We start from the raw sequence: 282,669 nt of genomic DNA, 5'->3' as shown, positions 1-282,669 counted from the left end.
TTTAAAACATCTGAAACCTGCCAAAGGAGTGATGTTGTCTCTCATCTTGCTGTAATTATATATATTTTTATTGAGAAAAGCCATACTCTCTTTGTGAATCTAAGAGTATGGCTTAACAAGAAGCTGACGGCATAGACCAAGATCGAGGTCTATAGAGCCTGTGTCCTGAGCATACTCCTGTACGGCAGTGAGTCCTGGACCCTTTGTGCACGGCAGGAGAGGAAGCTGAACACTTTCCATAGGCGTTGCTTCCGACACATTCTTGGTATCACCTGGCAGGACAAAGTTCCAAATACAGTAGTCCTAGAACGAGCTGGGATTTTTAGCATATTTACATTACTGAAACAGCAACGTCTACGTTGGCTTGGCCATGTTGTGAGAATGGCTGATGGTCGGATTCCAAAAGATCTCCTGGATGGAGAATGAGTGCAGGGAAATCGCCCCAGAGGGAGACCCCAGTTGCAATACAAGGACATCTGCAAGCGGGATCTGAACGCCTTAGGAATGGACCTCAAGAGATGGGAAACCTTAACATCTGAGCGTTCAGCCTGGAGGCAGGCGGTGCATCACGGCCTCTCCCAATTTGAAGAGGCACTTGTCCAGCAGGCCGAGGCCAAGAGGCCGTCCCGAAACCAGCAAAATCAGGGAGCTGGACGGGGGTCAGATTGTATTTCTCTTCAGTGTGGAAGGGATGGTCACTCTCGAATTGGCCTCAACCACACTAGACACTGTTACAAGACCTCTGTTCAGAGCATGTTACCCTAGTCTCTCGAGACTGAAGGACGCCTACAGGAGCCAGACATAAAATAAGTGTGACTCAGGTTATTCCTGATGAGTTTTAACACCCATTGATTTCACTGAGTCTACGAAGGCAGTCCAAGGGTGCTTTTTAAAACAGTTGTTCCTTCCGAATGGCCTTCTTTCTGGGCACATCCGACAGCCTGTTACTGTTGGGTTGAGGCAATGGGCAGGCTGATGGGCTTTGTGGTGATCACCAGATAATAGATCATAGGATAGCAAAGAGTCTCTTAGCAATAGATTAAAGAAGTCAGCTACGCACACAGATGGATGTCTGCCAGCAGCACTCCTGGTGGGCGACTCGGCAAGGAAGCAGAATGAGAAGCTGTCTGGCTTCTTGGTCGTCTCTCTGCTGACCCTGCCCCAAAGAGACCGCTCTTTTTATTAACATGACAAGGTCACAGGTAGTGACAGCACTACAGATAGTAGACAGGCTCCAGATAGGTCCATGGTCACGTTAGGGTCGGTCTGGGGAAAGGCCATTAATCAAGCCCTCTGACTGGCCTAAGGAACGGCCTCTATGGCAAGCTCTCTATGATAATCAGAAAGAGGGAGAATGGTGGCAGCTCCTTCCCTCAGAAGCAGCCACAGGATGCTAGGAGAGTTTTCTCTACACTACAACACCCATGCAGCTTAGCAACCTTGGGAATGCCCCCCCCCCACATGTTACATGGCCATTTTAGGTGATTTGGGGCTTGAGAGAGAGAGGCTCACGTCACGTGGCCAGGCCACCCCTCCTCCCTCCACCCTTCTGGGTGTGTGAGTATGAAAAGGAGGGAATCATCTTGAAAACTCTGCTGTTGCTGCTGAGAGACTGGCTGAGGTTTTGGGCTGCGGAGTCTTGTTTTGCTTCCAGCTTTACCACCTATAAAAAACTTAAAACCATTACATAATCATTCCTTAAGAAAATGCTTTATATTGTCAGTAAGGAAAAGTGTGGAAACTCAAGCTAGGCCCCAATGAATCTTTGTGTTGCTTAAGTTTCCGGGTAGAGTAGACTATGTCTAGATGGGTGGCATATAAATGCAATCAATCAATCAATCAATCAATCAATCAATCAATCAATCAATCAATCAATCAATCAATAAATAAATAAATACCTCTCAGAGCAGAGCAGCAAAGAGGCCGTAATGAATAACGCTTTGAGTGACAAAAGTGGCACTTTTACCAGGAAACCCAATCAAGGTTCACTGGATGGCCTCAAAAGACTGGGGAATCCACTTCTACCTTGAGACTTATAGTGGGGGGGGGTGTATTGCCCCCGGCTTGAAAGCAGGCTGCCCTTGGAGAGACATGGAGGGTTAATCAGGGCTCTCCTCTGCGCTCCTTTCTTCACTCTGAAGGGAAGGGGTTTCAACAGGTTCTTCTTGAGCCTCCTTCCTTCAGCTGGGTGAAGGAGAGATATGGGACTCCACCAAAGCCTGCAAAAGCTCCCTCATGCCTTTGCAGGCTTACTAATTGGAATAATCACCAGAATAATATGTAACACCTTCTCAGCAGTTCTGCATGCTTACATGCAGAAACCCTTTCCCCTTCCTTTCAGGTGAGGAGTACCAAGTGCTGATGGAAAAAATGAAAAGCCATAGCCGACCCTGACGCAGAGCGGGTGCTCCTCAAGTCACTGTGAGGGTTTTCAGTGGCACAAAGGAAGCAAGTGAGGGGTTGTCTTCTCTTGTTGTTGTTGTTGTTGTTGTTGTTAGGCACCATGAAGTCAAAACGGCCAGTGACCCTTCCAAAGTTCATGAGTGTGGTGATTTCCCATGTTCCTCCTATGAGAGGGCTGGGGGGGGGCGCAGTCAGAAGCTTCCTGAGGCTGAGGGGGGAAGGGGGGGAGGACTTAGAGGGGGAAAAGAGGCCCATGTCACGTGGCCACCCCTCCCCTCCCCCCCGCCCTTCGGGGCAGAAAAGAAGGCGGGAAATCCTCTTGAGAAACTTCACTGTTGCCCCTGAGGGAGACTGGGTGAGGTTTTGGGAGCCATCTCTGGAAAAATCAGTGGAAAATACCACTTGCCACCTAGTGTGTCAAGTTTTCTGAGGTGGTGAGGTGGTTTAGGGGAATGAGGCAGCCTGCCGGCTGGGGCTGACAGAAGCATCCCCCTTTAAAAGTATCTTAAAAGTTAAAACTCTTTTCATTTCGTTTTTATCTGCAGATATTCATCATCCATATGAGAAGAAGGCAGTATACAAATTAATTCATTCATTCATTAAATTGAGGTCAAAATTGCCTCTACTGAATGGCAACCACTTCTCTGGATTTTCAGACACAAATCTTCGCCCCTTTTGGAGATAGCGTAGATCAAACCTGTCTATCTGTAGTCCTTCCTTCCTTCTCCTTCCTTCCTTCCTTCTTCTCCCTGTCTATCTGTAATCCTTCCTTCCTTCCATTCATCCATCAGTGGGGATCATGGATAGGATCCTGGCTTCAGCCTCAAGGGCTTGGAGCTTCAGCCCCCGCTCCCCGGCAGCCTCTTCCTTCAAGCCTCTCTCCCCTGTTTCACCTCGAAGTTGCTTGTTTACTCACAATAGTGTGTTCCTGCCCAGCTTTTCAACATCTCATTTTCCTCAGATGATTCATGACAAAAAAAGGTGCCCCATAATTACCTCCTCCTTGTAATAACTGTCAGAATTAAGGATGGCGTTGGAAGAGTCATTTCAAGTCCAATCGCGGGGTGACAGCTCCCATTACAACGATGACAGCCAAATCTTTAGATCACATTAGGGCAATGCTCTTGCTGACGGGATGTGCAAAAACCAGCCCTCCGCTCGCTCTGTGAGAAGGAGCTGCGGTTCTGGGTAACGTAGAAGGACATCCATTTCCAGGGCCGCTCTGCGAGAAGCAACAGTATCCCTTCCCGTTTGGCGACAGGATTATTTGGGATTTAATTCTGCAGAGCGTTGTGACCGAGTGCAGATCATGTGCCTTTGGAAGAGAAGTAACCGCTCTGAAAAGCAGTACAAGTCCCAAAACAGGGAGTGGGTTTATTGCTTTTAGGCGACCCATTTGTGGATAGCACACCAATTTATGGAAGCCACTCGCATAGGTTTCCACACATCCATGTTTTCTGGCAGCCATTACTGCTTTCTGGCTAGAAGAACTAAAAGAAATGACTTGAGAAGAAGGGAGGGGAAAGGAGGAATCGTAGCATTGCATACAAAGATCTAGAAAAGATTTGGGGGGAAACGCACCAGGACCTCTGGACATTAATCTATTTATAGCCTCTGTCCATGGGTTCGAGTTACGGTATTTACTACAGAAACCAAGGGCTCTGTTTCCAGCAACGATGCAGTCCCTGCCCTTGAATGACCAACCGGGTCTTCCAGAAATATTTTTATCTTTCCAGCCACATTATCCCCTTCTCATCTCAATCCAATTTGAGACGTCAGGACATGAAAAAGGGCTCTTACTGAGGTGGAGACCAGACCTCGGAAAGTTGCTTTTTGAAAATACTGTAATTTTTTGTTATAACTCATTATAGTGTGATGATATAGTGATCCTGGGGCGACCCTATGAACCAGTGTCTGCCAAAAGGTCCTGTCATTAACTTTCTGGCAAAGTAACAGCCATGGCTTCCTTTAGGGAGTCCGTCCATCTTCTATTTGGCCTTCCTCTTTTCCTGCTGCCTTCACCTTTTTTCTAGCACGATCGTCTTTTTCCAGAGAATCTTGCCTTCTCACCGGGTGCCCCAAGTATGGCAGCCTCCTTTTAGTCTGCTTTTGCTTCTAGTTCAAGACCCACTTATTTGTTGAAAAGTCTGTGCCTTGTGAATTTGTCTTTCTGCTGACCCACAGCATCTGTACTGTTCTCTTCTAAGGCCACATCTGGAAATGAATTACTTTTCTGTTACTTTCTTTAGGAAGAAAACGTAGGAAATGAAAAAAGATCAGCATTAAAAATCCAATCAAAATGTTTCCTTCCTCCCCCCACTGTTCTTGTTGATCCTTTCTGATCAGAAGTTGAGCATCATTGAGTCTTTCTTAAATTTGCATCTGGCAACTCCAGAGAATGACCTTCTGTTGCATCCAAACTAGAGATGGACACGGATTCAGTTTTGCTGCTTCGTATGTGTCCCCTCCCGCACCGTCCAACAGGCCCATTCACAATCTGTCATGTACCACCAGGGTCCTCCTTCTCTGGTGGTGCTTCAGTCTGGGCAGGAGCTCAGGCTGACCTTCTTCACCTCCTCTGGCAGCCAACCACTCAGTCAAAGAGACAGGATGGGAATTCTCCTTGCACAGCTGTCGAGTGGTCGGCTGCTGGAGGAGGCGGGGAAGGGAAACCGGACTGGAGCACCACAGGAGAGGGAGGACCCTGGTGGTGCATGACAGATTGTGAGAAGGCCAGTCAGGTGGGGGGAGGGAATGCACAGCCCCTGTGGTGCCACACAGAGGACTTCGTACAAAGCAACATGACTCAATTCATGTTCTTCTTTCACAATTTATCATGCCTTGAATGATAACAATCTTGACTTCTTATTCCACATCCCATTCTCCCTTTCTGCATTTTGCATGTTTTATAATCTTTGTCTTTAATCCTTTATTTTAGTACTTCTTTGTTCAGCACATCCAATAAATTCCTAGTATCCTGTGATACGTCCACATTGTAAATGCTTCTAAACTTTTTCAAATAGCTGCTTATATTGAAGTCCACAATTCCATGGCAATAAAATAGAAACAAGGATACATGGTATCATATAAGGCATGTTCTCAAAGTCAATTTTAATTGGTTATCACCCTAGGCATTTCTATTTTGGCTTCTTTTCCACAGCTATGATCCCAGTGAGGGTGCCTGTAAAAATTTACTTAAAATGCCCTCAAAAGGGAATATCAAAAAATAATATGTGCTTTGTGCTGAAAAGTGTGGCTTAATAAGAGAGTATGGCTTAACAAAAAGCTGACGGCCTAGACCAAGATCCAGGTCTATAGAGCCTGTGTCCTGAGCACACTCCTCAACTGCATTGAGTCCTGGACGCTTTGTGCATGGCAGGAGAGGAAGCTGAACACCTTCCATATGCAGTGCCTCCGACTGATTTTTGGTATCACCTGGCAGGACAAAGTTCCAAATAAAGTAGTCCTAGAACGAGCTGGAATTTTTAGCATGTATACATTACTGAAACAGCGACGTTTACACTGGCTCGGGCATGTCATGAGGCTGATGGTCGGATTCCAAAAGATCTCCTGTATGGAGAATGAGTGCAGGGAAATCGCCCCAGAGGGAGACCACAGCTGCGATACAAGGAGATCTGCCAACGGGATCTGAAGGCCTTAGGAATGGATCTCAACAGATGGGAAACCTTGACCTCTGAGTGATCAGCCTGGAGGCAGGAGTTGCATCATGGCCTCTCCCAGTTTGAAGAGACCCTTGTCCAGCAGGCCGAGGCCAAGGGGCAGTCACGAGCTCCTCCAGCTTTCCGGCAGAGCTCAGAGGCTCGGGAGCCTTTGTCTGTCACCGGAGGAGGTGGGTGAACGCTGGAGGGGAGTGGGTCCAAACCCAGCCCGGAATCGGAGGGGAGAAGATTTGGAGGCTGGTGTCTTGATGCCCACCCCATCCCTGGAGAGCGAGTCCCGACCGCGTGTTTGATCCTGGAGCTCTGACTGCCTGGTTTTCTGTGGCTGGAGGTGGTGGCTGCGAGGTCCAGGAACCCTGCAAGCCTTGGGTTTTAGGCGAGGCAAAGCGGACTAACGCAGGCTTTGGAAACAAGCTCGAGGGAAAACCTTGGGCGGTCGTAAAGAAGAGAGTGCTTTCTGCTAAGGTCTCCAGCTGGGCAGTCGCCATGTTGGATTTCCTAATGGCGCCCCCCCCTCAGGATCGTACTGTTTAGCGTGCTCTTCCTGGACTAGCTACAGAGTCGCCTTACCTCTCCTCCAAGGAAGGGAAGGGGAAAAGCCAAGGACTGAGTCTCTTTTAACTTGGACCTTATACTTATTATTAAGATCTTCATGATACAACCCATGAGTAACATCTTCACTCTGACGCTTTTACTGTTACTAATTCTAAAAATAACATCAAGATCAGCAAAATTCAAAAGGACAAGGTTACGAGACGGAGGACAGTTTTGGACTGCACGTGGGGGTTAAGCACTTGGGTGTCTTTTAAAAAAAAATTAATTTTATGCATGGGGATTTTTGTATTTGGGATCCTTTACTTTATTTATGTTATTTGTGTATGTATTTTTCTGTTTTTTAAAAATTGATATTATTTAGAGTATTCCCTTTCTCTTTACGTTCTTTTATTTAATTTGATATGAAGTGGAAGGCTTGTCTGCCCAGCGAAGGGCCCCTGAACATCCTGGTGATCACGGGTAGAGGGAGATATGGCGTTGGCACAGCCCCTACTCGTATCAGAAGAACGGTGAACAGATGTTTGATGGCTGTTCATTGGTCTGAGACTGTGTCCAACCATCAGTATTGAGGTAGCCAGCCCAGCCAGCCCTCCACTCTTATCCCTGCTGCTGTTGAATGCCAGGTCCAATAAGTCCCAGGTAATACACGACCTTATCCTGGAGGATGCAGACCTGGCATGCATAACCGAGATGTGGATTGGCAGAGAGGGGGGTCCTCCCCTCGCTCTCGTCTGTCCGCCCGGTTATGCCGTCCAGCACCAGGATAGACTGGAAGGGCAGGGGTGGGGTGGAGTAGCCATTGTTTATAAATCCATCTTGGATGTTACTAGGCGCTCCTCGGTGGTAAAGCCGGGTCTAGAGGCACTCCACGTGTCGATTGAGGCCATGGATGGTATTGGGATTTTGCTGGGTTACTGCGCTCCCCGCGACCCAGCCACTTCCCTTCTGGAGCTGCCCAACTTTGTTTCTGCGGCACTGTTGGGATCCCCGAGGCTTCTAGTCTTGGGTGATTTCAACGTGCATGGCTTCCTTGAACATGTCCCAACATGTCAACGGCCCCACCCACGTGGGTGGCCACACGTTGGACATGGTTTTCTCCACCAGTTGGAGCGAGTGTGGTCTGATGTGACTGACCTCGTGTCAGTCCTTTTGTCATGGTCAGATCACCACCTGATAAAATGTAACCTCACATTGGCTCTCCCCCCTCACAGGGAGCAGGGACCTATTTCTATGGTCCGCCCTCGAAGGCTACTGGATCCTGTTGGATTCCAGGATGTCATGAGAGGGGTCACAGCGGGCCTGCCTAGCGCTCCTATCGACGCTCTGATTGATAGCTGGTCCATCTCTGTTACCAGGGCTATAGACACAATAGCACCTAAACGCCCTCTCCTTCGAAGAGCTCGGCCAGCGCCCTGGTTTAACCAGGAACTGCGAGCGATGAAGCAAACAAGAAGGCTACAGCGTAGGTGGAGGAAAAGCCCGAGGGAATATAATTGGATAGCGGTTAGGGTCGCAACTAACCTTTACCTGAATAAGGTAAAGGCTGCTTGTCGATCATTCTTCGCTAACCGGATAAGCGAAGCTTCAAATCAGCATTTTTATAGGGAACAGAAATCAGGGGAGGGGGGAAGAGGTGAAATAAACCTGAAAGAGCTGCCCCCCCTTTGTGTTTCATGAAAGGACTGGTCTTCAAAAGACCTAAGAAAGAAAAGGAAGGAAGGAAAGATAAAGAAGAGAAAGGAAAGAAAGAGAAAGAAGGAAGGAAGGAAAGAGAAAAGGAAAGAAAGAAAGAAAAAGAAGGAAAGAAAGGGAGGGAGGGAGGAGGACAGGGGATTAGTCAAGATAGGAGGGGGTCAGGTGATGAACAACCAGAAGGAATTTTTCCACAAAGAGAACAATTAAACATAGGGACAGACTGCAGGGTATAGCTGGCATATTTTTATGTGCCCTTTACTACAGCTGATCTGGAACGCATGCCCCTCCAGAGAAGATGGCTGAGCTGTTCCAAGGGAGAACACAGGCCTCGCTTTGGGCTCTAGGAAAAGAGATTCACACCTCACCTAGAGGTATTTATGGCACACATAGAAGAACAAGATAACGCTCCCTTACTGCCCTTTAACCTTTTCATGTAGCCGATGGCCCGTCCTGGGAATGCTTGTAGGAGGAAGCTAGCCACAATGGTTTAACATTTCACAGTATTGAAGGCCATACATCCTGGCCCACGAAGACACATCAACATGCCAACAGATAAGGAGAAAGGGATACCGTGGTTGTTCCAGGTTTTTCGGGCTTTTTGGCCGTGTTCCAAATATATAGAAAGGGATACCCCTTATCCCCAAACTTTCAGGCTCATCTTGGCCACAGGTCAAGGAAACATAGGGGCACAATATGCATATTTCCATATAACCAATAGATTAACTTAGTTGGCACCAATTACCCAATGAGGGGCTAGATCCAAAGTTGGGGTACAACTGAACAATAGAATTGTAGCATTTTATTGCTCTTTGTCTATATCATTATGAAATGTCTGTACTCTATATGATCGGGATCTTCTCTGCTATTAAGAGAAGTCCCAGCTGACCTTTTCTGTTACTTTGCTATTCAAAATACAATCGGACCTTTGGTTCAGCTGTTGTATTCTCGCCTGATTCCCAAAACCGAAACCCAAAATTGGCCAGTAACAAAGGAAAGAAAGAAGGAAAGAAAGAAGGAAGGAAGGAAAGAAGGAGGGAAGGAGGGAGCTCCCCTTCTCTGTGGGAAACTCCTGCCTAAATGTTGTAGCTGCATTGTGTTCCAGTGACGGGCACAGACACTCCTGGCAGGAAGTGGCAGCTGCCAGCAGGCGGGGTGGCCCCTTCTGCCTTTTTGCTTAGAGGTAGAGCATAAGATCAAAGGGTTATTTCAGCCAATCCTGGTGACGATTACGTATCCTATCTGAATTCTAACAACATACTATGTAACTCATGCTAAGTCAATAAAGGAAGCTATCATGGCGTTGCCTGTGGGCTCCGCTGGCTTGGACATCCCTTGTTGACTCCTTTGCTCTTTCTCTAAGGCAATTAGCCTTCCTTTGTTCCGTGATCACCCACACTTCTCAAAACAGCAAGAACCAGTTCTCCCCAGGCCAACCCTGAACAGCTCGCTAGTCACCCATTGGCAACCAGCTCATTCCCAGCTCTGTCTTTAGCTGTGACTCCCCTTTCCACAGGACAGCCAGAGGCGCTTGGGGATTTCCTTGGAGAAAACGCAGCTGCCAGCAGCAGTGCTTTTTAAGGCCGTTTGCTGCTCTTCCGTGGCCATTCAATGAACGTCAAAGCCATATAGAAACCGGTCTTTAGTTACATTGGTGCTGTACAACAATGGAAGTAAAAGCCAGCCAGCCCCCCCCCCCCACACTTTTCAAAAGGCCACGTTCACATTTCCCGTCATCCCGGGTCTTCAGCGTCATCCAGGATGAGCACAGTCCATCATTCAATATCCACCAGTTCGACTTCAAAGAAAAGTTTTGCATTTGGTGGAATCCTGAGGCACAGAAGTTAAGGAACTTTTTTCTCTACGGAATGGGTGACACACTTTGTAAAGCCATCCCAGTGCTAGGCTGGGATTCAACTGTTTCAAAAGAGGGGCTCATCACAGATCTGCACTGTGAGCCTAGCTGGCTGTTCTGGGGCTCCTGCAAGGGGTGTCACGAGGAAGCCCCCTCGGTTCCCTTGCTTGCACCAAGCAGGAGGGCCTCTGTCTGCGTGCAGCCTGCTGGCGCTGATCAGGATCCCAGCCTGAGATTTGGGGTGTGTGTGTGAGAGAGAGATGGGAGAGTCACCTTGTCTCTCTACTGCCTTTTCCCAGAAGGGTCTATAAGAAACGATGCTCTCTGTTTCTCACACTGCACTGGCAGCATTCAACCCCCCCCCCCCCGAGATAAGCTCAGTCACTGAAGAACCCCTTCAGCCACACGGGGACCATTTTGTTCTGGAGCAGAGACATTTTTTCTCTGGCATGATTTTCAACCACTGATTCAGAAACCTAGTGGGATCCGGCTACAGGGAAGCCTCAGATTTGCAAGCGACGTCTTGCTCTCCCGGAGTGGTGGCAAAAGGGGCAAAAGGGAGAGATCAGCCTCCAAGGGCTGCCCCACGCTGTGTGCCCCCCCAGACCAGTCCTTCCTTGCGCCTCCTCCTTCCCCCTCCTCCTCCGGGACAGGCCCAGCTGCCCCTTTGCATCACACACACACACAGCGAGCATGATGGCGCGCTCCACAAGGATACTTGGCCTCGGGTTGTCCTTTCTTCCCGTACGCCCACTCCGGTTCAATCTCCAAATGCGCCTTCTCCCCTTTGCTCATGGTCAGCAGGGCTTCATCCCACTGGGAGGGGGAAAAAACAGTGAGGAACAGACCAGAAGGTCCATATTTCTGAGCTGATTGACAAGGAGGAAAGCTTTAGGACGTGCCGAAGAAGACCCTACCAGGGTCCTTTTCTTGCAGGTTTCTCCCTTTGCATCAGAGCCTGAGTACCATTCAGAGCATTACTACTTACTCCTTGCTACTACCACATTCTACAATATTACTACTACAGTGGTGCCCCACTTGACGACAATAATCAGTTCCAGCGAAATTGCTGTAGAGCAAAATCATCATCAAGCAAAAGTAAAAAACCCATTAGAATGCATTAAAAACCAGTTAATGCGTTCTAATGAGGGAAATACCTCATCGTCCAGCAAAGATCCTCCATAGGGCGGCCATTTTCCAGTGCCCGTAAAGCGAGGAATCCATCCTAAACACAGCGGGGAGCCATTTTGCACAATGGGGAGCCATTTTGCACAGCGGGGAGCCATTTAATAATATTTAACCATCATCATCATCATCATCATCATCATCATCATCATCATCATCATCATCATAATTTTGCGACCCGCCGATCAGCTGTTTTAAAACCATTGTTAAGCGAAAAATCAGTTCCCGAAGCAGGGAACCGATCATCGTTAAGTGAAAAAACCTTTTTGAATCATCGCAATAGCAATCATAAAAAACTCATCATCAAGCGGATTCGTCGTGAAGCGGGGTAATCGTCAAGCGGGGCATCACTGTACTAGTAGAATAGGCATCCTTCAGTCTCGAGAGACGATGGTCACGTGCTCTGAATAGAGGACTTGGAACAGAGTCTAGTGTGCCTGAGAAGGCCAATTCGCAAATGACCATCCCTTCCACACTGGAGACAAATGAAATCTGTCCCCTGTTCAGCTCCCTGGTTTTGCTGGTTTCAGGATGGCCTCTTGGCCTTGGCCTGCTGGACAAGGGTCTCTTATTCAAAATGGGAGAGGCTGTCCCATTAGTACTAGTAAAGGGCATACTTATTAAATTACTTATTCTGGGCAAGCAAGCCGTTGTGAATAACCTGCCTGAAGGTAGTCTCAGTCTGCTGGTGGAAGGACAACCCAAGGGGCCGGCAGAGGCTTGGCAATCTGGGGGGGCAGCCCCGCCACCAAGACCCTCTCTCGAATCCCCATCGCCATGAAGGCAGCCAGGGAGAAAGCGAGGCTTCCCTGAACATGGGCCAGCCATCGTGCGTGAGAGAACACACAAGAGAGCTGGGAGCCCCACGATGACCCCCCCCCTTTGCAGGTTACCACCAGCTTGTCCAGTTCTGCTCCGAACCAGGCGGGCAGCCAGTGGAGCTGCTGCAATGAAAGGGGTTACGCGCTCCCCTATGACAGGCCTGTAGCATTTGGACCAGATAAATGCACTGTATTTTAAGGCTAAATCACTTGTTTCCTAAACCAGGTCCAGAACACAACCCATTTGTCACTCGAGTTCCACCTCCACATTTCAATGAAGGACAGCAGGCAAGGGGGTTGGTCCTTGTTTCCAATCCAGCTCAGGAAATGGAAGGTTTGCAGCCAACCCCTACTTTGCAGGCAGGCACAGGCGCAAGCGTGCATGCAAGCACACACCACACACACACCCCCAAAGAACGCGGCTGTGCCTCAGCCTTTCAAACTCCGACCTCATGCCTGTTGTCGCAGGCAAGAAGCCAAAAGGCCGAAGGGCTGGACGGCATCAACGCCTCCTCTGATCTCCCGGGAGGAACTCAAGCAGGTGGCCTCAGAGCAGCCCGGCAGAGGCCTTTCCCAGCGGCAGAAGGGCCCAGGGAGGCTGACGGACACACACCAGCTGCGCCGCCACCGCCGCCACTCCCCTACTTACGCCCCGGATCACTTTTCCAACACCGACTTTGAAGCTCAGCGGCTTGGAGGCTTTCTTTTTCTTGCTACCTGAAAAGGCACGTCGAGAGCAGCACATCAGCCAAAATGTTGGGAGCCAGGATGAACCCCCTTCCCTTAGCCTGGGACCCGGAAAAATGGAAGTGGAAGCTTTGGAGCCCCATTCCAGCCCCCCCTCCCTCCCCGGGCCACTGGGTTTTGTTTGTTTCGTTTGTTTCCCTATTTTTAGATCACGTAAAGAAAACATTTAACCCTCTTTAACAGGATTTGGGGATGGCACTAAAAAGAGGGGTCTATAAAACTCAACAGTGCCCTGCACTCATGCTGGGGGGGGCACTTGATTTGGGCACAAGGTAAGGTGTCTTAACACCAAACTGCTTGAACAGGAAATGATCAGAACTTTGCTGTGGCTCAGCAATGGATATAACAAAATATCCGATTAGTTGCTAAACCTCCACCTGTGACTGATCATAAATCTGTGTGGGTGCATAAACACAAACACACACGTGCATACCAGGCTTAAGAAACCAAATATACGGGACACAGCCTGGTAGGCCACAGAGCACCCGCGAAATGCATTCCCCATCCATCCCACGTCAGAGTTAGTGCTGGATGGGGGGGGGACTCTCTGGAACGGCATGGGGATGCCAGCGGTGAAAGGGAGCTGATCAGAAACGCCTCTTTCCTCATCACTGAGACCACGTCGCTGGCAGGTCTTCAGGCCCACCCGCTTGGCAAAAACTCAGCTGCTCGGGAAAGAGGGTGGCTTTGATAACCTGGAGGGAGGGTACAGACGGGATGGAATCCCTCTGAGGGGAACAAGAGCCCATCAGTCTTAGGCCATCCCTTTCAGCAGAGATGCTCCTGGTCCACCTTCAGGCCCCCAGGCGGACCCTCTTCTGGAAGCACCAACCGCCCCCCCTCCTCCCGCTTTGAAAAAGGCGCCCTGGAGCCACTTCTTTTGAGCACTCACTGGTCTGAATGTTGGTATCAAAGACGGTCCCATCCTGCAGCTTCCCTGTGTACCAGCAGTGGACGGTGTCTCCCTTCTTGGGGAAATTGACCTTGTCGCCCTTTTTCATCACGGACTTGGTGTATTTGGGGGGGCCCTGGAGGGGGAGGCAGAAAGCATCGCCCGTCATCCTGGGTTTTCTCAGGTCGGCACCTGAGCCTGAAAGGAGCCTCTCCAGCCTCCCCTTCACGGGGTCCCGGAGCCCCTACTCCCTGGGAGAGCGGAACACCTCCCATGAAATCATCTTGCTCAGACCGATCTGAGCACAGAATCGGGCGTGCTCAACGTCAGAGACGCTCCTTTAAACAGGGGCACGGATGGGCTGCATTGTACATTCGGAGATGCTCTCAAAGTTACAGAACTGGCACCAGAGGAAACCTCGGCATCCCTTCACTGTACAGAACCGGAAGAGAGCCAGTCCACAGCTCAGGGAGGATCGAGGCCAAAGACATTTCACAAACTGCCCCTCCGCTCACCTCCTCAACTGTTTCCTCTGGTTTTGTCTCTTTGGGCTTGGCTTCCTCCTCAAGCTTGACATTTTTCACCTGTCCCGCCACATCCTCTGGGGTCTCTGTGCCCTTGAAGCTCTGGGAGGGAGGGAGAGAGGAAAAGAAAAGAAAAAAGAAAAGGAAGGAAGGAAGGAAGGAAGGAGGGAAGGAAGGAAGAAGAAGGAAAGAGAGAAGGAACGAAGGACATCCACAGGGGTGACAATTCAACATTGTAATGAAGGAAACTACAAGCATGCTTGGCCTGTACAGGCATTCATATTATTCATTCATATTATTTCCTAAGTATTTCTATGCTGAAGACAAATCACCTGCTTGATCTATCCTTTTAGCCTTCTTAGCACTTCTCAGTAAGGTCCCAAACATCCTTACCCTGATGAAAGTGGGGATGGGCGCCAAAGGCCACCCAGGGCCTCCCCCCCAAGTGAAGGACCCCCCCCCCCGCACATCCACCCTACACTGCTCTTCCCAGCACTGCTTTTCCCACAACCGTGCAAGTGAGAGAAGGGCCCGGCCATGCGGGAAACCCCTTCCGCCGAGTGGGTGACCGGCCGTTCTTTCGCTCCCGAGACTGGGGGGGGGCAGTCCAGACCCCCCACAGGGGGAATCAGAAGCCCCCCCCCAACCCCTTTCTGTAGCTGACTTTTGAAACAGGAAGCCCCTTTGGTGGGGATTGGGATTCCCCCCGTCTCCTGTGACCCATCTGATGATGAGGACACCCGTAGGGCATCCACAGGCCCCCCCCCAGCCTCATCAAAGCATCCACCCCCCCTTGCCTTGGGAAGGGTGTGCAAGGGGCCCTGCAAGCACACACGCCCCCACGGTCTCTCTCTCTCTTCAGGCGAGCCTCGAGACAGAGTGTGAGAAGCACCTGCTCTGCCCACTGACCCTGGCCACCTTGTCCAGAGGAAGACGGCTGTGAATGTGTGAACCGGGCAGGTCAGGCCAGGTCAGGGGACCCACCTGGGTGTCGAAGAGCTGGTCGTAGGCGGCGATCAGCTGCTCCTTGCTGGCCGTCTTGGCCACGTTCTTGACCTGGCCCAGCAGCTTGTGCTCCGCCAGGAACTGAAAGGTCAAGCCGAAAGGTCAGTGTGTGTGTGTGTGTGTGTGTGTGTGGGTCCCGAAAGGTCAAGGGGGTTGGAGGTGTCCCGAACCAAAGCCTTGGGGGTGGGGTGGGAAGGGGGTCCCCTCTGGGGCCCGGCCAGCACTGGGCTCCCCTCCCAGGCCAAGAACCCGCCCCATCCATGGGGGCATGGGGGGGGAATCCACTGAGCGCCCTGCGCTGGGAGCAACCCCCTCCCTCCCTCCCGGGGACTCCTTGCAGGAAAGAGCCTCAGGGGGAGAAAGAAGAAGGGGAGGAAGAGGAGGGGGCCTCAGGGGGGATGGTGGGGTGGGGGGGGCCTCCAGGCCCAGAAGAGGAGGGGGCTCTGTGTGTCTGTGTGTGTCTGTAAGGCCCCCCCCAATGGGAGGTGGGGCTCCCTCCCTCCTCTTACCCCCTCCCTTTAGGGTCGGGAAGGGTCCCACAGGAGGGCCACCCCACCCCACCCCCCGAGGGAAGCCCCACGTGTCTCCCCCTCCCCCGGCCGCCCCCCTTCCATCTCTCCTAGCCCAAGGGCGCACCCGGTGGGCGGCCTGCTCCTGGAGGAAGCGGACGATCTCCCGCTTGCAGAGCCCCTCGCCGCGGAGCTCCTCGGCCGTCCAGGGCCGCCGCGCGGGGGCCGCCATCGCCTCTCTCCGCCTCGCCTCGCCTCGCCTCCCCAACCCGCCAGGCGGCGCCCTCTCGACTACCTCCCCCAGAAGGCCCCGCGCGGGAGGGAGGGAGGGAAGGAGGCCCCACCCACCCACCCACCTCCCTCTTGGCGGCCCGGAAGGTGGCCCCGAGGCAGCCTGGGTAGTGTAGTCCGGGAGGGAAGGAATTCCTCTTTGAAGGCGGAGAGGGCTAAGCAAGAAAGCCAGAAAGAAAGAGGAAAGAGCCTCCAGAGCAGCAGCAGCAGCTCTTTGGCCCCTGAGGAATGGGGGGGGGGGTGAGGGGGCTTAGCCCTCCCCCCAAAAACTACTCCCATAGTTCGCCGGTTCCGATGACCACTGAAAGGGAAAAAAGAAGGCTTCCTCCTCCTTTTCCTCCCCCCCACGTGGGGGGGGGAAACTGTTGGGGGAAGACCTTGAGGGGCGAGGACGCTCACACACACACCGCCTTGGACTCCGGCCCTTCCCCGGGGGTGGTTCGGGTGCCCCCAGGTCGCACCCCCCAACCCTGGCCTCCATGCCCCACGACTCTCCCCCCAAAAAAGGAAAAGGTCCTGCCCGCCACCTCCCAGGGCGCTGCTTGGCTCCTGCTTAGACGCGAACCCGTGGCTTCCTCGGGAGGGAGTCGGTCCTCTCCTCCTCCGGGGGGGGGAAGGGATCCTTTGCTTTCCCAAAAGGCAGCTCAGCCTCCCTCCCCTCCTGTCTCCGGCTTGACTGGGTCGAGGACCCCGAAGGGCGTCCCTCCTTGGCCTTCTCACGGCCGTGGGGCACTCGAGCCCGACTTGGGTTTTTATTTATTTCAGGGACTCGCGACTCGGAACCCGCCCCTCCCTTTTTCTCTCTCCTGGCTCTCGCTCTCTCTCTCCTCTCCCCCTGGCCTACCTGGCGGGGTGGTTGTGCCGGGGAGGAGGAGCGGGGACGACAACGCCCATCCGGCCGCCCTTCCAGCTGGCTTTCCGGCCGGCCGGGAGAAAGAGTCCCGGAGAGGAAAGCCTGTCCCTTTGTGTGTCCCCCCTCCCCAAAGACTTCGATCCCTACCCAGCTTGGACGGACGGAGCCCTGAAACGCCCCCGTCGGTGGTCTCCTCTCTCGCTTTCTCATTCGTAGCTCTGTGTGGCGGAAAGAGGAGGAGGGAGGGAGGGGCGAGGCCGCCCATCAGCCAATCGGAGCGCCGGTGGGCGGGGCACGTCGCTATGGCGGGCTTTTCAGCTTCGCCGCCGGGTCCCCCTGGGCCAAGATGGCGGCCAAGGCCCAGGCCCGGCAGGAGAGCGCAAGGCCGGCGCCGCCGCCATGACAGGCCGCGGGCGAGGAAGAGGAGGAGGAGGCGGCGGCGGCGGCCGGGGCCACGGTCACGCGAGGCAGGCCACGCTCTTCCAGGCGTGGGGCCGGCGGCCGGAGGAGGAGGAAGAGGAGGCGGAAGAAGAGGCGCTGCTGGCCGCGGCGGCGGCTGAGGCGGAGGCCGAGGAAGCGTCAGCCTCCTCCCCGGGCCCCGCTGCGAGGGGCTTCGTCGGGGGCGCGGCGGGGTCGGTGTGGCTCTTCCCTCGGGGCCGGGACCGGGGCCTGGAGGAGCGGGCCTACCAGGTGCGGGCGGCCCGGGCGGCCCTCGGGGCGAACACCCTGCTCTGCCTGCCGACGGGCCTGGGCAAGACCCTGGTGGCGGCGGTGGTGCTGCTCAACTTCTACCGCTGGTTCCCGGGAGGGAAGGCCCTCTTCCTGGCCCCGACCAAGCCCCTGGTGGCCCAGCAGCGCCGCGCCTGCGCCCGCCTGGCCGCCATCCCCGCCGCCCACATGGCCGAGATCACCGGTGGGTTTCCCCCCTCTCTCTGCCCATGCCCCGGGGAACTCTTGCCCGACCCCCAGAGAGGGAGGGAGGGAGGGAAGAAGGGGTCAGGGAGACCCTGACGGACGCTCCTCAGGCGCCCCCCTCAGAAGCCATTGGGGCTTTGAGGAGACCCATCTCATGCAGAGGAAGGCCTCCCCCCCCCAAAAAAAGCTCTGCCTTTCCCTCCTTGATTACTTTGATTTCTATACTGTATCTCAATACCAGAACCGCTCCTCTGGGCGCTTTACAGGCCCTTAAAGCAAACAGGCAGGGCACTAAGTAAAGAGCCGAAACCCTGGTCAGAAAAACTTAAAACCATGGTGCAAACCCTAAGGCTTTCCACCCAGGGTTGGTGTGAAAGGCATCCCTGGGGGAAAAAAACGTGTTTTAAATTGGCCGCCTCCTCCACCAGTCCAGGGGAGCCACCCCTGAAGAAGGCCCTGCCTGGAGGAGGAGAGGGCTTTCACGCCTCTCAATGTGATTTTATGCTTGAGGACAGAAGATCCCGGTGCCAAAAAATCATCACACAGCTGTTTCTGGATGGGTTGCCTTCCTCCTCCTCCCAGCGCAGAGACACATTCCAGGGTAGCCACCGGTGGGAAAGTCATCCTCCCCTTCCTCGGGTGAACTGCCCAGAGCGGCCTGGGTAGCTAGAAGGGCGGGATAGAAATCACGGAATGTTCTCCTGGCGAACCCCAGGGTGGTGGAAGCCAAATACTTGAACTGGGGGTGGTGGTGAAGCCATCCTGTTAGTCCCAGAAAGAGCAGGAGTCTTGAGCAGTAGGGAGATAACCTTGCTTATGGTGATCTCCCCTCTGACCGGAGGCACCTCTTGTCAGAGTCTTTGAAAGTGAATTGCCAAGGAAAGTGGTGGTTAGGCTTCCAGGTTTCATTAGACTCCCGCCTGTGACCACTGTCCGTTATCAGGGAGCTGGGCCTGCTTGATCCCAGGTCTTGAAGGGGAGTCACACAAATGTGTTGATCATCTGCCTGCTAGAGAGTGCCTATGATAATTTCAAGAGGCTCCTTTCTTGCATACGGCCAATGTCGCTCTAATTATGAGAAAGTAACTCCCGCCTTTGGAAACGATAGAAGTTGGGTTGGCAAAATACCAATAGAGTGTAAGAAGGACTGCCATGACTTGGGTCAAAGTTTTTTTGGACTTTCCTTCCTGGGATGAGCAGTGGTTGCCACAGTAGTCTTATTTTTAAAAAGGAATTGGATGGTCTCAGTCTAATGGCATTCTGCTACCGACAACCTGTCTCCCAGAAGATTTAAGAGAAAAGTGATTGATTCTAACAGTGCAATTAATGAACAAGTCATTATTTAGAAGTGTTGTAAATTCTGATCGGATTGCACCCAGAGAAATATGTCTTTGGCCATTTATTGCCTTGTTTCTACCTTTATCTGTACCAATAATTGCTAAATACTCCATGTCTTAATGTAATCAGCTGATTCTGTTTGAGTTTTGACAGCGCTGACAGTTGACATGGGTACTTGGTTTAAAACACAAGTGCTATTTCCCATACCTCAAATGCATCTTTCTCCTTGGAGTAGAATAGGCAGATGTAAAAAGAGGTGGCTTTTTTTGGGGGGGGGGTAGAAGTGTTGGACCGAGTTTTCTGTCTTGTTTAGTGACAGCAAACAAATGGAATGTTTTTGGGGTTTTTTTGTTTGTTTGTTGTTTTGGTAAAGCACAAGTGAAACTGTTCTGTCATGCTTGTGTTGTTTCAGGAGGCACTCAGATTGCGGATCGCAAGGAAATGTGGTGCAATAAAAGGGTTTTCTTTCTTACTCCCCAAGTAATGGTCAATGACCTTTCCCGTGGAATTTGTCCTGCAGCTGAAGTCAAATGTCTGGTTCTTGACGAAGCCCACAAAGCTCTCGGAAATTATGCTTATTGTCAGGTAAGGTTGTGCTTAAGGTCATCAAGTCATCATTTACACAGCCTTTCCATTTGCAGAAGGAGATGCCTAGAAAAAAACAAAACGGTGTTATGTCTGAAGTGACAGATTGGAGAAATATTTCAGATGCTGTTTTTTTACTTGTTAAAGTGAAGAATCTCTCAACCTGCGGGGCATACATGCTGAGCACATGAGTAGAAGTGAAAAAAGCAAAATATAACTGGTTTTGTTTGGAGTCTTCCATTCATTTATGGGAAACTATACTATTTTTTAAATCCCTTATCTAATTGCATCCCTTGAATTTCTTAAGCGCTAGAGTAAGAACATTGTCAGGGATATATTAGATCCCAGCTTTATTCCACTAGGTGGCTTTGAGTTCTCATGATCTAAGTGGAAACGTAAGAGAAAATGTTGACAGCATCATGGAAGAATAAGGCTTCTATTCTGGGGGAAGGGGGGGCAGAAATAACAAAAGTAAGATGTTTTAATGAAATACTAGTCAAGATCATGCCCTCTCTTGTGTGGATTCTGAGGACTGCAAAGCCTGGCCTCTTGTGGGAAGAGTTCCCAAGGATGGGGCAGCCTTGTCCTGTATCTTTGTTTTCCTTCTGGACTGGGCTGGGTCACCTACCTTGAGAAAGATGATGTTTATGATCTGTCAGTAGGAGGGCAATGCTGGAGAAATACTGCCTGGCTCTCATAGACACTGTCCAGTCCAGGCGGACTGACTCCTCCAAAGAGGCTGAGGTCCTCGTTCCAAATTTAGATTTGCCTTTATCTCTCTTTCACTTCAAAGGTCTCTTCTTTTCGGAGGCCTTTCCTTGTAGAAGATGGCATTTTAATAGCATTCCTTTGGATGCCCTGCGAAAATGTTGGCGGTGAGATATGCTCTCTTTCCCCCTCAGGTTGTGAAAGAATTATGCAAATATACTCAAGAGTTCCGGATCTTGGCTCTCACTGCCACCCCGGGAAGCGATACGAAGGTGAGTCCCCCAATTTCTTTCCTGGAAGGGTGAGAGCCATTGGTTCTGCTGCCATCTTAAAAAAAAGAGTAACACCCTCAAGTTGATCTGCAAAATCTCATTAAAATTTATGTATTTTTGGCTTAGCTTTTTATAATGTTCCAGTTGGAATATAGGGATGGATTTATCACTCAGATAGCGGTGTGTCCCGGGATTCCGGTTCTCCATCTTGCTCCACTTTAACCGTACGGCCCCACCTCTCCCTTTCTTGCAGCTCGTCTTTAATTTGCAAGATCAGGATTCTGTGGCTGGCTTTACATGCAGCATCTGTAGGGTTTGCATACCCCACATAGTGTATGCCAAACGCTCCCCTATGCTGTGTTCGGGTGCATCTGATCGCTGCTGAGGCAAAACCCAGCCAAGTTGTAAAACCTCCTCCTGTTTCTTTACAGGCTGTGCAGCAGGTTATTACCAACCTGTTGATTTCTCACATAGAACTCTGCTCCGAAGATTCCCCTGACATTCAGCCTTACTCGTACGAACGGCAGGTTGAAAAATGTGTCATTCCACTTGGGAAAGAGCTGGGTGACATTCAGAACGCCTACATCCAGGTGAGTTGGCTCCTGGGAATGGAGGCAGTGGGAAGAGAAGGTCAGAATGAACAAAGGTGGTGTTGCATCCTTGTGTAGAAGTGGTGCTCTTTCCGGCTGTGAAAAGGGTCGGGCTGCAAATCTGGTCTATTACATTCCAAGTGTGACGAGTTTTGTGAAAAATGTAATTTCTCTCTGACACCCTACTGAGAAGCATACTGACAGCTGGTGAATTTTTCCAATCCTACTGGTGGACTTATTACGGTGTTGCTCACTGAAGTCATCCCTAATAGCAGGTTTTACTTTATTTCTGCAAGTAAGCGGTGATGTCACCTCAAGATGTTTTACATGGGCCTTGCTTTCTTGGAACAGAGACGACGGTTCTGAGGATTTCTCTTCGGTTGGTCGATGTTTTCAAAGTTCATTTGGCCCCATGTTGATTGTGGAACGGGAATTGGCTACTCCGTGATAGCCTGAGGCTTGTAGCAGATAAATTACTATTTGTGTTTAATGCACCCTGACATTTCCCAGCCAGTCCGGGGTGGGGGGTGGGGGTTATGTTGTAGCATAAAGTTGCAATCTTTTCAAATATACCTCAGCTAGATGATTTGAGAGAGCCACTAAAGCATGATAGAAATAGCTATTTACGTAGCTCTTGAGCAAGTGATAGTGTCATGTAGTAGAATTTCAGGCGAGATTAGCTGTCTTTTGTCGTGATAATCATGGTTTTGGATACCCAGTATAGAGGGATGGCGTAAGGAGGCCTGAGTTCAAATTCCTGCTTAGCCATGGAAGCTCGCTGTGGATGTGGAACCAGTAAAGACTCTCCTTAAATATTTCACTGGCTAAGGAAAGGGTCCCTCCAGTTCATTCCAGGAAACCATTGGGAGCGAGATGCGTTCGCTGCTGTTTTCAGAGGCTGGTATATAGGGATCTGATGCCTTTGCTAGCTACTGGGGGGTGAACACGATTTGGGGGGGCTGTGAGCTGCTTGTGTTCAGGTCTGCTGTGTAACTGAAGCGCCTTCTCCCTTGGTGAGACCTTTGTGGAGATGGGGTTGTGGGGTCTTCGTCCAATGTATTGTTGAGTTCCATGCCTGCTTGTTAGGAGAGGATGATAGCCACCATTCTAGATCACAAATATTTAAAAATCTCTGCGTCTTCTGTCACAAAGCAAATCTAATCAGTTATTTCTTATCCATCTTATCCTATCAGTTCTTTTTTCTCCTTCTTGTTTTTCTCTAATGGGGTTGTTCTGTGCATGCCAGATTTGGGTACATTAGAGTGAACCACTATCTCTAGATTGCTACAGGTGCTTAACCCAGGGTTGCCTTCAAAGAAATGTGTGTAACCTCACTTCCGATCACGCCGTCTAGAAACAAACGGTGGTCGTTACCCAACTTGCAAACAGATAAAACAGACCATTTCTCAAACAAGAAACACCATTCTGAGCTATCATTTTCAGCGGTATAGCAGCAGTATGGGCTAGAAAACACTCATTTTGTTGACAGAAGTGTTTAAGCACTTTATTTCTGTCTAAGCCACATTGTACAGAAATGTTAGAAAACAGAGAAAAACTTTGTAAAGATAACTATTAAAAAAAACATTGCCCAGAAACATATACTATAAACTGACAAGGAATCATGGCTGTTCACCGTTGCTAGGATATTGTCTATGTACAGATAACAACAGATATCAATACAGCTTAATTTATTTTGGTAAGGTGTGTGTGTGGGGACTGACTCTGCCTGAAGCAAACAGAGATCTGGCAGCATCAGATAAAATATCAAGTAGTGACCTGCGTTCACCTTCACTGAGAAACAATTTCAACTGACAGAAGGCAGGCAGGAAATCAAAATAATGCTACATAAATAAGTTTTTTATATAAAGTGGTGCCTCACATAACGGGCGCCCCGTTTAACAACAAAGCCGCATAGCGACAATGTTTTTGCGATCGCTTTTGCGATCGAATAACGATGTTTCCTACGGAGGAAAATCACTTTGCGATGATTGGTAATCTGTTTTGCTTACCGATTTTCGCATAGCGATGTTTTTTCCCCTGCTGATCGGCGGTTCCAAAATCGCTGCCAGGTAAAACAGAGACGGATTTCTCGCTTACCGGGCAGCTAAAATGGCTGCCGTATGGAGGATTTTCGCTTAAAAGGTAAATTTTAAGCCCATAGGAATGCATTGAAGGGGTTTCAATGCATTCCTATGGGCTTTTTCATTTCCCATAGTGACGAATCCGTATAGCGATGATTTTTGCTGCACGGATTATCGTCGCTATGCGGGGCACCACTGTATTACCCCCAAAATATTCTGTGCTTGGTAGTTTGATTCCCCCACTCGGCCTCCTATGAGTCAAGCTAGCCTGGATGGCCTTGGGCCAGCGGCACAGTCTCAGAGCATCCCCAGAAGGAGGAAAGGGCAAACCTTCACCTCTTTTCTACCTAGAAAACCCAAAAAAGGGGGTTGCCATGAGTCAGAATTGACTTGATGGCACGTGACTATTATGTCAAAGCAAACAGAAATATTAACCACATCTGGTTTCCCAAAACAGCTGTATTGCTTCATAAAACTCTTGTCTGACCAAGGGATTGGGAAGAGAACAGAAGTCATATGTAGCAGACTCTATGCTGAGGGTTCACTGTGTAAAGGATAGGTATGTTGCCAACTGTATTTAGGGGCTGAGTCAGGAAATTCACAGAAAACATTCCATTAGGAAATATTTCACCTGCTTTACAATTCTAGCTGCCTAAGATTTTTCCATCCACCATAAAATGTTCATAACAATTCAATCAAACTGTTTTGTTTTAACCTTTGAGAGCTGGTTTACTGTATTTGTCCTCCCGTTCAATTTTCCTGCAATTTGCCTCCATCACTTACAAAATAATGGCCAGCTAACAACGCATTAAAATTTAAACTATATTTTTCAAAGAGATCAGTAATTAAATGAACTCATTAAGAATCTAGTATAAAACAGTATTCTGTTAAGTTACGTGTGTCTCAAAGTGATTCCATTTTTAATGGTAGACCAGCTGTGAATTAATCTGGGAAACTTCTCCAAACGTCTCCAAATCAATATGCTATTTCGTACACTCTCCTTGAAAATAAATCATGTAAACATTACAGTGTAAAAGGAACAGGTGACCTCTCCTTACACCACACATATTTTCTTTGGCTCATTTTTGTGAAAGGGCCTAGCCATTTTAAAGGTAATGTGCATAACCAAGCCCCAGCCATCAGAAAGATTTTGCAAAGCCACCAGCAAACTGTTTGGGCTTACTGAGGAAGGGAGCTGGTTTGTCAAGCGATGCTGGTGGGATGTTGTATCCGTGTATTTCTAGGAAATCGGCTATATAAAGCGAATGGGTATGCCAATGTTGTTAATCCCTCCAGCCAGCCCATTAAGATTCACTTGCACATTTTAAGGATACCCAGACAATGTAGCTTAGCTGATAGTTCAGTTTATGGTTTTTCCAGGAACCATATTTCATTCTGTCGGTTTGTAGCGGCTGGATTGGTGTAACCGGCCACGATGAAGGTATCTTGCAAACACAGCTCAGGATGCTCCAGAAGATCTGCCAGCAGGTTGATTTCTCGTGCAATTGAATCTTCGTTGGTCGCTCCTCTGAAGCCCCTGTGAAGAAACTGTTTTAAAAGGATGTTTGATTTGTTATGTGAGGCCCAACAAATGAGCCAGTCGGAGGGTATTCAGACATACAGTGGTGCCTCGCTAGACAGTTACCCCGCATGACAGTTTTTTCGCTAGACATTGACTTTTTGTGATTGCTATAGATTCGCAAAACAGTGATTCCTATGGGGGAATTTTGCTGGACAATGATTGGTCCCTGCTTCGCAAACTGATTTTCACTAGACAACGATTTTGACAGCACCCTCCGCACTCACAAAACGGGTGTTTTCGGGACCTAAGCTTCGCAAGACAGCGATTTAAACAGCTGATTAGTGGTTCGCAAAGTGGCTTTCCTATGGCCGATCTTCGCTAGACAACGGCAATTCTTCCCCATTGGAACGCATTAAACAGCTTTCAATGCATTCCAATGGGGAAATGCTTTTCGCTAGATGATGATTTTGCTAAACAGCAATTTCAGTGGAATGGATTATCATTGTCTAGCGAGGTACTTCTAAGCCATACTAGAGAGAAACTGGCCTTTTCTTAATAAAACAATCAAACATATAGTTTTTTTGGGGTGGTGGTGGTTTAAAGCCTATTGATTTAAGGGGAATTCTAGGAAGGTTCTCCTAAAAGCTGGGCTAATGCTCTTGAAAGGTACTTCCACACAGGGTGTCCAGGTTAAGCTAAATCAGAGGGACCCGCCTTCTCCTGTGCAAACCTGCCTGTTCCTTAAGGTATCTCTGGTTTCTGTACCACCAGTCCCTGCCCCGTCTTCAGACATCAGCTCTGGGTATTTGTTTTAGACAGTAGTTCCCAACTTTGGGGTCCCCCAAAATGTTCTGGGACTGCATCCCCCAGAAATCCTGGTCAGAACTGCTAGTGGTGAAGAAGGCTTCTGGGAGTTGCAGTCCAAGACACACACACCCTCGGTGATCTGATGTCCTGGTTGTCGATAAACTCTCTTCCTCCCCTCCCACTTTTGAGGCCCAGACTTTGCAATCTCTTTGCTCCTGCGGCAACTGTTTGATTCCTGCCAGTCCTGTGTGTTTCCTGAAGCTGCTGGTTTCACTTCACTGCTGATTTGCAGCAGAAATGGAAATGCATGGGTGGGGGTGGGGAGAAGGGAAGGGACATTTTGGGCTATTGCAGGGGTAGGCAATTAATATCTATAGGGGACCACATAAAAATTCTGAACTGTGTTCGGGGGCCGAACCAACTTTATTTAAAAATAAAAGATATGCAACTGATCAACTTTAGAAAAAAAGCTATAAATGGTTTTGATGTTCATCTTGCTCAGTGAGAGAAACCCAGTCTGTCTTGGGCTTGTACAAGTGCTTGAACACCAGACTGGAGTGACGACCAGCGGGCCGGACAGGAGCGGCTCGCGGGCCGTATGTGGCCCTCGGACTGCACTTTTGCCCAGGTCTGGGCTATTGTGATCTAGGCGGAGGAGGAGAGACAAAGGCAGGAAGTAAATGCCTTGAAGCAAATTCCACTTTTTAGCTGTATTAAGCATATGTCCGATGGACACTGTTGGTTTGTAGCCAAATTTTAAAAAAAAGATCAGGAAGAGCTTGACATGGATTTTGTTCTCTGCTTGCTCTCCTCTTAATAAAAGCATGTAGTTTATTTTTTTTTTCAAATTCATTTTTAGTTCAGTATGAATATATATTTAAGGTACAGTGTGTGTTGCTTTGATTGCACGTACTTCAGGAAGCTTTCTTTTTAAAGCTGAAGCAACCAAGCACACAGAATCCTATGAAATCCCTGAAGTTCAGAGACATGATGATGGAGGAACAAAAAAAAACCTGCTGTGAGGGTCAGGGAAGAAAGAAGCCCCCTTCAAGAGGCACACGCTTTGTCTAGCCAACCAAGAATGGACATTGTGCTCCCGTCTCTCTCCTCTCTTATTATTGTCTTGATCGGATGTGAATTTATAGGTATTTGAATCCAGACTTTTCAGCTGCTCTCCAGGGTGCTGAACCTCTTGCGGGGACTGGATTTAGCTGCTTTGATTGCTTTTTTACATTCAGACCAAAGCCCAGAGCACACCCATTGCTCCTAGGGAACGAGGGTCAGCGGCCTCTGCTGCCCAGCTGTCTATCCTTAGAGGAATGCTATAAGAGGCCACCTTATTTGAAGTGGGAGCATCGGCTCCTTTAGCCCCGTAGGGTGGGAGCTGCTTGTCTCTTCCATGGTTTGGCAGGGTTTTCAGGGAGGGCGTTTTCCCAGGTCTACCCAGAGACAGCTCTGATTGACTTGGGAGAAACACATTCTGCAAAACACATTCTGTGCCATCAAGTTGTGGTCTCTTGTGTTATGGTATGGGAGAGAAGGGAGTATACTTTTGCTGATATATCTGATTAGAGGGATCCTCAAAGACTCCCTGGAAAAGACCCTGATGTTGGGGAAGAGCAAAGGCAAGAGGAGAAGGGGACGACAGAGGACGAGATGGCTGGACAGGGTCACTGAAGTGACCAACACGAATTTGGCCCAACTCCGGGAGGCAGTGGAAGACAGGAGGGCCTGGCATGCTCTGGTCTGTGGGGTCACAAAGAGTCAGACATGACTAAACAACAACAACAACAACCCTGTACTAAGCCCTTGTTGGTGTGTTTGCCTGACTCACAACCTGAGGTTGCGTTTGTTAGCCAGTCCATCTGCTGGATGACTGTTTCATTTGCCGAATGACCATCTGGCCTTCAAACTCAAGTGCTAGTCCACCCAGGAAAGCCAAATCCACAGACCAGAAACCCAGCAGCATTCAATGTATTCGCGAAGGCTTTCACGGCCGGGATCTAATGGTTGTTGTGGGTTTTTCGGGCTCTTTGGCCGTGTTCTGAAGGTTGTTCTTCCTAACGTTTTGCCAGTCTCTGTGGCCGGCATCTTCAGAGGACAGCACTCTGTGCTCTGGTGTAGTTGGCTTTGGGAGTGCAGTATTTATGGCTGTTAGATAGGCCTTTGTCTTCTTCTGTAGATGGGTGATTAGTGTGTATTGTTGTGGGTGTATTGTTTTGCTAAGGAGAAGAGATTATCTGATCCTGTGGTGCTGTCCTCTGAAGACACCGGCCACAGAGACTGGCGAAACGTTAGGAAGAACAACCTTCACAACATGGCCAAAGAGCCCAAAAAATCCACAACAACCAGGAGCATTCGCTCAAACAAATGGTCAGCTGTGTGGCCCTTGGGTGTGGTGTCTAAAAAAAAATACAATGACTGGGAATTAATGCTCCTTTAATTGAAGCAACCTCCTCTGGCACTCGAAACATGGAGTTGCAATGACGGATTCTGACCTGGCATAAATCATGGCTGGTGCCCACTCTTCAATGACGACCTCTGGATCGTAGGGCTCTGGGGGTTGGTCTTGGAGTCCACTGGGGAGGCAGTAGGCCACTGTCACAAGCCTTGTGATGTCCGGCGAATTTTCACCAAGGTGGACTATGGTCACAATGGGGACAGTCATGCCCAGGAACAGACCTGACAAAAAACGTACAGTTCCGCTGCTTAGTATGGGGTCTGCCAGGTCTGTATCTCTGAGACCACCTTTAACTGCTGGGGACTCTTAAGTAAAAAAGGAAAAGACCTCTTCCAGTTTGCTGTTCTTCTAAACAGGATAGACTAGGAAATGCAACATTATAAACGAAGGTAGACCATGGAGAACACTGGATGGGTGAGTATATAGATATATGGACACACAGTGTATTTACCTGAGGAATTCTGCTCACAGATATATCTCATAATCTTCATGAATCCAAGGCATATGCTCTGTTCGTACTGTTCTTCTTGCACCTTCACGCAAGCCCACTTAGCCTTCCCATAGTGCCGTCTCTCATAAAGAACCTCCCCAAACTGGAAATATTTAAAAGTGTTGGAGTTAACATGGCTATATGTCATTCAGCACACAGTACGCAGCATCTGTTGTGTGATAAGCTGCTTCAACAGCTAGGAAATTGCCAAACATCTGCCTAGACAGCATAAGATCTGAAATATTGCCAATGTGAGTGAAGGAGAATATTTTTCTAACTCATAAACTCTCTTTCGAGTATAAGTATGCCACGGCTGCAAATAGGCTCAATGGAATTTATTTCAGCACTGTCACTTTCATACTAAATTAGCCCAGTAGCATCAAAAAGACTTATTGTACTTTGGATGCAAAACCGTAGGAGTCCTTTGGAAGAAAATCAAATAACACTGGACCATAGGAATAAGGTTAGAGAAAAGCCAACCTTGGGTCATCCAGGTGTTCTGGGACTGCAGTTCCCAGAAGCCTCCACCACCAGCTGTGTTGCCCCGGGGCTTCTGGGAGTTGCAGTCCAAGAACACCTGGGTGACCCCAAGGTTGGGGGCCACTACCCTAGAGGATAGACCATATCTTTACCCGAAAACAGTTTAATCCTTTTCTCCTTCAGCAGATTTCTAACTAAATTTCGGGGATTTGACTAGGGATGTTTGTGTGTGTGTGTTTTCCCCCTAGAATAAACGTTTATCCTTGGACAGTATACTTCTCAAAGAACCAGCCAACCAGGTTAATCTTACTGAAGCTATAAAAAGCTTAAGCTGTTATGCTCCAGATAATCCTTACTGTACTGCCCTCCAGCAGAAGTCGAAAAAGTAAGCACAAAAATCCAGGCCATCATATCTACCCGTGAGCTTCCTAAGGGAACTGGGGAAAGGGCCCTGTTAGCAATGAAACAACGGCTTGGACAGATGCTTTATATTGTTGTACTTTTTGTTGTAAGCCGCCTAGAGTGCTCTTAATTGACTAGATAGGCGGGATATAAATAAAATAAATAATAATAATAATAATCAAGGTTCCAGGAGGCAGCCTCGTCATTGTTTGTTTTTTTTTTTTTGGATATAACGAGAACATAAATGTATTAAATAGTAAAGATGAAAACCAGTGACTCCCACTGAAGAGGCCAATGTAATGTTAACATTTATGCCCCTTTTTAAAGATCTGCCCAAGAAGATATTTATTTATTTATTTATTTGTTTGTTTATTAGAGTTTTATCCCACTCTTCTAGGCATATGTCTACTCAGGGTGGCTCACAATAAATTAATTCATAAAAACAATTAAAACAATTTACATTGACAATATTAATATTAATCAAGATGGAGAATATGAAACAAAAGATTAAGTAAAAAGTAAAAGTCAAGTATTGAGAGAAGGGAAGGCCTGCCTAAAGAGCCAAGTCTTTAATTGACTCTTAAAAACACCCAGCGAGGGTGCCAGGCACACGCCTGTGCGGTATGAAAAGATCTGGTTTATAGCTATTATCAAAAAAAAATCTGGGGAAGAAATCAAGCCACATACATTCCATTTAAGCGGTACTATGCAGGGGCCAAAATCCAAAATGTGTTAATGTAGCAGATCACACTAGAGAAGGCCCATTGAATTAGCAGAGATTTAGTGAGCCAACTCCTTCTTAGGTTCTATTGATGCAAGTGGGCCTACTCTAACTGTGATTTACTTTCTCATAGGAAGCTGCAGTTAGAGTAGGCCCATTTGAATCAACCGGACCTATGGAGGAGTTGTCTCACTCACTAAATCTCTGTTTCAGTGGGCCTGCTCTAGTGTGATCTACTGCATTAAGGAACAGAATTGCGTTCTACCCACAGCAGTTTTTGTGAAAAGGAATCAATCCTTTTAAACCCCTTTCTTAAAAAAACCATTTGCCACTTATTAAAATGTACAGATAGATTACAGTACCATATGTTGAATTACAATTAAGAGATTACCTTTTCTTTGCGGTTTATCAAAGTAAAAGGGACACTTTCTCTCTCCTGAAGGTGATTATTTCTGGTCATTTGTTGGATTGGCTGTGCCATATCTGTAAAGAGAACGTTAAAAATTAACACTGAAATGATTTGGGTAAAAATAGGCTTGATTTGCCCTTTGGGGGCACTGGGGAGGACCCAACCCACAAAACTGCTTAATTTTAAGAGACACTGATTTTAGAGGCTCGTACGTGATGTTTGAATCTGCGACAATGCCAGGAGGATAAATGAGCTAAATCGGATTTCACTGTATGTAACATATTTGACTCTCTTTTTTTGAAAACTTTCCTAGTCAATGTTTTTTTGGAAAGCTGACATGGTGGTCCACTTCTGCAATGCTGAGTATGTATGTCCTTTCCCAGACATCAGGGCACCGTCATAGGTTGCCTTTCTTTCTTTTTCATTCAGAAATCCTTCTCTTCTCTTGCCATTTAATGCTTTTTCACTAACCAAGACCTTTACTGATCTTAAAAAGCGAAGGTGAAGATGCTTCTCTTTGCAGCTGATGGAAAGTTGCTCTCTCTCTCTCATGTTCCACTGCTCTGAACGCACCTTCCCCTGCTATACAGTGTTGCCACCACTGACTCTCCAATTGAGATTAAAAAACAGGTGGAAAGCCAGAACGAAATCTAAAAACAGCAGACCAGGTCAAGCGGGATCAGGCAGGAGGAAAGCAGAGAAACCCAACCTGATTCTTCTCCAGCCTCTGGCAGATTTAAAGTTATTTCCCCCCCTCCCCTTCCGCCAGGCCTTAATCTGTATATCGGATAAACTGGCCTCGCCTTGCAACACCAAGGCCACTCAAAGCTGCAAACTGCATTTCCTCTGTTTCTGCATGGCCACAACCTCTGTCTTTAAAAAGAAAACACAAAAAAGACATCTAGAGACAGACGTCACAGCAAACAGACTCTGGACGTGTGAGGTTTCAATACTGCCTGAAAAGCAACCAGGCCTACAAAGTTCAAAATCCAAAGGCCTGCCCTTGCTGGCTGCCCGGAGAGCGAAGAGTCAGGTGAGGATGATGCTCTCTGGTGGCCACATGTTCTCCCCTGGAGAGCTCTTCAGGATTTCCCTGCGACTGACTGCCCGCTTGCCTTGTGACTTCTGGATGGTATATAAACAGCCATGAGACAGGGGAAGGCCCAGGCCGCACATCAGAATATGAAAAGAAGGCAGACAGATGGGTCTGTCGGCTAGACCCGCTAGAAAAAAAATCTGAAAATTGGGGGAAAGGCCCCCCTTTGGCTCAAGCTGTGCAGAAAAACATTGAGAAGGGCTTGTCCCCAGTGTTTCATTTTCTTGCAAGTCCTGAACGAAGCTAAGCTGGGGGTCCCGTGTGGGCTGTTTAGCAGCTATAAGAAGCCGGTGGGGTGGGGTGGGGAAACGGAGCAGGGTGTCCTTGGTACGGACGTGGCCCCCAGCGCCATTCTCCAGAGTGGACTGGGGAGCACAAGAAGCGAAAGCTTCTCCCCAGAGGAGACTCTGTGGCCGGCTTCCAAGGCTGCTCTTCTCCATGGAGAGACGGGTATTGTCAGTGGGACGTCCATCATCGGGGGGGGGGGGGGCGAAAGCAGAAAGCATGGGGGGGGTCAAGGGAGCGCGTGCAGAAAGTGGCGCCTGCCCAGCCCTCGGATCCTGGAGGCAGCCCTCTGGACTTAAAACGGTTGTGCAGATTTATTCTGAGCGAGCAGTTCCCCTGTAATTTTTGTGCGTGCTGGGCATGAAAAGAGAGGACTTTGCATGATTTTGGATCTGTTTGACCCTTTCCTACATTGGAAACCTCCATGCTGTCTTTCTGGATTTGAATGCTTGGTGTTTTTAGACCTTCTCAGCCGCCTTTCTAAGGATCCACCCCTCTAGCGTTTGCCAAAGTCGCCCTGTGCTGCCCTGCAAGAGGAAACCCGTGGCAAGAGGATCGTGGCCCCGAGCCGTGCAAGGGATGGGATAAATTAGTGAAGGCTGGTCCGGATCCGCCTGTTGTGAACAGGGGTTCCCCATTGCCGCGACTTCTGCGTGGGTACCCTTGGCAGAAGGTCCTGGGGGCCGGGGGGGGGGGAGGGCAGCTGCTTAGCGGCAGACGGTGTGCTTTGCAAGCAGTAGGTCCTGAGTCCGATCAGATGCTGTTGGCATCCCCAGGGGGGCCAGGCCAGGCCGGGCAGCCCTTCCGAATGGTCCGTGGGAGACGGCCGAAACAGAGTGACCTCCTCCTGAGTGTGCCAGTGGGCAGCCTGACCCATATCCCTGTGTTGGAAGAGGGAGGCTCCTCCTGTTTATTCTGGCTGACCCTGTTTTTTGCATGGCATGGGGGGCAGCGGTGGTCTCAGCCTTTTTCTTTGAAAGAATCTAAAGCAGGGATGGGAATTTGAGGGGGGGGAGACTGTGGGGTTGGCTGTGGCTGATGGGACTTGTAGAACAGCAGCCCCTGGAAGGCTGCCCCTGCCCCTCCTGGTTCCAAAGAAGGGTGCCCCCCCGTCTCCCCCTCCGGGCATTAAGATGAGCCTCCAAAGGCCGGTTGGGGTCCTGGGCATCCTTGGCAACAATGATTCTGTTTGGGGGGGGGGCATTGGTTCCAAAACTTTGGGTGGGTGTTTGTGGGGGGGGGGGGAGGAAGGAGGGCTAGCTCCCCGCCAGAGCCCTCCCTGGGCCGCCCTCGGGAGCCAAGCCTGGGCATCTCGCCCCCCTCCCTCCCTCCCTCTCCCCCCCCCCCAGAGGCAGCCCCACTCGGGTGGGTCTCTGGCGGTTCCCCGAGGCAGGGTGGGCGTCCTTGGTCCTGAGTGGGGGAGTGGGGGGGTGGGTGGGGGCCGGTTGCCCGCCGGAAGGGGGTCCTGCTGGGCTGTGGGCAGTCCCGGTGCGGAGGGGGGGGGCATCCTCCCGGGACACCGGGGTTGTGGGGGGTGGCCGTCCTTCCGGGGAGGGGGGCTCGGGAGGGGTCGGGCCTTGGGTGACCCCCCCTTCCTCCGACCTCCTTCCCGGCTCGGGGGGGGGGCGGGCGGAGGGTCTTACCGCTGGGCACGTCCACCCGGTGGCCCCGGCCCACCCCCTGCCAGTAGCGGAGGAGCCGCGCCTGCTCCCGCTCCTCCCGGGCGCCCGCGCTTCCATCTCCATCATCATCATCCTCCTCGTCGTCCTCGCCGCCGCCGCTGCTGTTCCCCTCCTCCCGCTCCAGCATCTCCAGCGTGATCGCGCCCGGCTCGGGCTCGGGCTCCGGCTGCGGGTCGCCGCTCAGCAGGCAGCGCGGGGGCTCCGGGGGGCTCCCCATAGGCGCCCTCCTGCCAGCCAGCCCGCCCCGCTCGCTCCGCCTCTGCCGGGGCCCGGGGGCCAGGGAGCGGCGCTTTATGCCGGGGCTGCTGCTGCCCGCCCGGCCCGGCCCGGCCTTGGGAAAGGGGGAGGGGAGGGGAGGGGAGGGGAGGGGAGGGCTTCCTCCGCTCCGGGGGTGGGGTGGTGGTGGGGGAAAGACCCTCCCCGTCTCCTCCCCTTCGCCCGCCCGCCCGGGGGCTGGGCCGGTCCAAGGGAGAGCCCCCCTTCCCCTCCCGGGCAGCCCCGCTCGCGGCCCCTCGCCTTCCGCCGCCTTGGCTTCGCTTCGCTTGGCTTGGCCCGCCGGGTTGCCTTTTCCGTTCACACCTCGGGCGGCTCCTGCCCCCCCCCCCACACACACCCGGCCGCCCGTGCCCGCCTCGCTGGATCCTGGCCACGGGGGCCTCTGCAGAGAGACCCCCCCCGCCTGCTCCCCTGCTCTCTTTCACCCCCCCCGCCTGCCAAGATCAACCCCCAGCCGTGCCCCCCCCCCGTTACCAATGGCCTGGAGGGGGCTGCCTGGCAGAGGCTGGGGGCGGGGGAAGAGAGAGAGGGCCTAAAAGGACCCCCCCACCGACCCCCCCCCAGGCAAGCAGGGAAAGGGAGGGAGTGGAAGGGAAGGGAGCAGCCGCCTGCCAGGCACCCCCCCCCCCGTCAACCAGGCGAAGCTGCCAGCATCTCCCCCCCCCCGTGCCCACCTGCCCTTCTCTGACCCTTGCCAAACTGCCCCCCCCCAGGTGACGCCTGGGCCTGGGAAGGGTGGCCTCCTCTGACTTGGTTCTCTCCCTTCCCACTCATGGCCCGGATCCCCTCTAGAGACCAGATATTGGGGGGAGAGGGGATCTCGTGCCCCCCTGGCAGGTTCCAAAACCTCGCGGCACCTCAATGTTTGGCACAAAGAGGGCAGGCGGGCGGGCGGGCATCCTGGCAGCGAGCGAGCCAGGCTCTCCCGGAGGGTAGGTAGCTGCCTGCGGTGGCTCTTTGAGGGGAAAGGCAGCCAGGAGGTGGGGGGGTGGGGGGTCCCCAGGCCCTCCTTTCAGAAATCGAGGGGAACAGAAGGGGGAATGGGTCGAGGGAACTTGCACAGGACTGAGTATTCTCTGGGAGAGAATCCCGAAGGTTAATGATATGGGCTGATTATAAAGCCTTCCGGTGCCATTAAAACGTCTCCTATGCCTGACCAAAAATGTTCCAGCAGAGGCAGGGCAGAGAGTCTTCCATACTGGGAAAGATAGTAATGCCAGTTAAAATGGAAGGGGGAAAAGAAAAGAGGAATAGCTTGCCAAACATAAGAGCCTAAGAACCTCAGGAGAAGAGCCCTGTGCTGGATCAGGCCAAGGGCCCCTCTAGTCCAGCTCCCTGTCTCTCATGGTGGCCCCACCAGATGCCTCTGGGAGCCCAGGAGAGACCACGAGATCCCGGTCTCCCGATTCCCTCCCTTCCCGATTCCCTCCCTTCCCCTGCCTCTGGCATTTTGAGGTGCCTTCTTTCGAAGCCTGGAGATTATAGTACATCCCCATCATGGCTTGTCACCTGCGATGGACATTTCCTCCAGGAAATCTGTGCAATCCCCTTTGAAAGGCATCTAGATGCCAGAGGCCATCCCCACATCCTGTGGCCAGGAGTTCCACAGACTAAGCACATAATCCAAAGAAGCCACAGCTTTTGAGTTGGCAAGAGATGAGCTGGGCTGTTAAGAAGGACCTTCTCAACAGACCGATCCCTTGCCGTCTAGCATCTTGAGACTGCTTTCAGGTCCACCATCATGGAATCATGGAGTTGGAGGGGGGCCTTTAAGGCCATCAAGCCACACACCCGCCCCCTTGCCGGAGACAGGAATACAGATCCAAGGAGATATTCGGGGGGGGGGGTGTCTGGATTTCTCTTGAAGGCCTCCAGCGTTGGGATGGAGAGTAAATCAGAATCTTCCCCTGCTTGTCTACGTATTTGGAATCGGAGACAAAAAAAAAAGCAAAGCAGAGATATTAATGCATTGCCAGCGCAAGGACCTCCAAGAGGGCTTAGGTTCCCACTAGGAATCCCTGGCCTTTGCATCAACATTTGGGGGCTTGAAGGGGCTGCAATTTGAGCAAAGCTACTTGGTTAGAGTTGATACACCAAAAATATCCTTTTTTTAAAAAGGCAGTATCAACGCAAAAGGAAAGTCGGCACCTGAAACCCCAGTAACAGCCAAAATTTCTCCTGGAAGCCCCAGTGCCAGAACCATGGTAAGGGCTCGGATCGGTTCCAGACTGATTTGGGTTAAAGGCCCGCACGTGGGCAAGCAAGGCAGCTGATCAGGGACATGAAGGGGAAATGGTCCGCATCCCCGACGTGTCTCCTCTGACCGCAGCTCCAGTTATGGGCAGAAGCAAGGGCACTGAGAAGCGCTTTGGCTGCGCACAAAGGGGGTCCACGCCCTTCCCAGAGTCGGTGGCTGTAAGTCACAGTCACAGCCATGGGCCTCAGTCCCCCCCCCCCCGTTTTGCTGTCTTCTGTAGTTTGGACCCATACAAATGCCAATAAAATCTTTTAAAACCTGAGAACCAGTTGCGTCAAGATGCTCGTGAATCAGCTTAGCGTGAACTTGCCTCGATTTGTATGGCAAATATTTGTGTACAAACTGGATCGGATGATATTTGCACACACCTAGTGGATATTTCTGTGTATCTCTCCACCCTTCTTCTGTTCGTCTGCTCTGATCAAAGCTGCTCATATGCCATATAAACCAGGAACAGTTTGCAAACTGCCTGGAAATAAATTATTGCCTTTCGTTGCTAGGGGGGTTAGGGCAAACCTAGAGGGGACCATCTGCCTTTTCCTGCAGGGCACGGATTCTTCTCATGCAGGCTGTGGCCCTTTTTCAGATGGAAGCCACATTTTATTCCAAGCAGAATAGTTTACAAGCTGATAATGCCTCCTCTCCTCGTCTCTGCTGCTCTTAAGCTTGTAAGAGCAATAAAACAAAATAAATTTAACATCAATGCGCAACCATTGAATTGAATTATGAGTCTTACTTGAAGGGGGCCTGTATGGTGTCAGTGTTCCATACAAACTCAGTGTGGGGTTGATAAAAGTTTAGATAAAAGATGATAAAAATTTTGCTGTACTTCAGATGTTCTGTGTCCCCTTTCATTTATGTGCAGGTCCTGGAAGCCTTTGCAGGCCGGCTGATTAGGCTGCGAGTTTTGTCTCAGCGTGAAATCCCTTCACTTACGAAGTATCAGATCATTTTAGCACGAGACCAGTTCAGGAAAAACCCTCCTTCACACTGTGTGGTAAATATACTCATCTATTCAGTCTTGCTGCCCAAGTAGAACTTTCTGGAGTGGCAGTTCTCTTGTTCTCTTGCTTCAGCCAAACCAGCACATTGACGGAAATCCTGTTGTTGCGCACCACACAGAGCTGGTGATGTCATCAGCCTTATGGGGGGCATCACATGCAGAACAGGATTCCAGCCAGCGCCTGGACGAAAGACTTAAGAAGATTTATTCGGGGGGAAGTTTGTGCAATCTGGAGATGAACACTAAAGTCCTGGAACACTTATGCCAGAGAGAACTTTCAGCTTCTAGGGTGCCCCTCAAGGCGTTTTTGGTGCACATTTCCATTTAATCATGCTAGTTGATGTTCCATATCCGGAGCTTTTCATTGCATTTCTTTCCCCATTAGTCCTTGTAACAACCCCAAAAGAAAGATCAGTGATCTCATCTCCCATTATTATGGGGAAGAAAGGCAGCAGTAGCTGAAAAGTAGAGGCTGCCTGAAAACATCTCTCTTAACCCAGACACTGTGCCAACTCACCTTGCGCTTCTTACAGCTGATTCTCCAGTTGATTTTCAAGCTTCCAGAAAAGCTGCATTTTGCCCCCTTTTATTTCTCAGAACTGGTTTAATATACGGTGCAATAGTTCTCTTGCAGTAGACCACCTCCGGATACAGCTGTGGAGCTGCCTGAAGCTGCTTCTTTTTAATATTTAAGTTTTTCACAGGGAGCATTTTAAAATTAGTGGCTCCTTGATACCCCTAAGAGGTGTACTTGGGAGATTGTAACATTCTAGGGGGAAAACTACAGTTAGCTCTGCAGGTTTTGAATCAGCTTTCTTATTCCCAGTTGTGCCTCTTGTAGCAGAACCAAAGTTAAAGCAGGGGAAGACAAATTTTTTTTAGGAGAAATAAAAAGTAGTATTTCAAACACTAGGGGAACTTCCCTATGCATGGTGGCTCATTATGGTGGCTGTAAATTACAGTGGTGCCTCACTTTACGATTGCCCTGCATTACGACGAATCCGCTTAACGACAATCTTTTTGCAATTGTGATCGCAAAACGATGGTCTAAATGGGGGAATTTCGCTTTGCAATGATCGGTTCCCTGCTTTGGGAACCGATTCCCTGCTTTGGGAACTGATTCGTCGCAAAATGACGTTTTTCTAACAGCTGATTGGCGGTTTCAAAATGGCTGCCGGGTAATTAAAATGGCTCCCTGATGTGTTTAGGGACGGATTCCTCGCTCTACAGGCAGCGAAAATGGCCACTGTATGGATCTTTGCTGGACGGTGAGTTTCCCCCCCCATTGGAACACATTGAACGGGTTTCAGTGCATTTCAGTGGTTTTTTTTATTTCACTTTACCATGTTTTCACTTAACTGCAATTTTCCTGGAACGGATTATTGTCATTAAGCGAGGCACCACTGTACCTGCAGCCTCAGAGGGGCAGTTTTTTTTGCTCCCTACCATTTGCAAAGGAGCAGGGAAAGAAAGGCTCTCTTGCCTTCTGGCTCCACTGACAGGCCTCCCTCTCAGCAAATTGTCCTTCTCTGCTAGGAAGAGTAGCTGGTGCTCCTTGAGCCTTTAGCTCCGTTTTACAGGGGAGCGGGCCACGGCTCCCTGGCAGTAACAAATGCCAATCAAAGGTCCAGGCCCATTTTTTTTACATATCCAGGTGAAATGTTTCAGAGTTAAGGAAAGATTTCCCCTGAAAGTCAAAGAGACTCACCTGCTGAGACTCTCCTCCTCTTCCTCCGGCCCTTCCCTTCCCTTTGGTAGGAACAAGATCATGGTAGAGTCCTTTAGTATAAAACTCTTTCTGACTGGCGCTGATGCTTCTTTCCCTAGGGAATGCAACAAGGTGTAATAGAGGGAGATTTTGCTCTTTGCATCAGCCTCTACCACGGTTACGAGCTCCTGGTACAGATGGGAATGCGCTCCTTATTTCTCTTCTTGTCTGGAATTATGGATGGGTCAAAAGGTAAGAGGTGCCGTTGCATAGGACGTCGCCTCTGTTTTTCCTGTAAATCAGAGGAGGGGGTTTTAAGGTAGGTTTTCAGAAAGGAAAAAAAAACACATTTATAAAGTGCTGGATGTTACATATCTAACATAAAACTTTAAAAACCACTGGAAAACAGAACCATAGATCAGTTACTTGGTTTCAAATACTTCTGTCTTCAATCCTTACAGCTTTTGACAACCTTGTCCATCATCTTGTTCAACAATATGTATGTACTGTAGAACTTCAGTGGCAGCATTTTCTTTTGAAAACTTCATACGTGGTTTTTATTTTCCATTGAAGCTTCTGTTTCTTAAGCATAAGAAGAAGAGAGGGACCACTGGAATATACACTGAATAGCATTATCATCAAAATGACTTTAAAAATAGACCAGCTGGGCAGAAAGGCCGAAGAACCAGATAGTAAAATGCCACTTTGCCCATATTTCCGTTTTTTAGGGTTGAGATGAAAAAGGTACCCCCCCCCCTTCCCTTCCTGACAAGGAACAGAGTTCAAAGGTTGACAGACACAAAGAGAGAGATTCTCTCCCTGCTGGAGACAAATGCAGGGGCTCTTCATTCCCGGGGGGGGGGGGAGTTCCACTGAGTTGTCAGATAGAAACGCACGGTCCTTGATGTACACACCTTCATCACTCGTGCAAGCCAAGGCTCACAAGAGAAAAGGGACGGGCTTTCTCTGACCTTTCCACGTGAAGCTTAAAACAGAAGGCTGGATTTGGCAACTTTGAGTTAGGGTGGGCTTTCCAGAAGACGTAGAACTGGGATTGTTTTTTTTCTGGGAAAAGTCCCAATGCTAAAAACAACGTTATCTGGTTTGTATTTGGTTTATATTTGGTTTGTGTCGGCAGCAGGGGTGGAGGAGGAAAGTCCTGAGCAAGTCTGGTCCAGGCGTTCATTGTGTAGAGGAAGGAGGTTCTCATTCATTATTTCCCACTTTTCCCACCTGGGCAGCTGAGGGTGAGGGTCTGTCGACATTTTTCTCAGAAGAATAGCTTACAGAAGTTTGAACCCCATTAATTATATCCCGTATGCGGCTAGGGATAAAGCAATAACCTGAAACAGTGACTTGTCTAGGAGGCAAGTCTGAAGAGGCCACACCGAAGATTTCTAAATCCCTTCTCCAGGCTTCTCAGGCAGGAGATCTGTGGTGTTCCTCGCTGTGGTGTTCCACCCTGTGTGGTTTCTGCCCAGCTCTATTGACCCCCGGATGGGATCTCGTGGAGTTTGTAGGGTCCTCGGTCATCCCACAAAGTCCGAGGGGTCGAGAGCCACAAAAGCCTCTGGATTATTTAAAGAAGAGCCCGTCCTGAGTGAACGTTAATGCACACCTTGAAGTTTGATAGCCTCGAGGTGATTAAGACCCATAGGGTATCCTTCTTCAAATAGGCAAATGCTTGACCCCAAAATTTGTTGATTGTTCATTCAAATGCCAGGAAATGGGCTTCCAGGCCTGGTGGACTCTCTCTCTCTTCCAGTCACATCTTAGCTAAGAACACCACAGATCGTCTGTGGCTTTCTTGGAGGACCTTTCACATTTTGTGCGACGATATCCTTGTCTTGCGAAAACCAGGCTTCATTTACATTTTTGTGGCTTTGTTGTTATCTTCATCTGGTGAGACCACTGGCAAATTTTGGAAGGGATTCTAAAACCATAGTCTGATGTCCTGCTTATGTGAGCCCTCTGTCAATGTTTCAGCCTCTTTCAACTTATTTATCATTCCTTCTTTCTGAAGGTATGACCCGTGCCAAAAATGAACTGGCACGTAACGAGGACTTTGTGAAACTGTACAGCCAGCTTGAAAGCATGTTTTCAGACACAGCTGTGACTTCAGCAAATGGCAATCACCCAAACATAGGTTGGTTTGTTTTTCTTTAAACTCAAAACGAAATCACTTTACCCATTATGGGAGCTGGTGGGGTGAAGAATATGTACATTAAAATACAGATGGAGATGCCAAGCTTTCTAGTGTCAGCGGTAACAATGGAACAGAAGAGAATGGTTCATCTCGGTCTGATACTTTGAGTATGGCAAACCAGTTCCTTTCATTTTGTTTATAAATGTTTTGGACCTTTTGAAAGCTATTTGTAAAGAAACCTAAGTCTCTTAAAGGCCAACGCTGGTGAGCACCTGTATTACCTTACCAGCATCTTTTGTCCTGTTATGATTGTTGCTTTTGTCTCTTTGAGCGGAGTATATTACAAAGGTGTCTAGGCAGTACTATATCTAAAACAGACACTGTTACACTTACAGGAACGGGAAACAGGAAGCCGTTCATCTACAGCCACCCAAAGCTAAAGAAATTAGAAGAAGTTGTAACAGAGCACTTCAGATCCTGGAAGGAACATGGAGGTCAATCTTGGTGATAACTAAAAGTATTTATGATTGCGTTGTCTGAGCTTGTTGTGGGATAACCCAGGATTTTGTGGCTTTCTTAATGTCTTCGCTCGGGACTGCAACCATTTTTGAGGAAAGTTCATTGCCTTTAGAGTCACACGACTGCACCAGTCTGTCTTCCACAGAGAAATGATTTTTCCTCATCTCACTTACGCTTATCACCCAACGGATATCATCGGGCTATGGGTGTATGTCTCTTTTTGCACAAAAAGCTTGCTTCTTATTCGCTGATCTATATATTTGTTGTGCCCGCTAGATCAGAAGATACCTGAAGGCCGACCTGCCGGTACTCGGGTGATGATCTTCTCCTCCTTCCGTGACAGCGTTCAAGAAATTGCCGAAATGCTGAGCCAGCACTACCCCGCTGTGAGGGTCATGACCTTTGTGGGCCACTCGACCGGGAAGAGCACGAAAGGGTTTACCCAGAAGGAGCAGCTGGAGGTGAGGGGGCTCAGATCGCCAAGGTCCCCTTGTGGAAACGCTTGTTGTATCACCACCAAGGAGATTTTTTGTGGTGATCCGGTGACAACCGTTTGGCATTGTATGCCGTTTGAACGTACAATGGTTCCAGTCTTCTCCTCATTTAACGTGGAGTAACTTCCATTGATGCTGATTTGACTGGCAAACACATCACTGCCCATCTCTCAGTGACAAACTCATAGTCTTTGTCCAGCTGCACCGGGGTGGCTGTTGTTGAGTCCTGCCAAGTTGCCATATATAATAATGTGTGTTTTCCACAAGATTCTTGCTCTAAAGCAGTCCCTCCCAACCTTGGGTCACCCAGATATTCTTGGACTACAACTCCCGGAAATCCTGGCCGCCGCAGCTCATGGCTTCTGGGAGCTTTAGTCCCAAGAACGTCTAGGGACTCAAGGTTGGGAATCCTTGGTCTAAAACAGTGGTTCTTAACCTTGGGTAACCCAGGTGTACTTGGACTGCAATTCCCAGAAGCCTTCTCCACCAGCTATGCTGGTTGGGGCTTCTGGGATTTCTAGTCCAAGAACACCTGGGTTACCCAAGGTTAAGAACCCCTGGTCTAAAGCAAAGCAAAAGCAAGGGGCGCTGCTTGTGTATTGCCCCATAGTGCTTAAAGCACCCTCTGAGCAGTTTACAGTTTGAGTGTGCAGGTGACACATTGCGCCTCCCTCACCCAAGTGAGCTGGATGCTCAGTTTACTGATGTCAGAAAGATGGAAGGCTAAGTCAACCTTGGGCTGACGACCTGAACCCAACAGGATCGAACGCAGGTCACAAGCAGAGTCTTGGCTGCAGGACTGCAGTTTAACCGCTGCGCCATGGGGGTTCTTGGTCTACATTGGATGGAACGGGCAGCAGAAATCCATAGAAACAGATGTATAGCTTATTCCTGCTTGTACATTTATGTCTTTCTGTAGTTCCTTTGGGTTGCATTTGGCTATTACAGTGCGTGTGGAAACAGCATGCTTGGTTAGTGCGACACAGTGATGATGGTTTGCTTATAAAGCAAATTTAAAACAATGCTGTTCCCTGCCTGCAAATGTGCCGTCTAAAAGACGCACATGTTCCCCGCTAGATGCAACCGTCTTTCTTTTCCCTGCTCCCACGTGTGTGTTTAGTCGTTTAGTCGTGTCTGACTCTTCGTGACCCCATGGACCAGAGCACGCCAGGCCCTCCTGTCTTCTACTGCCTCCCGGAGTTGTGTCAGGTTCATGTTGGTTGCTTCGCAGACACTGTCCAGCCATCTCATCCTCGGTCGTCCCCTTCTCCTCTTGCCATCACACCTTCCTAACATCAAGGTTTTTTCCAAGGACTCTTTTCTTCTCATGAGATGGCCAAAGTACTGGAGCCTCAGCTTCAGAATCTGTCCTTCAAGTGAGCATTCAGGGTTGATTTCCTTTAGAACTGATAGGTTTGTTCTCCTTGCAGTCCAGGGGATTCTCAAGAGTCTCCTCCAGCACCACAATTCAAAGGCATCAATTCTTCGGCAGTCAGCTTTCTTTATGGTCCAGCTCTCACTTCCATACATCACGACAGGAAAAACCATAGCTTTGACTATTCGGACTTTTGTTGGCAAGGTGATGTCTCTGCTTTTCAAGATGCTGTCAAGATTTGTCATCGCTTTCCTCCCAAGAAGAAGGCGCCTTTTAATTTCAGGGCTGCTGTCTCCATCTGCAGTGATCATGGAGCCCAGGAAGATAAAATTTGACACTGCCTCCATATCTTCCCCTTCTATTTCCCAGGAGGTGATGGGACCAGTGGCCATGATCTTAGTTTTTTTGATGTTGAGTTTCAGACCGTTTTTTGCACTCTCCTCTTTCACTCTCATTACAAGGTTCTTTAATTCCTCCTCACTTTCTGCCATCAGAGTGGTATCATCTGCGTATCGGAGGTTGTTGATATTTCTTCCGGCAATCTTAATTCCGGCTTGGGTTTCTTCCAGTCCAGCCTTCCGCATGATGTATTCTGCATATAAGTTAAACAAGCTGGGGGACAATATACAGCCTTGCCGTACTCCTTTCCCAATTTTGAACCACTCAGTTGTTCCATGACCAGTTCTAACTGTTGCTCCCTGCTCCCACAACCTCCCCAAAAGCTGACCTCCAGGTTGCAGGCGCACGGCTCCTTTTGCCAGAGCATGGATGTGCCTTCTCTAGGATCCTGTGGGCTTTGATCCCAATGGGGCAAACCAAAAGGATGTTGGCGAAGCTCATTCAAAGTCCTTCCCTCCTCCTTTAGGTGGTGAAGCGCTTCCGCGAGGGCGGCTACAACACTTTAGTCTCCACGTGCGTTGGAGAAGAAGGCCTGGATATCGGAGAGGTGGACCTCATTGTCTGCTTTGACGCTCAGAAAAGTCCGATTCGTCTCGTGCAGCGAATGGGCCGAACCGGCCGCAAGCGCCAGGGGCGAATTGTGGTCCTTCTCTCCGAGGGACGAGAAGAGCGGGTGAGGTGGGGGAAGGGAAGGGAGCTTGTCCTGTAATCACCCAAACTGCAGGCAAGTGCAGATTTCACAACCGTTCTAATTTTTCTAAAGACTCGTGTTCACTTCTAGGAATGGCGTCCTGAGTCTTTTAGCTGGGGATTAAGATGGGAGGAACACACACCCAAGAGGGTGAACCCATCGCGAGCTGTAAGGGAGCCAGCTGGGCAGGTTGTGTGGCAGGAGACAAAAGTCCAGGACCCAGAGGCCGGGCAACCCTAGATAGCCACTTCCAAGACAACAAGCTTGCTACTCCTATACGGACCCACTCTCTGGGCAGTATATGATTTAATTATGCAGGATATGCATTGTATCCCCTGCCCACCCAGCAAGCTCCATACTCAGTTTACTGACTTTGGAAAGATAGAAGGTTGAGTCCCCTTTGAGCCGGCTCTCTGAGCCCGTTGGGACTGAACTGAGGTGGTCAGCAGAGTCTTCACTGCAGTATTGCAGTTTAACCTCTCTCCCCTGAGTCTCCTGGTGCAAGAAGCAGAAATGGGCCTTGCAATGAGTGTAATTTATTGTCAGTACATTTAGAAGAAGGGATCTGGTGGCGTTGTTTACAGGCCAAAGGTGAAGAAAGAGACAGAACGCCAGTGGTTAGCGATTGAGGGAGTCAAGCTGAGAAATAACAGTCGTCTGGACACCACCCCTGCAGCACGCGGGTGCGGATAAACCTCTGGCCTCTTCATGTGCTGCAGTAAAACCTTTAGCTGCATTTAACACAGCCGCCCCCCCCCTTTCCTTTGGTCAGCAGCCTTCCACGTAGGCCCCGTTGAATAGAGCGACTACCGGGGAGAGGCCCTCGCAGGTAGAGAGGCAGGTGAGGTCAGTGGTGGCGCCAAAGGAAACCGACCTCCAGCTGAATTTGCTCCCATTTGGCAGACCTACAACCAGAGCCAGTCCAACCGGAGGAATCTTCTCAAAGCGCTTTCCGAAAACAAAGGCCTCCAGTTCTACCAGCACAGCCCGCGCATGATTCCGGAAGGCCTGGAACCCCAGATGCACCGGATGCTAATTATGCCTGCGGAAGGCGAGCCCGGCACCTCCGAACCGGCCTCGAAAGAGGGGAGAGGCCACACCCGCCTGCTCAAGGGGATCCCCTACGCCTCCGGCCCAGGTGAGGAGAGGGAGGGGGCAAACCCTGCCTTTGGACCCACCGAGATCAAAACTTTATCATTCCCCCCCCCCAAAAAAAAATAATACTAGAATGTTGTGGGGTCAGCAAGTGAGTTTGCTCAGTTTGGCATTCAGGGCTGATAGAAGGGCACACCCCTTTGCACAAGGGATGGCGAACAGAAAGGCATACCCGTTGCTGCAGGAGTCCGAGAAGGTCCCCTGGCTTTAGGGGAGGAGGGCGGAGGCAACCCAGTGGAAAGGGCCGGCCCCAGCAATTTCTCCTAGAGGGTAAGAAGGGAAAGTGCTGAGAGCTGTCTGTGGAGTCACAGCAGAGAAAGCCACCGTGGAGGCCAGCGACCGGCGGTCTTAAATGGACCGAAGAGGCACCTTCACGGAGCTGGTCTAGGAGGAGCCGCCATCCGGCAGGTTCCGCTCCCTCTGCTTGCTTTAGGCAAACCTTCTGAAGCCTGCCAGGGCGGCCTGAGATTTAGCGCACAAGAGTCTGGCAGACCGACGGCCGGGGGTGCCAGGATTTCCTGCTTGGGAAGGGGCTGGACTTTGGGAGCCCCGTCAGTGCAGCATCCTTCAGTTCTGTGAGACCGCTCCATCCCTCCCCATTTCAGTGGGGGCGGAAAAGGAGGGAGGAAAGGATGACAGCACGTCGCCCTTGCTGTCGTTGGCCGTCTGCCCCGCTTTTCAGGAGGAACTGGCCTGGACCCTAACAGGGTGCCGTGTGTGGCCACCTTCCTGTCGGACCCCGTGGGTTTCAAAGGGAGTCCCTTGGTGGGCAAACTGTGGGGCCGGGATCGGTGGGGAAAGGCACCTGCCATTTTTGTGGCTGTTACTGGTTTTCCTTCCCATCCGCCAAACCTTTGCCAGGAGCAAAGCCATCCCACCCGCCCGAGAGCTGGTGCCTCACCGAGGAAGAATTTGGACGATGGGAGAGATTGTATAGATTGGAAGCTGGTGACGGGATACGGAAGGTGGTCTTGCCTCGAGGTCACTTTGAAACGTTGGAAGAGGAGGAGGAGGAGGAGGTGGTAAGCTGAGCCCTTCCTCCCTGGTGAAGATCTGGAGCAAGAAGGCTAGAGCCCCTCCAGGCGAAATGCATCTCAGCCAGGAGGGAAATAAGTCAAGCTCCATTAAGGATAACCAATGGTTGCTTTTGTTCCAAATCTGTAGAACAGAAAGGTGGGGGGGGCTGGCACCACTCCCTGCGCCCCATGCCCACCCAATCTGATGCATGTCCCTGTGTTGACTATGCCCCCAAAGTTCAGAAGCAAACCAGGAAAGCGGCTTTAAAAGGGTGCAATTAACCAGCAGAGCCCCTGGGGGAAGCCCTTCCAGAAGCAGACCCTGCATCTGCCATCAGGCCCCTTGCCTTCGAAGGCATTCAGAGTTAACTTGGCATCGTTAGTGGGGGAAGCTGCAGAACGATTCCAGGACCCATAAGTGACGGGGTTTGGGGATTAAATAGTTCCATGGCCATGAAACGTTGAAAGGGATTGACTTAAAGGTGCTTCTGCGACAGCCAAACCGTTGTCTGGTGTTCTCCCAAGCAGAATTGTGCTAAGGACAAAGATGAATCAAGGTGAAGGATTTCCCTCTTAGACCAGGTCCTGCTCCTGGCCTTTGCTCCTTTCACGAACCCAGCCCAGCCGAGGTCCCCTGCGTTGTCCAGCCAGCCGTGGGCTGATCGCTGTGCTGATGCTTCTTTCTTTCTTCCCCTCCCCCCCCCGCCCTGAACGACAGGGGTCTCGAGATCAAGAGACCCACCAGCTGTCCCTGACGGAATGGAGGCTCTGGCAGAACCGCCCTTTTCCTACCTTCCTGGTAGACCACTCGGATCGTTGCCGCCACTTTGTCAGCGTGATGGAACTGATCGAGGAGATGAGGCAGGAAGAGGTGGGTACCTCCTGGGGGAGGCTTCATCGGCTCCGTGTGCCAGAAAATCATCCTCGTGGCATCAGTCCCCTTTTTTCAGGGCCTTCCTGTAAGAGCCGTTTTGCCCTTTCCGCGGAGGACTAACTGCGCGGATGCAGGCCAGATCCTCTCCTAATTTCCATACGTGGCCTCTGCATAAATAACCTCACAGTGGTGGTGTTGTAGTAAAGAGTAAGTGAGGTGAGGAATGGCGAAGCCGTCCAGGGGCTTTAAAAGGAACTGTGGCCAGTGGTCTCACCCAGATGTGCCCAGATGAGGCACTGTGGAATTTTTCTGCTCTTCCTCAGTGCAGGTGAACTTTCCTCCCCGCTTGTTTATCTCTCTCTCTCTCTCAAGGTGAGAAGTCTCATGACACTTAAATTCTTGGGGAAGAGTTTGGCAGGATATTTCCGGGCACTTCCCGTGATCGTTCTCACCTTTGATGAGAAAGATACCCGCATAACCTTTCATACCTGGCAAAATATTGCAGTAACTCTGAGGCTGGGTTGCCTGGGCTTTGAAAAACCGGAAGGGCTGGGTGGATGATGAGTGTCTTTTCCGTCAGTCCTCCCACCCTGTGCTGGCTGCCTTGGTGGGCTTAGCTTCCCAAAGGGAAAAGGAAACGGTTTGTGCCCAGACATTTTCTCCTCCTCCTTCCAAGCAGCTCCTTAGGACATCCAGGGCAATTGCTAACAGATTAGCAATGAAACTCCTCCCAAGCCAGTTTAGAGTTCCGGAAAAGGATGGGCCCGGATGAGATAGCTGGTGGACTCGTGAGTGGGATGCAGGCAGGATTCCCTTCCATGCCAGACGAGTAGAGGAGGTTTCCGTCCGATGACCTTTGTGCGCCTTCCCTGGCTTGGCCTTCCTATGAGCTCCAGGGCATCAGGGCATTGCTCCGGAGAAATCCTGGAGACATGCTGGAGACCGACCCTGGCGTTCATCGGATCTAAACCAACTGCTTGGGGTCAGTGGGTGCCTTTACAGCTCAGCCGGGGGCAGTTTTTATGGGAAAAAAAACCCCACTAGATTCACCAGGGGTCCACTTAATCAGACTTCATTCTGAGTGGCCTTGTTCCTTCTGGCGTCCTTTGTGGGAGAAAACCTAAAAAGGCTTACCTCTTAGTCGCTTTTCCTCCCCCTTGTTGGTACTCAGCTCTTTCTGAGAGGAGGATGTGTCACTGCAGTGCCTCCCGATCGCCATCGGAGCGGGTTCCTTGTAGCCCAGAAGGGGTCCGCTAGGGAAACCGGTGGCCAGCAGGTGAAACTGCAAAGCCGCCCTTCCTGGCCAGCTCTTTTCTGCTGACTGGAACAGAAACAGCATCATCAGCAGAAAACGCTTGCCTAGTTTTCTCTGTGTGACTTCAGCCACTAGCCGTATGTCTGGTTTGGCTCTGAATTTTTTCTTCCTACGCCAACCCTTTTGTTGCGGCAAGAGACCTTTGGGTGGTGTGGGCGGCATATAAGTCAAATAAATAAATAAGTTTTTTTTCCTGCAAAAGTTGCACACAGATCTTTAATAACCTAGTAACTTCTCCTCAAACTGATGCAGAATCACATTATTTTGTTGCATTTACCTTATTTTGTTGTTAAGTGGCTTCTGACTTGAGGCAAAGAGGATGAACGGGTGACCCCGGAAAGGTTGTGTCCTTAACTGCCCTGCTCAGTCCCTTTGCAAATTCAAGACTGTTGCTTCTTTTGTTGAGTGATGAGCCTCTTCTTATATTTCCCATGTCACCTCCCTCTTTTCTTTTCTGTTTAGAACTTATTGTTATAGAAAGCCCCAGTAGCCTGTCCTTCCGCCTTGCATACAGGAGGGAGGCCCTTCAGTTGATCTGAAAAGAAAACAATGCTGTTTCTAATGAGATTTTTGCCCTCCGCTTGTTTGATTGCAAAGTATGGGAAATGCTCTCTGCTCCAGGAAGGCCATTGCCTTTTGATAGGATAGGATAGGATAGGATAGGATAGGATAGGATAGGATAGGATAGGATAGGATAGGATAGGATGGAGGTCCTTCTTCCAGTGAGCAGATCATGTCACATTGGCTGACCAACATGGTCACAGGCTGAAATTCCACAGCCCAGTGTGTGCATTGACATCAGAGAACTATATTGAACACATTTTGATTTTTCTGCACTGTCTTGCTTCATACTTTGATGCTATTTTTTTTTAAAAAAAGAAGTCCTGAAAACATGAATGCTGCTAAATCAGCTCCAGTTGTACAGTGGTGCCCCGCATAATGAGCGATTAGTTTAACGACGAATCCGCATAGCGATTTTTTTTTTGCGATCGCAAAAGCGATCGCATAACAATGTTTTAAATAGGAAAACATCGCTTTGCAATGATCGGTAAGCGTTTCGCTTACTGATTTTCGCATAATGATTTTTTTTAAACAGCTGATCGGTGGTTCCAAAATGGCCGCCGGGTAAAGAAAATGGCGGCTGCATGGAGGATTTTCGCAGAACGGTGAGTTTTTTGCCCATAGGAACGCATTAAACGTGTTTTAATGCATTCCTATGGGGTTTTTTGGCCCGCATAGCGACGAATCCGTATAGCGACGATTTTTTCAGAATGGATTATCGTCGCTATGCGGGGCACCACTGTATTTGGTGTGTGTTTTTTTGAGGGAGGGGCAACATCTGATGATCTGAGCTAGTCAAGAATCTAGAGGTTTTCTTGTGTGTGTGTGTGTGTGTGAGAGAGAGAGAGAGAGAGAGAGAGAGAGAGAATGAAACACAGATCTGAGAAAAGAAGCTGGTGAGGTCAAGAAGACACCCAGATGATGTGATGGGGGAAAAAAGAGGAAATGAAAAGAGTAGAGGAGATGTTGCTGTCCTGTCTGGTGCAGCTTTCTGCCTAAATTACTTCATGTTCCCTTTCCTCTCTCCCCCCTTTTTTTCCACCCCTCACTCTTTTATCACGATCCAGATTGACCAGGCTTTATTTTGGAAACTTACAGAATAATGAGAGTCAGAAGGGGTTCCCTTGAGGCCATCAAGTCCAACCCATCCTGCTCAAGGCAGGAATCCAAGTCAAAGCAGATCTGAAAGAGGCTAGTTCTAATTTTCTCTTGAATGCTTCCGGTGTTGGAGTGCTTACCACCTCCTCTTGAGGTCACTGGTTCCATTGTCATACCGGTCTAACGGTTAGGAAGATTTTTCCTGATCTTCAACCGAAATCTGGCTTCCTTTAACTTGAGAGCCCACGGTTGTGTGTCTTGCACTCTGGAATGATGGAGAATGGATCCTGCCCCTCCTCTGTAGGACAACCTTTCGAGTCTTTGAAAAGGACTAAATTATGGAGCTGTTGAGGCAGTTCTGCATACACAGAGTAGCTGGGGAGTAGTAGCCAAGTGTCTTTTTCATAATAATTACGATAATGAACAAGGTATTATTATTATTCCTGTTTTCACTACTCTCCCCAAGCCTCCCTAGATGTGTGATTTGGCAAATGGGGAATGTTTGTGAAAAGGAGAGACATTTCAGTAATTGATGCCCTGCTGGGTTCTTGGAAAGAGAGAGAGAGAGTGGCCTTGTTAATCTTAATTGCCTTCAAAGAGCCAATTTTACGAGGCAGTTCTTCCCGTTTTCATTATGCGCTTCCAGAGCTGCTTATTGCCAGCAAGGTCAATCAGGCGGTCTTCTATCGTTCTTCAGGCTCTGAGCAAATATGGCCCTATCCCACGGACAAGACGACCGTGTGGGTGTCTCATGACCTACTTTGTCGAGCAGCCAAATTAAAACTGCCTTGTTAACTCCTTGTTGTTGCTTTTAAATTGGGTTTTTTTGTGCTGCTGTGAAAGGTGTGAGACTTAGCCCTGCCGCCTAGCAGAGGTCGGCGGCCTTCCAAACCAAAAGCAAAAGGGGCCATTTACATAACACCCGTGGGTAAGCCTGAAAGGAGGCCAGGTGGGGTCATCCTAGCTGGCGAGAGACTTAAGCGCCCCTGGAAGAGTGGTTTATGCAATCTCCCCTGTCAACTCAGTTTTTCGGGAGGGGGGGGACACCTTTGGCCAGATGAACAAAGAGGCTTTGGGGGAAAAATGCATGTATGCAGGATGCTGCTCACAGTATTTTCAGCCATGGTTGTGAGTTCACCCAGTGCACCATTTCTGTGCAGATTTAACAAGCAGACTCACCCTGTTGCGTTTGGGAAGGCAATGCCAGTATGTGGGAGTTCAGCCTTTATGAACAGAGCGAGGCTTCCTAGGGGAATGTGTTTGAATAAGAAGCTGAAGCTTATTCAGCCTTGGGTCCCTTTTGGGGAAGAAAGGCAGGAAAGACATCCTTTAAATAAAGAAATATCACCCCTGCCAAGAAGGAGGCCCAGTGGGTAGATGGCCATCCAGGGAGATGACGTTCATCGTAGACCTGTGGAGTTGGAAGGGGCCTGTGAGGCCATCGGGTCCAAACCCCTGCTCGAGGCAGGAATCCAGATCGAAAGGCTATCTCTACCTGGTGGCACTCTCTACATGTCTCTTGAAGGCCTCCAGCGTTGGAGCAATCTCTGGCTTTTCAAATCGGGGGGGAGGGGGGCTGTTTCTCAATAAACCGTTTTGAATTTGGAGAACAGGACATTCCATTGTTCACCCAGGCATTTAGAGGTACTTGATGTCTCTTTTATTTTGAAGTGTCTGGTTTTAATTGCACCATTAAAGATTGCTTTGCTTATTGATTTATTTTTGTGTCCAAGATTTTTAAAAGCAATATTTAAATGTTTTAAAATGAAATACCCATCATGGTTCCTGAATATGTGGCTCTTAATCTCTTCTTGCACTCTCTATTTATTTATTTCAAATATTTTGTGACACCTTCTTTTTTTTAAAAAGGGACCCAAGGGAGCTAATATAATTAAAAAAGACTATTGAAAAGATAAAAACACAAGTTATTCGAATATTTAAAAAGAATAAAAGTATTATACTAAAAATGGTAAATAAAGTCAACATTAAAACGTACTCAAAGCAACAAGGCATGACAATCTGTTAAAAAAAACCTTCTCAGACAGCCAGTCCTCATGAGAAAGCCTGTCTTAAGAGAAAGGTCTATTTGCCTGTTTGTGGAAGGACAGCCAAGAGGAGGCCAAGCTGGCCTCCAGTGGGAGGGAGTTCCAAAGCCTGGGGGCAGCCACAGAGAAGGCCCTCTTCTCCCGTGTCCCCATCAGATACAGCTGTGAAGGTGGTGGGCCAAGAGAAAGGACATCTCCTGATGATTTGAACACTCGAGTAGGCTCATAATGGGAGATGCAGTCCTTGAGACCCAAACCATTCAGGGCTTTCAAGGTTAAAACCAGCACTATGCATTTCCCTCCCCCCCCGAAATGGATTGTCAGCTGCTGTACCGGGGGCGGTGGTGGTGGTATATGGGTTCTTTTTGTATTTGACTCCTTTTGCTTTTGTTTTTCAAACAGGACAACTGCCGCTATGAACAAAAACTGCAGCCCTTCTTCCACTGGGAAGACGTGGAGGCCTCAGATCCGCAGAGGAGCAAACGCAGCCCCGAGGGTGGAGCTCCTCATAGACCTTCCACGGGCAAAGGGTCTCTGTGGGCTGGAGCCTCCAGAGCGAAAAGCCGCTCGTCATCCCCAGAGGAAACGGTTTCTCTCTTCAAAGCCGCCAGCTTCAGATCTGCAAGAAGGCCGCCGGCACCGGGCGTAGAAACCACAGGCCAGCAGGATCCTGGCCCTCCTCCAGCCCTCTTCTCGGCGAGCCGATTGCCATCTGTTGAGGGCTCCGGACGCGAAAGGCGGCCAAAGGAAAATGGAGAAGACCCCGAGGACTCTCTCAGCAGAAGCGCGAGGCCGGAAAGGACTCCACTGAGAGAATGTCAGCCCGCCCTCCAACAGAGTGGATGCGGCACGGATCCTGTTTCCCCCAGCTGGGCAGAAGACGGCTCGCTTCAGTCCTCTTCTCTCTTTTACTTCCCGGCCGGTGAGACGGGTTCGCAGGTCACTGCTGAGACCGAGGTGGAGGAGGACCCGGCGTGGAGGGAGCGCCTCCTGACGAGCGTGACGAAGCTTCTGTCACGGTCACCCCCATCCTTGGAGGAAATCCTGCCATTTGAGGAGAAGAGAGAAGGCGAAGGGGAGCCCTTCAGGGCCGTAGGAGAGCGTGCTTTCTGTGTGACGGCAGGCCCCTTGGCTCCAGAAGAGAGCTCGGGCCCTCCGCCTCAGGGCCCCCCTGAATTCACCAGCACCCACGAAGGGCGGACCTCCAGCCATCCTTTGGAAGCCAAGTCCACACCGGAGGCTTCCCTGAGCAAGATCAGCGATCTCAACTGGGATGAGCTTTTTGAGGATGACAGCCAAGAACAGATTGGGGTCCACGGAGAAGGTCCGCCAGTGGCCCGTCAGGGTCTCTACTTAGTAGACCCTTTGGGGAAGGAGGATGGTGGAGGGGGTCGAAGAGCTTGGGAAAGGCTTGGGGGAGAGACGAGCGCGGGTGAAAAGGCAGCGCCTTTGTCAGAGAGGGGTTGTTTCCCAGAAGCCGACCCTGTGTTCCCAGACGGAGAAGGGGGCAGGCCGGCTGTGTCCCCGGACGTGTGTCACCCTGGGGGGAACCCAGGAGAGACCGGTGGAAGTCAGCCTTCAGACGGCCTTGCTGCCGCCAAGCGGGCAACTCCCACCCCTTCATGGACGGTTCAGAGGGATGGGCCTCTGAGGAGGGCAGCGGGTGAAACGAGCCTCCCGCCTCTCCAAGAGCTGTTTGACGCCTCCCAGGATTTGTTTTCGGTCAACTTTGAGCTTGGGTTTTCCCTTCAGGAGTCGGAGGAAGAGACGTCGGGGCAAGCAAGCCCCGTGAAAGGCGGAAACCGCCACCGCCACGGAGCCACCCCTCCGCCCGTGAGCCCTGGGCGGTCTCTCCCGATGGGGACAGGAAGGACCTCTCCCTCCACCTCAAGCAGTGAATGCGTCGATGGGACCAAGTTTTCTACTCCTTTGCCCTTGAAAAGCCACCATTCTGGTCCGTCGGCCGCTGGACATGTCATCCCTGGGGTTTCTCCTCTGACACCGGCCGGAGAGAAACAGTGCCGGACCCCGGACTCGTCACAGTCTGTCTTTGCTACACCCACAGGGAGATGGAAGATGCCACAGAGAGGAGGGTCCCGAGGAGGCTTGCTTGGTTCCCTTGCCGGACAGCGGGAGGAGGGCCCCCAGAGGCCGCCCCTCTCCGGCAGAGCCAGCGGCAGCCTACTCAAAGTCCTGGCCAACTCGGCCTTCGAAACAGAGGCTCCAGCATCACACGAGGCTTGGAAGACCGGTCGCAATGGTAGAAATGGCTCTCACGTTCTGCTTTCCGCTGGAGGTAAGTCTTCGTAAGAATAAGCTTGGCTAATAGGCTCGTTTTTGAGGGGAGAAAAATGTTTTTAAACTTTAATTTGCTTGTTTAACGTAAGGCTCAAAGCAGCTCACAGTGTGCACGAGGGGCGGGTGTCAGGTGGCCTCTCCCCAAGCCCGTGTTTGCAGTTTCCTCCTGCCAAAAACCCTGGAATATTTCTTTGTTGCGAAGCCAGTTTTCCAGCCTACCTGCTTTTTTGTATTTAATCCACCTAATTTGTACTTATTGGCTGAAATTCTGTTCTTTTTAATGCATGCGCATAACATTCACTCACTTCTAATTATTGTCAGAACATCAGAGCTTGAAAGGACCCTATAAATCATCTGGCCCGGGCTCTGTCAAGGAGGCCCAGTAGAACTTCCAGTCTCTGGCTCCGGAGCCAGAGACTTAAACCCTTGAGCTATCCAGCAGCTCTAGCAGACAAGTGACAGGTTCCCCCTAAAAAGCATGCGTCAAGCCAGCAGACGTATTGCGTGTTACAAAGCAGTAATAACAAGAAGCCCACATGGATTTGTAAAGAACACATCCTGTCAGATTGATCTGATCTCTCTTTTTTGATCAGGTCACCTCCCGGATAGACAGAGGGAATGCTGTAGATGTAGTATATCTTGACTTCAGCAAAGCTTTTGACAAAGTGCCCCATGAGATCCTGATGAGCAAGCTAACTGGGTGTGGGCTGGATAGATCAAGGGTCAGGTGGATACACACTTGGCTGCAGAATCGCATTCCCAGGGTGATGATTAATGGTCCTTCTCTAACTGGGAGGAGATCACAAGTGGAGTACCCCATGGCTCAGTCCTGGGCCTGGTATTCTTCAATATTTTTATTAATGTCGTGGATGAGGGAGTGCAGGGAATGCTTGTCAGATTTGCAGATGATACAAAATTGGGTGGAATAGTTAATACCCTAGAACAGTGGTTGTTAACCTTTGTTACTTGGGTGTTTTTGAACTGCAACTCCCAGAAACCCCAGCCGGCACAGTTGGTGGTGAAGGCTTCTGGGAGCTGCAGTCCAAAACTCCTGAGTAACCCAAGGTTAAGAACCAGTGCCCTAGAAGACAGAAACAAATTTCAAAATGATCTTGATAGGATGGAGCATTGGGCCAAAAACAGCAGAATGAAATTGAACAGAGATAAGTGCGAAGTCCTGCACCTCGGAAAAATGAAACCAATTGCACAGTTACAAGATGGGGGAGACCTGGCTCAGCAAAACTACACACGAGAAGGAGCTTGGAATCGTGGTAGATCACAAGCTGAATATGAGCCAACAGTGTGATGTGGCTATAAAAAAAGGCAAATGCTATTTTAAGCTACATTAACAGAAGTATAGTTTCCAAATTCCGCAAGGCGCTGGCCCCCCTCTATTCAGCACTGGTTAGGCCTCATCTTGAGTCTTGTGTCCCCTTCTGGACACCACGCTTCAAGAAGGATGGTGACAAATTGGAACAAGTTCTGAGGAGGGCAACAAGATGATGATCAGGGGGCTGGAAACCAAACCTTATGCGGAAAGGCTGAAAGAATTGGGCATGTTTGACCTTGAGAAAAGAAGCCTGAGGGGTGATAGGAGAGCACTTTTCAAGTATTTGAAAGGCTGTCGTACGGAGGAGGGGCAGGATCTGTTCTCGATCATCCCAGGGTGCAGGACACACAGCAATAGGCTCCAGTTAAAGGAAGACGGCTTTCAGTTGAGTTTCAGGAAAAGCTTTCTAACTGTGACCGAGCGCTCCAACACTGGAAGCATTCAAGAGAAACACAGACCCTCTCCTGGCAGATCTGCTTTGATTTGAGGCCCCTTCCAACTTCATGATTCTATGACTTGCCAGCTGTAAGTGATTGAATGTTATGCCATTTGGCTTCTTTGTGCATAAAAAAGCAACAGGTTTTTCAGCTATTAATTGCTACCTGTTTTGGGTTTTTTTGTTGTTGTTGTTTTGCTGTAGGGTTTATATAATGTGGAAAGCTCTTTTTAAAAAAAAACTGTAATTGACCTAATTAGGTCAGGAAGACTGAATGCTTCCAATTTTCCAACTGCAGATGAACCCAGAAGAGCCTCCTGAATCAGTCACGATAATTAAGGTGTTTTTTTTAATGAGTTTTAACTGAAAATCATTGCTAAAAACGCACAAGTATAAAGCAAGTGGATTGAGTATAAAATAGAGGCAGGCTCTTTTCTCAGCAGAAGAGCCGCTGAGAGCCGTGCTGCCCTCTTTCGGTAGTGGACTGTGCTACCCTTGTCTTTTCGTTTCCAGTTTGGGTGGGCTTTTTGGGTTGGGGAGAGGCTAGGCATCTGTCTCTCAAGGGGCCGGCCGAACGCTTAAGGTGGCCGCGTGTGCCCACCCTTAACCCTGTCCAGCGAGAGCCCTTTTCAGGCATTCTAGCCGGGAAGCAGAGGGTGCTCCGATGGTGGTCGGCTGAGAGCACCCCGAACCCCGAATCCCGGCACAGCGTCTCCCCAGCCGCCAGTCAGAACATGGCCTGTGATTCCTTGAGGTGCTGATAAAGCAAAGGCTCCTGACCGTGGAAGGGCAGCCAGCCCATTCCACCCAACGGGCTTACAGGAGCCTCTTTGGGGTTTTTTGGCCCTGAATGTGTGAAGCTGGAAGTGTGGGTGCCAGAAAGACCTTGGAGTGGAGGGCGACCAGGAATCTCTCTGGGCAAACAGGCAGTGAGGCTGGAATCACTCCCTAAGGTCAGGGAGGAGGCTCTTTCAGCCACAGTTGGCCGTACACGGTGCCCGGAAACCAGGGTGTGGTGCGGCAAAGAGTTTTGGTTCAACTGTAATGGTAGGAGTGAGCATCGGTGGGCTTGAGCTTCCAGAGCAGCGGCTCCAGCGCCTGGAGTGTGGGTGCGATCCCCCCCTACTTGCTCTGTCCATAAAGAGCCGCCCCGCTCAGCACTTGCCGGCCAAAGGCTGTGGCTTCTTTTATGCCGCCAGGGACCGTCGGGAGGGCCTGTAGATTTCTTATATCTGAGTTTGCTGACTTTATGGCTCTGGGCTGTGTGCGCGCGGTGACACAGGAGCCGCTTGTGTTGGGGAAACCAAAAGGCCGCAGCAGCAGAAGGGAAAGACCCCCAAGGCAAGGTGGGCTGACGCCCTAAAGGAAGCCACCGCCTGCAGTCGGCCAGAGGGCTGGGGAGGAGAGGGCGTTCTGAACGCCGCTCATTCATGGGGGTGACCCTAACTCAGAGGAGGCACCAGTCAAGCCCCCTGCCCCCCCCCCTCTCTCTGCCCAGCCTCGGTTCAGAGGTCTCTTCTTCCATGTTTGGACGGAGGAACTGGACACGGGGACGGGGGGGCGCGAAAGCAGTGCGAAGGACAGAGAGCCGACCTAGCCGGAGGTGCTTCTTGCAAGACGCCCAAGGATCCAGGGAGCATCACGGGCACTTTTGTGGGCAGCTGCCTTGTCCAAGTGAAGCTGGCTCAGTGTTTCTCCTTTTCTGGCCCCTCCGTGTCCCTCTCTCTTGACGGATCTGCCCTTTCCGGGGATCCCCTTGGCTGTCCTCCCCTCAACCTGGGTTTGCTTTAAATCACAACTTAAATCACAAAATTGTTTTTTTTTAATGATTTACATTAAAAAATCAATTTTTTGTATTTAAATTTTTTTTAAAAAAATAATTTTTTATACCTGCCAGGAGATCAGAAACCAGAAGGAGAGAGTAGATCTCAGGATGTAGAAAAATGTAAACAGTCTTTTTTATTCGGCAAGATTTTTGAATCGAAACTTCACTACCTCCAAATTTTGACTCTTTGGAGCTGATGCTGAACCACTGAGCCGGTGAAGTTTCACTTCAAAGCCGTGCTCCTGAAGAAGGCTGTGCGCCGAAATGTGTTGAGCATTTTTAAACCGGAGTAAAAGGCTATTTGGTTCGAAAGCATGTAAATAGGTACCACCTTGGTGGGAAGGTCACAGTGCTCCATGTTTAATCGCGCTGGCCACGTGACCACGGAAACAGTCTTCGGAGAAACGTTGGCTCTACAGCTTGGAGACAGGGATGAGCATTGCACCCTAAAGTTGGACCCGACTGGACTAAATGTCAAGGGGAACCTTTACCTAAAAAGATACAGTGGTGCCTCGCATAGCGAGGTTAATCTGTTCCGGATTAACCTTCGCTATGTGAAAACTTCGTTAAACGGAAAGTAAAAAGCCATTCAGCTGAAAACTCACCGTTTAGCGAAGTCTTCCCATAGCCGGCAGCCATTTTTGCGCCCTCCCCTCGCTTACCGAGGGCGCGAAAACGCTGCGCGCGGCCATTTCAGCTGTTCTGGTGGCCATTTTGGACCCACCGAACAGCTGATCCGCGGGTTGCAAAGCGAAGGTCGGTAAGCGAAACGCTTACCGACCTTCGCTATGCGAGTTTCGCCCATTGGGGCCATCGGTAAGCGATCGCATTAGCGATCGCGGAAACAGCATCGCTATGCGATTTTGTCGTTATACGGTGCGCTCGTTAAGCGAGGCACCATCCGGAGACCTTGTCTCTCCTTCCGATTTCTGATACCATTGGAGGCGCCTGTTCCTGGGGTTCCTCCTTCGCCTTGGCAAGAGGCCTGGTTCCAGCAGTACGACGACCCGGGCTTGGCCCTGTTTCCTTCTGAAGACTCGAAAGAGCCGAGGGCTGTGTGTGTCTCCACGGGCAGGTCTGTTGGTTGTGGGGGGGGGGGGGGGAAGAAAACCAGGTTCTTACTGTGGCCTCTTCTGCTCCTTCCCAGCAGGAGCCAGCAGTGAAAGTGAAGAAGAAATTATTTTTCTCAGGAAAAATAAGAGGAAAAGAAACATCTTGACTTCCCCAGAGGTGAGCCATTCAGTTAAAATTAAATGCCTCTAGACTCCAAAAAAAACACCCTCCTCTTTTCTTTTGAATCTGGAAACAGCTTTTGATGTGTTTCTTTTTCTCTCTCCCCCCCCCCCCCCCAAGATCACCCCCAAGATGAATAGCGGTGATTTTGAATCGCCAGTTCATCCCGTCAAGAAGCAGAGGCGTCCCATCATTGTCGTGAGTAGCCGCTCTAACCTGTGGAGAAAAAAAAGCTGCAGAAAACACGTTTGCTCCGCTTGACTTACCTTTACAGTTAGGAAAGTTATTCCAACAGTTGAGCTGCAAGAGAGCAGGGACTGCTTAGCTTACAAACATAGCAAGAGCGAAATTGTGGGTCTTTTAAACTTTGTTAACAATGTGTTGTCCTAAAATTACCTCATATGTATGTATGTAATTAGTTTACTCTCATACCACCCCTCTGGTGGGCAGCTTACAAAAGAAAATATAACAAAACATTCAACCCAAGATAAAATATGAGAGTAACAAAGCAAACATCAGATCGTAAAACAATGTACCATAGACAAACCTCCCACAGATGGCAACAACAGATCCATTAAAAGTCACACAAAATTGGCATAAAAATGACAAGCCGTTTCTGGGGGAGGTTTCAGTTGCTTCCAGTTTCTTGCTTTTGTGGGAGGTGGGAGGCACGCCTTGGTCTCTGTGGCAGCTTCAGTTTTGTCTCGGCGCTCGCCATTCTCCGGCGTGGGGCTCCCCAGAACCCACGCCTTGTCTCGGAGGTGTCCACGGGCCTGTGGTGTCTCTTCCTCTGGCAGGGAAGGCGAGGGGGTGGCTGATGATGTGGGCCAGAGGGTCGGCCGCTCCCGGCAGTCTCTGCATTTCCTTTGCAGTCGGACCCCTCCAGCGATGAAAGCGACATCGATTTGGCTGAGAAACCCAAGCCTCCGCTGGGCGGCTCCAAGGACCGGGAGGGGAAACCGGGCAGAGGCGATAAAAAAAGGGGGAAGAGAAGGGAGAGCGGGGCGAACGAGGTAAGGGTCGTTGCCGGGGGTCTCTGGCGTGGGTGGGCCGGTGGCCTTGGACGTCTCTTTGCCGAGGGAGGAGCAGAGGTCACGCTCCTGGATGGCACAAGGCCGGGCAGGTCCCAGGCAGCTGGTAAGAACACACGGCGGGCTTAGAAAAAGCCGGCCTGCCCTGGTGCCTCTTCCACCACTGAGGGAGGGGCCACCTCTCAGGTGCTGGGCTGGCCCTTAGCGTGCGGCGGTATTTCTGGCCGCTTCTCCCAGGTAGAAGGGGATGGGAACCGCCGGCCTGGCCTCCCTCCGAGCCCTCCAACAGCCCAACCGAGGGACGTGGGTGGTAGCCCCCTGCCTTGTCTGATGGGGAAGGAGGAGTGCGGAAGGTACGCCAGGATGGGGAAATGTGGGGAAGGACCTCTCGGCCCTGTGGAGGGGAGAGGAACCCGATCCGGCGCTCAGAGGGGTCCACCAGGTTGCACCTCGAGTGGGACGTCCCTTTCGTCGGCCACGCCTGGAGACAGACACACACACGTCCCCCGAGCAGGCGCTGCCTGTGTTTGGCTGATTCTTGCTACTTGTGGATTTGAGGAGAGCCTGTCTTGGAGGGGGGGGAGAGTCCACCTTTCTCCAGGGAAGCAACAAAAGAGCAGAAGTGAGGGAAGGTCGTCTGGGCAGAGGAGGGGCAGGATCTGTTCTCCACCCCCCCCCCGAGGACAGGACACACAACCATGGGTTCAGACTACAGAAAACCCAGATTTCAAAGGGGGGGGGGACTTCCTAACCGTTAGAGCAGTACGACAGTGGAACCCGGGACTTGGACGGGGTGTGTGTGTCTGCTCCAGTGCTGGAGGCCTTCAAGAGAACATTAAACAGCCATGCTGAGATTGGGATTCCCGCCTTGAGCAGGAGGGGGTTGGACTGGATGGCCTTGCAAGCCCCTTCCCACTCACTCCAGGATTCTTTGATTCTAGGAAGGGAGGTTTGCCCTGCAGGGTGAAAACCTTTGCCCGCCCAGCAAAGCCCTCTCCTGACGCAGCCGCTGTCTTGCTTGTCTGGGAGGGTGGCGGAGTGGAAACCTCATGGGTCCAAGGCCTCCTTCCAGGGAGGGAGGAAGTGGTGGGGAGGCCGATCTTTGCTGGATCTTCGGGGATTTTGTCCCAAAGCTCAGAAAAGCGACTCAAGGTTTTGGGCGAGAGGCGTCCCTGAGGCGGTGTGGCCTCGGTTTGCTCCGTGGAAAGCAACTCTTCGTGAAGCTCCCGTGGATGCCCAGGGGGCGATCGCGGCTGCAAGGAAGCTCCATGTCCAGGATGCGGTGGGGGGGAAACGTAGACGGGCCCGGCTCTCGGCCGGCGGCTGAAAGAACTCCCTTTGCAACAGATGCCATTTTAGGCCAGCCCGTCCTGCCTGAAGCCCGTTGTGGTTGTCACCAGCGTGTTGCCTCTGGCCCCATCCTGCCTTTTCCTCAACAGGCTGGCTCAGCTCTTTCAGAGACTCAGTTGTGGCTTCCTTGGGAGAGTCAGTCCATCTCATACGTGGCCTTCCTCATTTCCCACTGTCTCCCACCCTGCCCAGCACGATGGTCTTTTCCAGAGGATCCTTTGCCATCTCCTGGCCAAAGGAGGGCAGCCTCGGTTCCGTCGTTTTTTGCTTCTAGAGGAAGTCAAGGCTGGGTTCCTCTCTGGGGCCTGCGGGCGGTCTCTAGCCGTGGGACGGAGCGGAGTCTCGGGTGTTGAGTGTGGGTTGGCAGGAACCCTTTCGCTGTCGGTTCTTTTGCAGGCAGCGGCCAAGCATTTCATGGACGACGAAGCGGAGGTTTCTGCCCACGGAGCCTCCGAGGTCTCGTCGGACGAAAGCTCAGAACACGAACTCAGCTCTTCCCTCGTCCAGTTTCTGAACGATGAAACGGAGATCACGCAGGATCTAAATGGTATGAGCAGAACTTCCTCGACGCCGTGGGGGGCCGTCCCACAGATCCATTTGTCGGTCTTTCCGGCACCTTCTGGTCCAACCGGAAGCGCCAAAGGGTCCCCAAGCAGAAATTGAGTTCCTTGCCCTTCTTGTGCATCCAGTCCCTAAGTTCTGAAGAGCAGCTGGGAGTGGGAGAGAGGGAAGGCTCCGTGTGGTGTAGTGGTTAAAGGGACAGGCTCAGGAGGCCTGGGTTCAAATCCCCCAAGGCCGCCTTTCACGGTGGTGTGGAACTGGTGGCACCACTTCTGAAGCCCCTCACTCACTGGGAAAGCCTCCTTAGGGTTCCCAGAAGTCGGTTCTGATTTGATGGCACAGGAACAACATCAGGGAGTGGGGGGAGTGGGGAGAGGGGGGACAAGCCAGGACTCTGAGGATGGGGAGGCACAGAGGAAGCCTAACTCTCCCCTTCCCCCTTGAAGAATCCCCCCTCCTCCCCCTCCCTCTTACTTCTTGCCCCACCCCCACCCACCCCCAGGAGGCTCTGTGAGTCCCAGGACAGAAAGGGCCCCTTGGATAAGCGCCAGAGGTTTCCCCTTCCTGTGTGATGCAGGGTGCGTCATTGTGTGAGAGGAATTGCCTTGGAAGGCAGGCAAGGCGCCTTTTCCCCTTCTAAGGGCCACTGGACCGCACAGCCACTGCCCCGACACACACACACAGAGGGCCAAATACAGAAAGACACCCTGGGCTTAGTGGAGGGGTGGAACGTCTCCTCTCCCTGTGGCCAGAGAGAGCTTGGTTTCTTTTTCAGAGTCAGAGATGCAGGCGGTTTACCTGAAATCTGTGCGCAGCCCTGCGGTCGGAAACAGGTACAAGATGGTGCACAAGAGGTGCAGCCTGACCCCTGTTTTCTCCCAGGTAGGACGTCTGGCGAGGGGCGTCGGGGGGGGGGGCAGGCAGATCCTCTCCCGCAAAAGCTGGGCTTGCTTTTGGTCGACTCGTGTGGTCAGATGCCTCTGGCGGGTAGCTCTGGTTCCAGGGAACGCCACGAGGCAACTGCTGTGCCTGTTAGGAAAGGTGGGACCCCCATCCCTTCAGAGACGTGGCTTAAAGGATGGCCCCCGGGGGGGGGGGCTGGAAGGTCCCGTGGCTTCCAGGGTTGTGTTCAGAAAAGTTTCCTGGGCCAAGAAGGAAACCAAAAGAGCCGGTCTCAAATTGAAAAATAACAGCAGCAGCAGCAGGCGTGGGAATATTGAGTCCCCTGCAGCTGAGCACGTGGCCCTTCACAGGGAGCGCAACCCTCTCCGGAACAGGTGAAACATCATCTCCCTGAACCATGAGCCATCCACTCCTAAGAATCGTTGTCTTAAGGATGAGCGGCTGGTTTGGAACCTTCTCCACCCTTTACCAGATCTAGCTGTTGGTTCAGCCTTTCCTCTGCATCATCTGCCCAAGACGATAAAGAGGCCGAGGGCTGGGAATCATCTGCCTCCAGGGGACCCCTTCACTCCAGAGTCCCAATGGGTTTCTTTGAAAAGCGTGCTGCTCATTATATACCCCACGACATAGTGCTTGAAGTCCTCTTTCGGGGGTTTACAACTTAACGATGCAGGTTACACTTTGCGACCTGCCCGCCAGCAAGCTGGGTCCTCGGTTTACTGACCTCAGAAGAATGGAAAGCTGAGTCCACCTTGAGCCGGAGACCTGAGCCTCTTGGGATCAAACTTGGGTCCTGAGCAGAGTCTTCACTGCAGTACTACAGTTTAACCACTGTGACAGGAGACTTCTTTTCAGAGAACGTTGCAGTCTAGATGTGTCTCCGGTGCCTCAGTCTGTAACTAAATTATAGCGGAAGTCTTAGCGTTTCATTGGCTGAAGTCATGAGGCTTTATTATGCCTGTGAAGGGCAAAGGGCATAATAATTAGTCGCTTCTAACTGGCAGTTAACAAGCTGCTGCTAGGCACTCATGCCTGCTGGCGTTACCCATGCTTAGGATTTTAACTGGGCCTCGCTAATCACCAGCAAGAAGCCACCGAACATTATGCCATTTTCCTTCTCCGTGATTTAAATTCTGCACAGTCGTGTGCATTAGAAGGTTTAAATGAAATGAAGTGAAATGCAAAGGCATGGGTCCGTGCGAGAAGGGGGCATTTGTCCCCTGCATCCCTTGGCGGCTTCACAAACATTTCCAGAAGCCAGAAGGGGGAAGGACAACGAGGCATCCTTTTGTCACGGCAAGCGCTCGGCTGCCCTCATGTGGCAAACGGCTTGAGCGCGGACAAAGAGCAGCTTGGAAAACGTGATTGGCGGGTTGCACAGTTCCCACAGGCCTCAGCGTCCAGTCCTTGCCGGACTCCCTTGACAATGTGGAGTTCGGGTCGCACCCGCCGGCCTCTGTTCTTCGCTCGCCTGACGGCTTCCTTGCTTTCCAGGTTCCGGAGCAGGACGAAAACTACTTAGCTGACAGCTTCTGCGTGGAAGACCTTGAGGAAGGCAACCCCAAAAGCGGCTCGAGTGGAGAAGAGGAGGAGGAGGAGGAGGAGGAATGCCTTGATTTTAACCTGCTCCAGGAGGAAAGTTTTGCCAACGGGAGAAAGCAATACAACACCCGTCACCGGAGGAGGCTGAGGGAGCGGGGCCAGAGCATCCCGGCGCGACCCAGGAGACCCTCCCGCGTTGTTTCCCTTCTCAGCAGCTCAAGCGATGAGGAAGGAGGCTTCGGCAGCGGGGGGCCAAGAGACCTGCCCTCCGTCCCAAAGGCTGGGAACTCCCTGCCAACCTCGGGCGGCTTCCTGCCCCGACGGATGCCCGCTCCAAAGGCGGCCTTCCCTCGGCTGCCCCAGGCGGCCGGGGTCTGTGTGCCGCCGGAGCCGGAAGGTGGCCTCTCGGAAGAACCAGGCCGAGAGCCGGACTGGCGAGAGCCGTTCCCGGGAGTGCTCAAGGTATGTACGGGCTGGACCGTTGCCAGAAGAAGAAGAAGACGACGGTGGTAGGCCAGAGGGTGGCGAGTCGACCCACCAGCTCTGGAGCTGGCGGGGAGGGAACCTGGTTCTTCTGGCTCGGGAAAATGTGGACCTTTCCCATTCCTTTGCCCTGAGATTGGTGGTGGGGCGGGGGCTCCTTTTTGCCCTGATGGCTGAACTTTGCTGGGAAGGATGCAGTAGAACAGGTTGAGGCTGAACCCGGACAAGACGGAGGTACTGAAGGTGGGTGCCCCCACAGCTGGGGGTTTGGGAAACTCCCTCTCTTACGGGGGGGGGGTGACCCTCCCTGCCAAGGATGGGGTCCGCAGCTTGGGGATCCATCTGGACCTGGCGCTCACTATGGAATCCCAGGTGGTGTTGGTGGTCGGAACCGCCTTTTTTCATCTCAGGCGGATAGCCCAGCTGCGGCCCTATCTCGATATGGGGGCGCTCACTACCTTGTGAGTGGTCTTAATCGACTAGATAGGCGGGATATAAATAAAATAAATAAATAAATAAAAGGAGTGATGCTGTCATTAGGGGCCCCATGAGGTTTAAAGACAGATTGGGAATTAGTTTGGGCACCTCTGCCTCCACCCTCCCTGAAGCCCCGTGTCTTCCTGCACAGAACGCGTGGGATCGTTGCCTCTGTAGATCTCTGCGCGGATTCTCAGTCCTCCAGGGGAGGCTCTCTGGGGGTTGAGTCCTGGCCACTGGACCACTTTCTTGTTAGGCTGAAACATTTCGCTTCTCCCTGGTGCCCTTTCGCCCCTCCCTGGAAAGATCAGGACCACACATGCGTGAAGGACCCCTGTTAACATAGACCACGACGATGGGTGGAGAAGGACTGCCCCTCCGATCCATTGTCCATCTAAGAAGTCTATTCAGACTCAGGGGGAAGTGGAACCAACAGGGAGGATTTGTCCAGGGATCTCACACCAACTCTCCTCAGACTGAAGAAGCAACATGGATGAGCAGTGAAACATTTCAGCCTAACAAGAAACAAGTCCAGTGGCCACGACTCAGTGTCCGCACGCAGCGGCGGGGAAAAGAGACAGAGGCAGTCTTAGCTAATGCAGAAGCGGGGGGGGGGAGGTTGGTGCTATCCTGACCCTCAGGCCAGGGGTACGTTTGGGGTCCCCAAGGATGCGCTCCCTCTCGCGGCCTTCCTGTTCGAAGCCTGGTGAGGGGTGCTCAGTGGTGCTTGTTTTTTCTGCAGGGGGAGTCTGAGGAGCGCCCGCCCGGACCCCGTCCCCTTCCTGCTTCCCGCCTGTCCCGTGATGCTCCGAGGACGCCGGCCGCCCTCTGCGTTCTGGCGGACAGTCGCGAGGTGGCCTCCGGGCCGGAGGTCATTTCCAGCCTGAAAGCGGTCCACGGCATCAAGGTTCAGGTGGTCTCCCTGGGGGTCTGCGATTACGTGGTCAGCAACCGGCTGGCCGTGGAGAGGAAGACCCAGGCGGAGCTGCTGAATGGCGCGCAGCAGAGCAAGGCCGTCCAGCGGGTGCAGCGGCTGAAGAGCACCTTTGAGCGGATCTGCGTCATTGTGGAGAAGGAGAGACCCAAAGCAGGTGGGTCTCTGGGGCCGGCCGGTTTCCCCCCCCCCCCCCGGATGGGACAGCAGCTGCCACAAGGACGGCGAGAGGGGCCTCGTTCCCTCCAGCGTTAGCCCAGAACTGCTCTGCAGTCTGCCTGTCCGGCAGCCGCTGCTCTGCTCTTCCCGACTCTTCCCGGAGAGCTTGCGGGTGAGACCACCTCTGGCCTTCGACAGACAAAGCCCCCAAACCCTCCTGGCCACTTGGACCTCCTCCTTCCACCTGCCCCGTCTTCTTTTCCTCACAGAAATAAAAGGATGCCCATTTTGCTGCAGGCAAAAAAAAAGAGGTGAAACTGTGGTGGGAGAAAGGTCCGAGCTGGCCCTCCTACTCCCGGGTGGGTGGCTGGTTCTTTCCTAGAGGGACACCAGGCAGGGCAGGAGACCTCGGCCACCCTTTGCCAGACCCTGCCCGCCAAAAGAGTACATTTGATCTCCAGTCCTGAAGGGGCCTGCCTGGGTTTACAGAGTGGACACCTCCCCCTGGCCTTGAAGAGGTTTCACTGGCTGTGAAACCAGCAAGAATGCCGGTTAGAGGAGGGCTGGGTTCTAAGGTCGGGATGGTCACGAGCCTTGGTTCGGAGGTTCGTGGCGGTTTGTACACTTCCCTGCCTCCGTGGCAGATGGCGCAACTCGGATGAGGCAGGACAGGCAATCCTGTGCTCCTGCCAGAGGCTGCTCAAGCAGCGGAGGAGGAGGAGGAGCAGGAGGAGCATGCGCCGGCTGGTGAGTGGGGCCTTCCTTGGCCAGGAAGGCAGGGAAAGGGAGCACATGGTGCCGTCACAAACCTCCGAGCCAAGGTTCCTGCTCCTCTCTGGTCCAGGGGTGTCTCTGCCTACTGCCGGCAGCAAGGAGCCGTGCAGGGGCACCTCCTCGGTAAGCAGAAGGTCCCAAATCTCCAGCCCAGTGATGGATCCAGTGCAGGATTCAAAGAGGGCCCTTCCTACTTCATAGGATGACAGACAGACAGAATTTCAAGCTGGCCAACCGGTCGCCCACAGCAGTCCTTGTTCACCTTAAGAAGGGTGGGACTGCGTTGAGCTGACCCTCCCACCCGAGGCTCCTGTGCAGACAAGGCAGGCGGGTCAAGGTCCCGTGGAATACACGGAGCGTGGCGGCATCCCCTGAACATTTTGAGAACCGCGCCGGATTGTGAACCTTCCCTGATGTGGCCAAAGGCTTGGAGTGTTGCTGTATAATGAAGAGGTGGAAGAAAATAAGCGCGGCGATTCAAGCCAAAAAGCTGCCGTTGGCTTGAGCCTTTTGCTCAGTGAGCCTGACTGCTGGGGGCGTCCCGGCCAGGTCCTCAGTCCCCGTGCCCATTTCCACAAGCGAGGAGACCCTTGCCAGTTAGTCCCCATGAGCCACAGCAACGGATGCAGACTTTACACCAACACCAGCTGCGTTTTCCTTCGAACTAGTCTCGCCTCTTTTTTTTGGCAACAAACGAGCATGTTCTTGACTCTGTCCCTCGGGACCGCTCAGACCTTTTTCTGGGTGAGAGAAAACTATCAAGGCAGAGGCAAGGCCTTGTTTGCCTGTGGCATCTTCCTTGACTGCCCGTGGGGCACAAAATGCTCCTGGCTTCCCCTAGTAGTAGTCCATCCCTGCCAGGATGCTGGTGTCGCCCCCCCCCCCAAGGGAACGGCTTCAGCCGGCCTAGATTTCCAGAAATCTCCTCCGCTTTGGGCCCCAGGCCACGTGGTGAGCCGTTTTGACCCTGGGCTCCCATGCCTTCCCGTTTCAGGAGAGGCGTGGAGAGCGTTCCATCGGACCAAGCGCTACGACAGCATCCTCTCGGCCTTCATCCGGGCAGGGATCCGCGTGCTCTTCAGTTCCTGCCAAGAGGAGACGGCAGAGCTGCTGGCGGGGCTGGCGTCGGTGGAGCGGCGGAAGAAGGCGGCCCTTGTCGCCCCGACCGAGGTGGAGGGGCCCCAGCGAGAAGCCCTCCGGTTCTACTTGAGCATCCCCTGTGTCAGCTACCCTCTGGCCTTGGCCTTCTGCCACTGCTTTGGCTCCGTGAAAGAGATGGTCAACAGGTAGGGGCTCGGCCGTGGGATCCTCTCGGCAGAGCCTTTCTGTCCTGGCTGAGAAACCGTGGGACAACCTGGGCTGCCGAGAGCCGCACACGGGGCTCATCCTCTCCTGTTGGGCCGATGGGGCTCACCTGCTCCAGGGACACACCCCTGCAGGCATGCATGCCAATGCTAGAAGAGTCAGATCCTTTCAGAGGTGCCTGAGGGGCACGGCCCACGGTGGACGAGGAGGGCTGGAGCGCAAGAAAAGCCTTGGTGCCAATGATATGCCAAAGACTCGTTGCTGATCACTTGATAGAAGAGTGGCCCCCCCAGGCAGGGGGGATGAGCTCAACCACCCTGCCTCTAGGGGCAAACGGCTGCACATGCGTGCATGCAGAAGGAAGGAAAGAAAAGGAAGGGAAAGGAAATGAAAGGAAGGGAGAAAGGAAGGACCTGAGGAAGGAAGGGGAGCTGATGATAGGTGGAAGGGAGGGAGGGAGGAAGTGGGGACCAACACACCAGGCTCAGGTAGCGCTGCACCCTGACTAACAGCAGAGGTGGCTGTTGCTCTGGTGCTCCCTTGGAAACCTTCTCTGATTCAGCAGTTATTTCTTGACCTTGTCCCACCCCCCCCCCCACCCATCCCCACCTCAGGTGCTGCTGGAAGACCTGCCTTCTCAGGTGCCCCCATGAGACACGTCTGTCATATTTTCCTTTCCTTCTGCTCTGTTCTAGTTCCCCGGGAGAGATGGCCGCCCGCACCCAGGTGACGCAGCAGAAGGCGGAGGAGGTCTACCGTTACATCTACTACCACTTCGATGCCACGATGCTGCCTGGGATCGGCACGTGACCCGTGGCGGCCCTTGAAAAATGCACTTTACGCTTTTGTTCTTCCAGTGTAAGATATGTAAATAAACTTCCAAACAAAAGAAATCTTCCTGTCTGGCAGGCGGCTGCTTTCCTCTAAAGCGTGGTCGGCCAACCCAACTTTCCCTGGACCTTGGAGGGCTGCCTCTGCTTGGGCCACCCCCACCCCCGAATTATTTACCAAGCTGTTCAGGGAGGGGGGAATCTTTTACTGCAGAGAGCCCCTTGCACCCTCCAGCAGCTAATTCCGAAATTCAAGAGTGGGATGTGTGTGGAGGGAGCGCAGGGGTGCCGAGGGTCTGAAATCACGGCCGAATTGCCCCCGTGTTCCCTAGACGTCTGGGTGGGTGGGTGGGTGTGTTTTTCTGAGCCAGCCCTTTGCCCCAAAATAAAATAGACTGCTGTTTTAGGGCTGGGCGGGGTGAGAGTGCAGGAGGGTGGCTTTCACCCAGCCCGCTGTGCAATCACCAAGCCCATCTAAGTGCACCCAAAGCCAAAGGCAGGTCCCTTGCGGGGATGATGGGAGAAGCAGCCGCCTGAAAGGACAAGCAGTGGAACCGAGCGGAGTCTTGCTTTCTGGAGAAGACAAGGGTGTTACCTTAGTTGGGGGAAAAAAGAGGTTACTTACCTGTAACTTTGGTTCTTCGAGTGGTTCTCTGTGAATTCACACTAATGGGTTAATCTGCGCTTGCACAGAAGGCCTCGGAACATTCTAGAGCTTAAAGTAACACTTTTGGCTCCGCCCCCCAGGACCTCATGGTCCGCCCGCCCTAACAGCCACTCAGTTCCCCAAATTCTGCTGCTGCTCTAAAGGCGAGACAGCCGTGACGGAAAGTGGGGAGGACGGGCGGGCCATGTGAATTCACAGAGAACCACTCGAAGAACCAAAGTTACAGGTAAGTAACCTCTTTTTCTTCTTCGTGGTCTCTGTGAAATCACACTAATGGGTGACTAGCAAGCTTACCTCTGAAAGGAGGAGGGAAACGTCACGGCAGCACAGCCGACAGGACAGCCCGACCAAACCTCGCATCCTCCTTGGCTCGCAGGTCGAGTCTGTAGTGAGATGCAAACGTGGAAGGTGTGGACCATGTGGCGGCTTTGCAGACATCCTGTAAGGGGACTCCACGGAGAAAGGCTGTGGAGGCCGCAACAGCCCTAATAGAATGGGCTTTAACAGACGCCGGGAGAGGCTTCTTAGCCAGTTCGTAGGCGAGACAGATGACTTGTACTATCCATCTGGACACAGTCTGTGGAGACACTTCTCGACCCCTATGGGGTTGCTGGTGAGAGACAAACAGGCGCTTAGAGAGACGAAACGAGGAAGTCCTTTGAACATAAAAGGCTAACGCTCGACGGACATCGAGTAGATGAAGAGATTTCTCAACCGGAGAAGAAGGTTGGGGAAAAAAGGTTGGTAGGATTATAGGTTGTTTAACATGAAAGTCCGTGGTGACTTTGGGTAAAAAGGACACGTCAGGGTACAAGACCACCTTGTCTCGGAAAAATTGTAAGAAAGGTGGGTCGGTCCTCAGGGCAGCCAATTCTGAGGCCCTCCTGGCCGATGTAATAGCGACCAAGAAAACCACCTTAAGGGTAAGGAGGCGTTCCGAAACCGTAGCAAGTGGTTCAAATGGTGGTTTTGAGAGACAGTTTAAGACTGTATGAAGGGACCACTGAGGGATTGGATTGATTGTAGGTGGACGGAGGCGTACAACCCCTCGAAGAAAACGTTTTATCTTCGTATGCCTGAATAGAAGAGCACTATCCGTCTCCGGTGGTTGATGGGCTATGATGGCGGAGAGGTAAACTTTCAGAGTCGAATGAGAAAGGTTCATCTGGAAAAGTTAAGCCAGAAATTGAAGAACAGCATGGAGCGTAGTAGGGGACGCGGGCAGTCGGCTAGAAGCGGTGAACTTCAGAAAGGCCTTCCACTTGCTCTCGTACAGAGTATCAGTGGACGGTTTGCGACAATGGGCGAGGACGTGAGCTACTGTGGGACTATCCTCCAGGCGGTGAGGTGGAGTGACTGCACATCCGGGTGGTAAGTTGTCCCTTCGTTCTGGGTCAGCAGATGAGGAAGGTAAGGTAGCCTGACGTACTCCGTCGCCCTCGAGATGAGCCTCACGAACCACGGTTGGCGTGGCCAGAACGGAGCAATCAGAATGGCGTTCGCATTGTCGTCGCAAACCTTCACCAGTGTTCTCAGTAGGAGGGGAAACGGTGGAAACATGTAAAGAAAGTGGTTGCTCCACGCCACCATCAGAGCGTCGCCTTGCGAGTTCGGGCCGTGACCGCCCCTGGAGAGGAAGATGGGGCATTTGGTGTTGAGGTGAGTGGCGAAAGCATCCACCATAGGGGTTCCCCATCGCTCGCAGAGTGTTAGGAACACCGCCGGGTCCAGCACCCATTCGTGCATGGTAACAGCAGTCCTGCTGAGCCGATCCGCAAGTATGTTGTCGTGAGTGGAAATGTATACAGCGGACGGAAAGACATGATGTTGGAGACACCACTCCCATAGCTGGACAGCAAGATACAGGAGTGAGAAAGAGTGAGTACCTCCCTGTTTGTTGACATACGCGACAGCCGTCGTGTTGTCCGAGACTACTTGAAGAGCTGTGCCCTTGATAATGGGCAGAAAAGCCCGGCAGGCCTTGAAGATGGCTAGGAGTTCTCGATTGTTGATGTGCAAGGCAAGCTCCTTTGGAGACCATCGATCGTGGACTTGCAGGCCGCAACAGTGAGCACCCCAGCCAATGTCGCTGGCGTCCGTCGTGATGCGAGTTCGTAGGACAATAGGGGCAAATGGGCGTCCCATGAACAGATTGCCCGGGTTGACCCACCACTTCAGTTGCTCTGACAACTCCTTCGACACCAAGAGTCTCTTTTTGGGGGAGTCCCAGAGAGGGTTGAAAAGTGACAGGAGCCACACCTGTAACGAACGAAGTTTCAGCCTCGCATGAGGGATGACTGAAGTGGTGGAGGCCATCAGGCCCAACAGCTTCTGAGCAGTGTGAGCGGTGACGTGATGAAGCGGACGAAATTTCTCGATGAGAACAGCCATCTTTTGCGCCCTCTCCTGAGGCATGAATGCCCGCCCGGCCTGAGCGTCTAGGGCGGCGCCTATGTAAGTAGCAACCGGCGAAGGGACAAGGACAGACTTCTTGTAGTTTACCTGCAGCCCAAGAGTCTTGAGGAGGCGGAGGACGGTAAGAGTGTGACTTTCCGCCTGAAGCTTGGAGTGTGCAACCAGTAGCCAGTCGTCTATGTATGGAAAGATGGCTATGCCCTTGGTTCTCAGGAAAGCTGCCACCGGGGCCATACATTTCGTAAAGACTCTGGGCGCGGTGGAAAGTCCAAAAGGCAGAGCGGAGAATTCGTAGCACTTTGACCCCAGCGAAAAACGCAGGAAGCAACAATGATCGTGTCTTATGTTTATGTGGAAATAGGCGTCGCTGAGGTCTATGACCACGAACCAGTCGCCTTGTCGCAGGAGGGGTAGAATTCTCTCCAAGGTTACCATCCGGAAACGGCGATAGACGATGAACTTGTTGAGGCGCCTGAGACCTAAAATAGGACGAAAGGAGTCGTCCCTCTTTGGCACTAGAAAATACCTGGAGAAAAAACCAGGATTGGCAGGATTTGGGAACACCCTGGGAACACCCTGGTTATTGCGTGCTTTCGCAGCAGTGGCTACTTCTTGCTTTAGGGGATCGGATGGGGGGTGAGGACCAGACGGGAAGGAGGTGTTTCTAAAAATTCTATTGCATAACCGTTTGCGATGATAGAAAGGACCCATTTGTCTGAAGTGATGATAGACCAATTGGAGAGGAAAGGAGACAAGCGGGTGGCGCAGGAAGGAGAAAAAATGCCTGTAGAGCAGTCAAAGGCCCTGTTTGTTCTTGCGGTCGACCTTTTTGAAGGAAGAACGTATCTTGTGTCGTTGGTCATGTCTAGTGGTGTAGCCGGAAGAGGGAGAGTACCTCTGTTTGGAAGGATAGGATCTCCCTGGTTGTGTAGTTGGATAAAAGGGTGGACGCTTCCATGGGTAGCGTTGTTTGTAGAATGGCTGAGCGGCATAGGATCTGGCAGCCTTTTTAGCCTCATGGAGACCCTTCAGAATCTCATCCATTTTAGGGTCAAAGAGACCCGAACCGTCAAAGGGGAGGTCAAGGATACGGGCCTTAGAGTCTTCAGGAATCGCCGCAGATTTAAGCCATGCCTGCCTCCTCATGGCGACAGCCGTCATTAGATTATGCGACGCAGCATCCAAAATATGACGGACCGTGACCCGTTCCTGACGAATGAGTTGTGAGGCCTCCTGATGAAGAGAGAGGCCCCTAGGTTGCAGCTCATCAGGTGCAGCTTGTAAAGATGGTAAGGCCAAGTCCCATAAGTGTTGGTGGTATGCCGCCATGGCGGCCACATAATTAGCAGCCCTCACAATTAGAGATGAAAAGGCATATGAAGGCTGTTTAAGGGTTCGTAGTAATGACGGAATGAACGCCAGACGCATGGGCAGGTTCTGATCCTCATCTATGTCGCCATAAACCTTGTCGGGGACCATTTCTGGTGGTCTCTCGACAGGAAGTTCCAAGGCGGAGGCTATTCTATGTATTAATTGGGAATAGCTGGGAAAATCAGCTGCCGGAGAAACCGGGTTCTTATCGATAATGGCAGAGTCCGGGGTATTATCATTAGGAGCAGATGCATCCGAAAATGAGTCTTCCGATGATGAATCGTCGGGATGGTCAGAAGGTAGGGATGGGGGGAATGGGAGTTCCGGCATGGGAAAAACGGGGGCCGGTATTCTCTTTGCCCTTTTTCTTGGGGCATTTCTTGCCCTTCGGTCCGGTATCGGTACCGTGTCCTGTACCATGTCTGGTATCGGGGTTGGTGTCGGTATCGAGGAGATCCAACTGAAAGGAGTCAGAATCAGAAGAAGCGTGGCGTCGTTTCTTCTTGCGTGGCTTAGACGGTACCGGATGTGAGGACGCTTACGTTTCGGGGGCGCAGCGTCGGTACCGAATGGTGCGGTACCAACATCGGTATCGGTTGTTGTATGGCGCGGGATATCGCTCGGTATCGGGACTGGAGGGCGTGTCTGGTCCGCGGTAGTAGCCCGTTGCTTGGGCTTCCTTAGGGACGAGGGCTCTTCCGGTACCGGCCGAAGCCCTTTCACCCCGGTATCGGGGAATGACGGTACCGACGGGGCGTGCCGGTGTCTGTCTCTCTCGGTATCGCGGGCTGACGGTACCGACAGTACCGAGAAACCGGAGGAATCCGATGAAGAAGAAGAGTCTGACGAGGAGCTCCGCACAGCCAGGCTGTATAGAAGCCGCGGGTCATAAAGCTTTTGCATCTGTTTCCGCCATTTCTTCAAGTAACCCTTAGAGAGTTTAAGCGGAGCGGCTCTGTCTTCCATAGTCCCATGCCTCTTAGGTTTCTTGGGGCGAACATGTCCAGCCCCGTGGGGGGAGACCTTCGGTCCCGAGGGGCTCGGAGACCGGGAATCTCCAGAGGCTGTTTCCAAATGCCTCGTTTTAGCCTTCCTCTTCCTTTGAGGGGATGGGAAGAGAGGTATATCCGGCGTATCGGCTGGCGGTGGTAATGAGGCTAGGGAAGAAGCTGGCGACGAGGCCTGCGACGGAATTTCAATAGGAGATTGAGGAGTAAGAGTAGGCAAGGAGGGCGACGGTTGGAGTTGAGGCGTGGCCGCTGGGGAGGGCGGAGGAGGAATGGTGGCCGTGGCCTGACTTTTAGGAGGCTTGGATTTTTTGGAAGCCTTCTTGGTAGACGTAGTCGGCTTACTATTGCCCTTGGTCTTAGGGCCGGATAAAGGACCCGAATCTGCAGCCGCAGAGGCTGTCTCCATAGTAGGTGCGGTTAGGGATTTCTCCCAAAGCGCTGCCCGGAGACGTTGCTCTCTAAGTCTCAGGCCCTGCCGAGTAAACCTCTCACAATGGCGGCAGGTCTGGGGGACGTGTGACTCCCCAAGGCAAAATAAACAATAACGATGGCCGTCTGTCGATGGGATCTTCTTTGAACAGGCAGCACAGCTTTTAAAAGTAACTTTCGGGGAAGAAGGTGCCTTGGAGGCCATAAAAGAAAAAAGGCGGGAAAACCGTCTCAGAAAAATAAGGAGGGAAAGGGTAGGGGAGAGAGGGAAAGCCCTCAAGCAAAGTCCAAAACTCCCCTAATAATAATATAAATTAAAGTACTTCCCTTTGATGAATGAAAAACGGAGCCAAATCTAAGAATCTTCCAGATCTTTCCACTATTTCACGGAGCTCTAGCTAAGAGACCTAACTGCAGCAGCGGAAAAAATGGAACTGAGTGGCTGTTAGGGCGGGCAGACCATGAGGTCCTGGGGGGCGGAGCCAAAAGTGTTACTTTAAGCTCTAGAATGTTCCGAGGCCTTCTGCGCAAGCGCAGATTAACCCATTAGTGTGATTTCACAGAGACCACGAAGAAGAAACATGTGTTGCAGCTTATCTGGGAGGCAGCAGTCCTGGGAGGTGGGCAGCCGTCCTGTGGGTGGCTCTCTTTCCGAGGAGCCCCGGCGGGGGGGTGGGGGTTGGCTCAGGTCTGAACCCGTTGCCTGTGAAATGCCGCCAGTTGGGCCCCAAAGCGGCTCTTACCCCCTTGCAAGCAGCATTCGCAGAACAGCCAGCGGCCTCCGTGCCGAGCAAGAGGATGGCAAAGACTTCAAGGCGTTGACGTTTCCTACACTGGAAGGAGTCCCACGGAGTGTGGTTGCCCTGGCAGAGCCGACGTCCCCCTAGATGGATTGTGCTGTGGCTTCAGTCGACATCTTCCGGCCACACATGTGGTGGGACTTTTTTCCAGAGTTTCCCTCGGGTGCCACTTGACACCAGAGCGAGTCTGCTTTGGAGCCCAGGAAGAGCCCCCCCCCGGGGGAGGAGAGCAAAGGGAGAGCTGGGGGCAACCGCTTTCACGCCTAGCCATCTCGGCTTGCTTCTCCTCCCCTGGCTGCCAGCAGTGCTCAGTGCCTGGGGGGGGGGGGCTGCAAAGGAACAGCCGCCATCCCTGCCCCAACGGCGAACAACAGCAATACCGCTGGATCCAGAAAGATTTTAGTCGTTGGTTCAGAGTCGGAAGGTCCCTTCTCCGTCATTGAGTCCAACCCTCTGCTCAGTTGCAGGATGCTGCCCACGACACCTGGTGGATCACCACACCCGCCAGGTTCTGCTCAAGCACCCCCAGCAATGGACAGCTCAGCCCGTCCCAAGGCCGCTCCCGAAATACCCGAGCTCTCTTCCCCAGCCCTATTTTTAGTCTCTTTCAGGGCTGGGAGCGGGAAGACGACAGGACACCCTAAATCTTGGCTGGTGCACAAAAAGTTCACTTAAGAGGCACGTCAGAGACCTGAAAAAGCTCAGTCCCACAAATAGAGATGGGCACGAACCAGTGATTCGTACCGATTCGTCGTTCGGCCAAACAGGTGTCCGGCGCTTCCCTGCCCCGCCTCCTCCATTGGGCACTCGGAGGCAGTACCCGGAGAAGCTGGGGCAGGCAAGCCGGAGCGCTGCTTTCTGAGCGGGCACCTGACGGAGGAGGTGGGGCTGGGAAGCGCCAAAACCTGTTCGGTGGAAGGTCAAACCAGCGCGAATCTCCAGTTTGCTGGTTTGTTGCCTCCCTACCCACAACCCTCAGTGGAAGGGACAGCGGAAGAGGGTCCTTCGCACAGCAAGACTGGCCTGCAAGTCAGCGTTAGCTGCTGTGAGATGTATCCCCACATCCTGACAAGTTATCCAGCCAGGCAGGAAGCAGTACTTGAAACATTTAGGAACTATTGAGAATGCATGTTTAATACAAAAATACAGAGTCACTGTTCTTTGTGCAGGAAATTCAATTGTAAAACATTCTCTTGGGGGTTTATTACACAGCAACTTTTAAAAACATTATTTTCCTTCTTAAAAAAAAAAAAACACCAAGCGGTTTCCAAAACTAAGGCCTCTTTACACGGCCCATTGCTGGGGGAAGACCACTGTCCCCCTAGCTCAGAGCTCTTTAGAGCACACAGGGAAGACATGAGCAAGGTAAGCATTTCATTCTGTTCTGCAACATTAGAATCAAACACGCAAAGGCCCTTGGTTGTTCATTAAAAACAAGAAAACACCCTGGCTTTGAGCAGGGGCCTGGAGCGCTGGCTTTTACACGGGCTGGAGGGCAACGAAGCCGAGAGATGCGGGGAGGCTGGCTAAGAAGAAAAGTATAAGTCTTCTTCCTCGTCATCATCATCTTCCTCCGATTCCAGTCGTGGATTCCCTGGAAAGAGCCGCCCCAGCCCAGAAGAAACTAGGGGACCTGCAGCAGCAGCAGGAGGAGGAGAAGAAGGTGGAGAAGAGAGACCCTGTGAGTAGCTTTGCTTTCGGGGGGAGGAGGCAGATGCAGGCCCCCCCCCCGGGAACAGAATCATTCCAAGACTGGGTCTCGAGGGAAGGGATTCCCTCCAAAGCTACTGACAAGGGAGTGCAGTTTTACCGAGCCTTGTGTCCCCTGGCTTTGAAGCTTCTGTCCTCCAGTAGGGGGCAGGTTTTCTAGAGCACCTGCTTGTGTGGACGACTAGCATGAGCTCAAGTCTAACAAAACTGGCTAGTCGGCCGCCGTTAAGGGGCCACAAGTCTCTTCGGCTGTTTTTGACGCCACAAAACTAACACGGCAGCTGCCTTCCAGGAAGCTTGCGGGAAGCGTGGATGCAGGAACCTGGGGGGAGGGGGCTGAAGGGCACTCGATTTCATCAGCCGGAGAGCTAACCAGACGATCCCTAACTGTGTGGTTGATAGGCAGGGGAGAGTGATCCTCACTGGCTTTCTAGAGTCCCCTCTTCCTCTCTTGCACACCTGAGACAGGCAGTGCAGGGGCCCGTATTGCTGGCCCCCTCCCCTTCCTGTGACCCCTTCTGTGGCCAGGAAAGCACCCCAAAGCACCACCCTCCCTCCCAGCTGTCCCGTCTGTCGGTTGAAAGAGCCGCTTACCTTCGGATTGAAAGAACTTTTTTTTTCGGGAAGTGGGAGTCGCCGAGATGGTCTGTGCCTGTTGAAGACAAAAGAAACCTCGTTCCACCACCCTGCCCAAAGAGACTCGGGGAAAACGAAAGCAAGACAGGTGGTTCAGCTTTGAACGGCAACAAAATCGGTGCAAGAGTGAAGCATGGGAAGCCCACCCGCCAGGCTCCTGGGCAGGAGACAACACCCACCCACCCCCCGATTCCCTTGTGGCAGAAAGCTAGGCGAAAGGGGGCAACTTTGACCCCGTCAGGACCATCCAATGAATGGCCTTTCAAGGAGCTGCTCTCTCAAAAGAAGCTCGCCCTGAAGAGAGCAGTGGTGTGCTCGGCAGCAGCAGCAGCAGCCGTCCGTTCCCCAGAGCTGGCAAGGAGAATCCCAACCGAAACCTGCACGGCGGTCGGCTTTGGACGACTGTGCCCAGTCAAGAGAGGCCTCCTCGCTTCCCTCCCGTCAGCAGAAAGTGGTCAAAGCTGCCCTTGGGGAGGGGAGGGGGCTGCAGAAGCCGTCCTGGCCACTCCGTGTCCAGCTTCTCAAGAGCTCTTGGGGCAGGGCAGGGGGGCAGGAGGAAGAGGAACTGCCTTCAAAAGACCCACTCCTCGGTCTCGATGGCAGATCCGGCGAGGGAAATCTTACCGCCTTCTTCTTCTTCACGTTCTGCCAGGTGGACTCCTTGCCTCTGATGTTCTTCTGAAAGCGGAAGACCTGCTTGTCACGGTCTGCCCTGAAATACGAAATGTTTTAAACACCCCGAGAGGCGAGACTTACTAGAGTTGCATCTCTAGGAAGCAGAAAGAGGGGGTACTGGCAGGGAATTTTGTCATCCGCTGAAAAAGAGCGGGCAAAATCGAAACCCACCACGTAGAATCTCGGGTCGCAGAGGAGCTGCCAGAGCAAGCGACTCAATGACCCTCAGCAAAGACGCTGGGAGGAACCATGGCTGGAAGGCACCAGCAGCCGCAGCCAGGGGGAGAATGACGGGGGAAGAGGCACTGGGCCAGCTCTGCACCCACCCACCCCCCAGCTGCCTTGCCTCAGGGCTGCTTGAATCCCTTCCCTTTCTTTACCCCCCCCCCCCGCTGGCCAATTCTCTCCCTCTTTGCTGGTCCCACCAAGAGCACTTTAAAAACTGTATCTGAAACTCTAGGTGTGGCCCAATATATCTGGCAGGAGTACTGGAGAGTGGGAGGCGAGCAGGAGAAGGGCTCCCACTGGTTCTTTGCCTTTTCCCTCCCAAAACTTAATTTGAAATTTATAGGCAGCTCCTATAGCCCTCCACTGTGTATGGGGGGATGGGGGGGGTTTAGGAATGCTGACTTGTTGCCCTTTCTCCAGCACATTTCAAGATGCCAACCTCCGTCGCACTCAATGGGCTGAACCGGAGTTTGGCACAGAGTTACTTGGGATGTTGCACTTCCCCCTGAATTTGAGGATTCTGTTCCTGGCTCAGAAAAAAAGAGGCGTTGGTTACAGTATGTTGTGTCTTAGGAAAGGACACACACAAACACGAGAAGAAAATGGCATACCAAGGGCAGGGACTCGCTGTCAAGTTAGACTCAAGTCACACCTGTGACCCCACTCAGGTTTTCTCAACAAGTCAGACTCAACTCGCAACTCAAAACCCACCCACTCCTTTTTTTCCTGGTGGGAAAAAAACCTTGTTTTTAAGAGGGACTCAGACTTGGGACTCAGATCCGAAGATTAGCCAAAATCCTCGCTCCGTACGCCAATCAATGCAGGCGGTCCCTTCGGGGCACCTCCGGGGCTCCCGTCTGACAGCACAATCCCGACTGTCCCCCACCCCCTTCAAGAGGAGGTGGAGGCGGGTGGGAACGGGGACCCGGACCTGCTCAGCTGCCTCCTCCAAAGCTCCCTCCCTTGAACCCTTCTCTCACTCACTCACTCACTCACTCTCCCTCTGCCTCTTGGGACAGTGGCCAGCAGGAGCCTTCTTCCTCCTTAAACAGGAAACAGACTCCCAAGCCTGGGGGTAGGATGGGTGGGGAAGAGAGATCCTTGAAAGGGCTGGCTTTGGCCAAAGGGGCTGGTCTGATCTACATGGAAGGTCAGGTATGGAAATGAATGCTAACCCCATGCAATGGGAAAATGGAAGCAAGAGGAGAGATGGAAGGCTAGTGGAATACAGGACACCCTGGCATGGCCTGGATATCGACTCCCTTCAAAATCCCCCCCCCCTGCATGCTTGTGTTGACGCCCCTGGTTAACGATGACCCAGGCGAGCCGGTGGGGTTGGAGAAAGTGGTCCACAGGGGACTTGCCTTTCAAAGCGGGCCCCAAAGAAGCACACCCACCTGTCAAGGGATTCCAGCATGCCTGGGCTGACGTGCTCGCACTGGGGGGTCTTCACCAACGGGAAGAGGGCAGAGGAAGGTGTGGTGGGGTGACTGTCTTTGATCTGGAAGATGTCTTCCTCGGGGACCGTGAGGAACTGTGGCAACTAGAGAGCACACCCTTGTTAAACCCCAGGGCAGAGGCGGCCTTCCGACAGCCACCTTGGCCCTGATAGGGGGAGACCCTTTGAAGGGGGGGCGCAAGTCACCCCTCCCAAGAGAAACGGGTCTATCTTCTGACTTGGTGCATTTTCACGGGACAAGTCCTGCCGCCATGAACATCTCTGTCCGCAAGGCGCCAAAAGGAGCGTCAATTTTCCCCCAGAATGCGAATCTCAACTGCGCACGCCCAAAACTCCTCGGGAGCCTTTCAAGAGGTTGCACGAGCCTACTACTGGGCTTGGAAGCCAGCCAACGTCAAAGAGACCCCTGAGCTTTGGGGCAAATTTAAAGCCCATCACGAGGGCCAGTTCCCAAGCCCGGAAGGAGCGCCGCATTCTTCTTCCCCACCCGCTGGCTAGGGGGCCCATAACCATGGAGACCGCGGGAGCCGTCAAAGAAAAGAGACACTCTCGGGCGCAACAGGTGTGATCTATTTACTTTGCGATTCTTGTTCTGGAAGGGGGTGGCCGTGAAGAGGTCGTCGTGGTTGTCCTTGGGCATCTGTTCAAGAAACTTCCGCATCTGCTGCTTCCGCTTCAGCGTTCCCACCTTGGCGACGATGGGGATGGGCTTCCGGGCCCCTTCCTCTACTAAGAAGCAGGACACAGAAAGAGAGCGGTCGGCGGGAAGACTCACCTGGGCAGGAAAGGATCTGCAGCCCCAGGAGGCCAGCTGCCCGAGAATAGCCTCTGACTCCCCAGGACTCTCTCGGGTCTGTCCCTCCCCCCAGCTTTACGCCCACCTTCACCTTCCGCCCATCCTGCGTTACAGAAGTGCAGGGGTTTTAGAAGGTGCATTTCAAGGCAAGAGTTCAGCTCTGCTCCCGAGATTTAGAGCCTGAGGCCTCCGGCTTGGCTGCCCACAGGAGGCGGCTGGCGTTAGGTCAGACCTGCGCCTCTGTCCTCCTTTTTCCCAGGCTTGGTGGTCCTGGCGAGGGCCCGCTTCCTGCCCTTTTCCTGCTCTGCCATGTACCTCTGCTGGCACTCTTCAGCCGACCTCGTCCCCACGCTCTCGGCGACTTCCATCCAGAAGCCACTCTTGTATTTGGGGAAAGAAGCCACGGCCCTACAAGACACAAAAAGCAGCCCCCGGGAGAAGGCGGACGTTAGTTCAGACCCTCACAAGGAAGTCGCTGCCATTCCACTTTTGGATCAGGGTGCTGGGCACGGCCCTGGCCACTGGGGAAGGCAGCACCGGTTGCTCAAGGGGGGAGCTGCCATCCCCATGAGACGGATCAGCCAAGAAGGGGGCGCGGGGAAGGGATCAGGGATTTCTCTTGGAGAAGGACAGGGCTGGCCGGGCGAAGGGGGGGAATGGGCAGAAGAGCCACCGTGAACCGCTGGGAAGATAAACCAAGCAAGGTTTGCGAAGGTCGTTGTTGGACCTCAGAACTGTAGGGGACACCCGTCTGGCAGGACCAAGGAGGTCGGATCCAGCCTCACCACTTGCCTGTGCAGCTTCTGCAGTTCCTTCTCCGACCAGTCCTCGCTAACCTCCGGAAGAGGATCCACGGCCTTCCACGGCCGCCTCTGGCCAAGGGTCCTTCCCGGGGCGGCTAAGTGTTCTTTACAATGGGAAAGGTGGCCGTTGGCCCTCGGGGCCGCTCCTGTTTGCTTTCCTGGGTTGAGCCGGGGCTCTTCAGGACCTGCTTCGCTTTCGGACTCCGATTCAAAGACAAACTTCTTAGATTTCTGCGGGCCCCGTTTGTTCTGCCTCTCGAGCCCAGGAGACCCTCTGTCCGGGTCTGGGGAGGGGCTCCTGCGAGGGAGTTCTTCTAACTGCCCAGAGCAAGAAACCCTCATCCTGCCGCTCGGAGGAGGATTCCCTGTTCCCCTCGGATCAGACGATGGCTTCTTTGCATCGCTCTGAACGCTGCGGAGTGCCTCTCTTTTAGAACAGGGCTGTGTTTTCCTCTTAATACGTGGAATGTCTTCAGTGGAGGTGTCTTCCTCAGTGGTGGGAAAGCTCTCCACCACTGGCTCGTTTTGGTGCATTTTTTTCAGAGACCTGAGTGGGTATTTGAAACGGGCCGGTTCTCCAGCAGCCTTGCTTGCTTGAAGGCCGTTTGGTGCTCTTCCTTGCTTCACCACAGTTGGCTCTCGTTGGGAGTGGCCGACGTGCCCCGAGTTCTTTCCGCACAGCTTCTTAAGGTTCAGTGGGGTCAAGGCAACAACAGCCTCTTTCCTGCCGGCATCCACAATCATACGTTCGCAGTCGCTCTCTTCGGAATCGGAAACAAAACGGCGTGAATTTTGTTTATTTCCATGCTCACTGTCGCTGGGGAACCTCCCAGTTCTTGTACTAGTTCTTCCTGAGGGGCAAAAAAACCAAAAAAAGAGAATATAGAAATAACATTAGAATCACAGAATAATGGAGCTGGAAGGGGCCTATAAGGCCATGGAGTCCACACACAGTTCAGGAAACCAAGTAACAGTATATCTGATGGATAATTTAATGTTCTCCTGAAGGACTCTAGCACTGGAGCGCTTATCACCTCCACCGGAGGTCATGGGTTCCCCTGTCGTACTGCTCTAACAGTTAGGGAAATTTTCCTGATACTCAATCAAAATCTGGCTTCCTGGAACTTGAGCCCATGGTTGCATGACTGAGAACAGATCCTGCCCCTCCACTGCCCAGCAATCTTTCAAGTATTAGAAAAGTGCTAGCCTGTCTCCTCTCGGTCTTCTTTTTCTAACGCTGAACATTCCCAAACCTTTCCGTCTTTCCTCGCAGGGCTTGGTTGCCAGCCCCCTTTGATCATCCTCATTGCCCTTCTCTGAATTTCTTCCAGTCTGTCAGCATCCTTCTTGAAGTGTGGTGTCCAGAACTGGAGACGGAACTCAAGGTGAAACCTAACCACTGCTGAATTGGGGGGAGGGGGACTAGTACCATATGTGATTGGGAGAAGACACCTCAAGGCAGCCTAAAACAACATTGGCCTTTTTTTGCAGCCATATCACACTGTCGGCTCGTGATCAGCAAGTATTCCAAAATCCTTCTTGTTCATAATACAGCATTACTGAGCCAAGTACCCCCCACATCTTGTAACAGTGTATTTCTTAGCCCTCCTTCACTCACTTCACTCATCCTCCATGATTTCAAGCAAATAGTTAAGACTATGGTTTTGAAATTTGTTCAGCCAGTTCCTTCAAAATTGCTAGAGGCAGTTCCTCTAGTCCTGGAGATTTGAACTCATTCAGAGAAATAAGGTACAGTGGTGCCTCGCTTAACGAGCGCACCGTTTAACGAAGAATCCGTATAGCGATCCCTTTTTGGGGATCGCTATACGGATCTGCCCCAATCGCCGCACTCGCTTTGCGACGATTGGGGCATCCGGCGGCCATTTTGGAGCGCCGATCAGCTGATCAGCGGCTCCAAAATGGCCGCCGGATGACCCGAAATGTCCCCCTATCAGTGTTTTCGCGCCCTCCCCTTGCTTACGGAGGTCGCGAAAACGCTGCGGGGGGGCATTTCGGGTCATCCGCGGCCATTTTGGAGCCGCCGATCAGCGGCTCCAAAATGGCCGCCGGAAACGAAAACATCTCTGGAGGGGTAAGTTTGGACACTTATTGGAACGCATTAAACTAAGTTTAATGCGTTCCAATAGGCTTTCCTTGCCCGCACAGCAATGTTTTCGTATAGCGAAGGTTAATCCGGAACGGATTAACCTCGCTATACGGGGCACCACTGTATTTCTTGACTATTTTATTAATCTCGGGCTGCAATCCTGTCCCCTCTCTTTGTTCTTCACACTTGCCTGGAGGAGTAAAGCCTGTCTTTTGAGAGAAGACGCGCTGAAGTTGGAATTGAGCCCTTCTACCTTCTTCTTTCCCCTTCATGGATTGCTGCCTTGTCATGGTGAAGGGGCTTGAGGAACTCAGAGAAGCTATGGGCTATGCCGTGCAGGGCCACCCAAGACGGACAGGACATAGTGGAGAGTTCCGACTAAATGCAATCCACCTGGAGTAGGAACTGGCAATGCCACTCCAGTATCTTTGCCAAGAACGCCCCATGATCAGAAACAAAAGGCTAAAAGATATGACGCTGGAAGATGGGACCCTCAGGTTGGAAGGCGTCCAACATACTACTGAGGAAGAGCGGAGGACAAGTACAAGTAGCTCCAGAGCTAATGAAGTGGCTGGGCCAAAGCCGAAAGGACGCTCAGCTGTGGACGCGCCTGGAAGTGAAAGGAAAATCCAATGCTGCAAGGAAAAAATACTGCATAGGAACCTGGAATGTAAGATCTATGAACCTTGGGAAGCTGGAGGTGGTCAAACAGGAGATGGCAAGAATAAACATTGACATCCTGGGCATCAGTGAACTAAAATGGACAGGAATGGGTGAATTCAACTCAGATGATTATCATGTCTACAACTGTGGGCAAGAATCCCGTAGAAAGAATGGAGTAGACCTCATAGTCAACAAAAGAGTGGGTAAAGCTGTAATGGGATACAATCTCAAAAATGATAGAATGATGTCAATACGAATCCAAGGCAGACCTTTCAACATCACAATAATCCAAGTTTATGCACCAACCTCCATTGAAATTGAACAATTCTATGAAGATTTACAACACCTTCTAGAACTGACACCAAAGAAAGATGTTCTTCTCATTCTAGGGGACTGGAATGCTAAAGTAGGGAGTCAAGAGATAAAAGGAACAACAGGTAAGTTTGGCCTTGGAGTTCAAAACGAAGCAGGGCAAAGGCTAATAGAGTTTTGCCAAGAGAACAAGCTGGTGATCACAAACACTCTTTTCCAACAACACAAGAGGCGACTCTATACATGGAAATCACCAGATGGGCAATATTGAAATCATTGATTATATTCTCTGCCGCCAAAGATGGAGAAGCTCTGTACAGTCAGCAAAAACAAGACCTGGAGCTGATTGTGGCTCTGATCATCAGCTTCTCATAGCAAAATTCAAGCTTAAACTGAAGAGAGTAAGAAAAACCACTGGGCTACTCAGGTATAATCTAAATCAAATCCCTTATGGATACACAGTGAAGAACAGATTTAAGGAACTCGATTTGGTGGACAGAGTGCCTGAAGAACTTTGAATAGAGGCTCGTAACATTGTACAGGAGGCAGCAACAAAAACCATCCCAAAGAAAAGGAAATGCAAGAAAGCAAAGTGGCTGTCCAAGGAAGCCTTACAAATAGCAGAAAAAAGGGAAACAAAATGCAGGGGAGATAGGGAAAGTTACAGAAAATTGAATGCAGACTTCCAAAGAATAGCAAGGAGAGACAAGAGAGCCTTCTTAAATGAACAATGCAAAGAAATAGAGGAAAATAACAGAAAAGGAAAAACCAGAGATCTGTTCAGGAAAATTGGAGATATCAGAGGAACCTTTTGTGCAAGGATGGACATGATAAAGGACAAAAATGGAAGGGACCTCACAGAAGCAGAAGACATCAAGAAGAGGTGGAAAGAATACACAGAGGAATTATATCAGAAAGATTTGGATATCCCGGACAACCCATTCCAGCTGAACTATTTAAAATCTTAAAAGATGATGCTGTTAAGGTGCTACATTCAATATGCCAGCAAGTTTGGAAAACTCAACAGTGGCCAGAGGACTGGAAAAGATCAGTTTACATCCCAATCCCAAAGAAGGGAAGTGCCAAAGAATGCTCCAACTACCGCACAATTGCACTCATTTCACATGCTAGCAAGGTTATCCTCAAAATCCTACAAGGTAGGCTTCAGCAATATGTGGACCGAGAACTCCCAGAAGTACAAGCGGGATTCCGAAGGGGCAGAGGAACTCGAGACCAAATTGCTAACATGTGCTGGATTATGGAGAAAGCCACAAAGTTCCAGAAAAACATCTACTTCTGCTTCATTGATTATGCAAAAGCCTTTGACTGTGTGGACCACAGCAAACTATGGCAAGTCCTTAAAGAAATGGGAGTGCCTGACCACCTTATCCATCTCCTGAGAAACCTATATGTGGGACAGGAAGCAACAGTTAGAACTGGATATGAACAACTGATTGGTTCAAAATTGGGAAAGGAGTACGACAAGGCTGTATATTGTCCCCCGGCTTATTTAATTTATATGCAGAATACATCATGTGGAAGGCTGGACTGGAGGAATCCCAAGCCGGAATTAAGATTGCCGGAAGAAATATCAACAACCTCCGATATGCAGATGATACCACTCTGATGGCAGAAAGTGAGGAGGAACTAAAGAACCTTGTAATGAGGGTGAAAGAGGAGAGTGCAAAAAACGGTCTGCAACTCAACATCAAAAAAACTAAGATCATGGCCACTGGTCCCATCACCTCCTGGGAAATAGAAGGGGAAGAGATGGAGGCAGTGACAGATTTTACTTTCTTGGGCTCCATAATCACTGCAGATGGAGACAGCAGCCACGAAATTAAAAGACGCCTGCTTCTTGGGAGGAAAGCGATGACAAACCTTGACAGCATCTTAAAAAGCAGAGATATCACCTTGCCAACAAAAGTCCGAATAGTCAAAGCTATGGTTTTTCCTGTAGTGTTGTATGGAAGTGAGAGCTGGACCATAAAGAAAGCTGACCGCCGAAGAATTGATGCCTTTGAATTGTGCTGGAGGAGGCTCTTGAGAGTCCCCTGGACTGCAAAGAGAACAAACCTATCAATTCTAAAGGAAATCAACCCTGAGTGCTCACTGGAAGGACAGATCCTGAAGCTGAGGCTCCAATATTTGGGCCAACTCATGAGAAGAGGAGACTCCCTGGAAAAGACCCTGATGTTAGAAAAGTATGAAGGCAAGAAGAGAAGGGGACAACAGAGGATGAGATGGTTGGACAGTGTCTGCGAAGCAACCAACATGAATCTGACCCAACTCCGGGAGGCAGTGGAAGACAGGAGGGCCTGGCGTGCTCTGGTCCATGGGGTCACGAAGAGTCGGACACGACTAAACGAAACGAAAACGAACCTTCTTCTTTGTCCTGTTCCCCCATCGCCATTGAGGAGCTGAGCCATTGTTTCTTTTCTGTCTGTTTCTTGACATCTACCTGAAGAATGCTTTTTTTGTTGTTGCTTTTAGCATCTCTTGCTACCCTCAGCTCATTCTCAGCTTTTGCCTGGCTAATGCCATCCCTGCAATTCCTTCCTACTTGTGTGTACTCTTATTTTGCAGCCTGGCCTTCCTTCCACTGCCTATATGTGTCCTTTCTTTGGTTTGGGGTCCTCTCTGAGCTTTTTGTGAAGCCATATAGGCCTTATTTGCTGCCCTCCATCTTTTTGTCTTGTTGGAACTGTTTGTAGTTGTGCTTTAGCCTTTCATTTTTAACAAGCTCCCAACCTTCTTGAACTCCCTGTTAGGATCTCCTGCCATGGGACCATTCCTATCATTGCTCTGAGTTCATTAACACTGGCTCAATTGTTGTATTCCAGTCATGCGAACCATCCCACCAAGTTTCATTTACCCCTGTCAAGTCATATTTATTTCATAGAATTAAAGAATAACAAAGTTGGAAGGGGCCTCTAAGGCCATCAAGTCCAACCCCTTGCTCAAGGCAGGAATAGAAATCAATAGATATCTGCCAGGTGGTTGTCTACATTTCCCTTGAAGGCTTCCAACATTGGAGCACTCACCACCTCTCGGGGTAATTCGTTCCACTGTCATACTGCTCTAACAGTTAAGAGAATTTTTCCTGATATTCAACCAATATCTGGCTTCTTGTAACTTGAGCCCATGGTTGTGTGTCCTGCACTCTGGGATGACTGAGAAGAGATTTCCAGTTCTTCTCATGTGTTTCCCATACTCCTGGCATTCGTATATAGAGCTCAGAGGCTGTGTGCTTCTGAAATGTTTATGCTGACATGTTTATGCTGATATGTAAAACATTTGTTTATGCAAATGTGAGGGTTTTTTTACAAATATCGTATTTGAAATATCGAATATGAGATTTGTACAACCTCACATTTGAAAACAGATATTTGTTTGAGGCCGGCTACAGTGAAACTAAGCTATATGATCCCTTTGCTGAGGAGAGACTTGCAAATGGAAGCAATGCTGACCAAGTGGAACGAAGATCCGGAAGCCTAGCATGAGAGATCCCCTTCCTCTTACGCTTTTTAACCAACCAGGGTAATGTGTTGTATATAAATGGTTTGCTGTTTGGCATGGTCTCAGTCTCTCCCCTCCACCCAACCTCTTTATTATTTTATTTATAGCCATCAATATCTGTTGGTTTGTATTGATGGAAGTGTCGCGCCTTGAGGCTCTGCCGATGGCCAGAGGAAATCAAAGTAGAAATACCCTGGTGAAATTCTGGCCCACATCCCAGCTGCTCAGACGACACCAAAGGCCATTGAGCCCAGCTCCCCAGCCTCAATAGAGAAGCCCAGGCGCCTTTTGAGAACCGCCTGAGAAAAGTCAGCCACGGGCAGAGAGGAGGGCACACGCCAGCCTCCTCCCCACCTGCCCCGTCCCACCCAGATGGTGGTTAGCCCATCCGACCTGAAACCTTCTTAACCCTCTGGCAGCACTCAAGCTGTCAATGTGAACAAGAAGCTCCTCCTCCACCTCCCAAGGAAGTTCTTCTCAGGCGGAAGCCAACTCCCCCCCCCCCGACCTCTCAGGACTCCCATCCTGAAGGCTGCTGCGCCTTGGAGGAAAACAAACCGATGGGGGTGCAAACGCTTTTTACCTTGAGCTCGGCTCGGATCTGCTTCCTTGGGGGCCTTCAGGTGGCCCGTTTCGTCTTCCTTTGATGAGGTGCAATTTCCCCTGCTCTGAGGCCGTCTGCTGCTCACTATCTAAGAAACGAGGCAACCCGCACGTAAGCAACAGAGAACTGACGATGGACCTCCAGGCAACGTCACTCAGCCCAAAGTGCACTTTTTAAGCTCTGTCGCAAAGTCGAAAAGGTCACAGAGCTTTCCCCCCTGTGCAACAGACAGGGCCGGCTTCACCACAGACTGTCCTCGCAGAGCAAAGAGGCCAGGTATCGGCGAAATGCTCCGGTGGCCCCTCAGCCCGCCCGCTCCTTTCACCTTCCCATGCATTCAAAGTCGTGAAGAGCAGCTGGCATGCCCCAGAGCAAGCTTCCCCCTCTCAATCTGCCAAAAGCTCAAGACTCATGTACTGCTAATTTGATGGCCTGATAACAGTTTTGCTTTCTGGTCCATGTACCATTTTTCAGGGCACGACTGCCAATTCAAGATGGGGTACAAGACTTTATCAAGAGACACTAATAATAAAAAGTATATGAAAATAAGCATCCACTTGCACCTTCCTCCCTAAAAGCCGAGCAGTGGCCATTAATGCCTCAAGAGCAGCCAGCCATACAATGCACCCTGGGGGAGGGGGGCTTGCCGTTCCTGGGGGAGCCCCACAGCCTAAGTGCAGGGCCAGCGGCCACGTCGGAAAAGGCCTTGTTCCTGTCACTCATGGCAGGCTAGGCAAAGAGCAGGACCTCGGTGATGGACTTGCCAGGCTTGGGAGACCAGCTGTCGATCAGAAAACTCGGGCCCGGGCCTCTGGAGGCTTTACCAGTTTAAAACCAGCCCTTTAGGTCACGGGGCCGGTGAAACTAGTACGGAAATAGTGAACATGTTCTGAATGACCACCATGCCAACCCACCAGCTTACTCGGTGCTCCCCCAGCTAACCAATGGAGCTTGTGGCCCCACAGAGAGCAAGTCAGGACAATTCAGCCTGTCCCAGAGGTGAGGAATGCTTTTATTGGATGGGCCCAGAGCTGGTGAATGAGCCAACTCGAGGCACTCTTGGCCACCAAGGTCTTGTCCATCAAGACCACCTTGAGACATTTCAACACTCCTCCCCCCGCCCCGCATATGACAGGCTGCACACCTCCATTCCAATCAGTCCTCAAGATAGACCTCTCTTGTCTTGCCAGCTTCTGCCTGCGTTGTCTCATCCATGCCAAAAGCGCCCCCGGTACCCATTTTCAACAGTGATGAATATCCAAAGAAAAACCCGGTCTTACAGGAGACAAGTAGTTGGTGCTCCCTTTGGTCACCGTGATGTTCAACGCCTGGTCCACAAGAATCCGTTCGCCACACCAGAACTGCAGGGGGGGTTTCACACGGCGGCCACTGCGGGTGAAACTGGTGCTGTGGTCATTCTGCACAGAGGGTGCTTTTCGCGGCTGACCTACCGAGAACAAAAAAGAGAAAGGAATTTTCCTTCACCAAGAAGCATCTACAGTGGTGCCCTGCATAGCGACGTTAATCCGTTCCAGGATTAACACTGCTATCCGGAAACATCGCTATGTGAGGGGGAAAACCCCATAGGAACGCATTAAACTCTGCTCTCCACACCTGAAGCATCTCCCGGCAGCCTGGCGGCTGGATTCGGAAGGGCCATCTGCAGAGCCTGCTTCGCCCACAACGGCCAGCGCCAAGCGCTCCCGGACCTTGCCTTCCAAAAAACCTTACAGCCAGGTGAAGAAGGGAAGAAAATCATGGCTGGCTTTGCTTTCTGACAGAAAAACTCAAAAGCTTTCAAGGGTCCAGATTCCTTCAGCTGGCCAACCGTGAGCTGAGAAAATCTGAGAAAAATGAAAATCAAAAACACCTCCCCACCCCCCTGAAAAAGTCCCCAGGCCTAGCATCTTGTTTCTCTTAGATGGGAAATTCTGTAGAACGTGCGCCAGGAAGTAAATGGAGGCACTCTGGACGATCAGCACAGCCAAGCACATACTTGAAAATAATTTAATAGACAAGTCCACCCAAACTCCTTGGAAAAGACTCAGTGGATCCCATTTCTCCTCAGCCAACGTGGCCTGAGACACAAAAAGCAAACAGCAGGACAGGGAGCAGGGACCAGAGAGCCCGGCTGAGGATGGAGGAGAAGTGGAGTCGCTGGGGGAGGATGCTAGATTTTAAAATACCTTTCTGCAAAATGTAGCCAGAAAACAATTCTGGAATGGATGGCTCTTGAAGAAAGCCCCAGGAACAAGCTGTAAAAACTGGCTATTAGAAGAAAATGCTAGGGACACCAAGGTGGAGCCAAGGAAGGATACACTTACCAAGCTTCTTGGTACTCTTCAGTTCCACTACTTCGTAAGTCGTATTCTTCATTTTAGACGCTTCCTCCATATTCAGGGGCACATCTTCCCGTCCCAAATCTTCTGTTTCCACAGAATCCTCTCTTTCATTGCTCTTCTCACTTAAATGGATAGTTCTCCGGTCTCTCCTAGTGTCCAGTAATTTTGGAAGAAAAGACTAATAATGCACTGCCAGAATCCTCTTACATATTTGCTTATGCTGGTGCCACCCGTGAAGAAGTCAGCACTTGTTTGGTCTGTCATGCAACTGCTTGCTGCGTGACAAGAAGAGAGAGGGGTCAGCTTCTTCACTGGTGGCAATTCACTGCAAAAAGTGGCATGGTCAGAGTTATGCTGGCAGGATTCTGCCCCCAACACCTCCCAGACAGGATCCTTCAGGAGCCAGAAGTATATGGAATGTTCAAAGAGGGTGGCATCCGCAGTGATTCTGAAAGGGCTGCCTTCTGATAACCCCTTGATTCGGGGCTGTTCGTGGGGCTGCTGGCGTCCTGCCACCTCCCAAACGCCACGAAGGCCCAAGCCCTGAACGCCCATAAAACAGACAAAGAAAGCCCACTCCTTGGTCTCTCCCAGGAGAAGAAAAACCCACACAGATAAGAAGAGTCCACGAGACTATCGCAGGCTTCTGACAAGGAAATGCTCGTTTGGCCGACACAGGAGGGCTGGAAAGAAAGAGTGGCCGTTGCCCAAGGCCATTTTTAACATGAACACAGCAAGGACAGAGGATGCCAGGCTTTCCCCGGCTTGTCTTGTACAGGGTTCTTGAAAAAAAGGCTTCAAGATGGTTTTGTGCAATGAATGGCAAAAAGACAGACTCTGCCCCTAACAGTAATCTGTCAGGAATAAAAAAGAAAACTAACAAACAAACAACTTGTATTGAACGGTGAGGTGTTTTCTGACTCTCTCAGGATTCCAGATTATTAAGGGTTTAAGCAAAAGGGATGGGGGTGGAAGCCAGTGTGGGGCAGTAGATTAAGAAAGAGCTGGATTGGGCTCAGGAGAGCTGGGTTCAAATCCCTCCTTGGCCCAGGAAACTCACTTGGGGAAGGCGTGGGACAAGGCTAAGCCATTCTCTGAACCTCCTACATCCCTCAAAAACCCTATTAGGGCCACTGTAAGTCAGAGGCAATCTTTACAGCACACAGACGCAAACAACGGGATTAGAATTTGCACAGAAGTCGGCATCTGGCATTTCCTAAAGGGGGTCAACCTTGGGATTCTGTCACTTCTGCATCAGGATGCAGTGAGATTAACAGTCCCCAAATGTACCTTGGCTGGGCCAAAGAGCACATGGCCAGGGGCTGACACTGGGCAGCCCTGTTACGACTCTCCACCTTGCATAGTTTCCTATTCTGAAGACTCTGCAACCCCCCCCCCCCCCAAAAAATAAGACTCTGGAGCACTGAAATACCCCACCCAGTTATTGGCACGAGGTTTAACAGAGACCTGGGGGTGCCACGGCTTCAGTTCCACTCACCTCCTGAGATGAAGGAGCAGATCATCGACAAACATCTTCCAGTTTCTTGGAATTCCAGACACAAACCTTTTGATGAAAGTCGCTGGGATTCCTGTTTGAACAAAGATTTTCTGTATCCTTTTTACCCACGTGAGGGGTACATCCCAGCTCTACTGTTCAAATGCTTGCAAAACAACAGGGATCGCTCTCCATTTCTTTAGAGGGAAGGGGGAAAGGCCCGCCATTCTGAAATCACAACTGGAGCCTTGGCAATTTTTGAGGCTTAAGGAGGTGGGCAGAGTCTGGATAACTGGTTACAGAGAGGGGATATATCCAGGTAGGGACAAATTTCCCTTTGACAGATCAAGCAGCGGCCTCTTTGCACAAAGGAGAGTATTCAGGCAACTCCTGGAGAATCTTAACTGAGGCCCATAAAGCAAAAATAACTCCAGGAGAGCCCGTGTCGGGTAGCAGCGAGAGTGGCTGGAGGGCAGCTTCTGAAGCCCAGGACCGAGTCCCTCCTCCTCCTCCACGGAACTCACCAAGTGACCCCGTGCCAGTCACGTTGGCCAGCCCTGACCTACCTCACAGGGTTGCGGGGAGTGTAAACGGAGGGAAAGGAGAGCCCCTGCGGACAGGACGAAACTCAGGATATGAATGTAGCAAATAAATGATTTAAGCCAGGTTGCCAATCTTCCCTTCCGCCAAAGAAGCATTATCTGATCAATGTTAGGCTCTCGCGGAGGAAAACAGTTATAGAAGCGAACCTTGCCAGCCTTTGAGATGCCAACTGACACAGCCTCCCCTCCCACCCAAAAAGGCCTCCTCCTCCTCCTCCTCCTCCTCCTCCTCCAAGGCCCGCCCGCCTGACCTTCCTTCTTCATGGTGGTGGCGTCTATCCGCCCTTCCAACAAGTAGACGTTTCCCGATAAAGTTTTCACTTTGTTATGTGCCATTCGCTCCACAATTGCGTTGCTGTGCCAGTAAATGTCTTCCATATCCCTGGAACACAAGAGGGGGACAAGAGAGTGTTCCACAAGGCACCAGAGGAGAAGAATTTAAAGGAAGAACCGAACCCTCACGGCCTCCACCTCGCTTTCCCTCAAGATCTGCCCTGCCATTTAAAAGAATGGCCACTGGGGTTGTCAGAATGTTTTAGAGCCTTCTCCTCTGTGAGATAACCAGGTTTCTACTACAACAGGCTGAGCTGAAGAAGTGGCCCCTTTTCTTTCTGAGCCCTAAGCCAGAGTGTGTCGGACCGGAAAACAAGGAAGACAATGCCCCCATCTCAAGACGATGCTTCTTCCCAGTCTGACTCTGCTGCACAAATCCTTTGGGCTTCCTGCATCACCGTAAAACTCAAGAGGCCTCCAATGAAATTGCTTAGTAGCAAATTCCAGAGCAGCCAAACAGGCAAAGAGATATTTAAACAGTCGTCAAAACAAAAACAAAACAAAATGGTTTCTTGCCTCCGTTTTCCTTCCAGGCAGACTGCAGTGTTGTTCTGGATCACTTTGATTCTCCATTCACTGAGACATATTATTGGCCTCTCCTTCACAAAAAACAATATATATATATCAGGAAAAACATTAAGAAACCACATTTCCATTGCTGCTAGAGGCACAGACGGATTGATCATCTGCATCTACCTCTGAGACCTTTATCCAGAATATGCATGCAAGTGGCCAAAAAGGCAAAATGTTTTTTTTCTGGAATAAAAAGACACTTTGTGGAATAAAGAGCAGCCATTCTGGACTGGTTCACAAAATGTTATGCTCTGGGCTTGCTCTGCCTCGATGTACTTGTGCGCAGGCAGCCAGAGAAACCTATTCAACCTGTACAAGTTTTCCATACAGGTGGAACGGGTGCACACATGTACATGTAGAAATGTATATGAGTCTTTGACCTGTGGTCAAACAGCAGCCTCTGATCAAGGAATACATTTGTTCACTTGACAACAACAGTGCTTCACACAAAAGTACAGAAGTGGCTGACTCCAGCTGGGAGAACACCAAAGCACCATCAACTTCAAAATCCCAGGAAAGGCTCCGCAAGATACTGAAGAACAAGCAATTCCCAGAATCTTTTTTAAATAAGAGGAAACACTGTTGTGTAGTCTCTTCTGTTTTATTTGCAAGTACTACAAGTACAGTAGCGCCTTCACCTACGACCATAATCCATTCCAGAAGATGGACATAAGTCGAAATGGTCATATGTCGAAGCACCATTTCCCATAGGAATGCATTGAAACTCTATTGATCCATTCAAGCCAAAGGAAAAAAAAATTAAAAAATCACTGCAAGACTCGTTGGAAACACGATTAATCCCTTCCGGCTGAAGGGGGGAGGGGAGGAGAAAAGCAATCAAGCGTGCAAGACCCATTGCAAATGCACAGAAAAAAATGGAGCAGATTGGAAATGCACAGAGAACAGAGGGACAAGATCGGAAATGCACAGAAAATAAAGGAAAAAGCAAGGCGAGAATGCAGGACCCATCGGAAATGGGGGGAGACAAAAAAAACAACCCCCCAAGACTCATCACAGCACAGAAACATAACCCCCCAGCCCAAAACCACGCTGCAAAAACACCCCAAAGTTTTTTAAAAGCAGAAAACAGCACCTTACCTCCCTGCAAACATACACACGCTCACTCCGAAGTAGGAGGAGGCAGTCCCAAGCCTCTAACGACACTCTCTCTCTAACCATCAGGGCAAAAGAGCCACAAAGAAGCAGCCTCTTTCACCACCTCCAGTTAGCAATTTGAATTCCCTGTCTTTCCCCCCTGCCTTTTTCTGTTCGTAAGTGGAAGCTCCGGCCACAAGTCAAAGCAAAATTTTGCGGCCGGAGCTGGTCATAACTTGAATTGGTCGTAAGTAGGGATGGTCGTAAGTGGAGGCACCACTGTAACCACTTGGAGCAGGATCTACCCTGGAAGAAAAAGTTCTAGTACAAGGAGAACTGCATGTTCCTGCAACCACCAACATCTGGTGGCCAGAAGAACACCAATTCTTCCGCCTGAGTGCACCACCCAAATCTAACCTCTTGGTTGGCTGATGCCCTAAACGTCCACTTCAACAATAAAGCAAGACGGTTGTTGTGGGTTTTTCGACTTTAAACACTAGTTCACCTAATACCTGCCCACAGAACTCCCTCCTGCTAGATAAGGGAAACCTGTTTGCAGCACCCATAAAATGGTTCCTATTTCTCCTTTCTCGCAGTAAGGTAAAGGTTCCCCTTGACATTTAGTCCGGTCGTGTCCGACTCTAAGGCACGGTGCTCATCCACGTTTACAAGCCATAGAGCCAGCGTTTGTCCGAAGACAATCTTCCGTGGTCACATGGCCAGTGCAACTAGACACAGAATGCTGTGACCTTCCCACCCTGGGAATACCTATTTATCTACTCACATTTACATGCTTTCAAACAGCTAGGTTGGCAGGAGGAGCTGGGACAAGTGATGGGAGCTTACTCAGTTGCGTGGATTCGATCTTACAACTGCTGGTCTTCTGACCTTGCAGCACAGAGGCTTCTTCGGTTTAACCAGCTGCGCAAATTTGAACAGCAAGAAGCAACTGAATGTATGGCTGTTTGTGCCATCATCTTAATGACACACACATGGAGGAGGTCTGTGAAGCACCCCCACAAACACACACACACAAAACCCCTGCATGGTTGGCTGAGGATTCCTACAGCAAAGCGTTGTGCTGCTTTCCAGGTCACAACCTAATCTCTGCACCTGCACACACAGAGAGGACGAAGAAGAAGAACCAGGTGACCCGAGAGCAGCCAAGGGCCTGCAACCCTTCTGCACACAATGGTTTAAGACTTCCTCCCAGGACAGATGCGGTCTTAAAACAAAGAGTCGGAAGGTCTTCCCATCAGGCATCTAGAAAAAAAAGGCAGGAGGAGTTTTCACCTCCGCCCTTTGAGCGCCTCACTGAGGCACACACAACCGAGCAAGGAAGGAAGGAGGTTTACAGGTCTTCCACCCTCGAAGACACACTTCCCCACCTGAACTCATGGCAAAGGAAGGAACACGATTCTGACACGAGATGGGCAGCCTACCTCCTTGCCTGCACCGGCACTGGTGGTGCTTTCCAAGGGAGGGGTCTCTCCTGCTCTTGGCTTCCTCGGTATGTGGACTTTGGGAGTAGCAAAAATGATGTCGCACAAGTGCTGGGAAGGCCTCGGAGGCCCAGCACCAAACGCAGGCAGTCCTCTTTGGCCAGCTGTCTGCTTGGATGGCTGCAAAGCACCTCCTTCGCAAGAAGGCCTTCCCGGGGCCATTTCTTGTTCTTGTAGAGGGCCACTGTTCACGTCCGGAGCATCAGCGGCCACCCTGAAGGTTTCATTGCCCAGTTCAGCCGGTTCCACAAGGAACGCATCGTCCTGATGGACAGTCGTATCGGGACTCTCTTTGTTAAGTTCATTCCAAGGTTGGACTGGCTCCGATAGCGTCAAAGAGGGCTTTGCTGCAGCCGGAAGGAGGTCGCTCCCCTTGGCCTGGCCCCCTGGAGCATCTCCTGCAGAAAACCCAAGATCAACCCCTGTTCATCAACCTCTCAGGGCTAATTAACAGGCCTCCATAGAGCCAGGACAGCCCCTCTGGCAGTCGGTCGGCCCATTTTCATGAATGGATGGCCCTATTCAACAGACTTTGCCTGCCCTCTTGGGCACCTCCCTCCAAAAGAACCACAGCTCTGTCACAAAGCACCACCTTCGCATACAAAAGCCAGGTTGGTGGCTGAGGACTTTAGGGCCACAATCCTGTTGCTTAAGGTAGTAAATCATACTAGAGCCGGCCCAGTGAATCAATGAGGATCTGGTGAGTCTACTCTTCAATAGGTTCCACTGATTTAAATGGGCCTCCTCTAACTGCTACTCTCATTAGCACAGCAAGCCCCAGGTAGAGCAGGCCCATTTGCATCAGTAGAACTTACGGAGAAGCTGAAGCACCAAATCCTCTTTGACTCAGTGGGCCTAATCTAGTGTAATTTACTATACTAAGCAACAGGGCTCTGGGACAGGGAGAAGGAACCTGGGGCTTCTTCAACAGAGAGAGGCATATGGGTCCAGTCTGCTAAGCTTGGCAAAGGATGGCATGACAAGACCATGTGGCTGCTCTGCAAACTTTGGCAAAAGGAACACTACCTGGGAAAGCCACCAAACGTCCCCTCACAGAGAGAACCTCAGGACCAGATGTCACAGAAGTCACCGCAAACACAGCAAAGGTGCCTCCAATGCCCCAAGAGGTCAAGGTTTTGGGGGGGGGGAGCAAAATATACCTCACTTTCCTAGGGGTTGAGGGCTAGGCATTTTGACAACTGCTGCCTTCCCATGGAGGCACTGAGAATTCACCCCTTCCTAGATAGCTTCTTCCCCACAGAGAATTGACTGCTATGAGCTCATAACATTCTGAGCTTTGGTAATCGAAGCATCTCATCTATGTTTTTTGAGCAGCGTTATCGACTTGTACGGAAGAAACATGAACCACAGAACGAGACAGGAGGACAGATGTTCTTAAAAGCTCCAGCCTTCACTAACACAGGACCATTCATTAACACAGGATCCTAGCAAAAGGATCTTGCTTCTTTCTCAAATTAGATTTCTGGCTGAGAGAACGGTTAATTCTTCTGATCTACCAGCCATCACGAGAGATGAAGCACACACAAATTAGGATCTTTTTTGCGACGGCTGTATTCAATATGCAAGACTGACAGTGTCACATAGTACATGGCACTTTAATGCTTGATGGAAGAGGGACTAGCAGGGGAGAGCAAGGGGTAGGTGGCAAGGTGGGAGAAAGCTTTCAGTCTAATATTTCATAACCTGAACCCCAAAGTCACCAACCAATGACTTGCAACCCCCCTTTTTTAAATAAGGCCTGCAGTGCAATGTAGTAAAAGAAACGCCAACGCAAACCACTTCAGAGATTTCTACTTGAGTTTGACAGGCAAAAGAAACATATGTTGTTGTGGGTTTTCGGGTTCTTTGACCATGTTCTGAAGGTTGTTCTTCCTAATGTTTCGCCAGTCTCTGTGGCCATGGGCATCTTCAGAGGACAGCAACCTGTGCTCTGGTGTAGTAGTTTGCTTGGGTCCCGTTAGGAAGAACAACCTTCAGAACATGGCCAAAGAGCCCGAAAAACCCACAACAACCATTAGATCCCGGCCGTGAAAGCCTTCGCGAATAAAAAGAAACATTGCTTTCTTTGTGAGGAATGAATGCTTCCTTCCGTGCCCACAAGATGCTTCTACTGCATCTTGTGGACATGGAAAGACAAATAAAACATTTCCAGTGCAAAGATGGATGCAACCATGTATCACGGCTGGCGGGTAGAGGAACCTCTTTGCAAACCTTTCTGCTGCAACTTCTGTTTCACGCGTGAGAAGAACTTGTGAGGGGATTCCAACACCTCAGAGCTTGTGGCTGCACAAGTTTTGTTCCCTGCAGTAAGATAGGGCCCTGCAATAGAAGAAATGGTTCTCAGATCCAACAAGAGGTAAAGCTTCTCGTAAGTAGTTCACAAGAGATCACAATGCAGACTCTACAAGGTTCGCTACTTAAAAATTTCATACAAGCATAGAATCGTAGCTGTGGAAACCTAGACAAGCTTCCAAGCAAATCCAGGGATTCCCTGGAACAAGGTGTGACATACCTTGGATTCCATACTCATTCACCCATCAAGCACCTCCTTTCCTGCCAAACCACTGTGGTTGGAGCCTCACTGACCTTTTCCCTGTTCTTTCCAGGAGAACCTGCACCTGCCTCCCAAAGCAACACTCTGGGGCATGCATGGTGTGTGTGTGTTGTGTGGGGGGAACAAGTTACTACAAAGTAGTACAGGAAGACCCCTTCATGGATTGCTGCCTTGTTGTGGCGAAGGGGCTTGAGTCATCCAGAGAAGCGAAGGGCTCTGCTGTGCAAGGACACCCAAGACGAACAGGTCAGAGTGGAGAGTTCTGACTCAACGTGATCCACCTGGAGCAAGAACTGGCAAGCCACTCCAGTATCTTTGCCAAGAAAACCCCATTGACAGAAACAAAAGGCTAAAAGATATGATGCTGGAAGATGGGACCCTCAGGTCAGAAGGCATCCAACATGCTACTGAGGAAGAGCAGAGGACAAGGACAAGTAGCTCCAGAGCTAATGAAGTGGTTGGGCCAAAGCCGAAAGGACACTCAGCTGTGGACACGCCTGGAAGTGAAAGGAAAGTCCGATGCTGCAAAGAAAAATACTGCATAGGAACCTGGAATGTACAGTAAGATCTATGAACCTTGGGAAGCTGGAGGTGGTCAAACAGGAGATGGCAAGAATAAACATTGACATCCTGGGCATCAGTGAACTAAAATGGATGGGAATGGGCGAATTCAACTCAGACGATTAGATTACAAATAGAAGGGGAAGATATGGAGGCAGTGACAGATTTTACTTTCTTGGGATCCATGATCACTGCAAATGGCGACAGCAGAATTAAAAGACGCCTGCTTCTTGGGAGGAAAGCGATGACAAACCTCAACAGCATCTTAAAAAGCAGAGACATCACCTTGCTGACGAAAGTCTGAATAGTTAAAACAAGGGTTTTTCCAGTAGCGATGTATGGAAGTGAGAGCTGGACCATAAAGAAGGCTGACCGCCAAAGAATTTATGCTTTTGAATTGTGGTGCTGCAGGAGACTCTTGAGAGTCCCCAGGACCGCAAGGAGAACAAACCTATCCATTTTGAAGGAAATCAACCCTGAATGTTCACTGGAAGGACAGATCCTGAAGCTGAGGCTCCAATACTTTGGCCATCTCATGAGAGTTGAAGACTCCCTGGAAAAGACCCTGAAATTGGGAAAGGGTGAAGGCAAGAGGAGAAGGGGACTACAGATGATGAGATGGTTGGACAGTGTCATCGAAGCTACCAACATAAATTTGGTCCAACTCCGGGAAGTAGTGGAAGAGAGGAGGGCCTGTTGTTCTTTGGTCCATGGGGTCACAAAGAGTCGGACACGACTTAACGACTAAACAACAACAACAAAAGTACAGGAAGGGAAAGTAAGAGAAAAAACCAACAGAGGATTCTTCACGAGTTGAAATGGGAAAACTAGTTGGCATGAAAACGGAAGAAGAATATAAAATAAAACTGTATTTTGCAGAAGCTTGGTTGGAGTTGTGCTGGTCAGTTGCCACCACACCTCTCCGGGTATTGTTATGTGCGGTCAATCAACTTCTGACTTATGTTGACTCTCAAAGGGGTTCTGAGACTTTCAAGAATGTCACATACCTTTGTCTCTCTCTCTCTCTTTCTCTGAGAGAGACAGACAGAGAGATTCTGGGGCCAAGGAGGGATCTGAGCCCAGCTCTCCCAAATCCAAGTTGCACTTTATCCACTACACTTTACTGATTCTCCTATCTGGGAGCCCTAGACAGAACAGCCATAGTTCCAATCATACTAAAACGATCCCAATATGGACAAGATTCTGCTAAGCAGCAGGACAAAGAACAAACCTTTTTCTACGTTTGCCTCGCCAAGCGGCTCCTCAGCTTGCGATTCCTTGGGCTTTTCACCTTCAGCTTCCAATTTCTTGCTTTCCAAAGAGAACCGATGCCTCTCAGGTGTGAGGATATAATCTGTGGTGCTGCTGACGGCTAACAGTTTATTTTCTAGAGGTTTCTTCTGCTGTCTGGCCAGAGCAGCCCTAGTCTTCATTCTTGAAAAGATTTTGGCTGGAGACTCAAGAGATAAAGGCTCACAAGCTTTACGTTTGAGGAAGGCATTCCTCGCCAGTAGCCCATGTTCTGTCTCCACACAGGGGGAAAGTGGCCTCCCTTCTTCCGAAGCTGGTGTGATCGCAGTCAAGTCCAGGAGCCCATCCACATGGAGGCCACCCACGATTAAAGTGGACTGGAGGATTTCTCCTCTTTCACCCTCTTTCCCCAAATTCATGTTCTTGGAGGCAAGAACCGCTGAAGGAAAAACTGTTTTTTCTGAAGCTGATCCCAAAGAGTCGCCCGGCTGGAATTTCACCAAGTCCTTCAGGGGTGTCCCACTAGGGACGTGGCTCAGGGAAACGGCTTTCAAGGCCATGTCTCCTCTTCTGTCAGAAGATGGAGGCCTTGGGACCCTCCTGCCTTTTCAAAGGCTAGCCACTGCCTTGACCAAAGAGGTATTCATTAATCTGTTTTAATCCCACAGAGAAAACTGCATTCATTGAGGGGTCTTTTTTTCCACTGGTCAACTTTGTGCCTTCACATTTCAGCTTCTTAAAAAAAGGAGAATTAGGGTTATTTTTGTTTCTTCAGGAATACAGAGAGAGAAAGAGAGAGAGAGAGATTTTACTGGTGTTGGATTTGCCCACTAATCATGCGCCGATTCACTTCTCTCCTATTAGGAGGCGAGTCCTTCCCAATTGGATTACAAACAGCACAGGAATACAGTATATGAGGAATTCACACACACACCCGCCCCGCGAGGTAGGCTCTTCGACCCCTCCCCCAGCCCCTGAGGGGAGACCCCCTCCCCTTCTTTCTCCCCCACCCAATTTCTCTCTCTCCCCTCAGGACCAGGCCTCCGCCATGGGCTCCCCCCGCCTCAAGCGGAAAAGTGACTTTCCCCCGCCGACGGAGGCTGGGAGTTGTAGTCCCGGAGGCTGGGAGTTGTAGTCCCTGAGGGGCGCCGCTTTCCCCTCAGGAGCCCTTTTCCCCCCTCCCCCGCCCCCGCCCCGTCCCTTCCCTTCCCGGGGAGGGGCAGCTCCCCCCCCCGGAACCCCCTCCCTCACCTGCCGGCCTCAGCGCCAACCGTCGGCCGCCCGCCGCCACCCCGTTCGAATCCCTGGCGCGCCGCCTCCGCCGCCGAGGATTGGGCGAGAGCGGAAACGTCACCGGCGCCGCCCGTGTCGTCATTTCGGCTCGACGAAGGTCGCGGCGGCCGCCATGTTGGAAGCGGGCGCAGCTTTTCCGGGCCTTCTTTCCTTTCTTACCCCCACTCCACCCCCGCCCCGTTTGGAGGACTCTTCGCCCCCCCCACGACACACACGAAGGCACAAGAAGGCGGCGAGGAGGGTCCTTGTCCCGAGGGAGCCCGCCAGAGCCCAGAAGGACGCGGCCGGCCTTTCCCGGCCCGGGCCCAAAGGCCGCCCTGACTCAGTGCGCATGCGCCTCTGGCCTTCCCGGCCGGCTGGTGGGCGGGGCGAAATCCTCAAGGAAGAGGAGGAGCTTGCTTTCCTCTCTTGGCTCCCCCTCTCGGACGGGGAGAAATGGTTCGGCCGGACGCTCCCTCCCCCCCCGCCTCCTCTGCAGTGGGAGCGGCCGCGGGTGGCTTTTCAGGGTCCTGAACGAAGGGGCTTGGCTGCTGCCCGGGGCTCTCGGTGGGGCCGCCCCTGAGTTCGGGTCCCGGGGCTGCCGCCACCCAAGGAGACTCAAGGAGGCTGGAGGGCGGAGGGGGGAGGAGAGGAGCCTCTCTCAAACACGCCCCCCCCCCCCAGATTTTGGGTAGTGGGTCAGGTGGGTGAAGGTTTGGGTTGGCCCCGAGAAGCCCGGAGGTAGAAGGAGTGCTCCCAGGAAGAGAGCATGTGGCTGGAGTGGCACAGCAGCACGACTGCCACTGTGCAGGACGGTCCCTCTTAAGGCTGCCAGTGTCAATGCAAAGATGAACCTCACGGGACGGAGGAGGGGGTCTAGCTTCCTTCTGAGTAGGCATGCGGGGGGCTTGGACGCAAGGAAGTGATCCCTGTGGCATCTGTCCGTCAAAGGGGGCCAGGGCCTGTCCCTTCCTGGAAACCTTCAGGCCAAACGGGATGGGGGGCGGCGGAGGGCGAGCATCCGTGCCGCCTTGATCTGGGTCTGGGCAACAAAGCAAGATCTGAACTCGACTCCAGCAGGGCAGAAACAAGAAGCTCATCCACCGCTTTGCAGAATGCCCCCAGGGAGCAAAAGAAGCCGGGGACCCCGGTATCCCACGCTGGAGGCAAGACCGTTGGCCTCCCCCAAACAGACCTCTCTCTCAGCCACCTGGCTGCAAAGCCACAGGGTGGGAGTTCGAATCTCCACAGGACTTCCCTGACACGGGCCAGATTCAATGAGGATCCATAGGATCCCTTCCAATTGCCTAGATTTCCATGCAAGCTGAAACCAGTGAAAAGCAAAATAAAAAAATCAAAGGCAGCCGTTGCAAGCTAGCTATTGCTGAGAGAGAGATAGAGAGTCTGCTTCTGTTCTTTGCTCAAACCGGGCTTTGGTGGCTTCTTGCTCTTTAAAAAGAAAGTTCAACCATTGGCAAAATGTCCTTCTCCACAGAGTCCAGTCACTGGAGATTGTGAAGTTCAGGGTTTTTTTGGGGGGGGGCAGCAATTCAGTGGGGGAATTATGGGATCTGTGGCCCAGGGAGTGACCATGTCCAACTTATTTTCAGAAATGCAAAGGAAACAGGTGTGGCATTTAAGGGGAGTGGAGTGGCAGGGGAAATCAGAGTACAAATATAAGGTGTGTTGCAGACCGCTTGGCAACAGTACCTGTGAAAAGCTTTGTTGCTGAATATGAGCCAGCCGTGTAACGCAGCAGCAGAAAACCCCAAGGCAGTCTTTTGTTGCATCAACAGTAGTAGAATTTCTGAATCAAGGGAAGACATAATCCTGCTGCATTCCTCTTTGGCCCAACGTCCCTCTGCCTGATTCTTGCCACCACCGTCTGAAAGGAGATATGGACAGCCTGGAATGTGTCTGGGGGGGGGGCAGAGGATGACCCAGAGGGCCCAAAGTCTGGAAATGGAGCCCTGCGGAGAACAGTTGAGGGGTCTGAGCACGCGAAGAAAAGACAGACGGGTGAGGGGACTGCAAAAGACTTGAAGGGGTGGGAGACGAAGGGCGTTCGGGGACATGGAGCCAAGCCCAGGGATGCAAATCAGAAGGAAAATCTGATTCAGTGTCAGGAGGATTATCCGAAGGGTTCAACGGCGAAGCAGACTGTCTCGCAGGATGATGGGCTGTCGTAAACTGGGTTTTTTTCTTTTTAGAGTCCAGAAAGCCAGCTATTGGGGATGTTCCCCTAATGGGTTCTTGCGGCCCTTGGGATCCCTTCTAGAAGTGGGATTCTTTCAGGAGCCTAAAGGACATCAGGGTGGGATCAGAGCCACAGCGGTGGTGGGGTTAGGGTTGCAGGGGCATCAGTCACACGGCGCTTCTTTCCTCCTTCGGCAATAACAAATTCTCGTGAATCCTTGCAGGAAGCAGCCAGGCGACCCCATGGAGAAGAGATGCCGGGTTGAAGAGGGCCGGTCAGGCTCTGGGGCTTCCCGCTAGATGGAGGTGTTGTCCTTCCCAAGCACGCTCAGGACCAGGAACAGACCTCTGGAGCTGCAACTTATATTTTTTGTTACCAAATGGCAATATTTGAAATGTCCAGAGGTGGGGGAAACAGCTGTCCTTGTCGTTTTCATGCTGGTCGCCCAGTGGGCAGGGAGGTGGCAAAGTCGCAGCAGGAGAAAAGGCCACTTCTGCCAGTTTTAGTATCCTGACATTTTTGTTTACTTCCATGGAGCCTAAAAGGGGTGGGGTGGGGTGGGGGAGGGGAGGAAAGCGACCCCCTGTCCTCATTTTTCCTGCTTCCCCCCTTCTTTTGCTGCCTGTAGTAAGAGGAAGGGGAAGGTAATACACTTCTGAGGACTCTCTACCTGGAAAACCCATAAGTCAGAACTGACCTGGTGGCACATGAGTGTTATTATTATTATGCACAACCATCAAGGCCTGGGCTCTTCGTTTGGGATGCAAGCAAGACTAAATGCACCAACAATCTCGGGCGGCGCTTGATGGGGTGGGTGGGTGGGTAGGATGATTACCCGCTTCCAATAGTGATGAATCAGAATTCCATTGTTATGTTTCCAGCATTTCTTCTTGGCATGCAAACCGGAGACACCGCGTAGCGACCGGGGAAACAAATGACTCAAGTGAAGAGAGATGGCTGGCAGTGGAGCAGTGGAGATTTGTACGCATGCCATGTGGTTGCTGGGGGGAGGATGAGAGAGGGGGGTGTCCCAGGGCCCGGTTCTGGCACTCCAGGTTAGTCCGCGTTGCCAGCTTGCTCACTTAATAATGATGAGGCTAACAATTCAGCCGTATATCTCTTTGCATTAGGCTGAACTCTTGCTTACACAAATCAAGCTTAAGATATTTTCAAGAAACGGGGGGGGCTCAGGGCAGGAAAGGCCCCGTGCCACTAAGTGATTGTGTGTGTGGAGGGGGGGATTAACAAAATAATATTTTATAGCTTTGGACATGAACATGCTATTGCCCTGCGGCTCAGCGCTGTAACGAGCTGGACGGATAGAAAAATCGTACTTTTATGTCTTTCTTGTTTACCTTGCAAAGATGAGTTTCCAGCACATCTGGCCTTCTCCTTTCCTTTCTACTACACACGCAAAAGAGTCCCAACGAGTCCAGACTACAACGGCAGTGTTTATAAGGAAAAATTTGGCAACTTCTATGGATGTGAGGCAGCTTTTGGTCATGGAAGATAAAGAACATTCTAAAAGCACCCGGATCGTAGAAATAACGGAGCCAGAAAGCTGTAAGGCCAGTCCAAACCCACAACTCCAACAGCCCTCCGACCTCTGTTCAAAAACCTCCAACGAAGGAGAGTCCACCAGCCTTTGAGACCATCGTGTCCAGTGTGAAACCACTCTTGCCACCACCACCACCACCACGTTCTTCCTCCCTTTCAGCTACAGTATTGTCTTTCTTCTGGTCTGGATCCGTTTCTTTGGGTCCTGCCCGTTCGAGCTTCAGAAAAGAATCTTGCCACATCTTCCACGCAGCAGCCCTTCAAATACTGGAAGATGGTTAGTCCTCTCCCCTCTCCGTCTTCTGCCCCTCCGGGGTAGGAAATGGGGCTACTACACTCCTCAGCTGAATGGTTAGAGTTGACCGAAGAGAGGGAACATCACGGCAATCCTTTCCCATTGCGACACAATGGAAGGGGTCGGCTTGCAAGTCCTTCCTCGGTATACTATGATGGGAAGACAAGCAAACCCTGCTTCGGATGGATGGACAGACGGATGGACGGATGGATAAATCAAATGAACTTTTTAGGAGCCTCATGGTGCAGTTTAGTGGTGCAGTGGTTAAATTGCGGTACTGTAGCTGAAGTTCTGCTCACAACCCAGGTTCAATCCCATGTATCCAGCTCAAGGTTCACTCAGTCTTCTATCCTTCCAAGGTCAGTAGTTTGCCGAATTAAATTGCAAATGGCCCAGAGAGTGCTTTGAGTGCTGTGGGGTGGTATATAGGCAGTTTTTGCTTTTTTATACTGCCGATTAGTGCAAAGCAGTAATGTAAGATAACTATAACAGAGGAAATATAATAGAGGAATCAAATAAAAGAAAAATAGAAAATAAACCAGTCAGCACCAAAGAATAGATGGACGGGCAACACAATGTGGCAGTCCTCGTGAGAGGATGTCCTGAAAAGCTTCAGCAAAGAGCATCTGATAGGCACAGATTTATTCACACCATAGACACTTGTCCTGTCGAAACAACTTGCACACGTCTCATTCTGTCACACATCTAACGGCATATATGAGAACTCTGTGTGTGTGTGTGTGTTTGAATGACTATTGAGGGGAACAGCTAGATCTGCCTGCTTGGGGGCTCTTGGTTATGTTCACCAAAGGAATTTGCAGAAACTCTCCTGAGTTTGGGACCCAACTAGAAAAAGTCTCTCCTCCACTCCCTCCCCCTTAACTACAGTTTCCCGTATCCTACAGTAAGTACTGCAAGTGGGGGATTCTGGGATTTTATTTATTTATTTACAGTAGTGCACTGACTTACGACCATAATCCATTCCATAAGATGGGCGTAACTTGAAATGGTCGTAAGTTGAAGCACTGTTTCCCATAGGAATGCATTGAAACCCCATTAATCCATTCCAGCTGAAAATAATAATAACAACAATAACAACAACAAAAATAATAATAATAACAATTGTTAGCCGCCTAGAGTGGTCCTTAGTTGACTAGATAAGTGAGATATAAATAAAATGAATAATAATGATAATAATAAAAACCCCACTCCATGCCCCATGGCTGCGGGCTGGCAAAAAACACTCAAAAGCACACACACAAAAGACAGACCCATCGGAACGCCATGTGGGGCTGGGGAAAAACACACACAAAATCACAGCACAGAAACATAACCCCCCAAATCCACCCTGCAGAACACTTCCTTGCAGAAGATCCATGTCTGTCTGTCTGTCTGTCTGTCTGTCTCTGTCTATCATCATCACCATGAGGCTCCTGTCTTTCTCCTTAAAAAAAGGACCCAAATGATTTACATCATTTATTCCAGTTTTTGAAATGTGTGTTCTTAATTTGTTAGTGCTGGGTCTAACTGAAATAAATTTAGCTGACTAAAACCTGGAAAGTGAATCCTGGAATTCCGAATACGGTGACGACTGCTAACAGCAACAACTGAGCCTTTGAGTCACTCCTGATGGAAAAGAACCCTTTCTAGGGCTTTCTTAGTCGCTGGTGGTCTCCGCCGGGCAGCCGTTTCCACCCAGGAGTGCCCTGGGACCACCATGCAGCTTGCCCGAGGCCCTGCGGGCTGGCTTTCCTCCTCAGGGGCAGAGCGGGGAACCGAACTCCCAGCCAGCCACCGGACTCCCGCCAGCCCAGAAACATTTGCTCAAGGGATGAATCCCATGATTCCATTGGATGAAGCGGGTGCTGCGAAAGTGAGGTTGAACAGCTGGACAGCTCAGGGGGTCAGGTCTCTGCCTGCAGAGCCAGAGGTTGGGAGTTTGATTCCCCCGCTGAGCCTTCTTGAGAGGGGCTGGACTGGATGATCCTTTGGGGTCCCTTCCGGCTCTGCCGTTCTAAGAGGCGGAGGATGAAGCAGGGGCCTCCATAATCATGCAGATATGCTCCTGGCAGAGAAGCAGGATCCCTTGGCTGCCTGCCCTGGATCCGTGCTTTCCAGCGCTCTGTGTTTGGTTCGTTCTTTCCACGGCTCGCTTCCTCCCTTGCCGTTTGATGCCCTGCCTTGGGTACCCAGGCGAGGGAGCTGCCAAGGCTTTCCTGGTGTTGCTTTGGGGCGAGTTTGCTGTTTTCACCTTTTATTAACGAACGGGAGCGACCTGGTGAGATATTCATCCATCACGAACCCCTGCCCGGCATAACAATGGCCCTGACTTTAAGCTAGGGCTGCAGCGTGTTCGTTTTCAGGGAGTGATTAATGGCCCGGGATTCTGGATTTTGGAGGAGTGTGAGAGTCTGCTGGCCGGGTCCTTTGTATTCTCTCGGTGTGCTCCAAAGATTGCAGAGAAGGAGGGGGGGGGGCACAACATAGCGGAGAGGGAGAGGAAGAGGAGATCAAACCATCCCATTAGAGCAACATTCATGGGGAACAATGAGGTGACAGGGATAGGGAGGATCCACCCATCGGTGGCAGTGCAGTGTGCCAGCTTTTGAAAAACACAGAGTGTTTCTTGGGGCTGGGGGGGGGAAAGAGAAGGAGGGAGGGAAAGAGATGCAGCAAAGGTTTCCAATAAAGGGCATGTGAGTGCTTTTAATTTGAGTCTTAAAGCAGAACTATAAGAGAGAGAGAGAGAGAGAGAGAGAGAGAGGAGTAGGTGATGGGAAAGGGATCCTCGTTCCACAGGAGGCCCTGGAGAAAAGTTGCTGCCCGTCACAGGTCTTATGTTAGGATCATGCAGGTTGTCTGATTCTAGATGAGGTCTGGTGAAGAGGGTGAAAGAGGTTTTTTGGGGGGGGGGAGGCAGGATGGGAGCGAATAAGCCCAGTCAAAGGAAGGAAAGAGGAGTGGAGCAGAGGCGAGTCTCCTTCCCTGCTTCGGAGAAAGCCCTCTCATGCCCCCATCACATACAGGACATATATTTTTGTTCTTAGGGGATCTTGGTCTCCTCCAATGACTTCTTCCTGCCCAGGCGTCGTGCTGTCTACAGAGCATCCTGGAGGTTGCAATCTAAGTTCTGTTAATCGCCAGCTGCTTCCTATTTTTCCTACCAGGCAGGCAGTCAGGTTTCTGCTTCTTGTCCCCTTCCTTTTGTGTTGATTTTGGTCTTCCTCCCTGTATTGTGCCACATGCTGGCAACACCTCAAGGATCCAGAGGGTCCCTTCCAGCTCTGCAGTTCGAAGAGGATGATGAAGATCCAGCTTCAAACATAGCTGGTGCTGGTAGTGATTGGATGGAGGGTTACTGAGGAACTGAACCCTAGGTTAGCCTTCTTGCAGCCAGCTTGCTTGTCAGTGTCCTGAGGAGCTGGAACCTGGGCATCTGGCTGCTTTCTTCTCCATGAGGGCAACAGGGCCATCTATATTTGCGAAGGCTTTCACAGCCGGGATCTAATGATTGTTCGGGGTTTTTCAGGCTCTTTGGCTGTGTTCTGAAGGTTGTCCTTCCTAACATTTCGACAGTCTCTGTGGCCAGCATCTTCAGAGGACAGCAATCCTCTGAAGATGCCCATGGCCACAGAGACTGGCGAAGCGTTAGGAAGAACAACCTTCAGAACACGTCCAAAGAGCCCGAAAAACCCAGAACAACCATCTAGCTCTCTTTCGTCTTCCTCTTTAGGTGGCTTGAGGCTCTTGGGAGTATCTAGAAGGGTTCTTTGTCAGAACCCAATAAGGATACCTGACCTCCCCCCCCCCCAGCCCTATGGAGATTTATAGACCACCCAGGCAAAGAACAGAATCATAAGATTAGAGGTGGGGACGAACTGGGAAAAATTGTGCTTTGTTGCGATTCATCATTTGTCAAAGTTGATGAATGGACAAATTGACAAAGCACCAAATTTTAGCGATGAATCGATGAATATTCCTTGATGTGTCATTTGCCAAAAAACTGATTGCCAGGAGACTGACAAGCAAGCTGGCTGCAAGAAGGCTAACCTAGGGTTCAGTTCCACAGCCAGCCTGCTTGTCAGTGACCTGACCATCAGCTGATTGCCAAGGACACTCCAGATCAGAGCACGTTACCATAGTCTAGTGGAGGCAAACTATTTTCGGCTCGAAATGAGGGGGTGGGGAAGAAACCAGTGTCTGCCATGCTGCCGGGAAGACCAGAACTGGAACAAGAAGTGGCAGTTTCAGGGGGAATCATGGGGATGGACAGGAAGTTAAAGGGGGAAATCATGGGGACGGATAGGAAGTTAAATGGGGAATCATGGGGACAGACAGGAAGTTAAAGGAAGAATCATGGGGACGGATAAGAAGTTAAAGGGGGAATCATGGGGATGGATAGGAAGTTAAAGGAAGAATCATGGGGACGATAGGAAGTTAAAGGGGGAATCATGGGGATGGATAGGAAGTTAAAGGGGGAAATCATGGGGACAGACAGGAAGTTAAAGGAAGAATCATGGGGACGATAGGAAGTTAAAGGAAGAATCATGGGGACGATAGGAAGTTAAAGGGGGAATCATGGGGACGGATAGGAAGTTAAAGGGGGAATCATGGAGACAGACAGGAAGTTAAAGGAAGAATCATGGGGACGGATAAGAAGTTAAAGGGGGAATCATGGGGATGGATAGGAAGTTAAAGGAAGAATCATGGGGACGATAGGAAGTTAAAGGGGGAATCATGGGGACGGATAGGAAGTTAAAGGGGGAAATCATGGGGACAGACAGGAAGTTAAAGGGGGAAATCATGGGGACAGACAGGAAGTTAAAGGAAGAATCATGGGTACGATAGGAAGTTAAAGGGGGAATCATGGGGACGGATAGGAAGTTAAAGGGGAAATCATGGGGACGGATAGGAAGTTAAAGGAAGAATCATGGGGACGATAGGAAGTTAAAGGGGGAATCATGGGGATGGATAGGAAGTTAAAGGAAGAATCATGGGGACGATAGGAAGTTAAAGGGGGAATCATGGGGACGGATAGGAAGTTAAAGGGGGAATCATGGGGACAGACAGGAAGTTAAAGGGGGAAATCATGGGGACAGACAGGAAGTTAAAGGAAGAATCATGGGTACGATAGGAAGTTAAAGGGGGAATCATGGGGACGGATAGGAAGTTAAAGGGGAAATCATGGGGACGGACAGGAAGTTAAAGAACCCAGAACTGGAAGAGAAAGGGGGAATCCCAGCTGTAGCCACTTCAAAAGGTTTGTTGCATGCCAGAAGAAAGGGCTTCGTGTGCCAGCTGTGGCACGCGTGCCATAGGTTCGCCATCACTGCTTAGTCTCTCGAGACTGGAGGATGCCTAAGAAGCCAGCCTGCAAGAAAGGTTGAATAAAAATGAGTAATATTCATATTCGTTGAGGTTTCTGGACAAATACAAAGGGACAAGTATCCTACGAATCAGTGATATTTCACAAATATCATGATTTATCTTTTTAAAATTTTGTCCACATTATCCCAGGCATTATGCCAGTAAAAAGGTTAACCCCAGAATGAAACCAATCAGTGACCAGCTTTTTCAAATGCATCTCATTATGCGTGTTCATTGTCGTAATAATTTCAGGCAATGCCGAAACTTGCCTAATTACAAGTTTTCTTTATTCACATTACATTATTTCTGTGTTCCATATGAAAAACATAAAATTCTGAAGCATCAAAGACAGTTCTACAATTGTGAGGAGGAAAAAAAAGCTGTAGGCACATATGCTTAAAAATCTATAAAAACCGAATCTAAGCTTTGAACAAATACTTAAGTCAGAAAATACATCTCAGTTGTAAGCTTGTACCTGTACAAGGACCAGACAAGAACTTTAGTCATGTTTGAATAAAAGAAAGAAAGAAGTGTATTGAAAGGACACATAAAAAGCACATAAAGAAGAATGCCTCTCTTATAACACTTCATTTAAAAGTAAAAAAGCAGTATAACTCCAAAAGCTTTCAAAGCTTTTAAAAAAAATACATGAAAGAACAACGGAGGTCTTATAATATGAAAACATAAAATGAAAGCCATTTTAAATCCTCTAAGCATGTTGTTAACACACACAGAAAAACATTTTCTTGCCCAGCCTCATGGAAAATCCATTGTTGGCTATCAGTGCCACGCTGTTCTCTTTTTGCTGCTCTAAGGATGTTCATCTGACTTCAGGTCCATTCTCTTTCTCCTGCTTTACATCCTTCTTGGAAAGATGTCTCTCCCTTTCAGTAACAATGCGTGTCTCCCATCGTGTCTCATTCAATAACACTCAATGTGATTTCATCCTGTATTTATACTTTAACCAAACCAAAAACAACCTATCTTATCACCAAGGACAGCACATCGCTGATAAAGCACATTGCTATGAAAGCAATCTGGCGTCAAAGCTTATCAGTGCGGGACTGTTCCAGTGGTGCAGTTCATCGGTATCCCTGCGAACTGCAGGGGGACGGATCCAGTAGGGTAGCACCTGGTTCATTGTAATACCAATAGATGGTGTTACAGGATAACATATAATTTTATACCCCTTTTCAAAACACTAAATTATTATTCATTATGAGGCTAAAGCCTTATACAACAAATGACACTTTTTTCATCTTCCCTACTTGCTTAACGTTGTTGTTGTTTAGTCATTAAGTTGTGTCCGACCCTTCGTGACCCCATGGACCAGAGCGTGCCAGGCCCTCCTGCCTTCCACTGCCTCCTGGAGTTGGGTCAAATTCATGCTGGTCTCTTCGATGACCCTGTCCAACCATCTCGTCCTCTGTCGTCCCCTTCTCCTCTTGCTTAACATTAAACAGCTCAAAATGACATTCATCTTTTTCTCCTTTTACAATATTGTGTAAATGCTTCTGTTGTATAATGTATTCAGCCAGCCAGCCGACGGAGTGAGCTCCTGTCGCTTTGTGCCAGCTTCTGCCAACCTAGCTGTCTGAAAGCATGTAAAAATACAAGTACAGTGGTGCTCCGCGTAGCGACGTTAATTCGTTCCGGATTAATCGTCGCTATGCAAAATCATCACTAAACGGAACGGAAAACCCCATAGGAACACATTAAACTTGGTTGAATGCGTTCCTATGGGGCCCTAAACTCACCATTCATCGAAGTTCCTCCATAGTGCCACCATTTTCGCGCCTTCGGTAAGCGAGGGCAGGGCGCGAAAATGGTTGCGGCGGCCATTTTGGGTACGCGGTGGCCATTTTGGAACCGCCAATCAGCTGTTGAAAAAAATCGCAGTGCGAAGATTGGTAAGTGAAACGCTTACCGATCATCGCAATGCGATGTTTTACCCATTAAAACATCACAAGGCGATCGCATTAGCGATCTCAAAAAAGAGATCGCTATGCGGATTCGTCATTAAACGGTGCGCTCGTTAAGCGAGGCACCACTGTAGATAAATAGGGAACACCTCAGTGGGAAGGTCACAGCATTCCGTGTCTAGTTGTGCTGGCCACGTGACTACGGAAACTGTCTATGGACAAACGCTGGCTCTACAGCCTGGAGACGGGGATGAGCACCGCGCCCTGGAGTCAGACACAACTGGACTCAATGTCAAGGGGAACCTTTACCTTATCTTTACCTGATGAAACCCTCCAGCCCAAAAGAGCCTGAGGCCTTGCTATCTGGGGGAGGGGATGGATTCTGGGCATTGTCCTCCACAAAAAGTTACTCCTCCAAGCATTGTGCCGGGACAGCTGCTCACACGGCCAGCAGGCTTCCTGGTGTGTGTTGTTTGTTCACTTCCACATCAGTGTGTTGATTCTCAGTCTTTCTTCCCAAGTTGTTTCTCAGAAGGCAGCCATCTCAATTTATTCAATTATTTACTTATTTAAAATATTTTTTACGATGCCTTTTTCCTTAACAAGAACCCAAGGTGGCTTACATCACTAAAGGACAACATTTAAAGTTAAAAACAGTACATATGCAAATACTTAAAGGATCAAACAAATACCACACTAAAAAATGGTAAATGAAAGCAACACCAAAAACGCATTCAAAGCAGTTAAGGCACAACAGTCCATTTTAAAAACCCACTCAAGCAGCCTGTCATTGAGGGAAAGCCTGCCTGAAGAGAAAGGTCTTTGCCTGCCTGCAGAAGGACAGCAAAGACAGGCCCAGCCTGGCCTCCAGTGGGAGGGAGTTTCATAGTCTCTGGGAGCAGCCACAGAGAAGGCTTTCTTCCTGTGTCCTCACCAAGCACACCTGGGAGACTGAGAGAAAGGCCTCTCCTGATGATCTTAAAGCCCAAACAGCCTTGTAAAAGCTACCTTGGGTCATTTTAAGGAGAAAGGTAGATTAAAAATATTTTAAATAAATAAATTTAAATTACATAAAGGCAGCCCTTGAAATAATGTGTGTGTGTGTGTGTGTGTGTGTGTGTGTGTGTGTGTGTGTGTGTGTGTGTCTGTGTCTGTGTCTGTGTCTGTGTCTCTTTGTGTGTGTGTGTGTGTGTGTGTGTGTGTGTGTGTGTGTGTGTAGAGAGAAAGAGAGAGAGAGATGCTTCAGGGGAAATATGGATTTCCTGCTCTCCCAGATTTCTTGCTAAAGATGCAGTTCCTTCAAAGCTCCAGGCTGGAATGACTAGATTCATCAGCCAAAGTTTCTCTCCCCATCGTTCACCACAAAACAAAAGGAAGCTAATTTGAAAGAGGTGAGGTGAGAACGGGGCCTTGCTAGGGCGAACCAGTGTCTTTCACTTCGCTTCTAACGATGTGCTAACTGGATCATCCAGCTTGACCTCCTGTTCCAAGCCAACAATTAGACTGTTCAGGATTCTTGCTTACAAAACTGGGAAAAAAAAAAAAAAAAAACAGTTCCACTGGCTTCTGGTTTCCTTGGGAATGAGGAGTCCAAGAAGGCAATTCCCAGCAACAGGGCCGGCAAGGAAAGGTTGGAAGAACTGGTTGTTGTGGGTTTTTCGGGCTCTTTGGCCGTGTTCTGAAGGTGGTTCTTCCTGACGTTTCGCCAGTCTCTGTGGCCATGGGCATCTTCAGAGGACTGAAGTAGGAACTCTGTCCATGCTCTGTTCCTACTGTAGTCCTCTGAAGAGGCCAGCCCCAGAGATGGGCGAAATGTCAGGAAGAACAACCTTCAGAACATGGCCAAAGAGCCTGAAAAAAACACAACAACCATTAGATCCCGGCTGTGAAAGCCTTCCCGAATACGTCGGAAGAACTCTTGTGGAATCTGAACGTTATTCATCACAGCTAAATTAAGACGGTTAATCAAGGTGGAGGAGCTGACCAAAGACTGTCCTCCAGGCACTTGGCCTTCAAGAGCTTTCCACTCAGCTACTCCCCTAAAGCTAATTCATTTTCCTCCCGTGCAGCTCAAGGTCAGCCTTAATGAGAGTGTCAGCTTTGAAAGATGTGCCTCCGAGCCCTCGGGGGACCAACACGGATGGCTGAGCTGCCAAGGAGAGGCTACGGGCGGGCAGGCCAGTTCCGCTGGAGGTCAACGAAGGGGAAGGCACCGATGACCTCAAAGGTCCCCCTCTTTTTGTGCCCATGTGTGTGCATGGATATGTGCTGGGCTGGGAATCCTGGCAGAAATAAACTTTCCCAGACTCAGCTGGAGTTGCCTTCTGCTCTTTTCTCCCCTCCTTCCGCTAGGGAGCTTACCCATTTCACCAGGCCAAGGGCCGGTTCCTCTTACAGCAAAGCAATACCCAGTCCATCAAGGGAACAGGCCCCCTTTTCAAGCATGATCCTTGAAACATCCCGGGTCCTGATCACAGTCGAAAGGAGGGTAGTAGTAGTTTTGGGGGGCCCTGTAAGCCCACTGCGGGAGGCAGAGAACAGAACAAGATACCTGGGGAGACCTTGGCTCCCAATACCTGCTCAGGTATGGGAACTCCCTGCAGGGGGCTGGGGGTAGGTGGGCGGGCACACAGAAATTCTCTTTAAACAGTTGTCGTTTTTGAAGACGTTGCTGTTTGAGTCTGTGGATGCATATTTGAGAAGGACAAAATAAAAATGAGTTGTTTTAAAACTTTTTGTTTTATTCTTTTTCTTCTTATTTTACAGTATATTCATGCAGTGTTTCCAAAATCTGTTATTTTACCTGTTGTGAGCTGCCCTGGGTCCCCTATAGGGAGAAATGTGGCATATAAATAATTTGAATATATTTTTTTCCTTAAAAAAAAAACCCAATTAATAAACAAACAGATATACAGTGGCGCCTAGAAGACTAACTGCTAATGTATTCAATTGCTGTATACTGTTGAGTACCTTATCTATTTACTTATTACATTTAATAAAATTTAATCTAGACCGAAGTCTACTTTGGGCGACTTAAGGGCTAAAACCTTCTTTTGTAGTTTCTTTTTGTTTCTGTTGGAGATATCCCTTGGAACTTCTCCCATGGCTTGAAACCCCTCCTAGGGCTGTTGGAGGGTTTGGCGTGCCTTTTCTCCACCAAATTGCAGGGCAGGGAGGCGAACCTTGGACGAGGTGGGGAGCAGCCCATGAGAGCTTCTTGCCAAAATGAAACCCATTTATCTCTAAAGTCCCCCCCCCCGGACTCTGGTCCCAAAAGGCCTGGGGGGGCCAAGGCATTGCGGGGAAAGGTGTGTGTGTGGGGACACACACATCATTTCCCTTGGCCAGGAGGGAGGAGAAAAAGCTTGACAGCAGCCAGATCAGCTTAGGGGCAGATGGGGGGGGGAATGTTGGTGGCACCACCCTCGAAGGGGATTGACTCCCCCTAGCCAATGGCTGGGCTGGCTCTGCAGAGGAACGAACTGCCAGGAGCAAAGACAGTGCGGTAGGATCGGCAGAGACAGAGGTGCCCCATTAAAGTATAGGGAGAGCCAGTCCATTTAACTGCCCGCGTGTGTCCATGGATGAGTGCGTGTGTATAGGATTCATTCTGTCTCTTCCAAAGGATGGGGGGAAGCCAAGACTGGTTTTAAAAAAATGAAGGAGTCCAGCCTTTGTTTTAAGGGAATCAGATGCAAATATTGACATGCCCTCGATTCTTGAGTGGGACGCGGGTGTCATTTTGCCTTAAAGCTCAGGATCTGATTTGTTGATTCCCAGCTAGTAAAATTACGGTGTGAGCTGGTGTGTAAACAACAACAACAACTAGTCCTGCATTTTATAGCCGCGTGCCTCCTGCATGAAGCTCTGAAGAGCCAGAGAACCAGAAATTATCAGGGAGAAACACCGTGAAGTGTGAAAAGCAAAGAGGAGTGTTTTGTTTTTGATGTTTTTGTTTTTGACACCCATTGCGATGACCATGTTTCTGCCACAGTGAGGCAGCCAGGCGTAGAAGCAGCGGAGGTTCACAAATCTGGAATCCTCGGGGAGGAAAACAAGATGACAAATTAATACTGAACAAAACAACACATTTAGCGTGTTGATGCTTGCACATCCAGTGTCCGTTTTTTCACCCCAGAATTCAGCGCCAGCACATCAAGCTGAGCAGATTATGTTCTGCAGACAATAATAACAAAAAAGCCCCATGTCAATTCTGTTCTGAAAAGTGTGTGCATATCGCAGAGGGGAAAAACATCCGTTACTGGGAGTTTATCTCGACACACCGCGTGGATCAGAAAGGGGCTGGAGCAATGAAGGAGGTGGACAAACAAGAAAGGATTGTGGGGTGGAGACGAGAGAAAGGCAGAATGCCTCTGAGGACAAGAGACTGGAAGAAGGGCTAAAAATGTAAGAAATGGCACAAGATCCAAAAAGGGTCTCTGCCTGGCCAGTCGGTAGCCATCAGGGAGCCACCGATGAAGGCCCTGGCATCCTCCTACACCTTGCTTCCTAGGGACACTGGGATGAAGAAGCACCGGGAGGAGATACAGAGCTATCCAGACCAGCCGCTCTTGATGGCCCTGACCTCAGTGGGTTTCTCCGACACACTTTTAAAGCACTTTAAACGGTTGGGTCTCGACTTACAAATGACCCTACTTGCGAACAATTCAACTTACGAACCCGCCTCGACATACGAACTTCCCTCGAGTTACGTACAGGAAAAAAGTGCCCCCTCCCTCCCATTAGAGGCTTCTGGAGGGGAAAAAAGGGTCAGAAACTTAAAAATAAATAAAAGAAAGTCACTTGTCAGGCCTTGGTAGCCCCCAAACAGCAGGAAAAAGAACAGGAAACAGCTAAAAGCCCACACCAGAAGGGAGCCTGGCAGCCATTTTGTGTTTCCCCCCCCTGCACCCTCCTCTCCCCGCCTATCAGCTGATCGGCTGGCTCTGAAGAGGCTTGGGGAGGCTTGCTCAGCACCTAAAAAGCCTGCCTGTGTGTCTTTGTGCTGAAAAAATCAGCACAACATGCTTTAAAACATGATTTAAAATTGGCTTCGTTGAAAAAAAAGATTTCTAAAGTGCTTTGCAAACTGTTCCCTGCCTTCCTCCTCCTTTCCTGAACCTAAGGGGGAAAAAAGAAAAAATATCCCCCTCTAGTGGCAGAAGGCGGAATAGCAGCTTCCCATTAGTTTCTATGGACGGAAAGGAGCAGATACAGATTAAATGGTTTTCAATGCATTCCTATTGGAAATGCAGATTCGACCTAAGAACTTTTCGACCTAAGAACCACCTTCCAATACGGATTAAGTTCGTAAGTCAAGACCCCACTGTATCTTGTGGCAGTGAATTCCACCACTTATAATTATGTCCTCAGTGAAGAGGCCCTTCCTTTTCTCTCTGCCAGATCTTCCAACCTTCAGTTTCAGTGAATTTCTCCAGATTAGAGATGGGCACAAACCAGTTTGTCCCAGTTTGTCCCGGTTCACAAATGCTCCCCTTTCCCTCCTTCCTCTGGCAATCAGTCGGCCCTTCACCAGGACCAGCGTGCTAGGCTTCCTGCCCCTCCTCGCTGGATCGGCCAGTCCCTGCCTCCTCAGCTCCTGGGACGAGCCGCCTTGAAGAACTGAGACGAACTCTGTTTCTCCATCTCTCTTCCTGGTTCCAACAAAACCTGGACACAGAATGTGGAAACCTTAACAGGCATGGGGGGAGGAATGGCGTGGCGTGGCATAGTGAATTCTGGGTGTGGTAGTCCTTAGGAAATGAAGGCTTCCAAGCTCTGGATTCTAATATTGCAGGAGGAGACAGATGCCTACCTACGAACGTTCTCCACATCTTTTGGCCCATGTGTACCCTCTTTCCCCTTACTCGGTCTTCTTCTCTATTAAAATAAAAATGAAAAAAACTCCAAACATCGTAACCACTTCCCAAAGAAGATTCTTTGCTTTTGTCCCTTTTCTTTTCTTGCCCTTTCCAGACGGTTTTTCCCTTTCCAGTGCAACCATCCTGTTTTCTCAGGGAGGCTGCCATCGGGGACATCAGCTGCCCTACCTCCAAAGAAAGGGGGGGGAGGATTCGTGGATCCGTGGTCCATTGTCACACGTTTAGGTGGAATCCAGGAAGGAGAAGGAGGAGGAGGAGGAAGAAGAGCAAGCACCATTGGGCAGAACCACGGTGAAGGACGGGCAACGGAGCAGCAGAGAAGGACTCAGGAGGGCCTTGAGGAGAAGCTAGAAGCCCTCAAGGGCACTTTTCAGACAGGTAGCAGCAGCTGTTTGAATGTGTGTGTGTGTGTGTGTGTGTGTGTGTGTGTGTGTGTGTGTGTGTGTGTGTGTGTGTGTGTGTGTGTGTGTGTGTGTGTGTGTGTGTGTGTGTGTGTGTGTGAGAGAGAGAGAGAGAGAGAGAGAGAGAGAGAGAGAGAGAGAGATAGATAGAGAGAGAAACCTGTGGCCCTCCAACGAGGCCATTCATCAGGGTCCATGGTGAGAGCTTCCCCCCCCAGCACTTACAGAGGTGCTTTACAGTATTTTTATTAACGACCTGGATGAGAGAGTGCATCGAACACTTGTCAAATTTGCAGATGACATAAAAGTGAGTGGAATAACTAATACCTTAGGAGACAGAAGCAAAATTCAAAATGACCCTGATAGGATGGACCACTGGCCTGAAAGCAACAGAATGAAATTCAACAAGGAGAAGTGCAAAGGACTGAACATAGGGAAAAGAAACCAAAGGCACAGTTACAAGATGGGGCAGACCTGGCTGAGCAATATGATGACTGAGAAGGATCTTGGAATTGTTGTAGATCACAAGCTGAAGATGAGCCAACAGTGTGATGTGGCTACAAAAAAGGCAAATGCTATTTTAGGATGCATTAACAGACGTAGCGTCTCCAAATCCCACGAGGTACAAGTTCCCCTCAATTATGCACTGGTTAGGCCTCACCTGGAGTCTTGTGTCCAGTTCTGGACACCACCCTTCAAGAAGGATGCTTACAAACTGGAACAAGTTCAGAGGAAGGCAACGAGGAGCATCAGGGGGCTGGAAACCAAACTTTATGAGGAAAGGCTGAAAGAACTGGCCATTTTTCACCTTGAGAAAAGAAGACCTGAGGGGAGATAGGACAACTCTTTTCAAAGACTTGAACGGCTGTCATCCATAGGAGGGGCGGGATCTGTTCTCAAACATGCCAGAGTTCAGGACATGACCCAGAAAGCCATGGAAAACAGAACAACGACCTCGTGGCACCTTAAAGACTAACTGCTCTCTTTTAATGTGAGCTTTCCTGGAGCCTGGCCCCTTCTTCAGACGTATGAGCTAGTATTCTAACTCTGCCTTCCAACCCACATGTCTGAAGAAGTGGACTATGGTAACAAAACAAAACAAAACAAAACAAGAGCTTAACGTCAAAATGTAGCCATTCAGTATTCAAGATGCCGCAAGGTCTTTCTTTTTGCTATTGTTTTGTTTTGTGCTTCTTGTTGGCATTCAGTTCTACGAGGCCCTGAACACTTTTGATCTGAAACTCCGCACCTGGCGGTGGCCGTCTTTCTCCCCTGAAGGAAATACGCACCGCGGTGTGGTCTCTCTCACGGGCCCCAAACGCCGCGGCGACGCAAGCCTTAAACAAACATGAAAAAATGTGCCTCTTTTCCCATTTTGACTTTTAATGCCACTCCTCCCAGCCTTAGGATTTGCTGCCCAGATGCAAAGGGAGCCACTCGGTTCCTTGGAGACATCATCAGCGCTGCCCCCCAGACCCGCTAACTCCATCTGCTCTGCTTTTTTTTTCTTTTTAGTAGGAGAGGGCAAATCTCCAAAGTTATTTGTCCCTTCAGGTCATAGGAAGCTCTTGACCGGCAGCTCTTCACACTAGAAACCACTCCATCATAAAGCCCATGTGGTCTTCCAAACGGATACCTGTTATTCCCCTGAGTTCTCGCCTTCAGCCGGGTCAGAAACATGGCCTTCTTCTTCTTCAGCAGCCGGCGGTGCGTCGTCCTGGCCGATTTCTGGGTCCTCCCCAAGCTTCTGAAAGGAGGACTCATCAGTCTGCAGACCCATAGATTGCAACTGCCTGCCCGTTCTTCTATTGATGAAGGAGCCTTGCTCTAGAGAAACAGCGCTGTAGGTCCGCTGAGATTTGTCCTCTCCGTCCGCAGCTATGATGCTTTGTATGGTCGCCTCGCTTAAGCGGCGGCTTAGAACGTTTTCGACATTTTCTGTGCCCTGAAGGTCTTCTTCCTGAGGTTTCTCTGGACATGGAGCCTCCTGGTTGTCTTGGGGCCGTTCCTGACTTGACATGCCCTGGCTATCACGGCGACAGGCTGGGCTTGCAACTTGCTGTGGCTCCCCATCCACCTCGGGTTCACTTTTAGCACTAAGTGGGCCCGATTCTGCCATGTCGGCTGCAGTTTCCCCAGCATCAGTCCCAAGTCCCGATGGTGTTTCAGCTTTTCCTTCCTCTCCCCTCGCTGACTGACTAAAAGTTAATAGGGAAGTATCCCTCGTCTGCTGACTGTGACTGACCAAAAACCGGCCTGTTTTTCGGTTCAGCCAGATCCCATCTTCTAGAGAGATGACGCTGTAGGTCTGCTGAGCTTTATCCTCCACTTCGTGAGATGACAAAATGCTCCCTATAGTTGCTTGGCTTTCAGACACATGCGGTTGTTCTACTGCTTCTTCCAGAGGTGGCTGGGAATCCTGCCTAATTGGCAAGCTGCCCTTGCGGGACCCAGATATCTCTGCCTGTTGGCTGCCCTTTCTGGATTCAGTTCTCTCTAGTTGTTGGCTACCTTTTCTGGACTCAGTTGCCTCTGGCTGTTGGCTTTCTTTTCGAGACCCTGGCACCTCTGCCTGTTGGCTACCTTTGCGGGACTCAGTTGCCTCTAGTTGTTGGCTTCCCTTTCTGGACCCTGGCACCTCTGCCTGTTGGCTACCTTTGCGGGACTCAGTTGCCTCTAGTTGTTGGCTACCTTTCCTGGACTCAGTTGCCTCTGGCTGTTGGCTTCCCTTTCGAGACCCTGGCACCTCTGCCTGTTGGCTACCTTTTCTGGACTCAGTTGCCTCTAGTTGTTGGCTTCCCTTTCTGGACTCAGTTGTCTCTAGTTGTTGGCTACCTTTCCTGGACTCAGTTGCCTCTTGCTGTTGGCTTCCCTTTCGAGACCCTGGCACTTCTGCCTGTTGGCTGCCCTTGCGGGACTCAGTTGCCTCTAGTTGTTGGCTTCCCTTTCTGGACTCAGTTGCCTCTAGTTGTTGGCTTCCCTTTCTGGACTCAGTTGTCTCTAGTTGTTGGCTACCTTTCCTGGACTCAGTTGCCTCTTGCTGTTGGCTTCCCTTTCGAGACCCTGGCACCTCTGCCTGTTGGCTACCCTTTCGGGACTCAGTTGCCTCTAGTTGTTGGCTACCTTTCCTGGACTCAGTTGCCTCTGGTTGTTGGCTTCCCTTTCGAGACCCTGGCACTTCTGCCTGTTGGCTGCCCTTGCGGGACTCAGTTGCCTCTAGTTGTTGGCTTCCCTTTCTGGACCCAGTTGCCTCTAGTTGTTGACTACCTTTGCGGGACTCAGTGGTCTCTGGTTGTTGGCTTCCCTTTCGAGACCCAGGCACCTCTGCCTGTTGACTACCCTTGCGGGACTCAGTTGCCTCTAGTTGTTGGCTTCCCTTTCTGGACTCAGTTGCCTCTAGTTGTTGGCTTCCCTTTCTGGACTCAGTTGTCTCTAGTTGTTGGCTACCTTTCCTGGACTCAGTTGCCTCTTGCTGTTGGCTTCCCTTTCGAGACCCTGGCACCTCTGCCTGTTGGCTACCCTTTCGGGACTCAGTTGCCTCTAGTTGTTGGCTTCCCTTTCTGGACTCAGTTGCCTCTAGTTGTTGGCTACCTTTCCTGGACTCAGTTGCCTCTGGTTGTTGGCTTCCCTTTCGAGACCCTGGCACCTCTGCCTGTTGGCTTCCCTTTCTGGACTCAGTTGCCTCTAGTTGTTGGCTTCCCTTTCTGGACCCAGTTGCCTCTAGTTGTTGGCTACCTTTGCGGGACTCAGTGGTCTCTGGTTGTTGGCTTCCCTTTCGAGACCCTGGCACCTCTGCCTGTTGACTACCCTTGCGGGACTCAGTTGCCTCTAGTTGTTGGCTTCCCTTTCTGGACTCAGTGGCCTCTAGTTGTTGGCTTCCCTTTCTGGACTCAGTTGCCTCTAGTTGTTGGCTACCTTTCCTGGATTCAGTGGTCTCTGGTTGTTGGCTTCCCTTTCGAGACCCTGGCACCTCTGCCTGTTGACTACCCTTGCGGGACTCAGTTGCCTCTAGTTGTTGGCTGCCCTTTCTGGACTCAGTTGCCTCTAGTTGTTGGCTTCCCTTTCTGGACTCAGTTGCCTCTAGTTGTTGGCTTCCCTTTCTGGACTCAGTTGCCTCTAGTTGTTGGCTTCCCTTTCTGGACTCAGTGGCCTCTAGTTGTTGGCTTCCCTTTCTGGACTCAGTGGCCTCTGGTTGTTGGCTTCCCTTTCGAGACCCTGGTGCCTCTGGCTGGGACTCCGTTGACTCAATCTGTTGGCTGCCCTTTCTGGACCCTGGCACCTCTGCCTGTTGGCTACTCTTTCTGGACTCTGCTCTCTCTGGCTGTTGGCTACCCTCAAGGGACTCTTGCATGTCTCGCTGTTGGCTGTCTTTTGGGGACTCCTGTTCAGAAACCGGCTGCACATCTTCTGTCACATCTCCAGCTAAAGGTCCTGGTTCCTCTTTTTCGGCTCCCTTTTCCTCATCTCTCTGAAGAGACTGACCTGATCCAGGCCCCTCAGGGCAAGGGGGCTCCACATATCGACTGCCATATATTTTTTTAAGGTAGTCTATGAACAAGCTCTCACTCGTCTGTAGGCTTGTAGATCTCATTTTCGCGCCCGTTCTCCCATCCACCCAGGTATTTCTTTCCTCCGGAACAATGTCTGGTGCCTGCTGGTCCTCCCCAGCAGGCAGTTTCTGGTCCATTTCTGCTTCTTGAGATCCTTGTCCAATGAGCTCTCCACTTCCATGCTGAGATGCTTCTTCCGTTTTCGGTTGCTCCTCAGGACCACTGAGTTCCTCCTCTTCCAAGTGTTGCTTATCTGGCTCCGGTTCCTGCTCTTCTGGCTGTTCACTTGGGATCCCAGACTGTTTGCCTTCTTCCTGCTGACTGGCACGTCTTGACTCTTGCCCTTGTTGACTTCCACGCCGGGATTCCAGCTTCTGGAAAGACGTGGCACTCATTATTACACTGCCAGGAGGAAAATCCGTCTGCTCAGTTTGATCTGCCAGTTCCTTACGCCTAAAAACACTCACTTGGCTATCTGTCTGGAGCCTCTGATCTACCACCTGACCATCACTGCTTGGCTTCTCTCCTCCCACTGGCTGACTCCCGCGTCGTGATTCCTTTCCGTCCACCTTCTGACTGCCACGCCGGGACGCGCTTCCTTCTTGGCTGCCAAGCTGAGCATCTACCTCTGCAGTCGGTCCAGCTTCTCTTTCCTTGAGAGGAACGGTCTCAGATCCCGGAGGTGTCACGTCTTCCACAGCAACCTGTTCGGTCTGTGGTCCTTGACTTGAGAGACGAAGGATTTCTGCAAGAGGTTTTCGCTCCCAGATTTTACTTGTCTGCTGACTTGTGCATTTCATGAGCTTCCCTGTTTTGGGGCTGATCCAAGAGTCCTCCTCTTCAGACTGCTGACTGTCGCACTGAGATGCTCCACTGTCTGGCTTTGGATCGCTCAGGGGAGGTGCCGTGGGCTGTGCTGTAGACGCAGACAGCATAGGAGCTTCTGCCACCCTAGAACCCCCAGTTTCAGGGGGTGGCTGACTAAAAGGTTCAAGAATCTCAGCAAGCGGTTTTTTCTGCCAGATTCTACTTGTCTGCTGGCTTTCACATTTCATAACCTTGCCCGTTTTTTGGCTGATCCACGTCACGTCAGGCTTGGTTGCAACTTCATCCACAGGTTGGGCTCTCGAAGGCTTTCGACTTTGTGGGAGCTGGTGGCCAGTAGATTGTTGACTGCCTCGGTGAGATTCCTGACCCGGAAGTTGTTCTCTTGGCAGACTGCCACGGTGAGGCTGTTCCTGCCCAGGAAGGCTGTGCCGGGATTCCTGGCTCACAGGCGGCTGACGAAGCTGACTACCACGGCGGGACTCCTGCCCAGGAAGATCCTGACTCTGTTGACTACCATGATGGGATCCTTGGCCCATGAGTTGACTTCCTCGGCGAGATTCCTTCCCGGACAGGCTAAGCCGAGATTCATGGCTGGGGAGATGTTGACTAAGTTGACTACCACGACGGGATTCATGGCCAGGAAGATGCTGGCTGTGTTGACTGCTGCGGCGGGATTCTTGGCCAACGAGCTGTTGACTGTGCCATGATTCCTGCCCAGGTAGGCTTAGCCGGGATTCCTGGCCAGGGAGATGCTGGCTGCCATGGCGGGATTTTTGGCCATGGAGTTGCTGCTCTTGAGCTGGGATACCTCTTGATTGTTTTCTGATTGACGGCGTGTTGTTGACGACGGTGCCGGAAGGAGAGTCCGTCTGATCGTTTTGGTCCAGGAATTCTTTGCGCTTGAAAACACTAACTTTGCTATCCGTTTGCAGCGTTTCATCCATCACGTGTTTCACGTCGGGTTCCACAGCTCCATCCCCGGTGTCTCCACTTTCTTGGTGTTGTGCTCCCTCACTGATGTTCTCCTCATTGTTTTCTTCATTCGGCTTCTGCTCCTCTGTATCTAACGCCTCTTCACTTGCTTTCCTGCTTTCCAGGACAACAGGATCCAGGGGAGGCTCGGATTCATCCATTCTTCCTCCATAGGCAAAGAACGAGGTTCACGAATCTTCACAGGAGCAGTTTCCGGAGCAACCTTTGCCGAGGATTCGCTGATGTGGCCTCAGGCTTCCTGGCTCCAACCTCTTGCCTTTGTTCTTTGCTCAGGGCTGTTCTTTGCGAAAAGCGTCCTGAGGCCAAGATGAAGTCATGTCTTTTATATTAAAGGCACAGGCCTTGGGACAGGCAGCACTCCATCCTGGGTAGAACCTCCCTCAAGTCCTTGGAGGTCCTCCTTTCTCTTGGTTGCTCTTAACTACCATGTTGTTCTAGAAGCTCCAGAACATGGTTGCCATATGATGTCACTGGCCATTCTCCTCCATCTATCGGTTTATGTGAGAGCAATCAGGACCTGGACAAAGCGCTGGACAAAAGCAAGCCAGTTTTATTATTTTGAGGCCTGTCCGTGTTAAACGTCTCCGATAAAGTGTGTATCTCAGAGTGTGAACCTCACAGCACCAGAACCAGAAAAGGGACCAGCATCCAATGGTCCCTTAAACTCCCCGGTGGGACTGGCGGCTTTGGGATCTCTTGCCACCGACTCCATGAGGTCCAGGTTGCTGGTAAGAGTGCTTTTTCTTGGGTGGGTGCCTTCAACTGCAGTTCCCTGTCACTGCCCTCCAGCACCCCAGGGGGACAGGTTTCCAGCACTAATCCACTGGAAACAGCTGGAGTTCAGGATCGGCCTCTGTTCCCATCGCGGGAAACAAGTCCACTCTGAGACCAGGCATGGAACCCTTTGACAGCAGTCGGAGGAGGGTGGCAAGGAGGATCAGGGGGCTGGAAACCAAGCCCTGGGAGGAGAAAATGATAAAAGACCTGGGAATGTTTAGCCTTGAGAAAAGAAGACGGAGGGGGTGATAGAATAGCCCTTTTCAAATATTTCAAAGGCTGTCCTACGGAGGAGGGGCAAGATCTGTCCTCAGTCATCCCAGAATGCAGGACACACAACCGTGGGCTCAAGTTAAAGGAAGTCAGATTTTGGTTGAATCTCAGGAAAAACATATCCTGTTAGAGCAGTAGGATAGTGCAACCAGTGACCTTGGGCGTTGATGAGCGCTCCAACACTGGCAGCATTCAAGAAAAACTTACATCATCACCTGGCAGATATGCTTTGATTGGGATTCCTGCATTGAGGAGGGGGTTGGACTGGATGGCCTTATAGGCCCCCTTCCAACTTCACTTTTCTATGATTTCTATGATCTCAGGTGCCATGGAGCTGCTGGGCTAGGCACCTCCTCTGGAGCAGGCATGTTGGTAGTCCTTCCTTGACCATGGCTCCTGCTCAGGGCCTCAGGCCAGGGGTCATCCTCTCGCTCTCAGTCCAGCTCTGCTGCCACACAAAAGGGGGAGTCCAGATCTGAAAGACCTTGTCTCTTTATAGGCCTACTTGGTTGTTAAAATCATCAGGGGAGGGTTTTCTCTTGGTCCCACCACCCTCAAAGGCGCCTTTGGTGGAGACACAGGAAAGGGCCTTCTCTGTGGCTGCTCCTTTAGACTCTGGAACTCCCTGCCACTGGAGGTCAGGCTGAGCCCCATCGTGGTTGTCCTTGTGAAAGCAGGCAAAGACCTTTCTCTTCAGACAGGCTTTTTTTTTTAATGGCTGGTTGACCAAGGAAGCATTTTACTCCATGCTTTACTTGTGTTTTAATACCGTTCTCATTATGAGTTTTTATATAATAAAAGCTTAATGCTTTTTAAAAATATTGTAATCATTTACTATTTGGCTCTTAACTTTCTTTCTTTTAGATCCTGTGAGCTGCCTCAGATTCGTCAGGAGAAAGTTGGCATATAAATATTTTAAATACATAAATAAATAAAATATCTACACGGTTCATTACTAATGTCTTAAAAACTGAGAGGGGGTGTGCCTGAAAAAGCTCTCTTGGAAGCCTGTTCCAAAGAGAAGGGGCCACAACTGATAAAAGCACGTGTTCCTGGTGTTAACGTCTTGGGCCTCCTTAGGCGCTCTTTTATGTACCCTCCACCTTATAACTGTGGAGGGTACATAAAAGAGTGCATTGGGTTTCTTCATCCTGAGTGAAGAACTTTGCACTTACCCTGTTCGATTTCCTTCCTTCCTCCCTCCCTCCCTTCCTTCCTTCTGTCCATTATCAACCTTCCTTCCTTCCTTCCTTCCTTCCTTCCTTCCTTCCTTCCTTCCTTCCTTCCTTCCTTCCTTCCTTCCTTCCTTCCTTCCTTCCTTCCTTCCTTCCTTCCTTCCTTCTATCCATCAACAGCTCCTTCCTTCCTTCCTTCCTTCCTTCCTTCCTTCCTTCCTTCCTTCCTTCCTTCCTTCCTTCCTTCCTTCCTTCCTTCCTTCCTTCCTTCCTTCCTTCCTTCTATCCATCAACAGCTCCTTCCTTCCTTCCTTCCTTCCTTCCTTCCTTCCTTCCTTCCTTCCTTCCTTCCTTCCTTCCTTCCTTCCTTCCTTCCTTCCTTCCTTCCTTCTATCCATCAACAGCTCCTTCCTTCCTTCCTTCCTTCCTTCCTTCCTTCCTTCCTTCCTTCCTTCCTTCCTTCCTTCCTTCCTTCCTTCCTTCCTTCCTTCCTTCCTTCCTTCCTTCCTTCCTTCAGTCCAAACTGCTTTTCATCCTTTCATTTAAACTTAAGCTCAGCCATGTAACTCCCCCAACCAGGTACAAACACTGGAGGAAACTTCCTGAAAGCTGTAACAATGACGTTCCCAGGAGAACAAACCCCTTTCAAGTGTGCAAAGCTAAAAGACAGAGCACTGTATATTCTACGCTTTGATACTATCAGATGATAACAATGGGCACATTGGATTAGACTGATAAATATAGTTTTTGGGTGCTTTGACGTTACAGATTTAATAATGTTAGAGCATCTTATAGCCACGATACACAGTATTAAAAGAAAGCAGATAAATCATGGTGGCCAACCACAGGTAGATGCCAGCCCCATGACTGGTTATGTTATGCTCATGTTTGTGTGCCAGTCAAGAAGCAACTAGCAATGTGTTCATTAGTTACCCTTTGCCCCTTCAACTTGCTTGCTTTCAATTACTCTGAAATAAATCCCCATTGATTGCTGCCCACGGCTTGACCTCTCTGACCCTCGAGAGGGAATAGCTCGGTGGTGGTCCAGAGTCATCCACCACAACAGTCAGATACTCAAAATAGTAAGAGCTAGAAATACAAACTTTCCCCATGGGTACAATGTATTTTCTCCACTGAAATAAAGTGATGAAGTACAGTCGTGCCTCGCTTTATGATTGCCCTGCATTACGACGAAACCACATTATGACGATCTTTTTGCGATTGCAAAAAGGGTAAGTGCAAAACGATGGTCTAAATGCGTTTTTTTCGCTTTGCGATGATCGGTTCCCTGCTTCGGGAACCGATTCTTCGCAAAATGATGATTTTAAAACAGCTGATTGGCGATTTCAAATGGGCCACCAGGTAAACAAAATGGCTCCCCGCTGTTTTCTGGGACGGATTCCTCACAAGACAGGCAGCGAAAACGGCTACCCTATGGAGGATCTTCGCTGGATGGTGAGTTTTGACCCCATTGGAATGCATTGAAGGGGTTTCAATGTGTTTCAATGTTTTTTTCTTTACGATGTTTTTGCTTAACGGTGATTTTCCTGTAATGGATTACCATCGTTAAGCGAGGCACCACTGTATAGCTTGATGGATCACAGCACTTGGGGGATTCTGGAAGCTGTTTCCTGAGTGGATTATTGGAGCTATAGTGCTTTCAAGCCAAGGGACATGGAGTAAATGGCAAGAGGCCGTCTTCAGCAAAACAAAGGCTGGGGACTGAGATTGTGCCGGAGGCACCATGGCAGCCCCTACAGCCCTCTTCTTTCCCACACAGGACAAACCATCTTCCTTCCTTCCCTTGGAGGTGAAATTAGAAGAGGAGACCAAAGCAATGTTCTCTGGGTGTAGCAGCTTTGCCCCTAGAGAAAACCCGCCTCGTTTCTGCCTCCAACCAGCTCCTGGCAAGAGTCTGGCCATGAATTCCAACACCCTCCCTCTCCTGCTATCAAGGTTCAGAGAAAAAAGGAAGCTCCTCCTTTGCCAGTGTCTGGTTTAGTGTAAAAAAGAGAGGGGGGGGGGACTGAGCAGCTGGGGAGACTTAAAGGGGCAGAAAGACTAGACAGAACCGTTCAGAGTCCTGGCCCGTCAGGCCCGGTCGGTGTGTCTCCTCTCAGGCTGCCAGTCAGAGGCTGGCAGAAACCTGGACCTCGTGGTGAAAACGGCAAAGAAGCTCGGTTCCTGGGCTTTTGTTTTTGTTTGTTTGTTTTTGTTTGTTTGTTAATGGGCAGACCGCTCTCGATGGGTGTCAAAGAGCTGTCTCGGAATGACCATTATTATCCCACTCCTTCCAAGTATCATGTGGAGAGCCTGAGCCACTGAAGTGGGCTCTTGCCTGGCTTTAACTTTTATTACAAAAGAGCCCAGACATGAAAAATGCCGGCGTGAGACCAAGGCTTCATTAAAGCAAGAATTTTTGAAGCTGTCATGTTTTGATGCCTCTTATTTTGGCATCCTCAGGCTTTCCGTGCCAAGATCATCAATGAAAATAGGCCACCATCCACAAGGGAATTCAGCACCAACACCTTTGCAGACACGTTGCGTGAGTCAAAAGTGGAAACTCTGGCAGGCTCTCCCTGCGTGGACATTTCCCACCCCTCGGCCAGAGCAGCACCAGAAATGGACCTCCGTTCCATGAAATGTCCACCACGCATCAACCGATTGTTTTCCCTTGACTTGCCCCCCTCAGGCTTGTCTGCTCAAGGGGGGGGGGGGGAGAGACATGAGAGAGAGCCAATCCATTTGAGGACTGATCTGATGGCCATCATCATCATCATCATCATTGCAGTAGCAGCAATAGAACACGAGGGCAGGAAATGAATGTGAGCCCAGGGCCTAAGTTTCCGCCACCAGGATCCTCAAAGTGCCATGTGGGCTGGCCAGAAATGCCAGGGAAAATTAATCCAGAATCGGCCAGACGTCCACCGGTGGGGTTTTGGATTGGGGTCGTTATGAGGAGAGGCCCATAGCTTATTGAAAAGGGGATTCTCTGCTCCTGGACACTTCGGGAAGCGGAGATTCGCCTCGCAGACCTCCATGTTTGTGTGTTGTCAAGTCACATTTGACTTTTGGCGACCCTACTAGGGTTTCAAAGGGATGTGCCATATTTAAAGAGTGCACCTACTACTCCTGCGTACCCTGCCACACCCAGGCAGAGAGATCTGAACCTAAATCTCCTGAGTCCTAGAGAAAATTATTATTTTTTTAGACAAGACAATCCGTTAGGGCCAGAGGATGCCAAGTGGCCCGCGGGTGGAGAGTGGCATTTGTCCCCTGAAAAGCCACATGCCGTTCGCCTTGATGTGCCACCTTTTCCTGATTATTCACATCATCCCAAACCTGTCACAGGCACAAGAACCCCGGAAGTAGGGGTCGCAAGGGACTTTTTTTTTTCAGAAGAAAGGTGGTAAAGAAGAGCTTGTTTGGAAAAAAATGTTAGAATAGGATTTTTAATTCTGTGTCAAGTGTTCCTGTGAAGGATGTGCAGAAAAGGGGCCATAGCAGGTGAAGCCAGAGTGTTTCTCTGTTTCCAGATTATCTACAGCAGTGGTCCCCAACCTTGGGCTTCCAGAGGTTCTTGGACTTCAACTCCCAGAAATCCTGGCCAGCAAAGGTGGTGCTAAAGGCTTCTGGGAGTTGTAGTCCAAGAACATCTGGTGTCCCCGGGTTGGGGACCACTAATCTACAGGGCAGCTCCAACCACCCCCCACCCCCCGAAGATGTTCCTGCAAGGCACTGAACTTTGCTCTGCTGTTTTGGGAATTAAAAAGGCTGAACTCTGAACAAACAAACAACTTGGCGCCAGTGTGAATTTTTTTTTTTTTTACTCCTGAGCCCTGAGAGGTATCCTGACCATTATGCACCTTGGCATGACCAGGAGCGGAGAATGTAAGAACATCAGAAGAGCCCTGTGCTGGATCAGGCCAAGGGCCCTTCTAGTCCAGCTCTCTATGTCTCACCGAGGCCCCACCAGATGCCTCTGGGAGCCCACAAGAGACCACGAGATCCCTTTCTCTCTTCCCCTGCATCTGGCATTTGGAGGTCCCTTCCTTCAAAGCCTGGGGATGATACCTCCCCATCAGGGTCAGTAGCCTGTAATGGACTTTTCCTCCAGAAATCTGTCCAATCCTCTTTTAAAGGCCTCTAGGCCGGATGCCATCACCACATCCTGTGGCAAGGAGTTCCACAGACTCACAACGCTCTGAGTCATGCGCTCAGCCACCATCCATGGGGAGTCTGGATTTTGAGTCACGGCAACTGGGACTTCTTTCTTATTAGGCTGAAGCGTTTCACTACTCATTCCAGTAGCTTCCCAGATATCTTCCATGGGGAAGGTTCCTCTACTCCCAGGACTCTGTGTCCACAGGACAGCCGCGCGGTCATGAGGAGCCGGGCCTTCCTTTCCCTGAATGCAAAAGGCTTGAGCAGCCGTGCTCATTCCTACTAGAGTGCCTGTCTCCGCCGGTCATTTCTGCAGAGCTGAAAATGTCGCTGGCAGTTCTTCACTTCCAAGGTTAGAGCCACTTTCATGATTAATCACTCTGTCTTCTGAGACCTTTGCCACGGCTGGCTTGGTCAAGTGCTAATTAACCCAAGTCGCCAGCTCTGGAAGAAGTTTCCGACCTTGATAATGAGGCTCCACTGGGGGGAGGGCAGCCGCAGGGAGAAGCAAGGGAGGGAGGGGGTTTGCTGTCTCGTCCTCTGGATGCCAAGGGCAGGGGAACGGAAGGTGACCCAGCATCCTTCACCGTCAGAGCTTGTTCTGTGCTGCCCAGTTGGAACCGCCTGAAAGCGACCTTAAGAGGGCTTTCCGAATGAGAAATTTAAGATGAGATATTTAAGGAATGGCTTTATGAGTCCCATACCCTCAGTCAGTTTCCATGGCTGAGCAGGGATTCGAACCCCCTTCTCCAGAGCCCTAGTCTGTCACTCTGTTTGCTACACCACACTGGGAATATTGTGCTCTACTCCAGAGTGCATTCCGATACAATCAACAATGTTCGAACATGCAACACTTTTAACCACCACCTTAATATTATGCATACTGTACAGTATATGAACCTTCTTCTGTAGGCATCCTTCAGTCTCGAGAGACTATGGTGACGTGCTCTGTATGGAGGTCTTGGAACAGCGTCTAGTGTGGCTGAGGAGGCCAATTCGAGACTGAGAATCTCTTCCACACTGAAGACAAATCCAATCTGTCCCCTGTCCAGCTGTCTGGTTTTGCTGGTTTGGGGACTGCCTCTTTGCCTCGGCCTGCTGGACAAGGGTCTCTTCAAATTGGGAGAGGCTGTGATACACCGCCTGCCTCCTGGCTGAACGCTGGGACGTCAAGGTTTCTCATCTGTTGAGGTCGATTCCTAAGGCCTTCAGATCCCACTTGCAGATCTCCTTGTATCGCAGCTGTGGCTCCCTGTGGGGCGCTTTCCCTGTACTCATTCTCCATACAGGAGATCTTTCGGAATCTGACCATCAGTCATTCTCACAACCTGCCCGAGCCAACGTAGACGTTGCTGTTTCAGTAATATATACATGCTAAAAATTCCAGCTCATTCTAGGACTACTCTATTTGGAACTTTGTCCTGCCAGGTGATGCCAAAAACTGTACATCCACATAAAACTCCTCAAAATAAGCAATGATCCAAAAGAATTTACCAGATAAAATGCACTTTAGATTTGATGATGACCACAGCACAGGTTGCGGTCTTCTGAAGATGCGGGCCACAGAGGCTGGCAAAACGTTAGGAAGAACAACCTTCAGAACACGTCCAAAGAGCCCGAAAAACCCAGAACAACCACTTCAGATTTGTTAGCTCTTTGAGGTGCATAATTGCAGAAAGGCAAGGTAAATGCAAACAAACGACAGCTACATGCTTGAGGGAGGTGGCCAGGTTTGCATTACAAGCCATCTAAGAATGTATGCATTTATGGATCATAAAAGCAGGATTCCTGTCCCAGATGATTTGTACAGAAACAGCACTGAATTAACTTGCTCTTTTGCAAAGAATTGGCTCAACTCAGGACATTTGCCAACGCTTGCTCTTCTGCAGGTAAGACAGGCGTGGGACCCCAGAGAGTGGAACTGTTGTACCCTTTGTGAGAATATAAGAGGTTTCCCAGTTCCACTCATTTCATTCGTTTAGTCGTTGAATGATTGCATTTCCACGAATCCCTCTGTTAAGATTCTGAAGTTTGCAGATGATACGACGGTCATTGGACTTATTAAGAATGGTGACGAGTCAGCATACAGACGGGAAGTTGAGCATCTTGTCGCATGGTGCAACAGTAATAGCTTAGTGCTCAACCCACAGAAAACGGTGGAGATGGTAGTGGACTTTCAAAAACACCCCCCTTGTATACTCCCACTTTCTGTCTTAGGCAGCACGGTCTCTGTAGTAGAGTCGTTCAGGTTCCTGGGCACTGTACTCTCTCGGGACCTGAAATGGTCAATTAACATCGATGGCATCATTAAAAAAGCTCACCAGCGTCTGTATTTTCTACGACAACTTCGGAAATTCAATCTGCCTCGGGAGCTGCTTGTCCAATTTTACAGAGGCATTATTGAAACTGTCCTCTGCTCTTCCATAACTGTTTGGTTCGGTTCGGCAACCAAACTGGACAAGAACAGGCTTCAGAGGACTGTCAGAACTGCTGGAAAAATAATCAGAACTGATTTGCCATCATTGGAAGAGTTGTACATTGCACGGGTTAAAAAGAGAGCGGAAAAGATCGCGGCAGATCCACGGCATCCTGGTCACAACTTGTTTAATCTTCTCCCCTCTGGTCGGCGATACAAGACACTGTATACTAAAACATCGAGGCACAAAAATAGCTTTTTTCCCTGTGCCATCAAACTGCTGAATTTGTAACCATCTGACGCAACTGGGAGTTGAGGCAATTGGCTTTTGTAGAATTTGTTCTTAATTGTCTTGTGAATTTTTCTGTTTATGGTGTATGTGTGTGTGTGTGTGTGTGTGTGTGTGTGTGTGTGTGTGTGTGTGTGTGTGTTGTTTTTAAGTGTGGCCGGTAGCCATATTAAATTCCGGGTATGGTTTACATACCTGGCCAGTAAATAAATAATAATAATAATAATAATAGTCGTTTAGTCGTGTCCGACTCTTCGTGACCCCATGGACCAGAGCACGCCAGGCCCTCCTGTCTTCCACTGCCTCCCAGAGTTGTGTCAATTTCATGTTGGTTGCTTCGATGACACTCTCCATCCATCTCATCCTCTGTCGTCCCCTTCTCCTCTTGCTGTCACACTTTCCTACTGTAACATCAAGGTTTTTTTCCAAGGAGTCTTTTCTTCTCATGAGATGGCCAAAGTACTAGAGCCTCAGCTTCAGGATCTGTCCTTCCAATGAGCACTCGGGGTTGATTTCCTTTAGAATTGATAGGTTTGTTCTCCTTGCAGTCCAGGGGATTCTCAAGAGCCTCCTTCAGCACCACAATTCAAAGGCATCCATTCTTCGGCAGTCTGCTTTCTTTACGGTCCAGCTCTCACTTCCATACATCACAACAGTTCCACTACAGCCACTTTATTCACTCAGCTAATTAATGAAAACACAGGCCGTAGTAATGCAGAGGATTATTAAGTATGATTTAAAACATACAGTGGTGCCTCGCTTAACGAGCGCACCGTATAACGACAAAATCGCATAGCGATCCCTTACCGATGGCGTCTATGGCTGAAACTCGCATTGCGAAGATCGGTAAGCGGTTACCGATCTTTGCATTGCAACGCCTGAAAATCAGCTGTTCGGTGGCTCCAAAATGGCCACCACGTGACCCAAAATGGCCACCACAACTATTTTCGCGCTGCCCTCGCTTACCGAGGGCACGAAAATGGCTGCGGATGGGGAAAACTTCGCTTAACGGTGAGTACAGAAGCCATTGGAACGCATTAAACTATGTTTAATGCGTTCCAATGGCATTTTCTATCCCGTTTAGTGATGTTTTCTTATAGCGATGGTTAATCTGGAACGGATTAACCTCGCTATGCGGGGCACCACTGTATATTAAACATATTAAACATAAAAAGACGTGCCAGGTGTTATATCTAGCACCAGGGACAGCATGATTTGAACCCATGACTCCACGGCCGATTCAAGGCTCTGGTGGGCCCTGGGCAAAAAGGCTCAGCTTCGATGCACTCTGCACATGCCCAGAGAAGAGGAAAGGCTGTGCACATTGTGTGCAGAACATGCCAATGCTGCTGTCCAGGGCAGGCCCTGCGTGGAAAGAAAGGAGGAAGGGAGGGAGGGAAGCTCCCAGTCATGCAGAAAAACCAAGAGAGGATGACCTGAGTAGAAGAAGGGGGAGAGAAGAGGTCCTAAGAGTAAGAGTCTTCATATAGATCTAGAACAGACAAGGGATGGGGGGATCTTGGATATCACCCTGTCTCCACTTCATTCTTAGCTTTTGCTGCATGCTGCTGGTGCGCAATTCACAGCAGTCATATCACACATTTCGACACCTGCGTCCATCCGTTTTTCCACTGCAACAAGAAATGGGGAATAGAAATGCTGGTTTATTTGGTCCACTCAAGCAAAAGCACAGTTACCTGCACATACCTTGAGCAGCTTCCTTTTTTAAAAAATTAGGCCTTTCTGCTTTGAAACATAGTTGATCTCTCTCAAACTGGGGCACCCGGGTACATCTCCTGAATTTCAATGCGATATTTTCAAGCATTCTAAAGTGACTTTGGCCGAAACATCCAGACTTAAGCTGTGCAAATGCATTTCTTTGCAGCCTGGCGATTCGACCTGGTTTGAGGTTTGAAACTCAACTGCTTCTTGGGGCTTAAAACGAGCAGTTCCAGTGCTGGCTCCTTACAAAAGCATAACATTGGGAGATGGGATACAAGCCGGAGTTCATCACGGCTGAAGCGACTTTTTGACGGGTGTCTATTGTGTCAACAAGGAAGGGGGCAAAACCCATCCTTGCACAACTTTGTCAGTCTGTGTCCTGCTAAGCCGTGCTCCTAATCACAGACAGGCACCACCTAAGTACCACTTAAGCCGGGGACTCGGAAAGCTGATTTTCCACTGAACAGCAGCGGCTGCGTCTCCTGGGTCCTGTCCATCAAGCACTTGCCGGGCCTGTTGAACATGTGTCTATTGCTTGCAATTCTGTCTGTGAAATTGGATGCTGGAGCTGACAGCGGGGGGGGGGGTGAGAGGGAAGGTGGGGGAGCAGATGCTTGGGATGAAATGTGGGCTTTCCCTCCTCCTCCTCCTCCTCCTCCCCAGCAGCTTGACAAGAGCTGTTATTACTGGGCATTAAAGCAGTTGGATTATCGAAAGCATCATTACTGGCATAATGTTATGATTAGGTATATGCGTTTGCTCTCCCGGAGTCTGTGCCCAACTGAAAGGCAAACAGATCAAGGTCTGATCCACCCTGTGCCCTTTCAGAAATGTTCCAATCTGCTCCTTGTTGGTATTTCTGTGCTTCCAGATCTCCGTGAAAAAAACCCATTCCCACAAATAAGAAGACACACACAGCTATTGGCCTTGGGTGAGGGTGGGGGGTTACAGAGCACCATCGAGATTCTTTGGGACAAGGTGAGCACCCCTCCCTCCAGCCCCGGAGAAGACAAGAAAAGGAGATGCAGACGGCAATCCTTATGAACTCCGGTGGTAACACCAAAGAAAAGAAAAGCATGCTGCTTCTATACCACCCCGAAGGACTTAAAGCCAATTCTCTTGGTAGTTTACAATTTAATTATCCAGGCTACATATTTGTCTCTCTCTCCCCCACCAGCACCATAAAGAAAGCAGACCACCGAAGAATTGATGCCTTTGAATTGTGGTGCTGGAGGAGACTCTTGAGAGTCCCCTGGACTGCAAGGAGATCAAACCTATCCAATTTTTGAAGGAAATCAACCCTGAGTGCTCTCTGGAAGGACAGATCCTGAAGCTGTGGCTCCAAGACTTTGGCCATCTCAGGAGAAGAGAAGACTCCCTGGAAAAGACCCTGATGTTGGGAAAGTGTGAAGGCAAGAGGAGAAGGGGACGACAGAGGACGAGATGGCTGGACAGGGTCATCGAAGCAACCAACATGATTTTGGCCAAACTCAGGGAGGCTGTGGAAGACAGGAGGGCCTGGCGTGCTCTGGTCCATGGGGTCAAGAAGAGTCGGACATGACTAAACGACTAAGCAACAACCCCCACCAGTGAGCTGGGCACTTCATTGTCCAACCTGGGAAGGATGGAAGGCTGAGTCAACCTCGAGCCGCCTGCCCTGAGCCTGCTGGGATCGAACTCAGGTCATGAACAGAGAGTCTTGGCTGCAATACTGCAGTTTAACCTTCGCACCACCAGGCTCTCCGCCACACGGAGAAAGAAAGGGAAGCCAAAGGAGTCAGGAGGGGCCACAAAGGGAGACCTCAGTATCTGTCCTATTTGTGATGTAGCCTATGTTACATACAGCACTGATGTTACCTGTCTGTCATGGGTTTGGAGGGAAAGTTCCATCCTATGGGGAGTGGAAGGCGGGACATCAGGAGGAGGGGCTGTACTGTATATATATGTGAAGCCTGTGTGGTGAAGGGGGAGACGCTGGGATGTGACGAAGCAGCAGCTGGGAAGAAGAAGCTGGTGTGGGAGTCTGTGTGTCAGACAGGGTACTACTGTGTGTCAGAGTACCAACCTGATAGGTTCAGGTGTCTGTTGGTTAGCCAGAACTGATAGGTTCAGGGTCTGTGCTTCAAGTTAAGGGTTCTGTGTGAACCAAACTGTATGCATGTATGAATGAGAATAAGCCACGTTACTTTATCTTATTCACCTGATTATTTTATTTTCCCTGTGTGTTGTATTTAAATAAACCTTGTTCTTTTATTTGTTGAAAATCCATCCCTGGTCTGTGTGACTTCTTATAGGGAATGGTTGGTGGCAGCTTAGTTAACGTGTGGCAGATCCCAGTAGGTCTGGGTTTGTCACATTGATTGGTGGCAGCGGTGGGATACGACTGGTCCAGTTGTCCAGTGGTCCAGCAAAGCCTTGGCACGTGGGCCCAGAGCAAGGGGGGTCTAGTCAGGGACAATCTGAGGCGCGTAGGTAATCTTCTAGGTGTACCTCACGGGGAGGTGCGCTAGTAGAAGAACGTGCCAAGTGGGAAGACTAGATTAGGGTGCTCTGAGGCAACTTGTTTTGGCGGGAAAAAAGCTGAGGCAAAACTGTGTAAAGTAGCAGTGATTTAGCCTGCCTGCTGAGAGGCCTAGCAGAGGGGGGTAGACTCTGGCTCGCAACTGTTGCAAGATTAGTGCTGAAGAACAGCAGTAATCTATAGCAAGCTGGTTCTGAGGAAAAAAAAAAAAGGTGGTCGTTTTATTTTGAGGCTTGACTTTTTAAAGCAGCCTGTTCTGAGGGGGGATTATGCCCTTGACTCGAAGCCAGATGGCAGAAATGGGTGAAGTGAAAGACCCCCAGGTAGACCAAGGTTCTGAGGATGAATTTGGCTCAGTGCAAGGTGACAGCACGGGAGAGCAGAACCCAGAACTCAGAAAATTGCTCATAGCCCAACAGCATGAACTGAGGATGAGGCAATTTGAAATGGAGGAAAGGGAAAGAGAGGAAAGATTAGAGAGAGAAAAAATGCAGGAAAGGGAAAGGCAAAGGCAATTTGAGATTGAGAGAATGGAAAGAGAAGAAAGATTGGAGAGAGAGAAAATGGCGTTTGAATTAAGAAAACTGGAACTGATGAACCAGAACAATAATAACAATAGGGATTCTGAGGGAGGCCAATTGTCTAAAGCTGACCTGAAGAAATTCCCTGTGTACCACAAGGGAGATTGTCCTGAGGTGTTCTTTTCCTTAGTGGAAAGGGCGTTTGTGGACTTCTCAGTGAGGGAAACTGAGAAGATGACCATCATGCGATCTTTAATCAGTGGTAGCCTGGCTGAGGTCTATGCCGAGATGCCTGAGGAACTGATGAAAGATTTTGCAGAGTTTAAAAAACTGGTGTTTGCAAGACATGGGATAAATGCGGAACAGTTGAGACAAAGATTTAGGTCAATCACCAAAAAGCCAGAGCAGACTTTTACCCAAGTGGGGGCCCAATTGGTGAGGCTGCTTGAGAAATGGCTATCGCAGGAGGGGACAGAGACCTTTCAACAGCTTAAAGATTTGATAGCGCTGGAACAGTTCTATTCAGTTCTCCAGGGGGAATTGAAGTTCCAGGTGAGGGAAAGGAAACCAAAATCTGTGGTAGAAGCAGCCGAGATCGCAGATTTTATTTCGCAAATAAGAAAGCCTTTGGGTGAGGGGAAATCTGTAGGTAAACCCAAAGAAACCTACAGCAAGTACTCTCAGGGACCAGGGAAAAGCCAGCAAGGGGGAGGGGCCCATGGTGAAGGGAAGCCCTCAGACATGAAACCAAGACCTCAGATTTTGGAGGGAAAACCAAAACAAGATGAGAGAGAATCAAAATACACCAGAAAATGTTATTTCTGTCAGGGAAAAGGCCATCTAATCTCAGAGTGTGAGAAATTAAAGCAGCTAAAAGGAATTGTGCCTCAGGATTCTAGTGGAACCAAGCCAAAAGCTGTGTTCTGTGTCCAGAAAGAGCAAGGCTCATTGTCACTGAGGGAGCCTGCTGCCATGGCTACTCAGTCTGGAACAGCTACATCTGCTGATCAGGCTGAGGAAAATGGTCCTCTTGTAGAAGTCAGGCGCTGCCTGTTGGTGAGAACAGATTCTCAGTTGTTTGAGACAGCAGGGGTGGACGTAGGAATACTTGACCGTCAGTATCGGGGGCTGCGGGACACTTGTTCCCAGGTGACCCTGTGCCATCCAGATATTATTCCGAGGGAATATGTAATCCCAAATGAGAGCATAAAGGTGGCAGGGATTGAGGGGCAGATAATCTCACTACCAGTCGCGGAGGTACCTGTCAACTTTCAAGGCTGGAGGGGAGTTTGGCGGCTAGCGATTTCATCGACTCTGCCAGCAGCCGTGCTCGTGGGAAATGACCTGGCTGAACATGTGAAACGGGTGCTAGTGATTACACGCTCACAAGCCACCACGGGGACAGTTCAGGGGGGTAATGATGAGCCAGAGACGGAAGCAGGTGGGGGGAGTTCAGAAGCTGTGGTGGAAACCTTGACCACAGACAGCAGATTTGGACAAGAGCAAAAGGCAGACGCCACTCTCCAAAAGTGTTTTGAACAGGTGACTGACGCCCAGCTAACACCTGAAACCCCAGTGAGATTTCTGGAGAAAAAGGGGGTTTTATATAGAGAGACCCTGAGGAATATCTCAAAAGGGGGAGATGGGATCAGAAGTCAGCTGGCGGTACCTGAAAAGTATCGCCCCATGATCTTACAAAGGGGGCACTCTGACATGTTTGCTGCACACTTAGGGGTGAACAAAACACAGCAGAGAATCACACAGAATTTTTACTGGCCTGACATAGGGAAGCAGATCAGGGAGTTCTGTAAACAATGTGATGTGTGTCAAAGGCAGGGGAATAGCCGCGATAGGACCAAAGCAAAGTTGTGCCCTTTGCCTGTGATTGACACTCCGTTCAAATGCATAGGGGTGGATATTGTGGGACCTTTGCCCAAGGCCACAAAGAGGGGGAATAGGTTCATTCTCACCATTGTGGACCATGCCACGAGATACCCTGAAGCCATACCCTTGACTAACATTGAAACTAACACAGTGGCAGATGCCTTGGTGGGGTATATGTCCAGGATGGGATTTGCCTCAGAAATAATCACAGATTTGGGCGCATCGTTCACATCAAAGCTCATGAAACGCTTATGGCAAATCTGTGGAATAAAGCACAAGGAAACCACTGCCTATCATCCTGAAAGTAATGGGTTAACTGAGAAGTTCAATGGGACTCTAATGCGCATGATTAGGGCTTACTTGGCAGAGAATCCAAACAATTGGGACCAGAAACTGCAATCCCTTTTGTTCGCTTATCGATCAGTGCCACAAGCCAGTACCGGGTTCAGTCCATTTGAACTTTTATTTGGGAGAAGGGTGAAAGGGCCCCTTGATTTGATCAAACAAGATTGGGAGCAGATCACCCAGGATGACCCACAAGATGTTGTGACAGATAGAGACTCTTTGAGGAAGGACCTAAAGAGAAACCTAGAGCTAGCAGCAGAGACCCTGCAAGCTCAGAAGGTCAGAAAGAAAGCTTGGGATGACCAGGAAGCCGGGGAGAGGCACTTTGACCCAGGGGAGGAAGTGCTTTGGCCTAGGCCCTGTAAAGAGAACAAACTGCAGCTGGGTATCCCAGAAACGAAATACTTGGGTCACATGGTAGGGGGAGGAGTGATAAAACCCCTGGAGGCCAAAATAGAAGCTGTTCGTGACTGGCCTAGACCCAACACCAAGAAAAAAGTCAAATCATTTCTTGGGTTGGTGGGCTACTACAGAAAGTTCATCCCGAGGTTTAGCGAGATTGCGGCTCCGCTGACCGATCTGACGAGGAAGAAGGCTGATGACCGCATCCCGTGGACCAGCGACTGTGAGGAGGCGTTCCAGAGGTTGAAGCAGGCGCTCATTAACTATCCAGGGCTGCGTGCTCCAGACTTCGACCGGGAGTTCATCGTCTACACCGATGCGTCTAACAGTGGGGTAGGAGCAGTTCTGTGCCAGGAGGATGAGAATGGTGACCAGCATCCAGTGTCCTACCTGAGTAGGAAACTTCAAAAAGGTGAGAGACATTTGGCAACCGTGGAGAAGGAGTGTTTGGCCATAGTCTACGCGATCCAGAAGGCCAAGCCTTACATCTGGGGAAGACATTTTGTTCTGTGCACTGACCATTCACCACTGCAATGGTTAAAGACAATGAAAACCCACAATAGCAAACTTATGAGGTGGGCTTTAAACCTACAGGACTATGACTTTGAAGTGAAGGTGGTCAGAGGGTCAGTGAACTGTGTTGCTGACGCCTTGTCAAGAAGACCTGAAGAATGAAGACGGCGGAAAAAACATGGACTATGTATATATGTTGACAAAAAGTTAAATGTACCTATTTTTTGAATTTGGTTTGTATGAATAAAGGTAAATTGATGTAATGTATATGGTAAATGGGTAAATGCCTAATTGATATGGTTAACTTAGAATGTAAGTATAAGTAAGTATGATATTGTATGTATAACTGTTGTTGTGTGTTTTATTCAGGTTGTTTTTTGGGAAAAAGCACCTTAGCTTTCCCCCTACAAAACAACTTATAAAGAGGGGAGGTGTTACATACAGCACTGATGTTACCTGTCTGTCATGGGTTTGGAGGGAAAGTTCCATCCTATGGGGAGTGGAAGGCGGGACATCAGGAGGAGGGGCTGTACTGTATATATATGTGAAGCCTGTGTGGTGAAGGGGGAGACGCTGGGATGTGACGAAGCAGCAGCTGGGAAGAAGAAGCTGGTGTGGGAGTCTGTGTGTCAGACAGGGTACTACTGTGTGTCAGAGTACCAACCTGATAGGTTCAGGTGTCTGTTGGTTAGCCAGAACTGATAGGTTCAGGGTCTGTGCTTCAAGTTAAGGGTTCTGTGTGAACCAAACTGTATGCATGTATGAATGAGAATAAGCCACGTTACTTTATCTTATTCACCTGATTATTTTATTTTCCCTGTGTGTTGTATTTAAATAAACCTTGTTCTTTTATTTGTTGAAAATCCATCCCTGGTCTGTGTGACTTCTTATAGGGAATGGTTGGTGGCAGCTTAGTTAACGTGTGGCAGATCCCAGTAGGTCTGGGTTTGTCACAGCCTAGTCCCAAAGAATGACGGGTACCGAAGATGGCAGTTCCCACAGCGCCACCCCCATCGATTTCTTGAGCAAGGAAAGCAGCCAGGCAAGAAGGCAACCGGCCTCCGAAAGGCCTCCCTTCATCAACAGCTCCTGCAAGCTCTTGGCTTCATCCCAGGGATGCCCCAAATAGACCCACCTGGCCAGCGTTTTAGCGTTCACTCAGATAGGGCCAAGGGTGACCTGATGATGGGCCAGCGCCACACCCGCGAGCCTCTCTTGTGATCCACTTAAACAAATCCCAACTGGGTAAATATAAGTGAGAACCGGTGAGTTCCTCAAAGCTGCCTCCGCTGCTGGACTCTTGAAGGGCTGCTCTTGGTTCTTTGATTCGTTGTGTGTTCACTTCTTGTTCTTCCACTGTACAGTGGTTGCCTCCACTTGCGACCTGTCCCAACTGATGACCAATTCGACTTAGCTCCAGTTGCAAAATTTTGCTTCGACTTGTGAACAGAGCTTTGACTTACGAACACAAAAAAAGGCAGGGGAAAAAGGCGGGCAATTCGGATTGCTAACTGTAGGTGGCGACGAGGCTGCTTCTTTGTAGCTCTTTCACCCCAGTGGTTAGAGTGAGTGCGATCGGAGAAGTCTGCCTGGTAAGGTAAGGTGCCGCTTTATGCTTTTTAAAAACTGTTCTTAGTATTTTTGCAGCATGGTTTTCAGCTGGGGGCGTTATGTTTCTGTGCTGTGATGGGTCTTGGGGGGTTTGTTTGTTTTTTGTACCCCCCCCATTTCTGATGGGTCTTGGGGGGGTTGGTTGCTTTGGGGTTTTTTCCCCATTTTCAATGTGTCTTGCATGATTCCATTGCTTTTTGCTTTGTTCTCTTTGCATTTCTGATCTACTCCCTATGGTTTATGTGCATTTCCAACCTGGCCCCTTTGTTTTCTCAGTACAGTGGTGCCTCGCACAACGGGCACGTCGTAGAGCGATGCCCGCATAACGGTGCCTGTGATGAGATGGGTTTTTAAGTTAAAATCTTTTAAAGGCATATGGGTTTTGTAATTATGAAGTGAGCCAGAGAGGTTCCATTTTGTTTCTTTGTATATAATATCTGTGCTATGCTGACAAGTTGTTTTCTAGGCGAGCAGAGGAATGTTATTCTGGAGGCCTGAGAAGGACTCTGTGTGATTAGATAGGTGGAAATGTTGTGACTCTTTGAGAAACCACCGTAACCCAAATAACATCTGCTGTGGATGAGAAAGAATTCATGTGATGTAACAGGACTGTTTGCCTAGTAACGAACTCTGATTAGATGACATCGTGGGAAGGTGCATTAGGCCCTTGCCAGTTACTCTTGAAAAAGGAACTTTTTACCTATGGACTTTGTCTTTCCATGACCGACCTTTCATTCATGCGTGACCTAATCTTCAGCCATTTGGGCCTACCTACATGGACTGGTTTCTATGCTTTGCTGGATTACTATTGGACTTATGGGATTTTCCTAAGGACTGTGCATGGACTATTCTCTATGGACTGTTACCTATGGAATATTCTTTATGGACTTCTTTTCTTGGAATACTCCATATGGACTATGCTCTTGTAATTTTGTAAGGACTATGGTATATTTACTGGATTTTTCTTTTCTAAGGACTATGGGACATATAATGGATTTTTACTTTTGTTTAGGGATTTTTATTCTATAGGATCACTGAGGACTATAGCCTTTTCATAACCTACTTGGATTATTTTGTTTACTAATGATTTCCTGGACTGGAATGGTTTTTATTCATTTTAATGGCTTTTTTTTGGGTTTTTGAATACTTTTCTATTTTTCATGTTTTCTTTGCCTCACTACATCTGTGTAACTAAACAGCACAATGCTAGTTTATTTGTTTTGGTTTAATTTGGCTTTGGATACTTAGTAACATGCTTTTTCTTTAATAAAATAAAGATTATAAAACTCATTGGTTTCCTGAACAGTACACTTGTCATAGGGTCATCTGAGAGTGCTGCCTCGGCCTAGCTTACTTAGAGTCCTGTCAGTGGTGCAAGTTAAGTCTAAGGACTACAAAGCCCACTTGACCTCTTCACAATAATATCTGAGAGTACCAGGGTGTTCTTATGTGGGCAGACTTGTGAGAAGGAGTGTTGTAGCATGGGTGGTTGAATTGGACTCTTCAGCTCATTTTAGCATGTGCAAACTCCTGATTGCTCTCTGTCCAAGCGTACACGTGTGTTTTCGAACCCGTGTTCGTCACATGGTGGCAGCTGCGCGATGAACCACGTGCTGGGTTTTGTAGTACCTCAGGATGACCAATTTTTGTTCTATCTAACAGCTTGAGTAACTCCGATCCACAAGCTAAGTTTTGATTGCAGTGGGACACTGAGGCTTCAAGGAGCTAGGTGCTTCCCTGGGTGTAAACAGTAATTTCCTAGGAAACACTGTTTGCCAGCAGTTAGATCTAAAGGCTGTGGTGAGAGGTGTTAAATCTTCAGGCTGTGGTAATGTGTGTTAGAATCTGGGGTGCTCTTTTAAGAAAGAGATTCCCAGTGGGACAAGCAAACTGTTAGGAAACAATTGAATTTAAGCAGTAGGCATGTGCAGGTTGTTACAACGTTGTAGTGAAGAAATTCCAAGATGCATGTCCTTTATTTTTGGAGTGCTTGCACCCAAGTTGAGCAGGTCATTTCACAATCTTAGGATTGCATAAATGACTCTGACTACATTGTTCTGAAACTTGCATCCAGGTTTTTTCTTTTTTGTTTTGGCCTAAGCGTACTCCTATAATCTTAGGATTTGCCGGAGCACCTGGCCGTGTTCCAGACTAGCTCTGGGTCTCCCCACTACGATCTTAGGATCTGGCAGGAGTACCTAGTTGCATCTGGCTTGGCCTAGAGTCATGCCCTAGGATCTTGGAGGTATCTATCTGCACCCAGTTCAGTCATTGATCATCTCTGTAACTTTAGGGTCCACAGAGTGATCACAGTTTTTCTTTTCTCTTCCTTTTGGATTTTTCAGTATTTTGGTTTGGCAGCTGTCTGTCTTCTCACAGACCTTAGGGTCACAGGGACAGCAGTTGGTCAGAAGTGCAGAAGAGATTTTTAATTTTATTTTGGTTTGGCAGCTGTTTGTTCTCTCGCCTATCTTAGGATAGCAAAAGGGACAGCAGTTGGTCAGAAGTGCAGAGGAGATTTTTAAATTTTTTTTTCTCTCCTTTTTGTTTGTTTTCACTGACCTAGCCAAGGCTAGAGGGCCAGCAGATATGGAGGAGAAAAAACAGTCAGAAACCGTAGATATACTCTTAGAAATGGCTTCGAGATTTTTCGAGCAAGCCAAGCAGAAAATTAGGGAAAGAGATTTCCTGATACGTGAGCTTTATCAGGAAAACGTCCTTTTAAAACGTTTTCTTAGCACAGAACCTGGCTTGATGCAAAGGTTTTTCCAAGTTCAGCAGGGTTCCTTTGGGGATTACTGCAATGAGACGCTTCATACAGTTGGAAGCAACCCTGAGATGCAAGATGTTTGTGTGGAAAGAGTTAACGAGGCCCAGTGGAATGCTAAGGAGCATTCCAGAGAAGACAGCGATTCATCGTCCGTCCAAACAAAGGATTTACAGGCCCTGGAGACGCGCGCAGAGAGAGGAATGCAGGAAAAAGTTTCCCGAGAAGCTGTGTCCTTGAGGAAATTAACATCGGGCGACCAATGCAGTGCATTGGAAATCAGCTCAGCACCAACGTCAGCTCTTTCTCAGAGCACAGGACAGGTGAGAAGTTCTGAAATAATTCGGGAGGAGACTATGGGTTTGCTAGAAGAAGGAGAGCAAGGGATTTTCCAAAGTAATAAAGCAATTGCTGGGACTGAGAGCTTAGAAGCAACAGGACTTGTGTCAGCAGATCTTGATGCATGTCAGATCTCAAACAACCCCCCTTCTCTTAGCCCAGAGGGAACAGCGAAAGCAGACCCCGTTAGGTTGGCAGAGACCCCATGTAATTCATGGCAGTTCGGAAGTAAAGAAAAATACCAAGGGGGTGGCCTACTCAAGGTACCGGAAAAGTCAGCTGAGGAAGCTGGAGGAGTGAAGGTTTTCTCAGAGTCTTTGCCAAGTGAATATGGGACTGTAAACTTGATTAAAGATAGAAAGCTGCATTTGAACTTTTCAGATTGTGAGACTGTTTATAACACAACCAACGATGGGGGAAGCGCTAACTTTTTGGGATTACAAAGTGCTGATGTTTCTCCAGAGACTGAAAGATTTGGCCCAGTACCACAGTTAATCATCTGAGAAAGATCTTTAGAAAGAAAAGCAGAGGTTTGGGACAATACTTATTTTCAACAGCCTATTTTCCAAGGAAGTGGTGAGAATGCTGATACTGTTTCTGAGGCTATGCAGAGTACTCCCGAGGGAACTTTGTTGCAACAGCGGCCTCTTGTGACCAAACCTGATAGCACAGCTAATTCAGCAATACATGTGTCCAGGGGTGAAGGCATTAATCATTTTGGCCCAGGACAGATATTGGAGCCTGTGTTAGCTAAACCCCAAAACGTCTTCTCGAATTCACCGGGAGAAACTGATGTGGTGAAACTTTTTATTACAGTCAATGAAGGATTTACTGCTGTTTCTGTTCCTATAGATCTAGAAGGGTCTAAGGGCAATTTAGTGTCTGGAACTGTTGAAAGGCTTTACCAGATTGTAATTAAAGAGGAACATCGCCCTTATACAACATTTACTTGCCCTCAGGGAATTTACCAACTCAGAAAACTAGCACCTGGAATGGAAAATACTTATATTACTTTTCAGAAATTGGTCGATGAATTGTTTGGTGATTTACATTATGTGATTGGCTATGTAGGCAACCTTGTAATTTACAGCCCTGATCCAATTCAAGCAAACCAAAATGCTTTGTCATTCTTAGAGAAGCAGAGACGTCGAAGCCCAAAATTAATGCAGTGGTATTTCAGATTGCAAACATATGATTTTGATGTTAAACATCTACCAGTAAAAGAGGCTTTACTTCCCCATTGCTTATCTCGAGTGTTTAGTGCAGATGCAAGGGGAGAAAATGGCTAGAATTGCTAAAGCTCTGATGTTTAATTTTCTTGGTATTCTGTATGACAATGTTCCTGAGCATACATAGAGTGTTTTCACTATTATTACTACATATCAGTATATTGGATGGTCAAGTTATTATGATGTTAACCCTGGTTTCACTATTTTACTGTTTGATGACTAGAGTATTATCTGAGCATATGCAGAGTGATGTATTTGATTAAGTATACTAACATGTTTGTTCTTCTGTTTTTCAGACTAGTAGGAGTATCTAACGCAAATTTCTATCATGTATGGTAAATACTGTAATTGTAATAGTTCTCATGTATCAATTGTTTTGCTATTTTAGAATCATATTTGAAATGTATTACTTTATGTTCAAGTTAATATCTTTCTCTATTTAGTTACTGCTTAATTATGACATCTCATCTTATTCAGTTATCAAAATTAAAACCTAAATTGTTTAGGAATTTTGTTAATCTTCAGGGGGCTTGTGATGAGATGGGTTTTTAAGTTAAAATCTTTTAAAGGCATATGGGTTTTGTAATTATGAAGTGAGCCAGAGAGGTTCCATTTTGTTTCTTTGTATATAATATCTGTGCTATGCTGACAAGTTGTTTTCTAGGCGAGCAGAGGAATGTTATTCTGGAGGCCTGAGAAGGACTCTGTGTGATTAGATAGGTGGAAATGTTGTGACTCTTTGAGAAACCACCGTAACCCAAATAACATCTGCTGTGGATGAGAAAGAATTCATGTGATGTAACAGGACTGTTTGCCTAGTAACGAACTCTGATTGGATGACATCGTGGGAAGGTGCATTAGGCCCTTGCCAGTTACTCTTGAAAAAGGAACTTTTTACCTATGGACTTTGTCTTTCCATGACCGACCTTTCATTCATGCGTGACCTAATCTTCAGCCATTTGGGCCTACCTACATGGACTGGTTTCTATGCTTTGCTGGATTACTATTGGACTTATGGGATTTTCCTAAGGACTGTGCATGGACTATTCTCTATGGACTGTTACCTATGGAATATTCTTTATGGACTTCTTTTCTTGGAATACTCCATATGGACTATGCTCTTGTAATTTTGTAAGGACTATGGTATATTTACTGGATTTTTCTTTTCTAAGGACTATGGGACATATAATGGATTTTTACTTTTGTTTAGGGATTTTTATTCTATAGGATCACTGAGGACTATAGCCTTTTCATAACCTACTTGGATTATTTTGTTTACTAATGATTTCCTGGACTGGAATGGTTTTTATTCATTTTAATGGCTTTTTTTTGGGTTTTTGAATACTTTTCTATTTTTCATGTTTTCTTTGCCTCACTACATCTGTGTAACTAAACAGCACAATGCTAGTTTATTTGTTTTGGTTTAATTTGGCTTTGGATACTTAGTAACATGCTTTTTCTTTAATAAAATAAAGATTATAAAACTCATTGGTTTCCTGAACAGTACACTTGCCATAGGGTCATCTGAGAGTGCTGCCTCGGCCTAGCTTACTTAGAGTCCTGTCAGTGGTGCAAGTTAAGTCTAAGGACTACAAAGCCCACTTGACCTCTTCACAATAATATCTGAGAGTACCAGGGTGTTCTTATGTGGGCAGACTTGTGAGAAGGAGTGTTGTAGCATGGGTGGTTGAATTGGACTCTTCAGCTCATTTTAGCATGTGCAAGCTCCTGATTGCTCTCTGTCCAAGCGTACACGTGTGTTTTCGAACCCGTGTTCGTCACAGTGCCCGCATAGGGTGAAAATCGCAGAGCGAAGGTCAGTAAGCGGTTCGCTTACCGACCTTCGCTTTGCGACCCGCGATCAGCTGTTCGGCGGCTACAAAATGGCCGCCAGAAGCCCCAAAATGGCTGCGCGGTGTTTTCGCACCCTCGTAAAGCGAGGGGAGGGCGCAAAAATGGCTGCCGGCCATAGGGAAGCATCGTTGAACGCTGAGTATTCGGCCCAATTGGAACGCATTAAACCATGTTTAATGCGTTCCAATGGGCTTTTCTGCCCCGTTCAACGATGCTTCCACACAGCGAGGGTTAATCTGGAATGGATTAACCTCGCTGTGCGAGGCACCACTGTATTTCCGATCTGCTCCATTTGTTTTTTGCAGTGGGTCCTGCATGCTTCCCTTGCTTTTCTTCCCCACCACAACCTTCGGTAATCATGTATTCAATGAGTCTTGCAGTGATTTTTTTTATGTGTGATTTTTTTCCTTCGGCCAGAATGGATTAATTGCATGTCAGTGCATTCCTATGGGAAATGGTGCTTTGAATTACGACCATTTAGAGGTACGACCATCATTTTAGAACGGATTATGTTCGTAAGTCAAGGCACCATTGAATGGTGCAAGGATGGAAGGCTCCTCTCCTTCCCCCAAGCCCTCCCTCCGTACGGCTATCTCCTACTGGGGCCATTGTCAGCGAAGACGACGCTGGGTGGTTGGCTTTCTCAGGCCTTCCCCTGCCCTCCTCCGTTGCACCCTCCCTCACTCAGCCAGCTCTCCATGCTAAGTGCCTGGCCCGTCTCATTCCCCAAAACCCTGTCCTCAAAGGTAGCCCCTTCCCTCTCTTCGCCCACCCCATTCCCCAGCAGCCGCCGTTTTTCTCTCTCTGGGTAACAGCAGAGTGTGACAAAGCCCCCAACTCGGCTCCTTGTTCAGACACTGCCATCAGCTTCCTCTTGGTCTGGGCTTTTCCAGCGCCAAAGGCATTTCTCTTTAAAGAAGCCTTTGACTTTGTCCTTCTTTAATTTAATTTATTGATTTTCAGTGGGTCTCTCTGAATGTTTTCCCTCTGTCGCTGCTTTTAGCTTGTCATAAAAAGGTTTTCGCCGTTGCTCGCTGTTTCTTAGGAGTGTTTTATTTTTAAGTAAAATTCCTAAGGCTGAGAATCACCAATTGCAGAATCATAGAATAACCCTAGAATCATGGAGTTGGAAGAGGCCTATAAAGGCCATCAAGGCCAACCTCTGGAGAAGAGCACAAACTGGCTCGTTTCAGTTCGTCCTAGTTCATAAAGGTGGCGGTGAATTCCACCATTTATAATTATATCCTGGGTGAAGAGGCCCTTCCTTTTGTCTCTGCCAGATCTTCCAGCCCTTCAGTTTCAGTGAACTTCTCTAGATGAGAGATGGGCACAAACCAGTTCATCCCAGTTTGTCCTGGTTCATCAAGGAGGCAGAAGAGCTGCTGCTGCTGCTGCTGTTCCCCTTCCCCTGGCTCCTCTGGGCTCAATCAGCCTCTCACCAGGTCCAGCTTGCTTATTTTTCCACTCCCTCAACTGATCCTCCCAGTCCTGGCATCAGCTCAGGCTTCTCTGCCCCGCCCTCTTGGCCAATCTGCCACTCAGACAAAAAGGGCGGGGCTAAGAAGGCTGTGCTCTCACCTGTGATTGGGAGACCAGCTGAGGAAGTGCAGGGGGGGGAGCAAGCTGGGCCTGGTGAATGGCTGATCAGCTGAAGAGGCGAGGGAGGGTGGCAGGCACACCTGTGATGCCACCTTGATGAACTGGGACGAACTGGGACGAACCCATCCATGCCCATCTCTACTAACTGACTATGTGATGTTAACTTCATCACACCTGTATTGGCTTTGTAAACTCCAGCCGCTTTATCCCAGGTTCAAGGAGTTGTCTCAGGACCGGCACAGACTTTTTGCTGGGCAGAAACAACCGCCTCAACTAGCAAATTCTGGAGTTGTCAGACACCTGTTGGGGGCACGCAGCGAAAGGGCCTGATCCTTGTTCATGGTGTGGGTTGTTGAGGCCATTATTTTAGTAAGAGATCACTGCCCTGGCCTTTGCTGATTGTGGAGGACAAAATATAGGATGACATCCCGTCATTCCTCACTGCTGAATATATGGGTCGGGGCTAATGGGAATTGCCATCCAGAATCCTGGGCCTGGGGACAGAGTCCTCCCCTCAGCCTCATCTGATTATGGGGCTTCACTGGCTTCTTCTACACTCGTTTTCTATTCCCCGAAGGCCCTGATTAGGCTTGATCCCCCTCTCTCAAAACCAACCCTTTAATAGGTGGATGATACAACCCTCCTCTCAGAAACCCAGGAAGGTCTAAAGTGCTTGATCATGAAACTGAAAGAAGGAAGTGAGAAGTTTGGCCTCTTTTTGAATATTTAAAAGACTAAACTCATGGCAACTGCAGAGAATCAAAATGCCAGAATAGTAATTGGCGGAGAGGAGGTTGTATGTATGGAAAAAATCATCTTTTTAGGTTCACTGGCAATTCAAAATGGCGATTGCAGCTAAGAAATAAAAGGTTGAATCATGCTAGGTCGCACAGAAAATGAGGAGTATGAATCAAACGTGGAAAAGTAAGGATGTCAGCTTGATGACCAAGTGCAAATTAGTTCACACCATTGTGTTGCCCATAATTACATATGGCTGTGAAAGTTGGATAATGAAGAAGATGGTCAGAAGGAAAATTGATTCTTTTGGGCGATGGCATTGCAGGAGGGAGGCTCTTGTGCCATGCCATGGACTGCCAAGATAACAAATAAAGAAGTGCTGAAGCACATAAAACTGGACACATCACTAGAAGGCAAAAATCACCAAACGTAGACCTAGTTATTTTGGCCACATCATGCGATAAACATCATTGGAGAAAGACACTATGCTCAGAACGGTCATTGGTAAAAGGCGGCAAGGATGCTAAAGAACCCGTTGGTCGGATGTAATCAAAGCAGACGCTGCCTGAAATACAAAGCAGCTTAAAGAAGCTGTACAAGATTGGAAATCAGGGAAAGGTCTGGCTCATGGGATCTCCAAGGGCGGGAGATGGCTGAGCGGATAATTCAATTCAATTTCAGTCCCAAAGCACTCCTTGTATTATTTGCCAATGTCGCCATTCCCTCTGATTAGAGATGGGCATGAACTAGAAAAAAATGTGGTTTGTGGCTACCCATGGACCCTGAACCACGAACTTTCATAACTTAAAAAAACAAACCATGAACCAGTTTTTTTTTTTTAAAGTTTGTGCCTCTTGGGAGGGGAAACTAACCCCCTCCACCCTATCTGCTACCTGCCTGTCCCCTTCCCACTGCCTCCATCACCTTACTACCTTGTGTTGACTTCTCCTTTTCCTCCTCTGCCCAAGGATCCTTGCCATTTTCTGGGGCGCTGGGCGATGCCCCACTCCACACGCATGGGGTTCCCCATGTGAACAGAAGCAAATGGGTGGCCCCGATCCAGTGCTGCCTGGCTGCACAGCTTAGAGGGTCTATTGCCTCCACCACTGCCATCTTTATAGACAGCAGACCGGCTTCCCTTCTGGGGGGTGGGCCTGCTATCTCTGCACATGCGCCGGGGGTTCAGTGGACCAGGGAGATCAGCTGTGACCCTCGCGCATGTGCAGGACGACAGCGCCTGGGCTCCTGGAAGGCCGCGCTGCCTCCACTAGGACGACAATGGAGGAGGAAGAGGAGGTGGCAGGATCAGATAGGGGTTGGGGTGGGGGCGGGGGCAGGAGGCGGATGGAAGGCTGTGGGGCCAAGAAAACGTTCAACGTCGAACCATCAAACTAAAAACTGCTTTAAAAGTTAATTCATTCGGTTTGTTTTCGTTCCTCGGTTTTGATGAACCAGAACCAATGAAGCCGCAATTTTTGATGAATTTCCTGGTTTTTTGTGTGTGTTTTTTTTTGGTTCATGCCCATCTCTACTTCTGAGACATCTCCCCTCTTTAGAAGTTGATGGTTGCATCAGGAGAACAGAGCTGGTATTTCCATGGTATGGGAATAGGTGGAGAGGTAGAAAAACTCTTGAAGAGGAGCCACTGGACAACAACAGTAGCAGCAGAAGGTGGCCCTGGTGGAAGATGTTTCACAGACAATGCTCAAACTAACTCTTCAAATGTTCTTGACTATTCTTCAAGCTAACTCTTTATTATTATTATTATTATTTATATTATTTATTTTTTATTTATTGAATTTATATCCCGCCTATCTGGACTATAAGTCCACTCTAGGCGGCTTCCAACATATAATAAGGATAAAATACAATTAAAAAACATGTGCATAAACATAAGTAATAATTACAATCACAACAGACAAAAAGGAATATAAGGAAAATTAGAAAAGGGATCAGGAATTGATTGGAGGGAAGGCCTGGATGTATAACCATGTTTTTAATTGAGTTTTAAAAACACCCAGCGTAGGAGCCGCGCGAATCTCTGGAGGAAGGTTGTTCCAGAGGCGAGGAGCCACCGCCGAGAAGGCCCGGTTTCGTGTCTTCTCCTTCCGGGCCTCTCTCGGCGTCAGGCCCCTCAGCCTCACCTCCAGACTCGCGCGGGTGAACCGGGTAGACCTAGGTGGGAGCAGGGGTTCCGCCAAGTATCGAGGTCCTAAGCCGTTTAGGGCCTTATAAGTAAGCATTAGAACTTTGAAGTCGATGCGGAAACGGATGGGCAGCCAATGCAATGCGGCCAGCGCTGGAGAAATGTGTTGGTATTTTCTCACTCCGGTAAGGAGTCTGGGCGCAGCATTCTGCACCACCTGAAGTTTCCGCATCAGCCTCAAAGGCAGCCCCACGTAGAGCGCGTTACAGTGGTCTAATCTTGAGATTACGAGCGCATGCACCAAGGTAGTGAGTGCCCCCGTGTCGAGATAGGGCCGCAGCCGGGCAATCCGCCAAAGATGGAAAAAGGCGGTACGGACTACCGACGCCACCTGTGTTTCCATGGTAAGCGTCGGGTCCAGATGTATGCCCAAACTGCGGACCCCACTCTTCGCGGCCAGAGTTACCCCCCCAAATGTGAGAGAGTCCCCCAAGCCGCTAACCACGGGGCCACCCACCCTCAGAACTTCCGTCTTGTCCGGGTTCAGCCTCAGCCCATTCTCCTGCATCCATCCCAGTACGGCCTCCAGGCAGCGCTGAAGGGACAGGACAGCATCACCTGTATCAGGTGAAAAGGAGATGTAGAGCTGGGTGTCATCAGCATATTGGTGACACGAAGCCCCACATCCCCGGATGACCCCACCCAGCGGCCTCATATAGATGTTAAACAGCATTGGGGAGATGATCGACCCCTGTGGAACCCCACAATTGAGACTCCACGGGGCCGAGACACTCTCCCCAAGCTGAACTCTCTGGGGACAGTCCTCCAAGAAGGAACGGAGCCAGGCAAGAGCCGAGCCACCAATTCCCAACTCGGAGAGCCCCCCCAGGAGGATACCGTGGTCGACGGTATCAAAGGCCACTGAGATGTCGAGGAGGACCAACAGAGACATTTTTCCCCTGTCGGCCTCCCTCAACAGGTCATCATACAGGGCGACCAATGCCGTCTCTGTACTGTGGCGCGGCCTGAAGCCCGACTGGAATGGATCCAAGGCATCTGTTTCATCCAAGTATGCCTGAAGCTGGTCGGCCACCACCCTCTCCACCACTTTGCTCATGAAAGAAACATTGGCGACGGGCCTATAATTGCCAATTTCGTCCGCCGCCAAGCTAGGTTTCTTTCTTATGGGCCTAATGAGTGTCTCCTTGAGGGCAGAGGGAAACCTGCCCTCAAGGAAAGACCCATTTATTATTGCAGTGGCCCATTCAGTTGTTATTGGCCTGGCTGCTTTGATTAGCCAGGCCGGGCAAGGGTCCAAGGAGGAGGTGGTGGCACGACAGCGGTCAAGCACCCTGGCCACAGTATCAGGGATGACAGGCTGAAAGGAGTCAAAGGTCACTGGGCAAGACGGAGCGCTGGACATCTCTGCTCGACTCACTGTATTCAAAAACGGAGAGAGGTCCCGGCGGATGGCCTCCACTTTAGCTTTAAAAAAGGCTGCAAACTGGTCGGGCGAAAAACTAGGGGGAGGCCTATCACCCGAACCAGTTCCGGATAGGTCGCGCACTATACGGAACAACTCCGCCTGTTGATTTGATGCTTCGCTTATCCGGTTAGCGAAGAATGATCGACATGCAGCCTTTACCTTAGTTAGGTAAAGGTTAGTTGCGACCCTGACAGCTATCCAATTAAAATCCGTCGTGCTCTTCCTCCACCTACGCTCTAGCCTTCTCCTGTATCGCTTCATCGCTCGAAGCTCCTGGTTGAACCAGGGCGCCGGGCGAGTTCGGCGACGGAGAGGGCGCTTAGGTGCGATCATGTCTACGGCCCTGGCGGCAGCAGTGGACCAGCTGTCAACCAGAGCCTCGACAGGAGCGCTGGCCAGGTCAGCCGTAACCCCTCTCATAGCATCCTGGAATCCGGCCGGATCCAGTAGCCTTCGAGGGCGGACCATAGAAGTAGATCCCTGCTCCCCACGAGGGGGAAGTGCCACTGAGAGGTTACATTTTATTAGGTGGTGATCTGACCATGACAAGGGGACCGACACGAGGTCAGTCACCATCAGATCACGCTCGTTCCACGTAGTGGTAAAAACCAGGTCTTTAAACCAATTCTTCAATTTTTTTTGAATATTTCTTACTTTGGGAACATTAGGATGAGACCATCCAAATTGAAACAAAGGTTTTAGTATCAGAAGATGAGACTCCGAGTCAGCCACTGAGGAAGAACAAAGGATAAGTATGAATTGTGATGCTAGCAATGAAGCAGCTTGATTCGAGTCAGAAGAGCGTCTAATTGGTGATGTGTGGAGAAGCAAAAGGAGAGGTTGACACTGCAGGATGATTTCGTAGAGGTAAAGGTGTCAGACGGGTGTCTATTATCTCCCTATCTGTTTAGTCTAAATGCAGAACATATGCACATAAAGATGTGGAGCGGGTTCAGAGGAAGGAGGAACAGACATTGGTGGAAGAAATATCAGTAATTTTAAAATAGGTAGGCTACAGATGAATTGCAAGGCCTGAACGTTGATAATGAAGAAATCAACATTCTTAACATTTTTTTGTTCCTTGGTCTAATCATGAAGCAAAAGGGAGATTGCAATCAAGAAAGCAGACTTTGTCTAAAAGGGTGGGCTAGAAATCTATTAAAATATAAATAAATAAATAAATAAATAAATAAATAAATAAATAAATAAATAAATAAATAAATAAATAAATACATGAATGAATAAATAAATAAATAAAATCAGAAGAAGATGTGAGGATCTGAAGGGAAGATTTGAAGGAAACAGAGTAAAGAAACAAAAGCAAAAAGCATCCATATGATGATATGCAGGATTAGGGAACAGAACCCCTGGCCAGTTGGTGGTGAAGGCTTCTGGGAACTGCAGCCTGGGAACCCCTGGGCTATACTGCATGGATGTAAAAGCTGGCCAGAGAAAAAGAGGGTTGATTCAAAAACTGCCGCTGGAGGAGAGCTTTGCCGAGTTCCTGGACTGCTAGAAAGACAACCAAGTGGCTTCTAGATCGAGCCTGAATCCTCTGTTGCAACAGAAATGGCTAAACGGAGGCCGTCATACTTTGGGCGTCGTATGAGAACACAAGGCTCGTTTGGAAAGCCAGTCCTGCACGGCGGTGGTCTCAGCCGGTGCTCCGGGTGCCACAAGTGAGACATAGGAGTTGCCTCGGGATGGGGGCACGGGCTTTCCCCTGCCAGTGACTGGGCATTCGCTCTCTTTCATCCGCCAAGGCCTCGTCTCTCCCGCTCCTGACCCGCCACCTGCCATGGATGATCCCTCGGCGGTCTTTTTGGCCAGCTTGGTGTAGCCTTGGACCCTTGAGAATCAGGTGGTTTGAGGGAACCATTTGCGGGGTATAAAATGCCAAAGACGGGCTAACCCCTGCCATTTAACCTTCTGATTCCTGCCAGGTGGGCTAGCTGATCCGATGGGTCTCCTCCACCTGTAGATTTCTATGATTTGATTGCCAGATCGATTTGCTTTATTTCCATCCCACTTTTCTCCTAAAAACAGACATCTACCAGCCCGGAGGTGGAGGTCTCTCCTTTTCGTCTCCCGTTTCTGCTCACTGATGGAAGAAGTGTTTCAAGGCAACTCTAATACCTACCCACCTGCATCCCCAGCCGGGAGTTATCCACAACAATAATTAATGGGTCTTTCCTTGAGGGCAGGTTTCCCTCTGCCCTCAAGGAAACACTCATTAGGCCCATCAGAAAGAAACCTAGTTTGGCGGCAGACGAAACTGGCAATTATAGGCCCGTCGCCAATGTTTCTTTCCTCAGCAAAGTGGTGGAGAGGGTGGTGGCTGACCAGCTTCAGGCGCTCTTGGAGGAAACAGATGCCCTGGATCCATTTCAGTCGGGCTTCAGGCTGTGCCACGGTACAGAAACGGCATTGGTCACCCTGTATGATGACTTGTTGAGGGAGGCCAACAGGGGCAAAGTGTCCCTGCTGGTCGTCCTCGACATCTCAGCGGCCTTTGATACCCTCGACCACGGTATCCTCCTGGGGAGGCTCTCTGCGTTGGGACCCGGTGGCCTTGCTTTGGCCTGGCTCCGCTCCTTCCTGGAGGACCGTCCCCAGAGAGTACAGCTTGGGGAGAGTGTCTCGGTCCCGTGGAGTCTCAATTGTGGGGTTCCACAGGGGTCGATTATCTCCCCAATGCTGTTCAACATCTATATGAGGCCGCTGGGCGGGGTCATCAGGGGGTGTGGGGCTTCGTGTCATATGCAGATGACACCCAGCTCTACATCTCCTTTTTACCAACTGCAGGTGATGCCATCCTGTCCCTCCAGCGCTGCCTGGGGACCGTATTGCAATGGATGCAGGAAAATGGGCTGAGGCTGAACCCAGACAAGACGGAGGTACTGAGGGTGGGCACTCCCACCATTGGCGTTTTGGGTGACTCTCTCATTTGGGGGGTGACCCTTGCCGCAAAAAATGGGATCTGCAGCTTGGGGATCCATTTGGACCCGGCGCTCACCATGGAGACTCAGGTGGTGTCGCTGGTCCGCACCGCCTTTTTCCATCTGTGGCGGATAGCCCGGCTGTGTCCCTACCTCGATGTGGGGACGCTCACCACCTTGGTACATGTGCTTGTAATCTCGAGATTAGACCACTGTAATGCGCTCTACGTGGGGCAGCCTTTGAGGCTGACGTGGAAAATCCAGGTGGTGCAGAATGTGGCGGCCAGACTCCTGAGTGGAGCAAGAAAATACCATCACATCTCTCCTTTTCTGGCCGCACTGCATTGGCTGCCCATTTGTTTCCGTGTTGACTTCAAAGTTTTAATGCTTATGTACAAGTCCCTAAACCGTTTAGGGCCTCGATACTTGGCGGAACGCCTACTCCCACCAAGAACTACCTGTGTCACTCGATTGAGTCAGGAGGTGAGGCTGAGAAGCCTGATGCCGAGGGAGGCCTGGACGGAAAAAACAAGAAACCGGGCCTTCTTGGCAGTGGCTCCTTGCCTCTGGAACGATCTGCCTCCAGAGATTTGCGCGGCCCCCTCGCTGGGTATTTTTAAAAACCAACTAAACCCCTGGATATTCAGCCAGGTCTTCCCCTCCGGTTAATATGTGTTTTGTTTCTTCTTCTTTCTTGTGATCCAACTTCTTTGGTTTTCTTCCATCTTGAAGTTTTATATATTTAATGTAATAATTCCTCTGTTAGTATCATTATTTTATCATAGTACTATGACTCTTTAAGCCGCCTAGAGTGGTCACAATGGCCAGATAGGCGGGATACAAATTGAATAAAGAAATATTCCGAACCCCGTCATGGGGACTCCCTCACTCATGTCAGCCTTGGCAATCGCTTCCCCCCACACACCCCGGACTGAAGAGCAAATGACACAATCAGCAGATCTCATACCTTCACATTTTTTCATCTTTAAAGCTATTTGATTAGATTTTGCTTTTCTGCCTAGATGCAGAAAGCTCCAGCATTATTGGTGTATTTTTATTTAATGCTATCCGTACAAAAATACAGAAGCAAATCAGCATAATGACTTATGAAATGGTTACTGTTTTCAGAAGGCACCTTTCCCTCCCTCCCTCCCTCCTTCCTTCCTTGATCAGCTCTTCCTTCCTTCCTTCTTTCCTTCCTTCTTTCCTTCCTTCCTTCCTTCCTTCCTTCCTTCCTTCCTTCCTTCCTTCCTTCCTTCCTTCCTTCCTTCCTTCCTTCCTTCCTTCCTTCCTTCCTTCCTTCCTTCCTTCCTTCCTTCCTTCCTTCCTTCCTTCCTTCCTTCCTCCCTCCCTCCCTCCCTACCTCCCTCCCTCCCTTCCTTCCTTCCTTCCCTTTCCAAGAACTGCTGCCTCCAGAAGATCGAAAAGGCCTGGATAGGCTTTTGAACTTGCTGGAAACCAAATCCTTCAGAAGTGATTTTCTGATGCTGCTACAAAGCTGCCCCATTGAACTCATTCTCTTTGACAGGGAGAGACACGGGGCTTCCTCCTGATCCAACACTCTCTTTATCTCACTCTTTAGCGCGATGTCTTCTAACTGGGGCCAGAAACAGACCTTCAAGACGGTCCATAATCAGAAAGCGCATCGATGTCGTAGAGAGATGACTGAGGCAGGCTTGGGGGGATGGGGTGGGGGTAGTTTTCTGAAATCAAACTTCCAAGGAATTGAATGCTGGCATCTTGAAGATCTATTGCCACGCATCACCTTGGAAGTAAGAGAAGCTGGAGGTGTGGCACTCAGACGCTCAGGTTGGTTAAGGATTTCCTTCTTTCAGTCAAGGGTTGATCTCCCTTCAGCTTCGCTTTCTTGCATTTCCTTTTCTTTGAGATGTTTTTTGTTGCTGTCTCCTATACAATGTTACGAGCCTCTATCCAAAGTTCTTCAGGCACTCTGTCCACCAAATCTAGTTCCTTAAATCTGTTCTTTACTTCCACTGTGTATTCATAAGGGATTTGGTTTAGATTATACCTGAGTGGCCCAGTGGTTTTTCCTACTCTCTTCAGTATAAGCTTGAATTTTGCTATGAGAAGCTGATGATCAGAACCGCAGTCAGCTCCAGGTCTTGTTTTTGCTGACTGTATAGAGCTTCTCCATCTTTGGCTACAGAGAATATAATCAATCTGATTTCGATATTGCCCATCTGGTGATTTCCATGTGTAGAGTCGCCTCTTGTGTTGTTAGAAAAGAGTGTTTGTGATGACCAGCTTATTCTCTTGACAAAACTCTATTAGCCTTTGTCCTGCTTCGTTCTGAACTCCAAGGCCAAACTTCCCTGTTGTTCCTTTTATCTCTTGGCTCCCTAAAACCCATTTTATTGACCGAAAAAGAGAGAGATGTGCGGTAAAGGCGACAAAGAGCCGGTGAGGGTGAAGTGAGAGATGCCCCCAATCCGGGTGGGTCGGAGCGGCCCTGATTCCCGCCTGCCTGGGAGCGCCCTTGGCCTCAAGAGGTGCAGGAAGGAAGGAAAGGCTCTGCCCGGGTGGGTCTCCTCTCCTCTCCTCTCCCTTCCCGCCTCTCTCGGTGAACCCGGGTTGGCGACACGGGAACCGCGCGTCTCGTCTGAGCCTCTCCTCCCGCTAGAGGGCGCCCCTTTCCCTCCTGGCAGCCTTTGGAGGCCCTTCCACCCCGCCAGCCCCCCCCCCCGCTCGCCTTGTTTCTCCCTCCCTCTCTCTCACCCCCCCCCGTGGGTGCAGGAGGAGGGAAGGGGGAGGAGCGGGCGGGGGGGGGGGAGAGAAGCCCCTCCCACCTCCTCCCTCCCTCCCCCATTTTGGCTCAAAGAGGAGGAAGAGGAGGAGGAAAGGCCTGGAGGGAACGCGGGGCCCTTGCACTGCCTGGGGGGGGGGGGCGGAAGAGAGAAGCGCCCCTCCCGGATCGGGACCGGTCAAGGAAGGTGGGCGCTGGGGGTGGGTGGGCCAGATCGGGGGAGGGGTTTGTGTGTTTCTGGGATGGCCATCTGCCGCCCCCCCACCAGTCACGGGGGGGGGGGGGGAGGGGGGGGAGGCTGCTTCTCCGGGCGCGGCCGGGACGGGGGGGGGGCAATGCCTCCTTCTTGGTGCAAGGCGGTTTTCCCCTCTGGGTCTCCTCCGGAGGGAGAGGCGGAGTCAAAGGGGGGGGGAAGAAAAGGGGTTCTTGGGGGCCCAGATCCCATCCCCCAGGGTGTGTGTGTGTGCGGGGGGGGCGAGTAAGGAGATACACACACCCCCCGCCTTCCCTTGGAACTCCTCCCTTCCACGCCGCCCCCCCCCCCCCCGCGCGCGCTAGAGAGAGAGAGAGAGAGCGAGACAGCCCTCCTCCTTCCTCCCCCCCCAGGAAGCCCCTCCCACCTCCTTCCTCGTCCCCCCCCCCTCTCATTTTGGGCCAAAGAGGAGGACGGGGAGGAGGAGGAAAGGCCTGGAGGGAACGCGGGGCCCTTGCGCGGTGGGAGGGGGAGATAGCGCACCCCCCCCCCCGGATCGGGACCCGGTCAAGGAAGGTGGGCGCTGGGGGGGGGTTGGGCTCTGTGTGTGTGTGTGTGTGTGTGTGTGTGTGTGTGTGTGAGAGAGAGAGAGAGAGAGAGATGGCCAGCTGCCCCCCCACCAATCGCGAGGGAGGGGGGAAGAGGCCGAGGGGGGGGTGGTTGCCGCGTTGTGCTTTGCTCGACCTTCTTCGTGCAAGGCGGTTTTCCCCTCTGGGTCTCCTCCGGAGGGAGAAGCGGGGGGGGGGATTCAAGCGGGAGGGGGAAGAGAGGGGTCCCAGATTCCACCCCCCCCCCCAGGGAGCAGGGAGATTAACGCCCCTGTAAGGAGCCCTAGGGCTTCGTCTCGTGTGTGTGTGTGGGGGGCAAGTAAGGAGACGACCCCCCCCCGCGCAGCCTTCCCTTGGATCCTGCCAGCCCCCCCCACCGCTGGAAGGAAACAAAGGAAGGGGAAAAGGGGACTCTCCCCTCCCCCTTCCCTCCCCCGCTTCCCTCTCGTGACGTAGGACGACCCCCTCCCTCCCTCCTTTAAAGTCGGGGGGGGGGGCGAGAGGAAAAGGGGTGGGGGGGGAAGAGAAGTGGGGTTTGGGAGGGAGGGAGGGAAGGAGGGGGGTCCTCCCTGCGGGGGGGGGAACCTCTGCCGGACCCCTGGCTCTTTGGCATACACACTGGTTGTGGCTTCCGATGCATGGCCTTCGTGCAAGGGGGTTTTTCCCTCTGGGTCTCCTCCGGAGGGAGAGGCGCCTTCCCTTGGATCCTGCGAGAGCCCCCCCCCCCACCGGTGGAAGGAAACAAAAGAAGGGGAGAAAAATCACTGGCCTTCTCCCCCCCCCCCCGCGTCCCCCTAGTGACATAGGATGATCCCCTCCCTCCCTTCAAGGCGGCAAAGTGGAGGGGGCTGGAGAGGGAAAAGGGGTCGGGAGGGGAGGAGAAATGGGGTTTGGAAGGAAGGGAAGGTCCTCCCTGTGCCTTCCCTGATGGGGGGGACGTCTTGTGGACCTCTGGCTCTTTGCCACACTCTGTGTGTGTGTTTGTGTTCTTCCTGGAGGATCTGCTTCGTAGAGATCAGGGCTAACCCGATCCCTCTCAAGGCCAGATCCTGAGCTGAGGATCAAGGGCAGGAGGATGCGGAGGAGGATCTTCCCAGCTTGGCAGCTTCCTTGCTGGGTTGCTTGTGTGAACCTGGACCGTCTTTTCCCGGGAAGGCAGGCAGGAGAGAACCATGGGGGGGGAGAGAGAGAAGATGGGGGGACGGACTCTCCCCTCCCCCTCCCATTCCCCCCTTCGCCTCCCTCCCGTGCCGTAGGACGACCCCCTCCCTCCCTCCCTCCTTTAATGGGACAAAGTGGGGGGGGGCAGAGAGGAAAAGGGGGCGGGGGTCCTCCCTGCGCCTTTGCCTACGGGGGGGGGGGGTGTCTGCTGGACCTGAAGAGACAGAGAGAGAGAGAAAGAAGATGGGAGGGATCTTTCTAGAGCGGAGGCTGGAAGGGAGATCGATCCCCCCCCCAGGAACGGGTCTCCCCAAAAATCCTCTTCTGGTCTTGTGGGTCCCGAAGGTGCCATTCAGGTCCATCGGCTGTGCAAAAGACCTGCCCCCTGGCTCCTCCTTCTGCCTAGGGATTCCCCCTCCTGCCCCCCCTTCGTGGCTCTCAATGGGGTGGAGCAAAAAGAGGCCGGAAGAGGCTCCGGTGGTCCTTCCACACGGAGGGCAGGAGGAAAGAAGGACTGGAAAAGGCCACCCGGCCCCTCTGGATCTGGAGCGTTTCCCTCTCCGGGCAGGTCTTTTGCGAAGTGAATGGCTCTGAAGGATCCCTTCCAGACCGAGGGGTTAACCCACAGCAGGGGTAGCCCACACCAAGACCCCCCCCACCAACCCCACCCTCTGTGGCCGCCTTTCCAAGCCCCTGGGAGGTTGGCAGGGAGCTCAAAGGGAAGAGCGAAGCCTCAGCGAGGTTTCGGGGTCGGAAGAGAGGAGGCGAGAAAAGTCCCGAGACCTGAACTCTGCCCGCCTTGGGTGGGCAACCCCACGACACACACAGGGCCCTTGGCCCACAGAGGGGGCGAGGAGCGCCTTTGGAGACCCCCCCTGCCTTGGGATCATCCTTGAGGTGACACAGATAACGAAGGGTCCCGTGAGAAGAGAAGGCCCCGTCCAGCCCTCGGTGGTCCACCCCATCAAGCGCGCCTGGGGGTTTTCTAGAGATTGATCCTGTTTCCCATTTTTAGTGTAGCCTGGGTTTGATTCGTTTTAAGGTGTGTAGACTTGCTGTTTTTAACTTTTAAATGTGGCCTTTTAATGATGTACATAAGCTGCCTTGGGTCCTTTTTAATGAGAAAGGAGAGATAAAAATATTTTAAATAGTGGGTGAAATACCATCTTGCTTCCTGCTGCCTTCATCGCAGGTCTCGGCAGGAAGCATGTCATCTTGCTCTCTGGTTCCTGGCTGTTCCCCCATCTCATTGGGAGGGTGGAGATTTTATCTGGGATGCCAGCTTGAGATGCTCCTTCCTTCCTTCCTTCCTTCCTTCCTTCCTTCCTTCCTTCCTTCCTTCCTTCCTTCCTTCCTTCCTTCCTTCCTTCCTTCCTTCCTTCCTTCCTTCCTTCCTTCCTTCCTTCATCATCAGCTCCTTCCTTCCATCCATCATCAGCTCCTTCCTTCCTTCCTTCCTTCCTTCCTTCCTTCCTTCCTTCCTTCCTTCCTTCCTTCCTTCCTTCCTTCCTTCCTTCCTTCCCTCACTCCTTCCTTCCTTCCTTCCTTCCTTCCTTCCTTCCTTCCTTCCTTCCTTCCTTCCTTCCTTCCTTCCTTCCTTCCTTCCTTCCTTCCTTCCTTCCTTCCCTCACTCCTTCCTTCCTTCCTTCCTTCCTTCCTTCCTTCCTTCCTTCCTTCCTTCCTGCCTGTTCCTCTTGTTCTGCTGCCTGAAGAAGAAGCCCCGTTCAATAGAAACATGAGGAAGGCACATCTCAGAAGGAAAAGTTTTTAATTTGCTTTATCCATAAAGCCTCCCGGCTGATCTTTTTAATTTCTCTTTTTTTTCCTAGGAAGGAGCTAGACTAAACTGAATTCTCTTTGCTTTTTTTGGGAGGGGACCAAAAACAAAGAGCCAAATCCCAGAATCCCTCCAACATTTGCAAGGTAAATGAGATTTCAAGAGGTGGCTTAAGTTGCTTTGCCCCCCCCCCCCCCCACTCTCTCCTCTCAGTTTCCCTGGCCCAGCAGGGATTCGAAGCCAGCTGTACTGGTTTCCAATCTGGTACTCCATCCACGACACCAGACTTCTTCTCTGAACATGTGCAAAGTGGCGGGTGTTTGGTGGTATGGTTTTCTTTGTATCTTATTTAGGTGTATTTGTTTTTAAAATCTCGATCCTGCTCACCCCAACCCCATGCTCACCAAGGACAAATCCTGTTGGTAAGAGGCAAACCTTGCTTGTCCTATCTTGGTATGTATGTGTGTGGGGGGGGTTCCCCTTCAAGCCTGCCTTCTTGTTCCTCCTTGAAAGACAAGCCAGACTTGGAGGATTTTGCTTTGCACCCTCCACCTGTGCTTCAGACTGACTAACAGGTAACGTCCTTTCTGTTCCCACCTTCTCCTTCAGTGGGAGGATAAAAGAGACAATAGAACCCAAACAAAGTGGGGTCCTCCAAATGGGTGCCCCTGATGTCTGTGATTTGTTTCCTAATGCACGCTGGGCGTTCTTCTGGACCCGGTGCTGTCCATGGACAACCAGATGGCGTCTGTGGTCCGATCCGCCTACTTCCATCTTGGACAGATTGCGCAGCTGGGCCCCTGCCTGGATGCAGTTGTCACTCCCCAGATTGGTCCAGGCACAGATAGTCTCAAGAAGAGACTACAGTAATTCTCTTTATGTGGGGCTTCCCTCGAGGCTGACTCCGGCAGAGGCAAGAGGGGCAGCATCTCCTCAGTCCACCGCTCTTCCTTTACAGTCTTCTCCTCTGGGAAGGCAATTCCACACCGCCGCGTGGGTGAAGGTTCCTCCATTCCACATTCTTCTCTCTTTCCTCCTCGGCTATTTGCGTCTGCTCTTCCCTTGTCTTTCGGCTCCATCCTGTCCTCTCCTGTTTGCCCCAGTAGAAAGGTTTCCTGGCTGAGTGATGGTTCCTTCACTTTTTCTACCTCACCTCTTCTCTTTGTATCCCCAACCTCTCCCACATATGAATTCAAACATCCCCACCCTTTTACTCTCTTCACCTCTACCGTACTGGCCTCCGCTTCTCTCTCTCCCTCTCCCCCCCTTCTCTCTCACTCACTCTCTTGTGCTCCTTCCTTCTCATCTCCTTTCTTTTCTCTTCCATTCGTGTCCCACAGGCGGGCGTTTCCCCTTTTCCTATTTGTCCCATTTCGTCTCTTTACTGGCTTGGGGTCCCTCCACTTTCTTTGGGGGAAGGGTGGTACCCTTTTCCCCTCTTTCTCTCATGGGGCTCTTATGAATCCCTCCTTTCCCCTTTTGGGATCCAGAAGAATGCACTGAAGAAGCCACTTCTGCTTCTGGGATTTTTGGAAAGGGAAAACCAAATGAAAGATCCCGTTATTAATCTCAACGAGCGCAGGGCTGTTTATTCCATGGATTGACCTAGAAGTTGCCTTGACAAACTCCCAGAGACTCTCCGTGTGGGACGAACAAGGGAGTGATTCCGAATTAAGGAACTAATTCTATCTGTGTTTGGCCTCTGAATGGCATTCCTAAATGGGCCATTTGCTAGTAGAAAATTGAGGGAGTAGAAGGTGTGAAATCTAAGCATTTGACTTAATACAGAGGTCGAGAGAGAACAAAATACAGTGGTAAGAAGAAAATACAGTGATAGCCCGACTTATGAACGGCGGCGGGGGACTCTCCGGAGGTCTCCCAGGGCAGGTAGGCTTGAGCTGGCTAGGGCTTTCCCAGTGCCATCGGAGACCTCCCCTTTTTTGCCATTTTTATAATCTAATCTCTCATCTACAATTGCATTAAAGTCACCTAAACTGCAGATGTTTTGGTATTCTTTTTCCAATATTGTTTTGTATAGCTTACGATAAAATTTTTCTTGTTTACTATTAGGTGCATATATTGCTATCATCAAGACCTTTTTTTGATTTATTGTTATTTTTACCATTAAGATTCTCCCTTCATATCTATTCATCGGAATAGATATGTTTAGAGTTTAACTTTTCTTTCACATACAAAGCTACTCCTCTTTTCTTTTGTTGTGCAGCTGAGTAGTAGAGCTTCCCAATCTTCGGGTAGATCAGATATTTGTAATGCTGTTGTTTGATGCTTTGGTTTTTTTTACTTTTGAAAAAACATGATTTCTTTTTCTTGGTTCGTTCAAACCGTTAATGTTCACTGAGAAGATCCCAATTTCATTCTCCATCTTGTTTACTTGTATTTAGGTTTTACTGCCCTAGTGTTCCTTTTTTTCTCTTTGTGTTTTGTTCAAATCTTGTTCAGTATCCTTTTTCTGACTCTCTTCTTCACTTAGCTCACTCTCCTCTTCTGGTGTTTTCTCTCTCTTCTTTCTACTTTCTCCTTCATTTATATCTTGTCCCTGTGCTTCTTCTTCAAAGAAGGTTATATGTCTTTCAAGGAATTCTCTTGCTTTTTGGATAGAGTGAAGTCTGTGTCTTCTTGAGTTCCAATTGACCAGGATCCCTTCAGGTACCAGCCATCTGAAATTCACTCCTTTCCTAATCAATTTAGTGGTCAAAAATTGATATTGTTTCCTCCCCTCTCTTATTCTCCAAAGTATCTGTTTCAATACCACAATTTCCTTTTGTTGGTACTGTATTGGTTCTTCACTGGCCCTTCCCAGTATTTCATCTCTTGTCAATCTTTTCACAAACTTTACATGTACTTCACGTGGTATTCTATTCTTTCTCGCATAGCTTGAATTTAATATATATGTTTGGTCTATCTCACTTTCCAACTCTTCTTTTTCAATTCCCAGTGTCTCTGCCAAAATGGTTGCCATCAGTTCTGGTAAGTCCTCCTGTTTATCTTCTGGTATGTTTTGAAATCTAAGAATGTTTGAGGCTCTTTCCATCTCCATCACTGCAATTGAGTCTTGTAAATTTTTATTAGCCTGAAAAAGTTCGTGGTTTTCTGTTTTCAGTTCATCCAGTCTCTTCTCTGTTTCTTCTGCCTTATTTTCCAATTTTTCAATTCTTTGTTGGTTCTTTATAGTATTTTGCTGAATATCTTGGAGTTGCGTATTCATCATCCCGATCTGTTCATTGATTTTATCCATTTTCTCTTCCAATTTCTGTTGATTGAGCTTGGCTTCTTCATGGTTTCTTCTTGCTTCTTCTTGATTTTTCTTTGCCTCCTCTTTGTGTGATACAACTGTATCTTGAATCGCTTGGAGTGTTGCTTGTAGATCTTTCTGAAATTTTTCTTGAAATAACAATATATCAATAGACCTTTGCTTTACTGGACTGGGAGCTCTATATTCTAAGCAAACTATTAGCTTTTCATTTTTACAATTTGATATAACAAAGTTTCAAGGATTATTCCCACTGTCCAGTTCTCGACGTATATATCCAAATCTGACCAGATGATCTAGAGTTTTTAATTGTAAATCCAGCTCGATCTGAAAGCCATCAGGTTTATTATTTGTAATCCAAGAGTTAATTGTCTGTAATAATCTGTAATTAATCCAAGCTGCAGGTCCAAAAGGGAAGCAGAAAAAAAAAACAGGCTTTAAAAGTTTTAGCTAAGCCAAGGTCATCATAAGAGATAACTGTTGCTCTTCATCTGGGCTCACCGCCAGTTCCACTGTTTAGACACAACAAAGTTTCAGAGCTTGCATCCACTCTTTAATGCCTGGAAAGATGATTCCCGATCTCCATTTGCAATATTAGGTCCAAAAAAACACCCGTTATTTCCCCTCTATTGCTTTCGAAGAGTTTCTAACAAATACAGATTAATGTACGATAGGATAGACTTGCCGTGTCTTCTTAGCCTCCCCTTCAGAGCAGCGAACCGCTCCTCTCGTCTGTCGCCGCTTCCTTTCACCAGCTAGGGGACGGCTTAGAACCTTTCTTTCTTTTAAGGAGTTATTTTAGTCAGGAATGTTGATAGAGTTAGTAAAAGGGGAAGAAAAATAGTCTCACCCAGGTTGATAACACGATGTAAAATATCCAAAACTTAGTGCTGTTTTTCTTCGGCAGCCGATGACTTGGACAAACCGCTAGCAAGCAAGCGGTTTGTTTTCCTCCTGCTGGTTTGGGGAGTTTCCTGGATCAAACGAAGACAATTGCCATTTTCTTCGTGATCTACAGGTATCTCCCCCTCACTCATCACCTCTGCGGGGTGACTTAAGCCCCTTCGGGCTCCCTAGCAGGCTGAAAAGCAGCCTCGGGGAGCAGAGCTCTGTCTCCCTGGACTGTATCGTCATGATGTACTTTTTTGTGTGTGGAAATTATCCTCCCTTCATGACTCCCCCCCTCTCCAAAAGGTCCCTCAGTGAAGAGCCCTTCCAACCTCAGGCACACAGCAACAATCTCCAGTCCGGCCTCATCACCTCCCTGGTTCTCTTCCCTCACCTTTTTTGGCTGCCTTTCCTTCCTCCTCTGTGACTCAGGAGGAGCCCGAACACATCATTCCTTATTCCTGCAGACTTTGGAAGTGGTTTTTTCTCTTCTTTTTCTAATCTACCAGATGATGAACAGGAGAAGAATTGCCCACCAACATCTGATGCAACCTGGGCAGGAACTCATCATCAAGCAAGAAAACAGAGAATTGAAAATCGGAAAGGGCAGAAATGGATTTCAGATGAAAGGACTGACGCAGAGGAGAAACCACGTCAATGCATGTCACCTCAGTAGATATCAAAGAACATATCCAGGGGAGAAACTGCATCCATGTATGAAATGCAGAAAGAGCTTCAGTAAGAACGAAAGCCTCCATATACACCATAGAACTCACACTGGAGAGAAACCATATGAATGCATGGAATGTGGAAAGAGCGTTAGTATTAGTGGTGCCATTAGGTTACATGAAAGAACGCACACTGGGGAGAAACCACATAAATGCATGGACTGTGGAAAGACCTTTAGTTGCAGTAGTTACCTTAGGTCACATAAAAGAATTCACTCTGGGGAGAAACCACATAAATGCATGGAATGTGGCAAGAGCTTTAGTACGAGTGGAAACCTTAGGTCACATCACAGGACCCACACTGGGGAGAAAACACATAAATGCATAGAATGTGGAAAGAGCTTTAGTATCAGTGCTGTCCTTAGTTTACATCAAAGGACCCACACTGGGGAAAAACCACATGAATGCATGGAATGTGGAAAGAGCTTTAGTACAAGTGGTTCCCTTAGGATACATCAAAGGACCCACACTGGGGAGAAATCATATAAATGCATGGAATGTGGAAAGAGCTTTAGTACGAGTGGTTCCCTTAGGTTGCATCAAAGGACCCACACTGGGGAGAAACCACATACATGCATGGAATGTGGAAAGAGCTTTAGTTTCAGTGGTACCCTTAGGTTACATCAAAGGACCCACACTGGGGAGAAACCACATGAATGCATGGAATGTGGAAAGAGCTTTAGTCGGGCTGGACACTTAAGGTTACATCACAGGACCCACACTGGGGAGAAACCATATAAATGCATGGAATGTGGAAAGAGCTTTAGTTACAGTGGTAGCCTTAGATCACATCACAGGACCCACACTGGGGAGAAACCACATACATGCATGGAATGTGGAAAGAGCTTTAGTGACAGTAGTAGCCTTAGATCACATCAGAGGACCCACACTGGGGAGAAACCACATAAATGCATGGACTGTGGCAAGAGCTATAGTCACAGTGGTGCCCTTAGGTTACATCAAAGGACTCATACTGGGGAGAAACCATATAAATGCATGGAATGTGGAAAGAGCTTTAGTCAGGCAGGACAGTTAAGCTTACATCAAAGGACCCACACTGGGGAGAAACCACATACATGCATGGAATGTGGAAAGACCTTTAGTTACAGTGGTGCCCTTCGGTTACATAAAAGGACTCACACTGGGGAGAAACCACATAAATGCATGGAATGTGGCAAGAGCTTTAGTCAGGGTGGAAACTTAAGGTTACATCACAGGACCCACACTGGGGAGAAACCACATACATGCATGGAATGTGGAAAGAGCTTTAGTTACAGTGGTTCCCTTAGGTTACATCAAAGGACCCACACTGGGGAGAAAGCACATAAATGCATGAAATGTGGAAAGAGCTTTAGTAGGAGTTGTGTCCTTAGGTTACATCAAATGACTCACACTGGGGAAAAACCACATGAATGCATGGAATGTGGCAAGAGCTTTAGTTCTAACTATCAACTTAGGTTACATCGAAGGACCCACACTGGGGAGAAACCATATAAATGCATGGAAAGTGGAAAGAGCTTTAGTCAGGCTGGACACTTAAAGTTACATCACAGGACCCACACTGGGGAGAAACCACATAAATGCATGGAATGTGGAAAGAGCTTTAGTACGAGTGGTTCCCTTAGGTTACATCAAAGGACCCACACTGGGGAGAAACCATATAAATGCATAGAATGTGGAAAGAGCTTTAGTATCAGTGCTGTCCTTAGGTTACATCGAAGGACCCACACTGGGGAGAAACCACATGAATGCATGGAATGTGGAAAGAGCTTTAGTCGGGCTGAACACTTAAGGTTACATCACAGGACCCACACTGGGGAGAAACCATATAAATGCATGGAATGTGGAAAGAGCTTTAGTTACAGTGGTAGCCTTAGATCACATCACAGGACCCACACTGGGGAGAAACCACATACATGCATGGAATGTGGAAAGAGGTTTAGTGACAGTAGTAGCCTTAGATCACATCAAAGGACCCACACTGGGGAGAAACCACATAAATGCATAGAATGTGGAAAGAGCTTTAGTCACGCTGGACACTTAAGGTTACATCACAGGACCCACACTGGGGAGAAACCATATAAATGCATGGAATGTGGAAAGAGCTTTAGTGACAGTAGTAGCCTTAGATCACATCACAGGACCCACACTGGGGAGAAACCATATAAATGCTTGGAATGTGGTAAGAGCTATAGGATGAGTGGTGCCCTTAGGTTACATGAAAGGACTCACACTGGGGAGAAACCATATAAATGCATGGAATGTGGAAAGAGCTTTAATCATACTAGTAACCTAATGAGACATGAAAGAACTCATACTGGGGAGAAGTCACATAAATGCATGGAATGTGGAAAGAGCTTTAGTCGGGCTGGACACTTAAGGTTACATGAAAGGACTCACACTCGGGAGAAACCACATTAATGCATGGAATGTGGCAAGAGCTTTAGTTCTAATTATCAACAGGTTACATCAAAGTACCCACAGTGGTGAGGAACCACATAAATGCGTGGAATGTGGCAAGAGCTATAGTCACAGTGGTGCCCTTAGGTTACATCAAAGGACTCATACTGTGGAGAAACCACATGAATGCATGGAACGTGGAAAGAGCTTTAGTTTTTATTACCAACTTAGGTTACATCAAAGGACTCACACTGGGGAGAAACCACATAAATGCATGGAATGTGGAAAGAGCTTTACTTCTAGTGGTGCCCTTAGATTACATCAAAGGACCCACACTGGTGAGAAACCACATAAATGCATGGACTGTGGCAAAAGCTATAGTCACCGTGGTGCCCTTAGGTTACATCAAAGGACTCATACTGGGGAGAAACCACATGAATGCATGGAATGTGGAAAGAGCTTTAGTACGAGCCATGTTTTAGGTTACATCAAAGGATTCACACTGGGGAGAAACCATATAAATGCATAGAATGTGGAAAGAGCTTTAGATTCGGTAGTAACCTAAGGTCTCATCAAAGGACTCACACTGGGGAGAAACCACATAAATGCATGGAATGTGGAAAGAGCTTTAGTCAGAGTGGTCATCTTAGGATTCATCAAATGACACACTGGGGAGAAACCATATAAATGCATGGAATGTGGAAACAGCTTTAGTAATAGTGGTGGTCTTAGGTTACATCAAATGACTCACACTGTGGAGAAACCACATAAATGCATGGAATATGGAAAGAGCTTTAGTAGTAGTGGTGCCCTTAGGTTACATAAAAGGACTCACACCTGGGAGAAACCATATAAATGTATGGAATGCGGGAAGAGCTTTAGTAGGAGTGGTGACCTTAAGTTACATGAAAGAACTCACACTGGGGAGAAACCACATAAATGCATGGAATGTGGAAAGAGCTTTAGTAGTAGTGGTGCCCTTAGGTTAGATCAAGGGACTCATACTGGGGAGAAACCGCATAAATGCATGGAATGTGGAAAGAGCTTTAGTCAGAATGCACACCTTATGTCACATCAAAGGACTCACACTGGGAATAAACCATAGTGTGAAAAGACAAGGATAGATGTTTTGAGGCTAACTGATGGAAGAAAAGGAAGTATTGAAGAGAGCGAAGCTGTCATTTCTTTACTCTCAGAAGTAATAGCAGTAATTGAGACTTAAAGAGAGTACCAATGAATTTTTATTCTCTATTTTTTAATCAACCTACAGTGGTGCCTCGCATAGCGATGTTAATCCATGCAGCAAAAATCGCTGCTAAGTGATTTCGTTGCTATGCGATTTTTAAAAGCCCATAGAAATGCATTGAGACCCCTTCAATGTGTTCCTATGTGCTTAAAAATTAACCTTAAGCTATAATCCTCCATTGTGGCCATTTTTGGTGCCTCTAAAGCGAGGCAACACAGTGGGCGGCCATTTTGTTTACCTGGTGGCCATTTTGGAACTGCCAATCAGCTGTTAAAAATCATCGCTTTGTGATGATCGGTAAGGGAAACGGAACCGATCATTGCAAAGTGAAATTCCCCCATAGGGAACATCGCAAAGGCATCACTTTTTCGATCATAAAAACTTCATCGATATTCGGTTTCATCGCTAAACGGAACATCCGTTAAGCGAGGCAGCACTGTATGTATATCTACGACCTAGTGCAGCATACTGTCAATACAACAGCATAGAAATGCCTAGTTCTTCAAAAATTATAGAGAATATATATATTGTATTGAGAGTAGACTGCACTGGGTCGGAGATGACCTTGGACTGTACTGGGTTGGAGGTGACCAAATCCTTTCATCCTTAACTCCTGAGCTTCTCAGAGGCTCGGAAACCCAAGCCTTGGGAAGATTTGGTTTTGCTGACTGATGCAGAACTAAGGGATATAAATATTGGGAGTGTTATGAGAAAGGAACAGAGAACCATAGAGTTTTGGTTTCATGGAGTACAACTGATGGAACTGATGCCGGGTGAAAGTCCTTGGAAGAGCAGAAAGATGACTGTGAGGGAGTGACAGCCAGCAATGGATTTTACACATGGTTGGATGAGAACAAAATTTAAGAGCCAAATAGTGCTTTTCTACTGTGTATGTATTTATTTTTTAAAGTTTAAATAGTTTTGCATGTCTTTCATTAAAAATGATAAGGGTTTTTGCTTTTTATCATTGGATTCTTAGGAAGTTTGAAGTGTTCTGAAGATGTATTCTCTATCTAGAATATGATCTCCAGTGTTTTAATGTGTTTGTACTTTATATTCAAACATGCCTTAAATTTTCCCTATTATCTAAATTTAAATTCCTGCATCTTTTTACAAGGTGCAATGATGTATTTTAAGTAAGCCTGTAGTTTTTGCATAACTATGAGGTTTGTATTTGAAGATCTGTGCCAACAGTTTTTTCCCTCACGCCTGTAAGACTGCTTTGCATTTTTTTTTTGGATGTAGTATATTTAAGTATGGAATCTAGAAAAGAATTAAAGAAATGGACTTGTAGAGAATAAACAAGTTTTGGATTTGCCTATTATTTATTTATTTATTTATTTATTTATTTATTTATTTATAACCCACCTATCTGGACTACCAGACCACTCTAGGCGGCTTCCAATACAAAATAAAAAATAAAATACAATAAAATACACAAATGTGCATAAACATTCAATAACAATCAGTGAAATAAAGAAATATAAAATGGGGGAAAATTAGAGAAAGAATTCAAGAATTGGCTGGAGGGAAGGCCTGGATATATAACTATGTTTTTAATTGGGTTTTAAAGACACCCAGCGTAGGGGCCGCACAAATCTCTAGAGGGAGGTTGTTCCAGAGGTGAGGAGCCACCGCCGAGAAGGCCCGGTTTCGTGTCTTCTCCTTCCTGGCCTCTCGGTGTCAGGCTCCTCAGCCTCACGTCCTGACTCGCATGGGTGATCTGGGTAGACCTTGGTGGGAGCAGGCATTCCGCCAAATGTTGAGGTCCTAAACCATTTAGGGCCTTATAAGTAAGCATTTGAAGTTGACGTGGAAACTAATGGGCAGCCAATGCAATGCGGCTAGAGTTGGAGAAATGTGTTGGTATTTTCTCCCTCCAGTAAGGAGTCTGGCCGCAGCATTCTGCACCACCTGAAGTTTCCGCATCAGCTTCAAAGGCAGCCCCACATAGAGTGCATTACAGTGGTCTATTCTTGAGATTACAATCACATGCACCAAGGTGGTTAGTGCCCCCGTGTCAAGATAGGGCCGCAGGGTGAGACCAATGAAGTGATGGGAGAGTCAGGAAATAAAGAGCCTGGGGTGTCCACAGTGGAAGTTTCAGTGAGGGAAGCAGAAGGTCCATCTGTCACGTTCCCGGGGGTTACAATAGCCAGCGTCCGATAAACCAGTCCAGGGTCAGAATTATCAAGAATGCAAAGCCAAAGTCCAGAAACCAACTCACAGCAGGAAGTCCAGTGTCAAAGTCCAGGGTCCGATATACAGTGTAGCTCAGGGTCAGAGTCCAGGATTCAGAGACAGGAACATGATACCAGAAGCGTGGATGCCAGCCAAGGTTTGACTCTTTGCTTCCACGAAGTTTCTCACTACACTGGAAGCTGTTTTATACTGAAACAGCTGCTTGAGCTGCTGGAAGGCTTTCTATTCTGCTAATACTCAGGACTAGGTGAGTGTAGGTCTCTATGGAAAGCCTTTGAGCGATCCTCTGCTCTTCTTGTCTTGAGTCTTTCCCAGAGCCTGCCCCGAAGCCTGTCTGCTGTGGAGGGAGCATCTGGGAGCGGCTCATGTGTTTCTAATCTCTCCACATTCTCTTCAGCCAAAGTTAACCCTTCCGGGTCCAGGTCTTCAGAGGCAACCATGACACTATCCCCCTCCCCAGAACTCCCCCCTTCAGATGGGCCAGGTCGATCGGGGTAAGTGGCATGGAACTGCTGTATCAGCTCAGGGGCGTGTAAATTACTGGCTGGTTCCCAAGATCCATCCTCTGGACCATAACCCTCCCAATCCACAAAATACTGCAGACCCCCTCGGTGGATTTGGGAGCCCAGGATCTGACGAACCTCATATTCTTCCTCGCCATCAACCAAAACAGGTGGAGGTGGAGCCGGGGGCGAGGGTCGAGCAGGATCTGGGGCTGAAACAGGAACAAGGAGGGATCGGTGGAAAACCGGGTGAACATGGAGAGTGTCTAGAAGTCGTAGCCAGAAAGCAACAGGGTTGATTTGTTCTGTGATCTCATAGGGTCCTATAAATCGAGGGTCCAACTTATGGGTTTGGCCAGGTCGACGAAGGTGACGGGTAGAAAGCCAGACCTGGTCTCCTGGTTTGAGAGGTGGCCCGTCTTGCTGCTTCCGGTCGGCCGCTGTTTTATAGGCTTCTTTAGCCTGCTGAAGCTGTTCTCAGAGCAAGTCTTGAATGGCCTGCAATTCGCGTATGTGGGCATCAGCAGCAGGAACCATGGTCGAGGGTAGAGTAGCCAGAAAAAAACGAGGATGGTACCAATAGTTGGCTTCGAAAGGTGTCTTTTCAGTGGATGTATGTATCGCGTTATTATAAGCAAATTCCGCCAGCGGTAACAGGGTAGCCCAATTATCTTGCTGGTAACAGGTGGAACAACGAAGATACTGTTCCAGGGTGGCATTGGTACGCTTGGTCTGTCCATCTGTTTGAGGGTGGTAGGCTGACGACAAGTGCACCTGGGTACCCAAACTGGAGTGCAGGGCTTTCCAGAACCGGGAAGTAAACTGGGAACCATGATCAGAGATTAGGTGCATCAGGAGACCATGTAAACGGAAACCATGCTGGAGATAGAGTTGAGCAGTGTCAGGAGCTGTGGGAGGTTTGGAACATGGGACAAAATGAGCCATTTTGGTAAATAGGTCTACAATCACTAAGATGCAAGTATACCCTTGTGACCGCAGGAGATCTGTGATGAAATCCAAGGATACCGTGTCCCAAGGGCTGGCCGGTACAGGTAAGGGTTGCAGCAGACTTGAAGATTTCACTGGTACATCCTTGGCTCGATGGCAAACCTCACAGGATCCAACATATCGAGCGATGTCAGCTCGAACCTGGGGCCACCAGAACTCTCGTGTGAGCAGCTGCAGGGTTTTGTATTGAACGAAATGTCCTGCAGGAGGAGAGTCATGGGCCAAATGAAGGACCTAAGCTCGGAGGGGTCCCAGAGGGATATACACGTGTCCACGATGTAATAGGAGGCCCTGGCGGTTGGTAAAGTCACTGTCTGAGCCCTCTTGAAGTTCCTGCAAACGTTGTTTGGCCCAGTAATCTTGAGCTTGGCTGGCTCGCATCTCATTTGCCAGGGAGCAAGTGTTTATGGCTGCAAAGACTGAGGGAAAATTGGGGCTTCTTCAGAAACCGGAACAGCATATTCAGGTTTGCGGGACAAGGCATCAGCTTTCCGATTCTGGGTATGCGGGACATAAGTAATACGGAAGTCGAACTGGGAGAAGAAGAGACTCCATCGGATTTGGCATTGGTTAAGGTGTTGGGCTGTTTGTAAGTGTTCCAGGTTTCGATGATCCGTCAAAACTTGGACTGGGTGACGGGCCCCTTCGAGGTAATGCCTCCAAACCTCGAATGCCGTTTTGATGGCCAAAAGTTCTCGCTCCCAGATGGTGTAGTTACACTCCAAGGGCGTGAACTGCCAGGAGTAGAATGCACAGGGCTGTAGTGGCTGTGAGGGGTCCTCCCGCTGGGACAGTATGGCCCCCAGGGCCACACTGGAGGCATCTGTTTCCACGGTAAATGGAAGCCGGGGATCCGGATAGCGTAGGATGGGCTCAGTGGTAAAATGGGTCTTTAGGGTGGTAAAGGCATGTTCTGCCTCCGGAGTCCAAAGGAACGGCTCCTTGGGCCGGAAGAGACGGGACAATGGCATGGTTACTTCCTCGTAGTATGGTATAAACTGACAATAATAATTCGCAAAGCCAAGAAACGGTTGCACATCTTTATGATTCCGAGGTTTCTGCCAGTTTAATACCGTCTCAACCTTTTTTTTGGTTCATCTGGGTTCCTTGGGGAGACACAATGTGACCCAGGAAATCGACTTCTCGTAGGTTAAATTCACATTTCTCCAGCTTAGCGTAGAGTCGATGTTCCTGTAATCACTGTAAAACCTGGCTGTAAAACCTGTAAAACATGTTCCATATGCAAAGCGGGGGTTCGAGAATAAATCAGAATGTCGTCCAGGTAAACAATTACAAAGCGATCGAGCAAGTCCCGAAAGATTACATTCATGAATCGCTGGAACACCGCTAGAGCATTAGTTAATCCAAAAGGCATGACTAAATGTTCATATTGGCCATAACATGTTCCTAAAGTGGTCTTTCACTCATCACCCTCATGAATTCTGACCAAATTATAGGCGCCACGGAGATCCAACTTGGTGTAGACTTGGGCCCCTCACCGATCAAGGGTAGAGGGTAGCGGTCTCTAACAGTTATCTTATTCAAAGCCCTGTAGTCATACACAGGGGCGGAGCTCCCCACCCTTCTTTTTAATAAAGATGACAGGGGCAGACAGAGGTGACGTGGATGGCCGGATGAATCCCCGTTTCAGGTTTTTATCCAGAAAGGCCCTCAAGGCTGCGAGTTCAGGTTCCGACATGGGATAGATCCGGTGCCACAGGAAGGGGTGCCCCAGACACCAAATTAATAGCACAGTCAAAGGGTCGGTGTGGAGGTAGTTGGTCAGCCCCCTTCTCCTCAAAGACATCAGCAAAGTCCTCATACTCCAAGGGTATTGCGGACTTCTTGGCTGAACCTGCTGCGGCCAAAGTAGCTGGTGAATCCAGATGCGGACACGGATCCCTGAAACTTAACTCTTCTCGTGTCCAGTCTGTAATGATTTGTGGTTTTTATGGTTGTTAGAAGGGGTTTTGTAGTCATAAGATTGTCCTAATAGCATCCATATTGAATTAGGTCTGGTGTCCGTAGTAGGAAAATTTTACATGCTGTTTCAAAGAAGCTTCGTTCTCCGTCTTATCTTGTTGCTAAGGAGAGCCAAAGAGCTGAATTCCTTGTAGTCATAATAAAACCTTTGCCTCTGCAAAACTCCCATGGGAAAGTTAGGTGGGACAAGACACAAGAGGGGTGTTCCTACTAAGGCATCCTGGGAAGAAGAAGGAGAAAGGTGATGAAGTTGGAAAATGGCGTTTGACTGAGAAAGACATAGATATGCTGTTTTTCTCAAAATGGATTATAACATCTGAATGAAGCCTCTTTGCCAACTTGGACTTTGGGATTACAACTGAACTCTACCTTTCCTGTTGGACTATGGACTGTGAAATCACTGGATACGTAAGAATGCCTTTTCTTTAAGAGAAAAATGACTAAGCCTATGCATTATTTTAGTTTAGCATGCATTTTCTTGTTTTATTTTTCGTAGCTGGAGTGTATGGGGAGTTTATCTGACTTGACATGGAAATGTTACTATCTGATTTACTTTGCTATAATCTGAATTCTATATAGAACTATATTTCTTAATAAAGCAGTAATGAATTGGATTGCATGCATTGGTTTCTTGGACAGACTAGCCTAACTAATTGGCCACAAAGAATATTTTGCTACGATATAGAGCCCAGATTTGCCTGAGTGTTTCTTGCTGTGTTTCTTGCTTTTTCTTAACAAAGGGGATGGACTTGAGGAAAGAGTGTTAGTGCAGGGCCTAGCTGAGAAATTGGGCTCATCCTAGCTCATAAGTACTGGCTAAACTCTGGAATCTCTCCATCTCTGGCTTCCCTAAATCTCCTTGGAGACTGGGGGTAGCTTACACAGTCTATCAGGGGATTATGGGTTCTGAGCCAGGAAAGTCCCAAAATAAGTGGAAAACGGGGCATACGGGCGATGTTGAATTGTAGCTGTTGAAGCTGACCGACTGCGTAAGGTACTGCACCTGAGTAAGCACAGCATTCAGTGGACCTGAGTCTTCATTTGCTTTTCCCTCCATGATGGGAAAAGTGTGGGGGTGGAAGCAATCTGTCATATTCCCGGGGGTTACAATAGCCAGAGTCCGATAAGCCAGTCCAGGGTCAGAATTATCAAGAATGCAAAGCCAAAGTCCAGAAACCAACTCACAGCAGGAGGTCCAGTGTCAAAGTCCAGGGTCCGATACACAGTGTAGCTCAGGGTCAGAGTCCAGGGTTCAGAGTCCAATACCAACACAGTCCAGGGTCAAAGTCCAGAATCCAGAGACAGGAACACAATACAAGAAGCGTGGATGCCAGCCAAGGTTTGACTCTGCTTTCACGGAGTTTCTGGCTTTACTGGAAGCTGTTTTATACTGAAACAGTTCCTTCAGCTGCTGGAAGGCTTTCTTTCTGCTAATACTCAGAACTAGGTGAGCGTAGGTCTCTATGGAAAGCCTTTGAGCGATCCTCTGTTCTTCTTGTCCTGAGTCTTTCCCGAAGCCTGTCTGCTGTGGAGGGAGAATCTGGGAGCGGCTCATGTGTTTCTAATCTCTCCACATTCTCTTCAGCCACAGTTAACCCTTCCGGGTCCAGGTCCTCGGAGACACCCATGACACCATCAGAGAAAAGGAAGGATCCACTCGGTAAAGGAAACTTAGGAGTAGCGGAGGTGCAGGAGAAAAAAGAAAGGAATAAGACAGGAGAAGGGAAGAGAAATATATCTTGGGGAACAAACAAGAATGGAGAACTTGATGATACCTCATGAGAGGCAGAAAGGAATCGGAGAGATGTAAGACTGAAGAAAGCCTCCTATTGGGGAGAGAAAGAGGTGAGAAAGTGGAGGAGAGAGGAATGTTTTTTCTTATTTCTATGTCACATCTGGGACAGTTTTTAAAGAAATGTCATGCACTATTGCAATTATAGTATTTCACAGTCAAAACTTTCTGCTGGTTTGCTGTGACATTATCATTCATGAACCATCTTGGTTTGCGATGATTAATGACCTTCTCTGCCACTTTATAATGTCTCCTTTGCTCTTCCTCCAAAAGTCTTCCAGAAATAAATTGCACATGCAAATTCTCCTCTGCTATGTTTTCCAAACTGATAACCAGGTTATCCCAGCTTTCATCAAGACTGCCCAGGATCGCGAAGCACTGGTGCGACTGCATACATTCCATCCCTCGTTCCTGTAGCTGGAGAAATAAATCTAACATTTCTTTAATATGATTCGCTACACTTTCTCCAGGTAATAAACGTTTGTGATATAGCTTACGTGCCACAGCTATTTTACACCCAGCTCTATCTCAAACATAAATACAGTGGTGCCTTGCATAGCGAGGTTAATCCGTTCCGGATTAACCTTCGCTATGCGAAAACCGCTAAACGGAAATAAAAAAGCCATAGAAACGCATTGAACTTTGTTCAATGCGTTCCTATGGCTTTAAAACTCACCATTAAGCGATGTTCCTCCATAGCGCCGTCATTTTCGTGCCCTCGGTAAGCGAGGACAGGGTGCAAAAATGCGGCGCGGCCCTTCCGGCGGCCATTTTGGAACCACCAATCAGCTGTTCTCCCCCGCTTCGTTCTGCGAAAATCGCTAAGCGAATTGCTTAGCGATCATCGCAAAGCGAAAAAACGCTATAGGGGCCATCGCTGAGCGAACGCTCCAGCGATGGCCTGGACCCCCTCGCTATGCGAATTCATCGCATAGCGAAGCGCTCGCTAAGCGAGGCACCACTGTATTCTTATTTGTGGCCCCTGGGAATGCTGGGTTTAACAGCACCTGCATTGGCCTTCTCAGAATCTTCTAGAGCTTTTCTAAAAAAGTAACAAAGTTTAGAGTTGCCCATATCGCACATGTTCCACCCGCCTCAGCCTTCAGTTCCATTTTGTCTTTATTGTTTATTATTTTTGATTACTTATCTTAATTATTATTAAGTTTGATACTGTTGTTTACATGTTTCATTGATGTATTGAGTTTATTGTTATATTGTATAATTCTTTTTTTTCTCTTTAATTATATTAAGTTATTAGTTCTTTTTTTTAATTCTCCTTTCTATTTTTCCTTCTCCTCATGGATTGGAGGGCCCGCCTTCCCAGCGGGGGGCCACAAAACATCTCTGTCATCACGGGTAGAGGGCGATATGGCGTTGGTTCCTTCCCTACTCGTGTTAGAAGAACAAGGGACAGATGTTTAAAGGCTGTTCCTTGTTCTGAGATGGAGACCAACCTCCAGTGCCGAGGTAGTCAGACCAGCCAACCCTCTACTCTACGCCTGGTGTTGTTGAACGCCAGGTCTGTATCTAACAAAACCCAACTAATTTGTGATCTTATTCTGGAGGAAGATGCAGACCTGGCCTGCATAACCGAAACATGGATTGGCGGAGAGGGGGGTCCCCCTCTAGCTCTCATCTGCCCGCCCGGTTATGCTGTTCAACACCAGGGCAGACTAGAGGGTCGGGGGGGAGTTGCCATCGTTTATAAATCCAACCTGGAAGTAATTAGGCGCTCCTCGGTGGTAAAACCAGGTCTTGAGGCTCTCCACGTGTGGATCGGGGCCAGGGACGGTATTGGGATCTTGCTGGGTTACCGTGCTCCCCGCGACCCAGCCACTTCCCTACCGGAGCTGGTGGACTTTGTCTCCGCGGCACTGCTGAGCTCCCCGAGATTATTGGTCTTGGGGGACTTCAACGTGCATGTGGGGGCAGAGCCCGCTGGACCAGCTCTTGAGTTCTTGGAGACCATGGCCTTCTTGAACATGTCCCAACATGTCAACGGCCCTACGCACGTGGGCGGCCATACATTAGATTTGGTTTTTTCCACCAATGGGAGTGAGAGTGGACCGATGGTGACTGACCTTGAGTCGGTCCCCTTGTCATGGTCGGATCACCACCTAATAAAATGCTTCCTCAAGATGGCCCTCCCCCCTCGCAGGGAGCAGGGATCTATTGTCATGGTCCACCCTCGAAGGCTACTGGATCCGATTGGATTCCAGGATGCCATGAGAGGGGTTACGGCTGACCTGGCTGGCGCTCCTGTCGAGGCCCTGGTTGACGGCTGGCTCACCGCCGCGACTAGTGCCGTTGACACGATCGCACCTAAACGCCCTCTCCGCCGCAGAGATCGCCCGGCGCCCTGGTTTAACCAGGATCTTCGGGTGTCGAAGCGGGTCAGGAGACGGCTGGAGCGCAAATGGAGAAAGGACCCGACGGTTTTCAATCGTATAGCTGTTAAGGTCGCAACTAACCTTTACCAGTCTAAGGTAAAGGCTGCCAGTAGAACTTACCTCGCTAACCGGATAAGTGAGGCATCCAACCAGCAGGCGGAACTATTCCGTATAGTACGTGACCTATCCGGAGTTGGCCTGGGAGATAGGCCTCCCCCTAATCTTACCCCGGACCAATTTGCAGCATTTTTTAAATCCAAAGTGGAGGCCATCCGCCGGGATCTCGCTCCTTTTTTGAATACAGTGAGTCGAGTTGGGATGTCCAGCGCTCCGTCTTGCCCGGTGTCTTTTGACTCTTTTCAGCCCGTATCGCCCGACACTGTGGCCAGGACGCTTGATCGCTGTCGTGCCACCACCTCCTCCCTGGACCCCTGTCCGGCCTGGCTAATCAAAGCAGCCAGGCCTACAACAACGGAATGGGCCACCGTAATAATTAATAGGTCTTTCCTTGAGGGCAGATTTTCATCTGCCCTCAAGGAGACACTCATTAGGCCCATCAGGAAGAAACCAAGTTTGGCGGCGGACGAGATTGGCAATTACAGGTCCGTCGCCAATGTTTCTTTCCTAAGTAAGGTGGTGGAGAGGGTGGTGGCCGATCAGCTTCAAGTGCACCTGGATGAAACAGATGCCCTGGATCCATTTCAGTCGGGCTTCAGGCCGCGCCATGGCACAGAAACGGCATTGGTCGCCCTGTGTGATGACTTATTGAGGGAGGCCGACAGGGGCAAAGTGTCTCTGTTGGTCCTCCTCGATATCTCAGCGGCCTTTGATACCATTGACCATGGTATCCTCCTGGGGAGGATCGCCGAGTTGGGGATAGGTGGCCGGGCCTTTACTTGGCTCTGTTCCTTCTTGGAGGACCGTCCCCAGAGAGTACAGCTTGGGGAGAATGTTTCGGCCCCGTGGTGCCTTAATTGTGGGGTCCCACAGGGGTCGATCATCTCCCCAATGCTGTTTAATATCTACATGAGGCCGCTGGGAGGGGTCATCAGGAGGTGTGGAGCGCGGTGCCATCAATATGCGGATGACACACAGCTCTACATCTCCTTTTTTCCAACTGCAGGAGATGCCGTTCTGTCCCTTCGGCGTTGCCTGGAGGCTGTACAGGAATGGATGCAGGAGAACGGGCTGAGGCTGAACCCGGACAAGACGGAGGTACTGAGGGTGGGCGCCCCCACACCTGGGGACATCGGAAACTCCCTCATTTTTGGGGGGGTGACCCTGCCCGTCAGGGATGGGGTCCGTAGCTTGGGTGTCCATCTTGACCCGGCGCTCACCATGGAGACCCAGGTGGCGTCCGTGGTCCGTTCCGCTTTTTTCCATCTCAGGCGGATAGCCCAGCTGCGGCCCTACCTTGATGTGGGGTCTCTCACCACTCTGGTGCATGCGCTTGTAGTCTCGAAATTAGACCACTGTAATGCGCTCTACGTGGGGCTACCTTTGAGATTGCTGCGGAAACTACAGGTGGTGCAGAATGCGGCGGCCAGACTACTCAGTGGGCTGAGAAGATACCAACATATCTCCCCCACTCTGGCCGCATTGCATTGGCTGCCCATCCGATTCCGCATTGATTTCAAAGTGTTAACGCTTACTTACAAAGCCCTAAATGGTTTAGGACCTCGATACTTGGCGGAACGCCTTCTCCCACCTAGATGTACCCGTGTCACTCGCGCGAGCCAGGAGATAAGGCTGAGGAGCCTAACGCCGAGAGAGGCCCGAAAGGAAAAGACCAGAATCCGGGCCTTCTCGGCGGTGGCTCCTCGCCTTTGGAACAACTTGCCCCCTGAGATTCGCGCGGCTCCCTCGCTGGGCATTTTTAAGAAACAACTAAAAACATTGATGTATAGGCGGGCCTTCCCAACAGAAAACCCTTGACGATCTTTTTTCTTATTCTGTTCTTTTTTTTTTTTAAATTTACGTTTCTGCTGTAAAGTTTTAAAATTACATTGTTGTTTTTACTGTAAGCCGCCTAGAGTGGTCTAATATGATCAGATAGGCGGGATAGAAATAAAATAAATAAATAAATAAATAAATTTTACCACCATCATGCTTGGAACTCTTCATAATTCTCTTTGATCAAAAAACTCAGCTTTGATATGGACTATTCTTCGATTCTGAAAATTCTCTGTTTCCCCTTGACCACAGACTGACTCTGAATACTCTTTGGACTGTGGATTGGCTTAATTTCCCGTGCTGTGAACCACCGCGTTTGTGGATTGCCATTGTGCTTTTGTTGATTACCGCTGCGGTGTCCTAATTCCCCTTTTCTGGATCATCAATTCTACTGCTAATCTTCGCTATGAGTCTTCCTTTCTTTATTTCTCCCCTACTTTATGTCACCCTCAGGGCCATTTAGTAGGTGCAAGTCATGCTCCCGCAAATTACCATTCTTGGATGGCCACGACCTCTGCCTTTTCTGTTTGGGCAACCCACACCAGCCTCAATCTTTCCGGCATAGTAAAAAATTTACAAAGGCTGCTTTAAAAGCTCACCAGCAGTACCTTAAACTTTATGTTTGGGATATGACCTTGTCTGCCTCCAAACTCTCAGATATGGAAACAGCCTCTAATCCCTCAGTTACTCCCTGGTCAGAAGCCAATAGACCTTCTTCATCATCGTTGGCACCTAAGCCAGTCAACAACCCACCAAAAAAGTCAACCACTTCAACTAATAAAAAGGTGCTTACCTCGACGTCTAAAGCCTCATCGACTGGACTGCCTAAGGAAGCTCTGAAACAGAAAAAGTTGACATTGCAAGACAAGAAGGAGAAGGCCAAGGATCAACATAAAACTATCCCTCCGGTCACGGTGTCATTGCCGTCTCCGATCCTCGAGGATTCTTCTCAAGATTGCGAGTCTCTTTCAGAGACTGCTCCTTCCCTGCCTCCACGCCAAAGGGAAACATCAGCCATTGGGCTCAACCATCCACTGATCCCATTTTAGCTAGAAGGTGCAACTCTATCTAGGCCGACCTTTGCCCATTGTAGCCCTGTTTACACCGGGTGGGCATCACCTGTACCTCTTTCGCTGTCATCATCATCATCATGGCAGAACTCTCCACCCTGAAAGAAGATGGCAAAGAGAAAGCATATCTCACCAGATTGACACCGATCCTCCAGAAAGGATGTAGTCGTCCTAATTCATCTTGGCATCGTAAAAAGCACAATTGAGATTACTGTTTATGTCGAGGTCGACAATCAGCATTGACGTCAATGTGATGACTCCGACTCCGACTTGTCCTCTACGTTGAAAGATTACCATAGACGCAAGAAAATTTGTTATATCTATGCTTCGATGTCAACATCATCTTCTCCATCTCCACCTCAGCATCGTCATTGGCCCAATGTCGATGTAGACATGCATGCCAAAGGAAGTTCTAAATCCACTTCCAAACATGCTACTTCATGGAAGTCGACGTCAAGAGGGGTCCAGTCTAGAGATCCCTCCAGTCTACCTCAAAGACAGTCAACCCAAACTAAGCAAAAACCAAAAAGGAGCACTCACTTACCTTGTCATTGAGAACAAGAATAAAATTTCTCTTCTCTCTCCACTGGTCAAGAAGAAGAGGTCCTCTCTCCAGACCCCTCAGAAACAAATGTTGAGGAGGGGTGAAGCCTGGACCAGCGTGAAGCAGCAGGGAGCCAGGGCTCTCTGGTAACCGGCTGCTGCCGTCGGATCGAATCCCTCCAGATTCTCTGGGGGGTCAGGGGAGGGACAGTAGAATCCCCTCCAAGTTGGCGAGAGGCTGAGAAACCAGGAAGAGACAGTCGGCAACTTTCTCTCCTTGGGAATTCTTTCTCTCGGACGAAGATCCAACCGGCGCCATTTTCTATGTGGCATTTCAGCTGAGGGCTCTGCGGGAGGACTTGGAGATTCCAGTCTCGAATACCCAAAATCTCCTTTGAGAAAATGAGTACTGACAAGAACTTAACACCCAGATGAGAACTCAGTGAAAGACTCTATAGACCTGGGAATAACAAAATGTAGAATATCCACCTTTTTCTTCTTCTTAACTTTGGCACACCCCCCAATGCTGCATTTACAGTGAGGGGAGGAATTAAAGCAGCTACCAGTGAGAGGAGGGGGGCTTACCCCCTCTGTATACCTGAGAGAATCAACAAATTACCCACCCATTACCTGCTTTGTTGCAAGAGATTGGAATAACAAAGAAAGGGAAGGTTTGTTTGGAGCGATTAGCAGAACTGAGAACTAAGGCGGGACATAATGGCGGCAGTCGAAGAGAGCTCTGCATGTTAATGCAGCAAAGGGAACCTTTTATATTCCGATTAACTTGCTTCGACTCAGAACAAGGAAAAGAAGTCTGTCAGAGACTGGGCTTTAACTGTGATAAGCCAAGGGGGAAAAAACAGTAAATAGCACTTTTGCTATGGATTGCAATCAACAGTTCAGAGCTTGACGGAGATATTTTTCAGCATTAAGTTTGGTGGAAGAGGAGGGTGCTGCGGTGCTTTCTTATGCTAAACAAGCTGACTGCCTGACGGCGTGTGAGGGGATAGAATTGGACAGACTTTGAGGCACGTGACAGACCATCTTCTCTAGTCTGTTTCTTATGGGAATAAAATTTTTTAAAAAATCAGCTGATACCTACAAGAACACACGATTCTCCTTTTGTGGATTACAACTTCAAGGTCCCAAATTTAGTTTTGGGCATCTGCTGGCTAATTTGGGATGAAGATGGGCTTTTTTTTCTTCCTCCTGGCTCCTTCTCCTTTCTTTGGTTGAGGAAGTCAATTTTCGACAATCAGCAAGGGGTGTGATGAGATTGGCAAAGGAACAACAAAGAAGAAGTCTCAGAGCAGCCTAGGACACTGAGGACATCTAGTGATAAGTTTGAGAATAAGTGTTTAGAATCCTCACTTTTTGTTTTGTCTGTCAAAATGGTTTCTGTCAATTTGTAAACAATTAAGCATTTCTATATGTTTGATGAAAGGGGAACTATAAATTGTAAATATTTTGGGAGGAGGAAAGTACAGTATTAAACTAGCTGATCAGAGAAGGAGCTAAATTATCAAAATGAATATGAGAAGCTCGGTGAAAGAATCGCCTATGCAGAGCTCAAATTTGCAGAAATTATTAGTGCAAGATTCAGTGAAAACCGCACTACAAGACATTCAGACAAGCATTGTGAAACAGCTATCGGAACAGATGCAGGAATTTAGAAAGGAAACCAAAGCTAGTGCAGAAAGCACAAATAAGAAAACGACAAGCTCTGCGAAACTCTCCAAAAGACACAGCACAGGTTCACAAGAATCGAAAAAGACATAAAAGAGTTGAAAGCTGAAAAAGATGAGATGCAAACACACCTTGCAACTCTAGAGATGGAAAAAGCCTCTTATTTTCTACGAATTCAGAACGTGGCCCAACTCGAAGGAGAGACAGAAGATGACCTATTGACATTAATATCTGAAGAATTGTCGGAACAAACAGGGATAGAGTGACAGGAATTTACTCAAGCTGTGGAGAGAATCTTCAGAGTCAGCAACGCATATACCAGACACAACAATTTACAGAAAGAGGTCCACATAATATTCTTAAGGAGAACAGTAAAAGAAAATCTGCTTAAAGTAAACAGAGAAAAAGAGCTGACAATAAAAGGAATAAAAATTAATATACTTAAACAGGTACCCTGGACGGTGAGAAAGAAGAGACAAGAATACGCCTTCCTAACTAATGTGGCCACAGTTTCACTAAGCTGCCACCAACCATTCCCTATAAGAAGTCACACAGACCAGGGATGGATTTTTAACAAATAAAGGAATAAGGTTTATTCAAATAACACACAGGGAAAATAAACTGATCAAGTGAATAAGATACAGTAACGTGGCTTAGTCTCTCTCTTTTTTTTATATAATTTTATTTTATTTAGAAACAAGGATAGAGGGTACAGAAAGAAAGAGGGGATAGGAAAGGAAAAATGGTTTTGGGGGATAGGAGAGCATAAAGTATAGCATCATCCAATCAATTCATATTACTAATACATATCAACTTTTTGCTTTTTCACAGTTTGATTACCCTCCTGCTTTTATCTTATCATTTAATTTTAATTTTATTCTATGTTATTCCGACATTGTCTGGTAGCTGCTGCCATTTATACAATACATCCCATCTTTCCGTTTCTTTTTGAATTGAACAGTCTTTCAGCCCATCTGACAGAATATCCATTTTTTTCACTTCCCATATTTTCACCATGAAATTATCTGGTTTCAGTATCTCTGCCTCCTTAAGATTTTTGTCATAATGCTTTTTAATTTTGGAAGCTGCATGGGTCACTGGATAACTCTCTACTGCATTCATATTACCTGGTGTCATGTCTAATACAGACGATTCTAAAGTCTGTACAACTTCATTTAAGTTTTGTTTGGCATCTACTGTCCCCTCTTTTGTCCCTTTCATCAAATTTTCTATTTTGCTAAGACCTGCATTCACTCGCTGGAACCCTGTTAATATTAGCCTTTGTATATTAATCTGCCATTCCTTTTCTATTTCTTGCACCACTATTCCAGAACTTTGGGATTGAACAGACCAAGTCTCCATTTGTTCTTTTGAATTTTTGGGGTCCATCTCAGGCTTTGGGGTTTGTATAAATACCACAATAATCACCCCCTAGAAATCCTTCCAGTTTCCACAATTTTATCAACAATTCAAACCCCTCATCATAAACCTCCCCTTAGATCTCCCTCCAATCTTTGTCCAAATATTGTAGTATAAAAATCAACTTTTAGCCCAGCAAATACAATATCAATTAGAACCGTGACGCAGTTATTTCTTCTTCTCCTGAGTTCAGCAAGCTTCTATTTTTAGACTCACACGTGGTCACAAACAAAACAACAGTCACAGAGTCTCAAACTGTCCAGTAGATTGTCCTTGGAGCTCGTCTTGTGATCTTCATTAACCCCTTAATGCTCCTTAGTCCAGTTGGCCACGTCAGCTCCTTCTCCCGAAAACCACCAGATTCTATTATTTATAGTTCACAAAGTCCAGAGAAGGCAGAGAGTAACGTATCCCAGCTACACCGCATCCACCGAAGTCTCTTAAATCCAGTCAGACGGTGTTGCTGTCTGGGATTCTTCTCCAGAAACATAAGATTTATTTTTCCATCTCAGACTCTCGGCTTTAGAATCAGCCTGGCGTTTTAATAGTTCACTTGGAGAAGCTTAGTTTCGCTTTTGAGTCAGACTGATAAGATAAACCCGCCGCTGCATTTATTCTTTCCGCCAAATATTTTCATTCTTATTTCAGCTTAATGAGGCTGTTTCATAAATCAGAGGCTTCGGCTTACTTACTTGTTATATATTTTTAGTTTATATTGATTGCTCTCCTCTCCCCCGGTAAAGGGTTCCTCGCGGCTCAGTGCCAAAAAATGGCGCCCGCTCCAGTCTGTGCACGGTGATTTCTTCAGAAGAAAAAAGTCCGGGTCTGCCTCCCTTTCTTCTCCTTCTGCTGCTCACCATCTGCTTCAGAGAGACTTCTTCTAGACTCTCCTTTGATCCCCATTTCAAAAGGGGGATCCTGGACCGGAGGGTTCCAGCTTTTTCCAGAGAGAGCTCCTCTCTGGAGTTGCTGGCAGCACCGCAACAAAGCCCCGCCTCCACGTGGCTTAGTCTCAATCATACATACACACAGTTTGGTTCACACAGAACACTTAACTTGAAGCACAGACCCTGAACCTATCAGTTCTGGCTAACCATACAGACACCTGAACCTATCAGGTTGGTACTGACTGACACACAGTAGTACCCTGTCTGACACACAGACTCCCACTCAAGCTTCTTCTCTCAGCTCTTCCTCCAGCTTCTCCTCCTCTCCACACACGCTCCACATATATATACAGTACAGCCCCTCCTCCTGATGTCCCGCCTTCCACTCCCCATAGGATGGAACTTTCCCTCCAAACCCATGACAGACAGGTAACATCAGTGCTGTATGTAACACCTCCCCTCTTTATAAGTTGTTTTGTAGGGGGAAAGCTAAGGTGCTTTTCACCAAAAAACAACCTGGTTAAAACACACAAAAACAGTTATACATACAATATCATACTTACTTATACTTACACTCTATTAGGCATTTAAACATTTACCATTAACAATACATCAAGTTACCTTTATTCATACAAACCAACATGTTTAATAAACAGACACATTTAACCTTTGGTCATCAAAATATATACAGAGTCCATGTTTCTTTCGCCGTCTTCATTCTTCAGGTCTTCTTGACAAGGCGTCAGCAACACAGTTCACTGACCCTCTGACCACCTTCACTTCAAAGTCATAGTCTTGCAGGTTTAAAGCCCACCTCATAAGTTTGCTATTGTGGGTTTTCATTGTTTTTAACCATTGCAGTGGTGAATGGTCAGTGCACAGAATAAAATGTCTTCCCCAGATGTAAGGCTTGGCCTTCTGGATCGCGTAGACTATGGCCAGGCACTCCTTTTCCACGGTTGCCAAATGTCTCTCACCTTTCTGGAGTTTCCTACTCAGGTAGGACACTGGATGCTGGTCACCATTTTCATCCTCCTGGCAAAGAACTGCTCCTACCCCGCTGTTAGACGCATCGGTGTAGATGATGAACTCCCGGTCGAAGTCTGGAGCACGCAGCACTGGATAGTTGATGAGCACCTGCTTCAACCTCTGGAACGCCTCCTCACAGTCGCTGGTCCACGGGATGCGGTCATCAGCCTTCTTCCTCGTCAGATCGGTCAGCGGAGCCGCAATCTCGCTAAACCTCGGGATGAACTTTCTGTAGTAGCCCACCAACCCAAGAAATGATTTGACTTTTTTCTTGGTGTTGGGTCTGGGCCAATCACGAACGGCTTCTATTTTGGCCTCTAGGGGTTTTATCACTCCTCCCCCTACTATGTGACCCAAGTATTTTACTTCTGGGCTACCCAGCTGCAGTTTGTTCTCTTTGCAGAGCCTAGGCCAAAGCACTTCCTCCCCTGGGTTCAAGTGCCTCTCCCCGGCTTTCTGGTCATCCCAAGTTTTCTTTCTGACCTTTTGAGCTTGCAGGGTCTCTGCTGCTAGCTCTAGGTTTCTCTTTAGGTCATTCCTCAAGGTGTCTATATATGTCACAACGTCTTGTGGGTCATCCTGGGTGATCTGCTCCCAATTTTGTTTGATCAAATCAAGGGGCCCTTTCACCCTTCTCCCAAATAAAAGTTCAAACGGACTGAACCCGGTACTGGCTTGTGGCACTGATCGATAAGCAAACAAAAGGGATTGCAGCTTCTGGTCCCAATTGTTTGGATTCTCTGCCAAGTAAGCCCTAATCATGCGCATTAGAGTCCCATTGAACTTCTCTGTTAACCCATTACTTTCAGGGTGATAGGCAGTGGTTTCCTTGTGCTTGATTCCACAGATTTGCCATAAGCGTTTCATGAGCTTCGATGTGAACGATGCGCCTAAATCTGTGATTATTTCTGAGGCAAATCCCATCCTGGACATATACCCCACCAAGGCATCTGCCACTGTGTTAGTTTCAATGTTAGTCAAGGGTATGGCTTCAGGGTACCTCGTGGCATGGTCCACAATGGTGAGAATGAACCTGTTCCCCCTCTTTGTGGCCTTGGGCAAAGGTCCCACAATATCCACCCCTATGCATTTGAACGGAGTGTCAATCACAGGCAAAGGGCACAACTTTGCTTTGGTCCTGTCACGGTTATTCCCCTGCCTCTGACACTCATCACATTGTTTACAGAACTCTTTGATCTGCTTCCCTATTTCAGGCAGTAAAAATTCTGTGTGATTCTCTGCTGTGTTTTGTTCACCCCTAAGTGCGCAGCAAACACGTCAGAGTGCCCCCTTTGTAAGATCATGGGGCGATACTTTTCAGGTACCACTAGCTGACTTCTGATCCCATCTCCCCCTTTTGAGATATTCCTCAGGGTCTCTCTATATAAAATTCCCTTTTTCTCTCAAAATCTCACTGGGGTTTCAGGTGTTAGCTGGGCGTCTGTCACCTGTTCAAAACATTTTTGGAGAGTGGCGTCTGCCTTTTGCTCTTGGCCAAATCGGCTGTCCGTGGTCAAGGTTTCCACCACAGCCTCGGAACTCCCCTCTGCTTCCGTCTCTGGCTCATCAGTACCCCCCTGAACTGTCCCCGTGGTGGCTTGTGAACGTGTAATCACTAGCACCCGTTTCACATGTTCAGCCAGGTCATTTCCCACGAGCACGGCTGCTGGCAGAGTCGATGAAATCGCTAGCCGCCAAACTCCCCTCCAGCCTTGAAAGTTCACAGGTACCTCCGCTACTGGCAGTGAGATCACCTGCCCCTCAATCCCTGCCACCTTTATGCTCTCATTTGGGATTACATACTCCCTAGGAATAATATCTGGATGGCACAGGGTCACCTGGGAACAAGTGTCCCTCAGCCCCCTATACTGATGGTCAAGTATTCCTACGTCCACCCCTGCGGTTTCAAACAACTGAGAATCTGTTCTCATGAGCAAGCAGCGCTTGACCTCCACAAGAGGACCATTTTCCTCAGCCTGATCAGCAGATGTAACTGTTCCAGATTGAGTAGCCATGGCAACAGGCTCCCTCAGTGACAAGGAGCTTTGCTCTTTCTGGACACAGAACACAGCTTTTGGCTTGGTTCCACTCGAATCCTGAGGCACAATTCCTTTTAGCTGCTTTAATTTCTCACACTCTGAGATTAGATGGCCCTTTCCCTGACAGAAATAACATTTTCTGCTATATTTGGAGTCTTTCTCATCTTGTTTTGGTTTTCCCTCCAAAATCTGAGGTCTTGGTTTCATGTCTGAGGGCTTCCCTTCACCATGGGCCCCTCCCCCTTGCTGGCTTTTCCCTGGTCCCTGAGAGTACTTGCTGTAGGTTTCTTTAGGTTTCCCCATCGATTTCCCCTCACCCAAGGGCTTTCTTATTTGGGAAATAAAATCTGCGATCTCTGCTGCTTCAGCCACAGATTTCGGTTTCCTTTCCCTCACCTGGAATTTCAGTTCCCCATGCAGGACTGAATAGAACTGTTCCAGCGCTATCAAGTCTTTGAGCTGCTGAAAGGTCTCTGTCCCCTCCTGAGATAGCCATTTCTCTAGCAGCCTCACCAATTGGGCCCCCACTTGGGTAAAAGTCTGCTCTGGTTTCTTGGTGATTGACCTGAATCTTTGCCTCAGCTGTTCCGCATTTATCCCATGTCTGGCAAACACCAGTTTTTTAAACTCTGCAAAATCTTTCATCAGTTCCTCTGGCATCTCTGCATAGACTTCTGCAAGGCTGCCACTGATTAAAGATCGCATGATGGTCATCTTCTCAGTTTCCCTTACTGAGAAGTCCACAAATGCTCTTTCCACTAGGGAAAAGAACACTTCAGGACAATCTCCCTTGTGGTACACAGGGAATTTCTTCAGGTCAGCTTTAGACAATTGGCCTCCCTCAGAATCCCTATTGTTATTATTGTTCTGATTCATCAGTTCCAATTTTCTCAACTCAAACGCCATTTTCTCTCTCTGCAATTCCCTCTCCATTTCCATTCTCTCTCTCTCTAATCTTTCTTCTTTTTCCAATTGCCTTTGTTTCTCTTCCCTTTCTATTTCCCTCATCCTCAGTTCATGCTGTTGGGCTATGAGCAATTTTCTGAGTTCTGGGTTCTGTTCTCCCGTGCTGTCACCCTGCACTGAGCCAAATTCATCCTCAGAACCTTGGTCTACCTGGGGGTCTTTCACTTCACCCATTTCTGCCATTTGGCTTCGAGTCAAGGGCATAATCCCCCCCCAGAACAGGCTGCTTTCAAAAGTCAAGCCTCAAAATAAAGTGACCACTTTTTTTTTCTTTTGCCTCAGAACCAGCTTTCTATAGATTGCTGCTGTTCTTCAGCACTAACTTGCAACAGTTGCGAAACAGAGTCTACCCCCCTCTGCTAGGCCTCTCAGCAGGCAGGCTAGATCACTGCTGCTACACAGTTTTGCCTCAGCTTTTTTCCCGCCAAAACAGGTTGCCTCAGAGCTCCCTAATCTAGTCCCCAATCTGAGGTTACACGTTCTTCTACTAGCACACCTCCCCGTGAGGTACACCTAGAAGATTACCTACGTGCTCTCAGATTGTCCCTGACTAGACCCCCCTTGCTCTGGGCACTCTTGCCAAGGCTTTGCTGGACCACTGGACAACTGGACCAGTCGTATCCCACATGCTGGACACCAATCAATGTGACAAACCCAGACCTACTGGGATATGCCACAGTTTCACTAAGCTGCCACCAACCATTCCCTATAAGAAGTCACACAGACCAGGGATGGATTTTTAACAAATAAAGGAATAAGGTTTATTCAAATAACACACAGGGAAAATAAACTGATCAAGTGAATAAGATACAGTAACGTGGCTTAGTCTCAATCATACATACACACAGTTTGGTTCACACAGAACACTTAACTTGAAGCACAGACCCTGAACCTATCAGTTCTGGCTAACCATACAGACACCTGAACCTATCAGGTTGGTACTGACTGACACACAGTAGTACCCTGTCTGACACACAGACTCCCACTCAAGCTTCTTCTCTCAGCTCTTCCTCCAGCTTCTCCTCCTCTCCACACACGCTCCACATATATATACAGTACAGCCCCTCCTCCTGATGTCCCGCCTTCCACTCCCCATAGGATGGAACTTTCCCTCCAAACCCATGACAGACAGGTAACATCAGTGCTGTATGTAACAGATACTACTGGATAGGAACATACCATTCCAATGGAGAATCCTGGAAGGGTTGCTTTTGAACTTCCAATCCAGGAGATTCAACATTAATAGTGTTAAGGTATATAATTTTTATATAGCCTGAACATAATATGTGTGTGTGCAGAACAAGATAAAGATGACATCATTCCTTCATCCCTGACTGATGCAATTCTCTGCAATATGAAGATTGCCACACCTGTGTGCATGAAGTCACCTTAGACGGGATTGGACCAGACTGATGCCAGAACTGTATTTAAGAAATGAACTCTGTACAGTCATTCTCTTCTCCTGTGTACTGATGTCTGCATGTCATGCTGCTGGTTTGAATACTGAATACTGAAGTGCTGTATGTATGTATATCCTGTATATATTTTGTAAATACACTGCTGAAAAGAAGAAGCTGTTGTGTGCGTTTATCTGCTCTTTACTCTGCGAGAGACAAGATAAAGTCACAGACGCACACTCCCTTAACAAATAGTAAAATGAAAGCCAGAAACTTTATGAGAGAAATGAGGCAGGAACTGAAGTTATCAGAAAATGACTTACAATTCTCAAGTGAAGAATCTGAAGAGGGAGAGGAGGAGGAGGAGGAACAAGAAACAAGAGGGGCCGGAAGCCAAAGGAAATCATCGCCAGGAAGGAAAATCAAGGGAAAGAAAATAAGAGATATAAAAGGTAGTAACGATCAACAAGATGTCTAAGCAAACTAAGCTTCTCTCAGTGAATGTCAAAGGACTCAACTCACCACAAAAAAGAAAGCAAATATTTACTAAACTTCTCAAAGTCAAGGCAGACATTATATTTATTCAGGAGACTCACATTATAGAAAAAGACAAAAAATTGTTAGAAAATCTAAAAAAAGGCAAAGTCTTTATAGCTTCAAATAAACAAAAGAAAAATGGAGTTGCGTTGTACATCAAAAAGGAATTTGACCCAGAATTAGTCCTCACTGCTGAAGATGGGAGATTATTAATGGTAGAAATCTCCAAGGAAGGAGAGAAAAATCCTCTTGGTAAATATATATGCACCAAATGAAGCTCAAGGCAAATTTTATTCTCAATTGAAGAACCAATTAGTACAAAGACCAGAACAAAAAATATGTATCATGGGAGATTTTAATGCAATAATTGATAAAGAGAAAGATACATCCAAAGGAACCCAACACGGGAGGAAAAAGTCAAGGAATATGATACCCAAGGTGTTTCTAGAAATGGCAGAGGAATTAAACCTAATTGATCTATGGAGATTAAGAAATCCGAACAGAAGAAACTACACATTTTATTCTAACAGACATAAATCATGGTCAAGAATAGACAATTGTTGGATATCAGCGGAAGTGGCACACCAAGCAGAAGATATTGAAATTCTACCAAATACATATGCAGATCATAACCCAATACTGATGACCGTGGGACAGAGAATAAGGAATAGTTCTTGGAGACTTAATACACAACTGCTGAGAGAAGAAACCTTTGTAAACAAAATTAAAAATGAAATGAATATTTTTTTCCAAATAAATAAACCTCAAGATACAGGAATGACAATACTATGGGATGCAGCCAAAGCATACTTTCGAGGATATGCAATAGAATTCAACACTCGAAGAAAAAAAGGAAAGGAATAAACAATATCAAACTTTAATAACATCTCTAAAAAATGAGGAATCAAAATTTAAGAAGGAACCAACAAAGAAGGAACTACTCAATAAAATAAATATCCTACAGCACAAAATTAACCTGTTAGAACAGGAAGAGATGGAGAAGAAAATCAAATTTACAAGGCAAAACTTTTTTGAAAACGCAAATAAACCGCGAAGATGGCTAGCATATAGAATAAAAAGAGAAAGAGAGAAAACGATGATAACAACACTGCTTGATAAGCAAGGGAAGGAATTATACAAAGAAAAGGAAATAGAGGAGGAGATCTGTGGATTCTTCAATGAATTATATAAGAAAAGAGAAGGAGAAGAACAGAGGATTGGAAATTTTTGGAATAATATTCCAGAATGGAAACTGAACCACCAACAACTGGAAAAAATGAATAAATCAATAACAATGGAAGAGATTAGAGAAGCATGGAAGAAACAAAAAATGGTAAATCGCCTGGCCCAGATGGACTTCCAGCAGAATATTATAAGACATTTGAAGAAATCTTAAGTCCACACTTCAAAAATGTAATTGAAGATATACAGACCAAAGGGAAAATTCCCGATTCATGGAAAGAAGATTACATCTCCCTAATACACAAAGAAGGCACGGATAAGAGATCAGTCAAGAACTACAGACCAATCTCCCTATTAAATGTGGATTACAAGATTTTCACAACTATCCTAGCCACAAGACTAAAGGAGATACTCGAAATAATAATACACAAAGACCAAACAGCCTTTCTATCTAAAAGGAAATTATCCTCAAATATAAGGACAATAATAGACATTTTGGAATATTATGAACTACACCCAGGAAAACAGATGATGCTAATCTTTTTTGATGCGGAAAAAGCCTTTGATAATGTCAACTGAGACTTTATGCTTTCTCTGCTAGAGAGAATGGGCATACAAGAATCATACCTGAAAATGATTAAGGCAATATACACTAGGCAAGTAGCCAAGATAAAAGTGAACGGAAACCTAACTGGAAATATACAGATCGAACAAGGAACAAGACAAGGCTGTCCATTATCCCCGTTACTATTTATCTTAATATTGGAAATACTTAACAGACAGATCAGGAATAATGAAGCTATTAAAGGACTCAAAATTGAGGGAGAAGAATTCAAGTTACAAGCATATACAGATGACTTAGTGATAATATTAGAAAATCCCATGGAAAATCTTGAGGCACTGATGGAAATAATAGAAGAATTTGGACAGGTGGCAGGCTTTAAAGTAAACTATCAAAAAATAAAATTTATGACAAAAAACATAAAGCAAGAAGACGTGGAGAAATTAGCACAGAATTCTAATTTTGAGGCGGTGAAAAAAATCAGATACTTAGGGGTGATCATCACTAAGAAACCAAGCAATTTAATGAAAGAAAACTATTTGGCAATGCAGAAAGAAATTCAGAAAAATCTGGAGGAATGGAATAAACTACAAATTTCATTTATGGGAAGAGTATCAACAATAAAAATTATGATCCTACCTAAACTTTTATTTTTATTTTCAGATCTCCCAATATTACTGAACTTTAAATATTTTAAGGACTTGGACAGAATAACAGCAAACTTCCTTTGGAAACACAAGAAGCCAAGAATAAAACTTAAACTCTTACAAGATTCGAAAGAAATGCAATGACTTGGATTAAGTAATGGATAACTCTAGAAATTCAAAGACTGCTGAAATTAGAAGGACACGATTTAAAGATGGGATGGTATGCATATATATGGTATGGGAAATACAAGAAACATTCACAGTTTGGAGAGCATATTATTAGGAAGGCTTTAGGGATGGTATGGCAGAAATTTCAAGCACAAACTTATGAGAAAATCCCAATGTGGGTAGCACTGATAGAAGCATTTTCATTAAAAACTCTGAATCAGAAAGGAAGGTTAACCACATATGAAAATCTGTTAACAAAAGAACTGGAGATAAGGGATAAACAAGAGCTCGAAAAAATGGGTATAGCAGTTGACTGGTGGTCAATGGCAAAATTAGAATCAAGATACAAAAAAGACAGGACTATGGGTTTTTTCAATGGCAAAGTCCAGGTAGACAGACTGTGGTTATATACGGATGAAGCAATAATTAAGAAAATGTATACTTATCTACTAGAATATGAGTTAGAGGATGAGAGGGTGAAAAAGACAATGATAAAATGGGCAAAAATTTTGGGTATAGTGTAGTCCTTGATAATTGGACTAAGATGTGGAAGGAAAGCTATAAGATCTTGAAACCAGCAAATCTAAGAGAAAATATACTCAAAATGTTTTACAGATGGCACTATACACCTGTAAGACTAGCAAAAATGTCAGAGGGTAACAGCAATATATGTTGGAAATGCAGAAAAAATGCAGGAACTTACTACCGTATGTGGTGGACATGTGAAAAGGTCAAAATCCATTGGACACAAGTATGGGACCTAGCAAAAGAAATTATACAGCAGAAGTTAGAGCTAAAACCAGAAATGGCATTATTGAATGTCATTTCAGGAGTAAATGATAACAAATTGAAACATTGTCTTATGTATATACTCACAGCAGCTAGATTACTCTGGGCCCAGAAATGGAAAACAGAAGAGGTTCCGACGATGGAAGAGTTGTTAAAGAAGCTATGGGACATGGCAGAACTGGACACTCCTATCAGAAGCACTACGGGAACAACCAAGAGACTATGTAAAAGAAAGCTGGGAACTAATACATTCTTGGGCCCAGAAGAAGACAGGAGTTTTAGGGTGAAATTTGTGATATAAGTATGAACCAATTTAGCATACACTGCAAACGGATATAGGGAGAATAGAGGGGCTAACGAAGCTGGAATCTTTGACTCCAAAGGGGGGTGGGGGTAATTCAATAGAGGGGTTAGTTTAGGGTTGTTTTTTCCTGTAGACGTAGTGTGGTTTCTTTTTTTTATTTCTTGTTTTTCCGTATGTATCCTCTTCCTATTTTCCTTCTTCTTTTAATGTCTTATGGCTTTTTGTATGTTAGAGTTTATTAATTAATAAAATTTAAATTTTTTGAAAAAAAAAGAAACAAATGTTGAGGCGGAATCATTTGAGTCTGATGCTGGTGACCCATACCCATCCTCTTAAAATGCAAACAACCTTCACCTCCCTCAGAGGACCTGATATTTGGCGACATCGACCAAGAAAGATCACAACCACTAAGCTTAGCCTTTATTCCAGCTCTTATGAACCTTATCAAAGAATCATGGAACCAACTATCTAATACTTAGCCAGTTGCTCGCAGAACTGAAAACTTATATCGCACACATGGCAATGACACAACTTTCCTCGCCAAGCACCCAGTTCCTAACTCCATTATAGTTCAATCTAATTCCTCCAGAACTTCTAGACGACAGCATGCAACACCTACAAATAGAGAAGGAAGAAAGCTAGATGTCTTAGGGAGAAGGATTTATTCTTTTACTACATTCATGCTCCGCATTGTGAACTACCAAACGGCCATGGGGGACGTATCAGAAACAGTAATGGTCCAGGACCCTTCCAGCTCTGGAGGCATCCCCAGAGCAAACACGCCATGGCTTCTTGAACACATATGCCAAAGCCCTCACAGTGTCGAAACACCAACGCTTGGCTTCAAGATACTCTGCATATGTTGCTGCTAAATGCTCATATCTGCTATTATATTGAGGCACCACACGTGGCTCTGTGCTTCTGGCATTATAGAAGATGTCAAGAAGCGGACTGAAGACCTGCCATTTGATGCCAAGGGGCTTTTTCAATGAAAAGATTGATGACTCTCTAGAAAAGCTCCATAAAATCAAAAAGATGGCCAAGTCCTACACCATTCATCAACAACCTAAATTTCAAAGGAATCAGTGGCATAAACAGTATCCACAACAGCAATAGCAACAATCCTCCTCTCAATCTTACTGTTCTTTCAAGAATACACAAGGCAGATCTTCTCAGGCTTCTTCATCTACTCCATCTTACAGGCCTCAGCTGTCATCTCAAAAACGCCAGTCCTACCACCCTCCTGCCAAGAAACCAAAACAGTACCTTTGACTTCTACGCTCCATCTTCCATAAATTCTCCAGATACTCGTTTGGCTCCATTCTATCAAAATTGGCCAAATATCACAAAAGACACTTGGGTACTAAGTATCATCCAATTTGGTTACCGATTAGAATTCATAGAACTTCCTCTAGGACACATCAAGTTTACATCTTTCAATACAATCCTAGAAGAAGAGGTTCTCACCCTTAAAAAAAAACAAGCTGTTCCAACGGGTACCACACTGAGACATAGCCAACGGTTTTTATTCCCGATATTTTGTAGTAGCAATAAAAGATGGTAGGATAAGACCCATCCTAGATTTGAGAGACGTAAACACCTACCTGAATCCACGACGTTTCCGGATGGTCACACTGGAATTCTTTGTTCACCTGTTAAGAAAGAAGGACTGCTTTACAGTGATAGACCTGAAAGATGCATACAGTGGTGCCCGGCATAGCAATGTTAATCCATTCCGGATTAGTCGTCGCTTTGCAAAAACATCGCTAAACGAATCAAGAAAAACCCATAGGAACGCATTAAACTCGTTTAATGCATTCCTATGGGGCCCCAAACTCACCGTTCAGTAAAGTTCCTCCATAGTGCTGCCATTTTTGTGCCCTTGGCAAGCGAGGGCAGGGCGCGAAAATTGTTGCGTCAGCCATTTTGGGCATCCGGCAGCCATTTTGGAACCGCCAATCAGCTGTTTAAAGAAACATCGCAATGCGAAGATCAGTAAGTGAAACGCTTACCGATCATCGCAATGCGATGTTTTGCCCATTAAAACATCGCAATGCGATCACATTAGTGATGTGAAAAAACAGATCGCTATGCAGATTCATTGTTAAATGGTGTGCTCGTTAAGCGAGGCAGCACCGTACTTTCATATTTCAATACACCAACAGCACAGAAAATTTCTTCAGTTCATCTTCCAAAACATGATTTATCAATTCTACACCCTCCCATTCGGACTGTCCAGAACTCAATGCACATTCACGAAGTGCATGGCTCTAGTAGCTACGTTCCTGCATAAAAGTCTTCCCTTACATCGAAGACTGGTTGATAGTGTCCCCATGCAGACGGAAAGCCTTACAAATCACCAGCTTCATTCTACGTACCCTGCAAAATCTAGGTCTCACAGTAAACCTAGAGATGTCAGCTTTGGTGCCATCTCGAGTCATCGACTACATAGGAGCGAGACTGAACTCCCTCGAAGCGTGAATGTTTCTGCCACCAGACCGCATTCGAAAACAGGTGAGGGCTTTTCGCAAATTTCATCCCCACTCATATGTCTCAGCGTACCATGTGCAGCACCTACTGGGCCTCATGGCCTCAACAACATCAGCACTACCACACATGCGTCTGAAGATGCACTGTCTGCAGGCATGGCTCTTACATCTGCTCAACCCTCTTCAAGACAGTCAGAAGAAGAGATTGCTAGTTACCCTGGAACTATCAAAGCAATTACAATGGTGGACTTTCAAGCCACATCTGCTAATTGGCTGCCCCTTCCGACCTCTACAGCTGTCTGTTCAAGTCATGACAGACGCCAGTCCCACAGGAAGGGGGCCACACTGCAGGCATCACAAGATCCATGCCCTATGGTCACGATGAGACAGACGTTTTCACATCAATCACCTTGATATGATGGCAGTCATAAAGGCATTCAGAGCGTTTCTCCTGCTGATACAAATAATCTCTGACGAAACCCCGACCATGTTCTATATCAACAAGCAGGGAGGAACAAGATCCATGTCCCTCCTCTACCTATCTGTGCACCTGTGAGAATGGTGTTACCTTCACCATGTCTTCCCAGTAGCTCCACACATATCAACGAGTGACAACCAACTTTCAAACAAACTGAATCGCCTGACAGTCCCACAAATGGGAGTTGAACGAGGACATCTTTCAATTGCTTTGCAACTGGTGGGTGTGACCCTACATAGACATGTTTGCAACAAGCATCAACAAGAAGTGCGAGAAGTATGCATCTCATGCAGGCACACTCCCTTGGGGATGTGTTCATGATTCCAAGGAAGAGACATCTACTACATCTGTTTCCTCCGATCCCACTAATCCAAAGGACTCTGGTCAGGGCGAGACATCTAAGGGTACAGGCCATCTTCATTGCACCATGGTGGCCTCATCAACCCTGGTTTTCCACCCTCAGGGAAATGGATGTGGATGTTCTCAGATTGCCAATGTTGCTGCACCGTCTAACTCAGAACTCAGGCAATATCCTACATCCGGATCTGCAGTCTCTGCACTTGCCGGCTTGGAAAATTTGCCTTCAATCCAGGAGGTCTTAGTAAGAGCTAGAAAATAATCTACTAACCTCCTATATAAATATAAATAGAATAATTTCCTTAGATTCACTGAATCAAGACACAGGCATCTCCTGTCTCTCTTCAAACTGTACTTGCATATTTGTGTTACCTGTTTGTTTCTGGACTGGCTTTATCAAATCTCAAAGTTTATATTTCAGCCATAGTTTCTTTTCAACCTAGAGACTCTGAATCAGCTCGTCTTTTTTCTAATATTCGTCCTCCTGTTAAACCTCCAGTAGTCCAATGGTCTCTTTTGCTTGTACTGCATGCACTTACTCGCCATCCTTTTGAGCCCATGGCCTCTTGTGACATGCGTTTGCTGTCAATGTAAGACTTTATTCCTGGTTGCTGTTATGTCTACAAGAAGAGCAAATGAGTTGGCAGCTCTGAGATCAGACGCTTCTTACCTGCAATTCTTCAAAGACAAGGTTATGTTATATCCAGGTGTTTCCTTTTTGCCTGGGAGGAAAGCGATGACAAACCTAGAGAGCACCTTAAAAAGCCACTGTTCTCCCCCGCCTTAATTCAAGCTTCTCTTTTGCTTGCCTGTTCTTTTTCATAGTTTTGAGTCAGTCTCTCTCTCTCTCTCTCTCTCTCTCTCTCACACACACACACACACACACACATCCACCCACCCTCCCTCCAGTTTCTCCATACATTTAAAAAAGCTTGATGAAGCCCTCTGTCTCTCACACTTTCCTTCTCTCCTTCCCTCGTTAACTTGAACCTTTCCTTCCTCCTGCTTGCTTGCAGTCATTTCCAGAGGAAGCAGTCATTCAGAAGCCCCTGATTGATACAAGTGCCCTGCTCCAATCAAGGAAGTAACAGGGAGAGGTAGCTTATAATTTGAGGTTTGGCTGCTGGGGGTAGGTGGGAGGGAGGGAGGGGGTAGCACTCTGCTCATTACCGCCAGGGTATCCACCAAGGCCTGTTTAACGTGGCCATTGACCTTCGCTTCCACTACCCACCCCGGGTGGTTCTCTTCACCCACCTTGGAGGCGCCGGTGTATGCTTCTGCCCACGCACACTCAGTCACTGGGCAGTACTTCCGGATATGGCCGAACTGGCCACAGGAAAAGCAAGCGGTCATTTTGTCTTTACCCAGGTTCCAGGTCGCCGCCTGTTTTGAGGCTGCTGGGTCGCTCGTGACGGTCGGCCTAGGTACCCGTGTTCCCACTGGGTTCGCGTACTCGATCCGGTCTGTTCTTTTTGGCCCCCGTCTGTCCGGCTCCTCTTGCTTCAGCTTGCCCGCTTGTCTCCGCCATTTTCTCCCGCGGCTTAGCTCCGTCTCCTTGTGACGCACTTTGCATTTGCCACGTGTCTTCAGCCTCTTGGTAGTCTTCTAACAGCGTTACAGCGCCCTCTAGGCTAGAGGGTTTATTCTTGATGACCCAGTTACGGGCCCCGCTGTTTAGTGTTGAGATTAGCTGCTCCATAACAACTATTTCTAAGACCTGTTCTGCGGTCTTCCCCTTTGGTTGAATCCACCTCGTGGCATTGACCCTTAATTTCTGGGCTAGTGTTCTGGGGTGTAACCCGGGTTTCAGCTTTAGTCCTCTAAATTTTCTCCGGTAGGCCTCCTCGTTTAAGTTGAGGGTGTTCAAAATGGCCGTCCTTACTATGTCGTAATCCCCCGCTTCTTCTGGGTCTAGGGTATCGACAATTTCTTGAGGTAACCCTGTGAGATAAGGGGTCAATATGAGTGCCCATTGATCTTTCGGCCAATGCGCTGAGGTGGCAATCCTCTCAAATGTGTGTAAAAACGCCGCGGGATCGTCTTGAGGGCCCATTTTCTGTAACTTAATGGGGGGTCGTGTCGCGATGGGCTGTTTCTGTCCAGGGCTCTCTGGAGTCTGGTTTAACTGAGGGGATCTCAGCTGTTCGATTATCATCCGTTGTTGGTCAGCTAGCTGTTTTAACAAGACCTCTTGCCCTTCCGTTATCCGTTGCATCCATTTCTCAGCGTCTGTCGGTTGAGGGGGAGGCCCCACGTTGGGCGCCAATATGTGAGGGTCCGCTATTCTTCACCTCCCCCGTCCCAAATAAAGCCGTAGACACATTTGAACTGAACCATTTGTCTTCTTTATTTAACTGGGGTAACGAGATGGAAACATCAATCAACTTGGGAACAAACTTCTCCTGTTGAGGTAACGGTTCATACAGGGGCACCCAATCTTCGTCGAACGGGTTACTTGACCTCGACGCCCATGGACCAGCCTGAACCTGTGAGGGTTCTTCGGGATCGAAGTCTTCTCTCTCTGTTGTTAGTAGTGGGGTCGTCTCTTCAAACCCTGTGTATCCCCAGGGTATGGAGGTCTCTGCCCCGGGTTGTTCCCAGGGTCCTGACAATAACCCAGTTTCTTCAACTCCTCCAGATGCCATCTGATCTTCTCCTCTTTCTCCCTCTCTATCCTTCTCTTCTCCTCCACTAATTTCCTACGCCACTCTCGGGTCTCTCTTTCTCCCCAATAAGAGGGCCGGACTCTAGCCTCATTCCTCCTCCTCTCCTCTGCCTCTTGTTTAGTCAGGCAGACCTGTTCCCATTTACCCGACCAGGGGTCTTGGATGGATACCCACTCCCATCCGCTCTCTTCCCCTATCGGCCGGTAACTGACTTCCCCTGCTGCTCCCTCCTCAGGGTCCTTGGTCCCCCTCCCTGCCCAGACCCGAGGAGTCTGGGTAGATATGCTTAACCCCTTCACTCCCTTCTCTAAGTCTAATGTGTCTACGGACTGGTGTAACATCCGGGGTGGGAATGGCTTGGGAGCTGTCTGCGTGCCCACGGAGGCTTTGGGGCGAGACGGCACTCCTAGCATCACCTCTCTACCCGGCTCACGGGTGTCACAGCTCGATCCACTGTTTTCAAATGGGGGGGTAAGATCCCAGCGGATGGCGTCCACTTTTGATTTTAAAAAGGCTGCAAATTGTTCAGGTGAGATGCTAATGGGAGACCAATCACCATGTCCAACTCTGGATAGATCACGAACTATACGGAAAAGTTCCGGCCTAATGGTCGGAGGCTTCACTTATCTGGACAGCAAAGTAAGATCGACTAGCAGCCTTCACCTTAGATAGGTAGAGCTTAGTCACAATCCTGACACCTGTTTTATTATTTTTGATTGGGTTCTGCCTCTTACGCACTCTAGCCTTCTCTTAGTTAGCTTCATTGATCACAGCTCTAGATTAAACCAGGGCGAAGGGTGATCTCTGCAGATGAAGGGGCGTTGCTGAGTTTCCATTGAAAAGGAAAGCTAAACAAAAAATAATGTTTTTAAAGAAGTTAAAAATGAGATATGAAGAGAGAAAGAAAAATAAATGAATAAAAATAAAACATCCATTGCTGAACAGCCCCTCCATTCACACTGTAACCATGGAGGCGAAAGAGCTAAAAAAAGCAGCCCCTTCACCACTAACAGTTGGTACATTTGAATTTCCCCCTGCCTTTTTTCTGTTCATAAGCAAAATTTTGCGGCTGGAACTCGTTGTAACTCGAAATGGTCGTAAATCAGGACGGTCATAAGTCGAGGCACCACTCTAACGTTTGGGATAGAATTCAAAATAATGGAAAAAGAATTTGAAGTGCTTCACATTGAGTGTTTGGATGATTGTTATATATTATGCTGCCGTAAAACATTGAGAGAAGTGCTAAGCACTAAGTCAGCAGTAGAGAAATACATTAAATATATAAACACATTTTAAACACCTAAGACGTGAATATTGTGCCAATGTGTTATCTTTTATGTCTCTTACGAGGAAAGTCCAATGAATCCCAAAGGGAACTGGCGTTCACAGACACAGTCCGCCCCACCTGAGGCTGAATCCAAGGGGGCACCCAAGGAGGTCTTGAAGGGTTGAAGGGACAGGCCCTTCCCCATAAGCAGTGGGTCCTGCCCCCCCCCACGCACACTTTGGGTCACCTGGGTGTTCTTGGAGCACAATTCCCAGAAGGCTGGCCTGAGTTTCTGGGAAGAGCCATCCAGGAAATTCTGGGTTACCCAAGTTTGGGACCTACCCACCAGAGAACCGACAGGGAAACCAAAGGTCATCTAGTCCAACCCTCTTCCGATTGGCAGAAAGAAGCTGCTGCTCCAGCGTTCCTCCCAGGGAGACCTCCAGACTCTGCATGGAGCGTGGGGGGGGGACTTGCATGAAGGAGGTGTCTTCTCCACCACCGCCTGAGGCTTCCCCAAATCTTCCTCCTGGAGGGTGCTTTTAGTGCTTTTGCATGAAGCCCTTTCATGTAAGGGACACCAGAGGAAGTTTCCTGGAAGCGAGTTTCCTGGTTTCATGACAGAGGGCGGAGGATCCATTTACTCAAAGGGGTTGCCGAGCCCTCCGGAGACCCTGGGCTAAGGATGCTGACCCCTTTCTACAGTCATGACAAAGCAAGCTTGTTTCCTTCCTTCCGAGGAAGCCCATTGTCCCTTCCTCAGGTTTCCCCCTCCTTGCAAGACCAGTTCGAGCCCCCACCCCACCCGGGTCAAGCACCCTGTCAGAGAGCCCAGACCCTCCTGGATCTGGGAAGGTCCTCCCTCCTCCTCCTCCTCCTCCAGGTGAGCTTCTCCCTCCTCCGGCAGGTGAGTCCTGGCCCCGCTGCTGGTCGTCGTCCTGGTTCCGTGGAGAAGACCTCTCTCTCTCTCTCTCTCTCTCTCTCTCTCTCTCTCTCACACACACACACACACACACACACAGAGAGAGAGAGAGAGAGAGAGAGAGAGAGAGGTCAGGTCTACGTTGGGTCCAGGAGGGCCACCAAGGGAGAGCCGGTCCAGGTCTGGATCTTGAAAAGAAGTCAAAAGAAGTTTATTGACCCAAAAAAGAGGAAGATGTGCAGTAAAGGCGAAAGAGAGCCGGTGAGGAGGACCAAGGGGGAAGAGTCCTTGGCAGAGGATGGAAGGAGATGATGATGGCGCCTCCTTTCTCTCCTGGGCGGTGGGTGGTGGGTCTCCCTCGGGGAGGAGAGGCGGCCCCGATCCCTGCCTGCCTGGGAGCGCTCTTTGACTCCAGGTGCAGGAAAGGAAAGGCTCTGCGCGGATGGGTCTCCTCTCCTCTCCTCTGCCTTCCCGCCTCTCTCGGTGAACCCGGGTTGGCGACACGGGAACCGCGCGTCTCGTCGGAGCCTCTCCTCCCGTAGCCTTGGTCCTTCCCCCCCCCCCCCCGCCTTGGTGGAGGTGGAGGAGGAGGGGAAGGGGGAGGGTGGGAAAAGAAGCTCCTCTTTCTCCTCCCCCCCCCCGGAAGCCCCTCCCCCCTCCATCCTTCCCCCCATTTTGGGCCAAAGAGGAGGAGGAGGAGGAGGAGGAGGAGGAAAGGCCTGGAGAGCACGCGTGGGCCCCTTGCGCGCCTCCCGGATCGGGACCTGGTGACGGAAGGTGGGCGCTGGGGTGGGGGAGGGGGTTGGGGGGGGGCAGATCGGGGGAGGGGGTGTGTGTGTGCCTGGGATGGCCACCTGCCGCCCCCCACAGTCTCGGGGAAAGGGGGGGGGCTGGGGAGAGGCTGCTTCTCCGGGCGGGGCCGAGACGGGGGGGGGGTTGCCCAGTTGTGCTCCCCCCTCCCGCTCGACCTTCTTCTTCGTGCAAGGCGGTTTTCCCCTCTGGGTCTCCTCCGGAGGGAAAGGCGGAGGGGGATTCAAAGGCGGGGGGAGGCAGAGAGGATCTCGGGGCCCAGATTCCACCCCCCCCCCCGGGGGGGCAAGGAGAAAAACGCCCTAGGGCTCCAGTTCCTCTTTGTGTGTGTCTGTGTGTGTGTGTAGGGGGGCGAGAAAGGAGACCCCCCCCGCCGCCATCCCTTGGATCCTGCAAGAGCCCCCCCCCACTGGTGGAAGGAAACAAAGGAAGGGGAGGAAGGGACTCAGGCCTCTTCCCCCTCCCTCTTTTAAAGCCTCGGTGGGGCTGGAGAGGAAAAGGGGGGGGAGGAGAAATGGGGTTTGGGAGGGAGGGAGGGAGGGGGGGGGTCCTCCCTGGGCCTTCCCTGATTGCCATCTGCCAGACCTGTGTGTGTGTCTTCCTAGAGCAGTGGTGTCGAACTGTGGCCCTCCAGATGTTCTTGGCCTTCAACTCCCAGAAATCCTGGCCAGCAGAGGTGGTGGTGAAGGCTTCTGGGAGTTGAAGTCCAAGAACATCTGGAGGGCCACAGTTCGACACCACTGTCCTAGAGGATCTGGTTGTTAGAGAGGAGGCTAACCCAGTCCTTCTCAAGACACCCCCCTCCGTCCCTCCCTTTCGAATCTTCCTTGGAAGGAAAGAAGGGAGGGAGGGAGGGAGGGAGGAAAAAAGGAAGAAAGATAAAAAGGAAGGAAAAAAAGAATGAAGGAAGGAGGACCTGATCATGGAAGGAAGGAAGGAAGGTTTTCTGTTGCTTCCTGTTCCTCTTGTTCTGCTGCGTGAAGAAGTAGCAGACGCATGACGAAGGAAAAGTTTTGATTTGCTTCATCCATAAAGCCTCCTGGCTGATCTTTTCTATTTCTCTTTTCTCCCAGGAAGAGGTGAGACTGAGCTGAATTCTCTTTGTTTTGGGGCAGGGACGAAAAACAAAGAGCCAAATCCCAGAATTCCTCCAACATTTGCAAGGTAAGTGAGATTTCAAGAGGTCGGTTAAATTGCTTTAACCCCCCCCCCCCTCCTCTGAGTTTTCCTGGCTCAGCAGGGATTTGAAAGCCAGCTCTCCTGGTTTCCAGTCTGGTACTCCATCCATGACACCACACTTCTACTCTGAGCATGTGCAAAGTGTTGGTGTTTGGGGGTATGGTTTTCTTTGGATCATATTTAGGTGTAATTTAAAAAAAAATCTCGATCCTGCTCTCCCCAACCCCATGCTCACCAAGGGCAGCTCCTGTTGATAAAAGGCAAACCTTGGTTGTCCTGGCTTGGCAATTCCACACCGCCGCGTGGGTGAAGATTCTGCCATTCCACATTCTTCTCTCTTTCCTCCTCGGCTATTTGCGTCTGCTCTTCCCTTGTCTTTCGGCTCCATCCTGTCCTCTCCTGTTTGCCCCAGTAGAAAGGTTTCCTGGCTGAGTGATGGTTCCTTCACCTTTCTATCTCACCTCTTGCTATCACCAACCTCTCCCACATATGAATCCACAGGTTCTCCATCCAAAAACATTCCCACCCTTCTATCAATACCTTACTCTCTTCACCTCTACCGTACTGGCCTCCGCTTCTCTCTCTCTCTCTCTCTCTCTCTCTCTCTCTCTCTCTCTCTCTCACTCACTCACTCACTCACTCACTCACTCACTCACTCTCTAGTGCTCCTTCCTTCTCATCTCCTTTCTCTTCCATTCGTGTCCCACAGGCGGGCGTTTCCCCTTTTCTTATTTGTCCCATTTCCTCTCTTTACTGGCTTGGGGTCCCTCCACCTTCTTTGGGCGAAGGGTAATACCCTTTTGCCCTCTTTCTCTCATGGGGCTCTTATGAATCTCTGCTTTCCCCTTTTGCGATCCAGAAGAATGAAATGAAGAAGCAGCTTCTGCTTTGGGGGGATTTTGGAAAGGGAGAACCAAATGAAAGATCCCGTTATTAATCTCAACGAGCGCAGGGCTCTTTATTCCATGGATTGACCTAGAAGTTGCCTTGACAAACTCCCACAGACTCTCCGTGTGGGATGAGCAAGGGAGTGATTCCGAATTAAGGAACTAATTGTATCTGAGTTTGGCCTCTGAGTGGCATTCCTAAATGGGCTATTTGCTAGTAGAAAATTGAAGGGGCAGAAGGTGTGAAATCTAAGCATTTGACTTAATACAGAGGTCAAGAGAGAACATAATGCAGTGGTACCTTGACTTATGAACTTAATCTGTACTGCAAGTTGAAATGTTAGTAAGTTGAAGTACCATTCCCCATAGAAATGCATCAAAAACTGACTAGTTTGTTCTGGCAGAAGAAAAAAAATACCAAAAAATAAAAATAAATAGTAATACACTGCAATTCCAACGCTGGTACCGGAAAAAAAAACCCAAAATAAACATTGGAGCTCCTCTAAGGCACCAATGACGGTGGTGGGGGACCCCCGGAAGGCTTGAGCCTTCCCTTTCCTAACCATTGGGGTGAAAGACCAGGCTCTTCGCCACCAAGTTTCAATTTCCCTGCCCTTTTCCTCTGCCTTTTTTAAAATGTTTTCTGCCACCCCTATAGCTGGAGAAAGGCTCCTTCCTACTTGAGTCTCTGTTGACTATTTCAAGGCCTCCGGAGGAGACCTCCTGGTGACATCTCTGGTTTGAGTAGAGTAGCTTGCACACTCGTGCCTCGATTTACGAACGTACCGACTTAACGACCATTTCGAGTTACAACCGGCTCCATCCGCAAAATTTTTCTTTGACTTGCGGCCGGAGCTTCGAGTTAGAAACAAACAAAAGGCAGGGGGAAAAGGCGGGGAATTCAAACTGCTAACCGTTAGTAGGCGAAGAGGCTGCTTCTTAGTAGCTCTTTCGCCCCATTGGTTAGAGGGAGTGTGATCGGAGGAGGCTTTGGGGCTGCCTGGTAAGGTTAAGGTGCTGCTTTCTGCTTTTTAAAAACTGTTCCGTGTGGGGTTTGCAGTGTGGTTTTGGACTGGGGGGGTATGCTTTTGTGCTGTGATGGGTCTTGGGGGGTTGTGTGTGTGTGTTTTTGTGTGTGTGTTTTTCCCACATTTCCAATGGGTCTTGGGGTTTGCTTGCTTTTTGGAATCCCACCCCCCCATTTCCAATGGTTTGCTTTTTGCTTTGCTTTATCCTAGACTTTATCGTCCGGGATTGCGGTATCCCACTGGTTCTCCAAAAACCCACCAGGTTTCCGTTATGGCCACTGAATCAATCTTACATCTACCCTCCTGATGTTTCCAGCTCTCTCATCTTTGCTCAGGCGCTTCGGGCGTTTGCATAAAAGCCTCTGATTACTGGGGGGGGGGGTTCCCCCAAGAAGGGCTTCTTGTTTGCTCCTCCTTCCAGTGGACCAACAATCCCATCCCATCACGCTCTCTGTCCTCATTACTACACTATCATCACTTTGTTGTGCTCTACTCTTTCCACCCTCTTTCCATAGGGATGAGGAGTCCCAAAATGAATGCCTCTCGGCTCCTGTTGGCTTTCAGTTTAAAAGCTGCTCTGCTTTTATGTAATATGTCTCTGCTCAGTATTATGTCGGTTTACGTACACTCGCTTTAGGTAATTTCTGGTTTATGAAGGGAAATCAGTTCAAAACAATGCCTTTTTCCCATTTCTTCTGCATTTTCAAGGAAGTTTCCTTGCGCTTGGAGGTTAATAGCGCCACCACCGTCGCTATAGCAATCTGCGTTCCAGTTTATGTATGTTTCGCATAACGTAATGTCCTGGAGGACACATTGGTTTCGTAAACCGAGGTACTACTTTAATGTGCAGCATTTATAATTTGTAATATTTAATTTTGCTGGGATCAAATACCTTCTCAATGTCAATGCATGCATTGTTGCTTTTATTCTCACAGATGTGCTTTATCAAATTCTTTCCTCCCCCACCTTTTCATACACATTGGTTAAGGTAACTAACTCTGGAGCCAGAGTTTGGGAGTTCCCTTCCCTTCTAGCCCTGCAGTTCTAAGATTCTATTACCTCAGTACCTATTTCTCTGACCATCTCTGCTACCTAGACTGTTTTCAGAAATTCCTGATGATTCTCTACCTGAAACAGCATTTTATCAACTCTACATCCCATCCCTTTCATGGACTTTCTCTTCTCCCTCTGATTAATAATCAATTCCCGGCTGCATCACATTCCTCCACTTTTACTCTTCCTTTCTAACACTATCCTTCCCCCCTTGTTATTCATTATTGCTCAACAATCCTTTAATTGAAATATTTGTTTCCTCTTTAATCTACTGTGAGAAATTCATTTCTAATTTTCTGTAACCCTGAGAATTGGGGAGAATTTGAGAAGGAAAACAAGTTAATATACTTTGATTCTGATGTACTTATTTGGGTGTGGAAATGATCATCCCTTCATGATTCCCCCCCCCCCCAATATGGTCCCTCAGTGAAGAGCCCTTCCAGCCTAAAGCCCAAAGGAACAAGATCCAGTCCGGCCTCATCCCCTCCCTGGTTCTCCTCCCTCGCCTTTTTTGGCTGTCTTTCCTTCCTCCTCCGTGACTCAGGTGGAGCCCAAACACAACATTCCTTATTCCTGCAGATTTTGGAAGTGGTTGTTTCTCTTCTTTTTCTAGAAGGTAGATGATGAACATGAGAAGAATTGCCCAGCAACATCTGATGCAACCTGGGCAGGAACTCATCATCAAGCAAGAAAAGAGAGAATTGAAAATTGGAAAGGACAGAAATGGTCTTCAGATGAAAGGACTAATACAGAGGAGAAACCACGTGAACACATGTCACCTCAGTAGATATCAAAGAACACATCCAGGGGAGAAACTGTATCCATGTATGAAATGCAGAAAGAGCTTTAATCAGAACAAAAGCCTCCATATACACCATAGAACTCACACTGGAGAGAAACCACATAAATGCATGGAAAGTGGCAAGACGTTAAGTTGCAGTAGTAGCCTTAAGAAACATGAAAGGACACACGCTGGGGAGAAAACACATAATTGCATAGAATGTGGAAAGAGATTTAGTACGAGTGTTGTCCTTAGGTTACATCAAAGGACCCACACTGGGGAGAAACCATATGAATGCATGGAATGTGGAAAGAGTTTTAGTACGAGGGCTGCCCTTAGGTTACATCAAAGGACCCACACTGGGGAGAAACCACATAAATGCATGGAATGTGGAAAGAGCTTTAGTACGAGTGTTGTCCTTAGGTTACATCAAAGGACCCACACTGGGGAGAAACCATATGAATGCATGGAATGTGGAAAGAGCTTTAGTACGAGGGCTGCCCTTAGGTTACATCAAAGGACCCACACTGGGGAGAAACCACATAAATGCATGGAATGTGGAAAGAGCTTTAGTCAGGGTGGAAACTTTAAGTTACATCAAAGGACCCACACTGGGGAGAAACCACATAAATGCATGGATTGTAGAAAGAGCTTTAGTAGGAGTGGAGACCTTAGGTTACACAAAAGGACCCACACTGGGGAGAAACCACATAAATGCATGGAATGTGGAAAGAGCTTTAGTAGGAGTGGTGGTCTTATGTCTCATCAAAGGACTCACACTGGAGAGAAGCCATATAAATGCATGGAATGTGGAAAGAGTTTTAGTCAGGGTGGACACTTTAGGTTACATCAAAGGACTCACACTGGTGAGAAACCACATAAATGCATCGAATGTGGAAAGAGGTTTAGTCGGAGTAGTCATCTTAGGATACATAAAAGGACTCACACTGGGGAGAAACCACATAAATGCATGGAATGTGGAAAGAGCTTTAGTATAAGTGGAGACCTTAGGTTACATCAAAGGATTCACACTGGGGAGAAACCACATAAATGCACGGAATGTGGAAGGAGCTTTAATAGGAGTGGTGCCCTTAAGTTACATCAAAGGACTCACACTGGGGAGAAACCATATAAATGTATGGAATGTGGAAAAAGCTTTAGTACGAGTAGTGCCCTAAGGTTACATCAAAGGACTCACACTGGGGAGAAACCACATAAATGCACGGAATGCGGAAAGAGTTTTAGTACAAGTGGTGCCTTAAGTTTGCATCAAAGGACTCACACTGGGGAGAAACCACATAAATGCATAGAATGTGGAAAGAGCTTTAGTAGGAGTTTTGTCCTTAGGTTACATCAAATGACTCACACTGGGGAAAAAACCACATAAATGCATGGAATGTGGAAAGAGCTTTAGCATGAGTGGTGCCCTTAGGTCTCATCAAAGGAAACACAGTGGGGAGACACCATATAAATGCATGGAATGTGGAAAGAGCTTTCGTCAGAATGGAAACCTTAGGTTACATCAAAGGACTCATACTGGCGAAAAACCACATAAATGCATTGAATGTGGAAAGAGCTTTAGTCAGAATGGTGACCTCAGGTTACATCAAAGGACCCACACTGGGGAGAAACCACATAAATGCATGGAATGTGGAAAGTGCTTTAGTCAGACTGGAAACCTTAGGTTACATCAAAGGATTCATACTGGGGAGAAGCCACATAAATGCATGGAATGTGGAAAGAGCTTTAGTCAGAGTAGTCACCTTAGGTCTCATCAAAGGACTCACACTGGGGAGAAACCATATAAATGCAAGGAATGTGGAAAGAGCTTTAGTCAGAGTTCTCCCCTTCGGTTACATGAAAGGACCCACACTGGTGATAAACCATAGAAATTCATAGAATGCGGACAGAGTTTTATTCACAGCTCCTGATAAGGAGCTCATTCAGTTTTCTGCTTGTTTCCACGGGGAAGAAGAAACAAGAAAATGATGAGGTAGTGCAAAACAGAGGAGAAAAAATGGAGTGCATTTTGAAGTGCCACTTGTTAAGTGGTTTGCTTCTATCGTTAATTAACATATCACAAAATAGACATGGAACCTTGTGCTAAAAATGATAATTAGCTTATATTGCGCAATAGAAGCTTTTACAAAATTAGTGTAAAAAGAAAAGGATGGATGTTCTAAGTCTAACTGATGGGGATAAAAAAAGTAGTGAAGAGAGCGAAGTTGTGATTTCTTTAGCATAGGCATCCTTCAGTCTCGAGACCTTGTAAATGTTGGAGGAATTCTGGGATTTGGCTCTTTGTTTTTGGTCCCCTCCCCAAAAAAAGCAAAGAGAATTCAGCTCAGTCTCGCCCCTTTCTGGGAGAAAAGAGAAATAGAAAAGATCAGCCGGGAGGCCTTATGGATGAAGCAAATTAAAAACTTTTCCTTCTGAGACGTGCCTTCCTCGTGTTTCTGTTGAACGGGGCTTCTTCTTCAGGCAGCAGAACAAGAGGAACAGGAAGGAAGGAAGGAAGGAAGGAAGGAAGGAAGGAAGGAAGGAAGGAAGGAAGGAAGGAAGGAAGGAAGGAAGGAAGGAAGGAAGGAAGGAAGGAAGGAAGGAAGGAAGGAAGGAAGGAAGGAAGGAAGGAAGGAAGGAGCTGATCATGGATGGAAGGAAGGAGCGGATGAGGAAGGAAAGAAGGAAAGAGCATCTCATGCTGGGATCCCAAATAAAAGCTCCACCCTCCCAGTGATATGGGGGGACCAGAGAGCAACAGGACATGCTTCCCCCGACACCTGCGATGAAGGCAGCAGCAAACAAGTTGGTATTTCTCCTATTATTTAATTGAAATATTTCCCCCCTCCTTTATCATTAAAAAGGACCCAGATAAAGTTTCATCATATCATAGGCATCCTTCAGTCTCGAGAGACTATGGTAACATGCTCTGAATCAAGGAGTGTCCTCTCCAGAGCATGAAGCCCGGGTAAGGTAATATGGAGGATAGGCTGTTACCCAAGCAGCAGATCCCCCCTCTCCACATTGCTGAAATGGTCCAATGGAAAGGCAAGAGCCAATACAACTGGTTCCAGCAATGTCGCAGGAGTTGGCAGAACGACACATGCTGCCTTCGGGACTCCAGCTCCGGATTTTGCCTCGAGGTTAACTCCTGAAGCCTTTTCCATGTGTGGATATAGCCACAAGGCAGTGGAGGTTTGAAATTGGAGTTTTCCTTCTCCTAGATGGGCTGGCTTCCATGGCTGACGAGCTCCACCTACCCGGCCTGCTCTTTAATAGTACAAAAGTATGATCTGATCCTTAAAACTTTCCTGACTACCTGGCTTATGCAAATCTCATTGGCTTTCCTATTTACCATATTAAGGCCAGATATAAAATTAAAATCCTGGGACACGCTCTTTTAAATCAGGAAGTCCCACCCCTAGGCCCCACCCCCAGGCCATGTGCTCAGGAGACAAAAAGAAACCCCAGGAAAAAAAAAACTCAGCAAGGCATCCATGCAAACAGACCTGGCCTTCGCCCTCAGCCCAGCTTCCTAGGGAAAAGGGTCCAGGGTCCTGGGACACGCTCTTTTAAATCAGGAAGTCCCACCCCCTAGGCCCCACCCCCAGGCCATGTGCTCAGGAGACAAAAAGAAAGCCCAGGAAAAAAAATTCTTTACCCTCAAAAATAATAACAGTAATTGAGATTTAAAGAGGGTACCAATGAATTTTTATTCTCTTATTTTTTAATCAATCTATATATATATTCTGTATTATTTTTGAAGAACTAGGCATTTCTATGCTATTGTATTGAGAATATACTGCACTGGGTCGGAGGTGACCAAATCCTTTGACCCTTAACACCTGAGCTTCTCAGAGGCTGGGAAACTGAAGCCTTGGGAAGATTTGGTTTTGCTGACTGATGCAGAACTAAGGGATATAAATATTGGGAGAGATCTCACACAAAGTGTTATGAGAAAGGAACGGAGAAGCTTAGAGTTTTGGTTTCATGGAGTACGACAGACGATGGAACTTATGTCGGGTGAAAGTCCTTGGAAGAACGGAAAGATAACCGCAAGGGAGTGACAGCCAGCAATGGATTTTACACACGGTTAGGTGAGAGTAAAATTTTACAGCCAGATAGTGCTTTTCTACTGTGTATGTATTTCTTTTTTAAAGTTTAAATACTCTTGCATGTATTTCATTAAACGTCTCTCCTTTCAAACAGCCTTGTTTCTCTTCACAGTTTTTCAAAAGATGACTCCTCGATCCACATCGAAAACAGGCTTTGATCATCATGGCACGCCCACGCTGCTCTCTGTCTGTAGCCGGCGTCCTTTTATTCATGCTGCCTTCTGGAATCTGTCTCCATCTCTCCCGGTCAGCTCCCACGTGGCTTCCTTCAGCAGCCTGGAATCTCTCCTTCCAATGTTCCTCCTGCTGCAAAATTCTGCTTGTAACATACTCAAGAGTTAGTTGTGTATCAGGCAGACTTTCCAAACTTGTAATAAGCACACTAAATTCAGGAGACAAGCTACTCAAAATCAAATTGACCTTCTGCTCCTCTGGGAAAATAACATTCATTAACTGCAGTTCATTGTACAGTCCCTTCATGGTTTGTAGATGCTTTGAGGCACTCTCCCCAGACTTCATCTGACACTTATACAGCCTTCTGGTTAGGGAAATCTTGGTGCCTGCTGTTTCTCTTAAGTAAATACCTCTCAATCTGTCCCAGACTGCCTTGGCTGTGGTCAGTCCTTGTATATGCACTAACTGTTCATCTTCAAGGGACAAAATAAGGGTACTCAGAGCCCTCTCATGCTCTTCCTCTTGCTCCTCTGTTAATTGGGCTGGAGGATTATTCACGTAAGACCACAGAGATTCTCTACGTAACAGCATCTCCACTTTCACTGCCCATGTTCTATAGTTTCTGTCATTCAGCCTGTTTATTGCTAATCCTCCAATGCTTCCTGTGCTGTACGCGATCCTGCCTTCTCTAGCAGTTCTCTGTTTCCTTTCCCCTCCTGGGCTAACAGGCAAACTGTCTTCTCCCAAATCTTCTATATCACTGCCACTTTTGCTCTCCTCCTTCATTAATATACTTCACCCACGTTACTCACGTGACTTTATCTGGCTTGCGCAGCACACATTGCTGGGCACATGACCTCTGTTAGGGTTTTGGCAACAGTAGAAATACGCAGAGATATTGAAGACACTTTACCAGTTCTTCTTGTGTTGCAAGACAGTTGTATTTACATGTATTTACAGTTATATACAGGCAGGTATCTTAACAGCACAGCAGGAACTCTTTATACAAACGGACAGCATGCGTGGCAGAAAGTGATAGTGGAGGAAGAGAAAGACACAAAGACACAGTTCACTTATATATATGTACATGGCATATTTTGTCCAATCAGAAAACAGATGACTTCATGCTTTGCACCTGGTCTTCTCCTGGTTTCAAGTCATTACATCATGTCCAGAGTGATTCAGCACTCTCACATCTGTGCACAATGGCAGCTCAATGAAACACATATACAGGTTCAGGCTTATAAAATTTCTATACTCTGACAGATGATGGTTTCAGGTGGCAAACTTACTTTATCCCAGTAGGCATGCTCATTAAATGTTGCACTACTGCTGATAATTACCTTGTTACATTTGGGTACAGCAAACCTAAATGCTTTCCTGTTCTGCCCTAGAAAATACATTAGTTTTGCCTTCCTCTCACCCTTTCTTCTGGTCTCCTTGGGTACTTGCACCCATGCAGGTGACCCAAACACATGCAGGAGCTTTAAATTTGGCTTTCTTCCCGTCCAGATAGCATAAGGTATATTGTTAATGCCACTATGCCAAAGTATATTTAAATAAAAGTTTGCGCATAGAATCGCTTGACCCCAGTAATGGTCTGGTAGCTTACTCCCTCTCAGCATGGCCTCTGCCATATTTTGGAGTGTTTGGCCTCTCCTCTCTATAAAGACACTCTATAAAGAGTGTAAGGTGCAGTTTTCCTGTGACTTATACCATGCTGTTTCAGAATTGCCTGAAATTTTGTCCGGATTTTTCTCGCGGAATTACGTATTTCAGCAGTTTCAGCAGAGTTTATGGCGGTCTAGGCAGTCCAGTAATAAAGACACGCAGTCCAGCAGCATTTCGTGCAGCAAAGTGTATTTACAGCACCAGCATAGCAGGCATATGTGATCTCCAACCCAGTGAAGATAATACTGACTGTACAAGTCTACATATATACATTCAGGCAACCAATCACAATACAGATTACATCACTCCATTACATCAGCTCTAGGTTGCATCATCCTTGCTGAGTCACCCTGACTCATTCCCGGCACACCTGACAGACATGGATGCTCATTAACAGCATTTGATTCTGGTCAGGCCTATAATTTATACTTGACAAATTTAGCATTGGTAAATTCTGTACCATTATCGGTCTGAATCTGCTTCACCTTCTTGTCTGTTTTTCTCTCCACAAATTTCAACCATTTTTCACATTCTATAAATGTTTGCCCTTTGTCCTTCATTAAATAACAAAATCCAAACCTTGACTTTTGGTCTTGGATTGAGAGAATGTATCTTGCTCCTCCCAAAGATGCTCTTTTTGTGCCTATTGCATCTATTGACACTAAATCTAGAATGTTGCCAACTTCTATGTTACAATGCTTCATTACAGGAGCATATTTACTTTTTGCTTCTTGACAGGTTTGGCAATTAATGTATTTCTCACATGCCTTTAAAATCACTCCAGTTGAATTCTCAATTGTCTTACACACTGCCTTGTAATTTGCGTGTCCCAACCTTAAATGCCACAAATGTATGCATTCATTATGAGGCTTTACATTCTCAAACACATTGTTTGCCTTAGCACTACTTAGCCTATATAAATTGTTTCTTACATAATATGTTAGCTTTTCATTCTTTTCACAATTAATAACACACTTATTTCTATAGAATGTGCTAACAAATCCCTCTTTTGCTAATTGGCTAACTGACAATAACTTTGGCACATATAACACCTCTGTTGGCAGTTTTAAACATGGTAATTTTACTTTACCTTTACCCATGATTTTTGCACTTACTCCATCAGCCAACATTACTTGCTGATCAAACACAGCCTTAAAATTGGATATCAGCTTTTTATCTCTGCACATGTTAGCTGTTGCCCCTGAGTCTACTATCCATTCTGCTTCTTGGTAGGTGTTGTAAATAGTCTCTGTCAGGTTCGTTGCAACTTTCTCACGTTGTGGTTGTTTTCTTTCCTTCTTCTTAAGTTTGCATTCTTTGATGAGGTGCCTTCTGGACTCACAGGAAAAACATCTCCTCCCAGGCTGGATATTTGCAGCCGTGACCTCCTCCTCCCCAATTACACTTGGTTTGTTTCTCACAGAGGTTTTGGAGTCACGCAGTTCCTGGTTGTCTTTCCTTTTCTGCTTCTCCTCCAAGGCCTACTGGTCACATTTAACACTGTTATTTCAGCTTGTGGTAGTACCTCCATGTTCGCTACAAGCTGGTCATATGACTCATCAAGTGAAGAGAGAATAAATGCTTCTTGAATTTCAGTAAATGTGATTTTTTTTCTCTCTCAAGTCCATCAGCATTGACTTCATGTGCTCTAAATGCTGCAGCATGCTCCTGCCAGTTTGCAATCTGGTACGGAATAGCCTTCTTGCAATTTGTATCTGGCTACCCAAGCTGACTCGTACAAAGAGTCTCCTCAGATCATCCCATGCCTTTCTTGATGAAGTCTGGCCTCTTATGTGGAGTAGGAGACGATGCTCTAGAGTCAGGCCAATGATTGCAAGTGCCTTGTCATTCAGTACCTTTTCTCCATCATCTAGCACAGCTGGTGGCTTCACTACAATGTCCCATAGTGATTCTTTCTGGAGCAATAACTGGACTCTCTGCTGCCAGGTGGAGTATTTATTTATTTATTTATTGGACTTATATACCGCCCCATAGCGCTACAAGCACTCTCCGGGCAGTTTTACAATTTTTAATTATACAGGCTACACATTGCCCCCCAGCAAGCTGGGTACTCATTTTACCGACCTCGGAAGGATGGAAGGCTGAGTCAACCTTGAGCCGGCTACCTGGGATTTGAACCCCAGGTCGTGAGCACAGTTTTAGCTGCAGTACAGCGTTTTAACCACTGCGCCACGAGGCTCTGAATCGAGGAGTGTCCTCTCCAGAGCATGAAGCCCGGGTAAGGTAATATGGAGGATAGGCTGTTACCCAAGCAGCAGATCCCCCCTCTCCACATTGCTGAAATGGTCCAATGGAAAGGCAAGAGCCAATACAACTGGTTCCAGCAATGTCGCAGGAGTTGGCAGAACGACACATGCTGCCTTCGGGACTCCAGCTCCGGATTTTGCCTCGAGGTTAACTCCTGAAACCTTTTCCATGAGTGGATATAGCCACAAGGCAGTGGAGGTTTGAAAAGGACTAGTATGGACCCATGATGTGCAAGCAGATCTGATGGGCAGGAATCGTGATGATAGGGAGACAACTTATGTAGAGCTGAATTAAGGTTCATGGGATTGGTCTTGGACAACTTCATGGATGTTGGATTTCTTCAATCCTGCAAGACCCATTGGAAATGGTGGAAAAACAAAACAAAAAACCAAAAAAATCCCCCAATACCCATCAGAAATGAGTGGGAAAGCAAAAAGCAAGGAACCCCCCAAGACCCATTGGAAAAGAGGGAAAAAACGAAAAATAAACGAACTCCCCCAAGACCCAACGGAAATGGGGAAAAATACCAAACGGAGAAACAAACCTCCCAAGACCCATCGGAAATAGGGAAAAAACCCATCACAGCACAGAAACATAACCTCCCAGCCGAAAACCACGCTGCAAAACACACCCAGAACAGTTTTTAAAAAGCAGAAAGCAGCACTTCACCTTTATCTATCTATCTATATCTATCATCTATCTGTCTGTCTGTCTGTCTATGGATTTTATCCCGCCCGTCTAGACCAAGGGTCTACTCTAGGCAGTTTATAGATTCTAAAACACTAAAAATAAAAAAAAAATCATAGATGGTGAAATTTAAATAATTATGATATGGCAGTTAAGATATGGCAGGAGGGAAAGCCTGCCCAAATAACTGTTCGTGGTGAAGAGGCTGCTTCTTCGTAGTGCTTTTGCGCCGACAGTTGCTCAGCCTCCTGGGCTTCCAGCGCTGCCACTGGCTTTCCCGGGGTTCACCACAAGCGCCACCTTTCTCCCCACTGTGCGGCTTCTCCATGGCCATGCAAGGCTTTCCCATGGTGGCAGACAACCTGCGCTGTGGTGGAGAAGTGGTGACTGGGGCGAGCCCTGGGAAAGCCAGGCCAAAGCCAGGGCCCCGATTCCCAACTTGGAGAGCCTCCCCAGGAGGATACCATGGTTGACGGTATGAAAGGCGGCTGAGATGTCGAGGAGGACCAGCAGAGACACTTTGCCCCTGTCGGCCTCCCTCAGCAGGTCATCAAATGGGGCGATCAATGCTGTTTCCATTCCGTGCCGTGGCCTGAAGCCTGACTGGAATGGATCCAGGGCTTTGGTTTCATCCAGAAGAGCCTGCAGCTGATCGGCCACCACCCTCTGAACTACCTTGCTGAGGAAAGAACCATTGGTGACGGTCCTGTAATTTATTTTATTTATTTATTTTATTTATACCCCACCTATCTGCTCAGAACAAGCACTCTAGGCGGCTTCCAAACATATAAAACACGATAAAAGAATACATATAACAAAACCAATACACTAGACCGTGGCAATAAACAGCCTACAATAAACACTAAACATATTTTTCAAGATGGCGATATAACAAAAAAGAGAAAAAGAAAAGAAAAGAAAAAAGGTTAAGTATTATCTGGAGGGAAAGCCTGCTTAAACATCCAAGTTTTAAGATGAGTCTTAAAAATACCCAGTGACAGGGTCTCGCAAATCTCTTGAAGAAGGTAATTCCAGAGGCGAAGAGCCACCACCGAGAAGGCCCAATTGCTTGTTGTTTTCCTTCTGGGCCCCCCTCGGCGTCAGGCTCCTCAGCCTCACCTCCTGGCTCGCCCGAGTGACACGGGTAGGTCTTTATTTATTTATTTTATTTATATCCCGCCTATCTGGCCGTGCTAGGACCACTCTTGGTGGAAGTAGGCGTTCCGCCAAGTATCGAGGGCCTAAACCGTTTAGGGCTTTGTACATAAGCATCAACACTTTGAAGTCAATGCGGAACCTGAGGGGCAGCCAATGCAATGCGGCCAGGGTGGCTGAGATGTGTTGGTATTTTTTCCCTCCACTAAGTAGTCTGGCCGCTGCATTCTGCACCACCTGTAGTTTCTGCAACAGCCTCAAAGGCAGTGCCACCTAGAGCGCATTACAATGGTCTAATCTGGAGATTATGAGCGCATGCACCAAGGTAATTAGCGCCACAACATCGAGGTAGGACTGCAGCTGGGCTATCTGCCGAAGGTGAAAAAAGGCAGTACGGACCACTGATGCCACCTGAGTTTCCATAGTGAGCTGCGGTTTCAGATGAATCCCAAGCTGCGGACCCCATCCTTGGCAGTAAGGGTCACCCCCCAAAAAGAGAGGGAGTTTCCCAGGCTCCCAACTGTGGGGGCACCCACCCTCAGTACCTCCATCTTGTCCAGGCTCAGCCTCAGCCCGTTCTCCTGCATCCATTGCAGTACGGTCCCCAGGCAGCGCTGAAGGGACAGAACGGCATCTCCTGCGGTTGGTGAAAAAAAGATGTAGAGCTGTGTCATCAGCATACTGATGACACGATGCTCCACACCCCCTGATGACCCCATCCAGCGGCCTCATATAGATGTTGAACAGCATTGGGGAGATAATCGACCCCTGTGGAACCCCACAATTGAGACTCCACTGGGCCGAAACGCTCTCCCCAAGCTGTACTCTCTGGGAACGGTCCTCCAAGAAGGAATGGAGCCAGGCCGGTGCCAGGCTGCCAATTCCCATGTCGGAGAGCCTCCCCAGGAGGATACCATGGTCAATGGTATCAAAGGCGGCTGAGATATTGAGGAGGACCAGCAGAGACACTTTGCCCCTGTCGGCCTCCCTCAGCAGGTCGTCAGACAGGGTGACCAATGCTGTTTCCATTCCGTGCCATGGCCTGAAGCCTGACTGGAATGGATCCAGGGCCTCTGTTTCGTCCAAGTGGACCTGGAGCTGGTCTGCCACCACCCTCTCAACCACTTTGCTTAAGAAAGAAACATAGGCAACGCTCCTATAGTTGCCAATTTCGTCTGCCGCCAAACTGGGTTTCTTTCTGATGGGCCTAATGAGTGTCTCCTTGAGGGCAGATGGAAACCTGCCCTCAGGGAGAGACCCATTAATTATTACAGGCTTTCCTTTCCATGACAAAAAAAGGGGGGGAAAGAGGGGGGAGAAAAAGCAAAACTAAATTAATGCATTCAGATAAGTAACAAATTAAACATGTAAACCAGACATAATGTGATCAATAATTCCAATTATAAATTATAAAATAAAATTCATATAATGTAAAAAGAAAAAAGAAAAAAAGAAAAAAATATATATAGCCCACAGAATTTATCCCCCACACATAGCCTTGGTCTTGGTCTGTCCTCTTCTGCCGCCAGGTCCTGTCCTTATAGGTGTTATTGTCCCTTTAAATGTTGTTAAACTGAAAAGAAGGCTGACCGCCGAAGAATGGATGCTTTTGAATTGTGGTGCTGGAGGACGCTCTTGAGAGTCCCCTGGACTGCAAGGAGAACAAACCTATCCATTCTGAAGGAAATCAACCCTGAGTGCTCACTGGAAGGAAAGATGCTGAAGCTGAGGCTCCAGTACTTTGGCCATCTCATGAGAAGAGAAGACTCCCTGGAAAAGACCCTGATGTTGGGAAAATGTGAAGGCAAGAGGAGAAGGGGGACGACAGAAGACAAGATGATTGGACAGTGTCATCGAAGCGACCAACATGAATTTGACACAACTCCGGGAGGCAGCAGCGGAAGACAGGAGGGCCTGGCGTGCTCTGGTCCATGGGGTCATGAAGAGTCGGACATGACTAAACGAATAAGCAACAACAACAAAACTTAAAACTATTAAGTCAGATGTTATGAATGTTAATAACCTTGATGGTACCAGGGTATGAGTCTTACTGTCAGAGCGAGTCCCCAAAGCCCCAAAGGTCTCAATAAGAGTACAGGAATCAGCAGAGAGTGACAGCAACAGCAGAGTCCAGGCAGGAGGAGAAGTTCTCGCGGCCATTTTCCACCCTCAGGAAGCTGTTAAGGAGCCATTAATTTCCCTGGGGGAGCAAGTGGGAGGAAGAGGAGGTCCTGGAGAAGGAATTACTTACTGGCCAGACCTCCAACATGGCAATTTCCGGGGAAATCCACGCTGGGTAACTCTCACTCCCCACCCTCACCCCGCTTCTTTTCTTCAGCTCTCCACACTCCTAGCGCCTGTGAAAAGCCAGCCTATCCACCTCGCCAGGCGTCCCCGCTCCTCTGGAATTCCACAACGCCTCAGGGATAGGGTTGCCAGATGTCAGGCAAAAGGAGGACTTATCCTTTTTAGCCTAATGTCCTCCCTCAGGCAGGCTTTTGTACATTTTATGTTATAATTTTGGATGGGAGGGGGAGAGGTGGAAGGACCCCCTTCCCCCTGGTTTTCTCCCCCACCTGCCCGCCCACCCCCAGTATTTTGAAATATAAAAGCCTCCATTGAATTTATTTTTTATTTTTAACATGACTGTTTCTTGGTCGGTTCACTAAGAGACATTTATTGGGAGCTCTTGTAACAAAATTATATTGATTGTGGGTTTAATCTGGAATGATTCAAATGAAACATTCACTATGTCCTCCTTTGTCCTCCTTTTTGTCTTTGTATGTCCTCCTTTTAGTACCCGTGTCTCTGGCAACCCTACTCAGGGCGTCGGGGGCTGCTCTGGCGAGGCTGCAGGCTCGTCTTTCTGGCGAGGCTGAGGCGGAGTTCTGTTGGGGCTGCCGGCCTCCACTCAGCGACCTTGCCCTCAAAGTTAGACAGAGGCTTCCGAGCTCCACCGGCCACCAAAAGCCCGCATGCATAGAGCACTAACACACACACAGAGGTGAGGTCTACTCGGCTGGGCCGAGGAGGGCCACGAAGGAAGAGCCGGTCCAGGTCTGGATCTTGGAAGGCAGTTAGAAGAATTTCATTGACCCCAAAAAAGAGGGAGGTGTGCAGTAAAGGCGACACAAGAGCCGGTGAGGAGGACCAAGGGGGAAGAGTCCTTGGCAGATGATGGAAGGAGATGATGATGGCGCCTCCTTTCTCTCCTGGGCGGTGGGTGGTGGGTCTCCCTCGGGGAGGAGAGGCGGCCCCAATCCCTGCCTGCCTGCCTGGGAGCGCCCTTGGACTCAAGAGGCGCAGGAAAGGAAGGAAAGGCTCTGCCCGGGTGGGTCTCCTCTCCTCTCCTCTCCCTTCCCGCCTCTCTCGGCGACACGGGAACCGCGCGTCTCGTCTGAGCCTCTCCTCCCTCTAGAGGGCGCCCCTTTCCCTCCTGGCAGCCTTTGGCGGCCCTTCCACGGCTCTGCCCCCCCCCGCCTTGTTTCTCCCCCCTCCTCCCCCCCCCGCCCTTCGTGGGAGGGGCCTCGGGAGCTCCAAAGGGGAGGGAAGCCCCGCCCCCTCCTCCTCCTCCCTCTCCCCCCCCCCCCGAACGGGAACCGGAAACGGGAACCCCCTGGGCCGCCCGCCTCTTCCTTCCCGCCCAGAGAGAGAGAGAGAGAGAGAGAGAGAGAGAGAGAGAGAGAGAGAGAGAGAGAGAGAGAGAGAGGAGCCGGGCTCGCCTCCAGGATCGGGACCGGGTCACGGAGGTGGGGCGCTGGGGGTGAGGGTGGGGTGGGGGGGCGCAGGTGGGCGGATGGGGGGGTGAGATCTGCAAAGGGGGAGGGGGTGAGATGGCCGCCCTCCCCACCAGCCGAGAAAGGCGCCTCCCTTGTGGTTGGCGGTGCTCGGCCTTCGTGCAAGGCGGTTTCCCCCTTTGGGTCTCCTCGGGAGGGAGAGGCGGAGCGGGAGCCAAAGGGAGGGAGAAAAGGGGGTCTCGGGGACCCACATCCCGACCCCCCCATCCCCGGGCAGGGAGATCAACGCAACCCCTGAAAGGCTCTAGGCTGGGGCTTCCTCGTGTGTGTGTGGGGGGGGGGGCGAGTAAGGAGACCTTCCCCTTGCTCATCCTTCCCTTGGATCCTGCCAGCCCCCCCCCACCGCTGGAAGGAAACAAAGGACGGGGAGAAAGTGAGGTGGCCTCTTTCCTCCCCCCCCACTCCCTCCCGTGACGTAGGACGACCCCCTCCCTCCCTCCCTCCTTTAAAGGGACAAAGTGGGGGGGCGGAGAGGAAAAGGGGGCGGGGGTCCTCCCTGCGCCTTTGCCTACGGGGGGGGGGGTGTCTGCTGGACCTGAAGAGACAGAGAGAGAGAGAGAAGATGGGAGAGATCTTTCTGGAGCGGAGGCTGGAAGGGAGATCGATCCCCCCCCCCAGGAACGGGTCTCCCCAAAAATCCTCTTCTGGTCTTGTGGGTCCCGAAGGCGCCATTCAGGTCCATTGGCTGTGCAAAAGACCTGCCCCCTGGATCCTTCTTCTGCCTAGGGATTCGCCCTCCGGCCTCCCCTTCCTGGCTCTCCATGGGGTGGAGCAAAAAGAGGCCGGAAGAGGCTCTGGTGGTCCTTCCAGGCGGAGGGCAGGACGAAAGAAGGACCGGAAAAGGCCACCCGGCCCCTCTGGATCTGGGGCATTTCCCCCTCGGGGCAGGTCTTTTGTGGGGTGAATGGCTCTGAAGGGTCCCTTCCAGACCGAGGGGTCACAGAAATGCTTTCTTTTACAGCACGGGTAGCCCACACCAAGACCCCCCCCCCACTGACCCCACCCTCAGTGGCCGCCTTTCCAAGCCTGTGGGACGTTGGCAGGGAGCTCAAAGGGAAGAGCGAAGCCTCAGCGAGGTTTCGGGGTCGGAAGAGAGGAGGCGAGAAAAGTGCTGAGACCTGAACTCTGCCCGCCTTGGGTGGGCAACCCCACGACACACAGGGCCCTTGGCGTTGGGATCATCCCAGAGGTGACACAAATAACGAAGGGTCCTGTAAGAACAGAAAGCCGCGTCCAGCCCTTGGTGGTCCACCCCATCACGCGGGCTCAAGGGTTTCTCCAGAGATTGATCCTGTATCCCATTTTTAGTGTAGCCTGGGCTTGATTCTTTTTAACGTGTATACACTTGCTGTTTTTAATTTTTATATGTGGCCTTTTAATGATGTACGTAAGCTGCCTTGGGTCCTTTGTAATGAGAAAGGAGGAGTAAAAATATTTGAATTAAATAGTGGGAGAACTACCACCTTGTTTGCTGCTGCCTTCATTGCAGGTGTCAAGGGGAAGCGTGTCCTGTTGCTCTCTGGTTCCCGGCTATTGCCCCCCCATCTCACTGGGAGGGTGGAGGTTTTATCTGGGATCCCAGCGTGAGGTGCTCCTTCCTTCCTTCTATCCATCATCAGTTTCCACCCATCCATCCATCAGGTCCTTTCTCCCTCCCTCCCTCCCTCCCTCCCTTCCTTCATCATCAGCTCCTTCCTTACTTCCTTCGTTCCTTCCTTCCTTCATCATCAGCTCCTTCCTTCCTTCCTTCCTTCCTTCCTTCCTTCCTTCCTTCCTTCCTTCCTTCCTTCCTTCCTTCCTTCCTTCCTTCCTTCCTTCCTTCCTTCCTTCCTTCCTTCCTTCCTTCCTTCCTTCCTTCCTGTTCCTCTTGTTCTGCTGCCTGAAGAAGAAGCCCCGTTCAATAGAAACACGAGGAAGGCACGTCTCAGAAGGAAATGTTTTTGATTTGCTTCATCCATAAAGCCTCCCGGCTGATCTTTTTTATTTTTCTTTTCTCCCAGGAAGGGGCGAGACTGAGCTGAATTCTCTTTGCTTTTTTTGGGAGGGGACAAAGACAAAGAACCAAATCCCAGATCCCTCCAACATTTGCAAGGTAAGTGAAATTGCAAAGTGGTGGGTGTTTGGTGGTATGGTTTTCTTTGTATCTTATTTAGGTGTATTTGTTTTTAAAATCTCTATCCTGCTCACCCCAACCTCATGCTCACCAAGGGCAGGTCCTGTTGATAAAAGGCAAACATTGGTTGTCCTGGCTTGGCAATTCCCCACCGCCACGTGGGTGAAGGTTCCTCCATTCCACATTCTTCTCTCTTTCCTCCTCGGCTATTTGCGTCTGCTCTTCCCTTGTCTTTCGGCTCCATCCTGTCCTCTCCTGTTTGCCCCAGTAGAAAGGTTTTCTGGCTGAGTGATGGTTCCTTCACCTTTCTACCTCACCTCTTGCTATCACCAACCTCTCCCACAGATGAATCCACAGGTTCTCCATCCAAAAACATCCCCACCCTTCTATCAATACCTCACTCTCTTCACCTCTACCGTATTGGCCTCCGCTTCTCTCACACACACACTCACTCTGATCGGGTTCTACAATTTCCTTGGACAGTTCTGTGTTTTGTGAGGGAAAAGATACGAGAGGAGATTCATTTAATAAAGTTTTATTAACAACAACTGGATTTTTGCCAACAATAATTTCAATAGGATCATTGTAACTTGGATTCATATTTGATCTGTCCCATAACATAGGTAACTGGCTTAAAACACAGCGGCTTTTCACCGTGAGGTTTTCCGAACCGTTCTTGATCTGTGGGCTCCCTCAGCCATCCACTCCGTACTGCACAAATAATCCTGCAGTACGGGTGTCAAGTCCAATCCCCTTCTTGAGGCTTCTCTCCTCTTTTTTTAAACATTTTATTAGTTTTTCACTCTATCTACATTTGGTTTGTACTTATCAAGCATCGTGTTACATGATTTGCTTACAATTATTTGCTTTTTACACCTCAGTGTCTTCCCAGTTGTCCCCCCAAATTCCAGACATCTTTCAAACATTCAAGCTGTTCATGTGTGTATTTTAGTATATAATATGGCTAATATAATATTGCTTTCATAGTGTATAATATTCTCAAGATCTTCTAACAACATTCTTAATAAAAGTAGTTCCAGATCCATGCCCCAACCTTATATCTAGTTTAATTAATCTAAAATGAAAAGCCACCATATGATACCTTTATCCTGGTTAGAGGTCCCTTATTTCAATTTAATTCTCCTTTTTAATATAAAGGACATGCTTCTTTACAATTCCTGAAGTTAAATATGGGGCCCCTTCCTATTTTATCTTTTCCATTTTTCTAAGTAATTCCCTCTGTTATTTCTCTTATTTCACTTTTTGTTTCTGTTTCTCTAAGCATTCTGCCATCTTTCATGCTCTCTGAAACCATTGTGTGCATCTGATTTATCTCCACTAGATATTTATGCATTTGGTCTATCTTCAATAGATCTTCCAGGCTTTTTAAAATTAATTTTGCTGATTTTCTCCCCTTGTCTTCCCTTAATACTCTCTTCGGATCCAAGATTGACATTGTTTCTCTTAGGTTTTCCCCATTAATTTCCTCCAGCTCCTCTTTTGATGGGCACACATCTTCCGGTACACTCTCATTTCCTTCTTCATTATTCCCTGTCTCTTATAATTCTTCAGATGTTCATTTAAGGATTTTTTCCTTTTGGTAGTGGGATCTCACTACTTCTAGTATTGTTTGAAGGGTAGATTTTGTTTCATCCCAAAATTGTTCTTGCTGTGCCAAGATTCGAAGCCCCCAAGTCTCACCTCCTTCGGGAGGTTTCTCTCCTCTCTGAAGACTCCCACAGAGGTTGACATACTTCACGGGACCGCGTTGTCTCAGGTAGACTAGGACAGTCCATTCCACTGGTGAGAGTCCTTCAATGATTGGTTTGGCAGTTGCTCCCTCTCTTTCATGCGCACCTCTCATTTCTCTCTCCCCTTCTATCTCTTTAACTCTCTAGGACTACTTTCTTCCTCATACCATTCATCTTCTATGACCACTACCTTTTCAGTCTCCTTTGATTTTTCACCTTCCTCTGATGTCAGGATTACAACCACTGGGTCTTGCACGCTTAGCTTGCTTTTCTTTTCCCTCCCCTTTCAGCCAGAACAGATTAATCATGTTTCCAATCGGAAGTGTTCATTATTCCTCTTTATATTACTCTCCATACTTCCACAAAGTGTTTCTTTGTCTTCTGTACCATCTTCTTACATTTATTTTGCCAGAGTCTATGTTCCTTTTACAATGGTACCTCAACTTGCGAATTTAATCCATATTGGAATTAAGTTAGCGGGTCAAAACGTTCGTAAGTCGTATCAAACTTTTTCATTGGAATGCATTGAAAACCATTTAATATGTATCTGCTATTTTCCATTCATAGGTCGAGGCGCTGTTCATAGTTAGAGGTATTAGGGTTCCCATAGGAACTAATGCAAAGCCAATTAATCCATTCTCTACAACTATGGGGTGAATTTTCAAAAAAAATTTTCTTCTGTTGAACTAAAGTGAACTTAGGTCAAAAGAGGGCAGGCAATGTTTTTTTTTTCCGGTTCGTAAGTCCAGGCTCCATTCGCAGGTCGAACAAATTTTGCGAATGGAGCCATTCGTAAATCGAATCGTTCTCAATTAAGGACGATCACAAGTCGAAGTACCACTGTAATTTTTCCTCATTTGGGAAAGTTTTGCATTTGTGGAAGGACCCCTCCTTTCCCATCAAAGTCTCTCCAACTCTGCTCATTAACTATGCCAGCACCTTCTTGGACTCAGGTGACCCTCCCTTTTTTCCCCCTTTTTAAAAAATTATATAAGTCCATCCATACTGATTTAACATCGTGTCACCGGGGTACAGCTTATAATTATTTGTAAAACAGCTATTAAACACATTACACTTCTAATCTATACAACATCCTTCTAACCATTGATAGAATAAGTCCCATGTTTGATAATATTTTGTATCTTATTTTCCTTTGATTTTCAGTGTTAGTCTGTACATTTCGGTGCAGTCCAATATCTTTTTAATTATTTCTTGATCCGTCGGTGTTCCTTCATTTTTCCAGTAATGTGCATAAATAATCCTCGCCGCTGTTAGAATATGCAGTATTAAATATACATTTTGTTTATCAACACTTTCTGGTGACCCTCCCTTTTTTGTGGTATACACTTCCGCTGGGCCTCTATGACCGTTGTTTTAAACAGGCTCCATGCCCTCAGGAGAGATGTTTTCCCTTCCCCCCCCTTCCCTTTCAACTTCTTTCTAACTTGCTTCCTCGTCTCAGGGAAGTCTGCCCTTCGGAAATCAAGGGGTTTTGTGTCCGGAGATTTGCTTTACACTCTCCCCCCCAACCTACAGGGTGAAAAAGATGGCAGCATAGTCACTATTCTCTAGGGACTCAGTGATATTCCCGTCCCTAACCAGATCTTGAGTACCGCACAATAATAGATCCAGAGTCCCCTGTCCTCTCTGTTGGGCTCCATGAGAAATTGCTCCAAGGCACAGTCATTTAGCATGTCAAGAAACCCCGTCTCTCTTTCTTCACAGCACGCATTGGCCCAGTCGACGTGAGGAGAATTAATGTTCCCCATGATTCCAGCCCTGTCCCTTTTGGACACCTCCCTGATTTCTCTCCACATTTCAAATTTTTTCTCCTCAGGTTTTTCCCCACATTTCCCCCTCACGTTTTTGATCTGGAGGATTGCATAAAAGCCTCTGCGTATGGAGGTCCCCCAAGAAGGGCTGCTTGTTTGCTCCTCCTTTATTCACAGTGATTCTGTGATGGAGTTCGACCTGCTGCATTCTACACCTTCTTTGACCTGATGGCCACCCCACCTCCAACACACTCCTCCCTGTCTATCCCTCCTGTAGAGTTTATGGTCTGGGATTGCAGCATCCCACTGGTTCTCCAAAATCCCACCAGGTTTCCATTATTGCCACTGCATCAAACTTATACAGTGGTGCCTCGCTTAGCGATGTTAATCCGTGCAACAAAAATCGCTACTTAGCGATTTCATCGCTAAGCGATTTTAAAAAGCCCATAGAAACTCATTAAAACACGTTTAATGCTTTCCTATGGGCTTAAAAACTAACCTTATGCGAAAATCCTCCATTGCGGCGGCCTTTTTCGGTGCCTCTAAAGCGAGAGAAAACAGCGGGCGGCCATTTTGTTTACCCAGTGGCCATTTTGGAACCGCCAATCAGCTGTGCGAAAATGGGGGCTTTGCGATGATCGCTTCCCCATGATCATCACAAAGCGAATTTTTGTCATGTTCCCGGCGGTTACAGCAGTCAAAGTCCGATAAACCAGTCCAAAGTCAGAAATACTAAGAATGCAAAGCCAATATCCAGATACCAACCATCTCACAGAATACAGTCCACAGTCAAGAGTCCAGAGTCAAACACACAGTGTGGTCCAAGGTCGGAGTCCAGAGTCAAACACACAACTTAGTCCAAGGTCAGAGTCCAGAGTCAGGAATTCAGGAAAACACGGTTCAAGGTTGTAGGAGCATGGATGCAAGACAGAGGTTTTGACTTGTTGCTTCTGTAAGACACCCCCCACCTCCAAGGAGATTAAGGGGGTGCTAGAGATGGAGAGATTCCAGAAAATTAGTCAGTCCTTATTAGCTAAGATGAGCCCAGTTACTCAGCCAGGCCCTGACTAACACTCCTTCCTCAAGTCCATCCCCTTTGTTAAGAATAAGCAACAAACACAGACAATCCATGATTTTACACTCAGGCTAATCTGGGCTCTATATGGTAGCAAATACTCGTGGCCAATTAGCTAGGCTAGTCTGTTCAAGAAACCAATGCATGCCATTCCAAAACATTACTGCTTTATTAAGAAATATGGTTCAGAAAAGAATTCAGATTAAAGTAAAGCATTTCAGATGATAACATTTCCATATCAAGGCTGACAGATCACCCCCACCACTCCAGCTAGAAAAATAACACAAGAAATGCATTCTAAACTAGGATAATGCATAAGCGTAGTCATTCTTACGTATCCTGAGACTTCACCGTCCATAGTCCAACAGGTAAGGTAAAATCCAGTTGTAATCCATTAGTCCATGTTGGCAACAAGGCTCCATTCAAAAGTTATAATCCATTTTGGGAAAAAGCACATGTCTGTCCTTTCTCAGTCAAACTCCATCTTTTCCCAACTTCTACTCCTCCCTTCTCCTTCCCAGGATGCCTCAGGAGGGACACCCCTCTGGTGTCTTATCCCGCCTAACTTTCCCATGGGAGCTTGAGTTGTTATCATGTTTTGTGGCAGAATTACTATGACTACCAGGAATGTAACTCTCTGGCTCTCCTTAGCAACTAGATAACCAGAGAACGAAGCTTCTCTGAAATAGCATGTAAAATTTTCCTACTACAGACACAGACATTAAATCAAGATGGATGCTATTGGGACAATCTTAGGACTACATATCCCATTCTCGTAACACATAAAAATACAAATCATCACAGCTTCCACGAAATTCTAGCTGACTAGGAGCTGTTTTTATAGTTAAACAGCCCCTTGAGATGCTGGAAACCTTTCCATCCTGTCAGTACTCACGGCTAGTTGAACGGATGTTTCTGTGGACATCCTTCGAGTGATCCTCTGACCTTTTTGCCATAAGTCTTCCCCGAAGCCTGGCCCGAAGCTTGTCTGCTGGGGAAGGAGAATCTGGATGCGATTCAGGGGTTGCTCAGCATTCTCCTCAGCTTCAGTTAACCCTTCTGCTTCCAGGTCTTCAGCTGCACTGATGACAATTTTCCCCATAAGAAACATCTCAAAGTGATTGCTGTTTACCCAGCAGCCATTTTGGAACCGCCGATCAGCTGTGCGAAAATGGGGGCTTTGCTTCCCCGCGATCATTGCAAAGTGAATTTTCCCTATAGGAAACATCGTAAAAACAGCGTCGCTAAGCGATTTCGTCGCTATATGGAGTGATCGCTAAGCGAGGCACCACTGTATCTACCCTCCTGAATTTCCAGCTCTCTCATCTTTGCTCAGGAGCTTCGAGCGTTTGCATAAAAGCCTTTGTGTATGGGGTCCCCCAAGAAGGGTTGCTTGTCTGCTCCTACTTCCAGTGGACCAACAATCCCATTCCGTCACACTCACAGTCCTAATTACTACACTATCATCACTTTGTTGTGCCCTACTCTCTCCACCCTCTTTCCATGGGGATCAGGAGTCCCAAAATGAATGCCTCTCGGCTCCTGTTTGCTCTCCCCCAGGTTTAAAAGCTGCTCTGCTTTTATGTAATATGTCTCTGCTCAGTAATATGTCGGTTAACGTACACCTCGGTTTAGGTAATTTCTGGTTTATGAAGGAAAATCAGTTCAAAATAAACTGATTTCATAAACTGAGGTACTACTTTATTATGCAGCATTTAGAATTTGTAATATTCAATTTTGCTGGGGTCAAATACCTTCTCAATGTCAATGCATGCATTGTTGCTTTTATTCTCACAGATGTGTTTTATCAGATTCTTTCCTCCCCCACCTTTTCATACACATTGGTTAAGGTAACTAACTCTGGAGCCAGAGTTTGGGAGTTCCCTTCCCTTCTAGCCCTGCAGTTCTAAGATTCTATTACCTCAGTACCTATTTCTCTGACTATCTCTGCTCCCTAGACTGTTTTCAGAAATTCCTGATGATTCTCTACCCGTAACAGCATTTTATCTACATCCCATCCCTTTCATGGATTTGTCCTTTCTCTTCTTCCCAGCATTGACCACTAACTGCTCTTTACTGGTTCTCAAGTCCAATAATTTAGCTGCATCACATTCATCCACTTTTACTCTTCCTTTTCCCCATCTTGTTATTCATTTTCCTAAACAATCCTTTAATTCAAAAAATTTTTCTCTTTATCAACTTTGAGAACTTAATTTCTAATTTTCTGGAAGCTGATGTACAATCATTGGGGAAAATTTAAGAGGAGAAAAGAAGGTAATATACTTTGAATTTGATGTACTTATTTGGGTGTAGAAATGATCATCCCTTCATGACTCCCCCCTCCAGAAGGTCCCTCAGTGAAGAGCCCTTCCAGCCTCAAGCCCAAAGGAACAACCTCCGGTTCGGCCTCATCCCCTCCCTGCTTCTCCTCCCTTCCCTTTTTGGCTGTCAGCTTCCTCCTCCGTGACTCAGACGGAACCTGAACACATCATTACTTATTCCTGCAGATTTTGGAAGTGACTGTTTGTCTTCTTTTTCTAATCTACCAGATGATGAACAGGAGAAGAATTGCCCAGCAACATCTGGGACAACCTGGGCAGGAATTCATCATCAAGCAAGAAAAGAGAGAATTGAGATACGGAAAGGGCAAACATGGACTTCAGATGAAAGGACTGACGCAGAGGAGAAACAACGTAAATGCATGTCACCTCAGTAGATATCAAAGAACACATCCAGGGGAGAAACTGTATCCATGTATGGAATGTGGAAGGCTCTTCAGTCAGAACAAGAGCCTCCATATACACCATAGAACTCACACTGGAGAGAAACCACATGAATGCATAGAATGTGGAAAGAGCTTTAGTATCAGTGCTGTCCTTAGGTTACACCAAAGGACTCACACTGGGGAGAAACCATATAAATGCATGGAATGTGGAAAGAGTTTTAGTATCAGTGCTGTCCTTAGGTTACACCAAAGGACTCACACTGGGGAGAAACCATATAAATGCATGGAATGTGGAAAGAGCTTTAGTCACAGTGGTGGCCTTAGGTTACATCAAAGGACCCACACTGGGGGGAAACCACATAAATGCATGGAATGTGGAAAGTGCTTTAGTTGCAGTAGTCACCTTAGGTTACATCAAAGGACACACACTGGGGAGAAACCGCATAACTGCACGGAATGTGGAAAGAGCTTTAGTAGGAGTGGTGCCCTTAGGTTACATCAAAGGACCCACACTGGGGAGAAACCACATAAATGCATGGAATGTGGAAAAAGCTTTAATCAGAGTGGTCACCTGAGGGTACATCAAAGGACCCACACTGGGGAGAAACCACATAAATGCGTGGAATGTGGAAAGAGCTTTAGTCAGGGTGGACACTTTAGGTTACATCTAAGGACTCACACTGGGGAGAAACCACAGAAATGCATGGGATGTGGAAAGAGCTTTAATTGTAGTAGTAACCTTAGGTTACATCAAAGGACTCACACTGGGGAAAAACCATATAAATGCATGGAATGCGAAAAGAGCTTCAGTCAAAGTGGTGCCCTTAGGTTACATCAAAGGACCCACACTGGGGAGAAACCACATAAATGCATGGAATGTGGCAAGAGCTTTAGCTGCAGTGGTAGCCTTACGTCACATCAAAAGACCCACACACAGGAGAAACCACATAAATGTATGGAATGTGGAAAGAGCTTTAGTCACAGTGGTGCCCTTAGGTTACATCAAAGGACCCACACTGGGGAGAAACCACATAAATGCATGGAATGTGGAAAGAGCTTTAGTTGCAGTACTCACCTTAGGTTACATCAAAGGATCCACACTGGGGAGAAACCACATAAATGCACGGAATGTGGAAAGAGCTTTAGTAGGAGTGGTGCCCTTAGGTTACATCAAAGGACACACACTGGGGAGAAACCACATAAATGCATGGAATGTGGAAAGAGCTTTAGTTGCAGTACTCACCTTAGGTTACATCAAAGGATCCACACTGGGGAGAAACCACATAAATGCACGGAATGTGGAAAGAGCTTCAACTGTAGTGGTAGCCTTACGTCACATCGAAAGACCCACACTGGGGAGAAACCACATTTATGCATGGAATGTGGAAAGAGCTTTAGTCAAAGTGGTGCCCTTAGGTTACATCAAAGGAGCCACACTGGGGAGAAACCACATAAGTGCATGGAATGTGGAAAGAGCTTTAGTTGCATTAGTAACCTTAGGTTACATCAAAGGACTCACACTGGGGAGAAACCACATAAATGCATGGAATGTGGAAAGAGCTTTAGTAGGAGTGATGCCCTTAGGTTACATCAAAGGACCCACACTGGGGAGAAACCACATAAATGCATGGAATGTGGCAAGAGCTTTAGTCACAGTGGTAACCTTAAATTACATCAAAGGACCCACACTGGGGAGAAACCACATAAATGCATGGAATGTGGAAAGAGCTTTAGTTGCAGCAGTAAACTTAGGTCACATCAAAGAACTCACACTGGGGAGAAACCACATAAATGCATAGAATGTGGAAAGACCTTTAGTAGGAGTGATGCCCTTAGGTTACATCAAAGGACCCACACTGGGGAGAAACCACATAAATGCATGGAATGTGGAAAAAGCTTTAATCAGAGTGGTCACCTGAGGGTACATCAAAGGACCCACACTGGGGAGAAACCACATGTATGCATGTAATGTGGAAAGATCTTTAGTCAGAATTTTTGCCCTTCAGTTACATGTGAATGAGTTTTATTCGGAGCTCCTGATAAGTTAAAAATCAGAAGGAGCTCATTCAGTTTTTTGCTGGTTTCCACGGGAAAGAAGAAACAACAAAATGCTGATGTAATGCAGAGCAGAAAGAGAAAAATGGAGTGCATTTTGAAGTGCCACTTGTGATGTCATCATCATAGGCATCCTTCAGTCTCGAGAGACTATGGTATCGTGCTCTGTATGGAGGACTTGGAACAGCGTCTAGTGTGGCTGAGGAGGCCAATTCGAGAGTGACAATCCCTTCCACACTTAGGATAAATACAATCTGTACCCCGTCTAGCTCCCTGATTTTGCTGCTTTCGTGATTGCCTCTTTGCCTCAGCCTGATGGGCAAGGGTTTCTTCAAATTGGGAGAGGCCGTGATGCACCGCATGCCGCCAGGCTGAACGCTGCGATGTCAGGGTTTCCCATCTGTTGAGATCCATTTCCAAGGCCTTCAAATCCTGCTTGCAGATATCCTTGTATCGCAGCTGTGGTCTCCCTCTGGGGCGATTTCCCTGCACTAGTTCTCCATACAGGAGATCCTGTGGAATCCGACCATCAGCCATTCTCACAACATGCCCGAGCCAGCGTAGGCATCGCTGTTTCAGTAGTGTATACATGCTAGAATTTCCAGCTCGATCTAGGACTACTCTATTTGGAACTTTGTCCTGCCAGGTGATACTAAAAATACGTCGGAGGCAGCGCATATGGAACGTGTTCAGCTTTCTCTCCTGCCGTGCATGAAGGGTCCAGGACTCACTGCAGTACAGGAGTGTGCTCAGGACACAGGCTGTATCGACCTGGATCTTGGTGTATGCTGTCAGCTTCTTATTGAGCCATACTCTTTTTGTGAGTCTTGAGAACATGGTAGCTGCTTTGCCAATGCGTCTGTCCAGCTCAACGTCTAGGGAAAGAGTGTCAGAGATGGTTGAGCCAAGGTACACAAATTCATGGATAACCTCCAATTCTTGCATGGAGATGGTAATAGAGGGAGGTGAGTCCACGCCCTGGCCCATGACTTGTGTTTTCTTCAGGCTGATAGTTAGTCCAAAGTCTTGGCAGGCCTTGCTAAAACAATTCATGAGTTGTTGGAGGTCTTTGGCAGAGTGGGCAACAATGGCTGCATCATCGGCGAAGAGGAAGTCCCGCATGCATTTCAGCTGAACTTCGGTCTTTGCTCTCAGTCTAGAGAGGTTAAATTGCTTTCCATCTGATCTAGTCCGGAGATAGACACCTTCCTTGTGATGTGTTTTATCACTTGTGATGTGTTTTATCGTTAATTAACAGAGAGGTATGACAAAATAGACATGGAACCTTGTGCTAAGAAAATGAGAATAAGCATATGTGTAATAGAAGCCTTTGCAAAGTTAGTATAAAAAGCAAAGCAAAATCGTACTGCTTATATACCGCCCCATAGCGCTTCAAGCACTCTGCATGGTTTACAAAGTAGTTATGCAGGCTACACATTGCCCCCCCCAGCCAGAACGAATTAATCATGTTTCCAATTGGAAATGTTCATTATTCCTCTTTATATTACTGTCCACACTTCCACAAAGTGTTTCTTTGTCTTCTGTACCATGTTCTTACATTTATTTTGCCAGAGTCTATGTTCCTTTTACAATGGTACCTCCACTTGCAAACTTAATCCATATTAGAATTAAGTTCGCAGGTCGAAAAGTTCGTAAGTCGTATCAAACATTTCCATTGGAATGCATTGAAAACCATTTAACATGTATCAGCTATTTTTCATTCATAGGTCGAGGCGCTGTTCATAGAGGCATTAGGGTTCCTATAGGAACTAATGCAAAGCCAATTAATCCATTCTCTACAACTATGGGGTGAATTTTTAAATTTTTTTTCTTCTGTTGAACTAAAGTGAACTTAGGTCAAAAAAGGGCAGGCAAGGCTTTTTTTTTTCAATTTCGGTTCGTAAGTCCAGGCTCCATTCGCAGGTCGAACAAATTTTGCGAACGGAGCCATTCGTAAATCAAATCGTTCGCAATTAAGGACGATCACAAGTCAAAGTACCACTGTAATTTTTCCTCATTTGGGAAGGTTTTGCATTTGTGGAAGGACCCCTCCTTTCCCTTCAGATCCTCTCCAACTTTGCTCATTAACTATGCCAGCACCTTCTTGGACTCAGGTGACCCTCCCTTTTTTGTGGTATACACTTCCGCTGGGCCTCTACAGCCGTTGTTTTAAACAGGCTCCATGCCCTCAGGAGAGATGTTTTCTCTTTTCCCCCCTTCCCTTTCAACTTCTTTCTAACTTGCTTCCTCGTCTCAGGGAAGTCTGCCCTTTGGAAGTCAAGCTTTTTTGTGTCCAGAGATTTGCTTGACACTCTCCCCCCCCCCCCAACCTGCAAGGCGAAAGAGCTGGCGGCATAGTCACTTTTCCCTAGGGACTCAGTGACATTCCCGTCCCTAACCAGGTCCAGAGTACTGCACAATAATAGATCCAGAGTCCCCTGTCCTCTCTGTTGGGCTCCATGAGAAATTGCTCCAAGGCACAGTCATTTAGCATGTCAAGAAACCTAGTCTCTCTTTCTCCGCCTTTGCACGCATTGGCCCAGTCGACGTGAGGAGAATTAATGTTCCCTGTGATTCTAGTCCTGCCCCTTTTGGACACCTCCCTGATTTCTCTCCACATTTCAAATTTTCCCCCTCAAGTTCTTACCCGCATTTCCCCCTCAAGTTTTTGATCTGGAGGATGATAGTAAGCCCCCCACCCACTATCACTTTGCTCCTTGGCTTGGCAGTTTAACCCAGTGGTTCTTAACATGGGCGATAATGCCCCCCAGTGGGCGATTTCATTTTTCAGGGGGGCGGTAGAATGAAAAGGGGCGGTGTGGGGGCGTTGGAACAGAAGCGGGTGGTAGGGGGTGCTGGAGCAAACCAAACCTGTGAAGGCAGCTGCAGCCACGGTGCTGGCAGTGGATCTGGTGCTGCCACTGCCAGACAATCCAGCTCTTTCTGCCTGCCATGCCTCACTTTTCTCCCTTAGGGAAGCAGCAAGTGTGGATTGGGTGGAAGGAAAGGGGCTCTCGGGTCCCCATCCTCTCCCGGTGAAGCGCTGCCTTGCCCCTGGGCGGGGAGGGAGAGACAAGGCCCGTTTGTCCATCCTGCCTTCCCGCCCACCTTCCCGCCTGTTGCAAGGGAAGCGCGGAGAGAAACGGGTCAGTTTGGGGTGGTGTGGCAGGAGTTCTAGGGACAGGGTTGGCTGGGTCATCCTGGGTGGGTGGGAATTCGGCAGCTTTTCCGGCTTTTCTTGTTGTCCTGTTGTGGCTGGCTGGCTGTCAGGGGGGGAAGAAAGTTCACCTGGCCAACTTTAAATGGCTTTGAGGGATGTCGAACTTGAGATCTTCCCCTGTCTTCTGTGTACATGGGTGTGATGTGCCTCTATGTGTAACGGAAGTGTGGAAAGAAACGGGTCAGTTTGGGGTGGCGTGCCATCTCTCATTGAGCTATTCAGCAGTTCATTTGTTTATTGTTCTGTTGGGTACTTGGAAAGTTGTTTTTAAGGCAATTTGTTATGGATGTTGTTGTGACCCTCCTCACCCAAAGTAATTTGTGTGAGTAAATGTTGCAAAGAGTGTTAGTTACTCATTACTTTCTGACTACTGTAAAATCCTTAGGACTGTGAAAATTCTTCTCAAAAATCTTCTGAAAAGATAATGTGAAAATGTTGCATTAAACAAGTTTCGTGTGTAGAAGGTTGCTTTGGTCAACAGACTTTTGCATTATTCTAACAATGCTCCTTGAATTGAATTTTTTTAAAAAACTGCTACAAAGCAATATTCAACCCTAATTTGCTTCTCTATTTCCTTAATATAAAGTCTACTATCTACAGAATGTCTCTCTAACATTGCTCTGCTTTTTCAAAAAAATTATTTTGATACCCAAGTGGGTTGCTATCTTGAATTTAGGTTTCAGACAGCAGCAAAATCAATATTCCTTTCCTTTCAAACAAATACGCTACTATTCTAAGATTCTTCGATTCTTAAAATTCTGTTAGGACTTGTAGCTGATGTGACAAAACCAATTGCTTGCATATTATCAGTATGAAGACTAAGTCTTTTGGTGAAACTAGAATGGGCCATTAATACATAGTCCTGACTATGTTTTCATCAGGATGTGGCCAGAAGCCATGGAGACATATTGTTTTAATTGCCACCCTTTAGACACATTTAAGTGTCAGAGGTAGTTTGTGGAAGATAAAGTGAAGCTTTTATCAAGCTGCATTTTTCAAGCTTTGGAATACACAGGCTTGTGTCCAGTAAGGATCATCTTGTTGGTGGAAGGAGGAATTAGGTTGCTTCCCTACCTTAATTTTCTTTCTCCTGTGCTGTCCTCATTCTCCATTGCCACCACACCAAGCTCAGTTACCCAATTCACACTTAACAGCATATCTGAAGTAGTCTGCAAGAGGGAGGGTGTGAAGGTGCGAGACGAAGTGTGCCATCCTCTGAGGCAGCAAGACAAGTAGAGGAGAGTGGTTGTGTAGAAGGTGTCTTGATCGAGATAGATCAAGCAGAGGAAGTGAAGGGGAAAACAACTGAAGTGTGTCTGGCTGATGAGGGAGGGGTGGAGCTAGACTTGATTGTTTGGGAGGAGGTAAAAGAGGAGGGCAGCACACGCTTTTTCAGTTTATCCGCGGAGGGGAGTTAGGACGGTATGTGAATAGAGGGGTGCAAACCAAACCCATGCTTTCCCCTGAGACAGCTTCAGGCGCTGCATGAGACTTCCCTAATTTACTGCAAGGAGGTGGCATACCACCGGATCCACTCCAACAAGGTGGGAGAGGTCGTCACTATGACCCTTTAGAATGGATTGTCTCGGTGTATCCCCGGAATTTCCTTGGGGGCCGGAAAGTGCTTCGCCCCAGCCCCGAGTTTCAACAGAAGCCTCTGGAGGGAGACTGGGCCCACCATCCCTGCTGCGGGACTGTTTGCGTGGGACGGAGTACTCCCTTACGATCACTGACTGATTGGGAACGGTTCGGCCCAGCACCCTTTTAGAGGAAGAAAGGAATGTTGATGTTGTGAGACCGAAAAGGTACAATTTATTATCCAACGATGTTCTGAGGGATACGTTTGATCCAGTTGAACTGAGTTATGTTTCTAATAAAACTGTTAACGTTGATGGAACCGAACAGCCTCCATGCCTTTTTCCCGCCTTCACCACTAGCGCCCACCCCCCGGCTAGAGAAGGACCTTGTCACAGAGGGTCATCATTGAAAACTGTCTCTTTCCCTCTTCTGAAAGGGGACAGTGCCTTCTATGAGTGGAGTGACTTTTTTCATTTCCATGTCTTGTTTTGTGTTTTGCCCATGGGTGATTGATTGATTAGGCACCCTTCAATCTCAAGAGACTATGGTAACATGGTCTGTATGGAGGACTTGGGACAGCATATCGTGTGGCTGAGAAGGCCAATTTGAGAGTGACCATCCCTTCCCCACTGAACACAAATACAGTCTGTCCCCTGTCCAGCTCCCTGATTTTGCTGCTTTTGGGACTGCATCTTTGCCTCGGCCTGCTGGACAAGGGTCACTTCAAATTGGGAGAGGCCGTGATGTACTGCCTGCCTCCAGGCTGAACACTCAGATGTCAAGGTTTCCAATTTGTTGAGGTCCATTCCTAAGGCCTTCAGATCCCGCTTGCAGATATCCTTGTATCGCAGCTGGAGTCTCCCTCTGGGGCGATTTGGCTGCACTACAGGAGATATTTTGGAATCCGATGTCAAAGGGATCTGATGTTGAGCCATCAAAAACTATGGTGCCCTTCATTTCCCCACGAAAGGACCTGATGATGTTAAGGAGTCGAGGTGGACATCCAGTCTTGGGAAGTATTTTAAAAAGGCCATCCCTGCTAACCAAATTAAAGGCCTTTGTGAGATCTATGAAGGCCACAAAGAAGGCTGTTGTTGTTCCCTACATTTCTCCTGAAACTGTCTGAGGGAGAAAACCGTATCAGTGGTGGATCTATTAGCTTGAAATCCACCATGTCAGTGGTGGATCTGTTAGCTTGAAAACACTGTGATTCTGGAAAGACTCTGTCTGCAAGGACCTGAGTCTCTTCAGCACAACATGGGAAGCAATGCTGAGAAGAGAGTTGCCAGGGTAGTTATTGCAGTCGCCCCTGTCTCCTTTGTTTTTATACAGTGTGACGATGTTTGCTTCGTTTTTGAATTCTTGTGCTCTGTAAAACATTTTGTGTTTCTCTTTGTATTGTACTGTACTTTTTAACGTGCACTCCAGTTCGATATTATATTTTGATTTCTCAGTTTTATGGTTTCAATTTTTTGTGCTCTTTGTGTAAACTTTTTGTGTAGATATATATATACAGTGGTGCCTCGCTTGACGATGATAATCCGTTCTAGCAAAATCACTGTACAGCGAAATCATCATCAAGTGAAAGTAAAAAGTAAAAAAACCCCATTAGAATGCATTAAAAACTGGTTAATGCGTTCTAATGGGGAAAATACCTAATTGTCCAGCGAAGGTCCTCCATAGGGCGGCCATTTTCTGGTGCCTGTAAAGCGAGCAATCTGTCCTAAACACAGCGGGGAGCCATTTTGCACAGTGGGGAGCCATTTTGTGACCTGCCGATCAGCTGTTTCAGAACCATCATTAAGCGAAATATCGGTTCCCGAAACAGGGAACCAATCGTCGTAAAGCAGATTTACCCCATTTAAACATCGTCATAAAGCGGATTCGTCATGGAGCGGGGTAATCATCAAGTGGGGCACCACTGTATATAATTTGTCACTCTGATTTTTGTTGCTTTCCTTCTGTAAAATTTTTGTGTCTTTTAAACCCTTTTTATAGTGTGCATGAATATGTATTTTCCTTGAAACTTAGCTTAATTTCAGAGTTTTTGTCTTGAAAGTTTTAGTTCCTGCATTGCGGTTTGTTTTTAAGCCCATTTTACATTTCTTTTTGCATCTTAAAATTCACTTGTAACTAAATCATTAAATGTTACTGTTTTTTTGGGGGGGGCAGTTCATTTTCTTGCAATTAAATTTTATTTTGAGGGGTCATTGGATTTAAGTGTCTTGAATAAATAAATAAATAAATAAATAAATAAATAAATAAATAAATAAATAAATAAATAAATAAATAAATAAATAAATAAATAAATAAATAAGATATCGCCGTGGGGAGGGGGGCAATGATAACTTCCTCAATGGCTCAAGGGGATGTTTGTTTCAAAAGGTTAAGAACCACTGACATAGAGTATATTGTAATACACATATATTTATCTTTCACTCAACAATTTCTGCTATTGTATTCGTGAAGGCTTTCATGGCCAGGATCTAATGGCTGTTGTGGGTTTTTCGGACTTCTTGGCAGTGTTCTGAAAGTGGTTCTTCATGCTACGAAGAGTCCGAGACGACTTGACGACAGATTAGGAAGAACCACTTTCAGAACACGGCCAAGAAGACCGAAAAACCCACAACAACCAATTTCTGCTATTGTTTTTAACATGAAACTGTAGCAAACAGCCCTGCCCTCACCTGTCCATCACAGCTGAGCAGTGGAGAAGGAGCCAATAGGAAGAGTTAAAGCTGATATTTGTGGTTATTTGGGGCCTAGAGGCAGGGAGAGACACTTTGTCTCAGGAAGAAGGCCTGGCTGGGAGACAGAGGCCTAAATACAGTATCTTAACAGTGGATGATCGCTGGGGGAAGCAATTTTATTACAGACTCTCACAAAAAAAAAGAGAGGAAAAAAGTGTACCTTTTAAAGTTGAGGCTTGTAAATTGGAACAGAAGCCTACATACTGTATTTGCTGGCTTATAAGACTACTTTTTTGCCCTTTAAACCATGCCTCCAAGTGGGGGGTCGTCTTATACACCGGGTGCAGTTCATTTGGGATAGACATAGCTGCCCATAGTGGCCTTCGGATGCCTTCCCACCTCATTCTACATACCGTCCAGTATTGCACGGTATCTGGCGTGGCCGCGGCGAGCATCAACAGCGAGACAGGGATGCCAGACTTTTCGACGTGACCGGCCCATTCTCCTCGGTGGGAAGCAGAGGCGCTCCGGCCCGCCCCTAGTCTACGCAGAGCTCACACGTGTGCACTTGTGCACTAGTGCTGGTCACAGGGAGATGCAGGGGCAGGCCCGAGGCGCTGTGGTCGCACAATGGTGACAATGAATATCACCTTTTATTTGGTGTGTGGAAGGTGTGCGGAAGAGGGGGTAGCCTTATACGGCGAGTATATAACAAACTATATTTTGAGTGGAAATGTTGGGGGGTCGTCTTATACACCCAGTCGTCTTATACGTCGGCAAATACGGTAAATAAACATGCCTTCCGTGCAGGGGAAAGAGGCTGCAGAGATGTCTCCTGAGATGGCAGTTGGCTCAAATCTGGGAGGAATTATCGTGGTGCCTCGCATAGTGATGATAATCTGTTCTGGATAAATCGTCGCTATCTGGAATCGTCGCTATATGGAAAGGAAAACCCCATAGGAACGCATTAAGCCCCATTTAATGCATTCCTGTGGGGGATAAACTCACCGCTGTGCGGAAATCCTCCATACGGCCGCCATTTTCGCTGCCCGGTATGCGAGGTAAAGGGTGCGAAAACGCTGCTGGTGGCCATTTTTTTCTTCCGGTGGCCATTTTGGAACCGCCAATCAGCTGTTTCTAAAACATTGCAATGCGAAGATTGGTAAGCAAAATGCTTACCAATCATCGCAATGCGATATTTAGACATATAAACCATCGCAATGTGATCGTTTTTGCGATCGCAAAATCCACATCGCTATGTGGATTCGTTGTTAAACAGGGTGCTCATTATGCGAGGCACCACTGTAGCTCAGAGGGTAAAATGGAGACCTTGAGGAGGAAAAGACTCCTAGAATTTCAAGAATTCCAAAAATGGAAATTCCAAATGGAACTGAGATTGGATGCAGTGGTGATCTATGATGGGCAGGAGGCCAGGCAACTGTCCGGTGAGCAGAAAGAAAGGCAGTTAGAGTTGGAAAAATGGAAAGCGGAACAGAGATCTGAGTATAGGCAAATGGAGCTATACATTAAGAAGTGGAAATTAGATGATGGGGCTGAGGAAAATGTTTTACAGCCCAAAGGTGAAGCGGAAAAGTGTAATGATTCTGAAAGAAAAGGCCCAAAGATGTTGAGAAACCAGGAGAGGTCGCAGATTTAATTTCACACCTTCAAAACCCGAACTTTTCTGAGGTAAAAGTGGGAAGAAAAACTTGGGAGGACAGCAAAAAGGAGCCCAAGGTTTACTTCAAGAACCAGCAGGAACTGGCAGCCATTTTGTAGGCAAGCCCACAGAACAGGGCCAGCCAAAATACAAGCACTGGGAAGGGAAGGGAAGAGAAGAGAAGGGAAGAACCTTAGCTCAGAACAGAGAAATTCCCAAACAAAAAGCCATTTCGTTTCACAATGTGCTAAAGCCAGAGAAGGGGGTCAAAAGGCTGATTTACCCAAACCTAAGTGTATTGAGCGCAGCAAGACAAAGTTACCTCAGAGAACGGCGAAACAGTAACTCATAATACAAATACAGCTAGGGGAGAGAAGGAACGGAGCCAGGCCAAAGCCAGGCCCCTGATTCCCAAATCAGAAAGCCTCCCCAGGAGGATACCATGGTTGATGGTATCAAACGCGGCTGAGATATCGAGAAGGACCAGCAGAGACATTTTGCCCCTGTCGGCCTCCCTCAGCAGGTCATCAAACGGGGCGATCAATGCTGTTTCCATTCCGTGCCATGGCCTGAAGCCTGACTGGAATGGATCCAGGGCTTTGGTTTCATCCAGAAGAGCCTGCAGCTGATCGGCCTCCAGCCCCTGAACTACCTTGCTGAGGAAAGAAACATTGGCGACGGGCCTGTAATTACCAATATTGTCTGCCGCCAAGCTCGGTTTCTTCCTAATGGGCCTAATGAGTGTCTCCTGGAGGGCAAGGGGAACCTTGCCCTCCTGGAGAGACCCATTAATTATTGCTGTAGCCCATTCAGATTTTATAGGCCTGGCTGCTTTGATTAGCCAGGCCAGGCAAGGTCAACAGAGGAGGTGGTGGCAGGAGAGCAGTTGGGAACTACCCACCAGAGAATCGACAAGGAAACCAAAGGTCATCTAGTCCAACCCTCTTCTGACTGGCAGAAAGAAGCTGCTGCTCCAGCATTCCTCACAGGGAGACCTCCAGGTTCTGCGTGGAGCGGGGGGGGGACTTGCATGAAGGAGGTGTCTTCTCCACCACCGCCTGGGGCTTCCCCAAATCTTCCTCCTGGAGGGTGCTTTTCCCCCTCACCTCTTCCATGAAGTCTCCTTTAGTGCAACGGACACCAGAGGAAGTTTCCTGGAAGCGAATTTCCTGGTTTCACGACAGAGGACGGAGTAAATATGGATCCATTTACTCAAAGGGGTTGCCCAGCCCTCCGGACACCCTGGGCTAAGGATGCTGACCCCTTTCTACAGTCATGGCAAAGGAAGCCTGTTTCCTTCCTTCCGAGGAAGCCTATTGCCCCTTCCTCAGGGTCGCTCCCTCTGGGAACAGACCTGCTCCCCCCTCTCCTTGCAAGGCCAGTTCAAGCCCCCGACCGGGTCAAGCACCCGGTCACAGAGTCCAGACCGTCGTCCAGGTGAGCTTCTCCCTCCTCCTCCTCCGGCAGGTGAGTCCTGGCCCCGATGGACATCCTCCTGATCCCGTGGAGGAGAAGACGCCCAGCTGCCAGGACTCCACTGCTCGATACACACACACACACACACACACGCACACACAACCAATGTTTCATGAGCCCAACAGGTGAGGTCTACTCGGCTGGGCCGAGGAGGGCCACGAAGGGAGAGCCGGTCCAGGTCTGGATCTTGGAAGGCAGTTAGAAGAAGTTTATTGACCCCAAAAAAGAGGGAGGTGTGCAGTAAAGGCGAAAGAGAGCCGGTGAGGAGGACCAAGTGGGAAGAGTCCTTGGCAGATGATGGAAGGAGATGATGATGGCGCCTCCTTTCTCTCCTGGGCGGTGGGTGGTGGGTCTCCCTCGGGGAGGAGAGGCGGCCCCGATCCCTGCCTGCCTGGGAGCGCTCTTTGACTCCAGGTACAGGAAAGGAAGGAAAGGCTTTGCACGGATGGGTCTCCTCTCCTCTCCTCTCCCTTCCCGCCTCTCTCGGTGAACCCGGGTTGGCGACACGGGAACCGCGCGTCTCGTCTGAGCCTCTCCTCCCGCTAGAGGGCGCCCCTTTGCCTCCTGGCAGCCTTTGGCGGCCCTTCCACGTCCCCCCCCCCCGCCCGCCTTGTTTCTCCCTCCCTCTCTCTCACCCCCCCCCCCGTCGGCACAGGGGGAGGGAAGGGGGAGGAGCGGGGGGGGGAGTGAGAAGCCCCTCCTCCTCCTCCGCCAAGCCCCTCCTTCCTCCCCCCCCCACATTGTTCCAAAAAGGAGGAGGAGGAGGAGGAGGAGGAAAGGCCTGGAGGGAACGCGGTGGGTGGAGGAGACGCGCGCCTCCCGGATCGGGACCCGGTCAAGGAAGGTGGGCGCCGGGGGTGGGGGGTGGGGCAGATCGGGGGAGGGGAGGGGAGGGGTGCGGCCTCTCCGGGCCCTGCCGAGGAGGATGCCCCGTTGGGGGTCCCCCCCCCTCTACCGTCTTCGTGCAAGGCAGTTTTTTCCTTTGGGTCTCCTCCGGAGGGAGAGGGAGAAGGATTCAAAGGGGGGAGGGTCAGAGAGGATCTCGGGGGGGGGCAGATCCCGTCCAACCCCCGGGGGGGGGGGATAGGGAGACCAACGCAAGCCCTGCAAGGGGCCCTAGGGCTTCCTCGTGTGTGTGTGTGTGTGTGTGTGTGTGTGTGTGTAGGGGGGGCGAGTAAGGAGACCCCCCCCCACCGGTGGAAGGAAGCAAAGGAAGGGGAGAAAGTGACGTGGCCTCTTCCCTCCCCCCCCCACTCCCTCTCGTGACGTAGGACGACCCCCCCTCCCTCCCTCCCTCCCTTAAAGGGAGAGCAAAAGGGGCGGGGGGGGGGAGAGAGAGAGAAGTGGGGTTTGGGAGGGAGGGCGGTGCCTCCTTGCCCCTTCCCTGCAGGGGGCGGGCGTATGCAGGACCTCTGGCGCTTTGGCACACTCTGTGTGTGTCTTTGTGTGTGATTGTGTGTGTGTGATTGCGTGTGTTGTTCCTGGAGGATCTGGTAGGTAGAGAGAAAGGCTAACCCGATCCCTCTCAAGACCAGATGAAGCCCAGGTGGATGGGGACGAGGATCTTCCCGGCTTGGCAACTTCCTTGCTGGGTTGGTTGTGTGAATCCGGACCGTCTTTTCCCAGAAAGGCACCCCAGAGAGAACCCTGGGGGAGAGAGAGAGAGAGAAAGAAGATCTTTCTGGAGCGGAGGCTGGAGATCGATTCCAACCCCCCCCCCCCCGGAGCAGGTCTTCCCCAAAAAACTCTTCAGGTCTTGTGGGTCCCGAAGGCGCCATTCAGGTCCATCGGCTGTGCAAAAGACCTGCCCCCTGGCTCCTCCTTCTGCCTAGGGATTCCCCCTCCGGCCTCCCTTTCATGGCTCTCCATGGAGTGGATCAAAAAAAAGAGGGGCTTTGGAAAGAGGCCGGAAGAGGCTCCGGTGGTCCTTCCACGCGGAGGGCAGGAGGAAAGAAGGACCGGAAAAGGCCACCCGGCCCCTCTGGATCTGGAGCGTTTCCCTCTCCGGGCAGGTCTTTTGCGGAGTGAATGGCTCTGGAGGGTCCCTTCCAGACCGAGGGGTGGCGGAAATGCTTTCTTTTACAGCAGGGGTAGCCCACACCAAGACCCCCCCCCACTGACCCCACCCTCAGTGGCCGCCTTTCCAAGCCCCTGGGAGGTTGGCAGGCAGCTCAAAGGGAAGAGCGAAGCCTCGGCGAGGTTTCGGGGTCGGAAGAGAGGAGGCGAGAAAAGTCCCGAGACCTGAACTCTGCCCTCCTTGGGTGGGCAACCCCACGACACACACAGGGCCCTTGGCCCACGGAGGGGGCGAGGAGCGCCTTCGGAGAGCCCCCCCCGTTGGAATCATCCTTGAGGTGACACAAATAACGAAGGGTCCCCTGAGAAGAGAAGGCCCGTCCAGCCCTCGGTGGTCCACCCCATCACGCGGGGACCGGTGTTTTCTAGAGGTTGATTCTGTTTCCCATTTTTACTGCAACCTGGGTTTTGTTTGTTTGTTTGTTTGTTTGTTTGTTTGTTTGTTTGTTTGTTTCTTTGCTTGTTTAATATCCCGCCTAGGTGGTCAGGTCAGGACCACTCTAGGCGGCTGAGTCTTTTTAAGGTGTGTAGACGTGCTGTTTTTAACTTTTAAATGTGGCCTTCTAACGATGTACGTAAGGTGCATTGGGTCCTTTTTAACGAGAAAGGAGGGGTAAAAATATTTTAATTAAAGAGTGGGAGAAATACCATCTTGTTTGCTGCTGCCTTCATCATAGGTGTCAAGGGGAAGCATGTCCTGTTGCCCCGGGTTTCCGGTTTCCGGCTGTTGCCCCCCCATCTCACTGGGAGGGTGGAGCTTTTATCTGGTATGCCAGGATGAGATGCTCCTCCCTCCCTCCCTCCCTCCCTCCCTCCCTCCCTCCCTCCCTTCCTTCCTTCCTTCCTTCCTCCCTCCCTCCATCCCTCCCTCCCTTCCGTCATCATCAGCTCCTTCCTTACTTCCTTCGTTCCTTCCTTCCTTCATCATCAGCTCCTTCCTTCCTTCTTTCCTTCTTTCCTTCCTTCCTTCCTTCCATGATCAGCTTCACCTTCCTTCCTTCCTTCCTTCCTTCCTTCCTTCCTTCCTCCCTCCCTCCCTCCCTCCCTCCCTCCCTTCCTTCCTTCCTTCCTTCCTTCCTTCCTTCCTTCCTTCCTTCCTTCCTTCCTTCCTTCCTTCCTTCCTTCCTTCCTTCCTTCCTTCCTTCCTTCCTTCCTTCCTTCCTTCCTTCCGTCATCATCAGCTCCTTCCTTACTTCTTTCCTTCTTTCCTTCCTTCCTTCCTTCCATGATCAGCTTCACCTTCCTCCCTCCCTCCCTCCCTCCCTCCCTCCCTCCCTTCCTTCCTTCCTTCCTTCCTTCCTTCCTTCCTTCCTTCCTTCCGTCATCATCAGCTCCTTCCTTACTTCCTTCGTTCCTTCATCATCAGCTCCTTCCTTCCTTCTTTCCTTCTTTCCTTCCTTCCATGATCAGCTTCACCTTCCTTCCTTCCTTCCTTCCTTCCTTCCTTCCTTCCTTCCTTCCTTCCTTCCTTCCTTCCTTCCTTCCTTCCTTCCTTCCTTCCTTCCTTCCTTCCTTCCTTCCTTCCTTCCTTCCTTCCTTCCTTCCTTCCTCCCTCCCTCCATCCCTCCCTCCCTTCCTTCCGTCATCATCAGCTCCTTCCTTACTTCCTTCGTTCCCTCCTTCCTTCATCATCAGCTCCTTCCTTCCTTCTTTCCTTCTTTCCTTCTTTCCTTCCTTCCTTCCATGATCAGCTTCACCTTCCTTCCTTCCTTCCTTCCTTCCTTCCTTCCTTCCTTCCTTCCTTCCTTCCTTCCTTCCTTCCTTCCTTCCTTCCTTCCTTCCTTCCTTCCTTCCTTCCTTCCTCCCTCCCTCCCTCCCTCCCTCCCTCCCTCCCTCCCTCCCTCCCTTCCTTCCTTCCTTCCTTCCTTCCTTCCTTCCTTCCTTCCTTCCTTCCTTCCTTCCTTCCTTCCTTCCTTCCTTCCTTCCTTCCTTCCTTCCTTCCTTCCTTCCTTCCTTCCTTCCTTCCTTCCTTCCGTTTCTTTGTTGGATGCCTTCCTGTTCCTCTTGTTCTGCTGCCTGAAGAAAAAGCCCCGTTCAATAGAAACACGAGGAAGGCACGTCTCAGAAGGAAACGTTTTTGATTTGCTTTATCCATAAAGCCTCCCGGCTGATCTTTCTCTTTTTTCCTAGGAAGAGGTGAGACTGAGCTGAATTCCCTCCAACATTTGCAAGGTAAGTTGCTTTGCCCCCCCCCCCACACTCTCTCCACTCTCAGTTTCCCTGGCCCAGCAGGGATTTGAAGCCAGTCTGGTTTCCAGTCTGGTACTCCACGACACTAGACTTCTTTGAACATGTGCAAAGTGGTGGGTGTTTGGGGGTATGGTTTTCTTTGTATCTTATTTAGGTGTATTTGTTTTTAAAATCTCGATCCTGCTCACCCCAACCCCATGCTCACCAAGGGCAGGTCGTGTTGATAAGAAGCAAATTTTAGTTGTCCTGCTTTGGGGTGGGGTGGGGATCCCCTTCAAGACTGCCTCCTTGTTCCCTCTTAACAAACAAGCCAGAATGGGGGATTTTGCTTTGCACCCTCCACCTGTGCTTCGGACTCTGATGATCACTGACTAACAGGCAACGTCCTTTCTTTTCCCACCTTCTCATTCAATGGGAGGATAAAAGGGACAATAGAACCCCAACAAGAATGGGGTCCTCCAAGTGGCTGCCCCTGATGTCTGTGGTTTCGTTGGTTCCCAAGGAACGCTGGGCGTTCTTCTGGACCCGGTGCTGTCCATGGACAACCAGATGGCGTCTGTGGTCCGATGCGCCTACTTCCATCTTGGACAGATTTCGCAGCTGGGCCCCTGCCTGGATGCAGTTGTCACTCCCTGGATTGGTCCAGGCACAGATAGTCTCAAGGAGAGACTGCAGTAATTCTCTTTATGTGGGGCTTCCCTTGAGACTGACACCGGCAGAGGCAAGAGGGGCAGCATCTCCTCAGTCCACCGCTCTTCCTTTACAGTCTTCTCCTCTGGGAAGGCAATTCCACACCGCCGCATGGGTGAAGGTTCCTCCATTCCACATTCTTCTCTCTTTCCTCCTCTGCTATTTGCATCTGCTCTTCCCTTATCTTTCAGCTCCGTCCTGGACTCTCTTGCTTGCCCCAGTAGAAAGGTATTCTTGCTGAGTGATGCTTCCTTCACCTTTCTATCTCACCTCTTCTCTTGGTATCACCAACCTCTCCCACAGATGAATCCACAGGTTCTCCATCCAGAAACATCCCCACCCCTCTATCAATAGCTTACTCTCTTCACCTCTACCGTACTGGGCTCCACTTCTCTCTCTCACTCACTCTGATCGGGTTCTACAATTTCCTTGGACAGTTCTGTGTTTTGTGAGGGAAAAGACATGAGGGGAGATTCATTCAATAAAGTTTTATTAAGAACAACTGGATTTTTGTCAACAATAGTTTCAATAGGAGCATTGTAACTTGGATTCATAATTGATCTGTCCCATAACATACGTAACTGGCTTAAAACACAGCCGGCTTTTCACGGTGAGGTTTTCCAAACCGTTCTTGATCCGTGGGCTCCCTCAGCCATCCACTCTGTACTGCACAAATAATCCTGCAGTACGGGTGTTGAGTCCAATCCCCTTCTTGAGGTTTTTCTCCTCTTTTTTTAACATTTTATTAGTTTTTCACTCTATCTACATTTGGTTTGTGCTTATCAAGCATCATGTTGCATGATTTGCTTACAATTATTTGATTTTTACACCTCAGTGTCTTCCCAGTTGTCCCCCCAAATTCCAGACATCTTTCAAACATTCAAACTGTTCATGTGTGTATTTTAGTACAGGTATATAATATGGCTACTATCATAGTATTACTTTCATAGTGTGCATTATTCTCAAGATCTTCTACTAACATTCTTAATAAAAGTAGTTCCGGCTCCATGTCCCAACCTTATAACTAGTTTAATTAATCTAAAACGAAAAGCCACCATATGATATTTTTATCCTGGTTAGAGGTCCCCTATTTCAATTTACAGTAATTCTCCTTTTTAATATAAAGGATATGCTTCTTTACAATTCCCAAAGTTAAATATGGGTCCCTTTCCTATTTTTATCTTCCATTTTTCTAAGTTATTCCCTCTGTTATTTCTCTTTTTTCACTTTTTGTTTCTGTCTCTCTAAGCAGGTTCGGGAGGTTTCTCTCCTCTCTGAAGACTCCCGCAACGGTTCACAGACTTCACTGGACCGCGTGGTCTCGGGTAGACTAGGACAGTCCATTCCTCTAGTGACAATCCTTTTTTTTTTGTATTTTTATTTTTTATAAGGGATAACAAAAAGGAAAAGGGAATTGGGATTGATGAGGAAGAGAGGAGACAATAACATACTTTCATACATTCTGTACCTATTGCCATATCAAGATTTTAAATTATTCTATTTACTCTTTTCTGCCTTCTAGATTCAGTTCTCCTTTCAATATGTACTGTTCACAAGCTGCCTGTTGATTCTGTCCACTTGTTAAATAGATCCCATCTTTCTGTTGCCTTTTGCAAGGGATAGTCCTTCATAACTTCTGATAAAATGTCCATTTCGGCTATTTCCCGTATCTTTTCAATAAGATCTTCTTGTTTCGGTACCGTTGATCTTTTCCAATTTTTAGCATATAAAATTCTAGCTGCCGTAACTATGTATATAACTATATAATTCTTTGACTTATCTATATTTTCAGGTATCATACTCAATAAAAACAGTTCTGGGGTTAATGGCACTTTACAGAGCAATATTTGTTCCAACATTACATGTACTCTTTTCCAATATTGTTTCGCTACTCCACATGACCACCACATATGATAATAGCTTCCCACTTGTGATTCACATTTCCAACACTTATTTGATACATCTGTATACATCTTTGACAATTTTTCTGGGGTCATGTGCCATCTATAAAACATCTTATATATATTCTCTTTAAAGTTCACCGATCTTGTAAGCTTTATATTATTTTGCCATATTTTCAGCCATTGATCAATATCAATTAGTGACAATCCTTAAATGCTTGGTTTGGCAGTTGCTCCCTCTCTTTCACGTGCGCCTCTCATTTCTCTCTCCCCTTCTATCTCTTTAACTCTCTAGGACTACTTTCTTCCTCATACCATTCATCTTCTATAACCACTACCTTTTCAGTCTCCTTTGATTTTTCACCTTCCTCCGATGTCAGGAATATTGCACATCCACTGGGTCTTGCATGCTTGGCTTGCTTTTCTTTTCCCTCCCCTTTCAGCCAGAACGGATTAATCATGTTTCCAATCGGAAGTGTTTATTGTTCCTCTTTATATTGCTGTCCATTCTTCCACAAAGTGTTTCTTTGTCTTCTGTACCATCTTCTTACATTTATTTTGCCAGAGACTGTGTTCCATTTACAATGGTACCTTGACTTGCGAACTTAATCCGTATTAGAATTAAGTTCGCAGGTCGAAAAGTTCATAAGTCAAGTCAAACCTTTCCATTGCAATTCATTGAAAACCCTTTAATATGTGTCTGCTGTTTTCCATTCATAGGTTGAGGCATTAGGGTTCATAGGAACTAATGCAAAGCCGATTAATCTGTTCTCTACCACTAGGGTGCATTTTTTTAAAAAAAAATTTTCTTCTGTTGACCTAAGGTGAACTTAGGTCAAAACAGGGCAGGCAAGGTTTTTTCCCCTTTATTTTGGTTTGTAAGTCCAGGCTCCGTTCGCATGTTGAAGCAACTTTTTGTGAATAGATCCATTCGTAACTCGAATTGTTCACAAATAGGGCGATTGCAAATCAAAGTACCACTGTACTTTTTTCTCATTTGGGAAGGTTTTGCATTTGTGGAAGGACCCCTCCTTTCCCTTCAGAGCCTCTCCAACTCTGCTCGTTAACCATGCCGGCACCTTCTTGGACTTAGGTGACCCTCCTTTTTTGTGGTATACACTTCCGCTGGGCCTCTACGACCGTTGTTTTAAACAGACTCCAGGCCCTCAGGAGAGATTTTTTTTCTCTTTTTTTCCCTTCCCTTTCAACTTCTTTCTAACTTGCTTCCTCATCTCAGCTAAGTCTGTCGTTCGGAAATCAATGATTTTTGTGTCCGGAGATTTCCTTGACATTCCCTACCCAACCTGCAGGGTGAAAAAGATGTCAGCATGGTCACTATTCCCTAGGGACTGAGTGACATTCCGGTCCCTAACCAGGTCCAGAGTACTGCACAATAATAGATCCATAGTCCCCTGTCCTCTCTGTTGGGCTCCATGAGAAATTGCTCCAAGGTACAGTCGTTTAGCATGTCAAGAAACCCCGTCTCTCTTTCTTCACAGCACGCATTGGCCCAGTCGACGTGAGGAGAATTAATGTTCCCCGTGATTCCAGTCCTGTCCCTTTTGGACACCTCCCTGATTTCTCTCCACATTTCAAATTTTTCCTCCTCAGGTTTTTCCCCACATTTCCCCCTCACGTTTTTGATCTGGAGGATGATAGCAAGCCCCCCACCCACTATCTCTTTGCTCCTTGGCTTGGCAGTTTATTCACAGTGATTCTGTGATGGAGTCCGACCCGCTGTCCATCTCCATTCTTCTGGATTCTACCCCTCCTTTGACCTAGATGGCCACCCCACCTCCAACACGCCCTGCCCTGTCCTCTAGTTTTTATCATCTGGGATTGCATCATCCCACTGGTTCTCCGAAATCCCACCAGGATTCCGTTATGGCCACTGCATCAATCTTATATCTACCCTCCCGATGTTTCCAGCTCTCTCATCTTTGCTCAGGCGCTTCGGGTGTTTGCATAAAAGCCTCTGCGTATGGAGGTCCCCCAAGAAGGGCTGCTTGTTTGCTCCTCCTTCCAGTGGACCAACAATCCCATCCCATCACGCTCTCTGTCCTAATTACTACACTATCATCACTTTCTTGTGCCCTACCCTCTCCACCCTCTTTCCATAGGGATGAGGAGTCCCGAAATGAATGCCTCTCGGCTCCTGTTTGCTTTCCCCCGGCATTCAGTTTAAAAGCTGCTCTGCTTTTATGTAATATGTCTCTGCTCAGTATTATGTCGGTTTACGTACACTTGGTTTAGGTAATTTCTGGTTTATGAAGGGAAATCAGTTCAAAATAATGTTTTTTTTCCCCATTTCTTCTGCATTTTCAAGGAAGTTTCCTTGCGCCTGGAGGTTAATAGCGCCACCACCGTCGCTATAGCAATCTGCGTTCCAGTTTATGTATGTTTCGCATAACGTAATGTCCTGGAGGACACATTGGTTTTGTAAAACGAGGTACTACTTTAATATGCAGCATTTATAATTTTGTAATATTGAATTTTGCTGGGGTCAAATAACTTCTCAATGTCAATGCATGCATTGTTGCTTTTATTCTCACAGATGTCGTTTATCAAATTCTTTCCTCCCCCACCTTCTCATACACATTGGTTAAGGTATCTAACTCTGGAGCCAGAGGTTGGGAGTTCACTTCCCTTCTAGCCCTGCAGTTCTAAGTTTCTATTACGTCAGTACCTATTTCTCTGACCATCTCTGCTACCTAGACTGTTTTCAGAAATTCCTGATGATTCTCTACCAGTAACAGCATTTTATCAACTCTACATCCCATCCCCTTCATGGATTTGTCCTTTCTCATCACCCTCCAAATAAACTCTGCAGATTTTATCAATTCCTGGGATTGACTACTAACTGCTCTTTACTGGTTCTCGAGTCCAATAATTTAGCTGCATCACATTCATCCACTTTTACCCTTCCTTTCCCCCCCTCTTGTTATTCATTTTCCTAAACAATCCTTTAATTCAAATATTTGTTCTCTTTAATCAAATTTGAGAAATTTATTTCTAATTTTCTGGAAGCTGATGTACAATCATTGGGGAGAATTTGAGAAGGAAAAGAAGTTAATATACTTTGAATTTGATGTACTCATTTGGGTGTGGAAATGATCCTCCCTTCATGACTCCCCACCTCCCCAAAAGGTCCCTCAGTGAAGAGCCCTTCCAACCTCAAGCCCAAAGGTCCGACCTCATCCTCTCCCTGGTTCTATTCCCTCGCCTTTTTTGGCTGTCTTTCCTTGGTTCTCTGTGTCTCAGGAGGAGCCCGAACACATCATTCCTTATTCCTGCAGATTTTGGAAGTGGCTGTTTGTCTTCTTTTTCTGATCTACCAGATGATGAACAGGAGAAGAAGAATTGCCCAGCAACATCTTGGGCCACATGGGCAGGAACTCATCATCAAGGAAGAAAAGAGAATTGAAAATCAGAATGAGGAGACATGGACTTCAGATGAAAGGACTGACACAGAGGAGAAACCACATCTATGCATGTCACCTCAGTAGATATCAAAGAACAGATGCAGGAGAGAAACTCTATCCATGTATGGAACATGGAAGGAGCTTCAGTCAGAAGAAGAGCCTCCATATACACCATAGAACTCACACTGGGGAGAAACCACATGAATGCATGGAATGTGGAAAGAGCTTTAGTATCAGTGGTGTACTTAGGATACATCAAAGGACCCACAGTGGGGAGAAACCACATAAATGCATGGAATGTGGCAAGAGCTTTAGTCAGGGTGGACACCTTAGGTTACATCAAAGGACTCACACTGGGGAGAAACCACATAAATGCATGGAATGTGGAAAGAACTTTAGTCACAGTGGTAACCTTAGGTCACATCAAAGGACGCACACTGGGGAGAAACCACATAAATGCATGGAATGCGGAAAGTGTTTTAGTCACAGTGGTGGCCTTAGCTTACATCAAAGAACCCACACCGGGGAGAAACCACATAAATGCACGGAATGTGGAAAGAGTTTTCGTTTCAGTGGTAACCTTAGGTTACATCAAAGGACTCATACTGGTGAGAAACCATATAAATGCATGGAATGTGGAAAGAGCTTTAGTCAGAATGGAAACCTTAGGTTACATCAAAGGACTCACACTGGGGAGAAACCACATAAATGCACAGAATGTGGGAAGAGCTTTAATCAGAGTGGTACCCTTAGGTTACATCAAAGGACCCACACTGGGGAGAAACCACATGAATGCATGGAATGTGGAAAGAGCTTTAGTAGGAGTGGTGCCCTTAGGATTCATCAGAGGACTCACACTGGGGAGAAACCACATAAATGCACAGAATGTGGAAAAAGTTTTCATATGAGTGATGCCCTTAGCCTTCATCAAGGTGCCCATACTGGGGAGAAACCACATAAATGCATGGAATGTGGAAAAAGTTTTATTAGGAGTGATGCCCTTAGGCTACATCAAAGGATTCACACTGGGGAGAAACCACATAAATGTATAGAATGTGGAAAGAGTTTTAGTACGAGTGATGCCTGTAGGTCTCATCAAAGGACCCATACTGGGGAGAAACCTTATAAATGCATGGAATGTGGAAAGAGTTATATTCGTAGTTGTCACCTTAGGATACATCAAAGGACCCACACTGGGGAGAAACCATATAAATGCATGGAATGTGGAAAGAGCTTTAGTAGGAGTGGTGCCCTTAGGTTACATCAAAGAACTCACACTGGGGAGAAACCAAATAAATGCATGGAATGTGGAAAGAGCTTTAGTAGGAGTGTTGACCTTAGGTTACATCAAAGAACTCACACTGGTGAGAAACCACATAAATGCATGCAATGTGGAAAGAGCTTTAATCAAAGTGGTAACCTTAGGTCACATCAAAGGACCCACACTGGAGAGAAACCATATAAATGCATGGAATGTGGGAAGAGCTTTGGTTGCAGTGGTAACCTTAGGTCACATCAAAGAACTCACACTGGGGAGAAACCACATAAATGCATGGAATGTGGAAAGAGTTTTCTTCATGGTGGTCAACTTAGGTCACATCAAAGGATTCACACTGGGGAGAAGCCACATAAATGCATGGAATGTGGAAAGAGTTTTAATCAGTGTGGCAACCTTAGGTCGCATCAAAAAACTCACACTGGGGAGAAGCCACATAAATGCAAGGAATGTGGAAAGAGCTTTATTCAGACTTCTGCCCTTAGATTACATCAAAGGACTCACACTGGGGAGAAACCACATCAATGTATGGAATGTGGAAAGAGCTTTAGTAGGAGTGGTAACCTTAGGTCACATCAAAGAACTCACACTGGGGAGAAACCAGATAAATGCATGGAATGTGGAAAGCTTTAGTACAAGTGATGCCTGTAGGTCACATGAAAGGTCTCACACTGGAGAGAAACCACATAAATGCATAGAATGTGGAAAGATCTTTAGTAGGAGTGGTGCCCTTAGACTAATAGAACTCACACTGGGGAGAAACCACATAAATGCATGGAATGTGGAAAGACCTGTAGTCAGAGTTGTCATTTTAGGATACATCAAAGGACCCACACTGGGGAGAAACCACATAAATGCATGGAATGTGGAAAGAACTTTAGTCAGAGTTTTGCCCTTCGGTTGCATGTGGACAGAGTTTTATTCGGAGTTCCTGATAAGTTAAGGCATAAGGAGCTGATTCAGTTTTGTGCTGCTTTCCATGGGAAAGAAGAAACAACAAAATGCTGACGTCATGCAACACAGAAAAGAAAAAATGGAGTGCATTTTGAAGTACTACTTGTAATGTCTTTTATTTCTTAATTAACAGAGAGGTATCACAAAATAGACGTGAAACCTTGTGCTAAAAATTAGAATAAGTATGTATTGTGCCATACAAGCTTTTACAAAATTAGTGTATAAATAGAAAAGGATGGATGTTCTAAGTCTAACTGATGGAATAAAAGCAAGTAGTGAAGAGAGTGAAGCTGTCGTTTGTTTTATAAGGCTTTATCCTCAAAAATAATAATAGTAGTTGAGATTTAAAGAGGGTACCAATGGATTTTTATTCTCTATTTTTTATGAACCAACATATATATATTCTATAATATTTATGAATAACTTGGCATTTCTGTGCTATTGTATTGAGAGTATACTGATTTGTAATGGCAGAGATTGTTGGAAGGAGTGGAAATTTTGGTTTTTCAAGATCTAGTCTGCTCGGGCCCTGGACTGCACTACATCGGAGGTGACCAAATCCTTTGATCCTTAACACCTGAGCTTATCAGAGGTTAGAAAACTCAAGCCTTGGGAAATTTGGTTTTGCTGACTGATGCAGAACTGAGGTACATAAATATTGGGAGAGATCTCTGACAGGTCTGAGCTAAACCTGAAGGAATTGTTAAATACAGTTTCGTACTATGTAATAAGTATCAGAATCAGTGTTATAGAAAGAAGTAAGGCTAGAATTTATCCAGCTGAGTAAAACTGTAACAGCTGAGAGAGCAATCCCTGGATTGGCTAATCCTGGGATAAGGCTAGCAGACCTAGCACACACACTCTGTGGGTTGCTGGTGGTGTGGATTGCTATTGTCGTGGTGCTGTGCTGGAGTATTCTGGAAGAAGCCGTGTCTTTGTGCTATATATTGGAAGAAGAACTCTGGCTACTGGACTGATCATATGGTATATGACTGCTGAACTAATTTACAAGGACTTTGACTCTGATTTATGCATTGAACTCTGTTGAAACTGCTGTGTATGACTTCGGGACTGGAAACAAAGACTAACCTGTACATGTATGTATATATTCTGTAATAATACAACTATTCTGCTACCAACACTGCTTTATTGCTTGGTGTCTTCATCTCTCAGGGAAGTTCTACTAATTAGTGCAACCTGTGCATCCTGGTCTTTTGTTTCTGTTCATGGGGTTTTCTTGGCAAAGATACTAGAGTGGCATTGCCAGTTCCTACTCCAGGTGGATTATGTTCAGTCAGAACTCTCCACTATGGCCTGTCCATCTTGGGTGGCCCTGCACGGCATAGCCCATAGCTTCTCTGAGTTACTCAAGCCCCTTCGCCATGACGAGGCAGCAATCCGTGAAGGGGATTGGGAGGAAAGCGATGACAAATCTTGACAGCATCTTAAAAAGCAGAGACATCACCTGCCAACAAAAGTCCGAATACTCAAAGCTATGGTGTTACATACAGCACTGATGTTACCTGTCTGTCATGGGTTTGGAGGGAAAGTTCCATCCTATGGGGAGTGGAAGGCGGGACATCAGGAGGAGGGGCTGTACTGTATATATAGGTGAAGCCTGTGTGGTGAAAGGGAGACGCTGGGATGTGACGAAGCAGCAGCTGGGAAGAAGAAGCTGGTGTGGGAGTCTGTGTGTCAGACAGGGTACTACTGTGTGTCAGAGTACCAACCTGATAGGTTCAGGTGTCTGTTGGTTAGCCAGAACTGATAGGTTCAGGGTCTGTGCTTCAAGTTAAGGGTTCTGTGTGAACCAAACTGTATGCATGTATGAATGAGACTAAGCCACGTTACTATATCTTATTCACATAATCCTTTTATTTTCCTGTGTGTTGTATTTAAATAAACCTTGTTCTTTTATGTGTTTAAAAATCCATCCCTGGTCTGTGTGACTTCTTATAGGGAATGGTTGGTGGCAGCTTAGTTAACGTGTGGCAGATCCCAGTAGGTCTGGGTTTGTCACATTGATTGGTGTCCAGCGTGTGGGATACGACTGGTCCAGTTGTCCAGCGGTCCAGCAAAGCCTTGGCAAGTGTGCCCAGAGCAAGGGGGGTCTAGTCAGGGACAATCAGAGAGCACGTAGGTAATCTTCTAGGTGTACCTCACGGGGGGGTGCACTAGTAGAAGAACGTGTAACCTCAGATTGGGGACCAGATTAGGGTGCTCTTAGGCAGCCTGTTTTGGCGGGAAAAAGCTGAGGCAAAACTGTGTAGTAGCAGTGATCTAGCCTGCCTGCTGAGAGGCCCAGCAGAGGGGGGTAGGCTCTGGCTTGCAACTGTTGCAAGTTACAGTAGTGCTGAAGAACAGCAGTAATCTATAGAAAGCTGGTTCTGAGGCAAAAGAGAAAAAAAAAAGTGGTCGCTTTATTTTGAGGCTTGACTTTTGAAAGCAGCCTGTTCTGGGGGGGGGATTATGCCCTTGACTCGAAGCCAAATGGCAGAAATGGGTGAAGTGAAAGACCCACAGGTGGACCAAGGTTCTGAGGAGGAATTTGGCTCAGTGCAGGATGAGAGCACGGGAGAGCAGAAGCCAGAACTCAGAAAAATGCTCCTAGCCCAACAGCATGAACTGAGGGTGAGGGAAATGGAAATCAGAAGAAAAGAAAGAGCTGAAATCAGTCAGGCAGAGGCAGATGCCAAGAAAAGGGGAATGGACATGAGGATCAAACAGATGGAACTGAAACACCAAATTAGAATGGTACAATTGGAATTGGATTTCCTAAATAAGTGGATTAACAATTTATCAGTGGAAGAAATGTCAAAGAAGGAAAAGTATGAGGCTCAGGTCAGACAAAGTGAGCAAGATCTTGAAAAATATAATCAGCAAAAAGACATTCAATTAAAAGAAATCAGAGATAAGACTGAAGAAAAAGTAAAAGAGATAAAAGCTAGGGCTGAGGAAGAAATTTTACAGATCAGGGCTGAGTTTGAGGCTAAGCAAAAGGAGCTGGATTTGAGAATAAAAGAGGAGAAATCTGTAGGTAAACCCAAAGAAACCCACAGCAAGTACTCTCAGGGACCAGGGAAAAGCCAGCAAGGGGGAGGGGCCCATGGTGAAGGGAAGCCCTCAGACATGAAACCAAGACCTCAGATTTTGGAGGGAAAACTAAAACAAGATGAGAGAGAATCAAAATACACCCGAAAATGTTATTTCTGTCAGGGAAAGGGTCATCTAATCTCAGAGTGTGAGAAATTAAAGCAGCTAAAAGGAATGGTGCCTCAGGATTCGAGTGGGACCAAGCCAAAAGCTGTGTTCTGTGTCCAGAAAGAGCAAGGCTCATTGTCACTGAGGGAGCCGGTTGCCATGGCTACTCAGTCTGGAACAGCTACATCTGCTGATCAGGCTGAGGAAAATGGTCCTCTTGTAGAGGTCAGGTGCTGCCTACTGGTGAGAACAGATTCTCAGTTGTTTGAGACAGCAGGGGTGGACGTAGGAATACTTGACCGTCAGTATCGGGGGCTGTGGGACACTTGTTCTCAGGTGACCCTGTGCCATCCAGATATTATTCCTAGGGAGTATGTAATCCCAAATGAGAGCATGAAGGTGGCAGGGATTGAGGGGCAGATAATCTCACTGCCAGTCGCGGAGGTACCTGTCAACTTTCAAGGCTGGAGGGGAGTTTGGCGGCTAGCAATTTCATCGACTCTGCCAGCAGCCGTGCTCGTGGGAAATGACCTGGCTGAACATGTGAAACGGGTGCTAGTGATTACACGTTCACAAGCCACCACGGGGACAGTTCAGGGGGGTACTGATGAGCCCGAGACGGAAGCAGGTGGGGGGAGTTCCGAAGCTGTGGTGGAAACCTTAACCACAGACAGCAGATTTGGACAAGAGCAAAAGGCAGACGCCACTCTCCAAAAGTGTTTTGAACAGGTGATTGACGCCCAGCTAACACCTGAAACCCCAGTGAGATTTCTGGAGAAAAAGGGGATTTTATATAGAGAGACCCTGAGGAATATCCCAAAAGGGGGAGATGGGATCAGAAGTCAGCTGGTGGTACCTGAAAAGTATCGCCCCATGATCTTACAAAGGGGGCACTCTGACATGTTTGCTGCACACTTAGGGGTGAACAAAACACAGCAGAGAATCACACAGAATTTTTACTGGCCTGACATAGGGAAGCAGATCAGGGAGTTCTGTAAACAATGTGATGTGTGTCAAAGGCAGGGGAATAGCCGCGATAGGACCAAAGCAAAGTTGTGCCCTTTGCCTGTGATTGACACTCCGTTCAAATGCATAGGGGTGGATATTGTGGGACCTTTGCCCAAGGCCACAAAGAGGGGGAACAGGTTCATTCTCACAATTGTGGACCATGCCACAAGGTACCCTGAAGCCATACCCTTGACTAACATTGAAACTAACACAGTGGTAGATGCCTTGGTGGGGTATATGTCCAGGATGGGATTTGCCTCAGAAATAATCACAGATTTGGGCGCATCGTTCACATCAAAGCTCATGAAACGCTTATGGCAAATCTGTGGAATTAAGCACAAGGAAACCACTGCCTATCATCCTGAAAGTAATGGGTTAACTGAGAAGTTCAATGGGACTCTAATGCGCATGATTAGGGCGTACTTGGCAGAGAATCCAAACAACTGGGACCAGAAGCTGCAATCCCTTTTGTTTGCTTATCGATCAGTGCCACAAGCCAGTACCAGGTTCAGTCCATTTGAACTTTTATTTGGGAGAAGGGTGAAAGGGCCCCTTGATTTGATCAAACAAAATTGGGAGCAGATCACCCAGGATGACCCACAGGACGTTGTGACATACATAGACACCTTGAGGATTGACCTAAAGAGAAATCTAGAGCTAGCAGCAGAGACCCTGCAAGCTCAAAAGGTCAGAAAGAAAGCTTGGGATGACCAGAAAGCCGGGGAGAGGCACTTTGACCCAGGGGAGGAAGTGCTGTGGCCTGGGCCCTGCAGAGAGAGCAAACTGCAGCTGGGTATCCCAGAAAGAAAATACTTGGGTCACATGGTAGGGGGAGGAGTGATAAAACCCCTGGAGGCCAAAATAGAAGATGTTCGTGATTGGCCTAGACCCAACACCAAGAAAAAAGTCAAATCATTTCTTGGGTTGGTGGGTTACTACAGAAAGTTCATCCCGAGGTTTAGCGAGATTGCGGCTCCGTTGACCGATCTGACGAGGGAGAAGACTGATGACAGCATCCCGTGGACCAGCGACTGTGAGGCGGCGTTCCAGAGGTTGAAGGAGGCGCTCGTCCAGTATCCAGTGCTGTGTGCTCCAGACTTCGACAGGGAGTTCATCATCTACACCGATGCGTCTAACAGCGGGGTAGGAGCAGTTCTGTGCCAGGAGGATGAGAATGGTGACCAGCATCCAGTGTCCTACCTGAGTAGGAAACTTCAAAAAGGTGAGAGACATTTGGCAACCGTGGAGAAGGAGTGTTTGGCCATAGTCTACGCGATCCAGAAGGCCAAGCCTTACATCTGGGGAAGACATTTTGTTCTGTGCACTGACCATTCACCACTGCAATGGTTAAAGACAATGAAAACCCACAATAGCAAACTTATGAGGTGGGCTTTAAACCTACAGGACTATGACTTTGAAGTGAAGGTGGTCAGAGGGTCAGTGAACTGTGTTGCTGACGCCTTGTCAAGAAGACCTGAAGAATGAAGACGGCGAAAGAACATGGACTATGTATATATATTGATGACAAAAAGTTAAATGTACCTGTTTTTTGAACTTGGTTTGTATGAATAAAGGTAAATTGATGTAATGTATATGGTAAATGTTTAAATGCCTAATTGCTATGGTTAACTTAGAATGTAAGTATAAGTAAGTATGATATGGTATGTATAAATGTTTTTGTATGTTTTATTCAGGTTGTTTTTTTTGGTGAAAAGCACCTTAGCTTTCCCCCTACAAAACAACTTATAAAGAGGGGAGGTGTTACATACAGCACTGATGTTACCTGTCTGTCATGGGTTTGGAGGGAAAGTTCCATCCTATGGGGAGTGGAAGGCGGGACATCAGGAGGAGGGGCTGTACTGTATATATAGGTGAAGCCTGTGTGGTGAAAGGGAGACGCTGGGATGTGACGAAGCAGCAGCTGGGAAGAAGAAGCTGGTGTGGGAGTCTGTGTGTCAGACAGGGTACTACTGTGTGTCAGAGTACCAACCTGATAGGTTCAGGTGTCTGTTGGTTAGCCAGAACTGATAGGTTCAGGGTCTGTGCTTCAAGTTAAGGGTTCTGTGTGAACCAAACTGTATGCATGTATGAATGAGACTAAGCCACGTTACTATATCTTATTCACATAATCCTTTTATTTTCCTGTGTGTTGTATTTAAATAAACCTTGTTCTTTTATGTGTTTAAAAATCCATCCCTGGTCTGTGTGACTTCTTATAGGGAATGGTTGGTGGCAGCTTAGTTAACGTGTGGCAGATCCCAGTAGGTCTGGGTTTGTCACATATGGTTTTCCCTGTCATGATGTATGGAAGTGAGAGTTGGACCATAAAGAAAGCTGACCGCTGAAGAATTGATGCTTTTGAATTGTAGTGCTGGAGGAGGCTCTTGAGAATCCCCTGGACTGCACGGAGAACAAACTTATCAATTCTAAAGGAAATCAACCCTGAGTGCTCACTGGAAGGACAGATCCTGAAGCTGAGGCTCCAGTACTTTGGCCATCTCATGAGAAGAAAAGACTCCTTGGAAAAAACCTTGATGTTAGGAAAGTGTGACGGCAAGAGGAGAAGGGGATGACCGAGGATGAGATGGCTGAACAGTGTCTGTGAAGCAACCAACATGAATTTGACACAACTCCAGGAGGCAGTGGAAGATAGGAGGGCCTGGTGTGCTCTGGTCCATGGGGTCATGAAGAGTCGGACATGACTAAACAAACAAAACGTGCATCCTGGTAATACCGCAACTCTGTCAATCTCACACAAAGTGTTATGAGAATGGAACGGAGAACCATAGAGTTTTGGCTTCATGGAGTGCAACAGATAATGGAACTGATGCCGGGTGAAAGTCCTTGGAAGAGCGGGAAGATAACCATGAGGGAGTGACAGCCAGCAATGGATTTTACACACGGCTGGGTGAGAACAAAATTATCTCTTTGTTAACAACACACTTAGAGCCAAATAGTGCTGTTTTACTGTGTATGTATTCATTTTTAAAATTTACTTTTGCATGTCTTTCATTAAATATGATAAGGTACCAGACAGGGGTGTCCACTCTCACCACTATTATTCATTCTGACTCTAGAAATATTAACCAAACAAATCAGAGATAAAAAGGAATTGAAAGGATTGAAAGTAAAAGGTCAAATTTATAAACTTCAAGCTTTCGCAGACGATTTAGTCATTATACTGGAAGATCCAGTGCATTCAATAGAAGACCTGATGGAGATGTTGAAAAACTTTGTGATATGGCAGGAATGAGAATGAACCAAAAGAAACAAAAATACTTATTAAAAATATAAGAGAACAAGAACAACAGAAGTTAGTAGAGAAGACAAACTTCCAAGAGGAAAAGAGAATTAGATATTTAGGGATCCAAATTACAAAGAAGACAAGTACATTATTTAAAGATAATTATATAAAATTGATTATGGAGATACAGAACAATTTGGAGAAATGGGATAAACTACAATTATCGTTGTTGGGAAAATTGTGACGATTAAAATGAGTGTTTTACCAAAAATTCTATTCCTATGTCAGACAATCCCTATCATATTAAAACAGACCTTTTCCCAAGAACTTAATAAGATAATTAAGAGATTTGTATGGCAAGGTAAAAAACCAAGAATTAAAATTAAAGCAGTGCAAGATGCCAAACAGAGGGCAGGTTTTGGTCTTCCAGACTGGGTTCTGTATTATCAATCTTGTATTCTAGATTGGATAAAAGAATGGATAACTTTGGAAGATGATAGATTACTCAATTTGGAAGGACATGATTTACAGCTAGGCTGGCACGCTTATTTATGGTACAAAAAGGATAAAGAGCAAAAGCATTTTAACTTACATATGATAAGAAGAGCTTTATTGGGAACTTGGAAAAAGATTATACAACAAATTTATCAAAAACACCAGTATGGGTATCACCTATAGAGGCCTTTACACAACCTAATCTTATGACAAAAGCAAAACTTTTAAGATATCAAGGTTGACTCAGCCTTCTATTCTTCCGAGGTCAGTAAAATGAGTACCCAGCTCGCTGGGGGGGGGGAGCAATGTGTAGCATGCATAATTAAATTGTAAACCGCCCAGAGAGTGCTTGAAGCGCTATGGGGCGGTATATAAGCAGCACACTTTGTTTTTTTTTTTGCTTTTTTATTTTAAAAAAGATTGTGAATTAAGGTCTAAAGAAGAGCTAGAGACACAGAATATTTACAGAGACTGGTGGTCCAGAGCACAGCTGGAATCTAGATATACAAAAGACAAAATAGGTTTTTATTCAGAACAAATGACATTTGATAAGCTTTTATTAGATGGTTGGACAGTGTCATCGAAGCAACCAACATGAATTTGACACAGCTCCGGGAGGCAGTGGAGGATAGGAGGGCCTGGCGTGCTCTGGTCCATGGGGTCACGAAGAGTTGGACACGACTGAACAACTGAACACACACACAGACTCAAAAGATAAAATATTTAAGAAAATGTATAATTATCTGTTAGAAATCAAAATGCAAGATGAAATTGTTAAAGAATGTATGATTAAGTGGGCACAAAACATAGGGCATAATATTGAGATTGATCAATGGTTGAAAATATGGCAAAATAATATAAAGCTTACACGATTGGTTAATTTCAAAGAGAATATATATAAAAGATGTTTTACAGGTGGCATATGACTCCGGAAAAACTGTCGAAGATGTATACAGATGTATCAAATGTGTGTTGGAAATGTGAAGCACATGTGGGAAGCTGTTATCATATGTGGTGGTCATGTAGAGTAGAGAAAGAATATTGGAAAAGAGTACATGCTGTGCTGCAACAAATATTGCTTTGTAAGGTCCCATTAACACCAGAACTGTTTTTATTGAGTATGATACCTGACAATATAGATAAGGCAAAGAAGTATATAGTTATATACATACTCACTGCAGCTAGAATTCTTTATGCTAAAAATTAGAAAAGTCCGACCGTACCGAAACAAGAAGACCTTATAGAGAAGATACGGGAAACAGCGGAAATGGACATTTTATCAGAAGTGATGAAGGACTGTCCTCTACAAAAGGCAACTGAAAGATGGGACTTATTCCACAAATGGTTTGAGTCATTAGACATCGCTTGAAGAACATGCATTAAAATGAGAACTTAAATCTGGAAGGCAGAAAATAGTAAAAAGAGCAATTTGGAATTTTGAGATGGCAATATGTATAGAATGGATATTAGTATGTTACTCTTTCTCCTCTTCCCTTTGACCACAATCCCTTTTTCCTTCCTGTTACCCTTTGTTAAAAAATAAAATATTTTTTTAAAAAAAGAAAAGAAATCCAGGAGGATAGATATAGTTCCGGGTGAAGAGTCAAAGGTTGAGACCAATGAAGGGATGGGAGAGTCAGGAAATAAAGAGCCTGGGGTGGCCAAGGTGGAAGTTTCAGTGAGGGAAGCAGAAGGTCCATCAGAGGAAACGAAGGATCCACCGGGTAAAGGAACCTCAGGAGCAGCGAAGGTGCAGGAGAAAAAAGAAAGGAATAAGACAGGAGAAGGGAAGAGATATATATCTTGGGGAACAATCAGGAATGGAGAACTTGATGATACCTCATGAGAGGTAGAAAGGAGTTGGAAAGAAATAAGACCAGAGAAACCCTCCTATTGGGGAGAGAAAGAGGTGAGAAAATGGAGGAGAAAGATCAGGGAAGAGAGAGGAATGTTTTTTTTTCTTCTTCTCTCCACTCTGTCACACAGTTTTTAAAGAAATGTCCAGCACTATTGCAATTATAGCATTTCACAGTCATTTCTGCTGGTTTGCTGTGACATTATTGTTCACGGGTCATCTTGGTTTACGATGATTAATGATCTTCTCTGCCACTTTATAATGTCTCCTTTGCTCTTCTTCCACAAGTCTTCCAGAAATAAATGCCACATGCAAATTCTCCTCTGCTATGTTTTCCAAACTGATAACCAGGTTATCCCAGCTTTCATCAAGACTGCTCAAGATCACGAAGCACTGGCGCGACTGTGTACATTCCAGTCCTCATTCCTGTAGCTGGAGAAATGAATCTAACATTTCTTTAATATGTTTCACCACACTTTCTCCAGGTAATAAACGCTTGCGATATAGCTTATGCACCACAGCCATGTTACACCCAGCTCTGTCTCGAACATAAACAATTTTGAATACCTGCCAATACTCTTAGCTTGTCTTAAGATTCCTCACATAAATCAACTGTGTATCTTCCAATCGTAGTATTACCGTGGCTCTTGCCTTATCATGTGCACGTTCCTCCTCTTCCACAACATCAGGAGGATTTTGAACATACTGCCTCAGAGACTCTCTCGTCAATAACATCTTCATTTTTAGAGACCAAGGCATATAATTAGTGTCATTTAAATGCAACATAGGTAAAGCACCTGCTTGCTGCCTTCTGGAACTGGCTGTTGTAAGCAGCCCCGTATCTCCAAAGAGATTTACGGGGGTGCCGGAGACTGGGATGAGTCCGAAATCCAGACAAACCTCTGACTGCTGAGCAGAGCCCTTAGGTCTCAGCAAGATCTTGTCTAACACTTCTTCCTCAAAAGCCAATCTCCTTTATTAAGAAAGCAACACACACAGACAAATCCATGAGTTATACTCAGAATAATCTGGCTCTAAATCTTTGGTAGCAAACACATATGGCCAATTAGACATTCAGCTAGTCTGTACAAGAACCAATGCATGCAGATCAAATCATTACTGCTTTATTGAAAAGAATTGCTTTAGAAAAGGTTTCAGTTGATGGTAAAATAGTTCAGTAGGTACATTTTGTCGCAAACACGGGTTCGAAAACACACGTGTAAGCTTGGACAGAGAGCAATCAGGAGTTTGCACATGCTAAAATGGGCTGAAGAGTCCAAATTCAGCTAGCCATGATACAACACTCCTTCTCGCAGGTCTGCCCACATAAGAACACCCTGGTACTCTCAGATATTATTGTGAAAAGGTCAAGTGGGCTTTGTAGTCCTTAGACTTAACTTGCACCACTGACAGGACTCTTAGTAAGCTAGGCCGAGGCAGCACTCTCAGATGACCCTATGACAAGTGTACTGTTCAGAAAACCAATTGAGTTTTATAATCTTTATTTTATTAAAGAAAAAGCATGTTACTAAGTATCAAAGCCAAATTAAACCAAAACAAATAAACTAGCATTGTGCTGTTTAGTTACACAGATGTAGTGAGGCCAAGAAAACATGAAAAATATAAAAGAGTTCAAAAACCTTATAAAAACACAAAAAGACATTAAAAAGAATAAAAACAGTTCCAGTCTAGGAAATCATTAGTAAAAACAAAATAATCCAAGTAGGTTATAAAAAGGCTATAGTCCTCAGTGATCCTATAGAAAAAAAAACCCCTAAACAAAAGTAAAAATCCCTTATAAGTCCCATAGTCCTTAGTAAAGAAAAATCCAGTAAATATACCATAGTCCTTACAACATTACAAGAGCATATCCCATATGGAGTATTCCAAGAAAAGAAGTCCATAAAGAATATTCCATAGAACAGTCCATAGAAAATAGTCCATGCATAGTCCTTAGGAAAAATCCCATAAGTCCAAAAGTAATCCAGCAAAGCATAGGAACCAGTCCATGTAGGTAGGCCACCAGCCTGTCTCGAAAGACATTAGGGTGAGTCCCAAATGGCTGAAGAGTAGGTCACGAATCACTGAAAGGTTGGTCTTGGGAAGACAGTGTCTATAGGCAAAAAGTTCCTTTTTCAAGAGTAACTGGCAAGGGCTTAATGCACCTTCCCACGATGTCATCCAATCAGAGTTCGTTACTAGGCAAACAGTCCTGTTGCACCACATGAATTCTTTCTCATACGCACCAGATGTTATTTGGGTTACTGTGGTTTCTCAAAGAGTCACAACAATTCCCATCTATCTAATCATACAGAGTCCTTTCTCAAGCTTTCAGAATAACATTCTCTCGCTCGCCTAGAAAACAACTTGTCAGCATAGCAAAGATACTTTATACAAAGAAACAAGATGGAACCTCTCTGGCTTATTTCTTAATTACAAAACCCATATGCCTTTAAAAGATTTTAACTCAAAAACCCATCTCATCACACATTTTCATATCAAGACAAACGGAATACTCCTCTCCCCACTCCAGCTGGAAAAATAAAGAAATAGAATTATGCTAACTAATAAAAAGCATAACACAGTCCATCTCATGTGTCTTGGGTCTTCATAGGCTGATGCTAGATGAAAACCAGTTGACTTCCATCAGTCCATGGTAGGAAAAATAGTCCATAGCAAAGTTACAATCCATTATGGGAAAAAGCACATGTCTGACCTTTCTCAGTCCAACTCCATCTTTTTTTTAACTCCTTACCAACTTCCTTCTTCTTCCCAGAATTCTTCATAAGGAACACCCCCTCCTGGGTCTTGTTGTCCCGCCTAACTTTCTCATGAGAGCTTGAGAGTTGTTATCATACTTTGTGGCAGAATTATTTTGACTACGAAAGTCTCTGCTCTCTACTCATCTTAGCAACGAGATAATCAGAGAGCGAAGCTTCTCTGAAACAGCATGAAAAACTTTCCTACTACAGAGCAGACTTTAAATCAAGATGGATGCTATTGGGACAATCTTAGAACTACATATCCCATTCTAATACACATAAAAACACAAATCATCACAGCTGTTTCAGTCTGCTCCACATCCTCAGAAGCACGTTCAGTCACTCTAGCACCGACAGACTCCAGCTCCATTCCAACTTCAGCTCTGGCTTGTAACGTGCTTCCTTTCCTCAGAAATCTCAGAGTAGATTGTTTCTAGCAGAACCAATCTCCTCTGGGCGCATAACTCTGTTGAGAATTTGTTTTCATATATTCTCAGGACATAAGCAGAGTTCGGAGATAGTAGGTTGCAAAGGCACTATAACACAGAGTAAAACTCAGTCTGTTTACAGATACAGTGGTGCTTCGCAAGATGATTTTAATTCATTCCGCAAAAATCGCTGTCTTGCAAAAACATCGTCTTGCAAAATGCAGTTCCCTATAGGAATGCATTGAAATCTAATTAATGTGTTCCAATGGGGGGGGGAATCGTCTTCTTGCGGAAAAAAACATCTTGCGAAACACCATTTCCTATAGAAATGCATTGGAATCTAATCAATGCGTTCCTATGGGCAAAAAAAGTTAGAACAAAGTCAAATTTGGTTTACAAAGGGTTTATTAAGTGCTCGTTAATGTCATTAATACTGTGCAGGTGACTTCAAAATTTTCAATCAGTAAACTTTAACTTTATGAATATCATTGAAAAACATTTAAAAATCAACAAACATGAGGCAGGAACATCTGCCTTCATTGAAACTGAACAGAAACAGTCACTAACAGTCATTGGAGTGTGCCAACTCTTCAGAAAGTGCATAAAAATGCTGAAACCAACAGTACGGAAACTTCCTGTCTCGGCCTCTTCGTGAGGAACCTCTCCATGGTCAGCTGCTTCTGCCGCCTTTTGAGCATCCCTCTGAAAGGGGATATGACCCTTGCATCAAATGTGTTCAAAAGGTCATGTGCCACAGCCTTGTCCAGGTGGTATTGCTGTGTTACCGTCTGCACTTGTCACCAATGTTCTAAGAAATCTTTCAGTTTACTGGTGGACAGCTGTTCCTCCCCTGGCTCTTTTTCATCTCCAAAAGAGGCCTGCTCCTCCATAGCCTCTGCCTGCTGTTCAGCGAACTCCTGGGTGGACAGCTCCTGGTCGTGGCCCTCCACCAGTTCACAGATGTCCTCCTCTGTGACCTCAAGGCCCATGTTTCTTCCCAAGGCAACAACGTCCTCCATCACTATTGACTCTGGTGCAGGTGCAGAAACACCAGAGTCACTTGTTGCCACACAGTCTGGCCACAGGTTGCGCCAAGCAGAGTTAAGATTGCTCTGGCTGATCCCATCCCAGGCTGTGGTGATCATCTTCAAGCAGTTGACAATGTCAAAGTGCTCCCTCCAGAATTCACGCAGGGTGAGGTTGGTGGAATTGGTCACCTCGAAGCAGCGCCTGAAAAAGTCCCTGGTGTACCTCTTCTTGAAGTTGGCAATCACCTGCTGATCCATTGGCTGGAATACCGGGGTGGTGTTAGGCGTCAGGAACATGATTTAATGAAATTGAACTCCTCCAACAAGTCTTCCTCAAGGCCTGGAGGATGAGCTGGGGCATTGTCAATGAGCAGCAGGGCCTTCAGTGGCAGGTCATTGTCCACCAGGTACCTCTTGACAGCTTGGACAAAAGCAAGATTGACCCAGTCCACAAACAGGACGTGTGTGATCTAAGCCTTAGTGTTGGATCACCACATCACACCCAGCTGGCCTTTGTTGACCTTGTGCTTTTTGAAAGCCCGTGGAATCTCAGAGTGGTACACTAGCAAGGGCTTGATCTTCAGGTCCCCACTGGTGTTGGCACAGAAGGGGAGGGTCAGACAGTCCTTCATGGGCTTGTGGCCAGGCAGCTTGCTCTCCTCTTGAGTGAGGAAGGTCCTTTTGGGCATCCTCTTCCAAAACAGCCCGGTCTCATCGCAGTTGAAGACCTGCTGTGGAAGGTAGCCCTGTGTTGTCATGATGTCCAGGAACTCAGTGGCAAAGTCCTCAGCCGCAGGAACATTGGAACTGGCAGCCTCTCCATGCCTGACCACACTGTAGACTCTAGATCTGGTTTTGAAGCATTCAAACCAGTCTCTGCTTGCTTTGAAGACTTCTGGCTCATCTGAGGTTCCTGGCTGTTGCTGCACGAGGTCTGTGTACAAGGCCTTGGCCTTCTCACAAATGATAGCCTCAGTCACTGTGTCCCCTGAATGCTGCTTCTCCTGCATCCAGATGAGCAGCAACTTCTCCACCTCCTTCAGAACAGCTGGCTGGTTCTTAATGATCCAGGTGACTCCCTTGGCATCTGTGGCAAGGATCTTCTCCCTCATCTTCACGATGGTCCTGATGGTGGATGGATTTCTCCCGTACTTCCTGGCGATGTCTGTGATTCGCATGCCTCCGTTGTACTTTCTGATGATCTCCTTCTTCATCTCTAGGGTAATCTTCTCCTTCGTCAACTTCCCGGCCTCTGCAGAAGCAGGCTTCTTGGGACCCATGTCAGCAGCTGCTACGTTCCCCAAAACAAAAGGCAATGCTTCTTCTTCATGGCCTGTGAATACACACTAATGAGTTAAGTCTGCACTTGTGCAGAGGCCTCAGAACATTCTAGAGCTTAAAGTAATCATTTTAGCCCCTCCCCCCAAGCCCTCATGGTCCACCGCCCTAACAGTTACCTCAGTTCTTATTTTTCGGTTGCTGAAAGAGGTCTCCTTTCTTAGAGCTCCTTCTCATTCTGTAAATGCAAGTAGAACAATCCTTTGTTTTCTTTCTCTTTTAGCGCCTTTTATAAGAGTTTTTGTTTTTCCTTTTGTTAAAAAAAAAAGTAAGAGAAGGACAGACTTTCCCACCCTTCCCCCCCCCCACCTTTTATGGCACCTACTGTCTTTCAAAGGTGTCCCTTTTGTTTAAGAAGATTCCTACCTCTGAGGGACACTACTTGTGCCTTTGTTTCTTGGGTGAAGCCCATCAGCCTACATCCTGCATTCTTTTTAAAAGTTTTACATTGAGAAAGAGCTTTCACGTCTCTTTGATGGAGAAGTCATTACAACCTCTAGTCATGGACCCTCCCTCCCTGACACAGCCTTCTGCCGTTTCCCCTGCTAATACTTTGTCTTCCTCTCCACAGCCTAAGCTAATCCCTCTCTTCAAACTGTTAATAGAAAGAAGCATCAGACTGCTAAGATTTAAAAAGACAAAATCGGCTTCCTCACAACAGCATTGGATCACCTCATGGGCATTGGAAGCTCCATCCCCGCTGTTTGCGGGACCGACTACTGCGGCTGAGATTTCTGCAGATATTTAAGCCGCCCCCTCCTCAGTGCCTTCTAGCCCCGGCTCGCCTCCAGACAATGTGATCGCTGCTGGGCTCTGAGCCTCAAGGCTCCCCGGACATCAGCACCATCATGAGAAAGAAGGCTTAAAGGCACTATTGACTTGCCTGATACTGAGGAGGGCGAGCCTCCGAGGCATTCGGGGCTCAAAGGCTTTGAAAGACCTAAGACTTGCAAGCATAGGTCTAAGAACTACAGAGAAAAATCTCGGTACCACAGACTCCTCCACTCTCCTGATACCAGGAAATACAAGAAACGACGATATCAT

General features: G+C 48.3%; 8 protein-coding genes and 3 long non-coding RNA genes across 16 annotated transcripts; 6 read left to right on the top strand and 5 right to left on the bottom strand.

Annotated features, from left to right (window-relative positions):
* Positions 1 to 9,957: 9,957 nt before the first annotated feature.
* FKBP3 (FKBP prolyl isomerase 3) lies at positions 9,958 to 17,242 on the bottom strand. Of its 2 annotated transcripts, none has more exons than XM_078384541.1 (7): positions 17,004 to 17,242; positions 15,339 to 15,440; positions 14,346 to 14,456; positions 13,831 to 13,966; positions 12,841 to 12,908; positions 10,904 to 11,001; positions 9,958 to 10,160 (listed from the first exon to the last, which is right to left on the bottom strand). In XM_078384541.1, the coding sequence occupies exons 1-7, from the start codon at positions 17,220 to 17,222 to the stop codon at positions 10,106 to 10,108; spliced, it is 789 nt and encodes a 262-aa protein (XP_078240667.1). In that variant the 5' UTR covers positions 17,223 to 17,242; the 3' UTR covers positions 9,958 to 10,105. The 2 variants fall into 2 exon arrangements, with proteins under 2 accessions (XP_078240667.1, XP_072843057.2); XM_072986956.2 differs by lacking the exon at positions 17,004 to 17,242 and adding an exon at positions 15,996 to 16,156.
* Positions 17,243 to 17,291: 49 nt separating this feature from the next.
* Positions 17,292 to 70,322, top strand: FANCM (FA complementation group M). Its single transcript, XM_072986942.2, has 23 exons — positions 17,292 to 17,925; positions 19,678 to 19,850; positions 20,753 to 20,830; positions 21,262 to 21,420; positions 37,255 to 37,386; positions 39,220 to 39,352; positions 41,124 to 41,246; positions 41,642 to 41,740; positions 42,042 to 42,226; positions 44,500 to 44,706; positions 45,628 to 45,862; positions 46,741 to 46,901; positions 47,614 to 47,766; positions 53,191 to 55,084; positions 59,825 to 59,907; positions 60,031 to 60,108; positions 60,783 to 60,923; positions 62,688 to 62,838; positions 63,628 to 63,734; positions 65,250 to 65,759; positions 67,000 to 67,348; positions 69,119 to 69,410; positions 70,125 to 70,322. The coding sequence occupies exons 1-23, from the start codon at positions 17,412 to 17,414 to the stop codon at positions 70,237 to 70,239; spliced, it is 6,072 nt and encodes a 2,023-aa protein (XP_072843043.2). The 5' UTR covers positions 17,292 to 17,411; the 3' UTR covers positions 70,240 to 70,322.
* LOC110071548 (heme-binding protein 2) lies at positions 22,898 to 34,183 on the bottom strand. Its single transcript, XM_072986955.2, has 5 exons — positions 33,818 to 34,183; positions 30,776 to 30,867; positions 28,743 to 28,884; positions 28,329 to 28,512; positions 22,898 to 25,038 (listed from the first exon to the last, which is right to left on the bottom strand). The coding sequence occupies exons 1-5, from the start codon at positions 34,071 to 34,073 to the stop codon at positions 24,867 to 24,869; spliced, it is 846 nt and encodes a 281-aa protein (XP_072843056.2). The 5' UTR covers positions 34,074 to 34,183; the 3' UTR covers positions 22,898 to 24,866.
* A 7,742-nt stretch (positions 70,323 to 78,064) lies between the features above and the next one.
* On the bottom strand, positions 78,065 to 104,261 carry MIS18BP1 (MIS18 binding protein 1). 5 transcript variants are annotated; one of them, XR_012082740.2, is made up of 17 exons: positions 104,044 to 104,261; positions 102,773 to 103,524; positions 100,638 to 100,745; positions 98,346 to 98,803; positions 95,752 to 95,834; positions 95,154 to 95,284; positions 94,304 to 94,394; positions 92,788 to 92,954; positions 91,744 to 91,910; positions 90,443 to 90,551; positions 83,248 to 84,109; positions 82,771 to 82,863; positions 82,237 to 82,388; positions 81,598 to 81,743; positions 79,922 to 80,009; positions 79,256 to 79,313; positions 78,065 to 78,584 (listed from the first exon to the last, which is right to left on the bottom strand). XR_012082740.2 is itself a non-coding variant. In XM_072986941.2 (17 exons), the coding sequence occupies exons 2-17, from the start codon at positions 103,350 to 103,352 to the stop codon at positions 78,478 to 78,480; spliced, it is 3,480 nt and encodes a 1,159-aa protein (XP_072843042.2). In that variant the 5' UTR covers positions 103,353 to 103,524; positions 104,044 to 104,259; the 3' UTR covers positions 78,065 to 78,477. The 5 variants fall into 5 exon arrangements, 3 of the variants coding, with proteins under 3 accessions (XP_072843042.2, XP_078240653.1, XP_072843041.2); XR_012082741.2 differs by having other exon boundaries at positions 82,237 to 82,385; XM_072986941.2 differs by having other exon boundaries at positions 82,237 to 82,385; positions 82,688 to 82,863; positions 104,044 to 104,259.
* A 122-nt stretch (positions 104,262 to 104,383) lies between these two features.
* Positions 104,384 to 106,675, top strand: LOC140703303 (uncharacterized). Its single transcript, XR_012082739.2, has 2 exons — positions 104,384 to 106,083; positions 106,485 to 106,675. It is a non-coding gene; the product is annotated as an uncharacterized LOC140703303 (long non-coding RNA).
* Positions 106,676 to 106,833: 158 nt separating this feature from the next.
* LOC144584365 (uncharacterized) lies at positions 106,834 to 109,673 on the top strand. The gene is made up of 2 exons (XR_013538566.1): positions 106,834 to 107,242; positions 107,626 to 109,673. It is a non-coding gene; the product is annotated as an uncharacterized LOC144584365 (long non-coding RNA).
* A 54,896-nt stretch (positions 109,674 to 164,569) lies between these two features.
* LOC140706525 (uncharacterized) lies at positions 164,570 to 221,983 on the top strand. Its single transcript, XM_078384480.1, is given in 4 exon segments — positions 164,570 to 164,717; positions 168,322 to 168,415; positions 217,608 to 219,150; positions 219,152 to 221,983. Coding segments are annotated over 2 exon segments (2,091 nt in total). The 5' UTR covers positions 164,570 to 164,717; positions 168,322 to 168,415; positions 217,608 to 217,614; the 3' UTR covers positions 219,707 to 221,983.
* On the bottom strand, positions 171,553 to 198,476 carry LOC144586368 (uncharacterized). Its single transcript, XM_078384489.1, has 2 exons — positions 194,463 to 198,476; positions 171,553 to 194,427 (listed from the first exon to the last, which is right to left on the bottom strand). The coding sequence occupies exon 1, from the start codon at positions 198,474 to 198,476 to the stop codon at positions 196,671 to 196,673; it is 1,806 nt and encodes a 601-aa protein (XP_078240615.1). The 3' UTR covers positions 171,553 to 194,427; positions 194,463 to 196,670.
* On the top strand, positions 174,241 to 178,126 carry LOC110071271 (uncharacterized). The gene has a single exon (XM_078384501.1). It carries the CDS (start codon positions 174,321 to 174,323, stop codon positions 175,575 to 175,577), a length of 1,257 nt encoding a protein of 418 aa, XP_078240627.1. The 5' UTR covers positions 174,241 to 174,320; the 3' UTR covers positions 175,578 to 178,126.
* Positions 213,354 to 257,945, bottom strand: LOC144586374 (uncharacterized). Its single transcript, XR_013541161.1, has 3 exons — positions 257,825 to 257,945; positions 213,589 to 213,799; positions 213,354 to 213,444 (listed from the first exon to the last, which is right to left on the bottom strand). It is a non-coding gene; the product is annotated as an uncharacterized LOC144586374 (long non-coding RNA).
* On the top strand, positions 227,004 to 267,405 carry LOC140706474 (uncharacterized). The gene is given in 6 exon segments (XM_078384515.1): positions 227,004 to 230,141; positions 233,643 to 233,734; positions 240,903 to 243,033; positions 264,321 to 265,938; positions 265,940 to 266,046; positions 266,049 to 267,405. Coding segments are annotated over 4 exon segments (4,128 nt in total). The 5' UTR covers positions 227,004 to 230,141; positions 233,643 to 233,734; the 3' UTR covers positions 266,321 to 267,405.
* The last annotated feature ends 15,264 nt before the right edge of the window (positions 267,406 to 282,669 follow it).

Source organism: Pogona vitticeps, chromosome 1 (genome assembly GCF_051106095.1).
Source record: "Pogona vitticeps strain Pit_001003342236 chromosome 1, PviZW2.1, whole genome shotgun sequence".
NCBI classification, from domain to species: Eukaryota; Metazoa; Chordata; class Lepidosauria; order Squamata; family Agamidae; genus Pogona; species Pogona vitticeps.
The sequence above is the reverse complement of the archived record's forward strand: the minus strand, read 5'-3'. Positions and strand labels throughout refer to the sequence as shown.

Bases quoted from the DNA above. Each gene is read 5' to 3' on its own strand.
- LOC110071271 (XM_078384501.1), top strand. From the start codon at position 174,321: ATGGAATGTGGCAAGAGCTTTAGTCAGGGTGGAAACTTAAGGTTACAT.
- MIS18BP1 (XM_078384527.1), bottom strand. From the start codon at position 103,352: ATGGCCTTGAAAGCCGTTTCCCTGAGCCACGTCCCTAGTGGGACACCC. The intron at 80,010-81,597 runs GTGGGTGTGCTT...TTCGTATTTCAG, and splicing joins ATGCTGGAATCCCTTGACAG to GGCAGACCGTGACAAGCAGG. The intron at 79,314-79,921 runs GTAAGATTTCCC...TGTCTTCAACAG, and splicing joins ACGTGAAGAAGAAGAAGGCG to GCACAGACCATCTCGGCGAC.
- FKBP3 (XM_078384541.1), bottom strand. From the start codon at position 17,222: ATGAGAAAGCGAGAGAGGAGACCACCGACGGGGGCGTTTCAGGGCTCC. The intron at 13,967-14,345 runs GTGAGCGGAGGG...CTCCCCCTCCAG, and splicing joins CAGAGGAAACAGTTGAGGAG to GGCCCCCCCAAATACACCAA. The intron at 12,909-13,830 runs GTGAGTGCTCAA...GTGCCTTTTCAG, and splicing joins TGATACCAACATTCAGACCA to GTAGCAAGAAAAAGAAAGCC.
- LOC144586368 (XM_078384489.1), bottom strand. From the start codon at position 198,476: ATGCCCTTGACTCGAAGCCAAATGGCAGAAATGGGTGAAGTGAAAGAC.
- FANCM (XM_072986942.2), top strand. From the start codon at position 17,412: ATGACAGGCCGCGGGCGAGGAAGAGGAGGAGGAGGCGGCGGCGGCGGC. The intron at 20,831-21,261 runs GTGAGTCCCCCA...GTTTCTTTACAG, and splicing joins CCCCGGGAAGCGATACGAAG to GCTGTGCAGCAGGTTATTAC. The intron at 41,741-42,041 runs GTCAATCTTGGT...TGTGCCCGCTAG, and splicing joins ATCCTGGAAGGAACATGGAG to ATCAGAAGATACCTGAAGGC.
- LOC110071548 (XM_072986955.2), bottom strand. From the start codon at position 34,073: ATGGGGAGCCCCCCGGAGCCCCCGCGCTGCCTGCTGAGCGGCGACCCG. The intron at 30,868-33,817 runs GTAAGACCCTCC...TTCTCTTTACAG, and splicing joins CCGGGTGGACGTGCCCAGCG to ATATGGCACAGCCAATCCAA. The intron at 28,885-30,775 runs GTAATCTCTTAA...AAATATTTCCAG, and splicing joins TGATAAACCGCAAAGAAAAG to TTTGGGGAGGTTCTTTATGA.